General features: G+C 42.0%; 5 protein-coding genes across 6 annotated transcripts; 4 read left to right on the top strand and 1 right to left on the bottom strand.

Annotated features, from left to right (window-relative positions):
* Positions 1-4,654: 4,654 nt before the first annotated feature.
* On the top strand, positions 4,655-40,568 carry JAG1 (jagged canonical Notch ligand 1). Its single transcript, XM_074949648.1, has 26 exons — positions 4,655-5,116; positions 5,890-6,195; positions 16,674-16,725; positions 22,604-22,858; positions 24,072-24,132; positions 27,580-27,710; positions 27,974-28,093; positions 28,566-28,679; positions 29,257-29,370; positions 30,225-30,338; positions 30,749-30,795; positions 31,293-31,466; positions 31,876-32,026; positions 32,382-32,546; positions 33,016-33,129; positions 33,876-33,989; positions 34,077-34,190; positions 34,313-34,429; positions 34,941-34,968; positions 35,087-35,172; positions 36,081-36,194; positions 36,389-36,498; positions 36,580-36,813; positions 37,138-37,269; positions 37,712-37,862; positions 38,603-40,568. The coding sequence occupies exons 1-26, from the start codon at positions 4,964-4,966 to the stop codon at positions 39,058-39,060; spliced, it is 3,729 nt and encodes a 1,242-aa protein (XP_074805749.1). The 5' UTR covers positions 4,655-4,963; the 3' UTR covers positions 39,061-40,568.
* On the bottom strand, positions 37,341-174,561 carry SLX4IP (SLX4 interacting protein). The gene is made up of 9 exons (XM_074949649.1): positions 174,494-174,561; positions 160,468-160,517; positions 110,378-110,467; positions 104,140-104,263; positions 79,989-80,066; positions 77,256-77,344; positions 52,133-52,242; positions 49,145-50,039; positions 37,341-37,742 (listed from the first exon to the last, which is right to left on the bottom strand). The coding sequence occupies exons 2-8, from the start codon at positions 160,492-160,494 to the stop codon at positions 49,217-49,219; spliced, it is 1,341 nt and encodes a 446-aa protein (XP_074805750.1). The 5' UTR covers positions 160,495-160,517; positions 174,494-174,561; the 3' UTR covers positions 37,341-37,742; positions 49,145-49,216.
* A 265-nt stretch (positions 174,562-174,826) lies between these two features.
* On the top strand, positions 174,827-179,441 carry LOC141985480 (uncharacterized). Of its 2 annotated transcripts, none has more exons than XM_074949653.1 (2): positions 174,827-174,845; positions 179,242-179,441. In XM_074949653.1, exon 2 carries the CDS (start codon positions 179,250-179,252, stop codon positions 179,439-179,441), a length of 192 nt encoding a protein of 63 aa, XP_074805754.1. In that variant the 5' UTR covers positions 174,827-174,845; positions 179,242-179,249. The 2 variants fall into 2 exon arrangements, with proteins under 2 accessions (XP_074805754.1, XP_074805752.1); XM_074949651.1 differs by lacking the exon at positions 174,827-174,845 and adding an exon at positions 175,057-175,188 and having other exon boundaries at positions 179,238-179,441.
* On the top strand, positions 175,054-182,372 carry LOC141985481 (uncharacterized). The gene is made up of 2 exons (XM_074949654.1): positions 175,054-175,188; positions 182,029-182,372. Exon 2 carries the CDS (start codon positions 182,081-182,083, stop codon positions 182,231-182,233), a length of 153 nt encoding a protein of 50 aa, XP_074805755.1. The 5' UTR covers positions 175,054-175,188; positions 182,029-182,080; the 3' UTR covers positions 182,234-182,372.
* Positions 182,373-182,481: 109 nt separating this feature from the next.
* MKKS (MKKS centrosomal shuttling protein) lies at positions 182,482-192,740 on the top strand. Its single transcript, XM_074949650.1, has 4 exons — positions 182,482-183,472; positions 186,354-186,529; positions 187,229-187,339; positions 188,244-192,740. Exons 1-4 carry the CDS (start codon positions 182,482-182,484, stop codon positions 188,682-188,684), a joined length of 1,719 nt encoding a protein of 572 aa, XP_074805751.1. The 3' UTR covers positions 188,685-192,740.
* Positions 192,741-229,485: the final 36,745 nt, after the last annotated feature.

A 229,485-nucleotide genomic window follows, 5' to 3' on the forward strand; every position in this document is an offset into this window, starting at 1 on the left:
CAACAGTGGGTGTAAATGAGGTTTGGACAGGAGAAGATTGGAGGAAGGAAGCCACCTCCGAACGTGTGGGCAGGGCTTGGTACTATTCTGTAGCCCCTCTTCAGCTGTGAACCTCCCTTCACACGCTACCACGGGAGGTTTCATGACACTCTATCCATGTAATTGTTGACCCACTGGTTAGCCCCTCTCCTGAAAGCCAGTCTATACTGGCCTATGCAGAGCTGGCACAGAACTCAGCCCCCATGATCCTGCATGAATTTCGCCGTATGGCCCCAATCTGCACCAGACATCAACAGGAGTTTTGCCATTGACTTCAGTGGGAGCAGAATCAAACTCCTGTCTGAAGAATTTTGAAAAGTGCTGTTCTTAGTTTGCCCTTATATTGCGTGATTTAAAGCAATCCTGTGGGATTGTTTTTAGCTGTAATCCAGTGAGTCATAGACCTTTAAAAGGAAATTACAACTTCCCTAATGCACAAAAGAATTGATTTCATGACACCAGATCCTTGCAACCCAGACACTCTTTCTAAAGGCCATGATTCTGGTCCTACCAAAGACCTGGGCATAGTTGCAGTGACTTCAATGTGAGCAGGATCCAGGTGCTAGATTAGGAAACTGATTCAGAGCTGAAGTGCAGCATTACATGTAACACTGGCCCAGAGCCTGCCACATATTTATAACTGCGAACGTGGCTGTAACCTAATTATGTCAGAATGGGAAGATTAGCAGAAAGTAACTTCGCACAATGCAAAAAGCTCCGAGCCAAATCGTGAAAGGTTCCCAGAACCTGGTAGGCTCCCATATCTCCCACTGACCTCCAGGGAAGTTGTGCTGGGTCCATACCCTTTAGGATTTGGCCCTAAGCTAATGTGACATTATGACTGAGATTTGAAATGCACTGTTATGGCTCCCAAAGCAACCACAATTCAGCTCCCTTGGGCACATGTAATATTTGTATACTACTGCATATGCTGATCAATGTATGTCACAGAAACAGGTCATGGGCTGGTGTCAATTGGCTTAGTGCTCTTGACTTCAGTGGAGTTATGCTGATTTACACCAGTTGCGAAGCTGGACCTGTGAGTCTAGTGATCAGAGGTGGGGACTGAGAGTTAGGACTTCTGGGGTAAAATTCTGAATTCACTAAATTAATGGAAATTTTGCCATTGATTTATGCGGGGCCAGAACGTCACCCCTTCTTTCTATCCACCTCTACCACTGACACACTGCATGACTTTGCCCAAGTCACTTAATCTCTCTGTACCTTGATTTACCCATCTGTAAAATGTGTATTCTAATACTGCTGTTGAGAGGCTTAATTCATTAATGTTTGCAAAACACTCTGAGTTGCTTAGATAAGCAGTTTTGTATCAATGCAGTTAATGTGCCAGGTGGCTGAGTCATGGATACTGTGGGAACCATAACTTTGCATTTCCTGAGTACTGGGAAGTACTCATCAGGTTGAGTAACCTTTCACTTAAAGCCCAGCCCCGGACCTGCCCTTAAGGCACAGTGCATGCTAGCAGGCAACAGGATAGTTAAAGCCCCAGAGTAACATTGGCTGAATAACGTTGGAATTGAATGTGCAGTCTAATGAGCACACATTCAAATAAGCACAGAAGTCAGTTCATCCTCCACCAAAATGCAGCCACTTCATGGATAAAATACAAGTGTTCACCACCCCCAGGAACACGGTGAAGAGTAATGCATTAGTAAATCTTTAGCGTTCAAACCCTTTGTAGCTGTGATAATATTGCTACTACAGTATCAAACTCTTGTACTTGAGCTCACAACTTAATTAAAGGCGATTGGTGTGAAACTAATCCTACAAACACTTAAGCACGTGCCTAACTTTAAGCCCATACTTAACATTACATATGTGAGTAGTTCCATTGACTTCAGTAAGACTACTCACATCTGTAAAGCTAAGTACATGCTCAGTGTTTGCAGGATCAGGGCCTACGCATACTTAAAATGTGGCATTTGTTGTGTCCTGTGCTGAATATTCCAAACAGCAAAGATAAGAAGGAAACTAATTTTACATTTGCTTCTTTCTGGACCCAAGAGTCTTTTAGAAATGACTATCTCTTCAAGTGAGATCTCATTGTGGACTAGGTCCTCATGAGCATGGAGTAGCCTCCACTCAGCTATGGCGGTCAGCGAGGTCCCTCTGTAGAGTAGTTTTGAAAATAATGTTGGATATTATTGCATAGCCTCCTGCAAACTGGAATGCTAAAACGTGGACTGAAATAGAAATGGTCTTAGTCCATTCACGCTGTTTTGAAAGGCTAGTCTAAGTAGCCATGTTAACATGAATAAGTTCTAAGCAAACACTGATCCTGCAAACACTTGGGCACATGCTTAGCTCTATATACATATAAGCAGCCCCAATGAAATCAATGGTACAACTCATGCTTGCAGGACTGGGAACTAACAGTGTTTAATGAGATTGAACCTCCCCGAACCACCAGTTGTAGATGCACAGAACTTCTCATCATACCAGGTTTATTTTCAAAGAGGGTGATGTACCTGTGTAATAACGTCACAGTCCTACGTGTGAATGGACGTAAAATCACAACACATTGCACTCTACCAAGGCAGTACCAGGGAGAGGTAGAATTGCTTTTTGGCTGGTTTTGTACTGAAACTATTCTCTTGAAAGGGAATCCTCTAATTATCTTCTGATTTTTCTGGGGACCTTCAGTAGTACCAAACAGGGCACATTTTAGAGGAGGTAAGGCCTGTGTTGAGAACACAGGTATTATTCCCAAATATGTAATTCACTTTTGTCATAGAACTGAAAGCAAGGAAAAGAATGTTGGTTCTGAGGTTGGCTTTTGCATTGCTGGATGAACTGACTAGTGTACAGTACAGCCTCTTAAATCAGGGTTCAGTTAGAAGGTGGGAGGTATTTCCCCCCTCCCAGCTCCTGGAACCATGTGCTTGTGTCAGAATCTCAGCATTCCTCTAAAAAAAGAGAAAAGTTTCTAGCCCTCGTGATTGCGAAGAAAAGCATGGAAGTGTGGCCGAGTATATGTTAGCCATACAGTGGGGCCTGCCTGAGTCTGCAGACAGCCTGAGACAACAACTGAGTGAACTACCTTGTGCAATTGCAGGGGTTGTTAACTCCAAGACCCACAGCTCTGGGAAGCCCTACTGACCCCCCTCCCCCTCCCCCAACAGAGGACTGTGTGTTTGGCAGGAGAAGCAGCCTGCTGCAATCACATGCACAAATACTCTCTGATAAGGGGGGTAAGCACTGGGTGCCCCCTGCTTTTCTGGGGCTCCTCATGGAGGATCGGGGAAGGGTTCACATACCACTGCTTTTGCCTCTCTGGGAGAGGAGGAGATCCCATAATGCCTGGGGGGTGTGGGGGTCCCTGGCTGCTTGAATCCAGCCTTGGGCTGTGTGACTAGGGAATCCCTCCTTGTCTCTTGCCTTCCCAATAAGGGAAGGAAATGTAGCCCATACAAGAGCTGGAAGGCCCACGTTGCTAGGAGCGGTGCCAGCCCATTTCCCCAACAGCCACCCCCGGCAGACCTCTCCCCCCAACTCCGCTCCCCGCCGGGCACGGCTGGGAGCCGCCTACAGGTGCAGGGCCCCCAGCGCAGCTTCCACTCGCAAGGCAGCAGACGGCAGAGTCCTTCCCCCACCCCAAGGGGATTCAAGCGCTGCCAGCCCCTCCCCAGCCACTAGCAGGCGGCTCCAGAGACGCCCGGGGGAAGCCGTGTGAACCCAAAGCGGGCGCACCCTGAGCGCCTGGGCTGTAGAGGGCGACGGGTTCGCTGCCCTGCCCACGTGGCTAGCAGCAGGTTCTCTCCAGGACAGGCTCGCCCCTCACCGCGGCCCAGGGGCTGCAAGATCACTTGGGGGGTTCCCCCCCTCGTGTGCACGCCGGTGCCCCCCCGCGCTGCGATCGCGGAGTGTAAAAGGGGGGGCGGTTATTGGTGGTGTTGCTAGACAAGCCCCCAGAGGCTTTGCAATCTTTTTTTGGGGGGGGCTCCTGCTGCAGACACACGTGGGCGTCGCTACTGCCCCTTCCTCCCCCAGTCTGGGCTGGATCCTTTCCCGGGGGGGGGGCTCGCCTGAAATCACTTCCCTGCCGCTGCCTAGGGGCTGCTGCTAAGGCCAGCGGTGGATCCGCTACCTGGCTTCAGCAGGGAGCGGGCTTTCCGAGTCCTCTTCCCCCCGGCGGGGCTCCGCACCCTGGCTGCGCTTTGCATTGGCTGGGGTGCGGGGGGGGGGAAGGACTGGATGGCACCTAGCCCCCTGGGCTGCACCCGAAAGGGTTAACAACCCCCCGGTCCCGGCTGCAAGCAGCAGCCCCTAGGGGGTTGATTGCCCCCTCCTGCAAGAGACACCTTGGCTTGCTGCAAGCCCCGTCCACACTGGCCCGCTGCGTGAGGCTATTCGTTGTGGCCAGCTCATCCTTATCCCCCCCCCCGCCCGCTCGCCCGCCCCCACACCTGGCGGCCATTGCTCTCACCTGCCGCGCAGCTCCCGCCCCACCCCTGCTGCTGTCGCTCTCCCCTCCCTCCTCCCTCCAGGGAACCAGGCGGTGCCACTTCCCCCCCCCACACCCCCACCCCCTCCCCCTCCTCATGCATATTAATAGAGACGCATGCGCCGGCTGTGGCTTCCCCTCCCGCGGCCGCGGGATAGATGAAGCGGGCCGGCAGCGGCGGGGCTCCCAGACGGGCTTCCAGCTCCCTCTCTCTGGGCGCGTCGCATGTGTCTCTCGGGGGGGAGGGCGGGGGGCCGCATTGTGCTGCCCTGAGCCGAGCGGCGGCCGGCGCTTTGAAAGGAAGAAAAGGCTCCGAATAATCGCCATAGAAAAGAGAAGAAAAGGGAAAAGAAAAGAGAAGAAAAGGCGAGGGCGGCCGCGGGAGAATAAGAGGCTGCCGGGCTCGAGCGGGGCGCTGTTGAGGAGCCGGTGAAAAGCGGCGGCGTTTGCCACCCGTGCATGCTCCCCGCGGCGGAGTATATGAGAGTCGGGAGCGGCGGCGGCGGCAGTAGTCTCGGCGCGAGCGGCGGCGTGCAGGGCGGCGGCATGCTCCTACCCAGGCGACCCGCCCTCGCCCCTCTGCTCCTCGCCCTGCTCTGCCTGCGGGGAAAGGTACGGGAGCGCCCGCGCGCTGGGGGCTGCGGCGGCGCGGCCCCCCCCCCCCGCTTCCTTACGCGGTAGCCGGGCTTCGCGGCGCTTTGCCCCGGCCGGGCAGGGGAGCTTCCTTCGGCGGTCCCCGCGCGTCGCCCGTTCTGCAGGGGCCCCTTAGGTGCAACCCCCCCCCCCAAAAAAAATCCTTAAACGACGCGCAAGTGTTGCAGGCAAGGTGTTTTTGGACTCATTGAGTGAGATTTAATCCTAGCTGGGGGGGGGGGGTCCGTCCTTCAGCAAGATGCAATTGCTGCACGTTTCCCTACTTTGATTTTCAGAAGCCCCTTAATTGGTGCAAGTCGCTCCTGACGATTTTTTTTTGTATTAACAAGGCTCAGGGCACTCTTCCCTCGAGACTTCCGTGCGGATCAATTTTGGAGGCGTTTTAAAAACCTCCGCGGTTTACCCAAGGGGTGGCACCTGGTTGTGATGTCCCTGAGACGCACACCCAATTTAAGGCTTTGAAAGCCGGGGTCCCGGTTCCCCGAGGCGGGGGGGGGGGCGGTCTCCTTTGCAGCGCTCCTGGCAGGCGGTGGAGAGGAGACTCTGGTCTCCTGCCCTCCCGATGATCTGGGAGCTGCAAGTTCGGCGCTTGGCGGTGTGCGTAACTCGCTTTCAAACCCCCTCCGTTTGGGACTGAATTCCCCCGGCCTGCGCGCTCTGGTTGCAGCCGCGTAGAGCAGCCAGACAACCCAGTGATCCCTTTCTCTCCCTCCCTGTCTTGGGGCGAACAGGTGACTCGAGCGTCCGGACAGTTCGAACTGGAGATCTTATCCATGCAAAACGTCAATGGCGAATTGCAAAATGGGAATTGCTGCGACGGCCCCCGAAACCCAGGAGATAGAAAGTGCACCAGAGACGAGTGTGATACGTATTTTAAAGTTTGCCTGAAGGAGTATCAATCCCGGGTCTCTGCTGGCGGCCCTTGCAGCTTCGGCTCCGGATCTACGCCTGTCATCGGAGGAAATACCTTTAATTTAAAATACAACCGGAATAACGAAAGGAACCGGATTGTTCTCCCGTTCAGCTTTGCCTGGCCGGTGAGTCAATAGCGTGCTGCGCGGGGGAGGGGTGCTCCCAGGTGCTCTGCATGGAAGCCTTTCTCTGAGATGTAATATAGGCGTGGGGGACTTGTGAAGTCAGTGTGGGGCCCGGGGGGGGAGTGAGGGGGGAGTGGATCCTCTCTTTACAAAGAGGGAACGGAACCCCCTGAGCAAACCCTGTTAGTGCCTTTCAAATCAGCTCCTGCTCTCAGTGGGTCAGGGGAGCAAACCCAGGATCGCTGCACTTTACAGCACTAATAAGAGTTGTAAGGTCAGAAGTTCACTCCCCCCCTTTGCCAGTTAAGGCTTGTGCAGCCGCCAAAAGAGTGGCGGGCTGTCCAGCGATCCCATGTGAACAGTGTGTGTCATGCCTGGCTCCCTTCCCTGGGAGTGTTTGGGGAAGCTGCCTGCTTTCCCCAAGGGGAATCTCATTGCAGGCCTTGGTGTTGATGGAAGCTGCTGCTGCTGCTATTTGCAAACTAGCTGCCAACTTCCCAGGGAATCTTGTTACCGGCTTCGAGGCACTTGCAGACTCCAGAAGCTAAATAAAGAAAAGAGCCTGGGCTTAACTTTCCACCTTGGTACATTGGACTCTCTTCTCTCCCCCCGCCCCCCCCTCCCACCGCTGGATAGTTGGCTCCATGTTCCTGGGTTCCCAGCACCCCTCCCTCCCCCAACAGCTGTGTTTGCAAACTCAGTGGCAGGGCAGAGACCACAAGGAGGTGGGGCCCAGGGCCATGTGCTTTGCTAGAACTGCTGTTAGCTCTTACTGGGAAGCTTTAATAGGATCGGGGCTTAAATTCTCAAGAGTGTTTCCCGGAGCCCCCCGTGGAACTCCCCCCCCCCCCCCCCCCATGCTGTGATTCTGAAAACTCCGGGGGGTTGAGAATATCTACTGGAACTCCTGACAGCTGTGGCTGAATTTAAGCCCTGAATATAGTCAATTTTCCAAATGGGTCATGAAACCACTGCTTGGAGTACATCAGCTGTCTATACAACACCCCTTCTCTTGCTGTATACCTGTAATGTGTATACTCCAGTTCTGTTAGGGTCTCCTAAACTGGCTAAGCTTTTCAAAGCTAGGTGCCTAAACTTAGTGCCCCCCCCCCCCAAAAAGCCTAGATCCCTTTAATCATCCCCCCCTGCCCCAGTGCTGAGCAAACATAGCTTCACTGGGCCATCTGAGTGCTCAGCATTGCTGAAGGTCAGCCCATTCTAACCTAGGTGCCTTAATATGGCTTTAGGAGTCTGACCTTGGGCACCTGAGCTTCCTTGCAAGGAAAGAAAGTAAAGTGCTCTTAACTGCATGCTGGGAGAGGAGGGAGTGTCATTTCCCAGCCCCAACCGCTACCCTTGCTGGTGAGACTGAAGCCTATGTCAGCTTCTCACCCTCTCCCAAGCTTGGCCCACCCGCATGGGATAAGAACCCAAGGAGTCCCTGGATCACCATCACGGTCCCGCCCGCTCCCTCCGGTTGTAGTGCAGGCACGGACTCCATAATCTCGAAGCGGGCAGCCAGCCCTGTGCTTTGAATATGGCCTGTGCTGCCTCCTACCTGCTTTTAGTGAGTGTCAGGTTGGGGGTTTTTGTGTCGTTCTCCCCCCCCCCCCCCCCCCCCAAGAACTGAAGGCTGCAGGGATAAACCCAAGCCCATGTTTTTTGAAGCATTACAAAGTACAATAGTATAGTTTGCACAACTGTTTGGAAGTGTAAGCCCTATTTTAAAAAAAAATTGATAAGTTTTATTTCCTTTCAAATATCCCATCGACGGGATCAAGGGTTTTGTAGAAATCTGTGGTATTTGAAGTACTGCCAGGGGCTGTGATGCTTCTGCTCTGGGCTCTGATGTTTTCAGAGGCCTGGTTGATCTAGGGTGGTTTTTATCTTGCGTGTTTTTTTTAAAAACACTCTCAAGTGTGTTCAATTTTTTGGTAACTTATTCACAGATGTGCAAAAGTTGAAGGCATTAAAAAAAAAACAACCACAAGCCTGGCTACATGTATTAGCTGATCTCTGCTTAGTGAAAGACTTGCTTCCATTGTCCTGTTAGCTGGATCTAATCAAGCCAGGGAATCCCAGGATAGTAGAAACCCATCTTTGCACCGTCACCTCTCAAAAGTCTTTTGGGTGGTGTGAAGTTAGAAGTGCTGACTCCTATGCTAGAACTCTGTAACTGTTTCATACCCCCAAAGAAAACAAGCTGTTCTAAGATTGATCACCTGTTTGTTCACTTATTGAACCTGCTTTCGCTTCCATGGGGAAATGGTGTTTACTACTAGCCACTGTGGTTCTTAAAGCAATTGAACAAAGGAATACTTAATGTGGCAAAGCTCTTAGTTTGCATCTCTAATTTTAGTCCAAACATTTCAAGAGACCCTAATTTTTTTTAAAGATACGAACAGAATATTGAATCCCTTATAATGTGGTACTAATGTAACTCTGAAATGGAAACTTTGGTCCTACTCCATTCAATTACCACATTTATGATTACTTTAAAACGCTATTTTCTCCCTATCTTAAGCGTGAGGACAAAAGTTTGTCTTGTAACGATTTGTCAGATACAGATTTGACTTGTATACACCAAAGTGAGAATTCCATTGAAGGTTAACAGAAGGCAGAGCTAAGTGTTAATCATATTGCCAGTTGGCAATTCGTAGTAGCCTCTGAATATGCATCAGTTCTGTTATCTTTCTGTTTGAGGAAGGGCTTTTCTTGGACATTCCTGCTTTAGTGAGTAACATCAGGAAGCCTTGTTGCCTTGACTACACTTTTTTTGACATCTTTTTTCCCATGCCAAACTGCTTCTCTGTGTCTTGTGTTGAAAATAGTTAAGATGTTTTTAGATCTGTAAAGATTTTTATGCACCAGGCAGGGTGTTTTTAAAAATAACAAACAAAACAAAAATCCAAGTTTGCGCTGATCACTTTAATTCTTAGATTCAGTTCCTAAAATGAAAGTAGATCTGAAGAGCTGGAACTTGCCTTCTAAGAACATTGCATGATTTGCTGTTGTGTAGGTTTTGATATGTACCCCTGTGAGTAATGGGAGTGGAAATAGTGGGCTGTAAATTCATTTAAGTGATTGGAGGCTTGAATAAGTTGCTAGGCAACAGGGCAGTGGACCAGCGTGAAGGAAATAAAGAGTACATCCAGAAAGCTGCACCTGCAGCCCTAAGCCAAAGAATGTGCAAATTGCAGTTCTTCTTTAAAAATACAACTATACTTTAGCTAAATACAACAGTTCATTTTAAGGCACCAGGAACTTTCTTCAGAACTTTGTACATCCATGAAACCTATAGGGAAGTTTCAAACCAAAATCTTCCTTGTTCCTTACATTGAAGTTTGTCTTTGCAGGTTATTGAGCATAATTCTGCTGTCATAAATGGTCAGTCAAAATCCAAAAGGATTAATTTAGAATCAGTTATAAGAATGGCATTTTCCAAAGTGGACTGCAAAATCTCATGGCTTCTCATGCTTTAAAAGAGCTTTGCGTTCATTCAGCAAACAAAGTTCAGCATTAATGTTGTGTTTATGCAAAGAGTTACCTTCGGCTTCATTGAGGCTGTAACCATGAGGCAGGTCAAAGTTGGCAGCCTCTATGGTGTCCATAGCTCAGATTTCAAACTGCTTGTTTATCCTAGAAAAAAAAAAAATTGTGATCCTTGTAATCATTTAATGTTGGCACAATTGTCAGGGCACCAAGAATCTGAGGTGCAAAAACCTCTAAACTGCTTCACTGTAAAACTTAAAGAAAAGTTTTGGATTTCACCCTTTGGCTAAGAAAACACTAACTGTCTGTCCTTTTTATCAACAAAATTTGTCTGTTCCTGAAGATGTGAAACACACACTCTGAACTGGCATTACATATTTTCTTCTAGTAGCCACTAGCCAGAAATATAAAGACTTTTTTGTTGTTTGTTGCTGGTTATAGGTTTTAACAGACGTGTGTAATATCAACATCCCTAATTTTAGGTAGTGCCCCTGTCCAAGGAAGAAGACTATATTAACATTGGAACACGTGTACCGCTTTAATTATTGGTAAACAGTATTTTTCCCCATCTGAGTGCCATGGTTTGAATGGGCGGTATTATCCAAAATGGAGCGTGTATATTAAATGACATTCCAGAAAATAACTGGCATCCACATTCAAACTCTTTCCTAGGAATGTAGAGGAGTGATGTGTTTTTAAAAGGTACCTCTTCCACTCCTAATCTATCACTTTTTTAGGGACGCTTATGTTCCAGTCCAGTTTTGGATTTCACCTTCAGTGTGAATCCATTTTATTACCGTGCCTATAGCTGTAGTCCGTCCATAAGTAAATCAGTCCCACTAACTATTTTTTGTATGTAGGTACTTTTAGTTTGTTCTTGATTAAATAAAGGCTTGCTCTAGCTGACTTTGGTGGGAGCTGAATGGGCCCAGGGTAGCCCTCCTTAAAGCGTGTGTGTGTATATATAGAAGCTTCTTTAGATATTTCACACACACACACACACATATGGAAGCTTCTTCAGATATCATACATTTGGCACTGTCATCTCATACCCTATGTAGCTGAATGTCTGACTTTGTATTGCATAAGACTTGATACCTTTTGGGTTAGCTTTCCTCAGGTTAATTAGAACCTTATGTCCCTTTATTTCATTATGAACTGAGATTAGAGTGTAAGCACACTAATTCTTATTGCTGTTAAAACTGATGATGCAGTTCATTACATGAGATGCTATTTTGTCTCTAGACTAGAGATTTTTTTAATAAAAACTAGGTGCAGTTTTCCCAGGCTCAGTCCAGTAATCTAAAAGTCATATGGCACCTGTGGACTTCAGCTACAGTTCTTTAATACATTTTTTAAAACAAACTGGGAACAGGATTGGTCTTAAAAACCCTGAATTCACACTTAGTGTAGAATCACTGGCATAGAGGGTCTTTTAGAAAATGCCACTCGAACCAGTAACTTACATGCATCTTATAGATGGGGAAAGATGTCAAAAGAAAACTGAGTGGTGTGACTGCATGGAACTGGTGATTCTATGGTCCCTGCTCTACAGCATCAATTACACTCATTACTGTTGTTGTGTTCTGAAGAAACTGTAAAATGTGGATAGAGGCGGTTAAAGTGGTTTGTAAATAGTCAAACATTGATTCCTTTCCCAGCTCAGCCCAGGTTTTATGCACTTGGGTAATAAGTAGAAAGGCCTCTTGTTCAGGCTTGCTCTGTGTGAACCTGACTGTTTTGCTTGGCTGGTTACTAGGTATTTTCTCTATTAACCTTGCCACCCTTTTGTAACTGGTGCATTTAATTATCACTGGGATGCTTTAAACAGGTAGGGAGAAGGACAAGAATAGTGAGTAATCTTATTGGAGAGGGTTTAAAGTGACCATTGACATCTTGGCCTACTTACTGGGTCTTTTTGGTGACAAGTGAGAGCTTTGTGAAGAAATAACCTTGTAATCAGATAAGGCACTGATTAAAATGCTATTGTAATATTCTGCACCCTGCTGCTGAGATTCCCCCCCTGCTGCCCCCCAAACTGAAGTCTGTTAAAATTGAGATGCCATAGTTTTTTAAAGATCTTTTTCTGGCGCATTGTTTGGTTAGTGCATTCTAGTGCTGTGATTAGAATACATTGTAGTCCGGCCACCCAGACGGAGGCATTGACTGCTAATATTAACCAAGAACAATAGCGTGGCCATACTGACTGCAGTGAGGATTACAGGACATAATGGGGCCTATCCAAAAATAATGCTAATACAGGACAAGCAACAGGAAGCAGCAGTAGACTCAGCAGAGTTCGGCTCCCAGACAAACCATGGACTGACTTCACACAATGGCAACTTCAGCACATTATGTATTCACAGGATACTCATTATTCCAGCAGGCTTGCCAGATCAGAGATCAGCCTGGTTTATTGGATGCAGCACACATAGTTTGGATAGCGGTAATTTTGTGTCCTTCATCGTTTGGCAGGAGGAGGACAGCTGTATCACAGAGAAGTTCTTGACCAGTTTGGCTTGTGCTGTCAAAGACAGAGGCTCCTGGCAGCTGCTAATGTAGTTACATTTGTTTGTATGGCCTGTTCTTAATGTGGCAATAAAGTGTTTTACCTCTCTCAGCAGAGCCGAGATAGAGCAGCTTTTTGCACCATCAAGAGCTGAGTGTGTTATGCCATGGGCACATTGTGATTGGTCCTCAGATACCCTGCCCTGCATGCGAAGGGTGTTAATATAACCTTTGAAGTTCTTGAAAGCCAGGGCCTATGGGAGGTGAGGTTACTGTCTGCATAAACAAAACCTGAGTGGTGTGCAATGTCATCTTGGGTATACAGAGTAAAACTTGTAGGGTTATGTTTTACATAGGGAGGCCCAGTGAGAAGCTTGCAAGCTACCTTGTGCTCAACAAAGGAGACGAGTCTCTCTCTCCTCTTCCTTCTCCTGCCGAAGGGGCCATCCAGTGAAATATAGCAAACCAGTCATCTTCAGCTCTGACAACAGATGGAGTGGAAGCCAACGGGATGGCCCTGATGTGATCGGGCGTTCGTGTGGTGTCGTCTTGACTCTGTCGTCATGTGGTGATGTGGCACTGCAGTGAGAACCTTGCTGAGCAATCTGAGGAAGTGGTATTGTGGCTAGCTGTAAATCTGTTCTGGGCTGTCTGTCTTGCTCTCCCTGCCCCCTAGAGGTTTTAAAAAGTTCCTCATTTCTTCCTTTCTTCCCTGCCACGCCCCCTTCTAGCTAATGGGCGGAGTTGCCGTGGCTCTCAGCTCACGGTCTCCTGTTCCAGGCTGGAGTGCGTAGGGATTGGCACGCTGCCGGAGACCCAGGCAGAGCAAGCGGGGAGCTGCAAGGCAGACTTGTCTCCACATGTGGCTGTCAGGGCACAGGTTGAGCATTGCTGTGGCTAACCTGATTTCCCTGTTTGACAGAAGAGAAGCATATACAAGTCAGATCGGACTTCCCGCTGCTCGTCACGAAGCATGTGAAACACTGAATTGGCAGGTGTCTCGGGTGCTTAATTCTCTAGGACAGGAGTCGTGACCCCCAAAGGGGGAATATCCCTTCATAAACGACAATGACGTTCCTTTGCTGATCTGTCCTGTTGGATCAGTATTCTTCAACATGTGGGGGGCCAAGATCCCAAAGGGTCTAATGATTTTTTTGGGGGGAGGGGGCTTTAAAGGAGCTTGCTTCCCCCAGCCGACAGTCCTCTGGACCTGCTTTCTGAAAATCTGGCCTCTTTAATGTGTCTCAGTTTTGGCCCTTGAAATTTAGTCCCCCGTGAAAACATTGACACCTATTTCTTCCAAAGACTTCTCTGCTTTTTAAACCCCTCCTGGATTATGCATCCATTCTGGCTGTGACTTAAAGCACTGAATAATCTGGAAAGAGGCAGCATTATTGTCACACCCTCACAAGTGACTCCCAATGACCGATTTAAAGGGCCATGAAAGTTCATGGGTTCTGTCATCTACAGATCAGGAATAAATATGGTGATTGTTGGCTTAGAACAGCCTTTAAGGTTCTCAAAACTCTTTGGTTTCACTTTGCTATCTAACCCACCTCCATAAATGTGTTTAGTGCTCTCAATACTACCACACATAAGACCAGCTATTTTAACTATCTCCTAGCTTTGGTAAAATCATTCAGATGTGACCATGATGGTATATTTGTAACACGTTCTTGGTTTTGATTAAACCGTGAAAGTGTGAACGTTCTGCAAACTAGTGGCTTGAAGTTCCTTTCTAGCATGAGACCAAAGCTGACTTGAATCTTTGCCTTCTGGTCAAGATTAGATTTATAGTGGCTAATTGGGTGTGACTCCATCATAGTTCACTGCTGATTTGCTGCCTGGTACCTTGCTTTGATGGAATAAGGTGCATGATATGGAATTCTTGTGTCTGGATGTATATTTATTCAAAGATGTGCAGAGGTCAGGTGTGGGCATGGGAAAAATTAAACCTCCATGCTGTAAGTAGTCATTCCTGAGATATCTTAACTGTTGATCTGTAAAGTGGGAATGATGGGCACCTTTTAAAATAGGCTAACATCTCAACACTGTGTAGTCTTTGCAGAGAAATTCCTTATCATGGGTTGGTCAGATTAGTGCAGTCACCTGATTGCATCTTAGGGGGTTTACTAGCTTTTTTTTAGTTTCAAAAAACAAGTATCTCATTGATAAACTTCCTTAAGCACAAATTTTTCACTTTGTCAGGGAGGGCACAACCAACTGGATGAAATGACAGTTCTCTGCCAATCATAAAATGTGGCTTTCTTTAGCTAAATTTTTTTCTGTAAAAATACTTGCAAAGGTAGATTTTATTTTTTTTTTTTGGACAGGGGGAGGTTGCCCTGTTCGGTGTTGGTTTAAATGAAGCCCTGTGGTTTGTTGAAAATTGGTTACACAGGTATGTGGCAACAGTAGCTCTTAAAGCAGGGATTCTGCCTTTCCTTTCCTCGAGGGTGGATTGTGTTGGTAAACAAGCCTAAGGACTAAGCAGGGACTGTTGCTATGAGTTTAGACGGAACATCTTCCAAAACAATTATGCAAGGCCAAAAGGAAAACATCCTTAACTTTATTGAAATAGTGCAAATTGTTGTCATAATTTATTCTCAGTTGTAGCATATATTTTTGCAAGCTTGCTGTAACATGTCATGCTCTGTTTTGGGTTTGGCAGTGTTGTAATTAAACAGAGGAGGAGAGGTGACGGTAGCCATGCCACAAGTGAAATGAAATGTACATTTAATTATGTCTCAGGAATTTTTACCTCTGACTTGTGTGGGAAAGCCTTCTAAAGCTGTTTCAGAGCATTTTCTCCAAGTTGCAAGCCTTTTCCCAGAATAGTAACAAATAATGTGTAACTTTATTGATGAAATATTAACCAAAAATGGTTAGGGCCGATCTATACTTTGCTTGGAAGGCTGGGCACATGTCTTGGCTTGCCCAGCTTTGCTTGCTTTTTTCAAAGCATTTTCCCACAGTTATCAGTGGATGAAATGGAATCTGAGTCTGCTTTGAATATGAAATGTATTTAGGCTAGATTCCAAGCTAGTGTCCATCACAAACTAGATCTCCCCCCCCCCCCCCCCATTCAAAGGCTGCATGCTGTGTCCAGTGGTGAGAAATTAGTTGGCTTTGACTTTTTGGGGGGAGGGGAGGTCAGGAGGGGTTTTGAAGTCTGCCTGATGCTTACACCTTGCAGCTATAGTCTCTTATAAACGTGGTTTTGTGTCCGGTAACATAGTATTTAATTGCTACATGCGACTGTCTTTACAAATGGACTGATACTTAGTGCTAGCAAGAATATAAGTGAGTGTGAAAAATAAACCTCACCAATCTCAACTTCTCTTGCACAAGATTCTAGCTTGTGAATAATTTTTTCACACACCCTCCTTGCAAAAGGTTAGACTGACATCTGACTAAATCAAACCCATCACCTCTGTTTCCTTTTTTCTAAATTCTTAACCTTTTGACTCTTTAAAAATCTGTATGTAAGCCTAGACATTTTTGGTAGCATGACAGTATTGGTGGGAGGGGGGAACACAGGATCGGGCTAGAACATAGCCAAATAAAGGTGGGGATAGTTCTAATGACTTTTGTTCCTGAGTCAGGTTTGAAGATAAAGGGAGCTTAGCTGTAGTTCCTGGCATACTTCCAGCCTGAAGCAGTCTCTTTGGTTAGTGGAGCTGCTGCTGATTATTTACTATTATGATGATGGGAATGCTAGAGACCTGATTGGCAGATTAGTCTGTCTATAAATGTGACACACCTGTGTGTCACTACTTCTCTTGCTTCCCTAATTCTTCCTAATAGTGTGATCTGAGGCTTTGTTTTACAGAGCCTCTCCCTCCCCACCCCCTTCGGAGATTCATCAGTTTTTGCCTTAGTTACCTGATACTTGTGGGAGCAGTGACGGCCTAGTGCAGACAAAGCTTTCAAAGGGGTGCTGAAAAGCAAAGCCCTCTAGAGACTGCACTGCCGAGGCAAGCTGAATAATCTTTGCAACGCCCCGGCTTTCAGGATGGAAAAAATGTCAGGATCTAAAACTAAATACAAAGCAGAAATTTCGTAACTAAAACGCTCTTCAAGCAGTTGATTATTCTCTCCTCTTCCCCCCTCCCCCAGCTGTGCATTTTTGCCAAACTTGCTAAATTCTAACTTACAGCATAGTGTCAAAAGCTGTACTTCCAGGTTAAGTACATAAGATGCATTAGTGATGACAAAGATGAGCAATCCAAGGTGAAAGGTCTCAAGTCAGAGTGGATAAGGTGACTTAAGAGGTTACAAGAGGATCATGTTTGTCTCAGTATAATCTGTTGCCTATTTATGTTTTCAGTGGATACAGTCTCGAGAGAGATGGAGATTTGATTTTTATTTTTTTCCCATCAGATGCATATTAAAAATGTTTGCTTTTTTAAAGGTGCTGTCTGTTTGAGGTACTAATATATATATATATATATATTTTTTTTTGTTTTGTTTTGTAGCGATCCTATACGTTGCTTGTTGAGGCATGGGATTACAGCAATGACACTGCTAGTAAGTATTCATTCCTTGGTTTACTCATTCAAAACTCCTCAATCAGCTCTCTGCTGAAAGGCTTTTATGTGAACGGGGCTAGTTTGTGACTGTATTCTCCCACAAATTGAGGGTGGGGCTTCTGCTGGAGCTTTGCATGTGGTTCTAAAGCACCTTGCAGGAAGTAGGGAAGTCACACAATGCAGGGATCTGCGGCGCAGATTGCAGGGTCTGGGTCTGATAAGCGAGGACATGTGTTGGTATGGCCTACATCAGTCCCCAGGGAGGGGAAAAATCCAAGTGGCAATAAGCACATTTAAAAATTGTACCCCTTAAGTCCCTTTTTTAAAAAAAACTACTTGAGTACCAGGAACCTAAATCCTCTTGACTGTCAATGGGATTTAAGTGTTGGTCACTTAAGCACCCTTGAAAGCTTTTTCTAGGCTACCCATCACTTTTATAAAAGCCACAGTGAGACTTAACGTAGTCATTATCCAAACGATTTTGGAATGATGAACGATGAGAAACTGGTGGTAGTACTTGTTTTTCTTGGGCGGGGGGTGGGGGGGGAGAATAGGTTCTCTATCTAGGGATTTGTATTCAGGAACTGAAAATATGTAGCAGACACCACCTGATAAAGTTGGCTGAAACATGGGGGATGCTTGAGGGGGAAGATCTTCCCCTGGAATGTCTTTGTTTGGTCAATTTCTTTGTCCTTGTGTGGTCAGTTTCAGCTTTACATACTAGTCAGAGGAAGCTATAAACCCCAACAGCTTGTGAGCTGTGCTGCTGATATCCAGCTGTCACTGGGGTGTGTATACCTATAATTAAATGTTAATATTCACTGTATAAAACTACCACTAAATTTAGGAGTTCAGCCTTGTGCCTCTATTGTGGTTCCTTCTCTGGGTCCCTAAGACGCCCATGCTGCTGTTAACACAATAAGCAGTTTTGCTTCTGACCAGGAGTTGGAAATGCTCTGCCAAATGTTGCAAAGAAAATACTAGACCTTCTGTTCGCCATCCTGATGTCTGTGTTCCCTTCCCTCCCACCCCCAAAATGCACTGAGCCCCACTTTAACTGTGAAGACAGAAACTACTTAAATCATCCACAGCTTGGGACTGGAATGGACTCCAGACGCAGCATGGTAGAGGGACCCACAGATGTGTGTGAAGTGTTAAAGCCCTACTCTTTCAGTTGAATCTGTAGGGGCAAACCCCTGTGCCTGTGTGGACCCCACAGAGGCAGTGGCTGGGCACAGGGATCCCTCTGCATGGATCAGATTTCAGGAACGGCCTTAACTTTCTAAGAAGTCCCACTAGTTCCACAAGTTAAGAAGTTCTCACGTAACAAAACTCATGAAAACTGCCAATAAGTGACACCCATGCTGTCCCTTCCTGTCAGCTGTGACTAATGACACTGTGAAAGAGCAGCATGCATGATTTGAGGTCCAGGACCACTGATCAGGAAACCTTCTGTCTCGGTTGCACAAACTTCATTCAAGGGGGAAAATATCTAAAAGTGCTGCTATACTGGCAGCGTCCAATTATAAATGGAAGAGGTCTGCATTTAAAATGAAGGTCTTGTTTACAGTAAGATCGCAATTTTTTTTCAGCCTGGATCTTTGCCATCTCTACTATTATTTGAGCTCATCTTTTTTTCATGAAACAGACTTTCCAAAGCTTCACAATGAAGCCTTTCTTTGCTCTAATCTTCTGGAAGCAAAACTGTCTTCAGAGAAAACTGCCTCATGGTTTCTCCCCCCACACCCGCCCAAACAGCATGTTTGACCCAGTGCAGACTTGTTCTTGCATATGTTCCTGATTAAACTCTCTCTCAATAGCTTCACCATTGTATATTTTTAATTGGGTCATCTAAGTGACCCTACTGCACAAACGCTTCCTCCTTCCTGGGGTGTCACCACCTTGCTGACGGTAGATTTGGCCAACTTTAAAGGAGATCTCCATAGAATTTTTAACAGGGAATGCTAAGCTTTCAATAAAACTCTTAAATGGTTGAAGTTCTATAGGCTTCTATAGCATTTCCTATGAAACCCTAATAGTTTAATTCCATAAAATTCTACTGGACCTTTTTTCTTTAGGGCTGTTGGAAAAAGTAGGGCATAGTATCATTGTGTCCTGGACACTGCTCTGGCAGGGTTCATTGTTTTAATGGCATATGACGGACCTGATGGAAATTTGGTCATTTAAAAATAAATCTAGACTTGACCTTCCCTTCTCTGTATCCTTGTCTTCCCCCACCAGCCGTTCTGCTGTATCCCCTGTAGCACTTAAGGTGAAACCTTGGCTCCATTAGGGATGTCTACTCTGCAAGTAAACCCCCCCCCCCCCAACCTGAGCTGGCCCCTGCCAGCTGACTCAGGCTCACTGGCCTTGGGGCTGTTTAATTGTGGTGTAGATGTTCATGCATGGCTTGGAGCCTGGGCTCTAGGACCTTGCGAGGTGGGAGAGTCCCAGTATGTCTACACTGCAGCTAAACAGCCTGATCTCTGCAAGTCCGAGTCAGCTGGCATGGGCCAGCTGTGGGTTTTTAATTGCAGTGTAGACCCATTGAGGTCCAAGGGAGTTTGACTTCCATGGGGCCAGGATTTAACCCAGAGGTATTCTTGGTTTTGTCCTGGATTAGGTTCCAGCTCACTACTACTGTCTGTTGCTTCATCAATAAAGTAAACAGTGCTGACAAGGGGTATGCCCAAGTGCGATTGTAGCTTACTTGTATCAGTTGCACATGAATTCAAATCAAGCATAAGAGGCTTCAGCATAATGTGAATTAAACCATAGCTGGAAGATGTTTGGAGGCCAAGATCTTAAAAAGCAACCAATCAATTTGGGTGGCCACAGACAGCTCATGGTGCCTAACTTTTCTGAGGGTGGGTGCTCAGCAGTTTCTGAAAATCGGGCCCCTACAAGGCATATCATGTGGGGTACCCAACATTGCTGGTCACACTTGAAAAAAGTTTTTTGAACTTTAGCTGCACCACCCCAAATCAAAAAGAAACATTTATAGCTCTGCAGCTGAGCCAAACGCTGCCTGAACCCTACCAGCTCTGTGGTGTAGAGCACAGTAGAAGTTTTAATATCTTCAGAGGGCTTCTCTCTTCCACCTCATCAGTTGCCAATTGGTTAATGTTTCCTCTAACCTCTTTCTCAAAGCTTGAGATCCCAAGTCCGATGTCGTCAAGGGAATGACCAAGATCTTTCTCTAGGCTGGCTTCGTTCTTTACACTGTGTGCCCATTATTAACCTTAAACACTTTTTGATGTGGACTGGGTGTGGAAGGGCTGTGGTGTCCTCTCCTGTCCTGCCAGGTGGGACTGGGGGGAGGGTGCGGAAAGAATACAAGAGAACATGGCATACCTGATTATGAAAATACCTTTGCTCTGAGTGATGGCTAATGGCAGGTGTTGACCAGGGTCATGTATGTCTACATGAGCTCTCATCAGGAATTACATATGCAGTGATATTACTGTGACCTGTATCCAAGAAAGATACTTTAATGATAACCAAAAAAGACCAACTCCGGTCACCTTTATTTCATGGTAAAATTCAGTGCACTAAAGATCTGATCCAAAACCCATTGTATTCATGGGAGTGTTGCCATTGGTTTCAGCAGGCTGTGGCTATGGCCCTAAAGGTCTAAGCAGCTTGAATGAAACATGGCAGAGCTACCTATCTGTGCAACAAATACATGCTCCCAAATGATATGGAGGGAGGGGTGACTGCATGGAGGCAAGAAGAGGAGCTTTGTACCTTTTTTTGGGGGGAAACATGGCTTTCTGGTGCCATGGAGTGAAATGGGTGTGTATCTTTATCCTTTGGGTAGTCCCACTGAAGAACAATGGATATGCATATGCTTAAGTACCTTGCTGAACTGGAGACCCTAATTTTATAGAAATAAGCTCACAAGATATTCCTTTATCCCAACAGAATTGCATTCAAGCTACAGTGTTGTACTGATGCAATTATACTAGTTGAAATCAGTAAAGTTAAAGCCGTACAAACAGTGTCAAAAAGTCCTTAGGTACCTAAATCACTCTTGAAAATGGGATTTAGGCTTCTAAGTCACTTAAGTGCATTTGAAGCTTTTACCCCATGTCTGCTCATAATGGGGAGAACCTATATTACAAATTAATCATAGATCTGAAAAATGAGTTGGAAAGAGAACCTTTTAAAACCGAAAGTAAATAAGAAGCTGGTGCCATTAACTCTGAACTGTAAAAATGCAATAGACGCTGGACTCCTGAACCCAAGAATACCATGACAGTTTAAACGCAGATCAGCATAAAAAGAAAAGGAGTACTTGTGGCACCTTAGAGACTAACAAATTTATTTGAGCATAAGCTTTTGTGAGCTACATTGCATCCGATGAAGTGAGCTGCAGCTCACGAAAGCTTATGCTCAAATAAAATTGGTTGGTCTCTAAGGTGCCACAAGTCCTCCTTTTCTTTTTGTGGATACAGACTAACATGGCTGCTACTCTGAAACAGATCAACATGCTTCTCTAGTGGGATAGCAAATACTTTGATTTATTTGGCTCTCTTCAGCTAGAGATGAATTGTTACTGCTCTGAGTAAGTCGTCTTTTTTGGAAGTTCCTTCTGAAAGCTAAAAATGGGCTCTCATGAACACATTTAAAGAAATTTAGAAAGAAAATAGCCCATGTGTCATCAGCTTTGCAAAAGTTTTTTATTCAACTTCAAGTCTGCCTTATGTAAAGTCCCAAACTGTAAGTGTTGAAAGAACAAGTAAATGTTTTGATTCATTTTAATTCTTAAATGTGATAGTCCTTCAGATAGAGCATTCTAACACATTACTGGCAAAGGGCCCTTCTATCTAGAATATTTCTGACTGTGGATTATGCTCCCATATACAGAAGTCTGGCCTGGTACTTTATTTTTGTTTTCGCACTGGGTTTGCAAGGGTATTTTGGCTATTTTATGATAAACTTTCACTCTGCAGGCAGGTGCTGCTAGCAGCAGGTCGTAAGGCAGTGTCAGATCATTTTAAGTCACAAGACCTGGACTACAAAGTGAAATACCACAGACATATACAATGTTCCATGCTCATGTGAAATATTATTATTTCAGGCTGTAATTTAGACAGTTGTAGGTTTCTAAAAGCCAGAAAATTTTGCTGGAACTAAATGTCAAGTACAAAGTTTAAACTCTTTGAGAAGTGCTCTTTAAGGAGAGAAGGGGAAATTTATACTACATGTATAAAGCAATTTGAGTTTGCACAGATCTCTGTTAGGCTTGTGTCTGCTAACATCTAAAGAGCTAATTTTCACAGTATTTCCTGGCCAAAACCGAGTGAGATCACTTATGCCAAATGTCACTAGATTTCTCCTCTAGAAAACTCTTTATACCTGGCTTCCAAAAGCCTGCAAGCCTTTTGCATGTGTCTGTCCAATTTGAAAGGTTACCTTATTAGACTATAATATTATGGCTGGAGGTTTTCACAAATGCTGAATACAGACAGATACAATACTAATTGACCAAGTGGAGCAAAATGCATGATGCACCAAGCTTAGATTCCTATCCCTGTAAAAGGTAGGAGTAAATGCAGTTTTGTTTTTTCCCTCCTCTATTTGCTAATTTTATGGTTCTTATTGGGAGTCATAAGGATGAGCTGTTCAAAAGAGGTGATCAGCATTGGTCTAATTGTTCTCACTGACTTCAGTCTGGTTTCTGATCCAGTACACACAGTATGTGCATTTCTGTTAATGGCATATAGGCTTTGGGGCAACTTTTTCTTCGTTTTAGACACACAATTAAATAAAGCCAGCATACAGCAGTCTCTCAAAATCCTGTTTGAGACTGACTTCCATCCAGTTCAGATGACCAACAAAGCGTTAACCTCCCCTTTACTTCTGACTTCTAGACCCTGATAGCATTATCGAAAAGGCATCCCATTCCGGCATGATCAATCCGAGCCGTCAGTGGCAGACTTTGAAACAAAATGCAGGCATTGCCCATTTTGAGTACCAGATCCGCGTGACTTGTGATGAGCATTACTATGGCTTTGGCTGCAACAAGTTTTGTCGACCAAGAGACGACTTCTTCGGCCATCATACCTGTGATCAGAACGGCAACAAGACTTGTCTGGAAGGCTGGATGGGGCCAGAATGCAGCAAAGGTTTGTAACTAATTTTGAAGGATGTACTGATAATAATTTTGGATAGTTCAGTGGACATGGAGCACTTAACCTCAAGGTTGCTATTCTGTTGTCTGCTAATGTCAGCCCGATTCCTAGAGGATAACCATCCACCCCATCGTAACCCCTCTCTGGTGCCTTTGTTGGTAGCCTTGGCAGAGAGGCCAAGGATTGATTGGGCAAGGACTGTTCTATCCAGTTCAGGGTTAAGGTAGACTGGCTGGGCAGTATATCACTGCTGCCCATGTATCGATTATATAGATAATGGATTTTATTCTATGGGGCTTTCTATTGAATGGGTAGAATTTTCAAAAGTGCCTAATGACTTGTTTAAACTTTACCCAGCATCTCTTTTGAGCCCCATATCAATTCAAGAAGCATTGCAATATTAGCAGGTGTCCTCTTCAATTGAGTAACATTGATTACCCACATCATAGCCTGGGAGTGAAATCTGGCCTCATTTGAAGCCAGTGGGGGTTTCTGCCACTGACTTTAATGGGGCCAGGATTTCCCTCGTGGGGCAGAACGTCTTCTGTGGCGCTTCAAAGCAAGCAGGAAGATGAGATGTGTCGTGAAGCTCAATGGGCAAACAATAAGCCTTTCAGCCGCAGAGTTCCAGGCGGTCTCCTACATGAGTGGACGTTGGGGAGCGTGTTCTCAATCCCTTAACAGCGTGAACTTTAGCAGCAGAAATGCAGAACCCTGAACTGGAAGAATGGAGTGTCAGCAAAATGTGTTTATAAAATATATGTGCAGTTTCAGTCTAGACTCATTGAAATGGTGTGTACACACAGGTCTGGGGAAAAACATCTAGCTATTACCAAGCCAACTAGCACTGCATTTTTTGTAAGGTGAGGGAAGGGCTTCTCTCACTTTCAGATGCAGAAAGAAATTCTTGTAGAACATCATGGTGTGCAAGTTTATTAGGCACAATGGCTTCTCTTGGGTTGACACAGGTTCTTAAAACAGCATCATGTGGGATCCCTATTTACAATTAGCTGCCTGGATGGATTTGCTGTCGTAAGGCACACCCTACAGCTCTTTCCAGTAGAGTTGATATAAGAGACCTGTTAAACCTTGGCTTTGGTAGGATTACAGTGCTAACTAGAGATTAAAACATTCCCACGAGTGTGAGGATGTAGAAAATGGACAGCATACTTATTGATGCTTGCTTTTTTTTTTCCCTCCCCCCCAGCTATTTGCCGTCAGGGTTGTAGTCCCAAGCATGGCTCTTGCAAGATTCCAGGAGAATGCAGGTAAACAAAATGATTTTGCTAACAAATTTGTAACAACTCATGCTGTGAATGCTGGACAAGGGGGAAAAATCGAGCTGTCCAGCTATTTCAGGCAAGGGCATCTTTTTCATGCCAGTTGCACTGGATAAGCTATAAATGCATCTGAGACTTAAAGGGAAAAAAACTTAAATGGCAGCATTTATGAATTGAATGGGACAAAAACAAAGTATGGTGAATGCTTCCTAACGAGCAGTAACTAATTGTATAAATTGGTGCAACTTGTCTTTTAAAATGGACTGCTGACTGTGGGCTTTTCTGCCAGCAGTTCTAAATACAGCATTGCTTTTCTTCCTTACTCTCCCACCCCCTGCCCAGCTTTTCCCATCAATAGGCAGAAGTCAAGCATTCTTTAGAATGGGATTAGTAAAATCTCTTGGTTCTTTTGCTTTTCTGAGCCAGGCTCTGAGTGCTGAGAGGTTAATAGCGGGGATGGAATCTTGTCAGCAGACACTGATGAATGCAGAATTTTGTTGCTGTGCTTTGAAGTTGATTCCGGTCTGGGCAGGAGAAAATGAAAAGCAGAGCTTAGACCTAACCGAACCATTTAACAATTAAATTTTTGGAATGTTTTGAATTATTTTTTTGTATTGGTATTTACAATAGGGGAGGCTTATTCCCTGATCAATGCAGAGTATTGGATATTTTAACACTGACACTACTTAGAGATGAACTGTGCTTAGAAATTTTGTTTAACCACTGATGGTGCCCATCTAGCAGAGAATAAGGAGCTGTGGTCTTATGTATATAGTCATTTGGTCCAGTGACAGCATGTTACATACATCCTCTATATGGCCACGGCTAAGAATGAGGAAGATTGGCAAAAGACAGAAGATGTTAAAAGGAACTGAGAGCAGTTTTCATCCCTTCCTAAAGGAAGGTTCAGAAACTGCATGTAGGAAACAAAACAATGCTACCTGACACTGTTGCTTTTCCCTTGTCTGGCTTTGTGGGGGCGCTAGAGTGAGGCAAAAGACACGACTCCAGTGGGTCTGATGTTTAACAGCATTGGTGTCAGCTGGTCCAGCTCCAAAACACCAAACCAAGATTTTTAATTGAGGCGCCTGTTGGAGTAAATCTGATCAGAAGTATTGGTCCTTTAGAAGTGGGTCAGATGCTTGAGGCAGCCTCAGCTGATGTACACCAAGGATTTGTGCTGCTGTCATTAGAATAAGCAGGCTGTGTGAGGGTTGCTGTCTCCTCACCAGAAGCAGCATTGTTTCCAGATTTTTTGTTTTTAAGGTCTTTCTCTTTAAGTCTCACCTCCTGCTCACTGCCCAGACATGCACTAGTGCTCTTATTTACTTAAGGTGCAACTTTCCCACACTTCATTTGCACAGTCTTAAAACAATGCTGTCCTTCTGGCGCTCTCAGATAACTTCTGCTTGCCAGGGGAGACTCGTATCTTTTCAAGTGAACACAGAAATAAGATTTGATTTTTTTTTTCCTCTGAAGTTTTGATGAGTCATATAGGCTGTGTTGTAAATGCAACCGAATTTAAAAATGTCCCAGCAGAGGCTTCTCTGGGGGCTGGTGTAATAGATGACTTGCAAACATACTTAAAATATCTTTCCCCCTTTGAGAGTCAATCTTTTCAACACAGAGCTGCCAACAAAACCAAACTTACTCATGAATCATTATACAAGCAAAGGCACTTCACATTTCTCATGAGAAACTGCTCCATGCCTGTTATTAAATGAAAATAACTTAATGGATTTCTGTCTTGGAATTAATAGAAGATTCCTGTTGCTCTTCTTTGTTGGCTTTGGGCCTGTCCTTCAAAATGGAAGTCAGATCTCTAGCCTCTTTAAAAAGTTCGTTGCTGTAGCTTTTGTTTAACTAAAGCAAGAGTAAAGATTTTCAATGATTTGCCTCAATTTCCTAGCAGGGAGTGGAAGTGTGTAAGGGATGCAAATGTTTATAAAACTACGGTGTTCTCTTGCACATACTTGGATATAAAGTTGCATGCATATGAGTAGTGGCACTGGATTCAATGGAATTTTGCAGGTTCAGATCTTAAATTTGGTCTTTTTGCATCCTTCTCACTTTCTGTAAATGGAAAGACTTTTCCATGAGTTGTTGGGGAAAGACTGTCTCTCCCCCCCCTTTCCATTTTTTGGTGTCCTTTGCTCACAAAGAAACTTCTGCAAGTTGGACACATGGAAACATCGTGTTTCACATGGGCTTTGAACAGGCTGTTGAAATAGCTATGGAAAAAATTAATTAGGAGGATTTTTAGAAAGGGGAGTTAAACTTACCACTAGCTGTGGGTGATGAGCCATCACATAGAGCCCTCTAGCTTTTCCCATGAGATGAATTTCCTGGTCAGAGAACAGCTTTTTTGAAAACCTGAAAGCCTACCTGATGGCCTCACAAGGTTTATTTTCATAATTTAGTGACGGCTTAGTGAATAATTGCTGCTGATCACTTACCGCCAGGCCCCATCAATGAAATACATTACTTTAGTTAGACCCTTGACTTCACACTTAAACCCCTCAATTCCCAATATATTTTAATTCCTATGAAAAATAGAACTGTTGAAAGTCTGAAGTGCACTCACATTGAAGAAAATGTCTTACTTTTGCACAATAAAGATTTCTTCTTCCTACCCTTTTTAAAATCAAACGAATCTCTGTAGTTTGAAGATTAGTAATGCTTATATTTTAAAATCCATACTCTAGACAGTAGATAAAACTAGTTTAGACCTGAATGCGAAGTGGCTAGATATTCTCCCCCCGCCAAGTGTAAACACTAGCTCTGAAGTACATGGAAAGGGAGGGTTTTTTGACCAAACACCAGATTATGGGAGCCTTTTTAAAAATCCCATTATCATGCATGTTATATAACTTTATATAAAGGCTTCTACCACAAAAGGTAACTTCCTCTAAGATTGAGATGACTTGCTTAGTGCTTTATGACTTGCCTTGCAATGGGCTCTGAGTTGGTGTTTATGGCTTGGTTTGTTTGTCTTCCTGCACACACCGTGGAGCTCGAATGCCTGGAACCTTGCATTCATGAGGCTCTCCAGATAACCATTGTTTCCCCTGACTTTTTTAAATGTATAATCCATTCTGTCAAAGTCCAGAGATTGATTTGTTGCACGCACCCACCCTCTTTGCCTCGTTTGTATGAGCCTCAGAATAGAGTAGTATTGTGATGAATGGCCCCATGCTGCTTCTCTCAGAACAGTTATTCTTTTGTAAGCAGGCCGGCTTTAGAGACCTTGGCAAAATGGCTAAAATGTTTGTTTACAAGAAACCATGAAACAAACCTTGAATAGTTTCCTCCTCCCCTCCCCCCACCCACCCCTCCACCTCCCCCCCATCTATCTTAAAACCTTGGAGTTCTGCAGTCCCTTGTACTCTCTGGAAGTAATTCCAAGTTTTGTTTCCCTGTTCTGTTTTTATTAAGGTGTCAGTACGGATGGCAAGGCCAGTACTGTGATAAGTGCATTCCGCACCCAGGATGTGTCCATGGCACTTGCATTGAACCATGGCAATGCCTCTGTGAAACCAACTGGGGTGGTCAGCTCTGTGATAAAGGTATGCTAATCTTGTAGATAGCCAAGTGTAAAACTTGAATTTTAATGCTGTTGGACTTAGTGTCGAGAGAAAGCATCCAGAAATGTGGTGGGTTTTTTTGTCCTTTTTGTGTTTCTGCCATGCATTGGTTGTTAGCATACACACTTATCTTTCCTCTGTCCTGGCCCGCTTTTGTGTGTAGATACGTTCTATAAAGTATCTAGAGTAACAGCACAAACCCCTCGTTGTTCAAGCCTTGTATTCGGGTGCTCCTCTTCTTACAGATCTTAACTACTGTGGGACTCACCCGCCTTGTTTGAATGGTGGTACCTGCAGCAACACTGGGCCTGACAAATATCAGTGTTCCTGCCCCGAGGGCTACTCAGGACAGAACTGTGAAATTGGTAAGTGCTTTGGCACAGCTGCGAATTGCAGTCTAGCATTTCGTGGCTATTTTGCACACCTTGTCTGGGAAGCTGGCATTTTTAATACTGTTACTAATGTTGGCAAAGGATATCTGAGGAGCTCACAGTTGTTCCATGGTGAATGACTGGTATCTCCTTAATCGGACTCCGTCTAACTTTTTGATGACTTCTGTAGCTCTCTTGTTAAGGAGTGCTGGAGTTGGTAGGAGAGCTAAATTGGCTCTAACCCAAGCAGATATAAGTCACGGTATGCTGATCAGGTCAGCTTTGCATGAAAGATGATTTCCTGCCTGCTTGATACTGTGTAAAACCAAAGGGTGCTAATGAGAATAAGATAGTGGTGTCTTGTGTGGTGGCCCAGGCGTGGAAATCTGCAGAGGGAGTGGTAGTGTGGTTACTGTTAGTACCGTTGGGCTGTCCCAAAACTGATGTGGTTGTGTGTTTGGTGCAGCGGAACACGCCTGCCTTTCCGATCCTTGTCACAATGGAGGAAGCTGCTTAGAAACCTCTGCCGGATTTGAGTGTGTGTGCACGCCTGGCTGGGCTGGACCAACGTGCACTCTTAGTAAGTGATTCTCTAGGAATTTAAAAAAAAACCGAAACCACATATTGTAGTAAGAGGCTGTTTCTTCCTAAATATTACGAAACTTACTTGTAACCACTGCATTTGTCCAGGAAGCAAACCTGTGCTTCCAGGAAGCTTGCTAATACCTCTTGCAATTTTTGCATTGGTTTTAAGTCATTTCTTCTTCTGATGTACTGCTATTGGTGGGGCTATTAATACATTCAGGAAAATAATTAGAACAAACTGTCTTAAACTCCATGATTTATGTATCTCAAGACACTAATTACTATTTTAACAGCTTGCCAAAACTTTGCTTCTAGAACCTACAATAAATTCAAGAGAGCAGGCCTGGCTTTCATTTACACTACGCCCCTTCATGCTGCTCTGATGTAAATTAAAAAGATCTTCATCTAAATGAGAATAAGGCCAGAAAGCTCAAGGAAAGCCTACTCTCCTCCCTCATGGACAGATCATAGTGGTGGCTGCTGCAGACTCATTCTATCAGTGGGGTGCCAGAGCTTTGGTATCTTGTAACAAAGCTAAGTTTCTCCCTCCCATTCCTGCCCTTCATTTGCAGATATTGATGATTGTTCTCCAAATCCCTGTGGTCATGGAGGCACCTGCCAGGATCTCGTTGATGGGTTCAAGTGTATTTGCCCACCTCAGTGGACTGGGAAAACGTGCCAGCTAGGTAAATATTGACTTGCTGTATTTCACGCTTTTTGACAAAACTGCTGCTGGAGAAACTGCGCAACTAGCAGCTCTGATCCTGCAAACACTTAAGCACACGTTTGACTATAAGCCCAGGTCCCTCCACTGAAGTCAACGGGCTTATTCAGGTGCTTAAAGTTCAGCTTGTGTAGAGATGTTTGCAGAATTGAGGCCTAAACTAAACTCAGAATGGCTTCCTTGGTTCATTTTACTATCGATGCACACTAGTTATTGCAGAAAACACCTAATTATCTCAACTAAGCGAACAAAGCCTTATGTAGGTATTTAAACTGCAGATGAACCAGGGTTTGTTTTTTTTAGAGTTTCTGCCCCACTCCCCTCCCTTTGGCCTTGTGGGAAAGTTGCTGTATCTCTTCAGCCATGTCAACTCCTCCAGACCAAGGAGTTCACAGCTGGGTTCCAAAATGTGGGTGATCTCATGAAGAATGAGCTGTCTGCATTCTTTATGCAACATACTAATCCCAGTGACCAAGCTGCAGTGCTCCTCCGAAATGCTTGATTGAGTCTCCGTTGTCTTGTTTTTTTCTTTTTCTTTTTTTTAAGTTTTTTTTCTTAATGAGTGGCTGGGTAACTAGCAATTAATTAGTGTAGCCAGTATGCTGTAATTAGAGAGAAATCAAAAGGTACTTCAGAGACTGTTTGATTGCCTTTTATTCCACTTCAAGTTTCCCTAGTCCACTCTGGTGGTTAGAGGCTCTTTTTAACTTTGAATGAATTCCTGATTATTGCTATGAAAACAAGATGTAGATTCCACCCCCCCCCCGCCCCACTGTATCTGCAGCTCAACATTTTGTTGTTCAAATTGTCTTTCAGATGCGAATGAATGTGAAGGCAAACCTTGTGTCAATGCCAACTCCTGCAGGAACCTGATTGGCAGCTACTATTGTGACTGCATTGCTGGCTGGTCTGGCCAGAATTGTGATATAAGTAAGCATCTGGGGGCATTCTGCGTCCAGCTCCTTGATCTGCTAAAAGCTGAAAGTTACTATACAGTCCACTGAATTGAGCACCACTTTCAACTTCAAGCAAGCAGCCCCTATAGCCAGTGATCTTTTCAGAAAGGGAGTAGCTTGTCTGGAATGAAAATACAGTTTTATCAGACTCATTAGTCTTTTAACGTGGCTATGTTCTGATAAGGTGACTAAAACAATGGTGTGAAGTTTCACAAACTGTACTAGAAGAATTGCTGAAGATCCCCACCCATTATAATAACCTTATCACAAGGAAGGCATGCAGGAAATTTGACAAAAGGTTTATGTAGCCAGAGTTTTCGAGACGCTTGAACTAGTGTCTAGAGTAAATGAGTTGCCTCTAAATGTGTCCTAATTTTATTGCAGATATTAATGACTGTCTTGGACAATGTCAGAATGGAGGATCCTGCCGGGTGAGTTGATCATATTTTAGATGGTTATTAAATGTTGAAACCAAAGCAGTTGAGTCTGAATACCAAAGATGTAGGAAAAATACATGGGGCAAATACACAACAGATGTAAATCAGCATGTCTCCACAGAAGTCACTGTAGCTAGGTCGTGTTACACTAGTTGAGGATTCGGCTCCTTATAGTCGGGGGGTGGGGGGGCAGAGGAGGGGTGTCCTTTTTAGGGGAGCAGGGCAGGGGGACTGTAGAACTGTGTAATAAATGACACATCTTCACCACCAGTGACAGTCTTTGCAATAAACAGACACAGTATTATAATACTTGCACAGTAAATGTGTCTTTTGTTTTAAATTTTGGCTTAATGTGTCATCCTGAGAAACATGCTCTTGCCGTGTTTAATTTGCACTAAGGTTTTTGAGACAGTGGTGGCATGTTAGGAGTGATATAGTTTAGGCCTTTTAAAAAAATATATATTTTTTTAAACTTGAATATTCCTTTGCAGGACTTGGTTAATGGTTATCGATGTATCTGTCCGCCTGGCTACGCAGGAGATCACTGTGAGAAAGACATCAATGAATGTGCCAGCAACCCTTGCTTGAATGGGGGTCACTGTCAGGATGAAATCAATGGATTCCAGTGTCTGTGTCCTGCTGGTTTCTCAGGAAACCTCTGTCAGGTGAGCCTGGCTGAAATGCAAGCCCCCAGATTACGGGAGTTCCTATCAGCCCTTTCTAGGTCTGCACACACTTGAATGCCTTGTATCCAGTGAACCATACTGTAGTTGTATAGCTGTCTGCCAAAGAAATGCTTGTGAAAAATTCATGGCTGCTGAAGATTGCAAGTGTTCGCGTGTCAAGTTTTGTTGCATGCTCACTGTTAACCTTCAGTGGCTGTTAAGTATCCGAGTGCTGTCTGTTGAAATCACTACATGTATAACTGTACTCTGTATTATGCACTGTTAATAGTGGGAGCAGATAAAAGGGTCAGATTCCACAGGGTCTGCTGCTTGTAGCTCTGAACAGAGTAATAATCAAATCTTTGTTTCGCTCACTTTCTTCCCGCCCCCCTTTCCCCGTCGTTTACAGTTGGACATAGATTATTGTGAGCCCAACCCTTGTCAGAACGGAGCCCAGTGCTTCAATCTGAACACAGATTACTTCTGTAACTGTCCTGAAGATTACGAGGGAAAGAACTGCTCCCACCTGAAAGATCACTGTCGCACTACTCCTTGTGAAGGTATGTGTTACATACACGCACGGGGGTCTGGGGGGGGAGTTGTGCGTGCGCATGTGTGCCCCAAAACATTTTCAACTCTTCTCCCAAAATAAGGCTCAGCAGGCCAAATTCAGCCTTGGAATAAATGTTTGTAGCTCCACTGAACTCAATGAAGCTGTGTTTCTTGTACACCAGAGCTGAATTTGGCACAGGGTCAATGCTTGGATGTAAGATATGTTCTTTAAAACCTGCTGTGAAGTTCAGTTAGGCTCTGGAAGTAAAACATGGGTAGTAACTTGGAGGAGATGAGAAGCCAGCTTGCTTGGTAACTTGATAGATGTGACTAGATCACTTCCCGTTCTCTGTTCTTCTGCAGTAATTGACAGCTGTACAGTGGCTGTGGCTTCTAACAGCACACCCGAAGGAGTTCGTTATATTTCTTCAAATGTCTGCGGTCCCCATGGGAAGTGCAAGAGCCAAGCAGGTGGAAAATTCACCTGCGAATGCAACAAAGGCTTCACTGGCACCTACTGCCATGAAAGTAAGAACTAAAAATGTTTTTGTTCTCTGATCCTGAATCTGCCTTTTGCAAATCCCAGCCTGTGAGACCACTAAAGGGTTTGCTCTGCCACAGCAAACCCTGGAACTTTGCATGTTGCTCTTGGGTGAGGCAGCCAGGAATTCCCTAGGCCTATGGGGAAGTGTTACAACAAACCCTCTAGCCTTGAAATGTAGGCTTACAAGGTCTGAAGTGTTTAATACCGGATTTCACCTCAGAGTTTATGGGCTGCCTTTAAAAGCTCTGTTAAAGTGTGTATCTTTTAGAAAAATATTACTGGGGCAACTCGTGCTGGCTTTTCAGTTTATTAGTCTGTTTCAGCTATTTCTTGTAATCCTTATCCGCAAATGGTGTTTCTAGAAAGTGTGTGTGTGGGGGGGTGTTCCTTCTGGCAAAGCTTATACAGTCTCCAGTAATTGTACTTAGCTAGTTTCTTCCAATCTGTTCACAGATATCAATGATTGTGAAAGCAATCCATGTAAAAATGGTGGTACTTGCATTGATGGCATCAACTCCTACAAATGTATTTGTAGTGATGGATGGGAAGGAATTTATTGTGAAACAAGTAAGTTAAATCCTCGACTCCCATGAAGACTAGAGATCCTGAAGCAGCATTGGGGAGGAGAAACTCTGAACGTACAGTCTTTATAATGTGCAGTGACCACCTGTAGTCTTGAGGCATGATTCAAAGCCCCCTAAAGTCAATGGAAATCTTTTGAGTTTTGGGCTGGGGCTGTTAATGCTTGGGGAGTTAGAGCTTCATTACACACTTGCTAGGTAGGTAAGTGCAATTGGGGATGAGGATAGGGTAGGGCTGAGTCACAAAGGGCTTGCCCAAGTTAGCAGCAGAGTGGAGACTAGAAGTTGGCTCTGGTGCTCTAATCCTCTAGACAGTCTCCAGCAGAAAGCATTAATGTACTTGCTAGAGTAGCAAAACTGTGTTCGTTATCTGCATGTGGCGCTTGCGTTTTGCATGTCTTGGCAGCAGACGGGGGGAGAGCCTGCGAAGAACTGCTAGCCTTTGACTGACACCCAAACCGTGTAATTAGGCCTCGTTCCTTTCAGTAGCACTGGTGGCTTTTATGCTGGGGGACTAGAGAGAGGTTTACTGACATGAAACAAAATGAGCTGTGGGGACACAGTACAGAGTAAGCATAATAAATCAGTGATCACAGATTAAGAGCTGCAAGCAGATAATCCCCAACAGAGATTTGGGGCCAAATCCAGGGCTAGAACATGCCGCTGTCAAGCATGAAGTGTCTCCAAAGATGCTATGCACTTCTTGCTCATTTTCTCTCTCAATACTTTCAGATATTAATGACTGCAGTAAAAACCCTTGCCACAATGGAGGGACATGCAGAGATTTGGTCAACGATTTCTTCTGTGAATGTAAAAATGGATGGAAAGGAAAAACTTGCCACTCCCGTAAGTCTTAGCATCTAACAAGTCTTCATCCACTTGCTGTCCTGCATTGCGAGAGCACTGGAACTAAGGCTGGTTTGGTCTTCCTAGGTGATAGCCAGTGCGATGAGGCTACATGCAATAATGGAGGAACGTGCTATGATGAGGGGGACACTTTCAAGTGCATGTGCCCTGCCGGATGGGAAGGAGCCACTTGTAATATAGGTAAGTGTGCTTTGTAACCTCCAGGGAGCAGATGACGCTCTCAATCTGGGGCTCAGCCCTCCCTCCCTCTGCACTTAAGTTGATGGCTTTCAAATCCTTATCAACTCTTGTTTCTGTTGCAGCGAGAAACAGCAGCTGCTTGCCAAATCCCTGTCATAATGGTGGTACCTGTGTTGTCAGTGGAGATTCTTTTACTTGTGTCTGCAAAGAGGGCTGGGAAGGACCTACTTGCACTCAGAGTAAGTCTCTCTGCTTGAGCTCTTCCAAAGTGTTGCCTGATGAGAACATTAGCTCATCCTGTTGCCCTCTGAGATTTGAGATGGAAACCAGAAGGGAGAACTGTTTGATGTAGGCTTTAGCATCACCTGAATCTTTGTTTTTAATGACATTCTATGATAGAGCCTTGACCTGGGCATGAGAAAGTTGCAAATGAGCTAAGTGGAGACAGATGTCGGCTTGTTTTCTCCTACATTCTTTTTCTACCAGCAGCCCTGTCTGCTTCCACTCATTTCTTCCTGTTAGATTCTTTACAAGGATTTCTTCCTGCGTACATGTGTTCCCCAGCGTAGCTAACAAATTTTGTGGTGGGAGCCTGGAATCAATTTAGCAGAGAATTTCAGCATATTTTTTTAAAAGTTAAACTAACTACATGTAGCTCAGGAACTGTGGAAATTCAGCACATCTTCACTGACGGCAGTGCTGTAGTAGCCCATGGCTTTTATATTCATGTCTGTCATCTTCTCTTTGCAGATACAAATGATTGCAGTCCTCATCCTTGGTAAGTTATGTGAGCTGGGTGTCTTTCACTTCATCTTTTCGCGTTAAACTGTTTTTTGTATTACTCCTAGTGATTTGCATATTGGTGAACTAAGCTCTCCTGTCTGACCCTTTTTTAGTTACAACAGTGGAACTTGTGTTGATGGAGACAACTGGTACCGCTGTGAATGTGCTCCAGGCTTTGCCGGTCCAGACTGCAGGATAAGTAAGTGTTTTATGATTCTTGCTGATCTGACAAATGCTTATTTAAAATGTGCTGCACAATCAAAAGTTTTAACTCTGCTCTGCAAATCAGTCCAGCTGCAACACTTGTCCATATCTGGCATTTATGATTAGAGCCCTGCAAATCCACAGATATCTGTGGACCATTTTTGCGGTTTGGATGCAGATACAAATTTTGTATCTGCACAGGACTCTATTTGTGATCTATAGATTGGGGGGCGCGGGAGAAAATTCCCTTGAAAACCATTTGGGTTAAGTATATGCCTAATACTTCCAAGGATGTGTCTTGGTTCAGCGGAGGGGTTAGACTGTCCTTCAGCGTAATCTTCCCAGTTAGAACGTGTTTATGCTGCAGAGTTTTCTGTTTGAGGAGGAAGCATGCTCATTAAAATACTTGTAAATTAATAATCCACTTACAGACCCTGAGGTGGTATAAGTACTTCCCTGTAATTTAATAATTACAGGGAAGAGGACACTGACCTATTTTAATAACATAGCCATGGAAATAGACTTATTCATAGCAATAATAAAACTGGAAGGGGTTTACAGTGGTCATCAGCCAAAGTATTTAGTATGTGGGCTAACCTGCACTGTGTCAGAGGAAAAAGTGAGCCGGTTTGTTTATGTAACAAAGAATGTGTCCTTGCCCTTTAAGAGCTTAAAATAGCCATGCAGTGCTGGGTTCTGATCTTCATTAGAATAGTGTAAATCTAGTGTAATGCCAGTGACTTTAGGAGTTATTTCAGAACTGAACTGGGGTAATGGAGATCAGAATCTAGCTCCCTGGGAACTGTGGAAAAACAAAGACTTTCAATCCAGCTGATTGTCTCTCACACACCTGTTTATGTATAATACTGTTTATAAATATATATAACTTCTCCTCCACCACAGATATCAATGAATGCCAGTCATCACCCTGTGCCTTTGGAGCTACATGTGTGGATGAAATTAATGGGTACCGTTGCATCTGCCCACCTGGTCGCAGTGGCTCAAGATGCCAAGAAGGTATTCCAGGCAGCATGTGACTGGCAACAGTATCCGATCCAGTTTACTTGCCTATTAGCAACTTTTAGTAGGAGGAGCATGTTTAAGAATGTGAAAGTTCATAAATACTAGTTGGGCACAGGGATTAGAAAATCCAACAGGACAAGTTCTTGGGTTTTTAAAAACACTTAACTGTATTTGATCTCTGTTCTCAGTTACAGGAAGGCCTTGTATTAACAGTGGGCGAGTGATGCCTGATGGCGCTAAATGGGATGATGACTGCAATACCTGTCAGTGTTGGAATGGAAAGGTCGCATGCTCTAAGGTACGCTTTTACTGTATCTGGGTTGCATTGTTTTCAGCTATATTGCAAACAGCGGTGCTATAAAAATTCATTCTTTTCTAGGTTTGGTGTGGTCCTAGACCTTGCTTGATATCTGCCAAAGGTCATGAGTGCCCAGCTGGCCACACCTGTGTCCCTATTAAGGATGACCACTGCTTTACACATCCCTGTTCTGGAGTGGGTGTATGCTGGCCTTCAAATCAACAACCGATAAAGACCAAATGTAATTCGGACTCTTACTATCAGGACAATTGTGCCAACATCACTTTTACCTTCAACAAAGAGCTGATGGTCTCAGTAAGTAACATAGTAATATAAATGTTGTTCAGACTACTGAAAGCAAGCTGCCATGTAGTATTGCACAAAACAAATGATTTTCATTTGTGCAAGTCAAATGTTGTTGTGGAGAGCTTCTAACTTCTTTCAATGGAAATCTGCGGTATAGATCCTGATCCCTGCCCTGTCACCAATACACAGATTTTCAGCTCTGCCATATCTAGGTATCTTTACTAATTCCTGCTTTTTGGATACGGTGCTTTTTCAGAAGATGCTACTTGAAGCCCCTCCAGTCCAATTTCTCACTTGTGTGTTTTTGGTTTTTTGTTTTTTTTGTATTTTCAGGGTCTTACCACTGAGCACATTTGCAGTGACTTGAGGAATCTGAATATTTTGAAGAATGTTTCTGTTGAATATTCTATCTACATTACCTGTGAGCCTTCACACCTAGCACACAATGAAATCCATGTTGCTATTGTAAGTATACTTCTGATACCCTCTTTAAAAAAAAACAAAAAAAAACAACCAAAAAAAAAACCAGGTTGTGGATATGTGTAACACATGGATTTAATGAAAACCATAATTCTAGGCTTTATCAGCACTTCCCATGGCTTCAAGTGCAGTTTCTTCCGAGAGTGGTAGGGGTATCCTCCTTTTAGATGTAACATTATGTGCTTGAAAGTTTAACATCTGATAGCAATTCTGATAGTTTAAGGTAGCAAAACAGTTAGAATTAGAAGTCATCCCTTCATGTCTTCTATTTCCTGATTGATCTCTGCCTCTAGATGAGCTTGTTTTGAATCTTTTTTTTTTTTTCTTCTGGAAAACTCTCAACTGATTGCAGAGGCTTGCTTGCGATGGTTGGTTATGGATGATATAGTTTTGGTATCCAATATTAACTAGACTCCTTTTGTCTTAGTCTGCTGAAGATATAGGAAAGGATGAAAACCCTGTCAAAGAAATCACAGATAAAATTATTGACCTTGTTAGTAAGCGTGATGGAAACAACACACTAATTGCTGCCGTTGCAGAAGTCCGGGTACAGCGGCGACCAGTTAAAAATAAAACAGGTAAGTTTTAAATTGAGACTCCAAAAATTCATCTCTTGTAAAGAGGCAGCTTCATCTTACAGTACAACTTGCACTGGTTTTAGTGGGCCAAATGTTTCAAACTATTTAACTTTCTAATCTTGAATCTTGGCCTTCAAGTTTTTGTGCCAAACTGTCCTAAAAGAGATTTTACTTTTCCTCTAAAATAGTGCCATTAAAGTCATCCCCTTGTCACCTTTTTACCCTCTTTCCCCAAATGGCCTGCACCATGGAGAAGGAAGGAAAAAATACCCAGGTGCCATTTGCTGGCTTTTGATAGTGACAAGTATTGCTATGTGATGGCTGTTACTGTCCCCACACGGAATGAATTGGGTAGTCTCAGTCAAGATCCTAGTGGACAGTCCTGCTCCATGACAAACCCTTCAGAAATTTGGCATTCTTGTTGACAGCCTTAAGCAGAGAGACCAAGGATTTGAATGGGTATGGAGCAAATTACCCTCAGGCCAAGAGATGTTCCATCCAGGCTAGGGTCTTTGGCAGGGCAGTGCAGGGAAGCTTGCATTACCACTGTGATCTGGGCTATTTGTCAGCAGCACTCAAGTGAATTTAGCACTCACTAAGAACTTAGTTTGTTGTTTAAGAGTGTCTCCAGCCACCCTCCTTCTATAAAGAAGGCTTATGTATAGAGGGTATTTTTGTGGGAGAGTCTCAACTGAAACATTTTACAGGTGAGGTTAATTGGTCTCACGTCTGTCTTCCAGATTTCTTGGTGCCATTATTGAGCTCTGTTTTAACAGTAGCTTGGATCTGTTGCCTGGTAACTGCCTTCTTCTGGTGCATTCGGAAACGCAGAAAGCAGAGCAGCCACACTCATACGGCATCCGATGACAACACCACAAACAACGTGCGGGAGCAGCTGAATCAGATCAAGAACCCCATTGAGAAACATGGCACGAACACGGTCCCCATCAAAGACTATGAAAACAAGAACTCCAAAATCGCCAAAATAAGGACACACAACTCAGAGGTGGAGGAAGACGACATGGACAAGCACCAGCCGAAGAGCCGCTTTGCCAAACAGCCAGTGTATACGCTGGTAGACAGAGATGAAAAGCCCCCCAATAGCACTCCGACAAAACACCCGAACTGGACAAACAAACAAGACAACAGAGACTTGGAAAGTGCACAAAGTTTAAATAGGATGGAGTACATTGTATAGCAGACAGCGGGTGCTGCCATGCAGGGCCTTTCAATATCATTATAAGGCACTCAGAGCTTGTAGTTCTTAAACTGTTGTGTAATATTTGAGTCTAAGGCTATTATTTACTTAGAATCCCTGTGTTAATTTAAGTTTTGACAAGCTGGCTTACACTGGCAATGATAGTTGCTGTGGTTGGCTGGAATACCAAGTGCTGCATTTCACATCTATGCAAAACTAGTCAAAAGTGCCCTAATGTAAATTCAGCTGTAGCTGATACATCATGGAAATGTTTCATAAGGTATTGCATAGCCTTATTAGGTCCTCTTTAGTGTCCACTTTCTTTTTGCCAGATGTGTCCTGATTTATACATTTATAGAAAATACATTTTATTTATTTATTGAATCTGAGTTTTTTGTATATTGGTTTTATGGTGACGTACAACTAGTTCTGTATTTGAAAGTGCCTTTGCAGCTCAGAACCACAGCAACTATCAAAAAATAAGTTTATTTATTTTTTTATTGTATTTGTGTTGGGGTGGGAGGGGACTTGATGTCAGCAGTTGCTGGTAAATGAAGAATTTAAAGAGGAAAATGTGTTAAAAGTAGAAGTTTGTATAGATATGTAAATAATTCTTTTTTTATTAATCACTGTGTATATTTGATTTATTAACTTAATAATCAAGAGCCTTAAATATCATTCCTTTTTATTTATATGTATGTTTAGAGTTGAAGGTTTTTGATAGCATTGTAAGCTTGTGGCTTCTTTATTTTGAATTTATTTTCTTGTTACATGTTGCCTATATGCCAAAATTAAGGTGTTCTAAAAATAGTTTATTTTTAACAATAGGACAGGCTTTCATGCCTTGATACGGTTTTGTTTTTTTGTACAATGTCAAATGTTTCAAACACCTTCCATAGTATCACTTTAAGACTATTTGTAAGTACTGACTGAGGCAGTTTAGATTAGAACAATATTTTTTTAATTTTTTATTTTTTTTGCTGCTTTAGACTTGAAAAAGAGTGACAGGCAGATAATCTGCTACAAAGCAGTTTAAGGGAACAAAAATGAGCTATAACTCTTATGTAGATGAAATGTGAGTGGTTGCATGTAATTAATTAAAATATCAAATTAGCGTGTGAAGTTGGAAGCACAGCAATCTCATTTTGTAAATTCTGATTTTTTTCACCATGAATATTGTAATACTGAACCACTTGTAGATTTGATTTTTTTTGTAATCTACTGCATTTAGGGAGTATTCTAATAAGCTAGTTGTTGAATACTTGAACAGTAGAATGTCCAGTAAGATCACTGTGTAGATTTGCCATAGATTACACTGCCCGCCTTAACAAGTGAGGAAATCAAAGTGCTATTACAATGTTAAGATCAAAAAGGCTTATAAACCTAGTAGTCTCATTGGTTAACCAGTGAGATCATGAAGATACCTTGTGATATTAGTGTTATATGAACATGAAAATGCATCTTTGATGTGTTTTTGTTCCTGGCAATAAATCTTAAAAAGTAATATTTATTAAACTTTTTGTATGAAAACATGAAACAGCGTGGCGGTTATTAAGCTTCAGTGAGGCACTTCCAGCTAGCTTTGTCACCCCAAAGGTTTATTAGTCCATAGTGATGGCCAGTGATAAGCTAGTGAGAGAGAGGATAGATGAGCTGTGTACTCAAGGGCCTGATCCAAACACTATTGAAATCTATAGAAAGACTCCCACTGGTTTTCAGTGGGCTTTAAATCAGGCCTAGGCTGCTTAAGTCTACTGTGTTGTAAGCTTTCATGCACTGCAGTTGTGAGACTCCCTGAAGGGGTGAAGAGAGGCATGCCCATCATAGCCTTGGGCTCCTAGGTGTCGGCAATGGTGGGTTGTGATATAAGCAGTTGGGCTTGCACCACAAGCTCACTTCACATGGGCCATGGAACAGCTCAGCCAGATTCAAACCTGGGCAGGTAAAGCTCCACAAAAATTCTAATCTTCCTCCTTCGTTTCCAGCAAGCACCTTGGAAAGCACAACAGCTGTTTCTGAAGTAACAAGTACTCCATAAGGAATTACACGTGCTTACATGTGGTGTTGGGCAGTTAGTGCAGTGGGTGTCCATAAAGGCAGCAGCCCTATTTGCATTACTCCTGTTTGACTGGCTCCATTGCTGATCGCATAAAACTGGATGAATTGCACCAAAATCAATAGTTACTTGAATTTTTATGCTGGTGTAGTCGTTAGAGGGGTAGCTGAGAGGACCTATTTTTTCTTCTGATCTTTACCATGGAAATCTTGTAATGTTGAGCCTGATTTGCCCTGGCCTAGTGTAATCACACTCAGAGCAAAGGTGTAAGACACTGCAACCCTCATTCTGCTAGTGTTAGACCTAGACTGCACTAGTGTAAAGTGCAGACACTGCAGAACCAGGCTCATTATCTTACAATATCAGAGGGATTTCTTATCTGAAAGAGAACTCAATATAAACTGTAAAATTCTAGTGTTATACAAGGAATTTCTAATAGGATCTCACTGAAACAAAAGGAATATCTAGAAACACTGGCAACACTCAAAACTTAACTCTCTACCTTAGATGATCATTTAAAGTACAACTTTTTTCCATTCACCAAGTAAACTTTCTAGCTTGTCACTGTATAACCAACTTGAAAGTGCTCTAGTCTTCACAATCACATGCCACATTACTGACTCATTGCAACACCAGAGAATTGTCCATTTGCTACTTATCGAATGGAAGTCAATAAGATGAGCTATGGAGCAGCCTGCCACCACCTCTGCAAAGCTTGTGGTGAGTTCCCAGCAGCACTAAAAAACCAGAATATTTAGTGCAATTCATTTGTCTAGGCCACATCCACTTCCACAAACAGAGCTCTTTTTAAAACTGCTTAAAGGGAACTGGCAGCCCTCTTGCACAGCAATCTGAAGTTGAGTAACTAAGTACTTTGAGCTAGGATTGGTTTTTTCAGTTAACATCTGTATGTTTAATGGGGTTAGCCATCTTACCGCAAAGCAGCGCCACTGAAGATTTTGGACCTAAAGTAAGCCAGGAACTTGCCTTTACTAATTTAACAACTACAATTAAATGTTTGCCTCCTGTGAGTAGGCCAGTAGACTCCCAGTGTGACTAAGAATAGCCGTTTTAATCCCACTTTCTCCTTTTTAAACCAAAAACTGGGTTAGCACTTTGCATTAGGTTCTGCCTCTGCTTGTCTCAAATAACATCCATTTAGTGGCCATGTCTGCAGGTTCAAACTATTTCACAAGTGGTAACAAGTTCCTTTTTAAGATCTAGGCTGAGCAAAATCTAGATGAAACATAATGAAAGTTTCTAGGCTTAATGAGTGTCAGTCAAGTGTTTTGTGCTGAGATTCTTGTATGAAACCTACCATATAACATATAAGAGTGAAAGTTTTATACTGTCTAGGTGGGGCATTTGCTAAACAAAGGGCTCATTTTTCAGTCTCTAATATAAGACTGGACTTCATGTATATATAATACCATCTCTGAGCAGAGGATGCTTCTTATTCATAACCAGATAATCAAATTATGGGAGGTTGCCATGGAGAAACCTTGCACTATATGCTCATTGTGACTAAGTGGTAGCAACACAATTTACAGTGATGAATTCAGAACATGATACAGCCAGGAGGGTGGGAGCTGGTCTTTTCTATTGCAAAAATAAATAGGGCTGCAGAAGCTTTTTTCACATGGCAAAAGTAAAGCCTACATTTATTTATTTTTTGTGGAAGTTACTTTGCCAGTGTATTGGGCTGGGCAAATACACAGTTTTGGTCAGGAGTAGCCTCCTCCTGCTGGGGTATGTTTATGCTTATTCAGCTCAGCATTGAAACAAGTCTGCTGCCTGAGTGAGTTTTTTAAAAATACAAACTTTATAAAACAATTAAATTATTCTCCATTGCTCTGCATCAGTGGAGCTGTAGCTACAACCAGATGAACCTATAAACTGGTTTGTTTACACTTGCACTGAATACAGCAAAGTCACTGCCCCTTAATATGGAAAATACTGTCCAGCTTATATAGAGGCAGGCATTTCTAAAACCATTCAATGTATTAAATCACCTTTTCATTCTAAGATTCTTGTCTCCAAGGGGTGGGGAAAGGTACTTTCTTCTGTGAGCAATTATTTCCCCACTGTTAATGTATGCAAATTGCACTTGATGCTTGTAAACTTATAGCAATACCATTGTCTAGCAACTCTAAAGTGCATAAGCAGGCTCAATGGCAGCTTGCAAACCCCTTCAGTGGGGTGATGCGTATCTTCCTTCATTAGATGGCATACCAACAGCACTTGCTCTTGTACTTACTGAAGCATGTGCATGGCAAGAGCTAGTATTTGCTCATGGAGCAGCTCCCTACCACTACAGGGTAACTCTGCCCACTTCTCCTTAGAGGTAGCATCATGCAGCTTCTCACCTGTCACCCAGTCGAGCCCTCTCAGTGTTGGCTGGGTGCCTTCGATGCTGGTTAGCCACTTTAAGCATTAGGGCCCTAATGGTAAAGGGTGAGGTAAAGGCGCAGCCCACTCCACTAGCTGGTGACAGCTCCCTGCACTTCTGACAAGGTATCAGGAACTCTCTGCAACAGTGGCCAGGGGCCTTCCCCCAGCTGGCTTGTCAGTGTGGCTTAGGTGGACACTGTTCACTGCCACCTCTGCTCGGGCAGCCAGAGTTTCACAATGGCAAGTGTGGTTAGCATGGCTCCCTCTTTCCATCATGGAAAGGTGCTTCTCCTCCCACTGCAGCCTCAGAGGGAAGCTGGCAGCTGCTCTTTCCTCCTGCAGACCACCACTCTGGAGCCCTGCTATGCTGCGCACCTAGCCTCACAGGCAGAGCCCCTGCTTTACTCCTGTACCACAGGAAGCCCTGAGGGACCAGGTCAGGGGCACAGCCTAAAGCTTTTATTTATGCCATGAAGCCTGGGAATTCTCATACAGATGAATGAGGACTGGTCTCCACCCCTTTCTCCCTTTGAAGATGGAACAGGCCATATAGGTTCCTCCCCCTAAAATGAGGAGCAGGATTCTCCCAAACATAGACTGATGATATTCCAGGGTTCCCTGTCATTGCTGGGGATGGGGGCAGAATCTCTTCCTCCTCCTCAATCTCTCATCTAGGTCAGGGGAGACTTAGATCATAACGAGGAAGGTCCATGTCAATCTCCCCTCTACAGAATTTTCCAAATTAGGAGGTGGAAAAAGCCATCAGTCCCAAAAAGCAATTCCCTAACAGAAGGGGAAAGGGAAAAAAAAAAAAGTCCCAACAAGGTGTTCGCCTTCTCCCTGGGGAAAAATCACAGATTCTGAGTGGCATCACCCAGAATGCTGGAGGTCCATCAAATAAATGTGTCAAGCTGTTAAAGGCTTAAAGGCACTTGCCAGAATGCAGGGTCCACTGGAAAGTGCACTGGATTGGATTCTGCTCCCACTTCTAACACTGAATTGCTCTGTCGCCTTGGGCAAGTCACTTTGCTCCTGTATTCAATGGAAAAACTGATCTTTGTCCTCCTCTGTAAAGTGCTTTCTGATCAACACACACACAAAAAAAATCTATCCTTTTACATACTATTTTTACTTCAGCCCATCTCAGAACGGCCATACTGGGTCAGACCAAAGGTCCATCCAGCCCAGTATCTTGTCTTCTGACAGTGGCCAATGCCAGGTGCCCTAGAGGGTATGAACAGAACAGGTAATTGCCAAGTGATCCATCCCCTGCTGCCTGTTCCCAGCTTTTGCAATCAGAGGCTAGGGACACCATCCCTGCCCATCCTGGCTAATAGCCATTGATGGACCTATCCTCCATGAATTTATCTAGTTCTTTTTTGACTTCCCCTAGAAACACAAAAAACAATCAACCCATCCCAACCCCTTTGTCCTATTCAGCGGGATGTGTCATATGCCATTCAAAAGCCCATGAGATGTAAACATCAAAAATCTGCTAGCACTCAACTCATATAACCAACATGCAGATTTCTTACTGGGAAGGCAACTTACTTGAGGAGTCAGTCTTACTGGGCAGTTTACTTTGCACAGCTCACTTGAGCACAAGTTTCCTTTAGCAGAGCCACAGATAGTGACAAATGGAGTTTTCTGCCGATTCTGTTCTTTTGGTGGAAACAAAATAAATGATTTTCTTGCAGTTACTATGAGCCAAGAAAAACAACTGAAATGGGTGCTGTACAATTACAAACACACACAAATACATAGTTAGTCTGATCCTTGATATACAGAAATGTGACTTCTGACATGTAGACTAACCAGAACTAGCACATGATTTATTACTCCTATGATAAGACCTCTGATAGCTGTATAATATTCCTGCAGATTACCATTGACCAAAAGTGAACTTATTTTAGCAGCTTTCTCTTCATACATAAAACTTGTAAAGGCCAAGCCAGCCTTTGATCTAAGACATTTACTAAGTTTAAAATTTTAACAGCTTTAATGTTAAAAACACAAAAAGGATAGTTTTCAGACATTACAGATTACCCAACTTTGAAAGAACTGCTTTATTATGTGTGTATTCAAGAAATCACAGCAGTTAAAAGTTTCCTGGATGATACATTTTTAGGGCAAGGAGGTCTCATTCTTTACAACAAATACATATTTTTAAGCATGATTTTTGCATTTCCTGGGGTTGGCCAGTCAGTTTCTCACAGCCTTAACCTTTCCCTGGACCTCTCTTGACAGATCTCTGCCAGCTGTGCTGGCAGTAGAAATTTCTAGCAAATTATGCCCTTCAATTTTTTCAGTTCTCACAGTGATTTGAAGTCCCACTTTAAAAAAGAGGGTATGCCCCCATATCACAGAAAGTATTTATTATTTCATGCAAAGTGGTTCATCATCACTGCAGAATACAACTGAGTCCTTAATATTACCTTTACCTGGAAGTATACTAAACATGTTCTGAAGCAAATTTTCTGGAAAATTAGGGTCCCAATAATCCACACTGCTAGCTCATAATCTGTTGACCACGAAAAACATTTCTTACATTTTTCTGGTCCTAAGCCTAGCTCAGGATATCAGTCAACACCATTGACCAGCATGATCCTGGATCATAACCTTTTCTCAATGAGCTGTATGTGGTTGGAGTGTGCATCAGAAAAACCTAAAGACCCAGGACAGCCAAGATCAGAAGGGCAAAGGTAGCAAGAGTGTATGGCAACAGATGGTTATAGAGGCACGAAAAACTTCAGCAAGATCTGCCCACACCTGAGTGAAACATTCATGGTAGTCTTACCTTACACAGATGAAAAATGGTGATTATGCACAGCAGTGCCAGCTGAGGCTCCAGGAGTAATTGGGGATTATGCTGTAGCAAGGTGCTTTGGAAAGTCTCACCACTGGATAATTTCTTGCCTGAATAACTGCTTTAAAAGTATATGCATTCTATCTTATTCAATTAAGATGAAAACTAAATTAAAGGGAGTGTTTCAACTGAAAATGTAACTATAACTTTGAACTGTAATACCGACTAATAATAATACATGATACACACTGTATGCCATCAGATTTTGCTTTCCAGAACTTTTTGAATTAATTGACTTTATGCTTTTTCCCCCCTCTGTGAAAAAAGGCTTTAAAGCATTTAAGAAAATATAACAATGGGAAATTTGAGCCCTGCTTGCTCAAACATGTTAGTGTTTATTACAGCTGTAGTCAATGAGTTTGCCAGTCTTGATGAACCATGCATAGGATCTCTTAATAGGCAGAAAGGGATAAACAGGAAAGAAGAAATTCAAGTGATTTTCCATACTCAAGTCAATGCATGTTAACGGATTATCATCTGAACTTCTCCTTTTGTTAACACCCTAATTGTGCTACAACCTAGAATGTATTGGAAAGCTCACAGCAAAAGGGATCCAGACACAAGCAAATTGGAAATAATGGAAATTGAGAACTCAGGTGGAACACATGCTTATAACCTTTCCTTGTCTCAGTCTCTGTACTACTCAACTATTTCACATAGACCATGCACGCAGCAATATACTAAATGTCTAAAATATTTGTATTGATACTTTAATATGACACTGATAATGGAATATCTTTTATATTTTTAAATCAGTTTTCTGACAGAGCACCTTTTAAATAATGCCCCAATACTCCATTTAAATCACTTAATAAATATGCAAATGATTTCTGTTTCCCTCCTGATATCTAAAATGATCTTGTGGGATGGCACTAAACATGTCCACCCTTCCTCCATCTACACTTCTGCCTGATACCTCTTCACTGTCAGCTTTGCTGCTCCTGTTACTCGTAAATGTCCTCCTGCATAGACTGGGGATGGGTGAGCATCAACAGGCATGCTGTGAAACGGACTATACAAAAGTGCTGTCAGATACACAAAGTCACCAAACTGAAAAAAAAATGAAGAAAATGTCTCTTTCTTTAATCTCTTTCACATTCATAGTAATCAGAGGGGTTACTTGTAACAACTGTGGGTAGAGCCCTGTGTGGATACAAATTTATATCCGCGGATGCGGATAACCGCGGATATAAATCGGTATCTGCGGAACCGCAAGGCTCTCCTGGGAACCGCAGTGGTGAAAGGAGCAGAACGTGGGGCTGCCATTCCCAGGAGCCAGTGCCCCACACCAACAGCTCCTCTGGCACGGCTGTACCGCCCCCAGCCCCGCCCACTGTGGCGGGCATCAGGCTTACCAGCAGCTGTCCCTGGTCATGCTCTTGTGTTCAAGCAGCGCGCATGCTCCCAGACAGGAGACGCAGACAGCTGTGTGGAAGGGATGGGGTCAGGGCTGGGGGCGGGGTTGCGGGCAGTACAGCTGCATGGAGGAACTACCATCGGCAGGGCGCTGGCTCCTGGGAGCAGTGGCCCCACACGTTCTGCTCCTTTCACCACTGCAGTTCCCAGGAGAGCGCTGCGGTTCTGCGGATACCGATTTATATCCGCACATATCTGTATCCGTGGTTATAAAATTGTATCCGCGCAGGGCTCTAACTGTGGGTACAAAAGTGCCGTTCAAGTTGACAGTGTCCTACTCTCAACTGTTAAGATGACTGCTATCATCTAAGGCCCAACCTGCCAACACTTATTACTAAGTGCAACACTTGAAGCCACATATATTCAAACTGAAGTACATGGTGGCACTCATATTAGTAAGCGCTGTGCCAAGTAGTAGGAGTTTGTGAGACTGACTCCATATACTGTAGTTTCAGTGGCCATATTAATTTTAAGACTGACCAAAAATGAAATTTCTTGCCATTTTATTGTATCCATTTTAGGAAGAAAACTATGAAATAATGAGTTAATTGGTACACAAAATGAAGTACACAAGTCATAAAAGCAATATTAAAAAAGATGTGACATTAGGAACTAACTCCAATGCCATACTGATAATAGTCAAATACTACAGATTTATCTTAAACCCAAATACACAAAAGGAAGTTTTAGTAAGTGGCCCTCAAGTACAGATAATGTTTGATTTTCAATGTGTGTGCATGCACTTACCCCAACAATAACTCTTGCACCTGAAGGTGATGGGCTTTGCACATACAAACTTCATTTCTCTCAATGAAGTATGCATGTGAAAATTCTACCACCCGTGTGCATAGCTAGCACGAGAAAAGCGTGTGCATTTATGTTGAGTCCCTGCTGAAAAACCAGGCCCTAAATGACTGCTGCACATATCAGTTTTTAATTTGGCTAAAGTCTTACTTGAAAATATTTTAGATGAGAGCCCTATACTAGGGTACTTTTTCGTGAGTATTTATTTGCTTGACAAGGTTCCAAAGACCAAATGAATTAACCAAGTATTTTTCCCCCAAAAGACTAAATGATGAGCTTGTACCAATGAATAAAATGGTGAGTTTAGTAGTCCGCAGAAAAATGGAGAATCTGTACCAGTTAACTGACTATAGTGGAAGTTACTTTAGCATTTTTTGTCATCAGATCTCCAGATGCTGATTTATTAGTAGTATCAAAACACGTCCCTATAGAATGTCTAGCTTTAAATATTAACATTTTATTGTTAGAAAGTTTAGCAACATGGACACTATGTTTAACATTCAGTATTTTGATCACTTCTCTTTATTCAGAACTGCTTCCTAAAAACTCACCATATATGTCGGTCCATTGAATACAAGTTTGGTTGCACAACTGATTTCACCTTGGTAATATTTAATACATCATTACTTCTTCAGTCTCCGTAGTTTTAACTTTCTGGGCCCATCTTCTCCCTCTTTCTTTCTTTTTTGGATAAGTTTCTCTGAAGGTTTGAAGTTAAATTTTAAATAAGAGGATAGCGGCATTAGGGATAATTCTTCAGTGGTTGCGGCTGGCTCATTTTGGTTTGTCTGTATTACTGGTATATTATTTTTTATGAAAACAGGTCTTGGGGGAATTTTTCCCAAAGTAAGTGACTCTTCATCAGACATGGCTTTTGCCAAGTCTTGCTTAGAAAACAACTTGGGATTCAGTAGGGACTTCTCCTCCGAAGATGGTTCTAAACAATCAGAGTTGCTCTTTTTCCTTTCTACGTCTCTGGGGATTAAATGACCCTGTTCAGAAGATACTTTCTTGCAATGGTCTAACCCTTCCTCTGAACCACAACTCTTTTGTTGATTCTGTGTTTTAGTCATTCTTTGACTTTCTTTTGGACCTGGCAGTGCTGACTCACAGCTACATGGAGGGTTACTGCTTAGAAGTCTCATCTTTAACCACTCTGCGGAGTGAAGTGTTTGCTGGCTGCTAGCATCATCTGGCTGTCTCTGATTAACATGATTTTCCAGTTCTAAGGCAGGAAGCTCCGAGTTGCTCTCAGCTGTATTCATGCAATCCTTTGGTTGTCCTATACTCCTACATTTTACTTCAGACTGAGGATCGGAAGGAGCTTGATGTTCCTTCTTCCTGCTCCCTATCTCCGAGTCCCCTGAGCCAAGATACACTTGCATTGTGTCCTTGCTGGTTTGAGGTTTGCTCATGTCACTGTTCCTTGTTTCTGTCCTTTTCACACTGTAATAAAAAAGTATTTTGTTTTGTTGAATAAGGAATTGTTACTGATTTTTACAGACCTTTTTACAAATTCTGAAAGACTACTAGGGCAACCCCATTCTGAATTTGGAAAAAGCTGGTCTGTGTATCATCTTGACAATAATCATAGAATCATAGAATATCAGGGTTGGAAGGGACCCCAGAAGGTCATCTAGTCCAACCCCCTGCTCGAAGCAGGACCAATTCCCAGTTAAATCATCCCAGCCAGGGCTTTGTCAAGCCTGACCTTAAAAACCTCTAAGGAAGGAGATTCTACCACCTCCCTAGGTAACGCATTCCAGTGTTTCACCACCCTCTTAGTGAAAAAGTTTTTCCTAATATCCAATCTAAACCTCCCCCATTGCAACTTGAGACCATTACTCCTCGTTCTGTCATCTGCTACCATTGAGAACAGTCTAGAGCCATCCTCTTTGGAACCCCCTTTCAGGTAGTTGAAAGCAGCTATCAAATCCCCCCTCATTCTTCTCTTCTGCAGACTAAACAATCCCAGCTCCCTCAGCCTCTCCTCATAAGTCATGTGCTCTAGACCCCTAATCATTTTTGTTGCCCTTCGCTGGACTCTCTCCAATTTATCCACATCCTTCTTGTAGTGTGGGGCCCAAAACTGGACACAGTACTCCAGATGAGGCCTCACCAGTGTCGAATAGAGGGGAACGATCACGTCCCTCGATCTGCTCGCTATGCCCCTACTTATACATCCCAAAATGCCATGTTTGTCTAGTGTGGATAGTATCAAGCACTATCCATCTGATTTCCCACTGCACTAGGGGAATCCTAATTATTAATGACTAAGCTGTGAAGGAGTTCAAATTTTATTCTAACAGGCAGAACTTTAGATTTATTACAGATGTTAGGGGTCAATACTGCATAAGTATATTGAATTCCTTCCCAAACTGGCTAGATAAAGAAGTGCTTCAAAATGTAACTATATGGTTTCAAACCATACACATACATACATATGCACAGCATGCAGAGAAAGAGGGAGAGTTAGTTTCTAATCTAATTTAGAATGTTTCTCTGGAATTTCTCCTGGTACATTTCAAAGTATTACTAAAATTTAACCACTACCCCGCTGATATCAAGCCTGTTCATCTGGAGGAGGACTTAGGTAAAATAAGTGCATGATATTCCAAAAGGTATTAAAGGAAAATGGAATTACAAGAGACCTGATGGATGTCAGTACATAAACACTGTTCAACTGCACAGGTTACACACAAATCTAAACTTCACACAGGTTGGAAGATTAACATGATGCAGAAGTACAGCAGCTGCAAACGTAGGATTTAAAGTCTAAGATCTCAGCACAGCTTCTCCCTTGCTGAAACTGCTTTCTGCTGTTCTGCTGATGCAAAACAGCTCTAAAGCTAGTATATCCTGCCCTGGGAGGATCAGTTCAGAAATGGGGAACCTTCCAGTGATGTAGAGCCAGCATAGCGGCTCCCATCCTAATCCCCTCTCTGTAGCCAGCACAGGGGATGTGACTAGGGCTAACAGGGGTGTTGCCAGGACTCACTGCAATCCATTGATCCCCAGGTGCTGTAATAACCCTTTAGGGCCACTGGCTTCTCTAACTTGCACCAGAGGACCAGTCTGACACACAGCTGACCCAGGAATGGGGGAGCACAAAGCAGGCTTAAAAAAAACTTTTGCCCTGATCCTCTTTCCCATCTGTATATTGCAGACTCACACACACAAGGAGGGGTGGGGTTGTGAATCTTTTTAAAAAATGTTTTCCACCAGATTCAAACATCACATGTATTTGTTTTGGCTCAAATTTTCTTTAGAGGAAGCATGTTGGTTCTGCCTGTTGCTACGAGGGATACAAGTGGGTTGTAATGGCTATATCTGGTATTCTATAAAATGAGAATGGGTGTTTTTATATGCTTATTCATAGTCAGTTGCCGGTCTATGTTTACTAGCCTACAGTAATCCTATATATACAGAAAAGGGTGCACATTACTTAACATTTCACTATGTATGCCAGACTGCATTACTCATTGTCAAATCATATATTTGACATCTTACAAATAGAAAAAAAAAAGAGGTAGACGTACATCTTTTGCAAGATGTCTTGCTTTATCTGTCGAGTCGGAGGAATTTTACACTTTTTGTTTTCAGTAGATTCAGCAAAATATTCAGAGGTCCCACTAGAAAGCTTTTCTTTCTGCTCCAAAAGAAAACACAGGTTTAAAATGTGAGCCATTAAGCTTCTATTACTGAAAATAAAACTCCACTGCTAATGCCATGACTTACAGATGTTCTTTATTATTTTTAATCTGAACAGCCTAGAGAAGCAGCTCAGAATAAAATTCTTTTTAATTTTATAATATTTGGGACACCTTGGCCAGTTTGCTCCCCTCTCAGGCTCCCACTACACATATTTTGTATGTTAAGATATACCACAAACAAACAAGAATGTAATGTAAAGGATGTAGATTCCAATCCATCTGAGGAAACCATTGGCAAATATCTGACATCTTTGTGGCTCAAACTGTGACAAATGCCAGGAATCTCTGTTGCAGACAGTGTGTTTGTCAGTTTTTTTCTGAAGAGACTGAGTGGCGCAGTGGTCTATACCCTTATTCTCTGAAGAATTCCCATAACTTTCCATATTTACTAAAAATATGCAGAGTATTACTTACTCAATTTAAGAAGGCAAGGGTTAAACTTTTAATACTAACATTTTGATGATCAGGGCTTGACGTGGTTGGCCACTCTGAGACCACAGGGGGATTCTTTCTGGTCTCAACTAACAGCAGTACCATGGTTTTATATAATTTGGAGATGGGGAAAAAGAAAGGGAAATGCTCTTCTCCTCAAGCTGTGAGCATTTCCTTTCACAATGAACCAATTTTACAGAGTTAGGCTGTTTGCTGACCTCACTGCTAACTCCCGGACACTTTACATCAGTGTAATCTTTTGAGGCTGTGTACAGAAGGGATAAGAACTTGGCAGAGTAATGTGGCGGGGAAGAAGAGAAATGGCATTGGGGTGGGTGGGAATTGTCTCTCTTGCAGAATTGTTCCTCTCCAATCTAGTTAAAGAACTCCATTGGGGCCAGCCTCTGCAGATGGGGAGACTGCGGTCTTACTATGCCCCCTGCACTGGACTGTGGGTCTAGAAGGGGCAGTTATGCTGCTAGGCAGCCAGCAAGAGCCAAGGAAAGCCAAGAGGGACTGTGGAGGCACAAAGCAAATGTGTACATGACCAGTGCCTGTGACATAACTTGGGAACCTGATGGCTCTGGGGGACTAGCCCTGTTTGTTCTTTGGGAGGGGGCCAAACCTCACCTCTCTCCCCAGTGAAATGACTCAGTGGAAACAGTTTCCTGCTTTGTGAGTGGAGAGGAGAGGAAGGGTGGGGGAAGAAATCTGGCCATTTGGGTAGTTAATTAAAAAAAAGTACAGATGTTATGAGCCTGATTTTCACATGTAAATTCTATGAACAATTGTGCGTGCATTAATAGTTTCACAGAGCCATCTGGAGCCAGACATGGGCACCTATTCTCCATGCACGTTTGCAGTAATGCGCACACAAAGTAAGTGCAGGCAAATACACACATAATTTCAATCTCAAAATCAAACCCCAATTATTTTAACATGAATCATAAATACCTGCCCCAACTCTCTCCCCCATTTGATATAATGCGTTCCCTTAAGGTTGTGCATTATCTGGGAGGGGAGCCCTGTAAGGGGGTGTGTGTGAGGGCGAGCTGGTTTGGTTTTTATTTTTTAATTGGAAAGTGAATTTCACAGATTCATAGATTTTATGGCAAGGAATGACTTTTACAATCATCTAGTCTGCCCTCCTGCACAATACAGCCCAGCGAACCCCACCCAATAATTTCTGGATGATAGTCCTGGAGAGTGAAGTCCTATTTAGCCAAAGAACAATTAGAGACTGGGTAGCAGCAGTGTTTCCCCTATGCTGCCCCACCAATACGCTTCCACTCTGCCCTGTAGGGATTAACCCTAAGGCTGTTGAGGTAGCACCATGTCAAATCTCATTCACTCTGCTGAGATTGCCATAGAGGGGGCCAATTGAGATGTGACCACTTGTCCATTAGATGCTTTTTTGGGAGCGGGGGTTGGGGAGAACAGTAAATGGTTGGTGAAAAGTAGCACTTAGAAACCCGAGAATACAAAGTAGACAAAGGAAGACTGTACACAGGTGCTGCCCATACTCAATATGTCAGCCAATGAACCTCAGCTCTCACCTATACAGAGAACCCTACTTGCCTGGACCGTGGTGGTGGTTTTGGAATGAGGATAAAAGGTCCCAGACAAACACTGAGACAACAAATATCATTTCACTTGTGACCTGAGCGTGGTTTGAAATGAATAGTTCAGAGGTGAAATCCTGAGAGATTATGCTACCTGAGACCTTTCTATTTTGTTTTCAAATGCTTCTCCCATAAACTGTGATAGAAAAGAGTTAAGGCATCAAAAATAAAAACCAAAATGATTTATATGTGAAACACTTCTGAACATGCCCTATAAGTACAGTGGATGTTCCCCTTGGAGCCACACCCTGTAAGTGCTGTATTTTGAGAGCTGAACAATTAACATAAGGAGTATGAGTCAGTCTCTGAATGACTCTGTGGGAACTAGAGAGCCTTTTGCTATTAGGAGTAAAGTAAACTCCCTAAGGCTGGAATAAGTCCACACTAGAAGGCAGAAAAGGTCATAAATAACAATAGCGGACACTATATATACCAATAAGATACTCAACTATTATTGGTGATATTTCCTTTATGTTCTCTATTAGGCCTAATCATTTTAGTTAATTAAAAAAAATAAAAAACGCTATATGTTTTGGGAATATTATTTATTTCCTATGGGAACTTCAAGGCTTGTTGAGGAAAGAAAAAAGGCTAATCTATTCTCATCCTGTCTAGTAATCCCAAATTCCTTTTGGCCAGTGAAATAATTAAAGAAAAATATTCCAGGCATAAAAAGGAGGACTGAAGAAACAGACATCATATAAACAATGACACAGTGACAGAGAAAAACGTCAAAGTGCCGCCAAACTTGTGACATGACTCTGAAAAAGCTGCGGGAAATGGGGGTTGCTGCTAACAAATTAAAACCAGATTTCTTGGCAAATAGTTAAAGAAAGATATTTACATTTGTATGGAGACTGGGTGGGCACAAAAGATTAAAATGCTTCTTTAGCCCTTGAACTGTCAAGACCCATTAGAAATCTTGTGTTCTTAAAATTCTAGGGTCAGCTCACTCCTTTTTGTCACTAAATCTCTGCATGTGAGAGCCTTCAGAAATCAGGCTTACAGAGAAAGAAAAGTTACTACTTACAAGCAGAGTTCTCTGAAGTTAGTATTATGTACATGTATTCTACTCGTAGCCACATACATGGCTTCTACCACCTCACTTCAGCAGGCAATACGCAGCTCTATTTAATTAAGACTTCTGCACAGAGGCAAAACTATTAGGGATGCATCATGAGTGCTTCAAGGATAGTCTAACCATCAATTCTTTTCCATGTAACCCTAATTTAGAGTGAAAAAGCTGGCAAAAGCCAGGAAGCAAAGTGATTACCATCCACAACTAATTACAGAAGAGTCTAGTTTACAGACATTTAACATTGGTTTGCTAAAGGAACTATTTCTGGAGCCACACTTATGAAAATATCCCCACAGCTAATTATCCCAAAGAAGATAGAAAGGGTTGGGCACTCAGGAAATAGACCTGACAATACAGCTCATACAGACATTGAACTTTCTTGCGTCAAAGATCTGGGATGTTGCATTGAAGGGAAGGTTTGTTTCCTGAGCGAACAACTCTTCCCCACTTCCCTGGTTTGGTTTCAGTCTCTTTCTAGCTTGTCTCAGCCTGTTTCTATGTTCAGCCTGGTTACGTTACAGTAAAACAATGGATTTCTGGATAATTACATTCTATCTCTGGTGGAAGAAATTTATTGGTTTTGAACTGCACTTACAGATTTTTATCCGTTTGTCTTGACCTGCTCATCAAGTGACAAACTTAATAGAAAATATCTATGAAGTCAGTTAATCATTATTATTTGTAGTAGAGTAGTGCCAAGCAGTCCCAGATGGGAGCTCAGGGCTCCATTATACTGGGCTCTATCAGAGACAACATATGCCCTGAAGATCCTACAATCTCAACAAAAAAGACTGACAAAAGTTGAGAGTAAGGAAGTACTATTATCCCCATATTACAGATATGGAACTAGGTCACGCAAGGGGTCAGCCTAGGATAGAGCCTGGAATTAAACACAGGTCACTTGAGACTAAGTTCATGGCCGTAACTTGATTTACTCTGGTGTAACTGAGAGAAGAATTTGGCCCTGTATCTCTATTACTGAGTACAGATGTAATTTGCATTCATTTTCAGCCACTCCGCTGAAATTGTAGTTTGGGACTTACTGTCTTATATTTTCTCTTAATACTCTCTATCAAGCTGTCACTTGATGAGCAGGCCAAGCTAGAATATTCTCATAAGGCGAGAACAAAGAAAGATGCTGCATGTAATTTTGTTTAGATTTACAGAGCTCTCTCCTTTTGAAATGATGCTCCTCTAGGATGGACATGAAATGGGCGGGGGGGGGGGGGAATAGTAAAAGAAAGACTGAATACCACACAGCTAGATAAACTGAACTAAGATAAACTAGCAGAAATAGTTATTCCTTGTGGTTTAATGAAGTGCTACAATTGTAAAAACATGACTCTCTCCGAGGGCCAACCTAATTCATATTAAAGGTACTCAAACAAGACTTATCTGGCTCCACATGAGTTGGAGAATCCCTTTCATGTGAATGGGGGAGAGATTGCCCTTGATTTGGGTAATCAGGTCTGACAAAATCCACAATCTGGTGGGATCAGCTACAGCCATCTCTATTAAAAGAGAGAACTAACCTGGATATTGTTAGTACCTTGGACATTAACATTTATTGGAGAGAATGCTTTTCCCTTCACTTTCTGTATGTGCCTGTGCACTGGAAGAACAGAAAGGAAGAGGTCATGAAAGATAAAGTTCTTTGACTTTATATTTGGGCCCAGATCAGCTCCTCAATACTGCGGAAATTCATTCTTCTCCTTCTCCTCCTCTTCCATCTCCATGGATTCCATAGCTTGTTGCAAGCAGGGGAGTTCCTAGCAGTACAGGTTCTCTAGAGCAGCACTGCCAGGAAGTTGGAGCAGGATGAAGAGAGCCAGAAGGGAGGTGCAGAGGCCAAGGCCTCTTCACCACTAAGGCTGAAAATCCAAAAAGCTGGAACTGATGCAAATGAAATTGTTGCCTTAATTTGCATATTTGGTGAACATGCATTGGTGTGACAGGTCCTTACTTGGTAACTAAGTCTACACAGCAATGTAGCTTGAGCTTAACCCCCCTTGTGTCCACACACCAATTGTGTTAACCTTGGGCGCAAACCTACAGTCCCAGGCCCCTGCAGGACTGGAGGGTTTGAGCCTGTGTTCCTCGATAGATGGTCAGAAGGGACCATCATGATCATCTAGTCTGATCTCCTGCAGAGTGCAGGCCACAGAACCTCACCCACTCCTGTAATAGATCTCAAACCTCTGGCTGAGTTACTTAAGTCCTCAAATCATGGGTTAAAGCCTTCAAGTTACAGAGAATTCACCATTTACACTAATTTAAACCTGCAAGTGACCCGTGCCCCATGCTGCAGAGGAAAGCAAAAAACCCCAAGGTCTCAGCTAATCTGACCTGGGGGAAAATTCCTTCCTGACCCCAAATATGATGATCAGTTAGACCCTGAGCATGTGAGCAAGACCCTGAGTCTGTGCTAAGTTGGGACCCAGGGGCTGAGCCCTATTGCTTTCCTGTGTGCATGCAGCCCCAGCTTGACGTTCGGCTTGATTTTCTTGGGTTCAAGAAATCCTCCAGATGTATCCCAGAGTTTCTTGGGGCAACTTCCTTAGTCCTCTCTATGCCAGCAATCTGTGGGGCAGTCTATTGCACTCTATTGCAAACAGAAGCCCCATCTCCCTTTACAAAGGGCAACAGCTCAGATCAGCATTAACCCATTGCCTGCTGAACAGCGGTCTGCAATCACGCTATCAGAGAGCCTGCAGGGTTTTCAATGGAGACGGATCAGAAGAAGCTTTTTGCAAAGAGAGCTGCTTCCTGGTCACATGAGCACAGCCAGATTTTGATGAACACTGCCCAGGTGCCCTTGCACATGCAGCCCCAAGGAGTCAGGGGAAGCCAGAGAGCAGAGCAAGGACCAAGCAGCTGCCTAGCAGGGATGCGGAGTGGCAGCACCGCTGGGGGCGGGATGATCCCACAACACCCTGGCTGCTCCCCCTCCCTGCAAGGCAGCTGCGTGCTCCCCACTCTACTCTCTTCCACCTCTCCCTCCCTGGGGCTGCGTATGCCACGACACCCAGGCAGCGTGAACTGTCAGGGCGGTGAGTGGGAGCCAGCCAGGGCCGGATTAACCTTTTGTGGGCCCCCATGTAGTCGTTGTGGGCTCCGAGTGTGGGCCTGGTGTGGCAGTGCCATTGGTGCCATAGTATACCCGGTACTGAATCTCAGAGACATTTTTCATTTTGATCACACACCTCTGCATGACTATATGCATTGCCATACACAGCTCCCTCAGCCCCCAGTTTTTCTCATTAAGCTGTATATCCATGTGGGTTTACCAGTGTCCACAGTGAGCAGTAATTTCACAATGATCAGGGGAAACTCCTCACAGATTTATCTCCTTCCGCATTCAGACCTTCTATAGCCATATCTCCAGTACCACCCTATGTCACCGGTCACTGTATGTGGTTCTGGTCTCAGCTCAATAAAGTTTCACAGCCGGCAGATACCTGATCAATTCTGACAAATCGCTCCCTCAGCGCTCATCCTGCCATTTGAGCAAGCCACTTGCAAACACCATTTCCCCAAAGTGAAGACTTAGCCCCTGGGAACCTGAAGTCACCAGCCTTTCTCCCTCTGCTCCCATCTACTTGCTAGTCTACCGCCCGGTCACCACCACCTCTCCCTATGCCTGTTTCTCTTCTACCTTGGACATGCTCCCTAGCCAGCTGGGGCTATTCTCCCCCTGCAAGCCTGATCTGCTTCCTCTTTTCCTGCTCCCCTTGACATTCCTTTCCTACTGGTGACCTCTGTTCCTTGAGGTTAACTCCGGTTTCTTTATCCGCTCCTAGCTTAATGGCCCCAGTAGTCACAGAGCCACCTGCAGCTTCTCTGGCTACAGCCATGGGGCCAATTGTCAGAGGCCAGCCTTAGATAGCTGCAGTTGCTAGCAAGGGAGGGGTGGCAATTCCAAGGCTGAGCACGCTTGAACCTTGCCAATGGCAGCACTAGGGGTTCTAAATTCTCAGCGCTGGCCCTAGCCGCTGGAGCTAGGCGCTTCCCTCCTCCAGGCCATGACTTTAAGTACCCGAGATGCCCATAACCTGCAGCAGAGGCCACCAATTCCCGCGCACTCTCAGCTAGCACATAGTCGTGCAGAAAGTGCAGCCTGAATTATTTTGGAGGCTGGAGTGCCAGGAGGTTCCCATCCCCAAGCAGCAGCTCTGCAACAAGCTCACATGGCCACCCCTCTGCTGTGGGACCAGGACCCTGTGAAGACAGTGGAGTTACCCTGTGTATAACCAGTTCTGTTGCAGTAAATGGGAGTTACCCTGTGTATAACTTCTGTTGAAGTAAGTGGGAGTCTTTTCATTGTCTTTAATGGGCTGCATATAGAAGCAAAGGACCCCATTCTAGACTCCACGAGCAAGATGCATTCTGGGGTGCACTAGGTTTACTATTGTAACAGGAAGGTCTCACATTACCTAGTGAATAAGCAACACTTCCTACGGCTCCTAACTTTTTCTGAGAGGCCTCCTGTTTAGCTTACCAGGGCTGAAAATATCACGTAGTATGGTTACAAAAGCAAGGACCTTCTGAATTCAGCAGGAATTTTGGATGTGCATAGACAGGACTGGTTCCTGCATGGTTACAGTACTGCAGACAAGTGGAACAATTTTCAGTTTGTGTGATTGGAGGATATCTGATCCATATTGTAAGACTGTCCTACATAAATGAGGAAAAGTTGAGTTGCCTTTGTTATTTTTTTCTTCCACTCTTCATTTCTGTGGGGAATTTGCCAATGCAATATCACGGTCTTCTTTTTAAACAAACAAAACTAAAAAAAAATGGCAATGGCTATTGAAAATAGCAATTCAAGTCCTAGTTAGCACTTGGAAGACCCCAGCATTTGTTGCTCAATTTTATCCTAATTTTTCTACAGCAAATTACAGTGGATCAGTATATTTGATTTGGGAGAAATGAAGTAACAGCTCCCCAAATTGAGCTTGAGCACTCCTGAATTTTGAGGGTGTTCAAATCTGGAAGGCAGGTGCTAGATTCCCTTGCTGAATATTGGATAAATCTGGAAAGGAAAAGTCAATTTCTGCTTCCATGGCTCAGAAGTGGAATCCTCCTGTGTGCCTGGTACCGTAACTAAAGCTGCCCACGTCCTCTAATAGAGCCTCTCCTCCCTTCCTTTTCATTTTAACTTCTCCTGCTGGGGTCCACATACCTCCCCTGCTAGGCTTCAGCTAGAGAGGGGCACTGTCCATTCATTCCACCCAGTTCCTTCTTTGGGGGCTGCCAAGCGAAGTCACACCAGCATCCCTAAGCCAGTCTGGGGAAGTCTTCTAAGGGTGGTATCTGGGCCAAAACCTTCTACTCCTTGGGCATACTTGTTCCCCATTCACAGCGCCACCCCCTTCTAGCAGCCAGCTCCCCATTCACAGCAAGCTGGAGCACATGGGGTCTCACAGCTTCCCCACTCTTTCCCTCTCCCTTTCCTGTTGATAGTGGCCAAGGGAATGCTGGGAAATGTAGTTCCGTCCCTGCTCCAGGGCTAGCTCTCTAGGCAGGAAGCTGGCCAAGGAACTACAGTTCCCAAGGTCCCTTAGGTTCTCAGTTCCCATGCTGGATCCCTGCTGCTCCGCTCGCTCTCAGAGCCTCCGCTTCTGCAGTGCTGCGAGAGGGGAGGAAGCGAGTGCTATGGACCCCCTTCTGAGCTTGGGCCCGGCGCTGTACAGAGATACCTAAGAGACTCTGGTGTTGTTCCTATGATACTGTCCCAAAGCCTCTGGCTCTGGCTGCTCTTCACTGATTGCTGCTCCCAGCCACATATGCCCATGGAGAGATGGCTAAGAGCACTGTCCAGAGTCACTCTACCCATAGCACCAAGCTTTTGGCCATGTGTGGATTGGAGAACTAAGCTCTGGTCTCCACCCCGCTGGAAGACTCTAACCACAGAAACCCTTCCTAGAGAGGTCCTAACCATAGATACACAGTCAAGAGCATATATCTGCAGCCTATCTCAATTCTGGGAAGGTGTGCCAAACCCCAACCAGGATAAAAATCTCCATCCCCACCTCAGTGGAGGTAGGGGCCACAGAGCCCAACAAAACAAGTGATTCCATGGGACAACACATGATCAAACAGGAATGGGTGTCTAAGTCAAAGGGTCAAAATGAGGGAACTGGCAGGGGGCACTGAGCAGAAAATCCCAGAGCTCAAGGCTCTGCAAAGGAGTCCAAGGAGTAGGTGGATGCCACCCAAAGTAACTCTGCATGGATCCACGAGATAACCAAGAAATGGAAGTAGGCCCCACAGGCACAGAGAACCTCGCTGTCAAGCTGCCTCCTCCTGGACCGATGGCCAGTTTGGCCAGTTCCAGGTGGAGGCTGATGAGGGGGTCCTGCAACTTTGTGGAGGCCTGGATCATATGTGTATAGGAACAGACGTGGGGGAGAAGTGCAGCCAGAACTTTAGGAGGGGATTCTAGAGGAGGTGGAAATGGGGCTGCAACCTGGCACACTAGGTAGGCATGTGCCAGGGTCTCCCTCTTGTTGCAGAAGGGCAGGTGTTCGATGTATCCAAGCCCTTGCTCATAATCTCATGCAAGAGCCACCAACTAATATCCCTAGTGAGCTGTGGGACTAGAGTTGAATAGAGGCTGGCCCACTGGGGGTCTTCACCCTCGCTAAGTGGAAGGATGTCCTGCTGTTTGCTATCAGGGCAAGAAACAACAGCAAGGAAATGCACAGTGTGCAAAATGAGTGCATAGATAAGCTCCCTGAGTGCAACTTGGATGCAAACTGGCTGGATACTAGATAGTGTGCTGGAGGTAGCTGAAGGCTTCACAGGGCAGGGATCCTGGCATCATGCTCTGAAGGGCCAGGAAGACAGGGTGCACATCCTGCATGACCCACATAAGATATGCAAGAGAATTGGAGAGCAGGGTGGCCTTTACCTCCTGGAGCACACAGAGGGGGAGACAAGGGGTTGTCAACCCCATGCGCTGGATGAGCACCCTGAAGTCCACCCAGACCCACCGGCCATGGTCCAGGAGGTCTCTGATTCTGGTGATACCAGCCAGAATCAACCTCCAGCACACCGAAGGAGTCTCCACCACTTGTGAATAAGGATGGGGATTGTGCAGCAGGAGCTCTAGGAGAAGGTCTTCTCTCCAGCAACCACTACAGACCTGCTCTCACAGAATGCTTTCAGGTCCTTTGGAGATCCTAATAAAAGACTGGCTACTCAGACAGATCTTTGGGGAGACTTTGCAGGCTGATGTAAAAGAGCTGCTAGTCCTATTGGAGCCCTTAGCGGTGGCAGAGGTCAGTGTACACCAGCAGGCTCCAGACTGGACTATGACCACTATAAAGGAGCATCTACAAGGCCTGGAATTGGAATGTATGAACCTGGCTCCTGACACAGATTATGTCCTGACCGTCCTCTTTTAGGGAGAGGCTCAGGACATATGCAAAGGCTCACTGTTTCCCTGGACAGAAGATCTCCAGGACCATTCTCTGGAAACTGGCCAGGGCAATGAGGGATGGGGTTAGAGCATGGAGAGGACCAGCTGTTCGATGACCAGGGACCTGCATCAATGGGAAAGGCACTGGAAAAACGCTGTCCATGCCTTCAGCCGGTCAGACACACGGGCCTCCAAATCAGTTCAGTTAACCAGCAGGGACGACTTGGTAGTAGAGACACAGATACCAAGATAGAGCAGCAAACCCATGCCCTACTGGATGGCACAGAGCACAGGTGAGAGCAAGCCTACCTGACACCCAGTTCCAACCATTGGGCCAGAGCTCTTGACCCAACTGACTTGGATGGGGAGGCTGCCGAAGAGATGTATTGGCAAGTCTCCACTCACACCAGATATCACAGGTTCTGGCCCATGAGGCAAATGTCCCAGCATGCTGGCAGGACTTGCAAGTACAGCTCCTGGAGCACTAACCCCTGATGGAGGAGACAGAGGAAGGGCTTAATGACGAAGGCCAGACTGGGGGCACACTGATGCACTCCTTGACCAAAGATGACAGGTTCGGTCAGGGCCCATTTGAGTTTGACCAGAAACTGCTGAGGCATATAGCACCTGGAGGAACCCTAGAAAACAGAACGCTGAAGCTGACTACCTGGACAGTGCCCATGATCCACCCTATCAAATGCCTCCTCCTAGTCAAGGGACAAAAGGGTGAGTGATGGACCATCCCTACGTGCCAGATGGAGAATGTCCCAGACCAGGTATAAGCTCTCAAAGATGGTCCAAGCTTGACTTATCAGGAGATTGAAAGTCCTAGGTGAGAGCAGTGTAGAACTGTAGCTCAAAACAGGCAGCTCCCAGCCAGTCGAAGAGCCTCAACAGGTTTGTGGCCTCTGACTGCAAGATGGTCCTAGCCTCTGGCCGATCCCAAGATCCACAAGTTATGGCAACTGAACGCCCTATTCATGAAGAAAGAGTGGGACACTGCCCCTGTCCCGCTGTTCTTTTCTCCCTACCCTGAGAGAGGCCCTCACAAAATGTATCATTTTCATGTCTCCATATCCCATTTCCCCCAGTATAGGGACGCTCTTGTGCCCTGGATTCTATTTATGAGAGTCCAGCATACCCTAAGCAGGTGCACATAAGCTTTCTTCCCTGAAAGACAAGTAACAGACAGGAAGCTTTCACCGGACACCAAATCTAGAGGGCTTTCAAGTACCAAAGGAGTAACATTCTTTCTACTTGCTGGCTAATTTGAAGCTACACCATTCCTTGGCGGAAGTTACACAATTTTGTTTTATGCCAAGTTTTAAAAAGTTTGGATGGTCCTAATCTCTAGGCCACTGATGCGCTGCTAAACATTCTAAAAGGATCACATCCCCTAACTCTTGCCAATGGGAACTGTTTCCCAGTTCGGATTGCAAATGTTTAGGAAATGTTGAGGGATCTGATAATACAACCTTTTGGCCAGACTGAAATTGGATGAACAATCTGATGAACTCAAAAAATTGTTGCTGTTGAGCATGGGCCTTGGACAGTTTCTCTTCTGGGGTAGGTAGGCCTATTGACCTGCACGATGCAAGACACAGGAAGCTATGCACAACTTCTGGAAGCCATCTGAGAAGTCTTCACTACCAAGTTTCAAAATCCACCCTCACTTGTCTTCATAACTGAATACTTTACTTGCCAAACTTCCTATGTTGTTTTGTACTATCTAGGGCAAGGTTAGGCCCATCCCAGTAAAGCTCTTTTCAGAAACATAAGACTCACATTTTCAAAAAAATGACTGGTGAATTTGGGTGCCTAACTTGAGAAACCAAGTATTGCCAACCCTGCATGCTCAAAAATCAGGAGTCAGGTCCCCAAAAACCAGGAGACTGGCTTAAAAATCATGATATTTACAAAAAGTAAAAAATAGGTTTTTTATTTGCCTTCTGAGCCTTTAAGGTGCATTTGGGACACATTTTTGGGCTTTTTTCCAGGACCATGAAGGCCACATACTTACTTTCCTTTTGACAGAAAGCGAGGTTCTCTCAGAATACAGTTGAGTTCAAGGGATGGTGCTTTATGAAAAACATGAAATGTGGTGAGACTCACAATAAAATTGTGAGAGTCAGCAACACTGGACACTCCAAAGGGGGCTTGTTTTCAGGGCTGCTGAATACGTGCCTCTGAATACCATGCCCTATAAGATATCTCAAGCTGGGTACCAAAATCCGAGTCACTTAAACACACTGGTCACTTAAAAAAATTAATCTATAAATTATTCTGTCATGGCTATTCAGTAGAAAATAGCCCATTTATGGTATTATTCATGATAATCACTTTCTTATGTCCCAGAAACTCTCTTATTGACACCAAAAGGGAGATGGATATTTTGACATGAGATCAGTCCACACAGGTATCAAACTGAAGAAGAAGTACATACACCATGTTTCAAGAGTTTCAACATTAGACAGAACTCTAAAAACCCCTGATATTAAAAACAAAGAAGAGTGTGATCATCAGAATTTGGTGCTCCCTAGCAAAGAACGGAATGATTAGGAACCCAGAACTTTTCTAATACACGTTTAGGAAATTTTGCAGTATATTTCAGACTAATTGTTATTGATTCTGGAGTTACGTAAAGTGGCATGGAGCTGGGCAACCGATAAATAGGAAAAACTCCCAATGAAACTTAATTAAAATAGAGTTTCTATATAGTATCAAAAATTACAATATTGTAACATTAATAATTAGTTTAACAACTTGAAACTCAGAACACAGAAATGATCAAGTACAGACATTCCTAATGCCGCAGAAGAAAAGGTGGCTAAAACAAATGTGATATTGATGTGCTTTAAGACACATGTGATACACATTTTACGTTTGCTTGAAGGCAAAAATGTTAATTAATGTTTAATCAGTGTTAACTGATTGAACTATAAATCACTCCTGATTTCATATGCTGATGCCACAAGACTCAGAACTGTGGATTCACAGATAGTATCTTCGTGGTGAGTGTGTCCAATGATAAGAGAAAGGAGAAAAAGGCAGTTGTTTTTCAGTCAATCAGAGAACTTCTCTTAATGAAATTTAAGGCAGATTTAAAACATACCCAGACCCAATTTTTTTGTATTAATAAAAGAGCAGTATTTTTCTGACACCTGTACCATCAACTACTTTTCCCTCAATTGTAAGTTTCCTCCCTCCAAAAGATATGCAAAAGGACTTTGTAAAAGTTCTCCTCTAAATGACTTTTTATAAAATAAAAGCAAAAAATCAGTTATTTTATTACACATTTCAAGACAAGGGAACTTCTTGACTAACAGCAAAATGTTACATGGGTTTCTGAAAAAGTAATGCAATCCTGTATTGTAGCTTTGAGTCAGCTGAAAATAGGGTACTCTCACCTGTCTGATAAGTCTAAATGTTATAGAATCATAGAATATCAGGGTTGGAAGGGACCTCAGGAGGTCATCTAGTCCAACCCCCTGCTCAAAGCAGGACCAATCCCCAACTAAATCATCCACTGAAGCATCCGCTACATATAGCGTAAACAGTTAGATACCCTTTATGTTCATTTTTCTATATAGACAACAGTTACTCCCTTTGCTCTGGATTTATATGCTGGGTAACAACAGAACAAACTATTGATTAAAGAACACGAGTTACACAGTACTGTATTTCATTTATTAAAAAAATATCTGGTTTTGCCAGGAAAAATAAGCTTTTAGTATAAAAGGATAAGACTTAAACTTAGAAAAAACAATACACCAACAGGTAAAAGAACGGCATTGTTTATATAACTATGATACCATGTGAAATGACTGTAGGAGACCTTAGAAAGGTTAACAGTAATATCCTTGATCTTGCCACTTATATCTAGGCAAGGCATATAAAACAGGCAGCACCAGCAGGTCTTAGCCTGGTATCATAATGGCACAATCAAGCTCTGGAAATATTACTACCAAGGATAGACTTTTTACTTTCAGATTCTTTTTCATTTTATTTTAGTATGGATTAGATTATATAAATTGGGGAAGAAATAAAGTGAAAAGTAGTAGAGCTCTCACTAATTTAATAGATATCCTCAAACTCAATCTCTGTCAGTTTATAACCATTATCTATTCCAGTGGTTTTCAAACTTCTTTTCTGGCGACCCAGAAAACTGTTGAAGCCTCCAGCCCAGCAGAGCTGGGGATGAGGGGGGTTGGCGTGTGGGAGGGGCTCTGGGCTGGGGCAGAGGGTTGGAGAGTGGGAGTGGGTCAGGGATCTGGGCTGGGGGTGCAGGCTCTGGGGTGGGGCTGGGGATGAGGGGTTTGGGGTGCAGGATGGGGTACAGGGCTGGGGCAGGGGGTTGGGGTGTGGGCTTACCTCGGGCGGCTCCCAGTCAGTGGTGCGGCGGGGGTGCTAAGGCAGGCTTTCTGCCTGTCCTGCCACCGCAGACCGCACTGCGCCCACGAAGTGGCCAGCAGCAGGTCCGGCTCCTAGGTGGAGGTACGCAAGCAGCTCCGCGCAGCTCTTGCCTGCAGGCACCGCCCGCCCAGCTCCCATTGGCTGGGAACTGGCCAATGGGAGTGCAGAGCTGGTGCTCGGTGGGGGGTGCAGCATGTGGAGCCCCGTGGCGCAGGGCAGTGTCAGAACAGGTAGGGACTAGCCTGCTTTAGCCAGGCAGCACCGCCAACAGGACTTTTAACGGCTCTGTCAGTGGTGATGACCAGAGCCGCCAAGACCCAGTGCCTTACATTCCGCGACCCAGTACTGGATCGTGACCCGCAGTTTGAAAACCACTGATTTATTCCATGTGAATAGAGGAATAAGGAAGGGTAGAGATAGTGGTGAGCAAAGTCTGACAGCAGTGTGTTTGCGTAAGGGCTGAATGTAAGTGATAGCACTGAACTGTAGAAATTAGAGACTGCCCAAAATCCCTTCATGACATTTGGTCTCTTTATACTATATTTATTTCAGTTTATTTTGAAGTCAAGATATAGAATTTATTTCTTATTAATTGCTATGGAGTTTTCTGCTGAAGGTAAGAGGATAGTTTGCTCTACAAAACAATCCTGCTGGTTATCTGCTGGAGGCCCTTGGGACAGCAAGAATGCAGTCATGAGTGTTCCATTAAAATTTAAAGTTATTTAAGTATTGAAAAAGAGTTATATGATCCCACAAAACTTTTCACAGATGCACAGCCCTTAAGCAAGTAGTTAGATTTAAGTCAAATGAAGTACCCATGAGAAAGGATTACTCACCTCAGTAAAGGATTGCAGGAATGCGTCCCTATTTTTTCAACACCATGTCAAAAGGAAGTCTTTTCATGTACCTAATCTTTTGTATTGCCAGCCACTGGACCCCTTCTATTTCTGCTATATCTTGCTGGGGCTTGCATGACCCAAGCTGCATACCGTACTCCAATGGGTGGATGCTATTGAGTTATATATTGGCATTATGATATGTTCAGTATTTTCTATTTAATTCTGTATGCATCTAACATTTTGCTTGCATTTTGATGACTGAAATTACTGAACAGAATACACTGAATTATCTATGACACCCAGGCCCTTTTTGTTACAGTTAACACAGAACCCTATTACTTTGAATTTGGCAACAATGAATTTAAACTGTCATCATGCTGCCCATCTATGCAGCTCTGCTAGGTCTCTCTGAAGTTCTCCACAGTCTTGTCTTGTCTTGTCTTGGGAATGGTAAATAATTGTGTGTAATATGCAAATCATGCCATGTCACTGCTCATCCACTTCTCCAGATAATTAATATACTAAACATCAGCATTCCTTGTATGGATCCTTGGGATACACAACTGTTACCCCTTTGCAATGCTGAAAATGGACCAGCCAATTTCCAAACCATAGGAAAACTATACCTTTTAGTGTGCGACGACTTAGTTTTTTTAACAGTTTCTTGCAAGGGACTTTGTCAAAAGCTTTTGCAAGTCCATTAAAAAAAAAAAAGCAATTTTCCTATATCTGTTCTGTCGTTGACAACTTCAAGAATTCTGGTTGATTCAAGTGGCACAATCTTTGCAGAATCCATGATGGTTTGTGTCTATCATAATTTTTCATCTAGTGTTTTATAATTCAATTTTTAAATTACTGATTTAACCAATATATTTTCTGTGACAGATATAGCAACTGCATACTATATCTTTTGGGACCATAAGAACGGCCATACTGGGTCAGACCAATGGTCCATCCAGCCCTGACAGTGGCTCATGCCGGGTGCTTCAGAGGGAACAAACAGAACAGATGGATTGGTTCGTTCATATGAAAGGTTGATGTTACTTTCGGTAGAAATTTTGTGTGCGGATGTAGCATGACTTTGTCTTTGAAGAATATTGTGTAGGGAGGATAGGCCATGAGTGCCCCGATCTCACTCACCTGTCTGGCAGAAGTAATGGTGACCAGAAAGACAACTTTCATGAATAAATGCAGCAGGGAACTAACTGGCGGCTAAGGCTTCGAATGGTGGTCTGATGAGGCATTTCAACACCAGACTGAGGTCCCAGGCAGGGGTAGGTTGGCAAACTTCTAGATAAATGTTCTGGAGACCTGTGAGGAAGCATTTAGTAATTGGGTGCATGAAAATCAAGTTCCCGTCAATCTCATGCTGGAACACAGTAATGCCTGCAAAATGGACTTTGATCGAGCTTGTTGCTAAACCCAATTATTTCAGCTCCAGTAGGTATTCCAACACTAATGGTAGTGGTGCTGTGGAGGCCGTCAAGTGTTTTACGGGACACCAGGAGGAGAATCTCTTCCATTTTTGAAAGTAAGTATTCCTCCTGGTCACTTTCCTGCTGTTTAGTAACACATGTTTAACTTGTTCCAAGCTGACTAGTTCGTCAGGATGGAACCATGTAGGAGCCACACTTGTAGGTGGAGTTTCTCCGGATTCAGATGAAGAGTATGACCGTTATTCTGAGACAGCAGGACTGGACGATGAGGAACAGTTTGAGGAGCGCATATCATCATGCACATCAGGTAAGGGGAAAATGCTTGTTTGGGCCATGTTGGGACTATGAGGATAACCTTGGCCTTGTCTGTTCAAATTTTGTGTACCATATGCGATATCATTGGAATCAGTGGGAAAGCGTACATGAGTTATGCAACCCATGTGATGAGAAAGGCGAACCCGAGTGACCGAGGTCCCATCCCCACTCTCAAGCAGAACATTGCGCATTTGCTGTTCGTTGGGGAGTCGAACAAGTCGATTGGGGGAGTGCTCCACCGGTGGAAGATGGAGAGCAAAACTCTCCTATTCATTTCCCATTCCTGGTCTCGAGAGAAGTACCTGCTTAGCGTGTCCGCCGTTGCGTTCTGACAGCCAGGAAGGTAGGAGGCTGAAATGTTTATGTTGTGGTGTATGCACCAGTTCCACAGTTTCATGTCTTCAGTGCACAGCAAGTGAGATCGAGCACCCCCTTGTCAAATGATGAAAAACATACAGGCAATGTTGTCAGTCATGATGCGAATGGATTCGTTCTTTAAGTGCGGTAGGAAGTGTCTGCAGGCATTGTGGACCACACATTGTTCTAATAGATTGATGTGTAACTGAGTCTCTGCAGGAGACCATTTGCCTTGAACCATGCACAGGTGCATATGGGCGCTCCAGCCTATCAGCGAGGTGCCTGTTGTGATAACGATTGATGGGCGTTCCTGTTGAAATGGGATGCCCATGCATACATTTTCTGATCTTGTCCACCAGTGTAGAGAGTCCAGGACACAGGGTGGTACAGTATGGTTTGTGAAGTCTCGGTATGTATTCCAAGCTCAGCCAGTCCTGTAGACATTGCATATGTAGTCTTGTGTGTTGTACCATGAACGTTGTGGCTGCCATGTGCCCTAGCAGTTGCAGGACAGTATGAACTGGTATTTGGGGGCTGACTCTTACCTCTGAGATAAGGTTTGTCAGAGCTGTGAATCCATTCGGGGCAGGGATGCCTTGGCTTCTACAGCATCGAGATGTGCCCTGATAAAGTCCAGTTGCTGGACAGGGATTAGAGTGGATTTTCATTCGTTTATCTGGAGTCCTAGATCCCTGAATAGTGTGATCACTGTCTGGACTGAGTCCAATGCTTCTTATTAAGTTGGGCCTTTGAGAAGGCAATCGTCCAGGTAAGGGAAAATCGTTATTCCCTGTTTGCGCAGATGTGCCGTTACTACCGCTAGGGTTTTGGAGAAAACTCTTGGTGCAGTGGATAGGCCGAACGGTAGTACTCTGTACTGGAAGCGTTTGTGTCCTACTGTTAAACACAGAAATTTCCTGTGAGTGGGGTGTATAGTAATATGAAAATAAGCATCTTGGAGGTTGAGGGGTGAAAACTGTCCCCCTTTTGCAGCACTGGAAGTATCGTGCCCAGTGTGTTTTGAACTTTGGAGTGCATACGAACATGTTGAGTTTCCTGAGATCCAAAATAGGTCTCCGTCCCCCATTCTTCTTCTGTGTCAAGAAGAAGTGGGAGTAGAACCCCTTCCCCATATATTGCAAAGGTACTTGTTCCATGGCACCTAGTTGTAAAAGATGATCGATTTCTTGCTGTATCAGGTGCTCATGAGAAGGGTCCCTGAAGAGGGACGGAGAGGGGGGTAGGGTAGGTGGTCAGGAGGTAGAGGTGATGGTATATCCTGATCGTATGATCTCTAACACCCACTGGTCCATTATTATTGACTTCCAGATGTGGCAGAATGGGCGAAGGTGGTGTCAAAAGCATGGGGACAGATCAGGTGACAGCGCTGCCTGGTGAAGGAGGTTGTCCAAACCCTCGACCAAAACTGCCTGGTGAAGAATTTAGTGGGTGCGGTTGGTGCCGACTTGGTTTTTTCAACCAGTGCCAACTATGATGTTGGTGCTGAGGGCGGAGGCATGGTGCCTGAGGAGACACTCAGCACCGGGTCCCTTATGGGTGAATTCAGTACCATGGAGGAGGCATATTGCCATCTGTGCCTCGACTCTGTCTGCTTTGCTCGGGACTCGGTAGTGCCAGAGGTGCCCAGAGTATCATAGGTGCTCACCTGAGCATATGTTGGTATCGGGGGTAGTGACCTGGCAGGAGACCACCTATGTTTCTGTGGTGCTCTCTGCGGACACGTCTGCGCCCTCTTCTACAGTCCTTTAGAGGAAGGCATGTCTCCTGTCCCTGCAGAGGGGGTACCCGGAAAGGAGGTCCATTGGTCTGGCTCTGGTTAGAGAGATTTCTCCATCAGTATAATTTTCAAGCGGAGATCTCAGTCACGCTGGGCTCTCGCTTTCAGATTATTGCAGTGGGTGCATTTTTGCGGGATATGCATCTCCGCATGACATCGGACACACAAATAGTGTCCATCTGAAATGGGCATTGCTTCGTGGCAAAAGCCACATCGCTTAAAGCTTGGGGTGCCAGGCATCTCTGACACTTAACTGATCCCCAGTGCGGGGAGGGTAAACAGGGGAAGTAACATTAACTATAACTTTTAAAAGACTATTTAAACTGCTATCTTTTTTAAAGGTTTGGCGAGAGTACGAACACTGCCCCAGAGCTCCATCTTCAGCCGAGGATGGTTGAGAAGGAACTGGAGGACTTGGGTCATGCGCATGCTAGACGTGGTACCATGAGATGCCTGCTGCATATGCATGACCCGCATGGACGCTGGTGCCGTAAATCTCTGATTGACGTCACCGGGACGCACCGACACCTGAAGTGGAGCACCCAAAGGGACATCATTCGAAGAAGAAATATCAGTTTCACTCTGCAGCTACTAGAGCTCTCAAACTCTTCAGGTCTGGGACAGCCCCACCATGAGGACTGCCTTGGGCCAGGGACCCTAGGGCCTCCATACACACAGGCCATCTGGCTCCCTGGGATGCAAGCTAGCCCAGAAGTCTGGAAGTTTGGGGTCCCTTGACTCTGAGTAGTCCACCTGGAAGGGCTGTCCCCAGAGCTACACACCCTGGGATCTGGTCCCAAGACACTCAAGCTCCTGGGTCCATAACAGGGAGCTTGGAAGCTGTGGCTAGAGCTGAGATTCTCAGGTTTCCAGGCTCCCTGCCGTGAAGTCAGGATCTAAGCTCTGGTTAGAGTCAGGGCTCCCAAGTCTATCAAGCTCCCAACTCCATGGCAGGGATCCTGGAATCCCTGGCATGACAAGGCTGGCCCAGAGCCACAGACTATGGAAGCCCAGGGTTGCCTGGTCACTGGGCAGTCTACAAAGTGGAGCTCTCTCTCTCTCACCAGCTCCCAGAGCTAGTGGAAGGTGTGGAGGTAGAGAAGCTGGGCTCTGTGCCTCTCTGGGTCCGGTAGCTGCACCTCTCCAGCTCCCAGAGCTGCAGGGGAGGTTGAGTGTTCCTGCTCTCTGTCTCCAGAAAATTTGTTGAAAGTGAAATTGACAAGACGCTTCCAAGCAGGCAGCCAGGGAGCCCTCATTTCAATTTTCCCAACAGAAAATCAAAATCTTTCAGCAAAACTGAAGTTCTTTCATGGAAAATTCTGCTTTTGCAAAAAAAAGCATTTTTTTTTTTGGTCAGAAAACCAGTTAGATGAAAATTTTGTGACCAGCTCTAATAGTGATTGTAACGCAATCCTATCAAATCTGGCACCTGATCTTGTAGCCAAGTCAAGGGCGTGGTATTTAACAAAAGTAAGGGAATTACACCATATTGCTGCCTTGCAGATCTCAGATATGAGGACGTTCTAAAAACTGCAGAGGAGGCATCCTGTGCTTCTGACGTTTGGAGGGAGAGGCGTGCCAGCCATATGATAAACAGATTGAAATAACATGGGGTAATCCAGTGACATATTCTCTGGGAAGAAATGGCCCGCCCCTTAAAAGAGCTACTTATGGCAACAAAGAGACGAGGAGCCTGCCTAAAGGGCTTCGTTCTATTAATACAACAAGGCACTAGAAACATCCAAGTTGTGAGGTTTCTTTTTCCCTGGAGAGGAATGGGGTATTTGGAAAGAAAATGAGAAGATTAACAGATTTAAATGGAAGTCTGACACAATTCTGGGAAAAATTTGGGACGAAGACTCAACACCACCTTATCTCTGTGGAATATTGTGCAAGGTGGGTTAGCCGGAAGAGCTTGTGTAAGACCTCACAGGTCTAGAACCCAGGCCTGCAGAGCTATCACACAGTTAACATCTCCAGGCTGCCACTAAGTGGCAGCTGTAACCAACTGGCGCTCCACTTACCATGATTCACTGTGGACACCAACCACGGGAAGTTCCGCCTTACGGGTTTGACAGGCAGCAGCCCCAGCACTTCTGAATGGCTCCCTGCCCTATATAAACCCCAGGGTCATTTCAGGAAGTGTCCAGGCAACAGCGCGGATCTCTTGTAGCTGCCATGACCATTCCTGTTCTATGCTCTTGAGCTCCTGGCTTGACCTCGGCTTGTTTTGGACTTCATCTCCTGACTCGGACCCTGAAACCTCAGTTGGACTCTAACCCTGACCTGGAACTGACTACAAACTCCTTAGCTACTCCTAGCCTCAGGTTTGCCCCTGCTTTGACCCTTGGCCCTGACTTCCCCTTGTTGGGATCCTGAAAGCTTAGAGTTTGCTGACTCTTCTGGCTGATGTAATGGTGATCAGAAAGACCACCTTGAGAGTAAGGTGAGAGCATTCAGAGGGAGACTCAAAGAAGGGGCTCTGTGACACTTGTAAGAACAATACTGAGATCCCACATTGGAGGGAAGTGAGGGACAGTTGCATGTGCCCTTGGGTGAGGGGCACACAGGGACATGCACTGTGCAGGCTACAACTCATCAGACACTGCTATTCAAAGATTACACATGAACACCTAGCATGCGATCCACATGAACAGTATCCTCTATTCCCCAACCCAAAGGCACACACCTTATGTCTACTAAAATTACCATACACCTGAGCCCATACACCACAACCTTAACTCCGTTCCCATGCAGCAATTCCTTTAGTGAACCCACTCCAACACACCGGCCCTTATTTCTCTCCCTGCTCCACATACCCCAGGTTTCCTCCCTGTCCTCCATATTCCCCTCCCCCACCATCTTCCCCCAAATACATACTTTCCTCCCTTTCCCTTGTATTCCAAAAGCCTGAAAATTCACCTGCTCCTCACAGTTCTTATTTCTGCCCCATGACAGCATAAGGGAACCTCTTCCCTGAGGACAACCTGGCTTCACCCTCGATAGGACAATAGGAGATAGTGGCCATCTCTGCTAAGTACAACCTAAAAACTTCCTCCTGCAGCAGGTATAAGGAAATGGTAGCCATTTTAAATGAGGGAAAACTATGGCCTCTTTCCCACTGAGGATAATGGGAGATGGTAGCCATTTTTAACTTTGTTAGTTTCTCTGAAAAAGAAATGCACCAGTCACTGAAGAATAAACTCTCGGTTATAAAGATTAAAAGTGAAAAACTACCCTTAATCCTAAAGATTTGTTTTCAAAAACTACCTGTTGCACTAAATCTCCTCAAGGTTCAGCTGCCTGACAATATTTGTTTTAAAGATGCATGTCAACAATAAAACATGAGAACCCCTGAACAACCCAGAGACAAATTTCAAACACTTTCTATTGCAAATTTATTATACAAAACCAACCAAATACTACTTACGAAATTCAAAGGGCATATAAAGTAACACTGGATGATGTTTTATACTTAAAGACCACCTATGTGTAGAGAAATGTATACCCTATTTTAAGCCCAATTCAGAACACCTTAGCTATAGAGTCATAATAAGCACCTAAATCACAGAACATGCCATAGAAGAGAATTGGGCGGGGGGGGCTTCTGCAGTCTAGTACAGAATCCAGGCATACTTCCTGTTAAACTGCATAGCAAGCACATTAGTACTATGACAGCACGTGCTGTAGGATTTCATGTACATAGTGGGGCAGACTGTAGCAGCAGACGCTGCTGCTAGAACAGCACAAAGGGATCTGAAATCCCACTGACACAGCTACCGCCGCTCATTGAGGTGGTTTTATTATGTTGATGGGAGAGCTCTCTGATTTAGGGTCTGATCCTGCAAAGAATTAGGCACCTGAGTAACTTTACTCACATGAATAGCCCCATAGAACAGGCCCTTGAAATGTTAAGTTCACTTTTTAAATAATCAGGGATTTGTACAGATGAATTTAAGTTTTAAGTTACCACAATATCAAATCAATATTGTAATATTTATGTGAAACAATCAAAATTTTCTCGACAGGAGTACATTATTCACTTGCCTTTCCTCTTCTAATAGGAATCATATGAAAGGGAAACTAAGGAGGGGAATTCTTATTTGTTGCTTTTTGGAGAAATTAACTCTCTCAAATTGGAAAGAGAGTTTTACAAGAAACTTTAAAAAGAAAAATAATTCACTTCCCAATCACAGGGTTTTTCTTCCAGTCAAAATGCATGTTAAATAGTCCCAATTTAAGGAATCTGAGTGACTTTTAAAACACATGTTGTGAGAGTAGTGATTTTTTGTTCAGGTTGGCAACAAAAATATTTTCAAAAGCAGTTTACTAGATTTTCTTTTGAGCAACCTAAACATCTTTTTTTGCTGGATTACTTATCCTGTGGTGTTTATCGATCTTGGGACCAAGATAACAAAGAATATAAAGCCCTCGCAGCTGATGTTAGAAAGAAACTTTCCTGTTACAAAGGGACTTCAATTAAATTTAATGTTTAAAATTAATATTTCCATTAATCACTCCTACAATACATGCACAGACCTTAATGTGTATTTATAACATTCATCATGAGTGCAAAAGAAACTGCCTGTTATAAAACAGGCCACCTGGGTCAATGTTAGCACTCATGAGACAACCAGTGGTTAACTGCAGTATAAAATTCATAAGCTGTTGACCCTGATAGAGCCTTCTAGATGAAATATATAAGTAATAATTTTTACTGGTAATGAACTACCGAGCAATACCTTTTTCCCCATAAATTTATTAGGGGAGCATATTTTGTTCCAGCAGTGCCACCGCTGACCCTTATGAGTTGTCTTATAGAACAGAGATGCCAAAAGAATATGCCAAACAAATAATACAGTGGACCTTATAAATCTTAATATTTGGTAACACAAAAGGTTTCAAGACCAAGTAGTCAAAAATGGACACCTAAAGTTAGGTTTCTAAATAAGTGGCCTGATTTTCCAAAGTGCTGAGCTTCTAGCAGTTCCTACTATCTTCAGTGGGAGGTGCTGGGTGTTCAGTCCATTTGATAATCAGACCACTTAGGTGACAAAATATGCATTTAGGAGACTAACTTTAGGTTCCCATTTTGAACATCTTGGCCCAATTGTTTAGATGATCTTTTCCATCCCTAGAAAATATCAGATTAGCATTTGAATGACTAAGTCTACACAGAAACATGTCTCACCACTGAACAATAAATCAGACTATTCTAGTACTCCTCCATACATACCAGTGCTCCATTTTCGCTTGTCCAAAGACTGGGATTAGATTCAAGTCTAGTGACACAAACCACAAACTTGTCTGGAAATACACGCAGCTCTGTGCAAAACAACAAACCCCAAAAAGATTACATGTATCTTTCAGTATATAATATAGTTTTTATAAGGGCAACGTATACGTGTACTACATTTTGTAAATCAAAGCAGCCGACATTTTAAAATGCACAATAATTCTTTTCTCCCACCTCACTTTTTGCAATTCCCCACTCTCTCCTCCCACTTCACTTGTTTTGTTTTTGTTTTTTTGTGGGTTTTTTTGGGTGGGGGAGTAAATCATTCATTTCTCAATAGGGCAGAGTAAGCTCAGTTCTCCAGAGAAAAGACTAGGCTGCAAATTAGTCCACCTGAGCCCTGGACAAATGTATCACATGGAACCCACAGGCAAGTCATTCAGCATGATTTCCTTTGTGCTAGTCTGATGATTCATCTTTTCATCTCAAAAATTTTGTCATGTTTATAACATCAGTATAATGTATAGCATGAAAATTGGACATAACATGGCATATGGAAAACATCTTTCAAACTATGACTAAGGTGATTTTAAAGTGTTTAAACGATTTATTACCATTTACCATTACGATCTCACATATCCTACTCCTAAAACACAGTTCCCAGAGTTAACACAACAACAAAACTTCTTAATCATCTGAGATTACTAGAGGGAAGAGGATCCAGTAACAACAATTCTGAACCACTGATAAGAATAGAGTACATCAGGCATCACTCAATTTAGTGACAAAAATACTAGAGAGAGAGAGAGAGAGAGACAGAGAGGGTGTTCTGTTTTAGCAATCTGAAATTATTTCCACATCCATTAAAATGGCATATTTTTATTTAGGATTTATATGTGAAACTGTCAGACTTTTATAACAATGGGCCAGAACATCCTGTCTTATGGGAGGGGGAAGAGGTAAGATAGGCAGGAAAACAATGAGGCTGACCACACATTTTCCCTCAGAACATCCCATCAAAGGGCAGCAAACAGGGGAGGAATATGGAGCTATCTGCATGGACGGCTGCTTCTCCACAAGACTGTGTTGTTTCATTGACAGCATGCTCTGTGTAGCCATTTGCCAAGTCCTCCTATGGCTGCTAAGCAGGAGCCATGAAGGTAACTTTACAAGAGTTAATGCTGTATTAATTACTACTAGATCTGTGGTTTGGTACAGTGGCTTGTAGTCAGACCCCTATTCTTCTGGTCTCACCCACAAGCCCTGCAGAGCTCCAAGCAGAAAGGCTCCAGAGGAAATAAGGAATGGTGCTGGGATGGGGAGTGGGGGCAGTAATCCCCACTTTCTGCACAGGAAGGAAAAGATGCATATGCAGGAGGGTTGCTCCTAGCCTCAGATATTAAGCATTCTGACAGGGTGTTATTTCAGCTTTGACTGTAAAATGAACCAATGCAACATGAGTTTCAATTTTAAAATACAGAATTCTACTTAGATGATAATCAATGTGTTCTTTTTGATTGCGGTATTACATGTATCCTGACTAAAAGAACTGTTGAGGCCGAAGTGTTTATTAGCTCAGGAAATATACTTATTAGAGTGCAGCAGCAGCTTTTATTAATAATAAAAATTATTATTAATGACAAAGAAACAACAACAAATTTTGGCCACTGGTCTTTCAACGACCTCTGTGTGGGAGCAGGGGGCTCTATTCATGTGGCGCTCGTTACAGGATCGTGGCCTTAGAATTTTTTCTGATAGTATTGGTAGATCAAATACATTTTAGTTTGGCTGTTTTAACTGTTACATTTTGCCAGATAGTCTCTTGCTGGTTAACAAAACAAATCTGTCACTAGACTACAATACTTCCTGTAAAATTCCAATAAAGCTTAGATCCAAAACAAATACAGTTTTGATGTAAAAGGCATTATTACAGTATAATCTAATATTCTAAAACAGCCATGAAAATGTACAACTTTGCTGAAATACTTAAAATCAACACTCTAATCTCTGCACTCAGTATGAAGTTAGACAAAATTAGTAGTTAATTGAAACAGAAGAGACTTAACAAATGTCCATAAACATGGTAAATAAAACCCTATAAAATGTAAGAGACATTACTAAGATTGTTATTCAAGCAGTTAAAAGATTTTAAGGCCGCTTAGTTGATTTACTTTATTTTTCTTTTAAATTTAAAAGATCAACTGAAAGGGCAGTCATTGTTATGGTTCCTTTTTATTGTTGTTGAAGCAACAGGATTGATATCACTTCCTTACAGAGCATCTTGGCTTGGAAAAACCAAGAAGAAAAATATCTGGCCCAATGACATCACCTATGTAGGGGTTTTACAGCAGTGGGCTCAATGAAAGCTTTTGCTTGCATACACTTGTACCATACAGTTGATGCCATAAATGATATGATATGACTCATCAGAGTGCAACCTCTGGTCGATTCACCCCGTGGAGACTCAGTAAAATGCTAAGCCTCATCACAAATACCAAATCTGATATGACTGAGCTGATTATTCTGGAGCAGGCAGAAAGCAACTTTAAGGTTAAATAAAACACACAAACAACTGTTTGGAAATATTTTTGATAAAAAAAAATCCCACAACAAACAATAACAGAAATTAATGAACTGAATCAAAATTCTAATGGAAACGCTGTGTTTATGACTTCTTCCCTTCTCCCAATTGTGCTAAATGTTAAGTAACGGAATAAGAAACTGCCTGCTTACCGCGATACTGCTTCCCCACCACACAACGGAGATTGACCCATCTCTTTATGAAGTAGGCTGTAATGTGAAAATTGCCACCTGAAACATTAAACAGAGTGATGTAATAAGTGTAAGGGCATTCTGTTCTCACAGTGTGCTACACATCTCCTACAAAGATCTCCTGACTGTTTGGGGAAAGGAAGGCATAGCTCTCACTTACAAAATGTGCATCTCTCCAAAAGCAGTATTTTTAATAAAAACTTCTTAGAGTCAAGAATAAACTAACTAATGTGCAGCAGAGTAAAAAAAAAAAACCCACTGGATTTTAAAATTGGTCAGTTCTGCTATCCAATCATAGAAATTAATTTCAATAAATTAATTGCCCACAAAAGGTGCCAGACGAACAGCTCTGCAGACTAAGACCCTGTTCATTGTGACCCCGTTGCACCCACACAAATCAAGAAAGCAACTGAAAATGTTCTTAACTAATTGATTTTTAGAGAAAGACCTTGGGTTACGTAAAGTTTTTAAAAGTTTGGTATGGAGATGCCAGCTATGAGCAGATTCTGAACGATGCTAATCATCTGCCAATCCCATTCAGTTCAACAAGAAAAGCAGCGCCCTTCAAGATCAGGCTACATTTAATCACAGTGATAAATACTATGTGGTGATCAATAATTGTGCCCAGCCTCAGCATGGGTGCGTCAACAGGGAGGTATAGGGTGCAAAGGAGCCTCGTTCCCAGCGGCTGACCACACTTAGAATCCTTGTGCTATAAAGGTTCAAGGCTAGAAAGATGATCTTGTGCACTGGATTGCAACTCCAAAAAAACTGGGTTCTATTCTATTCTCTGCTTTGCCATCAACTTCCTGTGGGACCTTGGGCAAGTCACTTAGTTTCTCTGTGCCTCAGTTCAGTCTGTAAAGTAGGGATAATAATTCTTCCCTACCTCACAGGGATGTCACAAGGTACTCAGATACTTCGGTGACAAGTGCCACAGAAAAGCTTATAAATAAATATTGCCATTCTCAACTCTAGAAAGAAGGCAAGGGAAGACACAGGACCACATATCCCCATCCCAATTCCAGCCAGGAGAGCTAACCAGGAGCAGAAGGTCCGGATGTTGACCACAGCACAAGGATGACAATGCAGCTTCGTTCCCTCCAGCATGCTCCAGAGCTTCCCAGCTGGCACAGTGCCTCTGGGAGCAACCCCTGCAGTGGTGTTCCACCACACCATCCTTCATGCAATACCGTGCCTATTTACCATAATCAGTCCCTAAATAATTTATCAGCTATCTTTTTCCACTTGGAAGACAACTGAATTCTTGACTCCCTTTAAAGACTGAGTCAAGATGTATCAAGTTAAGACACCCTTTAAAGAGAAGGAACACTTTGGATGCAGTCCATCACCTTTATTAGTTGCATATTTACAGCACATGATTAAAGAAAATTGTTGTTAGGTATTTCCAGTTTGGCACCCGCTATCCTTTTGACACACTGTCAGTGGGGTTAGCCAAATCAAAGACGACAAGACTTTGTGCTTTCTATAGACAAAGTGTAAGTGTGACAGTACAATGCCTTCCACTGTGATCTCAAGAACAGTGGAACAGAGAGATGTCTGTAAAAACTAGAGCTGGCAAAAAAACAAGAATTCTGTTTTGTGAAAAATTTCAAGGTTTCAAAGTTTGTTTTTGTTCCACATCCGAAACTAGACCTCTTAAAACTTTTCACAAAAAGCACACAAGAGCGACCCTCTGCAACAGCCAACAGTCTGAATCTGTCCGATTCAGAAGAGGGACTTGAACCTGGGTCTCTTATTCCAGATGAGTGCCCTAACCATTGGGCTAGTGGCTCTTCTCGGGTGCGGGGGGGGGGGGGGGTCCCTCTCTCTCACACACACACACACACTCTCCCCCCACACCCGGATAAACCTTTCCAACAAAACTTTGATCTAAACTGACACATTTCCACAAACAGTTTCTATTTTGATGGATCGGTATTTTCAGATTAAAAATTCTCCCTTCTAAAAAAATCTTGACCATCTCTAGTAAAAACACAAATTTACCAACCAGTCTCTAAATGAGGAAAATGGATAACTAAATGAGGAAATCCTCTCCGCCTGAATGTACCTCACAACACTGAACAAGCACTTCACTTTCATCGTATTTTTTTATTAAAACATCAAACAAAAGGTGATAATATTTTACATTTCCCACCACACTCTAAAACAAAATGCTTCATGCCCGAGATTCTTCTAAGAATGGGAGTGACAGATCTATCTGTTTAGTTTTCCTGCTGTTCTGGTGTCCTGTAAGAAGTAAGTCTTTAATCATATCTGACCAACTGACAACCTGAGCAGAGTTTCAAATTGATCTTAACGACCTCTGATTTACAATATGTCTGCTCTTGGGCGTAAGACAAAACCCCCGCAGCTCTATGGTATTTTCAGTTCAGTTGCCCCTTGTTAGTGCATGATTTCAAGTTGACTTCTGTTGGTGACAGAGTCATACATGATATGTCCAAAATGTAATTTGAGATATTGTTAAATATGTCTCTTTAATTTTCCCCCCTTCATTGATTCTTCCTTTGTGGAACCTTTCTACCAGCAGGAAAGATATATTGTCATGAGGCTCTAATCGAAGCTCAATTAAATACCATTCTGCTGATCAGTCAGTAGGGGATACCATATCAGTACAGCAGCTCCAGCAGCCAAGGTTTATCACTTAAATGATTAATGCAGTCTGTGTCTGTTTGCATCAACTGGTACAATTGCTGCACCTCAGGAATAATTTTCTTCACTATTTCTTTTAGGAGGTGAAAAATATTTACATGCAATGATTTAAAACTTGTGTTCATCAAACCCGCCTAATAAATTGTTTTCTTCATAGTTGTATCTATATTTGAGTATTTAATGTATGATCGTGCAATGAAAAGAAATTACAATGTAGACATTGTGTAGTCAGTTCTAGCAATAAGTACACTTCTTTTTAAAGTGAAACCAATGCGTAAAAACTACTGTTGACAGCTCTAGAGACCAAAGTCCTCCATTTATCATGTTCATAACCCCTGTGGATAAAAGAGAAGGAACAGCATCAGCCATGGCTGATCAAGCTTTGACACACTGCTTCACGAGAGTGCATCAACTCAGAACTGGAAGAACTCTCACTAATAGTAAGAGAGAAGTTCAGTCTTCATACCCATCCATTCTTCCACTCTTTGCTGAGAATGCTAGTAAGGGTGCCAGTTATTGCTAATTGTGGTCTGTGTTTTAAGATGTGGATAGCTGCATGCCAGGAATTGGGGTGTAATATATGTTAAAAGAACATTATATTCCATTTTTAACAAATATTTTTGAAAAACCTCTTGCTAGTGCATTAATGTCTTTGGAACTTCTGAACTGCTCCATCCAGTAACATCAGTTTGTTTTAGCAAAACTACAGCTGTGCCAATGTCGACTGATAATACAACAGTGCTGCAATGCTACTAACACTGTAGAGTTCTTTCTGCTTCTTCCAAGGAAAAATATCTGCAAATTACCTATTCTCTTCACAAGATCAAGAAATGAAGATACTACAGAAATGCCTTCTTTTTCCTATCTGAAGAGCCTGTGCACTTTGCAGCCTCCTACGTGTAGGTTACTAACACAGAAATCGGAAAAATGTTTTCATGTTTAGAGTAAATAATGCAGAAATGAGACTTCTATTGGGGGGAGGAGAATATTCTGATTTTGAAACTGTACATCTAAGTCACGATATCAGAGTTCCAAAAAAATTACTGAGACACTGGAAACCAAAACATGACCGAATAAATACAGTCCTAGCAAGGATGCAGTTTAGTTTAAGAAACAATGTGCTCCAGTGAGTAATGCATTTTAAGGGAGTGGTAATTTGCCCTGCCTGATATATTTCACAGTCCCAGGACACTGAGAGGAAATATCAGACACTGAGTTTATACTGTAAAACTATCCAGCAACACTTGTTTTCCAAAGGAATTACAGCCAAGTTGACTTGAGCTTCCTACAAGGCTGCCAAGAAGAGCCTGTGGTACAGTGTATAACAGTGGAAAGCCCTCTCTCACGGCTATTAGAGACCATTCATCTGGGAGCCTGGGAAAATGCCTCTGAGCTGCTGAGTTATCTGGAATAGCCTGGCAGGTGTTCACTTCCCAGGAAAATCTGGCACCTGCTTGGCTCTGCTACTGAATTGTGCAAAGTCTTCTCCAAAACCACAAGACAGGCCTAAGAAGGCCAAATGCACTCAAAACATTTTCATACCTGACACTCCTACATTTCTGATTGTACAGCTTTTCTTGCTGTTTTCCAAAATATCTAATTTTTTCTCACGGCTCAACCATTTTAAATTTCTGACATATTGTTTTGGATTAAAATTGCCCCTTTGATTTGAAAATACAACTTTTATATTTAAAATAGTTTAGTCCATGAAATATAAAAAATGTGAACTTGTTATATTAAATTGGAAAGGAAAAGTGATGTGTAGAATCTATGAATTCAGAACATTACATTGTTGCACAGATTAAATCCTAAATATAAAGCCTGAATTTTCAATATGCTGTATATTAATTTATAGAGATTAAGCTAATAACATTTACAGCAGATAGGGTTTTTCATCTTCAAAGTGTTCTACATACATTAAGTTAATATACTGAAAAGCAATGAGGTCTAACTTCTTAGCAACTATACTTCTTCATTCAGTATTATACCATCACATTAGTGAACGTATGTAAACTGAAGAGCCATGCTCATTCTGAACCTATTTTTTCGTCAATTTGTGTGTGTACCATGAAATTGATGTTTGCCAACATTTATTCATAAAAATCAAATCCTTTCAAGCCTAATTACGTTTAAGTTGACAATAGATCATGAACGAGGAGATGGGGACTACTTGCATTGAGTGAAGTTCTTCACATGCGGAAGTGTTTGCAGCATCAGATCCTATATATGTGCATTACGGCTGAGTTACAGTCACTAGGAGAAACATATTAAGGAATTTTCTTACGTTTGTAGACAGAAAATCTTACCCATTACATTGCATTAATGTAGCATTTTGCACTTAATTTTCTTGGCTGTCCCACCCTCCTCTCCAACACACACCGAGAATTGTTTAATATAAGAAGATGTATATTTTTATATAGTACAAATCGATACTCCACCCAAATGTCTCTGATTTAAGGATATTTATTTTGTATATTTTGATATGTGATGTTGACCATTTGTGTTTTAACAGTTATAAAACTTTAACTTTTTGACTCTCAATGTTTACTGTCATTAAATAATTATTGTTTTCTTTCCCCATTGCCTGTTTTCCCCCATAATTTCCCACAACTGTGAAAATTTAAATATATAAACAATAAAAAAGTTTTAGACCCGTAATTTTGCACAACTGTGAAAATATATATTGATATAACTCTAAAAATGTTTTAAAAATAAACATCAATATGTCAAAATGTCAAAATTATAAAAATTGGATTCTGTCAAGCCTAAACAAAATATGGTCAAAATGTAACTCGTGTTCTTTTTCTCCTCACTCCCCTCTTTCTTTGTTATTGTTAAGAATAGTACCATCCTTCCTGTCAGTTAAATTTTCTCCTGTGCATCCAGGCCACAACCAAATCTTGCCATGTTTTCCTTTATATAATTTCCAAAAAGGCAAACTTTGGGTTGCTCAAACAACTAAAACTCCATAATCTCCCCCCTTGATTATTGCACTCCTCTTCTCTGGCCTCTTTGAACATCCACACCGTCTCCTCCTTCTTATCCATGAAAAATGCAACGGCCAAGGTTATCTTTTTTGTCTATCACTTTGACCACTGCAGCCGCCACTGGCTTCCCTTCTCCCTCCAAATCAAGTTCTACCTTCCTTCCTGACCTTAAAGGCACTTTACAACTCAGACTCTCTCCCTTACTGCCTCCATTTGCCAGCAATGCGAGCCTCAGATGCCTACTTGCATACTCCTCTCACTGCCTACCCCTACTGCCACCCATTACACATGGAGCAATCTGCCTGAACTGCTCCTTTAGGCTACTACCTTCTCCCCTTCAAATGCCTTCTCAAGATCCACTTCCACTAAAATAAATCAGACAATGTGTCACTGGTTAGAGGCTGTGGACCAGGTGGGGAAAGTCAGTATTTGTGTAATTAACGGGAATATGTATGTCAATGATTGTCTTCCTCAACTTTTGTACACCTCATGTCAGCTTAGAGCCCAATTCAGCAATCACTTAGGTACGTGTGTAGTTTTACTTGAGTGAGCAGTCTCACTGAAAATGATGAAACACAAAATGCTGTCAAAACCACAAAGTAAAAAAGATGAAAAAAATATTTTCACCTAAAATCTCTTTCACTAATAGTTATCTTTAGGATTACTTGTAACAAAAGGCATGGAAAAGAGATAAGACAGAAGTGGTTTCTAGATTTATGTTGTCTATTAAGAACATTCCACTGAAGCATGTGCAATCCATGCAACAGAGCTAATGAAAAACAAAATGAAACTGATTAGAAATGGACTAAAACCAAAGCTGAGACTGAACATTCTGTTTTCATTGTCCAGGCTGAGTGAAGTGTCACAAATAGGCTAAAAGAATAAACTGTGAACAGCAAATTACAATTAAATTATTGGATTATTAGTAACACATTTGCTTTAAAAATGTATATATACAATTATAGATAGAATATTTTAACTTGACACTACATCCTTTAAACCAGAAGAAAATTTCTTTTTCACTGAAACAGCTTAAAAAAGCCAAATGGATTTTTTCTTAAAAAAACCCCAAAAAACTGTGTTACTAAAGAACCTTCCCCAGGGAATGACCTTGCATTCCAAGTTCCAATCCAAGGAAAGGTTTAGGGTTTAAATAATTTCAAAAAAACAGGATTCATAGTGGAAGTACTTAAACCTGAAGTATAATCACAAACAGCAAGTTAGTTTTGTATAATTTCCATACCAAGCCAACATTTCTGTGGGCATAATTTAGTGCCTGCAATGAAGAACAGTCTATTTAGCACCTGTAATGTATGGGAAAGCATTAATCCAGCAGGTGGAAAACTGTGAATTCAAGTCATTGCACCTCCCCCACCCGCCACAAAAGACGATGACTTCTAATTTAGAAAATTAGGACTAACATATTTCTCATCTACATAGCATGAGGTGAGGGGAGGGAAGGAAGGGAACCCTAGATCTAAGGGAATGGGATAAAAATCTGTTCTAACATGCTTTTTTCTGGTGAAAGTAATTTACAAAAATTGTGATTTAACACCAGTTTACATGACATGATGACATATTAGGGATTAAAATATAAACCACACCTGTTATAATGATGAAGAACTGAGAGGAGACTGTGTGTCGATTACAAAATTGTTCTAGTGCCTTGAATGCAAAGAAGGAAATACCCTTATGTTTATTAGCCACCGCTATGAATTTCCAAACTGTTGTCAGTATTTGAATGGTTTCTTGCAACGTGTTAACTCTTTATGCTTAACAATCTAGCTGTGACACTCCGATTCCCCTTCCTAGACCTGAAGAAGAGTTCTGTGGAGCTCGACAGATTGTCTCTTTCATCAACAGAAGTCGGTGTTGATATTATCTCACCCACCTTGTTTCTGTCAGTATTTAAATGCAGTTACAACTCAACTATATGACAAAGCCCAAATTCCTTACCTGTGTATTCCAAATAATGGACCAGATCCTTAGCTGGTAGAAATTAGAGTAACTCCATTGACTTCAATGGAGCGACATCAATTCACACAAGATAAGGATCTGGCCCAGCGTGAGTTGTCATACTATCCAAAAAGTGACTTTTTGCATTTCTCTTTACAATCTCATCTAAGGAGGGAAAACAGAGATGATATAGAAGAGAGGACATAACCAATCCAGAAACTGGAAGTCTGAACAAGTCAAACAAATGTCAATATTACATCAGTTCAAACAAAAATACACTTGCTTTTTATGTATCTTATCATTTAAGTTGTTGACGTTAGTTTAATTGTTAAAAGAGATTTCTAAACTGTGAGTTAGTGTTGTGAGCCTGACTTTGGTTTCCGCAATAGAAGATAAATACTTCTGTTAATTAAAAGGATAATAAAAAAATATTCTGCAAATAAACAAGCATGAGATTGCCAGCTTCCATTCTTTTTCCTCTAAAGCTAGATTTATCAATTTAAATCTCTTTGCTTTGCATGGATTTGTTTAGTGAATTAAAAAAACCCAGACATTTCTTTCAAATTAATGTTCTAAATGATAAAAGAAATTACATTTATTATTTGCCTTTATGGCACTGCTGGAATTTACTAAATCCTATTAGTGTGTCCACAAAGGATCCACAAATTGTTTTTTCACTTTTCAAGTGATGAAGAGCTTTGTCTAAATTTGTACCAGTTTTACTAAATTTTAGTTATTTACTTTTTTCAATAAGTATTTTACAAATTAAGGCCTGGATACCGCACTCATATAGTTATCTTTACACAAAGTCCCTGTGAGATCAATAGGAATGATATTCACAGTGTATAAAGTTAAGCACATGTGTAAGTCTTAGCAAGAGAGACCCCTAAAATACAGACACATGGAAAGTCTGGCCCAATCCTGCAAACACAAACATACATAACTGTACTCACATGAATGAAAAGCCAGTGGAACTACTCATGTGAGTAAAGTCTGAAATGCCCATATATTTTTCCCAGGTCAGGTTCTTAGTCTATCTCAGTCAACCTTTCAGTTAAGTACTGCAGCAAAATTTTCTAAGCATAGGAAAATAAAGGTTACATGATGGGTAATGAAAAAAATAAATTAGAAAAAGGATTTTTTAAACCTAAAAATGCTACATTTTCTCTCTACCTCTGTCATATGGCAATGCAGTTTAAGAAGAAGAGAAAGCTAAGCAGAATATTGCTGTATATCATAGTAACCTAGAAAATAAAAGATACCGCTTGTCTTGCAACAATATAAAGTGTGCCTGAAACCACCTCCTGTGACAATTAAAGTAACAAGAGCCTCACCATTGAACAAGCATTTTTAAAACAATTTTCTTCCTTGCAAATTTAATTTGCTTGGTTTGTTTTTTAGGGGACTGCTGGTGGTGGTGGTTTGATGTCATTTTTACACTGGTGCTTTTAGGGACACACAGGGTTAAACATGTGTAAAATAAATTTTCTCAGTTTAAAGAGCAAAAAACAACACATTTAGGAAACCAGACAGCTAGCGGGTCAAAACATTACACTTCCAGGTCAAGCTTCTGGTTGCAATTAAGTAAAATTCCTACAAGCATTTCTAGGGAAATCATTTTTCTTGCAGGTTTTTTTAATCCCTGCTTTCTTGCTTACATTGTAACTACAGCACTTTCACTCTCTTTAGCAATATAGAATACCTGTGTATCTGAAGATTTTATACGAGCCTGAAATGACATTTTAATCTAAAAATTAAACCCTCTCAATTTTTCCATCTGAGTCTCATTCATTTAAAGTTGAACTAATTTAAGAAAATTAGATAAATTTATTAAAGGGAAACCATTAAACCGAAATCTAGTCTATTTAAAAACAAACATTAAAAAGCTTTTCTCAGGAGCCACACCTCCCCCTTTTGACCTCCTGCAGTATTTGTGATTTCAGTCATATTTTTCTTATTCAAAAAAATGTTTTTCTCTCCCTTGCAGCTGTGTGAAAGACCCACTCGAACAACAGTAGAAACTGACTGAGAACCCAATCTTGCAAACACGTATGCACAGCTTAACTTTAAGCACATGAGTAGTCCAGCAAGACTACTCAGATCCTTAAAGTTAAGCATGTGTGTAAGTGTTTGCAGGACTGGAGCTTAACTGACCTACTATACAAGAGAGTGAGTGTTCTTGTCAAAAGTAAAAACAAAAATGAAACTGTAAAAATAGACAAATATGTTTTATCTAATTTATTTTTTAAATAGTAATCTAGGTGCTACCTGTAGCAATAGTAGATACATTGATTTTAGACTTAAGTATCACTTTCCAATTGATGGTGTCCTTTTAAAAGAAAAAAAAGGATCTTTTAAAAAGTCCAAACAACTTTTTTTCCTTTTCCTTAGGCCATTATTTATTTAGGGTTAGATCATATGAGGTGCTGTTTTCAACTCCCTTTGAAGTTGAGGGAACTCGAGGGTACTTAGCAAATTGTAGAAACACCCAGCACTGCACAGGCACTATTACACTATGTCACAAACCTCGTACAATACAGATGCACAAATTCAAGAAAATGAATATTCACAATTGTAGCTAAAAAGTTTAGAGGTGCCTCAGTTGTACTGCTTGAGCTGGAACAAGGGTTTCCTAATTCTTTTGGCAACAACTTCTTAAGATCAAATTAAAGTTAGTAATTTATGGAGTTAATATAAATGCCATAATTTCATTTGATAAATTACCAAGACTATAAAATTATGGTTTCTAGTAACTGCTTGGCTAACAAAGGGAAAATGAACAAGCTATTTATATATCATAAATAACTCAAATTGGGACGTAGCATTTTATCTGATGTTAAGTGTAACAGATGATTAGTACAGAATCTCCCTCTTGTTTCTATCAAGTTATTGAGCTGAGATGCTAACCAAGTGGAATTTGCCAAAACAAAAGATTTCTTGGACTTATATAAACTATATTTGCTTTTACTCCAAAAAACAAAAATGTTTAGCATTAGCAGTGCTGTGCATTCAGACTTGCACTCAACCTGCCTGCATTGTTATTGAAATCAGGGCCAACAGTGAATGTTGAATATGTGAATGATGAATATACCTGCAACTGTGTTCAAGGTTGTTGAGCATAATTTTCTCTTGCATTATCGTCTCAAACTTGCTTACATTTTAATGATCAAACATTAAGTCAAATTTTGTCTGAAGAAGGGAGGATTATATGAGAGTTTTTGCAAAGAAGAAGAAATTGGGGCTGTGTTGTTAGTCTGAGTGGCATCCTGGAAAGAGCAAGAAAAGGGAGAAGAGGATTGCCTATGGGATAGGTCAACATACGACTGTTGTAAAGGGTGAGGATGGAAGACACGGTTGAGCTCCTGACTTTGCAAGTATAATCAAGCTCTGGCAAAACTTTTATTGCTCAGCTGCCCATGACTGATATTTGGTTCAGCATCAGTTACCAGGGCACTAGGAAGGAGGTGTGGCTACACTGGTTGCAGCTGACATTCAATCCAGAAGATTTTTCATGACAATATGGGATTTCAAAAGTGTGTCCAATTCACATGAAAATTCTAGGATGAAATTAGAATGAAATTAGTATTGGTGGGTAGTTGCTCCATTAAACCTCAGAATCCTTGGTGAACTAGTTGTGTCATTAACCACAGTTATCTTACAGTCACTAAGATTGATTGTCCTCTGGATGACTTCAATATCCATGTGGATGTCATCTCTTCAGGATCAGCACAGAAGTCGTGATCAGCAGACTTATTTCAGATGTTGGTGTATGTCAACCCCAATGGCTGAGTGAACTGTAGGAGGATCATTACAACTGTATTTACAGTATGTGACATAAGGGTTTGTGGTCACTGTTGCAATACATAACTGACATACTGAATATCAAATTTTGTACCAAGAAATACACTCAACCCAACCATGAAGCATGTCAGGAACACACGGCTATCACTTTACAAAACAACATGAATTTCAATACATTCATCCAGAACACTGTGATGATCTGGGACAACCAAGTAATCAAACAAAAAAACATGACTTGATTATGGTCTCATTTACACAATTTTACCTTAGTGCAACACCAACGATTTCAACTAAGTTACTCTTAGGGGTACATCTACACTGCAAGCTTCTTTCAGTGGCGTGTAGTGTATTTACCCACATAGCAGCTCCCCAGCACAGTCGCCGTGTAGCCAGTGAGCCATGGCGTAGGCAAATAAAGACACACCTGAAGGGTGTGGATATGTACGCGAGTACATATCCTACATGGCTCTCTAGTCGCCCAAACTGCTTCCTGCCTACACTGCTGTTTTTTTAGCAGGGCAGCATCCCGCTGCCTCCCTGCTGCTGGAGTCTTTCCCCATCACAGGAAGAATCTGGCAACGGGGAAAAGCTCTGGCACAAGAAAGGCAACAGGGAAAGGTTCGGTCAGCTCCCTGCTGCTGGAGCCTTCTCCCATCACAGGGAAAGACCCCAGCAGCAGGGAAAGGCTCTGGCAGGGGACTTCCCCACTGCCTCCCCTGCCAGAGCCTTTCTTTGCCACAGTGAAAAGCTCCAGCAGTGAGGAGCTGCTGAAGCCTCTCATCACTGCTTTCATCAACTTGGGAAGCTAGCTACACAACAGTGTGTATGCAGCCTGCTTTTCACTCCAGGTGTAGCTACTCCAACACTGGTTTGTAGTGTAGAGGTAGCCTAGATTTACACTGATGTGAGAGCAGAATCCAGCCCATATTTTGGCCAAAAGGGACTTTGGCCCACAGATCTAGTTACCTGATAGTTCTTTTAAAAACTGCACCTCAGAGTCACAGAATCCATGGAAAAACATTTGAAGAATGAATTAACAAAAGTCTAGCATACCGTGCTCTCAGAACCACCACTTCCTCTTTGACATTTTAGACATTCTTTCTAATGCAAGGTACTCAAACATCCTTGAAATGCTGAACCCAGGATTTGAGGAATGCTTAGAGCAGAGATCCAGAGTGCCATGTTGTTAGTGGATGGAAGAAGAGATGTTGAAACATGAATAAAACCACACATGGTCTCAAAATCAAACTTATTCAGCAGAAAATTCCATTTAAGACACTGGCAGAAGTAATACTGAATAAACTGAATTAAAATGCTTTGTAGTGGAATATACTGTAATGATGATTTGTTACTCACATTTTGTGGTGCCTTATGTTTAATTGGGTCTGGAAGAAGGTACCAAGTAGATTAAATATCGTTTTGGGAACTGACATTCTTCACTAACCAAAATACCTGATACCAAGAGATTACGGGAGTTTTAGAATCTAAACGGAGTACAGAAAAAATCTTTTCAAGAGCAACAGCTGTTGAAATGAGAAATCATACAACCCATATAAGAGTCAATAAGAAACATTAGGGCCAGATATTCAAAATCACTCAGCAGCCACAACTTGGACAGATTTTCAAATGTGTTCAGTTCCCACTTAGACAAATGGGTACTGAGTTCTTCTGAAAATTCAGCCATTCATTTATACGGCTAAATGGGAGCTGCTGAGCTATTTTAAAGTCTGGCTCTGAAAGTTTTAGATCAGTGAACTGGCCAATTGCTTCTGGCCAAATCTGATAGATGACTGAGAAGACAGGATCATACTAGATACTTATGATTATTTCTAAATACCTATGCTTATCCGTATTGAACTATTACCTAGTTTTTTCTATAGAGAGAGATCTTTTGCTGCTAATATTTCTAATGTTTGTGTGAAGATATATATACACACACACACACACACAAATTTTCTTGTAATTATCTTTATCTTGTAATTTTCTTTATCTTCATTTTTTTTTATCTTAAAAATACACAAAAAAAGGAAATGGAGACGACACATAGTAAATAGAAGGAAAGGGTTTTCTGGTGGATAGCAGATAGACATTGTTTAACAGTCAGTGTTAAGGCTGTTTTTAGAACTTTAACTCCAAACTACCTTTCTTTGTCACGTTTATTCATTTTAAAAAATAAATACAGTATTTTTTAAATGAAGTGATATTGGTTTTAAACATTAACCATCTGAAAGATCCTATCTGGGAATATCTTTAGGTTGTGGGATTTTTAAGTTTTTTTAAGCATTTAAAAACCACAACAATAAATGTCTGCACTTTGTTATTTTTCCATTTCTTTCATAGGCTCTTTGAACTACACTCCTTTATTGCTTCAGCTAGTCAGAATTACAAACTTGGCAAACACTACATGAATGGGAGAAGCAGGAGATGGGCCTTCAGAGTTACACCTGTTGAAGTGTGAACAAGGAAGTAAATGGTCACAGAGCTCAGGAAGTGGCCCATTTGCGGTTTTCTACCTTTTCCCCTAAACCCTGTGTCTTGCACCAGTCAAATTTAATGCCACTGCCATGTCAGGGGAAGGGATCACCAAGTGTCTTCTGAAGGAGAAGGGATCAAATAAAAATGATGATACTGCCAGTTCTACTGCAGAAAGGCTGACGATTCTGCCACCACCTTATCCACATCCTGTTGCCATGGAATTAGAGAAGGTTCTGCTGCTAAAGACAAGCACAACAGCCCATTTCTCTGGGAAGTGCTATAGGTGAGATTTCTCTCACTGGAACCACTGGAGAAGGTACTGAAACAAACTGTACAGAGAGCTAAGCAGCGTCTGGGGATGAATATTCTATCTTGGCCCATCTCTCAAGGTAGCAGTTCTGGTGGCCAGTTCTAATTTGAAGGTAGGTTGGGCTTGGCTGGGGAAGGACTATGAATTACCTGTGAGAACTGCTGTGACAAGTGTTTGGTCCTAGCAAGTGATTTACATTTTCAAATCGATCCTTGCAACAAAACGGGCAAATTATATATATTTTTCTCTGTGTGTATGTCATACACAAAAGTTTAATTGGATAAGTTCATGAGTTTCACTGGGATTCCACAGAGAGCCAAATTGTGCCTGAAACTTCTTGTGCAGAGGGGCACTTAATACTCAACCCAGTGCTGAAGGGGAGGTCAGAAATTTCTATGTACTGTTCTTCTCCCTATGCCAGATAAGGAGTTCCTTCCATGGGGGAGGAGCAGACTGAGAGGGTCAAAGCATGCGCCTCTCCCACTATTCATACTATGAAAGCCTCATCTAGGGTTGGGAAATTCCAGGGTCACCTGCAGATGGAGAACGCCCTGCAAAAGAGCTGATGTAGTGGAAAGAAACAAGGCAATGCAGATCTTTGGGATCTCGGGACTGAACCTTCAGCTTCTTCTTTAGGGGTCAACCCCTAACTTTCAATGGCAGACAATTTAGTAAACAGTAAAATGGAGTTCTAGTACCCTAGAAGCATGATCAAGATCCCTATCCTTTCTAAACTACTACAGTGCTCTCATGAAAGAAAATGGAACACCACACACTGGAGTTTCTAGATCAAGCCATTATCCCACAACTCCAGCCTACTCGCTAACAGGTTGGGGTATTTTTGCATTTTGATAAAGCAGCGGATTTAAATGAACAAAAGGAAGCACTTCTTCATACAACACACAGTCAAGCTGTGGAAATTGTGAAAGCCAAAAATATAACTGTGTTCAAAAAAGAATTAGGTAAGTTAATGAAGGATAGGTCCATCAATGGCTATTAGCTAAGATGGTCAGGGACGCAACTCCATGCTCTGGGTGTACCTAAACCTCCAATTGCCAGAAGGTGGGACTGGCTGATGGGATGAATCACTCAAAATTGCCCTGTTCTGCTCATTCCCTCTGAAGCATTTGGCACCGGCAACTGTCAGAAGACAGGATAGTGGGCTAGATGGGCCATATGTTTGATCCAGTATGGTTATTCTTATGTTCTTCTGTTGTTTAAATATTTCTAAAATAACTTTTGTATCATCCTTGCTCCCTTCCTACCTCCCGCAAAACAAAATAATTGGGAAGCAGGTTTTCTGAAGTCAGTGGGAGTGGGTATGGGTGTCAAAAATCAGGCTAATCAAAAGGTAGTTACAATCTTAACAACACAATAGCTACCATGTTTCTGTACTAATCACAAGATTCATTTAATAAGCCCCCAAAACTGCAAATCTTAAAAGCTATGACAAAGAACTGAACAGAAACCTAAACTGGCTCAAATCCTGCTAATCTTACTCGTGGGAGTATGTCCAGTGAAATTGATGGGACTACACCCATGAATAAATCAAGCGCAACTGGTCTTTAATTATTATATAAAAAGAATTACTCTCACCTCTACCCTATAACACACAAACATAGAATCAATAATGCTCAAATCAGGTGAGATCATCAGTTGAAAAAGACCCCAAAGAAAACTCATCATCACTAATTACTAAGTTTTTGCTACATTTAATATGCTACAGCACTTCAGTGTAGACACTACCTACGCCGATGGGAGATTCCCAGCATAGGTAATCCACCTACCCAAGAGGTGGTAGCTGGGTTGACAGAAGAACTGACAGACAGAATTCTTCTGTCAACCTAGCACTGTCTCCACGGGGACTTAGGTCAGCTTAACTGCGCCGATCAGGGGTGTGGATTTTTTACACCCCGAGCGACAGTGTTATGCCGACCTAATTTTCTAGTGTAGACCAGGTCTGAGTGTAACCAGCCTTCAACTTTTTAAATTTTTCTTAACATCTGTTACTAGTGTTCAGTGGCTAAGTTTCTGTTATACATAAATCTCAAGGGGTACTGCAAGTGTTGCTCTAAATTCCCAGCACCAGAACACACAAGCTTGGGAAAGTAAAGTTCAAATGCAAACTGCAAAAAAGTCTGAATAGATTCAGAAATAAAGAAATGAATGTTGAATAATTTTAAAGCCCAAATACAATTTTCATCATATTTTGAAGTTGGACAACAGCAGTTTAGACTTTATTAGTAAACAGATTTTCTCGTTATTTATCTATAACTCTGTAACCATATTCAGTGAAAAAATACACTTATTTTAATCAGAAACATGCAGTAAAATGCAACATCCTAGGTACTAAGGGTATTGATGTACTAGCAATACCTAAGACGTATTTACTAAGAAATATAATCCAGGGAACACATGGAAAAGTGGCACAATTATTACAAACATTCAGGTTAGGACTTTCAAAGGATCCTAAGGAAGTTGAGCACCTAAACCGCACAGAAATTAAGTGGGTGTCTAATTCCCTTAGGCTCATTTTTCCCCCATGTACTGTACATTACTAAAACTTATATCGTTATTACATGAAAACATAGAGTCTCTGAAGTGCCTTTCAGAAGAAGTTGGGGGATATTGATCACTATTCAACATTGCTATAACCATATACAAAAACCGATCCTTGACCCAATGAGCTCACAATCTAAGGACAGTCAGACAAGTAGACTGAAGTTAGCGGGAATAGAAAACAACATTTAAAAAAACCCACCTTCAAATATATATGTCAACAAGATTCTCAGTAAGCAGCATAAAAGAAGTGGCTCTTCAAGAGGGACTTAAGGGCTCTTCAAGAGGGTTCTTGCAGATGAGCTCAGGGAAATTATGCTACTCATGGGGGCTGCGAAAGGTAGAGTGGTCAACCTTAAAAGTTTACCAGTTTTGACTGAGATTCAGGTTACCTCAACATTTTCAGTATTTCCTATCCTGGTATCTTGCATAGTGCCAATACTTAGGTAATGCTATTTAATTATCTAGAAAAGACTCACTGGACCACCTCCATTTGTGATCATGTAACATCTTGGGAGAATTACAGCAATTCCTTACATGGAAAAGTAATATTAGGAAAGTGTTCCATAAGTGGGTTGGAGTCATGTGACCAGCCAGCTCTCCACAGACCACAGTTTGGGAACTACTGATCAAAGACAACTGGCAGCTTTTAAAGAGCAACCACAGGATGAGGAGCGGGAGGCCAGGAGTGAGAATTTTATTCAATTTATTACCAAAAGAAAAAAGCCCACACACTATTAAAACGGGAAACATTTCCCTCTTCTGGAAAGAGAGCCTGAAATACCAGCTATGTTTTTCTGCATTTTGGGATTTTTTCACACATTATAAAAGAAAGATTTTTTCTAAAACAAGATATATTTATTCCTCTCAAATTCGTTGCTAGCCTGATTTTCAGTTAAAACCCCAAGAAATTGACATCCAAATCAAAGTGGAAAACATGCATATATCAGACATACAAACAAATATAAAATATTAAGAAATAAACAACAAATAAAACCACTCCATCAAAATATTTTTAAGAATCCACTAGCATAAGGGGGAACAATTATTGCTTATGTCTAGGAGCAGCCATCTCCACTGACAGAAGCAAAGTAGATTAAATGGATTGGCACAACAAAATGCTGAACAAACTCACCAAAGCTTTGAGTTTGCAATCAGCTCTGCACAGGTGTCCCTGCGTCCACGTGGAGCCCCATTTGACTTAAGTGGGGTTCTGCATAGATGCAGAGGTCTATCCAGCCTCATGAATCTGATTACAGGATCTGGGCCTATAGGATCATTTGAAGTACAGTCACTGCACAGTATTGCATTTAAACAGGAGTAAAAGTCAATTAAGGTCTGCAGGATTGGGCCATAAGTCATTAAATGATAAATAGGGCTACAATTATCCCTCTGAGAAACAAGAAACTCAAGCAGCTAAAACCCACAGTTTGAGAAATGTTGAGGCATTGTGAAGACGAGTATCAAACAAACTTCACCTCCTGTGGTAGCAATAGACACTCTTAACTGATCGCAAGTGAGAGGAATTTAAAAGGGATACTGTCTAAAAGATTTTAAGAAGCAAAAAAGATGAAATTGAGATGTGAGAGCAGAATGCTTTGGAAGAATCTTTTGGATGCACCTTTGTCTTTATTATGCTGGTTGATTTCACATTTCCTGGGCATTTGCAGGAGGTTAAATAGAGGAGGTAGGATCTCATATAGAAGGAGAGATAAAAGATGAAGTCAGGAGTTTGGATGTCATGTGACATCCTGTTGTCATTGCATTTGGAATTGCTCTACTGCCACACATACTGGAAAGCCCCTACCTTTTTAACCCCCCCACAACTTTTTGAAATACCTTTTCCTTGTCCAGCTTGGAAAGCACACCTCTATCTGTGCTCTGTTGTTGTGCACAACTGCCCAGCTGACTATGCCTGCTAAATGCTCCAAACACATTATGCCTGCTAAATGCTCCTTCTGCCTGGAGGAGACAGGAGATATTGGATCTCCTGGGCCTGTGTGGAGAAGAGCCTGTGCAAGCACAGGTATGGACTAGCCAAAGAAATACTGGCATCCACGAGCAGATTGCACACTCAGAGGGGGATCAGACTAGATGATCCTTGCGGTCCCTTCTAACCCTAGGATTCTATGGAGAGGAGAGAGGCACAGGAAAAGGAGAGGTAGATGAGAGTACATAATGGGACTTCTCCATCAGCAAACTCCGCTGCTGCAGACAATTGTGAACCTCCAGATTCAACAATCCTGAGTTTGACTCCCATTGCAGTCTGTGGAGAACTGCTGCACAGTACCTCCCTACACCACCCCTTCTCCCCCAGCATTCAACATGGCCTCTGGGCCTGCACGCTTACCCCTACCACTATACACTGGGGGAAAGCCTGAACAACAATAGCTTCCCATATACTGACCTGTGGGAACCACAGTTGATGTACGTGTAGCTACAATGGACATTAATGTTCCCTCCTCTTGTTTATTTATTAAGATTCCTCAATAGTTTTAAGTTAAAATGCATTTCACTTAAGCTCTTCTGAGATTATTTTGGAGCTGTTTTTGTAAGCAAATAAAACTCTTTTGTTTTAAAAGTGATTCATTTTTATTAGTTTACAACATATGGTGCATAATGCCTGATGACAGTGAAAGCAGTGGTCTTGTACACTCACAACCCACAGGCTCAGTGCCAAACAGTGTAATTGTCACAAATGTACAGTAAGCACCCCAACATTTATAGGTGTACTGTCAGTGATATATGCACAGATGTGCAGCAAGCACCACACAGTTCCTAACAGGCCCCCAAACTGCAGCGCCAGGTTGAGCACACTGTGGCTCGTTGTTAGAGTGCTCTTTCAAAGCCTCCCTAAGCCATGGAGCTCCTTGTTGAGCTTGTCTGATAGCCCTTGAGTTGGAATGTTCAAACTCAGCAGAAAGCCGCTCCACCTCTGCCCTCCACCCTTGCGGCAATTTCCCCGCCTTTTCTACAGAAATATGCAGGACACAACAGGCAGCTATAACCATTGGAATATTTCTCACACCGAGATCCAATATGGTGAGTAAACAACATCAACGCCCTTTCAATCTACCAAAAGCACATTCAACTGTCATTGTGCACCTGCTGAACCTGTAGTTCAGAGGTGGGAAAACTTTTTGGCCTGAGGGCCACATCGGGGTATGAAACTGTATGGAGGGCCAGGTAGGGAAGGCTGTGCCTCTCTAAACAGCCTGGCCCTGGTCCCCTATCTGCCCCCTCCCACTTCCTGCCCCCTGACTGCCCCCCTGAGAAGCACCGACCCATCCAACCCCCCCTTCTCCTTGTCCCCTGACTGCCCCCCACCCAGGACCCCCCACCCCTTACTGCTCCCCTGGGACCCCCCCCCCCATCAGTGATTGGTAAAAGCGGAGCACAGTGATAATACCTCACAAATTATGTAAGCTGGGTCTGAAGTTAAGAGATAATAACTCCACTTATACTTTTATAGAAAGCCCCGTTCTTAATGGGCCAAATTTTCCAAGATGCAATTTTTGTGAGTGGCTGACTTGCATGCACTAAACTCCTGATGTGGGCATGCTAGTGAGGTTTATGAGCTCAATGCCCATCTTGCACATCTCTGGGCATGCAAACTGGATGTGGGTGAGGGGGGGAGGAATGGGGAGGGACTTTATCTTTGTAAGTCTATCACACTGCATTTTTCTCTTAAAAAATAAGATAAACCAAAATCAAACACTTTTGGATGTTAGACCAAACACAGGAAATAGAGAGTTTACTCTGAAGCCAATGACTAAAGACTAAATTAAAGCTTACTTTGGCAGATAATTTACACTGGCCATTTGGGAGGGGCAGAGAAATTGTTCAAACAGAAGGAAGAATAGGAAGAACTTGCTTGTTTTGGCTACTTTCTCCCATTTTTCCATTCTCTGTCCCATTTTTCTTTCTTCTCTTCTTGTGTGTAACACCCACAGATTTCCTAATGAGATGGTATACGACCCACCACGCACTACTGTGTGGGTGTAAATGAAAGAGCTGTGTAAATTAACAAGTAACTTGCATAGATATTTTACTTATGTGCCACAAAAAGGGAAGGCAATATATACCTCCATAATATTAGCTGATGATTTTCTCCTTGAAGTATCCAAGGTGGCCATTTTAACAATGGATTCCCCTCTGCTCCGTAGCCCTAAGAGGCAGGTCCGGACTGCCAATCAAAGAAAGGTAGCTTGGCTCCCACTTCTGGGGAAATCCCCAATTATAACATTTTTCAGCTTCAGAAGCTGTTTAGGAACGTCTATTAACCTGATTACAACACAACATGAACTTTCCCTGAAATACAAAATATACAGAGAAATGTGCAAAACCAGTCGTTATGACACTAAGGACTGTTCAGATTGTGAAGTACTCATTTCCTGGATCTTGTGTGCAGTGACTTATTCTGAAGGGCTGCAGTTCCTTTCTGAAGAAGCCAAAGATACAATATTTTTATCATCTATTAACTAAAGCTTTTATTGCCTTGTTTAAGTGCTGGTAACTGGTAAAGTGTAAAAGTTACCGGGCTGTGGATCTTCTGAATAGCGCTCTCCTTATGAGATGGGTTCTGATTGCCCTCGTGAACATTCACACATGCCCTTGTTTCTTTCCCAGGTGTACTGGCTTAGTGAAGAACATATGAATGCTGGACTTAAGCAAAGGACTTCATTTTCTCAGAGTGCGGTATTGAGGCGCCACATACAGAGCTCCCAGCTCAAATGTTTAAGGCAGAGAAGGACGTAAAAAGATGGCTTGGTAAGGACATTCAACATCAAGTCAAGTTTCCATGGTTCAAACCTGTGGAATTTTCTTTTTTTACATTTATTTATTTTCCATCTATCATTAATTTAGTGGCAATTAATCCAGCAAGGTGAATGGGATGATAGTTCTGGCTAATCCAAAATCCAGAGCCTCCAGGTTTAGAATGGAGTCATTCATGTTACTGATGACTTCTTTTGATGTATTTGCCTTTGGGGTGTTTGTTATCAGGGGAAATGTAGACAAGACACATAGATGATCAGTTTGCCAGGGCTGGAACAGTGTGTCAGTTTTCTAATTAAAAGGTTGCTTTATATTAACACCTCACAAATGCGTCAGCCTTTCAGGCTTCATATATACTCTCAGATTAACAAATTATACAAGATACCTGCCTGCACATCTGAGAACAATTAAATTTATTTTCACACAATTATTTTTAAACACACTTTATTCAGGCAGTTAACCTTTTTAAAAAAATATATAAAAAATGTTTCTAAGTGGGAAAAGACATTCCTTAGCAGGATTTTTTTTTTAAATGGTATCCGTTTCTTTTTTCATAAGAAAATTCCATTTGTTTTCTCAAAACCAGAAATATAAGAGGATCTAAAAGTTCACATGCTTTATAAACATTGCACAGTTCACTCTTTTAGGAGGATAAGTTAAGGTTCCCAACTTGCAGGAAAGGCTTTTAAAAAAATCTTTACTGGCCTCCGGCATTTTCTACTCATATTCTATTTTGTACTTGTGGGAAAAAAATAGTCATGTCATAGCAAGCTAGTTCCCATGTATTCCTAACATATTTTTATAAGGCTTCTACAATCATTTGCTGCCCTAATGAGCCACTAAAACTGTGTTTAATCTTTGCTGTGCTTAATAAAAATATATGTTCATATTAATATTCATAACAGTAATTGCACTGGTACTGCAAATAGGGAGGAACGGGTTGGGAATTTGAAAGTGGAGGGCAGCTTGGGTGAAAAGTGATCACAAAATGGTAGAATTCATGATTCTAAGGAATGGTAGAAGGGAAAACAGCACAATAGAGACAATGGATTTCAAGAAGGCAGACTTTAGCAAACTCAGGGAGTTGGTAGGTAAGATCCCATAGGAAGCAAGTCAAAGGGAAAAAACAGTTCAAGAGAGTTGGCAGTTTTTCAAAGAGACATTATTAAGGGCATAAGAGCAAACCATCCCACTGTGTAGGAAAGATAGGAAGTACAGCAAGAGACCACCCTGGCTTAACCAGGAGATCTTCAATGATCTGAAACTCAAAAAATAGTCCTACAAAAAGTGGAAAATAGGTCAAACGACAAAGGAGGAATATAAACAAATAACACAGTCATGTATGGACAAAATTAGAAAGGCCAAGGCACAAAACTAGATTTAAGTAGCTAGAGACATAAAGGGTAACAAGAAAACATTCTACAAATACATTAGAAGCAAGAGGAAGACCAAGGACAGGGTTGGCCCATTATTCAATGGGCAGGGGGGGAGGAAATAGTAACAGAAAATGTGAAAATGGCAGGAGTGCTAAATGACTTTTTTTCCCCAGATTTCACCAAAAAGGTTAGTAGCGACTGGACATCTAACATAGTGAATGCCAGTGAAAATGAGGTAGGATCAGAGGCTAAAATTGGGAAAGAACAAGTTAAAAATTACTTAGACAAGTTAGATGTCTTCAAGTTACCAGGGCCTGATGAAATACATCCTAGAATACTCAAGAGCTGACTGAGGAGATATCTCAGTCATTAATGATTATATTTGAAAAGTCATTTAAGACGGGAGAGATTCCAGAGGACAGGAAAAGGGAAATATAATAGCAGTCTATAAAAAGGGTAATAAGGACAATCCGGGGAATTACAAACCAGTCAGCTTAACTTCAGTACCTGGAAAGATAATGGAGCAAATAATTAAGCAATCAAGAAAGGGAAGGGAAACTACCAAGTAGTTTATGCCCTAAAACAGTTCTACAGACTTAGACTTGAATAAAAAGTATTTTCAGATACTAAAAACAGTTATTTTAAAAACTTCACCTTTTTGTTCCCCTGCAATAAAACCTAGCAACAATATCCAGCTTAAATAAATGGCATTCCTATTTTGTTGTGTTTCTGCATACGATTAGCTAAACAGGATCACAACTTAACAAACCCTGCTACCAAGCTGTGGTTACACGCCGATTAAATGACGACCAATTCTAATCACAACAAAACATGGCAGGTGAAATATACCTATTTGTCATACAGAACATTTTTTAAAAAGGATTTAAATCTCTATGCTTTATAATTTTGGCGTCAGATGAAATCATATAACATGTATATGTATGTGAGTGTATGCAGAGAGAGAGAGAGAGAGAGAGAGACACTCACTTAAGAACTTTTACGTATAAAGAATATATATTCTTATATAGGAAAAACAATATATATATTTTTAAATGTAAAATCACTTAAGTTAGACACTAGGCTCACTGGATTTCCTGGTAGGGACTATGTCATTTATAGTAATCAAAAATATAATAAAAATAATTTCTACCATTTAAAATTTTATTTACAATCTTTAAAATTATTGTACTTGACCCTACCTTTTAGGAACAAGGGAATGGCTTGTGTGCATTCCGTGTGTTTCCACTGGCCACGGTGTTTACGAGCTTCTAAGTAGTGCTTGACTCTTGAATCAATAGTGTCTTTTAGCAGCAAGCACAGTTCCTGAAATAGAAATCAGTTATAAATTTATGTCTAAATCGATACATCCTTAAAAATTAATATCAAAGCACTCAAAAATGTATGCAGAAACCCATTCTATGCAATTTTGCATTGTCATATTTTAAGGACTATTGAAAGTATAAATAAATGTTTTTAACATTAAAACTGCAACAAGGGTTGGAAAAAGAATTAGACTCTTTAGATATACATCTTGAAAAATGAAAGAGGAAGAAATCACTAAATTACAGTATTATGGTTATGGTCAATTATGACAAATTGCATGGCTGAGTAATTTCCCTAATCAATTTTACTGTGAAAATTCGCATTAACTAGATACATGAAATAAACATAACATGACATTAATATCACAAAAAGTAACATCACTTATACTTTTGAATAGTAAATTACAATATTTTATTCAGGCAAAGTTAATAAATGATACATTTTAAAATGGAATCTACCATGAGAAAATTCATCATAACAGGGAGGTGTGGTAGGGAGAATCTCCCAGGAATTTGTAATGTCCTAATTTCTCTTCTAGGATCCTTGTAAACAAGACCAAACTATTTTGGTTCAGTTCCAGGAGATACTTTAGGGAAGGCTAGAAGTTGAGTAGGTAACAGAAAACTAGTTTCACTGATTTACTTAGAATTTATTCCTAAATTTAACTGATTACACCTTGAAAACTTATTTAAACACATACCACATACATACAAACACATACCATTCAAAAGCGCCTGAGCAAAAGCTTAGGTACAGGAAGCACTTGAATAAAATAAAGACTTCATCTCAACAGTACTTTGAACAAATTCTCAGTTGACTGTATATGGACTCGTTTTGGCCTTTCTCTCAATATTCCCATTTTCCATTGCACAGTATCTTGTCAAAGAACTGATGTTTTGTTGGACACTGAGATATAATTTTACATTTAAAATTTTTCAGTGTTCAGACAGATGAAAAATGAAATGAGTACTTCTTTAAATTAAAGACTTTTGCTTCACATGTAGGGGTTAGCTATGACTAATCTAGAAAATATGCAGCATAGACACATGAAAACAGATGATCTAAACACAGGTATAAATGATTAGGTCTCAAAATAATGTACTATATGTATATCAATGATCCATGCACACTATTTTCTCCTTAATGTTAGAATGAAGTTTTCATTTTAATGACAGTGCACACAAAGTGTGGGTTCTTACTATCTATTCTGCTGTTTACCTCATCAAAGTAACCTCATTGCACATTCTCCGATCGAAAAAAATATTTTTAATTAAAAATCCCCCCAGGAAGTAGCTGAAACATCAGATGCATTTGGTTCCTTTTGCAATAATAAAGATTAATATAAACTTCCTTACATTTATATTCAAAATATTTCTTTTAGCTGTTGTGTTTATGAAGAGATTACTGGAATAGAACTCAAAATAAACATAAGCATACCTTTTAAAAATGTAAACTGGCGCTTTTATCAAAGAAAATTAATATCCCTCTTTTTCACTTATAAAATGGAATTGTGAACTCAACTGATCTTGTAAATGAGGCATTATAGCTACACACATATAGCATAGCAATGAAACTAATGCAACAAACTCATCAGAATACAAAATTGTTGTTAAAATATAAAACCAGATCTTCTACTCCATTACCCCTGGGGAGAGGTTGAGAAGGGCAGAAAAGCAGATGAAGTTACTCAAATTCATCAAACGAAGGGCAACTGAGTCAATTCAGCAGCATTCTCCCTCCCCAACCACCAAGAATACCCTACACACAACCTCTGTGTTAGTGGTGTTCAACCTGGGGTCCTCAAGGCTCTAAACTGGACACCAAGTGTGATTGTGTTAAGAAGAAAATTTGTATCTGATTACAAACTGAAAATATGTCTTTTACTAGAGGTTCCCCTCAGCCCAGGCACGGACACTAGAGCTCCCATCCTGCTCTCCACTGACTCAGTTAGAGAAGCAGATACTGGAGCAACCAGTCTCTCTCCTCCTTCTACCAAGGCAGCATGGTGCCAACGGAGGAGCAGCTACAAAAGGAAAGGGCCAGGAATGCAGTATCATTCCCCTGCAAACTCATACATAATTTCCTAAGTATTAGCCTTCCAGAATGTCCCAACCCAAACCGTCAGCAGCTCACTGGATTGTGGTCCCGGGGCAATCAGAGAACCAATCAGAGACTTGGGTTGCTATGGGGCAGGGAGTAGTAGCCTGCACATCTCATAGTTCTACAGAGACCCTAGAGCACAGAGGAGCTGTTGTGATAACTGGGCCTACAAATTTACTCTAACTGAGCACAACTGTAAAAAGTGAGTGAAAGTTCATAAGAGGTCCCAATAACCTATAAACAATAAATGTTGATGGGAAAAGGTAAAAGGAAGACACATCCCCCCCCCGAATTAGTCCAAACAAAAATGCCTACTGATTGAACACCAGGCCTGTATAAAGATCATGCCTGTAAACAAGAAGAGTGTGGGACTGGAAATTAATGAACTAAAAATTGGTGTTTCAGAAATGAGGCGTAATTAGTGGACAAAATAATGAGGGGATGGGCTATTCTTCCCATCGCTCCCTATTGGGGGCCTCAAAAAGTGACTGGCTACTGGCGATGCTGGCTGACTGAAAGAAGGGGAAGTAGCAAGATTCACCATCATGGCTGCCACCCTCACAATCTCCTGGGACCCTGGACCTATTTCATCCTAATCCTGAAAGATGCCCTAACCAAACTGGATAAGAGACAGAGGGAGCCAGATGACATCGTCATTGCCACTGGCGCCTTCTAAATCCCGAACACCACCTAGGATGTGACCCTTTGTCCCCCAGCACCCATGTCTTCTTTTCCTTCCCTATCTCATTTCTTCTCTCTCCTATCTCTCTTCCTTTTTTTTCTTCTGACTAATAAGAGGCTGGCTTAAAACTGTCTGCCAAAACTGTCTTTATTTTGCAACACTGCTATAAGTATGTGACCAGAGAGGCAGCTAAAAGCAATGTCCTAAACAGACTGATGTTGGTATGAGTTTTCCAGGTCTCAGAGTGGCCAACAAGACTGTGTGCTATGCCTGTGTTTTTCTAGCACTGAGGTTGCAAGTGAGAGTCAACAACAGAGACAGAAGCTGCTTTTTCTATCTTTGCTATTCTTTTCTTTCCCGTTTTGTGTGTGTTTGTCTTGTTTTGCCCTCTAGAAAATGGGACTGGACTTTAACAACGGAAACAAATGACAGCCCCAGCCCATCTCAGCTACCTTCTTGTCTTTTCCCCAAAAGGACAGTTACAGTCATCTTTACTGCCAGACAAAGGGGGTTTCTTTCTAAAAACTCTCTCCAGCGACTGGGAAAGGGAATAAGGGATGTTGTTAAAATAAACGCCTTATTTAATATTTTACATTTCAAATGCTTAAATGTTTTAACCTTTTCTTTTCCCCCTTGTATCTTTAATCAAAGGTTAAAAAAAGGATTATTAATGATATATTTGCCATGGAACTAGGCAGGCTGAGGTGTCTGTAAACCAAACCCCAAACCTTGTTTAACACTGTTGAATGTTGGACAGTGGCAGGGTCAGGTTAACACCTTTAACTTTTTGAGCCTTTTATTCCACCTAAATCAGTGGTCAGCAACCAGTCAATCACGATCGACTGGTTGATCCTGGAGACTCTCCCAGTTGATCGCGATCTCTGGCCGCAGTGGTGTAGTGGGGCTGCCGCTAAGGCAGGCTTCCTGCCTGTCGCGGCCTCACGCCACTCCCGGAAGCAGCCAGCACACCCCTGCAGACCCGGGGGCAGGAGGGGTCTCCGCACGCTGCTCCTGCCTGCAAGCACCGCCCCCCCACAGCTCCCATTGGCTGGGAACGGGGGTGGTGCCTGCAGAGAGGGGCAGTGAGCGGATCCACGTGTTCCCCCCAGGGGCCGCAGGGGAGCGTTGGCCCCTTCCGAGAGTGGTGTGGCCACGTGGAATGTTGCTGGCTGGCAGGGGGAGGAGGGTGGCCCAGCTTGTGATGGGGAGGAGGTGCCGATGTGCCTACTTGGGGCCAGGGCAGGCAGGGAGCCTGCCTTAGCCCCGCTGCACCGCTGCCTGGGAGCCGCCCAAGGTAAGTGCCCCTGAGGGAAGCCCACACTGCAACCCCCAGCCCTGAGCCCCCTCCCGGAGCCAGCACCCCATACCCCCTCCTGCATCCTGAACCCCCTCCTGCACCCCAAGCCCCTGCCCCAGCCCTGAGCCCCCTCCTAGAGCCAGCACCCTAACCCCCTCCTGCAGTCCAACACTCTGCCCCAGCCCGGAGCCCCCTCCTGGACCCAAACTCCCCCCCAGAGCTTGCACCCCTCACCCCCCTCCTGCACCCCAATCCTCTGCCCCAGGCTCAGCTCGGAGCCCCCTCCCACAATCTGAACCCCTCAGCCCCAGCCCAGAGCCTGCACCCCTTCCCAAACCCCAACCCTCTACCCCAGCCTAGTGAAAGTGAGTGAGGGTGGGGGAGAGCAAGCGACGGAGAGGGGGGAATTGAGTGGGTGGGGTGGGGCCTTGGGGAAGAGGCGGGGTAGAGCCTGGGTTGCACTTAAATTCAAAAAGTGATCTTGTGTGTAAATAGGTTGGAGACCTCTGATCTAAATTAATACAACAGGGTCTTCCCCCATTCATGGTTCTGCAGAGTCCGGAAAAGGCTAGCAGGCAAGCCCTACCCTTCCTTTAAATAAAGTGATTAGTAGAAAACTGTGTGGGTTGAAAATTGAAAAGCTCCCAGGCCCTGCACCAAGTTTTTCCACATGGTGTATGATTTTGACTATGGTTTCTTATTAATTGTTTCCCTTCCCACCTTATGATATCAACACAAAATCTCAATAAGGCTTTTAAGGCATATACTGTTGAGCTATTATAATCACATTTCTCAGCTGGTGAACACACTCGACCCTTGTGCTTTACTCAAAGTGTGAGGTCACAGACAAGTATCAAACGCCCTGTTGTGCCTCATTATTAAATCCAATTTCCTGAAATTCATATCTTATATTTTGGCAGTCACACAAAATACTTTTTTAAAAGATTGGGAAGTCAGATAAACTGGGACAGTAAAATCAGTTACAAACAGAAGCTTTGACGATTCATTTACTCAGAAGCAAATTTTAAAGACTTTTCCTATAAACTTCTCTCTGGTTTTTAAGGCACGGATCAGTTGAATCATACTGCTAAATATTCTGCTAAATCATACTGCTAAATAACAAACTATTACGCCTTTTGATTTTACACTACTGGAGCAAAATATTTTGTGAGAAGTATTGGGATGTTCCGTGATGACAAGTCAATTATGTCATTATTAGGAAAGCAGTCTGCTGAAAAGTACCGTAACAGAGACTGCGGGAAAGGCACTTGAGGCAACTTACATGTCTCACATTCATTTTAATAGGAGACTCAAGTTCCCACAATAGCCTGTAATGGAGAAAAAATTCATCCAGTAAATTGTTACTAGAAATCACACAAAATGTCATGAAAGGTACAAACTTCATGTCCTTGGTCACTGATGCATATTACAGTAATTTTGCAACATTTCATCTATGGTCCTAAACCTACTTCCTGTTTGGAATTCTAATGGACCTCTGAAGAATAAGGCTGGATTTTCTTTTTACAAGAGATAAAAGATCTGCTGATACTATAGCCTGCATACCAAGACAACAGTTTCTTGCACTTTTTATACTCTTGCTGCAACACTCATATTTCTGAGAGCAAGAAAAAAATAAACAATTAATAAAAAGACATTTGATAGGAACTGTAGGAAAGGACAGTATACATCTTACATAATCGTCATTTTATTAATCATTTTCTTAGCTTAAGATAATCACACATACTCACTACAAGTACGTGTTTACATTATGTTTATAAATCTAAAAATTATCCAAGTGAGAAGTGTCACAATAGCACACAGAAGAAAGTTTAATATTTAAAAGCAGTCACTTAGTGACCTGAGGGGAGATAACACACATCACAGGCCTCGTAGTCCCAAAGGAGTTGTTCAGGGTTAGGTATAACTCACAATACTGATACATCACAGTACTGAGAAGAAAATCTGAACAGTTCAATGCAATCCAACTTTTTCCCTGCAGCTACATGCTTTTGAAGTAGAAGTGATTTTGTTGTACCTCCTTCTCATGATCTGAAAACCAGCTGGAGTCTCTACTGGAGCCTTGAGGCAAAATATGAAAATCCACTAGGACAGCAAAGTTCCCACACTGGAGAAAAAAAAATACAAAGGAAAGAAAGAAAAGTTAAGTAGCAGTTGTTGTTGTGAGGCACACATCCAGCAGACAAGGAAATAAACAGTCAAGTGATCAGAGTCAGAGATGCAGTAGCCACAATTAAAGTCTGAGAGGTTTTTTTTTTACCTTTTTAAAGAAACATTTCATTTTTAGGTATGGAATTTCCAGTTTTAACAGGCATTCCACATATTTATAATGGGAAACTGCTAGAAACAATAACATGTTGCTTATTATAACATACCAAATAACAGATATTGCTACTTGTTAGATGTACCAAGTATAAGCACTCAGATCCTTGGGGATGTGCTAGTCACAGATCCACATTTAAGGCTGAGTTGCATTTTGCACATAACTAAGACGTTGACTCCTCACTTTATGTATGAAAAAGACAGCATATCCTCCCCAAATTTGAAGCACTTACTCTATTGAATTAATTTTCGGAGACATTACAATTATTTTAGAGGTTAAAATTAATTTTAAAATGTGTCCCTTAAAAACAATTAGCAACTTTATCAGTCTTCTGTTTGTCCTACATTATCTTAATAACAGAATAATACACTCTTTAAACGTTCCATATATTTAACATTAATTGGAATCTTTGGTCTAGCCTATATTTGAAGAAATTACGTTATATTATTAATGACTGTATCTAATCGTTAGGATTATAAAGGCTGCAACCAGGGTCATCGCAACAACTCAGATAACTCTTGTGTGGGGCCATTGTGACATCAGAGGCTCAACCAGTCACCATTCTTTCTTTACAGTTAATTCTAGTGGTTGGAATGAGACGGTGATGTGAGAGAGACTGGACATATGAACCAAGAATCTTCACTGGTAGATTACTTGGCCCAACTGTCACTGCTGGGTTCCCCTGTGTTCCGAGTCAGTGCTGGCCAGGCAAATGAGGCAGGAGTGTAGTGGAGCCTTTCAAGTGCAAAAACATTAGGACTTAAAAGACTTTCATATGGCATCAGTCTCACTAAAACAGCTCTCTTACCCAATAAGTCAACAGCAAGTTAAGGGCCAAATTCAGCAGTACAGTTTGGCTGCTTTACGCTGTTCTTATGGTGCAAATCGGCTATAAAGGCAACTGGGAAAGTGTGCTCTTTCTGGTTTGGCACTCTTTACCAAGTGGGTTGGGAATGGCTGCAGCATCTCTTCCTAATACATTTGAACTTGACTTCATTCTTGAGAGAAATAATTTGGAAAGTTTATTAAAAAGCAAATTCAATAGCACCATTAGATAATGTTCACTGGTCACGTGTGAGAGGTATCCACGGGCTACGGGGGTAGAAAGCCCTTAATTCCCCTCCAATAGAAATATCTACCAAGACTGAATCTGGTTCTTGAACCTTTAAAAAGCCCCAGGGTTTTCACTGCTTTTGTAAAAGGGGCTTAGAACCGTTTGGCTTCAGAAGAGAAGGCACAGCTCTAACTCTTTTCATATGGGGCACTTTAGAAACCAATCTCAAGGATATAAACTGGCTTCTTCACAGCTCTTTTTCCCTTGCCCTTTATTGGAGCAAGAGAACTGAACCACAGATCACAGGGGAAACCTTCTCTCTTCTTAGCCTCTACTTTCTTTCCAAAGTCATTCACTTCATCTTATGGCAAGTTCGGAAGTCTCTCCTGTTACTCATTCTGAAAGCCAGATGAAGGCAGCCACACTTATGTGCAATTTCGATGCATGGGACACTTGTCCTCATCATCCTACCTTCAACACCTTAGGACACCCATACCAGTGTCTGGATGCATCCAGGCCATCAGGACACCTTTACATTCTTTGCATTTTTCCTGGGAGAATCTGTGAAGAAGTACAAGCCCCTTTCGACAATTTAAACTGTGCCTTGCAGTTTCCACTGCTAGCTGTTGCCACTGAAGAATGGCAAATCCTTTTTCCTGTAAAGTGCCTCAGTTCATGGAGGAGTTCCAGACCCTTAATCTAGACAGTCACAGTCCTTGCCACAGATGACTGTATCATCAGACTCTTGTAGGAAGAGTAGGAAACAGATTCCCAAAGTTTCTGTGCTTTTTTTTTTTTTTTTAAAATAAACTGCCTTATCAATAGCAGGGATAAAATGAGGAGACTGCCACCCCTCCTACATCAACTGGCGCAGAACAGGGTGCATGGGTAAAGCAATCCTTGAGTGGTTATCTTGTCAGATCCTGAAAGCTGCACAGGGTGACATCAAAGCGATATCTGGCTAGGAGACTATAAGAAACGTAACTTGTTGCAAAATGCAAAGATGCCAACTCAGTATGTAATAGTTTGCCCTATGAGACAGTAATGACCCATGGTGTTAGGATGTACTGTGGCCTGTCTGCCTCACTGTCTCAGGCATTTCTAAGGTGTCTATCACGATGATATCCAAGCAACATTGTTTATAAAAGACCTATTGCACATGGTCATTACAATACTCTGGAATTTTTCACAAAGATAGGAAACATTATTCCTGGAGTCCTAGCCAAATCCCAATTTGGATATTTACATTCTGCCACTTAAAATTCCCCTGTAGTTTCAAATGAATATTCTATGCTTCACTTCCTGTCCCTAAATATTGCAGGGTGTTGATTTTCCACTGCTAAACATCTGCATATTCAACCCCAGCATTTCAGTTGTAGGAACAATTATTCCTAGTAACAGCAAAATAGATAAATTATAAAATAAAGCACTTTTTTGATCTTTGAGACTGAAAGGCACATCTAGACCTAATGTTCAAGGTATTACAGAAAGTACACTACTTGATTGTCTCTTACTCTGAAAGAGTGCTAAATATGTTGAGCAGAAATCTAAAAAAAAGTACCATGATTTCATTATAGTGATTTTTACCAATTGCAATGCTATATTAAGTAAATCAGACATTTCTCCCGTTATTAATCTGAAATGCAAAGTACTTTTGGAGAAGTAATTACTGACCAGAAGCAGTCAACAATGGCTTAACCTCAATTACAAAATAATGTATGATCAACATTGTACCAGTAAGTAGAATGCAAAACTCTGCCAGATGAGACAGGCATTGTGTAATCAGTTTGCAAAGCTTCTAAGTTACGTATAGGTATCACTCACTGAAAGAACAGAATGCTTTGATCTATTTTTCAAAAGGCGGCCTTCTCTTTCCTCCAGAGATCCAAGAATTAACAGATGGCTGCAATACCAAACCTCTCCAAGTTTTCCAACTGATGACAAAGTACCTCTAAAAATCTCAAGTAAATCATTAGTCCCAGCAAACTTTTGATTTGACTGGCAAACTTCAAAGTTACAGACAGTACATAATAATATAGGTAATATAAAGCCATTACACTGCACACATTCAAACACCTGGCATACTGAAGGTATTAGTTATGATTAATTTTAAAATGATTAGTAAATGCTAAATGTTACCTTAAGCCATTTTGAACTGAATATAGAAAATATAAATATTTAGGCCTGCAAGACATAAGCCTGAGGTCAGATTTGCTTTTCAAATGTTTTTTGTTTGTTTCTGGGAAGGTTGTCCAATTTGCCAATCGCAGAGAAGCAATTTGATAACTTAATTAAAGATATGTTGACCCTTACAGCCATCTCAGTGCCTTATTGCTATACATGTGAAGCCTATGTACAAAATTTAATATTTGTTTCAATCAAGCGCGATGAACTATATTCTCAGGGCCAAATATCTCAAAATATCACAAAACAGACCAAAAGTTTATAATGTATTTCATACATGTACTAAAAAGAAAGTAGTCAAACATCTAAGATATATAGCCGAAACAGACAAGCCTCCCTCAGAAAAGTACAGAATTCCAACCCGCAACCAAAAAGTAGCTTTGGGGAATCCTCCCCCTAAGTGCCACATCTGGAATCATTTGAATATATCACACTAAAGAGGCAAATGATGCCACATACATTTAGAATGAATTCATAAAAGGACACAAGGCAGAAAGGGATCACCAAGATACAAGATGCTATGTGAGCAGTGGGCGTCCTGGATCTCACGAATGCTAATTCTTCAAACACTCAGACCCTGCCCTACGATGGAAGGAATGGCCCTTGTGTACGCTTCTTTATACCTTGCGTCTACACTAGGCATCTGTCAGAAAGGCATCTCAACATAGCTGCTGCCACTGCAGCAGTAGAGAAAACAGCTCTCTGTACAGACTAAACTCCAATCCAAAGACATTAAAGAAAAAACCCTGGGACTTACATTGCTCAGCACAACATCAGTGTTGCTAACTCTAACATTTTCATTACAAGTCTCACAATATTTGGTCTTTAAAGCCCAACCTCTTGGAGTCATGTGATTTCACGATGACAGGTTTCAGAGTGATAGCCATGTTAGTCAGTATCAGCAAAAACAATGAGGAGTCCTTGTGGCACTTTAGAGATTAACAAATTTATTTGGCCATAAGTTTTCATGGGCTAAAACCCACTTCATCAGATGCATGGAGTGAAAAATACAGTAAGTCGTATATACATCACAAAATGGGCAACGTCCACCTTGACTGCATTGGCCTCGTTAGCACTACAAAAGTAATTTTCCCTCTCTTGATATTCACCTCTTCTTGCCAACTGTTGGGAATAGGCCACTTGCACCTTAACTGAATTGGCCTCGTTAGCACTGATCCCTCCTCCCCCCACTTGGTAAGGCAACTCCCGTTTTTTCATGTGCTGTGATATACATACTGCTTACTGTATTTTTCACTCCATGCATCTAATGAAGTGTGTTTTAGCCCACAAAAACTTATGCCTAAATAAATATGTGATTTCATGAGAATCTCAGCTTTTTTCCAGGAAAAAAAGTAAGTGTATAGCCCTCATGGTTGCATAGGAAAGCTTTAAAATGTGAACCCTAAATGCTCAAAAATCAAAGATAAATAAAAAGAACACATCATTTTTTAAAAAAATTATTTTTAAGCCAGTCTCATAACTTTGGGGAGCCTGATCCATGATTTTTCAAGGGTTGGGATTGGCAATACTGTAATCTAAAACTCTGATAACATTTAAAACTGTATATCATATTGAAAAATACCGTTAAAATTGGCATTTCAAAACTACTAGTAAAGACACTTTACTGAAAAGTGATTATTTGTTATATCTAAATAGGTAGCAATCCAATTTTTACGCTGCCTTAATTTTAGGAACTTCAATGTAACCTTACTTTCCCCAGCCTGAAACATTTTGTTTATATATTAACATTCATCACTTAATGATTAAACAAAGGGCTTAAAGTTATCTCAGGGTATTGCCAGTGTGTCATAGTCCAGCAACAGATTTAATTAATTCATAACAAAATTTCTGGGCTCAGGCAGCTTGAAAAAATACATCGATCATGTTATGGATTCTTTTGAGGGGGCATAAAAATGTTTTTTTTAATAGAATCGGAATAGAAACCACCAGGATATGGTCTGAATTTGTCAGTCAAGCAATGTCGCTTGCCTACAGCCTGCTAAAACATTGGCCAGGGATAAGCTCAGATGAATGGCTCTGCACAGCCTGGCAAACAAGCAAGACTATTAAATCCAACACTCCAAAAATCAGAACACAAATTAGAATAGACCGGTAGGGTTTATTTCTCAATTCAAATGTGCACATAACCTGTTTCTGGTGCACACACTCTAGTTCCTGTCCTTGCACATTCATCATTTCGAGTAGCCTGAATAGACAGGCAACATCAAGGAAAATAATCTTGTGAATGGAGGAGAGGAATGGTGATTTTATGTTCAGTTTCGCCAGTCCAAAAGTGCTTTATCACCACCAGTCATTCACTGGCAGCCAATACCTTAGAGCTCTAATTTTCTGTGGGGTAAAATCAGCAAACTAATTCACTGTAATCTTTGGTTAAAACAAAATCAGAGAAGAATGGAAACAGATTAGCTTTTTTGTACTGCTGTCGTCACAGATGATTTCATTTCTCAAGAAGATGCCTGCGGACTTCAAAAACATGATCAACTTACGAATTTTAATTAAAACCATTTTGAAATACATTTCACAATTTAGATGTGGTGAGAAGTGCTTCTCAACATGTGAGCTTTCAAACTGCTGTGCTCAGCAAGTGGGTGCAGCTTCCTTTTAATGTACAATTTCCCAGGGCTAGACAATGCTAGTTACAGTTTTATTGCGCTCTCTGATGATGTCAGAAGTATGGAGCAAAGAACTAGATCCTGATGATCACCTCTTGATGATGTCACAGGTGGTCAAAAAGCTGGTAGTGGTTAGGCATGTCACAATGTATAATCAGCTGTAGGGCAACAAAGGTATAAGCTCAGTTTGCACTAAAAGCATAATAAAGCCAAAAAGAAACTCTTGAGCTCTCCTCCAGTGGAAGGAGGATTTGGGCCTGCAGAGCTTCACTGTCTTTAACCTGCATTTGGGGAAGCTTTCTGGCCGCTGTTAGAATTTCCTGGCCCTGATGGATCAAAAGAGACTTTTGGTAGGGCTGGAAGTCACAGCAAAGTTCCCTGAAGCTTCCTGGAGCATCTCAGCGATGGATGGATGATCATCATCGTATTCAAGTCAGAAGATGTAAGGGATTTTATTTATTTGTTTGTTTAGTTTTGTTGGCTTTTTGTAAAGGAACCAGGGTGACCAGGTGTCTGGTTTTCAAACACCCGGTCGAAAAGGAATCCTGGCAGCTCCAGTAAGTACCGCTGACTGGGCTGTTGACTGTCTGGTTGGCGGTGCTGCACCACACAGCGGGACTGCCAGGCTCTCTGCTAGCCTCTGCACCTCCTGGGAAGCAGCCAGCATGTCCCCCCTCTGGCTCCTACGGTAAGGGGCAACCAGGGGGCTCCGCACGCTGCCTCTGCCCCAAGCGCTGCCCCTGCAGCTCCCATTGGCTGGGAAGCACAGCCAATCGGAGCTGCAGGGATGGCGCCTGCAGATGGGGCAGCGCACAGAGATGCCTGGCGCACCTTCATGTAGGAGCCGGAGGGGAGACATGCCGCAGCTTCCAAGAGCTGCTTGAGCTAAGCGTCTCCCGCAGCCTGCATCCCTGACCGCCCCACTCCAGGGCCCCAACCCCCTGGCCCACCCAGCTCTGATCCCCCTTCCGCCCTCTGAATCCCTCAATCCCAGCCCGGAACACCCTCCTGAAAGCCAAACCCCTCATCCCCAGTCCCACCCCAGAGCATGCACCCCTAGCTGGAGCCCTCACCCCCTCGCACCCCAACCCCCTGCCTCAGCCTGGAGTCCCCTCCCACACCCTGAACCCCTCGGTTCCACCGCCCAGCCTGGAGCCCCCTCCTGCACCCCAAACCCCTCATCTCTGGCTCCACCCCAGACCCTGCACCCCCAGCTGGAGCCATCACCCCCTCTTCCATCCCAATCCACTGCCTCAGCCTGGAGCCCCCTCCCGCCCTGTGAACTCATTTCTGGCCCCACCCCGGAGCCAGCACCCCCAGCCGTAGCCCTCACCACCTCCCACACCCCAGCCCCCTGAGCCAGCCCAGTGAAAATGAGCGAGTGAGTGAGGGTGGGGAGAGTGAGCAACAGAGGAAGGAGGGGATGGAGTGAGGGGGAGGGACCGGGTCTCTTAGAAGGGACGTGGCATGGACAGGGCCTCAGGGGAGGGGGGGTAAGGGTGTTCAGTTTTGTGCAAGTAAAAAGTTGGCAACTCTAAAAGGGACTCACTAAGGAACCTTATCCTTTCAAAAGGTGCTTGAATGCCTGAACCAGGTTGCCTCTGGAAGCAGTGTCTGGATCTGGAGACTAGAGCCAAATTGTTCCTTGGAGCAAAAATGTGTTGCAGAGAAGAGTCTTGGCAGAGAATCTGGTGATGTCACAAGAGGCTCAAAAGGGAGAAGAAGATACATATAGTCATGTGAGTTACCGTCACCACCTCCTGGATAGGGGGAGACTGAATTGCTGATTTGGCTATCTTGAAAGGGAGTTGATCTATTCAACCATAACTTGCAAAATTTCAGTAGGATACAGGCAACTTGAATCATCTGATTCAAAGAGCTCAGGGCAGGAAAATAATTCCACTTCATAAGCACAGGATTGGGGTGAATACAAGTTATGTCTAGGGAAATCCTCAGAAGAGAATGATTTGCTTTTTTGGCAGTGGTGTGTACAGCTCTTGCTCCAAAGGTTCCAAAAGGGATGAGAGTCCGATACTTGGTGCTTCGAATGGGATGAAGGGGGGAAGGGACTAACATCTGGGGATTTAGCAGTATGAAGCCTTCCTCAAAGTGCTCCCCCTAAGACTTTCTCCTTGCTAGACAGAAACTAAGGTGGAGGGAAAGGGAGAACAGGGCCACACAAATTCTCAGAACAGACTGCAGAGAAAATCTCTGTCTGTGAGCACTGAAGCAAATAACTGGGGAGTGACATCAGAGCAGCGGGTTTCAGAGTGGTAGCCGTGTTAGTCTGTATCAGCAAAAAGAATGAGGAGTACTTGTAGCAGCAGATATTCAGGCACACCTGTAGAGGGTGCTGACAAGCAGAGAGCACTAGGGATTGTGGGAGAGCAGGAAAGAGAAAATGAACAACTTCTTACATGCCTCTGATACTTGGAAAGGATGGGGAAACCCAGAAGTTCCAAGTCTGATGGAGCAGCAGAATCTCATCATTGAGAAATTCAAACTCAGTGCTGACACACACAGCTGTTAATGCACACAATTATTAAAATGCTCCACACAACTTGACAGACTCAAAAATCAACTATTTTCATACTACACAATACAATGAAAGAATGTTTCTATATAAAGCTCCTCACTCCACTTTTTTTTTTAAATTTTCTTCCTACAATCCCTGCTATATGTAAAGTTTAGAACTCCCAAGAACCACCCTGTGAGGTATACTCTTGAAAAAGTGGCAAAAAATGCACCAATGCAATTCTGTAGGAGGCAGTTTTGTAGCCTACAAATGGAAGGAAGACATCAGGGCAGGAGCACAAGCAATTGCAAAACACAAGTTCTTCCTCAGGGCAAAGGCTCCAAATATCAGTTCCATTTCATCATTGTAAAGGATGTATGATGTCTCTGCCTGTGTCAAAATGGATCCACGTAAACAAAAACTGCAAGATCACATTTGTGTCAGATTGGGGACAGATATCCTGAGCTCACAAGCTCCATGAACCCTTTTTTTCTCAAGTGCGGCAGTTAACGTTCTGACAATCTGTGAAGCCACTGATGACAGGCCACAAATGGCATGAGCAGAAATGATAGTCACTTCAGCAACTCATATTCACTATGGTTTGTTTTTATTCTCATGAACGGGCTTAATAACAAAAAGAATGGACCGACAAGTAAAGGGCGAGTACAGGCATGAATAAAACACCCTAAAACTATTCCCACATGTATTTTATTTTACTTTTACTGGAAATAAGAAAAAGGTATTTCTAATATGACTCTGTTAGAAAAAAAAAAGGAAGGATTTTTCTTGGAAATATGTTCAATCACAACTTCTAGACCCTAGGTGATTAATACATTTACAACAAAGACTAAATCAATTTTTGGGGTTTTTTATTTACCAGTAGTTTAAATATGTTCATTTACCATGTTCCTCAAGCTCAATGCTTAACGTAATGGGCATAAGTACTTTTCTTAATGAAAAAGGCATCCAAAGGCAAAAGCAACCCTTCTCCTGCATCTACTCCAGACCATCTGCAATAAACTTTTCATCTTAAGAAACCAAACTGATGAGGGATGGATGGTCTTGTGGTCACAGCACTGGAGTGGACTCAGGAGAGCTGAGTTCAATTCCCTGTTCTGTCACAGACTTCCTGTGTGACCTTGGAAAGTCACTTAATCTCTGTGCTTCAGTCCCCATCTGTAAAACAAAGGTAACAATAATGCCTACTAAAAAGGGCTGTACAAGGATAAATTAATTAAGTGTTTGAGAGGGTCTCAGATAGTATGGTAATGGATGGCATTATACCCAGATATGTAGAACTGAGAGCCTTAACAATTTTCATTTCTTCTTCCATCAACCCAGCTGACATTTCAAAAGATGTGTGTGAAACCCACTAGCTTTCTATTATTAAAACTAAACTGACCTCCTAATTTATTTATTTTTTAAACATGAACAACTCTACATTTCTTTCTCTACCCAGACACTGGAGTCAGATTCAGGGCTTCACATCCAAGAATAAAATTGTTCATTGAAGTCCCTAGCAATTTTTAAACAACAAAATTAGCATTAAAAGTGGTCTCTGGGCCAGAGAACATTGTTGAAAAGGTAGCTGAAAGGAAAAAAAAGGGGCCAGGAAACAAAAACAAAAAAACAAAAAAGTAAAATAATAATTTTATGAAGATATAAATAGTAGTTAAAGATACTTTTGAGCCTTTTCAATACCGTTCTCTTATATTTGTAGTCATGAAATATTTTTTATAGACTTGCATAAAACACTTTCCAAATTGCATGTTAATATTAATGAGTCAAATTTTAAAAATAAAAAGCCAAGATTTCCAGGGTATGCATTAATATTTTACTAGAACACTTCCTAGGAAACGAAAGGTAAAAGGCAAAGCACACCCAAGGTGTTTAGTAACTGCCTACTAATAATACACACACACACACACACACACACACCCAACGTGTTTAGTAACTGCCTACTAATAATACACACACACACACACACACACACACACCCATGTGGCTATACAAGGTATATTCTACAATACAGCAGATTAATTAGAATCACTGCAAAATTGCTTAACTGCAATAAAAATGATATTTAAAAATTAGGTAGAAAGCTACCATCTCTTTTGATGTATGTTATGACAAAGGAAATAAATCTTACATCTTGGCATCATGGGAAAGACACTTTCAAAGTTCTTTTAAGGTGAAGATGAGGCAAAGCAAAAAGTCAGGTAAGGTAATGAGCCAGTCCCTCAAATGAGGAGGAAAAGGAGTTCTGAAACAAGTAATGCACACAGGCTCATATGTCCTGGACACATTTCACAGCAGCTGCAGGGAATTGGGCTAGATTATTCTTCTGCCCCACCAGTACAACGGGAGGGAGAGAATCACAGGAAACAAACTGCTCCATGTCCCCAGACATGCAGCTAGTTCAGGAAGACTTTGACTCCTCAACTAGACCGTGAGAAATGCCCCACCTGCCCTAGAACACACTTCCTTCCCCTCGTCTTATGAAGTTACCTACCGCAGAAGGCAATTCTTTATGAAAAAAGAAACACCACATGCAGTCCATGTTCCAGTATAAAGTATCTGCAGATGTGAAATCCTTATGCCAAAATAATTTAGCAGATTAAAGATACATTGATTACACATGCACAGACTTGTAACTTTAAACCCTTATAACTTTAAAAATACTAGTTTTGTTTTATATACTTGTCTCAGTTAACTTTCCTCCTCGAACACTGTGATCATGCCAAGTTTACAGTTTTTTGGTTCTACTGGGGTTTTTTGTTTGCTTTAGTTTTTGCGGGGGGGGGTTGTTATGTTTTTTAAGCACCAAAAAGTTTTTTTTTTAACTTTCCATTTTAATAATGGAAGAACTGTTTTAATTTGTTTTAATTTATCTTTCAGCCCGGAAAGTTTTCAGAAAATTATGAGAGAACAAAATATGTGGTTTTCTTTCAAAAATTGCGTATTACAGAAATGATACACTTTAAATAACATTATTAAATTAAGCAGCACTGTACATTACTCAACAAGTAAAGTACTACTCAAAATGAGTAAGGGCGGCTTTTAGCTGCAAAAAAATCAGTGGAAGGAGCAGCATGAGCTATAATCTTAGTTGAACAAAGGGTGCTAAAACAGCAGTTGCTACTGGGAAAGGGGAATCAAAGTTTAGGTGAGGGAAATCATTTCAGAATGAAGAGATAAGCAAAAGTTCATGGTTAGTAGCTAGAAAAGTAGGCTGGAATTAGCAGATGAGAAAGAACATTTAAGAAGAGACTCCAGAAAAATTGCTTCAGTCTGCTTTAAAATGGATTAGATTAAACTAGACAAGCAGTATTTGTGCACAGCTAAAGAAGAATGAATGAAAAAGAAAAAGAAACCAGCAGCACCTAGTTGAGAGAAAAATTTGATTTTCTAAAACTTTAACACTTTGAAATATACAAATTATGTGAGCAAATGTATATTTAAGAACTGTTCAAGTATTTAAGAGGTTTGTGACAGGGTAAACTAGCTGTAAAACATCTTAAACATAAAGACTACAGTAAAACCAGTGACAAAAATCTTATTACAGTGCTAAGCATACCACTTTGACTCATGGTGGCTCAGATTAGGGGGTTCAGGCTGGGTTTAAGTAGGGTTGCCAACTTTCTAATCGCACAAAACCAAATACCCTTGCCCCGCCCTGCCCCGTCCCCCCTTCTCCAAGGCCCCACCCCTGCCCCATCGCTTCTCCGAGGCCCCTTCCCCCACTCACTCCATTGTCCCTCCGTCCGTCGCTCGCTCTCCCCCACCCTCACTCACTTTCATTGAGCTGGGGTAGGGGGTTAGGGTGAGGGACGGGGTGTGGGCTCTCGGGTGAGACCAGGGATGAGGGGTTTCAGGCATAGGAGGGGGTTCAGGGCTGGGACAGGAGGTTGGGGTGTGGGAGGGGGTGCAGGCTCCGGGAGGAAGTTTGGGTGCGAGAGGGGGCTCAGGGGTGAGGCAGAGGGTTGGGGTGCGGGCTCTGGGAGGGGGCTCAGGGCTGGGGCAGGGGGTTAGGATGTGGGAGGTGTGTGGGATGCGTGCTGTGGGAGGGAGTTTGGGTACAGGAGGGGGCTCTAGGCTGCAACAGGGGGCTGGGGTGTTGGAGGGGATTCAGAGTGCGGGTTCCGGCCGGGCGGTGCTTACCTTAGGCGGTTACTGGTCGGCGGTGCAGCGGAGCTAAGGCAGGCTCCCTGTCTGCCTTGGCTCCTCGCAGCTCCTGGAAGCGACCAGCATGTCCCTGCAGCTCCTACACGGAGGGGGCAGTGGCCTCTACGCGCTGCCCCTGCCCCAAGCGCCGCCCCCGCAGCTCCCATTGGCCGCACTTCCCAGGCAATGGGAGCTGCGGTACCGGAACTCGGGGCAGGGCCAGCACATGGAGCCCCCGTGGCTGCCCCTGCACCTAGGAGCTGGACTTGCTGGCCGCTTCTGAGAGCCGCGCAGAGCCAGGGCAGGCAGGGAGCCTGCCTGATCCCCGCTGCACCACCGACTGGACTTTTAGCAGCCCGGTCAGCATTGCTGACAAGAGCCGCCAGGGTCCCTTTTTGACCAAGCATTCCGGTCGAAAACCAGATGCCTGGCAACCCTTGGCTTAAGTGACATCACCCACTTTAAAAAAAACTGAGTTTTATGCTAACTTCCCTAACAGCTCTTAGAAAACATTATCTAGAGTAAAAAGGCTGAAATACTGGGAGCAAATTGCTCTCATACAGGTACTGAATAGCACCTCAGTGAGGTTTAAAAAAAACACCTATGTAACTATCATATTCCAGAGTGCAATCCAGAGGGGTTGCATCACCACTTGCCCTGAAACCTTGGTGCCTCACAATGGTTTGCTCTTGTAACTCCCGACTTGGGTAGTTCACAATCAGCCTAACAGCATGCAGGTCACACCCTGTGTGCAGTGTCTGTATATAGCTACAGTCCTGATCCAGCAACTATGATCCCAGGAGCATGTCAGGAACACACCAGCCACACTCTTTCTTCCAGCAGAGTTGGTTACTATCTGTCGGGTGACCCCAAGACACTCCCTGTCCCAAATTTCCCCCAAAACGTGTATTTCTGCACAGTACAGCCCTCTCCTGGGCAGTTCAGATATTAGAGGTCCATTGGCCCTGTAAGGAGTCAATATACAACAGTTTGCTACTTTAACTGAAGTTACCCAAACAGTTCATTTTAAACACAACATTGGATTAGTTTTGATTAAAGAATAAAACAAGTTTATTTAACTACTAAGAGACAGATTTTAAGTGAGTACAAGTATAAGGTATTAAAGCCAGAAATGTTTACAAGAGAAATAAAGATAAAACACTTTCTAGTAACTAAAACTTAACAAGCTAGACTTGGTTCAGTAAAATCCCTACCACATGTTCCCAGCAACAGGGCTGACTAAATTTCCCGGTCAGTACCCCTCCCAAAGGGCTGGTTCCTTTGTCTTGCGATAGATAGATAGACAGACAGATAGATAGATAGATAGAATACCTGGGGTGTTTTTGCCCCTCACTTTTATAGGTCCGTCACCCTTTGAAATGCATTTTCCTTCCTCCTGTGAGTACAGAGATATGGAGTCTTGTGGTGATAGAGGTTCCATGTTGTAGTTTGTTAAAAAACAGATCCATCTGTTCTTGCCCCCTTCGTTGCCAAAGAATGGCCATTTTACCAGTGATTGCCAATCAGCTTTGATGACACCTGGCTAGAGGCATCAACTTGTCCTTTGTCTTTGAGAAACAGGTTTACTCCCTCCCCAGACTTGTCTGGTAAACACGTCAGTCATAATTTCAGCTTATGTCATAACTTTACGTACAATGTTGCTACACACATTTCACCATGATATTACTGACCAGTGAGTTATTAGTTTTCAAATGATACCTCACAAGGCATATGTTGTACAAAGATTATTACAATATGTGTAGGGGCTGAAGTCAGGGGTGCAGTCGGTCACAGAAAAGTAAAAAGAACAAAAGAATGGTAAAATTATAAACATTAAAGCAGAAAGTCAGATCTTCAAATGTTGCTATTAAGAATGACTGATTTTGAGAGAGACTCCTGGTCTAATATGCTGAGTTCAGTACTGGAAGCCCAGAATTCTTAAGTACTAATCCCACGTATATCCTTAGCCCCATTCTATGGCTTGGGACTAGTCACTTTGTTATACCTTTTTAAGGCAGCCACTAATCTTGCATGCCTCCAATGCCTGTCATCTATCCCGAGCACCTAGGGATTGATTTTCAACAATGTTCAACATTCAGAGGTGCCACTGACTTTGAGAGGAGTTGCAACATGCTGAGAAATCAGACCCTGTATTTCTCAAGCTGGGCACCCCAAAATTGGGTCACCTCAAAATCTAGTGAACATTTTTGCAAAACCTGACCTGAACTTTTCCAGGTTTCAGTTTCTAAAATAGAGCTAATATTTACCCAGCAGGCTCCCTCACAGAGGTATTATGTGGATTACTTAGTTAATAAAGCCTATAAAGCCATTTGAAGAGGAAAAACCGCATATGTACTAAGTATTGTTATTAATTTTTTTATAGGAAAATAAATATTAAGGTGACAGGAAAGGAAAAATCCCGTAGTATTTTACACTGGCATTGGCTAATCTATAGTTGCACCTGTCAAACTTCTTTAATTGCTTGTTAAGCACGACAGGCATCTTTATTCACATGTAAGTGAGTTAAGAAATGAAAAACCATTAATAAAAAGTAACCCTGCTTTTACAACATGTTTTGGTTTTAGAATACAATATGTATAAAGCATATACAGAACATGTCTTTCATGTTGTTCATCTTCACCTTCAGTCAAAAACAATGGAGGAAACTTGCTCTCAGGAATTCAGAGAAATCAAATATAGGAAAAGAAAGAAAACTGAGAGATTGATTTGTTAATGAGCAAAGTCCTCTATATTCTAGAGATTAAAAAAACAGGACTTGGTTTTAAGGGGAAAGGGAAATTGATTTTGCTAAATAAAATTAAAAGGTAGCCTTGAAGCACCTAAAATATCAGCTGATTATTTGAAAAAAACAACATTACCAAACCCGTTTTAAAAGTTTAAAGCTTTAAAGACAACTTTTTAATTTTCCAGGGTATTGAGTTACTAACTGGAAAACATTTCCCACAATTATGTTTGTAAAAGTCAAGTGGCTGGGGTAACTGGCAGTAATCAAGAAAACTATCATGAAATGCCTGAAAAACATTAAATTGATTTAAAATGATAAACAGCATCAATTTTAAAGTGGCCAGAACTGAATTCACATGAAAGTAATCTGCAGAGCTATAAAATCTGTTTTATGATTATATTTTCTATATTAAACACATATCCTAAAATTTGGCTGTTATTGCACTTATTTCAAAGACACTAACAGATACTTTAAAACCATTTTTAAAAAAAAATAATTTGCTATTTTACTCTTGTAGCTAATAACATCACAAAATCTAAAAGTTAATTTATTTTCAAAGTTAATTTGCGTGTCTTCAGTTCTGCAGCTTTTCTATGTTAACTTTTGGAAAAATTGAGGCAGTTTGGGCATGTATCCTAGTACTTGCTATACACATGCCCCAACATGGTAAGATCTTCATGCTCAGACATCATCTTGGAAGCCTATACAGACTCTTTCATTCACCCAAGAGTAATAGTATTTGCTAGATCTGACCAGCTGCTTTGAATCCAGAGGTGCAAATGAATTTGTTATTTAATGCACGGTCATTTTTAATAAATTAATAAAAGCACGGGAATGTGTGCTCCTAGTTTTATTCAGGCTTCGATTTTTATGCACCACTCACTATATTTCTGCCTCCCACCCTTCAGTCCTTAATAGTTTTCCATCTTCTTGCTCTCCTACAAAATCCCATCAATACAGCATTCCAGAGTAGCCTGCATATCTCAGATACCCCACCTTCTGTTTCCCTCCAGTGCCATGACAAAGTCTTTTCTACCACTACGACAAAAATCTACCCCGTCACCCAATTCTGTATCCCAGGTGATGTCTTCTTTGGGTTCAAGACCACAGCATCAGGTTGTTTATTCATTTCAATATTTAACAAAAGATTTTCCCAGAATACTTAGATTTTTACTCTTGATTTATGTGACTGACCTCAGATTGGTGAACGAGATTTTTATTCCTCTGGCATTAAACATCTGGCTCTGTTATTGCTACCGCAGCTTTTAGAAACCTGTTCCGCTCACCTGCAACAGGAAGATTCAGTGCCACCAGCTTTGTTCACACGGACTGCTATCCTGTAGCACTTTTTCACAAGCAAGATTTTTAAGAAATCAGAGGGCTTTGGTTCTAAGTATGTGATGTCCAGTAGAGCAAGTGAATGAGCCAGGTCTCTGGAATTCTATTCTTGGCTCTGCTACTGATTTTCTGTGTGACCTTGGACAAACCTTCTCATCACCTCAGTTAATGTATTTGCCTCCCTACCTAGGATGTTGTGGGGCTAAAACTGGTGTTTACTGACTGTTTTAAGAGACTCAGATGAAGGATGCTACAGAAGTGCAGTCTTATTAAATCAGTTAGATCCACTATGTCTGATAACAATAAATGACAGAATATGTAGATTTTTTTAATCATATCCAATTTGTAATCATAAGAATATAAGAACGGACATACGGGATCAGACCAAAGGTCCATATAGCCCAGTATCCTGTCTTCCATCAGTGGCCAATGCCAGGTGCCCCAGAGGGAATGAACGGAACAGGTAATCATCAAGTGATCCAACCTCTGTCGCCCATTCCCAGCTTCTGGAAAACAGAGGCTGGGGACACCATCCCTGCCCATCCTGGCTAATAGCCATTGATGGACCTATTCTCCATGAAATTATCTAGTTCTTTTTTGAATCTTGTTATAGTCTTGGCCTTCACAACATCCTCTGGCAAGGAGTTCCTCAGGTTGACTGTATGTTTGTGTGAAAAAATACTTCCTTCTGTTTGTTTTAAACCTGCTGCCTATTAATTTCATTTGCTGACCCCTAGTTCTTGTGTTATGAGAAGTAAATAACACTTCCTTATTTACCTTCTCCACACCAGTCATGATTTTATAGACCTCTATCATATCCCCCCTTAGTCGTTTCTTTTCCAAGCTGAAAAGTCCCGGTCTTATTAATCTCTCCTCAAATGGAAACCGTTCCATACCCTTAATCGTTTTTGTTTCCCTTTTCTGAACCTTTTCCATTTCTAATCTATCTTTTTTGAAATGGGGTGACCACAGTCTGCACACAGTATTCAAAAAGCGGACGTACCATGGATTTATATAGAGGCAATATATTTTCTGTCTTATTTACTATCCCTTTCCTAATGATTCCCAACATTCTGTTAGCCTTTTTGACGGCCACTGCACATTGAGTGGATGTTTTCAGAGAACTATCCACAATGACTCCAAGATCTCTTTCTTGAGTGGTAACAACTAATTTAGACCCCATCATTTCATATGTATAGTTGGGATTATGTTTTGCAATGTGCATTAATTTGCATTCATCAATATTGAATTTCATCTGCCATTTTGTTGCCCAGTCACCCAGTTTTGTGAGATCCTTTTGTAGCTCTTCGCAGTCTGCTTGGGACTCAACTATCTTGAATAGTTTTGCCACCTCACTGTTTACCCCTTTTTCAAGATCATTTATGAATATGTTGAATGGGACTGGTCCCAGTACAGACCCCTGGGGGACTCCACTATTTACCTCTCTCCATTCTGTTTCCTATCTTTTAACCAATTACCAATCCATGAGAGGACCTTCCCTCTTATCCCATGACAGCTTACTTTGCTTAAGAGCCTTAGGTGAGGGACTTTGTCAATGGCTTTCTGAAAATCTAGGTACACTATATCCACTGGATCCCCCTTGTCCACATGCTTGTTGACCCCCTCAAAGAATTCTAGTGGATTGGTGAGGCGTGATTTCCTTTTACAAAAACCATGCTGATTCTTCCCCAACAAATTATGTTTATCTATGTATCTGACAATTTTGTTCTTTACTATAGTTTCAACCAGTTTGCCCAGTAGTGAAGTCAGGCTTACCAGCCTGTAATTGCTAGGATCACCTCTGAAGCCCTTTTTTAAAATCGTCACATAAGCTACACTCCAGTAATTTTGTACAGAAGCTGATTTAAATGATAGGTTACAAACTTTAGTAGTTTTGCAATTTCACATTTGAGTTCCTTCAGAACTCTTGGGTGAATACCATCTGGTCCTGGTGACTTATTACTGTTTAGTTTATCAATTTGTTTCAAAACATCCTCTAATGGCACCCCAATCTGGGACAGTTCCTTAGATTTGTCACCTAAAAAGAACGGCTCAGGTTTGGGAAATCTCCCTCACATCCTCAGCCATGAAGACCAATGCAAAGAATTCATTTAGTTTCTCCGCAATGGCCTTATCATCCTTGAGTGCTCCTTTAGCATCTTGATCGTCCAGGGGCCCCACTGGTTGTTTAGAGACTACCCTGCTTCTGATGTATTTTAAAAAAATTTTGCTATTACTTTTTGAGTCTTTGGCTAGCTGGTCTTCAAATTCTTTTTTGGCCTTCCTAATTATATTTTTACCCTTCATTTGCCAGAGTTTATGCTCCTTTCTATTTACCTCAATAGGATTTAACTTCCACTTTTTGTCTCTCACTGCTTCTTTTACTTTGTTGTTTAGCCACAGTGGCACTTTTTTGGTTCTCTTTCTACGTTTTTCAATTTGGGGTATACATTTAAGTTGAGTCTCTATTATGGTGTCCTTAAAAAGTTTTCCTGCAGTTTGCAGGGATTTCACTTTTGGCACTATACCTTTAATTTCGGTTTAACTAATTTCCTCATTTTTGTGTAGTCCCCCTTTCTGAAATTAAATACTATAGTGTTGGGCTGCTGTGGTATTTTTCCCACCACAGGGATGTTAAATTTAACTATATTATGGTCACTATTACCAAGCAGTAATACATTCATGTCTTGGACCAGATCCTGTGCTTCACTTAGGACTAAATCAAGAATTGCCTCTCCTCTTATGGGTTCCAGGACTAGCTGCTCCAAGAAGCAGTCATTTAAGGTGTCAAGAAACTTTATCTCTGCAGCCCATCCTGAGGTGACATGTACCCAGTCAATATGGGGATAGTTGAAATCCCTCATTATTATTGAGTTTTTTATTTTAATAGCCTCTCTAATCTCCCTGAGCGTTTCACAGTCACTATCACCATCCTGGTCAGGTGGGTCAGTAATATATCCCTACTGCTATATTCTTATTATTTGAGCATGGAATTACTGTCCATAGAGATTCTATGGCACAGTTTGGTTCATTTAAGATTTTTACTTCATTTGATTCTATGCTTTCTTTCACATATAGTGCCAATTCCCACCAGCACGACCTGTTCTGTTCTTCCAATATATTTTGTACCCTGGTATTACTGCGTCCCGTTGATTATACTCATTCCACCAAGTTTCTGTTATGCCTATTATATCAATATCCTCATTTAATATTGGGCACTCTAGTTCACCCATTTTAGTATTTAGACTTCTAGTATTTGTATATAAGCACTTTAAAAACTTGTCACTTTTTAGCTGTCTGCCAGTACATGATGTAATTGAATGGGACTCTTTTTCATCTGATTGTTTCTCATCAGATCCTACCCATATTTTATCATCTTCCATGCTCTCCTCCTTACTAGGACATAGAGGATCTCCATTAATAGATCCTCCCCTATGGGATGTCTCTGTCCGAACCACGTGCTCCTTCACATCTGTTAGCTTTCTCCCAGCCCTTAGTTTAAAAACTGCTCTACGATCATTTCCATATTCTGTCCTTTATCTGATGGTTTGTCACTACATATTTCACTACAGACGTCTACTCAGGCTCCTCGCACTTCCTGATTTTCTTCACAGTTCTAAATCATCATTCAGTTAGCTCTTTGTGCCTATCTAGGCACAGACTCCTTCAACCTTATCGTTAGGAGACATGAAGTATATGATCAGTTTAACCAAGAGCCTAGCTCAGTAACACAGGACAATCCACCTAAAACTGGATCTACTCTATGGATTAAATCTTAGCCCCATTAAAATCAATGCCAAAACTCCCAGTGACTTCCATGGGGCAGGATTTCACTCTATGATTGTAAGCAGCTTTAGACTGATTTAGCTTAACCTTTTGAAATATTTCTTCAGTGTAGACAGGCCCTTAACATGCAGAGAGTCTGTCAGTGCATGAAGCAAGTTTTCCTTCTTTGTACAAGAAGACAGGCTAGATCAGAGGAAGAAAACAAAAAGGGCATCTGAATTGTTTCATTCATCTCTAGCAAGCAGTATTTAAGTAATTCACTCTTAGTCATATGTGTACTCATTGCTGCTAATTTTCTGCAATCGATCCTCAACACTTCAGGTATGTAATGGGAAAGAAAGACATTTAAGTGTTTTATATGCAACAAGTGTCATTCTCTACCCCACCACAAAAAACTTTCAAAACAACAACAAATCCAGCAGTGTCAGAAAAGAGTCAGGGTATGTGTACATAGCATTGTAGGGAAGAGGTGTGAGCTTCCGAGACCAAGCTGAGGCTTGCTCCTGCTCACTCCAAAATGCTGTGTAGACATACCTCAAAGGTGTGGACAATTTCCAAAAGTTCAGACTCTCTCCCCACAGGAAATTGTTCTTCATCCTTATAGTGCATCAGTTTAAAAACATTTACTCTGAGCAGAACACACAGTATTTGAAGACAGTCAATAAGAAATTCGATTTTTTTTAAAAAAACAGGTCAAAAATGGGTTGTCAGGGAAATCGAACTGCAAAAACCAGACCCAGTTTGTGTCATGTGCCAACAAAAGCAATGTTGTTTCTTAACTTTTAATTTATTACCACAACAAGATTATATAAACTAGAATTTCTATTTTTATTTCTAATCAGTGAACAAATAGTTATTGGTGCATTGGTGCATATAAGAGAAGGCTTTTTCTTCCTGCTTGATGAAATACAGCTCTGGTCTACATCAGTCTCAGTTCCCAAGCATCTTTCCACCTCTCCTTATCACTTTCTTAGTTTTCCCACTGTCAAAGCCTGTTTTTCCAGGAAGGAAAGCAATGGTAAAGATGAGGAGTATTGCTCAGCACCTCTTTGCCCTTTGGCATTGCTATCAAACATTGGGATTTTATCTGCCACATTAGCAGAGATCTTACAAAAAACACGTTCCTTTTTGTATAATGTACATGGTGGTCACTCAAACAATAACCAGTAACAGATGTTTAAAGTGAGGAGAATGGACTGCTTAAATAGAACTTTATAAATTCTGATGATGCTTTCCCAGATTTGAGACCTTGACACTTAATTTATAACTATCAGCATGGCCATATACATTTCTTTATGTGTTTATTTCCAATTCCAACTACACTAAATGCACTCTATCCCTCATGTTTTAAATTTCACTGTGACCTAAAGATAATCTTGCCTTTAAATTGCATTCATTTAATGGTGCAAAGATAGGAGTGGAAGAGGGAAAAACCTCTGTGAAGAATCCTACAGCCAAATAAGGAATTCCAACTAGGGCTGTGAACTTAAATGCTTATATAAAATTACTGGCCACTTTCAGTGAAGTGCAATGACAATCTGGAGAAGTTATATTTTAAAGATGAAGTGAAAGCATAAAAGAAACACAAACCAGACTGTCTATTGTGAGGTTAACATGAGAGACTCTTCCTCCTGTTTTATTTTATTTAAAAGGGAAACATTAATAATTAGCTCTGGAAAAAAATGAAACTTCTGATTTTCAGCTTTGTACATCCATTCCCACTAAAATCTAAGGACCCCGCCAGAACAACTATTCTGTATGATCCAACTATTCTGTATGGTCCATTATCACAAGAAAACGTGGGCCCATTAATTTAATTGGAATTATCTGGAAAAAAAATCCCCAGAAATCCATGTGTCTGAACCCCCTCTGCCAAACACACACCTTTTGTGCATATATAATCAGTTTGATCATTTGTTTGGCATATACTAGAAGAGGCTTAGTAGCTGAAGCCCCTATATACTTTAGACTGCCGCTTTACACTCAAAAGGTGACTGTGAAAATAACACCTTATTTAACAACTTATGAAGTTCATATTTATAGCTGCTTGCTGTAATGAAAAGTAAGTTTTCTACTGCTTTTACAACCGTTATCACTGTAGATCCATCTCAGCTAGGAATGAGTGAAAGTGAGACCTAGCACATATTAAAAATCTGACATCATCAACAAAACTGTTAACTAAGTTTCCAGTGCAGAGACAAATTCTTCCATTAGACCCCTACGGCACAGCTCTAACTGAGGGTGCAATTTGAAGACAATGGGATTGCACAAGTGTAACTAAAACAGATTTTTTAGGATAGTAGAGTTACGCATTTAAAGACAACGGGGGTGTTTTGGAAGATAGAATCTTTAGGGCTTGCTGACATGCAAGAGTGAATGGAGCCAGTTTAATGTTCAGATCCAAAGTTAAGTTTGTAGAGCTGAAAGTTAGAAAAATATAATTTTATTTGTCAAACTAGCAGAATGGATATGAAGTCAGATGTAACCCAAACATAGTAATTTTTTGCAATGACCTTTCAGCACATAAATATATTTCATGGAATTTTAATAAAGTAAGGTATTCAGCAAAGTTTTTGGGGGGCCATGTTTTTGGGGAAACAATTCCTATCAAGGAGAAGAAAAATGCAACTTAAGAATAGCAGCCTGCTGTGTAAAGACTTTACCCTAAACCAAACTCTCGGTGGGCAGTAAAGTGGCTAAATGGATCTATGAAGTATTCTTCCAATCGAGAGATCATATTGCAGGTCGGAAAGTTCCTTTTCTGTGTTGTTACAATATTCACCTGTACCCATGTTACTGGAAACCACAAAGTTAAAAAAAACCAGGCAGATAAGCTAGAATGCCATCTGCCCACGGAAGGATGTTTTCATTAGAATTAGAAATAATATTTTGCAAATACTCAGGACTTTAGTAGAAAGTATAAAATAACTAATATGTAATAACTAACGCACTTTGTTTTCAGGTATTTTTTGTTTGTTTTTCTGGCTTTTATCAACAATTTTAAAATGGGAAAAAAATCAGTAAAAAACAAAAATGAAGGGCAGTAGGCCAAAGGGAGGGAGAGATGCCCAGTAGTCATGGTGTGCCGGGGGTGCTACTGACCATGCAGCAGTTGAGGAAGCTTTGTGTTCCCTGCAGTGATTGGGCAAGTCTCGGCTTCCAGGACCTGTCTTCTCCGCCCATCTTGTTCCCCGACTATGCAGAGGAAACAAACAGAGCCATGCCAAAGGTCTGGGGTCAGGATGAGTGTGTACTGACCACCCTGCTAGCCAGAGCCCCCTCCCGATTCTGGCCCTTTAGCACAGCTCCATCTGCTTTCCTTGCAAAAAATGTCCAGGTCCGGAAATAGACAAAATTTGGATGAAAAATCAGTGAATACTGGCTTTTTCAAAAACCCAGGAATTTTTTAGCAGAATGTAATTGGTAAAATGTTAACAACGAAGAGCCTCAAATATGCTGAATTTTAATATAATGGCACGTCAGTGTTACAAATTAAGCCACAGCTCTCATATGACTGCAAGCTTTCAGTTCCTGGGAGCGACACCATGGGACAGATCCTCAGTTTAAACTGAATGAAAATTTCTCCTCAGATCTGCAAAACTTGACTTTCATAGCAAATTCTTCAATTCCCTCCCACTCTCCAAGTGATGGTGTAGCTGAAGCTTTATAAAACATACTTGTGGCTGCATTTTTTAAAAAAGGCCCAGAGTATGGGTTGTTTTTCTTAAATTAAATAAAAAGGTCTAAAATCTCTCTTTAGAATTATTTAAATAAGAAGGAAAAATTAAATCTGGGGTAACTGATGGCAAAACCCTACTGAAAGCAGTACCTTCATCCAACAGCTCACTTTTAAAGAAGAAAAAGAATTATGTGGTAGGCTGCTCTCACCATTGGTTCAACTGACACTGTTAAAAGGAAGGAGAGATAAAAAGCAGAGATGAACAAGGGTGTCCAGAAATGTGGAGAGAAGAAAAAGTGTGAACGTTTTCTCTCTTATCTGAGGCAAAATCTCTGTGTTACATTAAGGAAGATTATGAAAAAAGCTAGAATGATACCTTACTGTGAGTTTAACTCTCACTAATTAGCAAATATACACCTTCTATATACCTATATACCTCAGGGTAATTTAGTGTAAGAACATATACACAGATACAGATTTATAGCTACACTAACACACACACTGTCAAATAGCATACATAGCAAAACTACATATTCCAATAACCAACTGAAATAGACCAAGATGTTGCTGAGGGAATGTAACAGACAAAGAGGAAACATTCCTTTACTTGTCATACTGCCAAAAGGAATTTAGATGATCTACCTGACGCTATGCCAAGACAGATCTAAAAACCTACTGCATGTAATAAACGTCAAAGAGCACATTACAGCATAGGGAAACAGCCATTTGACTCTCGTTAGTAGTAACAAGTGTCATGTGACAAAGGACCTGATTGACTTTAATGGGCTTTGAATCAGGTCTTACATCCCCTTAGATTATGCTGATATCTAGCCCCAAATGGCTATTTTGGAGATCTTTAAAGGCACGATCAATCTGAGCTTGGCAATGGTCACTATTTCTGGAATGTTCAGAAAAATGCTCTCCGTGAATAACAATGCAAAAATACACAGCAAATCATTTAAACAAATTTATCTCACTAACTGAAGTTATCCAGGCAAATTTCATTCAGAAGTCCATCCACACTAGACCAAAGTGGCTCTAGCAGATAAGTGTTCAAGAGCAATATGAATCTTATTTTCACTTAGTATACTAAAATCTTCCACAATGGACTGTTGGGAAAAAGAAAATGAAATTGCATAGCTTTGCCTTTCTCCATAGTTCGGATAGCTTGAAATAGTGTAGCCCTGTCTACATATGAAAGTTACATTAGTGTAAACTTTACTTTTTCAGCAGAAACTGCCTTGCATCCACACACAAATTGTCTTACATATCAGGTTCTCTTGTTCCTTATACTGGAACCATTAAACCAACTTGGAACTAGTTTTAGAGATTCATATTCCTTCATCTTGTACCTTCCTATTTTCTGCAATTTACCTCCCTTTTCTTAAGAAATGAAAAGTGATTATGAGCAGTTGAATGATCTGCTAGATGGCTCGGGGAATGTTTGTAATCAAGAAAGATACCCTTCTCTGTTTTATCTATCCTGCTAATATGCTTCATATCACATTACCTATCAACTTCTTTAAGAAGTTAAATCTCTCATCACTCAATAACTTGGAAAAGTGGTCAATACAAATTAAAAGGTCTGTCTTTGAGGATGAAAGGAAACAGGGGGTTTAGAGCTCCCTATTTTTAAAACTGCATTACCATGTCATAGAATCATAGAATATCAGGGTTGGGAGGGACCTCAGGAGGTCATCTAGTCCAACCCCCTGCTCAAAGCAGGACCAATCCCCAAATAAATCATCCCAGCCAGGGCTTTGTCAAGCCTGACCTTAAAAATATCTAAGGAAGGAGATTCCACCACCTTCCTAGGTAACGCATTCCAGTCAATATACTATATACAGATCTAGATAATACTTAGTCCTGCCATGAGTGCAGGGGCCTGGACTAGATGACCTCCTGACGTCCCTTCCAGTCCTACAATTCTATGATATGGTTCAATATTGACTAAGTCAACCAAGCCATGTCCATTATAATGTAGACCAACCTTTAAAACAAACAAAACACCCACCACATTTATAAAAAAGACCCCAAAACTTCACCCAGATCAGACTAGAATGTAAAATAAAGTAAGTGAAAGTGTCACTATTTCTTAATTTCTTTGCTCTGCCATAGGCAATTCAGACCTCAGGGAAATGAGATTTGGTGAGTCTTGATGGTTGGACTTCTAGTTTAGGCTGTGAAGATGATTTTGTTTTTTCAAAGAAATAGCTCCTAACCTAAGAACACATCACAAAAGTCGCAAAATAAACATTTTCTGGTATTTGAAAATGAAGCATTTAGCGCACACGTCAGTCCATAAGTAAAGGATACTCACATGCCCAACAGAAGTAGAAAACCAAATCTTCAGCCCTAGTTAGGGTGACCATATTTCCCTATGCTGAATACAGGACACTTGGTAAAATTACTCATATTCAAGCAAGTTCAATGGCAATCAATCAGAACTGTGCACTACAAATGTTCAAATTAACATCAAGTTGACTGAACCCCTGTTAAAAAGAAATACGGCATAGCTGTATTCTTTTTATTTACCTTCTGATCTTTAAGGCTTTTGGGTTCACACAAGGAGGGGTGACACACACACCTCTACCCCTCTCCACACATGGGGAGATGTGGCACACACACATTCTCGTACACCTTTCTCACATGGTGGGGTGACCAACCGACCTGACCCTCCCCGCCTGACGCTCTCCGCACCCCATGCTTGGCTGGGCCGCTGGGACGGACCTGCCTCTCCTGGTACCTGGCACCGTGTCTTCCCAAGGAAACACATGGGGGGGGCATGCAGGGTCACATGTCCCCCCTCCCCAGATTTCAGGCAGGGTTCACACCAGAATGTGGTCAGCAGCAGCCTTTCAGCACTGTGCTGGAGGAAAGGGACAGGAGCTGCTTCCAGCCGCAGGGCAGGAGGAGTGGAGGAAGGGATGACCTGGCCTGTGTCTTTGCAGAGCTCATCTCTTATTGTCTCCCTCCTCCCCCCGTGGCTGGAAGCAACTTGTCCCTTCCTGCCCACACAGGGTTGAAAGGTAGCTAACACCTCCAGGCTGCTGCTGGCCACCAACATAACCCAGCTGCCTCCTGTCCCCCAGCTACAGCGTGGGCAGGAAGGGGTTAACCCCTAAGGATGCATTGTGCATCAGGGCCCAGGGAACCTGACTGCAGGGGCTTCCGAGAACCTGACCAGAGAGGTGGCTCAGCAGGGGAGGCTGCCTAGGGGACAGAGCAGCCCCACGCTCCCTGGGGGCAGGACTCAGGACGGGGGGGGGGGGGTAAAGAGGATGCTAAGCCCCTGCCCGGGGGGCTGCTGTGGAGCCTGCAGGTTTGGTGCGTGAAGAAGCTGGAAATCATTCCGGTGCCCGCCCCCCCCCCCCACTCCAGAGCTTAGCTGAGGGGCAGAGATGCTTCCCCGTGCCAGCGCTGTGCAGGTCTTGGCAGATGCAGGTCTTGGCTCCTCCTGGCCAGCACCCCGGGCTGGAGGGTCTTGGGCTTTCCTGGGGAACTGGCCCAGCCGGAGGCAGTGGAGAAAGGAAGGAGCCTGCAGGCCAGGCAGTTGATGAGCTGAGCGCTCCGACCAGGGGATGGTTCTCTGAGCGCTGAGAGCGGGACGCGCCCCACCGGTGCGGGATATGGAGGAGCAGCGTGGCTGGAGGGGGAAGGGGCAAAGCAGGGAGAGGACAGCGAGAGGGGGAGCACGGAAAGGGCCGATGGGTGGGCAGCAGAAGCAACATGTAACTGACTGCTGCCTGGCGCCTGCCCGCACACACCAGCCACCACAGCGCGCAGCCAGTGCTGGCTGGAAATGGGACGGGGTGAGGGGGCTGTGCTAACGGACCGGCATGGGGAGCGGCCACCAGCCTTGCATACCCACCCCCATCGTCGGCCACTGGACCCCCACCCACTCACCCCTAGTGACCAGTTGCCTGGCGAGCCAGGATCCGGCCAGCAGCAGGACCCGCCAGTACTGATGAGGGAGAGACAGAAAATATGGAACAATTTGTCCGTGTCTAAGAAAAAGTCGGGACACCTGCAGGAGGGCTTAAATATGGGACTCCCCCTTTAAAAATAGGACATCTGGTCACCCTAGTGGATGTAAAGGAAGTAAACCAGGAAAATATTCTGCTCTCAATACACTTTTTAAAAAAATAAGTTAAACTATGTTCCACAGTAGGAAGCAGAGAAGAGGTAGAATAAGAAACCACATATAAATTTTCGAGCAAGTTCGTATAGTATGAAGTAAATAAAGCCTGGGGTCACGCACTGAACAATGAGGAGAAAACAAAATATTGAGTAGCTGCTCAGTCATCCTGTGGACTGAATAAGGCAGGGGTTTCACAGAAAAGAAAAAAACAGTTATCTAACTTTCCGTAACTGTTGTTCTTCGAGATGTGTTGCATCTGTCCAATCCACTGTAGGTATGTGAGCGCCTCGAGCACAGTTGTCAGAGAACATTTTCCCACAGCAATACACCTTGGGGTAAATCAATCACCCAATGCCATCACACACCACTGCTTGCTGGTACCAGAGGATAAAGCCACTGCCCCTGACCCCCTTCAGTTCCTTCTTACCAGATAAACTCCAATAGAGAGCAAAAAGAGGGGAGGTCATAGAATAGACATGTTCAACACATGTTGAAGAACAACAGTTATGGAAAGGCAGGTAACCGTTTTTTTCTTCTTTGAGTGATTTTACATGTCCATTCCACTGTAGCTCATTCACAAGCAGATTAACCTGCATGTGGGCTTGGAGTCTACCTGAACTGTGATGGTAGAACAACCCATGCAAACTGGCACTGTTCCTGGACTAATCAGAAATAGCATAATGAGCAGCAAAGGTGTGAAATGATGATCAGGTCACCACTTTGCGAATGTCTCGAATAGGTATTTGCAGCAGGCAAGCTGCTGAAGCTCTTTGAGCTCTAGTTGAATGAGCCAACACTCTAGGAAGTGGCATGACATTAGCTAATTGGTAGCACAAACGAATACAATAGGAAATCCAGGAGGAAATCCTATAAGTGGAAACCAGTTTAACTTTCATTCTGTCTGCAATCGTGACAAATAATTGCACGGCGGATCTAAAGGACCTGGTACAGTCCAAGTAGAAAGCTAAAGCTCTCCTCATACCCAACGAATGAAGTTTCTGCTCATCTGTATGCATGTGAGACTTCAGGACTTGCCTGGTTAACATGGAAACTGGAAAACCACCTTTGTCAGGAATTTTGTGTGCGGGCGGAGGTAAACTTTATCCTTATGGAAAACTATACAAGGAGGCTCTGAGACCAAGACTCTCAATTCACCCAGTCTCCTTGCTGATGTTATCGCAATCAGAAATGACACTTTCATAGAGACGGAGCAAGTTGCAAGAGGTTCAAAGGGTGGTCTCATTAATGTTGTTAGCACCAGGTTGAGATTCCATGGGGGAACAGGTTCTTGCACCTATGGATATAACATGTCTTGGAGGGCAGATCTTGGAGGGTCTGCTGTACTTCAGGAGGGAGACTGGAAGACTGCAGCCATGAACATCTCCTCATAGATATGGCAGACACCATGGACTGAGCTGCTAAGTTCACAGTATCCAAGCTGTCCTGGAGAGCTGTCCTTGACATCAACTTGCCCTCCTCTACCACCAGAGTGAACTCCTGCCTGGAGTCCTCTGGTAGCCTGTCTTTAAACTTCACGATGGTTTCCCACCGATTGAAGTCAAGGTGACATAGGAGAGCTTGCTGCTTAGCAATTCTAAGTTGCAGCCTGCACATCAAATAAGGTTTACGACCACACAAATCCAGTCTCTTTGATCCCTTGCCCTTTGATGTCTACGCTTGGAGCCCCTGCCTCTCACGCTCATTAGCTGCTGCCACCAACAAAAAAGTCTGGGGGCAGGTGAGAGCAGAGGTGTTCAAAACCTGTAAAAGGGACATAGTATTTCCTCTTTGCCGGTTTCATTGTAGGAACAACATACTTCTCAGAAAGACCTCAACCGTTTTAGCCGAAGGTTTCCAAAAAATGTTCGGTCTGAGATAGACATCCACTGCAAAAATTTCAATCCAAATGGTTAGTTTGGCAATGTTACAAGCAACTGAAAACAGGGTCTTGTAATGGGAAGTGTCAGACAGCCTAAACAAGAGGCAGTGCTACCAGCCCTGCCTACAAAAAGTGACATTCCTTTAAGATTTGGAAGCACAGCACTATGGTCAAAGAAGCAAAGGACATAGCTTCATCACTGTCAGCTATGCCCAAAAATTAAATTCTTTTATGAATAAACAGTAAGTAAGGCCAACCTCTTTCTACTGGAGTCAGGTCTTGTCTATGTGCGAGTTATTCTGGAATAGCTATTCCCAATTAACTTCCAAAGTGAATTAAACTAATTCAGAATAAGAACATCTATGCAGGGTGTTAATCAGGAATAGCTATTCTGCTTTAAATTCACACCCTAACTGAACTCAAATTAATTTTTGATTAGCTATATTGGCGTAGCTATGCCAGCATAACCCCATAGTGTAGATGCAGCCTACACTGATGGAAGGGGTTTCTCTCTTGATGTAGGAACATCAACATAGCTGTGGCTACGCTGGGGGTTAGGTTTGCATAGCTATGTCAATCACAAGTGTGGATTTTTTACACCCCTGACCATCATTGCTATGTCAACCTTACTTTTAAGTGTAGACCCAGCCTGCCTGACAAGCCCTTACATTACACAGTGAATTGTGTATTCATCTTCTCAAGGGGATAACTATGTTATCACCGGTAGCTGGAAAAGAAAAGGTTTAGAAATAATGTTTTGGCTGTGTCCCTTCATTATGAACAAATATTTCAGTGCTACAAAAAAACACCTTTTCTGATTACTACTCTAAAAAGCCCCTCTTCTTTGTTGTACGTTCAGAATTTTGATTACGTCTAAAACAATGGCAAAGAAAACCAGTGTTGTGTACAGGGCTTTTAAGCTGTGGGTAGCAGCCATTTACTGCTCCATGCTGTAATTTATAAATTTACGTTTATAATTTTGCCACCACAGGAAATTAACTTGGGACCGCATACTGCTTAATAAGAATGGTGATATACACAGATTCTCCTTGCTTAGGTTATACCCGGCATGTCATATGGGATGGGGTGTGGGTTATATGTTAGTTATGGTAATTGCAAATTACCTGTACTGAGTGAAATGCATAATGTTTAAAAGATTTAAGGGGCAAATTGAGTGTTTAGCTATCAAAAGAAAAGACATATACATAGAAAGACATTGCTGTGCAAAGAGAAAGCTCTATTAAAGTCTTGTATTAACTGTTATGCATCTATGGAAGACTTTATAAATTTGTATGACTCCTGAAGGGTTCCAGATCAATGGTTATTCTACACAGCTAGATTTCCATGAATCACCACATTTCTTTCTGTTTGTACTTACTATGATTGTTTTACCTTTGTATGATTTCAAGCTGCGAAATGACAGTATTCCACACTGCATGTATTTATGTGTATTCATTTTAATGCTGATATTCTTTCCTCTTTGTACTTTGTAGAGAAAAATGTGACCGATTTATTACTACTTTTTTTTTAATTAGGAAAAGCTCAATTAGATATTTAGACCAAGTGCCCTGGGGTTTATGCGGCTAACAGCAGGTTCTTCATGAGTACTGCCATTTTATTATTTAATGACAACATTCTGTTTTTGAGTAATGGGAAAGATCCCCTTACTACAATATTGTAGCTATTACTAGCCATGTTCAATTTTTAAAACAAAGACAAAGGAAACTGTCTTTACTTTTAAAGATTATCTGCAAAGCAAAAAATGGTGTTTGTGTCCTTTTTAGTATATGTATGAAAAAAGCCTGAGACATTGCGGGGTTGGGGGCAGGGAAGGGAATAGGTTCTCTTTTTCCTGATTGTTTTTATTTGAACAGTATTGCTAACACAAAGTTTTCAAAAATGATGAATCTGACCCTCAAATCATGAGATTTAAAAAATAAATAAATGTTGGGATTCTTTTTATTTGCCTTCTGGCATTTGAGCCCTTCAGGGTGCACTTGGATCATACTTTCAAGCTTTTGTCTGCAACCATGCGGGCTAGAAACTTTTTTTTTAAATGACAACCAAGATGCTCCCACAATCACTTGACTGCACAAGCTGACATAGGAGTTTTAGTGAAACTGCAAGAGTTGGGATCATCAGATATTGTTGACTCAGTTTTGCGAGGTAGATACTAAGGATGGCAGAAGAACTAATAAAACCATGAAAAATAACCAGAAAGTGAAACCTGCACAATTGAGAGAGGAAGTCTGATCAGTCTGTTTAAAACTTTGGTTGTGTTTGTTTTTGTTAGCACTCAAATGTCTAGGGGGAAAATGAGAGAAAAGTTCTTTATGAAACATTCAATACTTGTTCCTCCAACTGAGGATCACAAAAGCCCCTATTTCCAATTTTCTAGTTTTTCAATGATTCCCCTAGCAAAAACAGGAAAGGCAAGACTGGATATTCTTGATATTTCCAGGGTAAAAAAAAGGAGTACTTGTGGCACCTTAGAGACTAACCAATTTATTTGAGCATAAGCTTTCGTGAGCTCATGAAAGCTTATGCTCAAATAAATTGGTTAGTCTCTAAGGTGCCACAAGTCCTCCTTTTCTTTTTGCGGAATACAGACTAACACGTCTGTTACTCTGAAACCAGGCTAAAAAAAGTAAGTATCGGATTCTCAAGAGAACTCATTTCCCTTTTAGGCTCCTAAATGGAGTGGACAGCTGGGTGCTGAGCATTTTTTAAGATCTGGGCCCAAAGCAAAATTTACCACACGCCCACATCTGCACCCCACTTCTTATACATGAAAGGTAAAAAAAAGACACATTTTATCCTTAAGGAGTGTGCATGAGTGAGAGTGAGAGAGAGCTTTTTAGGTTTGAGAAAAGGAATCTTGGTTCTGAATAATGAGATCTATTACATATGTACACGTGCAGTGCAGAAATAGGTATACATGCCAGGGATATTACTTTAATCACTGCATAAATTTCCAGCTGCTGGTAAAAATAATCTTTCTCCATCACCCACTAAATGTTTTCCTCTGTGCAGAGCAGGACAGAAGAATTGTGAATATAATGTAGTGATTAATTTCACCATGTTACATGTTACAACAGAATACTGAGTATAAGGACAAGTGAAAATAAGGAATATTAAATACTAACAACAAATAAGTACATGATAAAAATTAAGTATCCTAAGGGTTTTTCGCCTTCCTCTGCAGCATGGGGCACGGGTCACTTGCAGGTTTAAACTAGTGTAAATAGTGAATTCTGTGTAACTTGAAGTCTTTAACCCATGATTTGAGGACTTCAGTAACTTACCCAGAGGTTAGTGGTCTATTACAGGAGTAGGGTCTGTGGCCTGAAATGTGCAGGAGGTCAAACTAGATGATCATGATAGTCCCTTCTGACCTTAAAATCTATGAGTAAAGCCCTGTGCAGATACAAAATTTGTATCCGCATCCGAGATCCACAAAAATGGTCCACGGATATCAGCATCCATGGATGCAAATATCTGCAGATATTAAGTGGATATCCACAAATTTGCAGGGCTCTATTAGCAGCTCCACAGGTCACCAGTGACACAGGACTGTGTCAAGCCCCCAACCCCCAGTCACCCCCCACTTTTCCCCAGAGACTTCCTGCACCACCACCCGCTCTGTCCCTGCCACACTTCCTTCCCCGCTCTGGGCAGAGAGGCTACAATCCTGGGCCCTTGTCTGCAGCGCCAACTTCCTAGTGGGGGCTCGGACACCCCTACACAGCCGCGGCAGCTCTAGCACATGCAGACTGAACCAGGACAGACTATGGCGACAACTACTCTCCTCACAGTGCCCACAGTTGCCACCCGCTAGTTTAAAGTACAACGGACACCTCTTTCAAAATGGCACTTGGCTCCCTGCACAGGAGCACATGGTAGCGCTCTCTTCTGGGAATTGTAGTTTACCTCCTCTGTCCAAGCAATCTAGGGACTACAACTCCCAGAATGCCCAGTGGGCTACTGTCACATATCACAGCCTGCTGCTGCATGATTCAGAGAGCCAAAGTGGAGCCTGAGGGCCGGGTAACAGCCGCCCCATTTGGGTGTGTGCTGCAGTCAGAGCTCCATCCCTGCCTCCTCCACCCCTATCCTACCCACCTCCTGGGCTCCTTACAACTTCTGCTGTTGGGACCAGAGCGTCTGTCTTGCCTCCATCCCATCCATTACAGCCTCACCCTGATTTCTGTGGGGAGATCACTAGTGCCTTGTGCGGATACAAAATTTGTATCCGAATCCTAGCTGCAAAAATTGTCTGTGGATATCCACGGATTTGCAGGGCTGTGTCTATGAGACCAGCATAAGCTAAAGAAGCATAACTATCAACATATACACCCTACATCTTAAATTATCAAAATGGATTTTCTTGGAAGTAATTAAGGAATACAAACATATTATATTTCAGAAAAAAAGTGTGACATTCAGAATGCCATGATAGAGCATACACATAAATGTGTGTGGGATATACATATTCTAACACTGGGCCAATCACCACAGTGGCTAGGTGCCAAACTGGCAACACCAGATTAAAGGCAGGTCTACGCTTACAAACCTGTCCACGAGCTGTAGAATCCACCTCCATGAGAGGCAGGAGCTATGTCGAGAGGAGAACCTCTCCCATTGACATAGCATTGTCTACATTGGGGGCTAGGTCAGTATAACTGCATTGCTTAGGGGTGTGGATTTTTCACACCCCTGAGTGACACAGTTATACCGATGTAAGTTTGTACTGTAGAGCTGGCCTAAATATTTTGAACAGGTCAAATTTATCCTCATGAAAGCAGGATGACTTCATGCACATTTGTACAGTTAAAGCTCATTTGCTCCTACCCAGCTCCATCTTTAAAACTACTGCTGGAATAAAAATCCTCTCCACTGTAGCCACTTGTGTTGCTCATCCCCCACACTTGACTAAATAACCCCTCTTGGCAGTGAAAGGGAGGTGAAAGAGGATATTTACATACATGGAATACACAGACTTTTTATTTTAAACAACACTTTAAAGGAAACCTCACATTTTTATCATGATGCTATCACTAGTTACATTTTATTTTTCTAAGCATACTCTGCACTATGATTGAACTAACCATCTATCTTTTAGAACATTATCATTATTATTATTATTATTTACTACAGTAATGTCTGAAGAACTCAGGAATTATTGCCCCTTTGTGCTAGACCGTGTACAAACAACTCAAAGAGTCCCTGGCTCAGAGAGCTCCTACTCTAACTTTCTTTCACAATATTATTACTATGATACAGCACAGGAGATGTAGAATAGCCAACTGTATTTTTAAAATATTAAACTGTAAAAGGAGTTGAATAAGAACCATTATATTTGTGTGTTAGAATTTTTATTGCAGTAATGCAGGGGTGTTCAAATTTTTCCCAAATGAAGAACATATTGGCAACTTGTCAGGGCTCTTAGAGCCAAGTCACCCTCCCTTGTTAATAACTTCCCTATCTCATAGAGGTGTTGTGAAACTAAATTCATTAATATTCATATGTGCTTTGGGAGCTCAAATGGAAGGCTCTATATACAAGAATAATTATTATTTTAATAGAGTTTCAGCTCATAAGGATCAGGGCTGTTTATACGAATCCTCCATCTTAATCCTACCAGCCTAGCAGCCAGATCAAGGTGGAGCATTGCATGATGGGACTTGTAATCTCTGCAATCCTTTATACTGAAGATGAGGGTGTCCTCAAGCCATACTGTACATCTGTGTGCATCTACATTTTGGTTATCACTGCAGTAACTAACTATGCTGAGAAAGTGCATTAATAAAAATAATCTGAAAGACTTCATGTCATGTCAGATTTCAAGATAACTAGGTTTGTGAAGAAAGAAATATATGTTGCTGTGTCTGTGGCCAATCAGAAAGCTCAAATTCCTGTGTGAAAAGGCAAGGGCAGAGTCTTATTTGAAATAAACTGTCCTTGTCTGTTAAATGAAAATGTATTTATAGTAAAATATTTATGATACCCATTGATCCAATGTCCCTTCCAAGAGCCCAAAGCAATCTGTAAAAAAAACCAAAAAACATACACACACACACTAACCCAAAACCTTAGTTGTTTTAAACAGCAGAATGATCACGCAAAATAATTCTTTTATCTATTATCTATTTGAAACTGCAGACAGTAATTGCTGCACCAATCCCAGCAGTAAACAAACCAGTTTCACATTTTACATATTATCAAGAGGCTACAGAATTAATGGTTATGGCCAAAAAAATGTTGACACAGTTGCACACCGCACTTTAACATGCTGATCTTTTTAAAATAGTGCACCAGAAATATTTTTCCACTTTGTAAAAAGCCAGACTGTTTACATGCTTAAGTGGCTAGAGACTTTGCTGTCTGTGTGTGGTCTTAACATTTCAGTATCATAACTGTGAATATACAGAGCATGAAACAAGCTATTACACTTACAACTAAGACCAGACTCTGAATATTAAATGTTGAGATACAAATTCCTCAAAACGGGCATTAAACACACACACACACCCCTATCTTTTTAAATTAAAAATAATCATTCACACAAAACACCTTTTTAAATAAAATCGTTCACAAAAATGTTTGTCAAGGTAGTCAAGGCTGTTAGAACATATCAGTAACTTACGTTACTTTGAAGGATTTTTTCCTCCAAAGTTTAAAAAAAAAGAAAAACTAGAAAGTCCAGAACTTTTAAATTTAGATACAGTTAAAACAGAAGCAGTGTGGAAAGCATGGAGGTGTTCTGTAACTTCCTTAACTTTGATCCCATATTCCTACCACTCTTCCATGTAAAGTAGATACTTGTCTACAACAAGTTTTGTCTCATCGATGACAAGTATAATATCACATCTACAATAACTGAGAACTTAAATTCTGTGTATATTGTTGGTTTGGCTAGGAACCTCATATGGTGGCTCTGGACATCTTAAACCTCATATACTTTGGTGGTTGTCCAACAAAACTTCAAAAAAAAAAAATGTGAGCTCGAGACTATGAACATCTTTACCGATGTCCCCCCATGGTTTACAGAGTCAGGTATTAAGTAGGCAAACCATGTGGGAACAGAAGATGTAAGAGGTCTGCAACACAGGGAGGCCAGCTTTTGTGGAGAGTTACATTTGACATAGTTGTGAAATGGCTGGCATACGTGAACGGTAAGGGGAAGATGAGAGGAAGCTGGATAGAGCCTGTGGTGTTTATAAACTGTAAAATGTACATATTGCTGTGGCTGTTGTGTCAGTGAAGGGGATTAATAAATACAAAAGTCCTTGCCCTTTTCCATACCGATCCCCCATGACTCCCCTCCGGTCTTGCTGGGACTCCCCACCCCCTAAGCAAAAAAGAAGGCGATGGGTGTCATGACCTCCTGACACCTATTTGTTCCCAGTAGGCTGAGAATCCCTAATGCACCCCTGGAAGGTGCCCAGATTCCACAGCAATGGGCACAGTATAAGAACCTGAATAGAATACATTGTACATGTAGGAGGTGATATGTACATTAGTAAATTTATAGCATGGTAGTATGCAGCATGTAGTAATGGTATGTGGGTCCTGTTGTTAAAGTTATAGATGAGAGGTGTGTGGGGATAAGATTAGCTCATGAATGTGGGTGGAAGAGGTTATAGATGCAGAGGTTGCTGTGTACTTTCCCCACTCTATCTCCGTATGTGTGTGTGTTGTTTGCTTTTTAAATTTTAACAGATTAATATTTTGGCTCTCCAATGTACTTTTTTTATTTCCAAGTTCCTTTTATTTTCTTCTTTCAGATTACGGATATATACTTGAAACTTTTACTACCCCATGACACTGTTTTGGCTTTCAATTGCATCAGAGTAATTCTTCCACTGTTTTTAAAAACCTAACAAAACACACAGATTCCAGGCCCACGCTTCATAAGCTCTTTATGAGCAGTCAACACTGATCTGACTGCTGAGCACCAGCAGGATTATCCCTTCTGTGCCATTTAAACTTTATAAAATATCATGTGACTCATAAGCATTTTAGAAAGTGAGCATATCCCCAAATATACTGTCCTCCCTATATCAGGAAAATAATCAAGATAGGTATTGGAGAAAAGAAGCGATATCACTCTTTCTTAAAGGACTCCACTCACAGAATAAACAGTAAGTGATCCTGGAAGCAGAAAGATCAGAGTCACTCTCCTTCTGACCTTTCTTTGAAGAGGAAGCAAAGTGGACCTCTGAGGAAAAGGGAGAAATTGACACCAAAATTCTGTGCTACTACTGGTTGCCACCTGTCTGATTTTCACAAGGGGAATGGACTACCCACAATATACCTTGGCAACCATTATACAAAATAATGTTTCTTGCACACTGGCTCCAACAATTATAAATACTAACAAGAATTGTAAATCTTAAATGAAAGTCTGTTTGCACACTAAACTACGGATGGTCAATTTACCTAACCTGAGTATGATATTATTGCCAACCAAGGCCTCTCTAGTTAATTAATGTGATACTCCAAACAGAACAGAAGAAACAATTCAGTTCGTAACAGTAGTATGACCAACGCTACAGAGTTCTCAGTTTGGACAATGACTTTAGAGGTTGCTCTCAAATTAACTGGGATTTGATTCTTGGGCTCCAGGATGCTGGATCGTCTCAGAGCATCATTTACATTACTTTCAAGTCACTGATCTTCTATCCGAGTCCAGGCAGAATATGGTATTTATAGACTGTGATCATTGTGAAGGGACTAGTGTGATCATCTGTTCTGACCACCTGAATACCACAGGCCACAGAATTAAAATAATTCCTTTTGAACCAGATCATATATTTTAAAAAATACTATCTTGTATTAAAAATTGCCATTGATGAAGAATTGCAGATATCTGATTTAATCCACTCACACATGGAGCAGCAATACTCAAGGAACATTATTCCAGGGACCTTTCCATTGTTTGACCACTAAGTGCAGGTATATGTAAAAATGATAAAAACGATTCATATTTTTCATTTTACTAAACTCCCAGTCTCTCCAGGTTCAATCAGAACCAGCAGCTCTCATAATTTAAGTTTTCTGCACATTGTTTCTTAAAAAACATTTACTTTTAGATTCATGTTGCCACATGTAATAACATTTCCCGTTCCATGGACAAATTTACACAATGTAATTCTCAGCTAGTCAATAAATGGAATGAGGAACGGCATGTTTTCAGCTGGGAAAGCTTCCTGCAGTTATGTGGTACAGAATTATCCATTGCTTGGAAATGAGATATTGTTCTGTTGCTATAACAACAAGATAAATAAGTAGGCTTTAAAACAATGTTTGATTAAAGAGCGTGTGCTCCTATCCTTCAACTGCAGAATTCCTGCTATTTTCATCTAGTTTACCACCAGTCCACTCCCAGAACAAGACCAAGACCCAACTTCATGGTAAACATAGTGACCAGGGTGAAACTTAATGGGGTTGGAAGGAAAGCTCATTAAAACACTTGTTCCAACTATTGCACCTGTGTGAGTCTCTGTCACTAAAATAAGGATAGAAAAAGGAACATCCACACACATTCAACTGCCAAATATCATTGTATTAGCAATATTGTATATGTGTATTTTATTATAGCTGAAGTGCTCCAACATTCGCAGCAATATTCAGGTTCAGAGAAATATCCTGAAGGTTACTGAATCTGGGGTTTTCAGAAGGAATAAGAATCCTCTGCTGTCAGCTATGCCGACTACTAATGGACATAGTCTAGAGCAGCAGCTCCCAAATGTTACTGGTTCACATACCACCTTCATAAAAAATTACTGGGAAGTGACTGATGGAACATCAAGCTCATGCACAACCAGCGATAAACATACCACAGCTTGAAAACCTATGGTCTAGAAGATGATGACAATGGTTCCTTGTAACCTTATAATCTTATGAATAATTCAAAAAGCCCTGAAGTACATGCAAATTAGTGATGGTTTTGCTGTACGGGGAGGGGGGAATCATTGTTTTATAATAGACTGGGCTTTGCAGATAGACCTTTTCTAGTCTGTATCACTATTCAGTTTCTGCAAATAACACTAAATGAGGAGAGTAAATTCTGTAATACCCATGGTAATCGCAAAACATTTGTAAAATTACTTCTTTGGATTAGGGATTTGTAATCACAGTCCTGATATAATTAATGGCCATGCTTATCCATGTCCTAATTGTCTGAGAGAGATATATTATCAACATATTTTCAAGGCCAGACCAAAACATTTTGTTCAGCTGCCAGAAATTGGGGACAAGTAGATGAGAGAAACCTTTCCTTTGAATTTCTGGAGTCTTTCAAGACCAACTTTTCACTTCTGTAACTTTCCAAAGCACATGGATTTAACTCTGGGAAGGATACAATTAAACTTCGTGAATTGGCAACAAAAAAATCTCATATTCATGAAACACCTGCTCCACACAAATCTATAAATTCACTACCCTCTCCTCAAAGTCAACCTCTGCTGTGACACCTGCCTCAGCCAACCAATAAGGGCTTGATGCATGTCTGGCAGAGATAGCCAATTTATTTAAAATTAAAAAGAAACACTTTGTGCAATAGTGACCTATTTAACTGGATGATCTTATTTCTCTTACTGTAGTCCTCCTATGGTATGACACCCTCATTTGTTGCCACACTTCCCAGTTTAGACATAACCTCTTTGAGACGCAGCCTGTCACTATGTGACCGTACAGTTACTAGCACAATGCAAACGTTTTCTTGACGGGAGCCTCTAGGTGCTACTCCAGTATGAATAAATAAGAGTACAACACCTGTTCACAATAAACTTGGTCTCAGTTAATGAACATTGCCTTGTTAGTATGGTAGCGTTGTGCAGATTAGTTTCTATTCTATTTTACTACTGTCGGAATGAGTTTTATCTCTTGAATATTAGGAACTGAAAAAAATAGAGAAGAGCAAGTTATGCGTGGCATGCCCTGCTAACTGCCAAAGTCTAGGATTTTGGTGCTGAACAGATCCTCCTACTAATGGCCTAAAATTTAGCTTTTCCTAAGTCTCCAGTTCAGCAGATATTTTACATTCACCATTTATACTGTTTGCAGTGTTTTTATCTAGATGATATAAAACACAATAATCCATAACAGTGTCTATTTGGTTAGCCATGTCCTTTATTAAATCACTGTTACATTCAAGGAACAGAGAAGGAAGACATTGCCTTGTGAAGTCCCTGAGTTTAAATGAAGAGTACGCTGGTTCAGGCTTGAAGAACAATAATTATTTGTGTGTCATATAAACTGCTGTTTATTCATTTCAGCAATGTCTGATACACCAGACTCCTTGCACCTACTTACTAGATCCCTTACGCAAACTTTGACAATCGTTGAAAACTCCCTAATTTAAGCTACACAATTAGAATATTCCATTTCTGTATCAAAGGACAAACAGTATATAGTTAATTTTTCAGATTCATAACCAAGCACATTGTTTATCAGAGTACTGCACAATCCTTATGCTAACATCTTTCAAAAAAAACCAAGCAGAGATGGAAATAGTAACAAGCTGATACAGCAGCATATACATTTATCAGTCATTACAAGTAGGCACCATTAAAAATGGACAGTTACCACCCAGGGTATTTCCCATTCAAAGTATAAAGAATATTGCAGCAAAAGAAAATTCTGATGGTAAATGTCCAATTGCACAATACATGTGATACAGTTGTGCAGGAGAGTGATACTTGAGACAGAAAAGAGTCTCCATGTGTGCAAAATACTCTTGTACAGCATCCAGTTACCATTCAGACTATCTCTAGTCTTTCCCTCAGTTCTCCCTCACAAGTGAGAAGAACTACCTGCTCATCAGTACACATACTGAAACACTTAAGCAGCATTTACTGTCTGGAACCAACAATTGCTTTTTAATTGGGTTAGGATACCAGCTCATATTCTGTGTGTGTTTTCTTTATTGCATAGTCCTCTGTTCTTCAATTTTCTTCAATTTTATTCTTCAATTTTCTATATTTTATTATTATTATTATTGGTACCATCACTGCAATTTATTATTGAATGGAACTGAAACCCAGTGTAGCTGTATGGATCTTTCCTACCATAGGTTTTAAATACAGGCTGGACAATTTTCTGGAACGCAGAGCGATGGGAGAAACTGGAGATGACTTCTAATATATTCAAAGTCAAAAAAATATAATCTTCTTCTTTCATACATTATTTATTTATTGCCATGCTGCTGTCAGTACTTGGTAATGTCTTCTCTATATGATACAAACCTGCTAACAAATTTATCTTGTACCAGATTTTTTTTTCCCTTGGTATCTGAAATGCAAATTCAGTTCTAATCAGATCACCCCTTTTGTTTCAAGTCACAGAATATCAAGTATCCTCTTCCTGGAACAGTGGATCAATTCATCTCTCCTCCAAAATCCTCAGTCTCTCCATTCCACAATTAGCTTGTCTATTTTACTTTGTATGAAAAACCCCTCAGTCAGCAGTTTTAGTTAGTATTACTAAACTCCTGTTGCAGATCAATTCCAGAGACTGCAGCACAGTGCTAGGAAGAGCAGCTCAAGTCTATCATCTAAGTTTTAAGTTCAGCAACAGGAAAATACGTGGTACTGCCTAGAACAAATAACAAAATAATTTGAAGAAAATGGATGGTGAAGAAAAGACTTTTGAAGCTCACCGGTTAGTCTGCATGTGAATTTCACTGCATTCAAATCCAATGCATTTGGCCTTCTATCTTCATATTGCTGATATATATATATATATCAGTGGTATCAGTTCAGTCATCAAAATATGAATTTTGATATTATGTATTTTGAACCATGCAGTGATACTTTGCTTTGCTTTGCTTCAAGAACTTCTACTGGAAGCATAGTGGGCCTCACAGCAAGTCAGAAGTAACTGTAGTCAAAAGAGTGACACCAGGGTAAAATGTGGGTGAATTAGATGACAAACAAGATTATAGTGTTTTGTAGTTCCTCCCCTAGAATCTGCCTTTGGTTTCCATATGAAAGTTAGATCTTGTTTATAACTGATTTGGAGGCACCATTCCTAGAGAGGGATAGGGAGCGCGAACACTGACAGACCTTGAACTTACATCAATAATAAAAAAAACTCAAAAATAACTAAGGCTAACAAGCCAAACTGAATAAGGCTAGTGACAGAACAATTTTATAAATCCTTAGAGTTAGGCTATATTCTATTGCCAATATACTCTTACAGGCCCTGATCCCAAACTCATTGATTACAATGGGGTTGGGTTAGGTCCACAGAAAGAGCCATTATGTTTCATTATCATCACTCAGTTCAAAAGTATTACTTAATCTGAAAAGGCTCCAAATGTGATTTCTTCAAGTTTCAGACTTTTAGTTCCTTAAACTACTTTTAAAACTTTAACTGGAAGTTATAGTTTTTGCCAGTCACACTGTTGTGGCTTGATTGAGCAGCTGTCAACTGTTAAAGAATAAGTGCACCATCATCCCGGACAGAGTAAGAGCAACTGTGGAAAATGAAACATTTATATGGACACTAAACTTTCTGAAGCCATGGCAATGCATCTATTTTCATCAGCTGACCATTAGTCATCATTTTATCAGCAGGTTAGAAGGGTTTTCACAATAGTCAAGAATCATCAAACATCATGGATTACAATGAATGCAGAAAATACACAATGTGACTTTCTCTGCTCTACTGTTATTTAAGGAAACGTTAGCATGCTCAGTCAAAAGAATATTTGCAGAGTCACAGCTGACTGGTAAATATTGTAGTACGCATAAGACACTCACTTTTTATTGGAGAACTGAAATTGATTAACCTATTTTTTGTCCGCACAGCTTAAAAGAATAGAACAATTTTAAGGAAATTGTGGACTACTGAATTTTGTCTTTTAGTTTATCCTGCATATACTCTTTTGTCACATCTCTTCCTCATTTCACTCTCCTTCTATCATAATGTCCCAACACACTGAACACTCAGACAACAGGGATAATACTGAATCTTCACCCACCAGAATCAATTTACACAGCACATGATGGGAGAGGAAAACAGAATTCAGAAACCTCACTTTCTAAGTATAAAAGTAAATTTAATTATTTAAATTACTGAAAACAGAAGGCTAAACGAGTTGTACCAGCAGCCCTTTACTCTGTACCACATCAAGTGACTGCCAGGAAAGTTCTCTCATATTATTGGCATGTACCCCAGCTTCTTCCTACCCTTTTCCCTCAAGGTTCCTCTGTTATCACCCTTAATCTCATTGCTCTCCATCATTCCTCCCTCCTTTCCCCAGGCCTGATCCATAGCTTTTTCAAGTCTGAGGAGATCTTCCCAGAGATTTCAGAGGGGTTGGGATCAGGCTATCCACTCACTCCTTTCCTGATTAATGTTCTTCTTCTTTTCTTTTTCCCATTCCCTTATTTACTCACCTCTTTTGCCATTCTATATCCTGCCACTCCTGCCCCCATAAATATGAAAGAGAAATTGCACAGTAAGGAAAAAAAACAAAAAAAGCAATTAATAAATGTGCCCATCACCCCTGATAACTTTGTTTTTATGTTGTTTCCATTTCTCCAACCCTTCACGCTGTTTAAAATCTAAAAAACCAGGTGACAGATGAAGGAAAAAAAACACATTTTACTATGTTTACATAGTGTCAAGCAAAATGGTGCTTCAATCCTGATGGCAGTATTGCTGTGATACTAATTAGCATTATTATTATTATTAGACCACCACCACCCAAAGCTGTACATTGTACTTGTTTTGTATAATGCAGTTGAAATAGACATAGTTCAAATACTATTTACTTTAGGTACTTACATGGCCCTTATGAAAAGAATTCCATCCCTGGGAACCCAACATTTTGAGTGGGTAGTATAGCCCTTAAAGTAAGAGGGTCAAAAAACATACTAAATTATCGGGCCTCCTTCTATATAAGGAAAATTCATTCAGCAGCCTCTAAAAACAATTCACAGAACTCTGGCATCTTACTTTTAAGATTAAATTGAATTCTTACATACTGTTTTTTAATATTAAAAAATAGTTTAATTCTTTTGAAAATGTTTTGCCAGAGTATCCCTACTAATATAACCTATTTGATTTCACATATAAAATAGCCTTTATAGTCATACTAAGAAGAAGCAGAAAAATACATTCACTATAATTATTTAAGGTAAGCCATCCCTCTAGAGAGCTGGTTTTCCAATCTAAGTGATATGTCAAAAGATATGCACAATATATAATGTAGGAAAAACATTCAGCTGCAAGAACCTGATACAAAACCGTTGATCTGTCATGACAGATTTTTATGAAAATCTCTTTTGTTTACTCTATAAAAGCAGTATCTTGGAAAATAGCAATCTTTTACATAAAGTATTTTTTACCCTTGCTCTCCCTACACCTTACAAACAGTACATTCATATACATATGGATTTAACTACTCAGTAGAGTAGTAAAATACACAGCCCATTCCCCATGGTCCTAAAACAAATACCTAGCCACTATCCTATCAACAACAGATTAAAAATCTAACTATACTTTATATTTTAAACCGAACTATTTACTGGAAAAGATAGGTCAAGCCTTGTTTTCCACTACGAGGATAGTACTGATCGGCTACCTCAGGCCAGTGAAACTTAAAAAATCATTAACCTCAGTAGCTATCCAAGTAAGCAAGACAATCAGCTTTAAGAGTCAGCCACAGGATCATCACTCGATACACAAGTTATTGTCAATACCCTGGAAAAGGTCTATGGCAGCTAAGCAATCAGAGAGCAAAGAAATGAGGGGAGACACAAAAATATGAAATATTAATTTTATTAATGGTTTTCTAAAAGTAAGTTACCCTGCCCCAATATTACAAATGAAACCACAATGAATCCACACCAAAATAAAGTGTCCAATTCTGTATTCTCAGGCCCAACCAGATCTCAATGGCAACTCGCACGTATCTGGGGGCAGAATTTTGTTCTAAAATCACATGTATTGTTATTATGGCATAGGTCAATACTAGTATACAGTCTGACAAAAAAAACCATTTCTCTCAGTATATCTATTCAGTCCTTTTTCACCCTGATAAAAAGATTAAAACTTTTTAGTATATTTCCCTTAATGGAATGCTTTAAGAAGTGTAAAAACGTTCAACAGGAAAACTTTTAACAATGTTTGATGGTTATATTTAAACTAAAAGATACCAAGGGTTCTCTCTGCATTTATTTATTAAGCAATGGCTGTGTGTTTGGTCCTGTACAAAACAGAGGTAAGACGTTCCCTGCCTCAAGGAGTTTGCAACCTATAGACCTTAGCCCTCAACAGCTCTCAGTGACAACAATGAGAAATGTGGGGAGCTGACCACTTCTGAAAATCTAGCCCAAAATGTCCTGGCTGACCAGTGGAACATTTTAACAGCAATTACTCTAATCTCAGATATGTGGCAGTAAAGGTCTACAAATCTGAGTTAGAACAGAGCCCTTAACTTGTAAATGCAAGGAAGTCCAAAGTGAAAGAAACCATCTCAGAGAAGAGATTTATTATTTTAGCATATTTTCACTAAAGCTTAAGAGTTACCAACTCAGATGTACTCTTTTTGAAAGGCATGACAGATCAACATATTATAAATAGTATATGAGGTTGATTTATATTATGGCTACATGGCTTACTATATTTAGTTGAGTAGTTTGGCATGGGTAGATGCAAATTACATAATTTCAGGAGAATTCTCCTTTTTAACCTTTCATCAACTTTAAACAAAAGCCCAGTGGTATTTTTTCTCAAATCTATATACAGTTCATGATTTTGCTTTAAGCCTGCCCAATTAAGGTTAAGACTTGCTTACTTATAATAGCACTAAAATATTTCAGCAGCATAGACACACACAGACTTTATCCTAATTAAGTTCATATGCCTCATTTTTTAGTTTTTTTGATTCTACCATATAGCACACCATGAAGCAAAGAGGTATCAGTATTGCTTAAAACTGAAAATATCTGCTCAAATTACTATTCATTAAATGTTAGCTGTCGCATATCACAATATACTATGGTTTCCAGCCAATTGGCAACTGAAATATGTGCATTTAGGACTTAACTGTAGTTTTTGTAATAAACGTATAAAAGCGATTTTACTGCATCAATTAACTTCATTTCATTTGCTTTTAAGAATCTCCCACAAAAAGGCTTAGGCTCTTCTTTCAAATGTGGACCAACTACTCCCTCTGCTGAAAATAATCTACCATGACACAGCAGAAAGATGTTAAAAGATCCTATGAGAGCCCTCTGGTAGAATACATGTATCTTCATGTAAAGTAAAGCTATTAAATATATTGTAGGTGTTTTCTCTTTTTAAAACACATTTGAAACTATTAAGACAAAAATGAAAGATGGGATAATAAGCTGTATATTCCAGATTCTGACCACCACAGTATTTATAATGTTGAGGTGTTTCCCTCCCGTTTCTACATACTACTCATGGGAAGACAAGCCAAAATATGTATATTTCAATTGTATGCAATATTTATTGCAATAGTGGCACAATATTTCTATTATTTATTACTTTAAATTGTATTACAAGCCTCAACAGAGTAAGAACATGCTATCTTATATTGCCTCTCCGTGTAGTGGAGCAGAAGCAATTTCTGGTCCTTAATGGGGAGCCTTTTGAAGAAAAACCTTCTCCAGAAAGTGGAATATAAAGGAGAGAGGGAGCAATCATATTTATATTCACTGGAGAACATATCTTTTGGTAAGCAAAAACCCATAGATGGAAATCCACGCCCAGTAAATAAATAAGCCTGACAAAGTGATCTTTCAGGTTTCAATTAATAGGAAATTGCTTCTACAGCTATCAACCTGGAAAAACTTCATGGACACAAAAAATATGAAACTAATTTATATTCCTATTCAGCATTCTGTATACACCAGAAATTTGCCTTTGCTTCTCCAACATTACAAAGAGAAATAGAAGTAAGTGTCCCAAACCTATAGCACTCTGTGGCTGATGTGACTGGTACCTGACTCATACAGTAGCAATATGAAACACCTGTATGAGAAACCATCAGTTTGCTCAGCTCATTGACAATAGTGTGATTGCCAAAGTAAACGGCTGGATAGAGTTGCAGTGTCTGTGCTAGATTGGCAACCCACACCACATTGCTGATTAGAGTCCAAAGATCTCAAGACTCTATCCAGCACAAACACTCCAACTCAACCCAGCCGATCACCTTGGCAATGGCACTAGTGTTGATGACACCAGGACTCAGCTGATCAAATAACAGGATTCCCGTAGGGCTCCTGTTGCTACTTTTCTACCAGTAGAATACCAGTGATGTATACTCAGGATATCAGCCACAGAGTGCTATAAATGTGAAACATTAATCCTATCTTCCCTTGTAATGATGGAGAAGAAGATGCAAATTTCTGGCATATATAGTTGTCCTTGATCAAGACATGGGACTGTATGTACAGTCAAGTTAGAGATGATATGAGGAGGAAAATGCTAAAAAGCTCATTGCATGACTTATGATTCTCTTTCCCTTGTGGTACAGCCTTGACTACATACCAGGGAGGACTAACCAGCTGGTCTCTTTGTTAAATAGGTTAGCTTGCCATGAAACCAGGATATGGCAGCTTAGATGACTGCCATATCCGGATGATCATGAATATTTTCTAACAACCCTCCAAAAAGTAAAGCTACCTATCCACAAAGGACAAACATAAGTTCTCCTATGAAGAAAAATCTTGGAGAAGACCCCACCCAAGATCAACACGCTGTTCTAATCACATGGAATTATAGGCAAAGTCTAAATTACTGTTTGCATTTCTTCATTTAGGATAACGGAGAAGAAGGTCTGGAAGTAGAAGCAGATAATAAGATCGAGTGATTTTTTTACATACCCATTGCTTTGAGTTGAAATAGTTTACAGGTGGGCAGAACTATACAATGCTAGTTTACATGATACCTCAATAAAGACAGCGCTAATCTTTAAATATTTAGATATTATATAATGAAATCATATATAAACAAACTATATATATATATATATATATAAATAAATAACAAAAGCATACATATATATGCTCTTGTGATTTATTTTACAGTTAATATTTTACAGTGTGGTAATAAAAACAATTAACACCTGGAAAGAGCTACAGAAGAAGAGGAAAAAAATAGGAATTGTGAAAAAAAAACCAAGAAGCAGTGACTGACCACAAAAAAAGTTTAACAATATGATTACCTGCAAAAAAACAACAAAAGTCTTAGATGATCTGATGAGGGAGTTACTTGGTTAATTTTAAATATTAGTCAGAGAGAAGTGATTCCTATTTTTAATCCAGATAGTTAAGACTATTACACTGGCAATTCATGCAGTTTTCTGACTCACTAACTATGAACTATAAAGTGAGTAGCTTTAAATTACACAAGCATAGTTTTTTAAATTGCATTTGAAAGGACAAAACCTCCAACAGAGGTACTCTGCCAAGGTCCAGTGGTGTACATGGTATACCAATTGCATTTTTATTGTCATGAATATAGTCTCCATTTTGTAAGTGCGAATACCAAGGGACAAAATGTGCTATGCTGGCCTGATACTTTATCATTAACTTAAATATAGATATATAGAGAGTAGCCATATATTAAAGATTACCGTGGTAATATTGGTTATTATGAAAGATTTGAAGCTCTGCTTACCTTAATAACAAACTTGCTGGATGCCATGATTATCAGTTCAAACAGAGCCCCTAAAATATCAAAAAGAAGTTACAAATAAAGATCTGCACTAGAAAAAAAGAATACCAGATCTTTATACCAAGTGGCAAACAATTTTAGGTCCACTATGGGTTTATTCCACGCTCATGTTGCTTTACGTATTGTAGACTCTCCTCCCATTGAAATCAAAGGAAAAATTCTTACTCCACTTTAAGAATATCAATCTAGCTACCTACCTTTGGTACTTTTATGGCCTCCGCTACCATAATATCTCACTATGTTTAATGTATTTATCATCACAACACCTCTGTGAGGTAGGGCAATACTATCCATCCTGATTTTACAAATGGGAAAGAGGCATAGATAGACCAGTCTATAGTCACACAGGAAATTCTTGTGGAACAGGACATGGAAGCCAGGCCTCCCAAATCTTGGGCAAGTGCCACCACTAGACCGTCCCCAGACCCACCCAACCTCCCCCACATCCTTTTCTTTTTCCTTAGGCCTGCCCTACCAGCTTCTTTTCTCTACCAGCAATTCTTATTCCTTTAGTACTCGCACCCTAAAAATTACATCCATCACCACCACCTGTTCTATGAAAATCGAAATGTCGGCCTTTCTCTCTACAGAAAACCCTGGTGAAGCAGTTTAGGAGACCTTCAGTGATTCACAATTCTCACTTCCTGAGTGCTCTAGTGAAAATCCCAGAAACATAGCCCTATCCAAGGACACATCCTATAGGAGAAATTCCTTTGCACAGCAAACTAGTTTTCTTCAAAAAGAGAAATATAAACTGAAGAGGAGAGAGGATATCACCTGTTCTAATGAGTTGTCTCCTCAACCCTGTATCATGGTCAGATGATGGTTTTGGATATCTTTTTCCTCTCTCCCCTCACAACCTTTCATTAAAAAGGAGTCTGTGGCCCAGTAAGTCCCTTTCTCCTCTACCTGGATGACAACTCCATTCCTGCCAGTCAGAGGGACCCTATGACACCTTGTATATCTCCTATTGTGCTCTATGTGCGGGGAGTCTCTTGTAGTGATGACACATCCCATTGCAGTGATGTCTTAACTGGGTCCCTTCAGAACTACACCATGGTATGGGATTCTGGGAAATAAATCCTAGTGTTGTACCTGCACTTGAGTCAATCAGGTGCATAGGAGGTTAGTTAGGATCAGAAATTTAAAATGGGGTAGAGTTCTTTTCAGGAAAGAACTGACAAGTGTTTGCTGACCAAAAGCCAGGACTGGAAGCTCTAACTGACAAAAAAGCTGCCTTGTCTATATTGTTTTGTTTAGATTTTAGACTATTAAAATGGATTTAGGGAATGTGGCCAAAGATATTGCCGACGAGCATTATTTTGATTGGTCTACAGGAAAAATTGTAAATAAACCTGAAACCCTAAAATGGGTTCTGCTGCTTAATTTGGGAGCCCTGCTGAGGTTCTGTCCAGCTGCATGGACTCTGGCCCGGCTCACAGATCCGTATGAATTTGGATTATGACCTCTATCCAATTATACACTAGCTGAGAGACATTCATCAGTTTATTGGTGTTTGCAGTGTTGTTGTAGCTGTGTCAGTCACAGGATATTAGAGAGACAAGGTGTATTTCACCGAGTCGGTTTGCAGACCTGAAGAACTCTGTATAAGCTGGAAAATTTGTCTCTCTCACCAACAGAAACTGGTCCAATAGAAGATATTACCTTACCCACCTTGTCCCTCTATATAACAGTTTAGGAAGAATTCACCCCCGTGTTAGAAGCTGAACACATTTTCCCTGTATCTTATTTGAACTCTTTGGCACTATGGTCTGACAGCAGGTCAAACAGATTTTACAGTCTCTTTAGCTAGTGTCCTGGGTAAAGGTATGCTGGAAGACTCAGACCTCTGAAAATAAAATGGGAGACTGCTCACTCTCAGAAGCCATTCACACTTGAAGATGTTTGTATCATAGCTAAAATTTTGCCCCTCAACAATGACATAACAGAATACCTAACTTTTCATTCAGATCCCGTGCAGTTGCAGGGCCTGGAAGGTTTGATTATACTTGTTCCAATGGTCACAAAAGTAACTTTTGCCTTGACTGTGCCCATAGTAAGTCTCAGATCCTGAAATTTACAAAATTAGCTCCAAAAGGTAATACTGAGAAGTCAAAAATACTAAAATGTTCTGATTTAAAAGGACACTGCCAACTCAAATTTTGCCCTCAAATTAAATTTTGTAACAAGAACAAAAATCACACGCTTTTACAAACTCTGAAGGCCAAAAAAAAGACTTAAATTATGATGCTAAATTCCAATAGGAACCATTTGAAATAACCATTCCCACGCAGTATTTGCACCGCAAACATTGCAGCTCTGAATCTGCAATTGCAAATGACAATATTCAAAAGTGAAAGTGACTGGGTCAACAATTCAATATTCTTGCCCAAGGAAATTTCTTATGGACACGTCAGTGATTTTTTTGCACAATGAAAACAGAATTAGGCCCATAAATGAATTTCATTGTTCAAGCTGAAAGAAATCCAAACAGTAAACAAAGGATCGTAAATAGTGAAAAGTAGATTAGGTTTTCAGTATTGTTTGTTTTACTTAGGTAAGGATAATTTAAATTGAGAGCCCCTTTAAAAGTAACTGTTGAAAATTAAATGTAACTACCAACAAAACCAACACTTGCATTATACTCAGAAGTGGAAGAATGGACTATTAGAGTGATGGGGCTCTTGTACTGTATTCTATCTGTATGTAGCTGAGTGTTTCACTAGCGAGCAAGCAGACAAAATTCTTTAATAAAAATCTACTCACAGACAGAAAAGCAAGATGCAGGTCATGATGCTGTGTTACAAGAAAGGGCCACAGTGGACATGCTTTCTCCATAATGTGGGTAGACACTCATCCTCACATAAAATCACCACTCTCATAAGATTTCTGTTTTTCTGGCAGAGTTTATCCTATCCAAATCATTGGTGAGGTTCAGCAGATTTCCCACACCACGAACTGGGGAGGAGGTTCTGCTACCCTTCCAGCGAGTAGCATGTTACTCCCACTGAGTACCCCCCTACATTTCAATGGAGCCAATCATGAAGTAAAGTGCTACTCAGCATAAGTAAGGGTAATAGAATCTAGCTGTCTCTTTGGTGGTATCCAGAGCCAGATTTGGAAACCACTGAGCCTTTACTAACAACTATTTAAATGGTATAAAATGTGGTTCTGACTAACAGTTCTTGAAACAGCAGCTGCTAATCTAGGTCAGAATTGAAGGTGAAGGAAAAAGGCATTGACATGAGAAACAAGTCAGAAACCCAGCTTTCAAATAGTGCATACTGTTAGTGTATATCTCTGGGACTCACGGGACACCGTACTTTAAAAAGCTCTTCAGACCAGCAAAAAATACAGGACAAGTAACAGAAAGGCCAGGACACTTTCAGCATCCCACAAACCATGGCCAATATAACCCTGGGCATACATTATATTATTTTAGATCTTTGTTTTTCACCATAAGGCTCTTGTGAGTCTGAGTCTGAGACATGTAAACATTCTCTAATAAAGGGTCATCAGCAAGAGCTTATTTAATGATCCACCAATTAAAAAATAAAATAGGAACGACAGTAGGGGGGGAACAATAGGTAAGAGTTCAACATCACAAGATAGATTGTCACAGCAGGGGTTATCCAAACAGCTTGAATCATGAGTAAAGATTGCTTAATCACTAAAATCCCCATGCAGCACAGGGGAACATGGGCTGATAGGGTCACTTCTGCTACTCTGAAAGGCACCATCAAGAGTCCTCTTAGCTATGTGGATTACCTAGCAAACCTGTGGATTACTTGGGTGACCAGTACCCCTGGACACACAAAGTATAAGGCTGGGAACATAGGCATGCCAAGAGGTGTGTTCAATGCTACTCAGCAAATATGGTGCTTCTAAGTGCCTCTACTCTCAAAAGCACTGACGCTTAAAAGACCACCCATGGTGCTGCAGCTGGGTGAACTGGAGGAGCAGCTCTGTGTTTGGAGAGCTGATGCTTCAATATTACTTCCTAATGTACAGCTGCCTAGGAAGAGGTGGGAACTACTACAAAATATGGCAGAGAATCTTTCCATCAAACGCTCATTGCATTACAGACATCCCAAGAATCAGAGAGAGGCAGCCTCTTATCTGACTCCCCCGGGCTGCATCTTGGTGGTGATGCTTGCATGACAGGTCAGGTGCATAGAGGCTGCATCTATCAGGCCCTGCTACAAAAAGATTGGAGGTGTGCCTTCTATCATCCAAAAATATTCTGGTGTCAGAAAGCCGCATTAGTCTCACAGCGTTTCACACAGAACATTACCACAGAGACAAATTCCCTCATAGCATGCAAAATACATCAGTAGATTGAAAAAGAAATGCGAGAAAATTCATAAGACATCCAGCAAATTAATTTATAATCACGTGAGTTGAGGTTCAAAGATGCCCTAATTTGTACAAAATCCCACTCTCTTCCTGCTCAGACAGACAGAAGAGAGTTTGAAGACAGAACTAACATAAATGACTCCGAAGGAGAACTTAGAAAAAAATAAATCAGCTAAAAGATTAAAAATATAACTGCTGCACGAGCAGTCAGAAACAGCCACTCATCTGTCAGGGCGAAAAAGGAATCAACAACTGAAACATGAGAGGATGCTGAGCTACCTTACCCAGCAGTGGTGAACTGTTCCACCCACTATAGCGGAAAGGGGCCAGCAATACTTAAGACACATAGCTTTGGGAGTTCCCAGGCTAAATAAAACACAAGAGGGTGGGATCTAGTACAACTGGTACCCTTTGGAGTGAAAAGTGTGCTTCTGGGAAAGAGTGTACATGACATGACACCAGCCTGTCTTAGGGTGACCAGATGTCCCGATTTTATAGGGACAGTCCTGATATTCAGGGCTTTGTTTTATATAGGCTCCAATTACCCCCCACCACGTCCCGATTTTTTACACTGGCTGTCTGGTCACCCTAACGTGTCTAGACCCATAAACTCATCTATGTGCATAAATAAAAGTCTGTAGATATTATTCAGGTGATTAGAAAACCAATCCCTCGCTCCCTCAAAAAAAAAGCCCACTTTTATTTATAGAAGTACATTTTAAAAAAAAGAAAAGGGATCAATTTTGTATAACTACTGAGGGTGACGTAGTTAGGCCTCCAACTCAACTGAAACAGAAGTGTTAGAAGCAAAGAAAGTTTCAGGAGCAGAAGAGCCTCCTTCACACATGATGACATGCAGAGTGAAAAGGAGAGCTGGTCTATTTCCAGCAAACAATTTGGCTATTTTAAGCTAATGTGGTCCAGCAAATAGGGCCTTAGACAGGGAATCAGGAGACCTGGATTCCATTATGCCAATGCCCTACTGTGTGACCATGGGCATGTCACTTCAGACCTCTGTTTCTGCTCCCGCCATTTGTCTGCCTTTTTAGATTATAAGATCTTCACAATAGGGACTGCCTCTTACTATGTATATGTACAGTACTTAGCACAATGTTGCCCCAGTGTCATTTGGGGCCTTTGTACTGTAAAACAAATGATAGCTTATTTGTTCATTAATTATCCACACACACTTCGTTTTTTACAAATCTGTGTAAAGGGATTACTTGCACAAACTACAACTTTGCTTCATATATTTACAATTAATATATTTGCTTCATGAGTCTGGTCACTAAATTCACATACTATTGTCTATGTTACTCGGCTGTTTGACTCCCAAACCTACAGAGTGGACACAATCAGTGCAAGTACTCATGTGTAGATACATGCATTGGTATTTGCATACAAATATGTATTAATTCAAACATTTGCCATGCTTTTCCTTTTTGCAAACATTATTGTAAATATCAGACTTGTAAATAAAGAGGAACAGGAATACCAGTGAAACAAACATGAGGTTTTCATTCAAGTGGATACTTGAAAAACTTTTTGGAAATATTTATCAAATTCTAGCAAAAATTCCATCTGAAACATACAGTGAGACAGGTTCTTTACCACTAAAACTCTTTACCTGGAGGTTAACTGGATAAGAGCTTTAGAAACTGTAAACAGAAAGACTTGGGCATCAAAATCAATTGACAGCACCTGACACATTTTATATCTGCACTTGACATTACTGTGGTGTTCTTCAGATTAAATAAAATGCTTGTAAGAAGAGAGAGCAAGGTGCATTAAAATCTGGAAGGTGAAAGGCCTTGAAACTACTGTATTTATTATGTAAGCCTTGATGTGCTCAGTATTATATAGGATAAAATAGAGAATTTAACATTAACAATAAGAGATGAAGCCATGAAGCAATTATTCGGTTATTAAAATTATTCTCCTTAGAAAACAAGGAAGAAGAAAGCAGCAAGAGATGGAAAATAGTATGTTCTTAATAAGTATGATTGTCAAGCCCAGGAATGACCACTAGTATAAGGGAAAACGATTGCTTTGAAACACCTGTAAGGACCGCTGCCAAAATATGAAGGGGCTGTTGGCACTAGATCAAGAGCTTGCCTTGGGATCTGGAAGTCCCTTTCCTACCTTTTAACATTACCTTTATGCCCAGCTATGTGGAATACTGAAATATGGAGCACTCCAGATTCAACTGTGTGCCTCAACATACCATTATTTAAGTAGAAAGTGTTACGGTGTAGCAATTCAGTGAGGCCTGGTCTACATTACGAGTTTATGTCGGATTTAGCAGCGTTAAATCAAATTAACCCTGCACCCGTCCACACAACAAAGCCATTTTTTCGACATAAAGGGCTCTTAAAACTGATTTCTGTACTCCTCCCCAATGAGGGGATAGGCACTGAAATCGACATCGCCATTTCGAATTAGGGTTAATGTGGATGCAATTCGAAGGTATTGGCCTCCAGGAGCTATCCCACAGTGCACTATTGTGACCGCTCTGGACAGCGCTCTGAACTCAGATGCACTGGCCAGGTGTACAGGAAAAGCCCCGGGAACTTTTGAATCTCATTTCCTGTTTGGTCAGGCGAGCTCATCAGCACAGGTGATCACGCAGAGCTCAGAAGTCCAGGTGACCAAGCAGTCCCAGAATTGAAAAAGAGCTCCAGCATGGACCGAACGGGAGGTACTGGATCTGATTGCTGCATGGGGAGAGGAATCCGTGCTATCAGAACTACGTTCCAAAAGACGAAATGCCAAAACATTTCAAAAAAATCTCCGAGGCCATGAGGGACAGAGGCTACAGCAGGGACGCAACACAGTGCCACGTGAAACTTAAGGAGCTCAGACAAGGTACCAGAAAACCAAAGAATCAAACGGACGCTCCGGGACTGAGCCCCAGACATGCCGATTCTACGCTGAGCTGCATACGATTCTAGGGGGGGGGCCACAACCACAACCCCACCCGTCTGTGGACTCCGATGATGGGGTACTCTCCGCCATGCCTGAGGATTTTGCGGACAGGGAAGATGAGGAGGAAGACGACGAGCTTGAGGAGAGCACACAGCATACCATTCTCCCCGACAGCCAGGATCTTATTATCACCCAGACTGAAATACCCTCCCAACCCAACAAAGCCGGAGAAGGGAACCCTGGTGAGTGTACCTTTTTAAATATAATACTTGTTATAAAAGCAAGCGTTTTATAATGATTAAGTAGCCCTGAGGTCTTGGGATGCATTCGTGGCCAGTACAGCTACTGGAAAAGTCTGTTAACGTGTCTGGGGATGGAGTGGAAATCCTCCAGGACATCTCCATGAAGCTCTCCTGGAGGTACTCTAAAAGCCTTTGCAGAAGGTTTCTGGGGAGAGCAGCCTTATTCCGTCCTCCGTGGTAGGACACTTTACCATGCCATGCTAGTAGCAAGTAATCTGGTATCACTGCATGACAAAGCCTGGCAGAGTATAGTCCCGGTGTTTGCTGGCATTCAAGCAACATCCGTTCTTTATTTCTCTGTGTTATCCTCAGGAGAGTGATATTGTTCATGGTAACCTGGTTGAAATAGGGGAATTTAATTAAGGGGACATTCAGAGGTGGCCGTTCCTACTGGGCTGTTTGCCTGTGGCTGAAAAGAAATCCTCCCCGCAGTTAGCCACGCGGTGGGAGGGGGGAGGCATTGGCGCTGAGCTGTTCAAGTTTGGCTAGCAGGGATCTTCCCTGATACCAGCCAAGCAGTGGAGTGAGGGGTAAAGCAATCATCCCAGAGAATTGGATGTGGGGGGTGGAGGGGTTAGTTTGGTTTCTGCTGCTGCACGTTAACAGGAAAACCACAGCACTAAATGGCCAACTCAACGTGCTTTGCTTGGTATGGGAGAGGAAGGCGCTGCTGTTATGAAGGTTGCAGAAGCCGAAAGACTATGGCTTACCATGGCCGCCTGCAAGACGAATTCTGTTGCCCAGCACTGCGTGTGTGATCTCTAACACCAAAGCCACAGGCACTCAATATAAGATGCAAAATGCGACCTTGTACCAAAATCACATGTGCTATGTAATGTGAATAGTGTTGCTCACCGTGAAAGAGTATAGCCATTGTTCTGTAAAATGTATCTTTTTAAATACTTCACTCCCTTTTTTAACTCCAGCAGCTGCAAATGTTTCAAGCCTCCCTCCTCCGTCCCAAAGGCTATTCTTGCGCTTCAGGGCAGGGGAAAGCAAGTCACAAAGTTCCATGAAAGTGCCCTTACGTATGCGAAAGTTTCGGAGCCACTGGGAATCATTCCAAACCTGGAACACTATGCAGTCCCACCACTCTGTGCTTGTTTCCCGTGCCAAGAATCGGCGTTCCATGGCATGAGCCTGCCCCAGTAACACCATGATCACCAAATTGCTGGGGACCACGGTTTTAGAGAAATCTGTGTTCATAACCTCATCACCGCGCTGCCGTCGCCTCCTCGCCTGGTTTTTCAGGTGCTGATTCTGCATAAACTGCACAATAATGCGCGAGGTGTTTACAATGGTCATAACTGCTGCGGTGAGCTGAACGGGCTCCATGCTTGCCGTGCTATGGTGTCTGCTCGGGCAATCCAGGGAAAAGGGCGTGAAATGATTGTCTGATGTTGCTTTCACAGAGGGAGGGAGGGTTGACTGACGACATTTACCCATAACCACCCATGACAAATTTTTGACCCCATCAGGCATTGGGAGCTCAGCCCAGAATTCCAATGGGCAGCGGGGACTGCAGAAACTGTGGGATAGCTACCCACAGTGCACCGCTCAGAATGTCGACACTTGCCATGGTACTGTGGACGCGCACCGCCGAATTAATGTGCTTAATGTGGACGCATGCACTCAACTGTATACAGTTTGTTCCCAAAAATCAACTTCTGTAAAATCAGAGTACTTCCGTAGTGTTGACATGGCCTGAGAGAGGTACAGTTAGGGCAAAATCCACCAAGATTAACTCAATTGTTAATCTCAATAGCCCACCCACCTGTTACAGACAAGCTGTTAAACACTGTTCCAAAAGAAGAATCAAAGTTAGATGAACAACATGTGGAATACAGAAAAATATATAAGGAGCAAATTAGCCACACAGTACTTGAAATTAAGTTTGTCATCTATGTATTCACACTACAAGGATGTAGTATGGAAGAGGACCATGGGGCCAGATTCTCAAAGGTATTTAGGTGCCTAAAGATCTTCATCCCAAGGGAATTAGGCACCTAGGCACTTCTGAAAATCCCAGTAGGCACCTATCTGCCTCAGATGAACTAGAGCAGTGTTTCTCAAACTAGGGCTGCCGCTTGTTCAGGGAAAGCCCCTGGTGGGCTGGGCCGGGCCGGTTTATTTAACTGCCACGACCGCAGGTTTGGCCGATCGAGGCTCCCACTGGCCGCAGTTCGCTGCTCGAGGCCAATGGGGGCTGCGGGAAGTGGCACGGGCAGAGGGATGTGCTGGCCGCCCTTCCTGCAGCCCCCATTGGCCTGGAGCAGCGAACTGCGGCCAGTGGGAGCCTCGATCGGCCGAACCTGCGGTCGTGGCAGTTAAATAAACCGTCCCAGCCCACCAGGGGCTTTTCCTGAACAAGCAGCGGCCCTAGTTTGAGAACCACTGACCTAGAGCTTGATCGAAGCCCAATGAAATCAGTGAAGGCTCCCATTGACTTCAGTGGCTTTGAATCAGGCCCTCAGTGTAATACAGGCATTGAAATTCTCTTTTTTTAATCACTGGTCCAGCAGTGCCTTGGAAAAGTTTACTACTCCTGAAAACGTTTGTATTCAATAAAGTATTTAGCTCTGATAGGTCATATCAGATGCTTCTAGCTTGTCTAATCTAGGACCTTGTAAACCCATTATTCCCAGATCCATAGAATCATAGGACTGGAAGTGACCTCGAGAAGTCATCTAGTCCTGTCCCCTGCACCCATGGCATGACTAAGTATTATCTAGACCATTCCTAACAGTTGTTTGCCTAACCTGCTCTTACAAATCTCCAATGATGGAGATTCCACAACCTCCCTAGGCAATTTATTCCAGTGCTTAACTACCCTGACAGTTAGGAAGTCTTTCCTAATGTCCCACCTATACCGCCCTTGCTGCAATTTAAGCCCATTGCTTCTTGTCCTATTCTAAGAGGTTAAGGAGAATAATTTTTCTCCCTCCTCCTTGTAACAACCTTTTATGTATTTGAAAACTGTTATGTCCTCTCTCAATCTTCTCTTCTTCAGACTAAACAAACCCAATTTTTTCAATCTTCCCTCATAGGTCATGTTTTCTAGACCTTTAATCATTTTTCTTGCTTTTCTCTGGACTTTATCCAATTTGTCCACACCTTTCCTGAAATGTGGCACCCAGAACTGGACACAATACTCCAACTGAGGCCTAATCAGTGTGGAGTAGAGAGGAAGAATTACTTCTCATGTCTTGCTTACAACACTCCAACTAATACATCCCAGAATGATGTTTGCTTTTTTTGCAAGTTACTTTTTTCACACTGTTGACTGTTCAGCTCTGCCTGTGGACACTAGGGTAGACTCATTTTAGAAGGGCCCACCTTCTTGTCATCTACCCAGGCTCTGGATTTTTCAAAACCATAGCTTCCAATCCACTCTGACCAGGATTAAACACAGTGATAAAAATGCTAAAGTCTTATCCATATTACAGCTATTACTAATAGAGTTACAACTGCTGGGAATTACTGGTCTGAAAAAGAACCTAGAGTAAACACGTTATAGTGTGGGTGTCAGTTAAACTTATATTTTGATGTGTTATTAAATGTTAACTGTGTAAAGTGGGAACAAAGCAGTTTGGAGGGTAAATGCCAATGGGGCAGGCAGCAGCGGGGGTGGTGAGAGTTGGGGAAAATGCGAAGTGGGCAGGCAGCACGAGGGGTGGCAAATTTTGGAGTGAATGCAAAGGGGCGGCTGGCAGCACTGGGAGTGGTGAGGTTTGCGGAGTGAATGCAAAGGGCATGGGCAGCACCAGCAATGAGGACTGGTTTGGGGTGAATGCAATGGTGGCAGGCAGGTAGCACTGGGGGTGGGGCGGTTTGGGAGAGTGAATGCAAAGGGGGCAGACAGCACTGGGGGTGGGGCAGTTGGGGGGAGTGAATACAAAAGGGATGTGGAGATTTGGGATGAAGGAAAAGGGGGAGGCAGCACTAGGCATGGGGCAGTTTGGGGGTGAATGCAAAGAGGGCATGGAGATTTGGAATTAATGAAAAGGGGGCAGACAGCACTAGGAGGGTGGAGAAGTTGGGGAGGGGAAGGTGAATGCAAAGGCGGAAGGGATGATGGAGGGGGTGAATGCAAAGGGCACAGGCAGAAGAACATAAGAATGGCCATACTCGGTCACCAGTATCCTCTCTTCAGACAGTCACCAATACCAGGTGCTTATGAAGGAATGAACAGAATAGGCAATTATCTAGTGATCCACTCCCTGTTGTTCAGTCCAAACTTCTGGCAATCCAAAGCTAGGGGCACCCAGACCATGGGGTTGCAGCCCCGAATATCTTAGCTTATAGCCGTTGACGGACCTATTCTCCATGAATTTATCTAATTCTTTTTTGAACCCAGTTAATATTTTTGGTCTTCTCAACATCCCCTGGCAATGAGTTCCACAGGTTGTCTGTGCACTGTGAGAAGAAGTACTTCCTTTTGTTTGTTTTAAACCTTCTGCCTATTAATTTCATTGGCTGACCCCTGGTTCTTGTGTTATGTGAAGGAACAACACTTCCTTATTCACGTTCTTCACACCATTCATGATTTTACCGCCCTTTATAACCCTCCTGCCTCCCCATCATCTCTTTTCCAAGCTGAAAAGTCCTAATGTTTTTAATCTTGATTCATGGAAGCTGTTCCATACCCTTAATCATTTTTGTTGCCCTTCTCGGTACCTTTTCCAATTTTAATATATCTTTTTTGAGATGGGACAACCAGAATTGAACGCAGTACTCCATCTGAGGGCAAGCCATGGATTTATAAAGTGGCACTGTGATATTTACTGTCTTATTATCTATCCCTTTCCTAATGGTTCCTAACATTGTTAGCTTTTTCCCATTGCACATTGAGAGGATGTTTCCACAGAACTATCCATAATGACTGAAAGGTCTCTTTCTTGAGTGCTAACAGCTAATTTAGAAAAAAGAAAAGGAGGACTTGTGGCACCTTAGAGACTAACAAATTTATTTGAGCATAAGCTTTCGTGAGCTACAGCTCACTTCATCGGACTTCTTTTTGCGGATACAGACTAACACGGCTGCTACTCTGAAACCAGCTAATTCAGAACCCATCATTTTGTATGGACAGTGGGATTATGTTTTCCAATGTGCATTACTTTGCATTTATCAACATTGAATTTTATCTGCCATTTTGTTGCCTAGTCACCCAGTTTTGTGAGACCCCTTTGTAACTCCTCACAGTCTGCTTTGGACTTAACTATCCTGATATTGCAAATATCTTTCCACCTTAGTGTTTACCGCTTTTTCCTGATCATTTATGAATATGTTGAACAGCACTGGCCCCAGCACAGATCCCTAGGGGACCTCGCTATTTACCTTTCTCTGCACTGTGAAAACTGACTATTTACTCGTACCCTTTGTTGCCTGTCTTTTAACCAGTTACCAATCCATGAGAAGGCCTACCCTCTTAGACCATGACTGTTTGCTTTGCATCCAAACCTTTGGTGAGGGACCTTGTCAACAGGACCGGCTCTAGGCATCAGCAAAGCAAGCATGTGCTCGGGGCGGCACAATTCCAGCGGCAGCATTCCAGCCATCCTTTTTTTTTTCCTTGTGCAGTTGCACTCTTGGAGCTTGGGGCGGCAAAAAACCTAGAGCCGGCCCTGCTTGTCAAAGGCTTTCTGAAAGTCCAAGTACAAATATCCTCTAGATCCCCCTGGTCCACCTTTGTTAATCCCCCTCATAGAATTCTAATAGATTGGGAAGGAACTCTTTACAAAAGCCATGTTGACTCTTCCCCCAACAAATCGTGCTCATCTATGTGTCTGATCATTGTAATTCGGACAGCACTGGGGGTGGGTTGGTCTGGGGGTGAATGCAAAGGGAGGCAGGGAAGTTTGCAGGTGGGGGAATACAAAAGGGACAGGCAACACTAGCAGTGGGTTGGTTTGGGGGTGAATGCAAAGGGGGCAGGGAAGTTTGCGGGTGGGGGAATACAAAGGGGACAGGCAACACTTGCAGTGGGTTGGTTTGGGGGTGAATGCAAAGGGGGCAGAGACAGGTTTGGGGGGTGTATGCGACGGAGACAAGCAGCCCTAGCAGTGGGGGCAGTTTGCAGGGTGAATGCCAAGGGGACAGACAGCACGGGGGGGGCAGCTTGGAAGGGGGGGGTGAATGCAAAGAGCTCGGCGCCCAGAGGTGAGGGATTGGCCATTCACTGCAGGGGGCAGGACTGAGCCAAGCAGTGGCAACGGCTGGGTGCGCAGAATGGACGAGACCTGAAGGCGGAGGGGGGTCATCGGACAGGGGCCCCTGACAGTGCGCGGGGGAGGGGTGTTTATTGGGGGAGTAGATTATATTGCCGTAGAAACAGGGCCATACCCGCCCGAGCTAAACGGGTTCGGGGACGGGGGGGGGATACTCACGCTCCAGCCCCTCCCCACACTGCGCGTGTCGCTCTCGCTCGCCTGCACCGGCTTCTCTGCCCCTATCCAAAATGGCCGCTCGATGGAGCCTCTCTGCCCCAATCCAATATGGCGTCTCCTGGCCTCAATCCAATATGGCGACCAAAGAACCCCATGCCTTTATTCCACTTGGAATGGCAACCGCGCACGGACATCCGGGTATTTCCCGGAGTGGCCCTCCGGTATCACGTGACCCGGGGAAGTCCAACGGAAGCGAGGAAATTCGAATTAACCCAATTAAATCGATTGGAAAGGGGTGGGGAGGGTTTGGGACGATAATGCTCCCTCACGGGAGAAACGAATTACAAAAAGCGTATGTAATTGGCCTTCCTCCGACCGTTAGGGTTTGGATTACATAGGTGCCTACGCAGATGCCTGAGGGATCTGACGACACGTTTTAAACAATTCCCGTTGTCTGGGCATTTTCCTGAGTAGGAATCATTTTGAAATCCCCGTTAGGCTATTTCCGGGAGGAGAGTAGCTCCGGGTGGTCAGACAGGCGTTTGGCCAGGCTACCACTTCTCCCTAGCATAGGGCCTGCACCGGCTTCTCGGACGGTCCCTGACCCTGTGTTTCTCGCGCGCGGGCGGCGGGTGTTGGCTGCTGCCGGTTGGTCGCCCCGTGAGGGGGAGTTGGCGGGTGGTGTGCGAGTGGAGGTGAGGAGGATCCGGGGGGGGCCGAGCGGGGCTGATGCCTCCTGGGAGTGGGTAGAGGGAACCCGGCTGAGGGTTACAGCGGGGCGGCTGGTTCTCTTCCTCGCCCCGGCCCCCGCCTTGATTTGTTCGTAGGGGCGGGCAGTGATTGTTCTCTGGGGTCACATCCTGCCCCTGTGAAGTCAATGGGAGCAGGCCCCAAGCCTGCCATTGACGGGGGGGGGTCACCAGCGCCTCTGCTCTGACCCCCCGTGTGTCACGGGCCGCCCGCTGAACCTGACACGGGACTAGGCCATTAGGGGCCACGGGCAGAGAATAGGAGGGACAAGGCTCGCCAGTATCCCAAGACCCCCGCCCCCCATGGCAGGGAACTGATTCAGTCACGTGCACGGATGATACTGGCAAATGACCTACATGTGCTGCAGAGAAAGGCAGAAAAGCCCCAAGGTCCCTGCCAGTCTGACCTGGGGGGGGAATTCCTTTCTGACCCTCATAGTTGATCCTGAGCCCGTCAGCAAGAGCCAGCCAGGCAAGCACCTGGGAATGAGAGAAAACCTGGAGCCCCCTCAGAGCCCCAGTGATGTCCCAGTCCTAGGAGCCACCCACCTGTAGGACTGTATGGCCTCTATTACTGCAGTATGTGCAATATCCTATCAGGGTTTTTTTTTGTTTCCTTTCCCACACCTGAGCTGCAGTCCCTAGACAGTGGGTTACAGAGGACTTGTGTGCCTGAGGCCAAAATCCAACCCAGGTCTCCTGAATCCCAGTCCAGTGCCTTTTGCAAACCACTAGATTGTAACCTCCCTTAAAATTCAAAAAAAAGGCAATCGGGTCACTAGGCACTGAAAGTTTTATTACAATCTAAAGCAAAGAAAATCTTGCATGCACGCCACCACTCATTGTATGCCCACTAGTGTCAAGTAGTCTGTGGCAAGGTGCCAAAACACATAGTCAAGAAGGGTTGCTAAACTGCACAGATTTAGAAACACTGCCCTTCCTTCCACTCCCTGTCTTTTTGAGTTTACAGCAGCATTTCCCACATTAGTAGAGCTGGCTGATTTTTATCATGTTTTGAAATGTTATGGAGGAGGGAGAATTGAGAAATTGTTGGATTATTTTTAATCAGTTCTAGTCATGGTGATGGTAATGTTTAGCTCTCATGTGGTGCTTGTCATGTATAGATTTCAAAGTGTTTTACAGAGGAGGTGTTTATCAGCACCAGATCCTTCTACCGCATAGACATACGTATAGTGTTAGGAAGACTAACTATATACCTGAGCAATTCTCAGAGCCCGTCATAATGCAATCTGTGTCTTAGAACAGCTCTACACTATAAAACTTTTGCCTATATAGCAATGTTGATTAGGGGTGTATTTTAGTGTGTGTGACATTTCTATAGTTGCAAAAGTCCTGCAGTAGATGCAGTTATATCAGCATAAAAGTGCCTTAGGACTGTATAGCTTATTTTGCTTGACAAATTTGTATAAACTGTATTGGCAAAGTACTTCTTTCCTGCATCTACCCAAGGAGGGTTTGCAGCAATAGCTATTCCAGCAGACCTTTTCAAATGCAGATCTGGCCTTGGAGTGTTTCAAGGTATTTGAAAATATTAGGACTTTGTGGGGGAAAGATCTGACTAGTTCTAGGGGTCAGGCTTATTTTACAACAACCCATCAAACCTCTTTCTACTCCAGAAGAGTTGCTGCTTACCTCTCCCCCTACTTTCTTTCTACCCTCCACTCAACCTCCCCCCTCCAAAAAAAAAAAAAAAAAAAAAACACCCAGAAAAGTGGGTTAAAAAGTAAAAACACCACGGCCCCTATAATTTTTGTTTTCAGGATCCTGTCTAATAATAATCCATTATCTTGTACAATATATATTCCTGGGGGAATTCTATGCCAAAAAAAATTAAAAATTCTGTGCACAATATTTTAAAATTCTGCATATTTTATTTGTCAAAATAATATAATCATGCCAGTTTCAATTATTTTGGTAATTTATTTCAAAATACCTCTCGGCAACTATATCTGTAACAATAAAGACAACAAAAAAGATTGAGGAAATGTTTTTTGATGAATAAATTCCTTACTAGACATATTAATACTGAACTCTGAGTAATAATTCATTTAAACTACAATACAGAAACTTATTTCCCACACCCCTCAGAAGCAGTGCAAAGGTTTGGGGGAGTTAGGAGTAACTGAGGAGCTGGGGGAGAGGGGAGTAATTGCTGGGAAGGAACCTGGTGTGAACTTGGAGAGTTGTTGGGTGTGGGTGGGAGAAGTATGGAACAGGCTTTTTTGGGGTGAGAAGGGATTGCTAGGGAGCCTCCACCATGCAGACCCTAGCATGCTCTCATTCAGTCAGGCATATCTGCCCTTGTTCCCATGTGGCCCTGCAACCCTTCCCCCATCCCTGTGAGTCCTTGCACCCTCACTCAGCCACACCCTCCCCATGTGCCCCTGCACCTTCCTTCCTCTGTGTCCTTGCACCCCCACTCCCATTCAGCCCCTGCCCCAATCAGTCCCCCCCAGACCTTTTGAACCCCAGTCTGTGACCCCACAGCAGCCCCATGTGCCCCATGCTGTCTGTCCCACCATATCCCATGCCTCCTGACCTGGCCCCATAGGCAGGGCGCTGTGAGGAATGCAGCCTCTTTCTCTTCCCTGTCCTCAGCTGGGGCTACTCCTGCCGGGAGTGGCTGCTCTGTTCTGGTGCAACAGCGGCCCCTGATGGGTGAAAGGAGTAACTTCAGCACCTTTCTGGCAGAATGTATTTTCTGCGGGGAAAAAATTCTGCGTGACACATGAATTCTGTGTGTCTGCAGTGGTGCAGAATTCCCCCAGAAGTAAATATAGCACAAGAAGCTTATTACTGAAAAATAATGAGACCCCGACTAAGAGCTTAAAATCTGGGTTCTTATCAACAGTAGGACTTCCTGTGGGTATAAGAGTGGTTTGCTTGGTGGAGAAGGAGGAGAAGTTATTCACTAAAACGTATAAAAGGATGCAGTAAAACATATTCAGGTTAACAATACCATTCAGATAGATGTTGAAGCTTTTGGTTTTACAGCAGAACTATGTTAATGGTTGATTATCCCCTTGAAAGGGGCAGGGATGAGTGTAGCATATACGCTCTTGTGAACTAAGCATGGGGTTGGGCAATGGGAGACTTGGATTTTATTTCCAACTGCCACTGAGGTGCAGTGACACTTGCGGGAAGTCACTTAGGATGTGTCTTCACTGCAAAGAAAACCCAAAACCCATAGCAGCCAGTCCTGGAGTGTGAATCAAGTGATTTGGGTTCACACTATGGAGGTAAAAATAGCTATGTAGACATTCCCACCGAGGCCCTGAGACCCATTCCCTTCACCAGGTTTCAGAGCCCAAGCGGGAATGTGTACACAACTATTTTGTACCCCCATAGCATGAGCCCAAGTCAGTTGACCCAGCCTCTGAGAGTGAATGCTGTTGAGTTTGAGTTTTTTGTTTTGTTTTTTTAATAGTGTAGACATACCTTTAATATCTGTTACCATGATCTTGCAACACTCACATGGGTGTGTATGTGTTTGCAGAATTGGGGCTGATGTGCCTCAGTTTCTTCCTTTGTAAAATCTTTGAAAAGCACTTTGAGATTTATGAATGATAAGTGCAAAGTCTTATGATCCTTGCAGATCTTATACTGTTGTATACCCTTTCAGTCTTCTTTGAAAAAGAAAAAAGTTTTACACACAAAACTGGTATAGTTAAAGCAGCACAACCCCAACAAAATGGAAGTAATTATACCAGGATAGCTTATAACTGCATGGGAAACAAGTACAGCAATTAGCATTTCTTTTTAGGTATCTGAACTGAGGTTATTTTTAAAGACAATTTTAAAGTTCACTAAGCAAGGCTTCCTTCTGTCACTTTTTGTTCTTAATCATTTGGCATGCTGCAATATAATTAAAAATGTTAACATTCAGGTTTGGCTGTACTGTGCTATTATAGTGGTTGGGGAGAAATATTTATTGGAACATGTTTAAAATAAAATGATCAACTGTCTTTACATAGGTAGATGCCAGTATGGGCCTTAAAACCATCTGGAAGAACTACAAAGTTTTGATTGTTATGGGAACTAGCCTTGGGCTGATACACTGGGGGTGGTTTAACATCAAGTCCAATTCTATTTTCCAAACAAAAAGAGAGGACTATGCACCAGAACCTGGCATTGTGACATATGTGATGCAACATGAAAGTCAAAAAAAAGGAAAATAACAGTAGTACTATATATAAAAGGTAAGTTCCCTACCTAGCCAGACTGAAATACTTAATGTAGTATATAATTCATATGATAATCAAATTTCTAACAATTATAATCTTGTTATGGATTACCTTCTAGCCTTTTCTTTCTGTTTAATTTTTCTGAAAGTGAGTTAACCCTACTGTTAAGTACTGAATACACCACATAGCAGGAGTTAGAAGGCAATTCAGTACATAAATTACTCTATACCTTTTTCTTGTATACAGCTCCCATTCTGCTATTACACTCGAAAATCCATCAGTCTGTGTTTTCAAAACTGCAGCTAAATCCTGCTAGACTATGGAATTAGCCTATAAGTGTTCAGCTAAGTGACTTTTATTGTATGGCTTCAAGTTATTTTATTATTATCTTAAAAAGGCTTTTAAAGTCCATCTAATAAACGTGTGCAAGTCCAAGAGGGTCAACTCTACCAACAAACATGGCTCAGTGACAGTTGTAGCTTCATAAAATAATGCGTTCTGCAAGTTACAGTAGAATAGAGCTAGCCATTAGTACTTTGGAGGAAAATGAAGACCAAACAAATATGTTTAGAAAAACTTGTGCAGGAGATGTCTAGATAACATAGTTATGTTATATAAATGCATAGGTAGGTATAGATACTATTGTTTTTAAGGACTTTTGGCACATAACTAAAGCACTTCATTGTTTTTGAAAAACTATGTAAGTCACCTTTAACTATAAACCTAGATATATAGGGTAAAATCCTGGTTTAAATGAAGTTAATCGTAAAACTCCCATTGACTACAATGAGGCCAGGATTCCCCACTCATAGAATCTGTCCTTTCCCACTCCAGAATAGTATTTAAATTCTTACTAAGTAGGAATAAGTGAGATATACTATTAAAGAAATAACATTATCAGTGTTGTTAGCTTAGGGATAATTAAATGTTTTAAAATGAATGTATCACTTAATCTCAACTCACAGCACAGTATATTTAAAATCCTTATATTTAACATCTTGTGCAACAATTTAATTACATAATTTTAGTCTGAATTATTTTTATTACTAGCTTGGTATTTTGTTTTCCACCAGTTTGATGTGATTTAAGGATTTAAACATGTCTTGAACAAGGTTTCAGAAGTGTAAGCCACTGAGTGCTAAAATGGTGGATGATTACAATAGCTCAAAGAATATTAATTTTAAATTTAAAAATAACACCTTTAAATTTTGAAGTATTTAGAAGTGAGTGGAGAAAAGTGTGTAAATTTAAACATGTCAAGGCGTCACAGGGCTACAAGTTAAAGGGCCATTCTATGCCCCCCGCCCCCATAAAAAAGGAAATGAGTTCCTAGACTTCTGAACACAAGAAAACATTTTGTTTTGAAGTGATTGCACATTTAGGGAGGTTGGTATTAATGCACTAGCTTCTTACCTGTATAGATCTAAAGTAAAATGAGGTTATCAAAATCAATATAGACTCCTATTTTAGCACAATCTGTTAGAGTTGGTAAGGGCCTGCTCTCTGAAGACTTGGGTAAAATGGGATGGATATTACAAGTCATCATTGAAGAGGTTAACTGGCAGAAATGCATAAGTGTTTGAGCAGTGCCTTCCTGCACTATATTTAACTGTAGCAGGTTTTCTCATCTCAGTTAAAAAGTAGGGCTTTCGATTAATTGACGTTAACTCATGTGATTAACTCAAAAAAATTAATCGCAGTTTTAATTGCACAGTTAAACAATAGAATACCAGTTGAAATTTATTAAATATTTTGGATGTTTTTCTACATTTTCACATATATTGTATTCTGTGTTGTAACTGAAATCAAAGTATATATTATTATTATTATTATTATAAATATTTGCACTGTAAAAATCATAAACAAAAAATAATATTTTTAATTCACCTCGTACAAGTACTGTAGAGCAGTCTCTTTGTCGTGAAAGTGCAACTTACAAAGGTAGATTTTTTTTGTTACATAACTGCACTCAAAAACAAAACAATGTAAAACTTCAGAGCCTACAAGTCCACTCAGTCCTACTTCTTGTTCAGCCAATCTCTACGACAAACAAGTTTGTTTACATTTACAGGAGATAATGCTGCCGTCTTTGTATTTACAATGTCACCAGAAAGTGAAAGCTGGCATTGCAAGATATTTACGTTCCAGATATGCTAAATATTCGTATGCCCCTTCATGCTTCGGCCACCATTGCAGAGGACATGCTTCCATGTTGATGACACTTATTACAAAAATAATGTATTAATTAAATTGGAGGAGAATTGTGTGTTCCCTGCTCTGTTTTACCCGCATTGTGCCATATATTTCATGTTATAGCAGTCTTGGATGATGACCCAGCACATGTTGACAGCCCTATTAAAATGTAGTACAGTTAAGTGTTTGTGTGTGCATGCACACACACTGTGTTTGGGGAAGAATAAAGGTGCCAAATTAGTGGTCTTGCCTTAAATCAATGCTGATTTGCTTAGTTATCGATTATTAACATAGATACAATCTGATTTCTCATAAGAGACAGTTGTAGTCACTATACAATATATTGTATAAAAGGTTATACTAATATCCTGTTGTTTCTTTATTGTAGGTATAATTAACCTTGAAAGTTTGCATCTGCAATCTTACCGTCAAAAGAAAAAATGAGAAAAACTAGCTGGATTAAAAAGAACTGGCTGCTTGTGGCAGGGCTTTCATTTCTGGGTGTTCATCTTGGTACCTATTTTATACAAAGAGCTGCAAAGAACTCTGCTAAATCAGCCTTGGAAATTAAACAAAAGGATCTTGGAGAATGAAGTAATTTTCTGCAATCATCACATATTAACTTATCACTTATAGTTGTATAATTTGTTAAATATTAAACTATGAACAGCTACATGGACATAGTTGTCATTCTGTATGCAAGGTTTCTCTTTTATAATGTGCTTGGTTACAAAGAGTAAAAATATACTTCTGTAGATTAAAACATCTGTAACTTATGGATTCAAGGAAAATGGAATAAACTTGAAATTTTGTTGGTCAGAATGAAAATCTTGTCTTGAAGATGTCTCGCATTGAAGCTAAAAAGCCTTCATTGTGTACTAATGAACCTCTAACTAAAGAGAGAGTTAGTTTCTCTCTGTCTGTGTTAAGTGGAATAGTAAAGTCTTGCTATGGCCCTACTGGTAGACTCAAACAGCTCCACAATGGTATGGGAGGCTACGTTCGCACAACTTCACAATCTTCTGCCTTGCTTGGTGGCCTTTCTATCACCCATCCAGTATTAAAGGTTCTGACAGCCTCTGTACAGAATCATATATCACGCTTCAGCGACTGTGGCTTATTTACAGCCATTCTTTGCTGTAGCTTGGTTGAAAATTTTCAAAGAATAAACTTTGCGGCCTGTACTGTCACTAAAATAAGTAGACATCTTTTGAGCTTATGTACTGACTATCTCAAGTCTGAGGCCTGTGGTTGCCGAATATCAGTGGATTTTGACAGTATTAAGACTCTTCTTTCTTTGGTACGTAGCATATTAGCAAGCAAACCTGCCTGCATGCTTAACAAAACAGAAGCCAATCACCTCAGCACATTGGTTTTAAAGGCTTTTTTGGTTACAATTCCGCATACCATTGAAACTAATGTTGTTTTAGGAAAGTGTGTAATTGTTCCTGTGAAGGAAAAAAGAGTTATGGATTCTACTGTGTTACCTGGACTACTAATAGAAGTACCAGAATTTCAATTGGCAAGAACATTTCCTGTCAAAAGAGTTTCTTCAAGCACTATCAAGATGGCACTCTTCTGTATCTCTATGTCAGGAGACCTTTCCAATATTGGAGAAGGAACTGTAATTGTCCATCATGGAATTTCTCTAGAAGTAGCAGTATTGGATCAGTTGCTTAATTTAGGAAAGCAGTTGGTTAATGACCAAGTAGGCCTTGTAGTGTGCCAGAAAGTTATCCACCCATCTTTGAAACAATACCTGAAAGAGCACCATGTCATCACTATAGACAGAATTGGAGTATCTATGATGGAACCCCTGAGTCAAATGACAGGTAATAAATGAACTTTGTACATGGCATCCATAACATTAGTCTCAAAGGAAACATAGAAATGTCATAAAGTAAGATTGTAATCCATCTTTCCTGTATCTGAGATGGATGTATCTTATGTATCATCAATTTGCTAAGATTGAATAGTGTACTGTTTGAAATCCAACAAACTAGAATCTCATGATATACATCTTTATTTCAAACTCTTTGGCGAAGAGAGCTTGATCCTGCCTTCACATATGTGGCCATATCCTATAAGTTGTTTCATAAAAGTCGTTACTGCATGTGTCTACAGAAGCACAATAAATGATATTTACAAGACAATTACCCACTCTGTTACCTAGAGCAGATAGAATCAAGCTCTAAACCCTGTGTTTTATATAACATTAAACAATAATGGAAGATTTAATTATTTGGTATAAACACTCGATGTATAGCTCATATACTGTAAAATAGAGACCATTTAAAAAAGAATTCCACTGGCAAGTAATGTCGTTATCAAGGAAATAAAAGTTGTACTGCTCATGAGCCAAGATGCGCTATCATTCCTGAACCAGTACTAAAAAAGCACGGCTAAATGGTTACAATAGTTAAGTATGTTTTGTGAAATACCAAGACTAGAAATGGTGAGATTTGCTAGTGAAAAGTGAGAAGAATCTCATCTTTCTAAATATATGTATAGAAATTGCTCCTAGTCATTTGTGGTGTTGATTTCAGATCACAAAATGACATTCCAATTACTATTTTCCTTTCCTCTCCACTTCAGGTTCAAAAATTTTAGTGTCATGATAGCTGTGACAACAGTTATAGGTAGAAAACACAGCTGTACATTTATACAGTACTATTTGAAAATGTATGACCTAGCTTCAGATGGTAAAACATTAAATTCAGTTGCTATAATGTCAGAGTTGTGAGTAGAATTGGAGTCTGTGTGTTCAAGGGTGGGGAAAGAGAAACATAAGAATTATATGATTAGGGTCTAATACGTCAGGACTTGCCATCCTTAGAAAAGCTTTGAAACAATGCAGACTTTTTCAGGATTAGTTAACTTTCAAAGTACTTTAGTCCTGAACTAGTGATTGGAAAAAGTTACAGACAGAACCCAAATTCTTTCTGTGTTGCTCGATACTGTAAGAGCTGTGCTCTTATTTCTCATTAACTTTTAAGATTTCTGGTGTTCCTTTGCCTTTATGAACCAGTAGCTGTTTTCCTGGCTAAAAATAGAACAGTCTCAGGAGATAAAGACTTTAATTAATATAAAAATAGCATTGCCAAATACACTCCACTACTACACTGTCAAGATTGAAAATAAAATCTTCACATTTTTTGTAACCATCAAACATTTCCCCCTCTGTTTTTAGTTAATCAAAATGCCAAAAGTTTGCATACCAAGCATAGTGATTACCTGGTGCTACTGAACAGATGTTTTTGATGTTATACAACATCGTGGCTTTCCTCATCAGTTTAAACATCTAGGTACTTGTAATACACTCATCTCTAGTATCGGCATCAGTTTAGAAGCTTCCTTCACTAACTTATAACAACTTTAGCCTGGGTCCGATTTGGGCCCAATATTTGTGTGCCACTGTTCATAAAGAAATAAATAGGGATATTGTTATGAAAAGCCATAATCTGGTAATGGTGAGGCAGGAGGTACAAAGTTACAATGGGAAAATGCCTACAGTAATGCTTTCATTATTTTAAATCAAATGTCATTTGTTTTACAAAAAAGTTTATACCTATTTAATAGGTCCAACACATTTTAAACTACTATCCCAGCTGAAGTCTTAGTTCATATGCATATGCTGTAACTTGAATTCCTGTTTTCTTTTAGGTTTCAGAGTAACAGCCGTGTTAGTCTGTATTCGTAAAAAGAAAAAAGAAAAGGAGTACTTGTGGCACCTTAGAGACTAACCAGTTTATTTGAGCATGAGCTTTCGTGCTCAAATAAACTGGTTAGTCTCTAAGGTGCCACAAGTACTCCTTTTCTTTTTTTTTTTTTTGTTTTCTTTTAATCTCTGCTGCAGCCAGATTGCATCTTGGCAGTTCTCGAGTTTTTCATTGAAATTGGTTCAGCTGTTTTGCTATAACTTACCAACGTACAAAACCCTCAAGAGGGCAAGTCACTGGATCTTTTAAGAGAATGAAATATATGACTATCATAAAGATGAAACTTTTAATGAGGAAACAGATTTAAAATTATTTCTATTTGGGGGGGGGGAAAAAAGGTGGGAAGTGAAGGTTCAGAAAATTATATTCCCAGACAACTTTGGTAAAGTCAAGTTAAGGGTAATCATTTTTTCTCCTTAAATACAATATTTATAAAGTTTTAATTAAAAGCTTGAAAACTAAGAAGTTCAGTGTTACAATTTTAAATCTCTTTGCTTGCCATTCTGTGCAGCAGAAATTCTTTTTCTCCAGTCTTTTCAATCTACCTTTCCAATCTGAGCAAGACATGTCACAGTGAGAGTAGCAGAATATGGCCACAGCTGGTTGGAAACCAGATTTTTCAAACATTAATGAAAACCTTTTCTGGCCAGCTCTAAAGCTGACACATGGATGCTGCTTCCAGCACTCAGGGCTAGAGTCCCATGGGAAACATTGCTTACAGATGCAGCCTTTTTAAATTGCCTAATCTAAATAATAAAATTCCTACTTTTATAATTAACTAGTACCAGAACCTATATTTTCAAAGCACTGTACTGGTCTGTGTCTGCATGACTTCCATCATAGTTTGAAAATTTACATGAATATGTCTTGAAAAGCATTTGTAACTTTAAAATATAAGCAAAACAGCCTTTCAGTCCATGTTCTACAGTACACAGTAGACAGCTATTCTGATAAGATAATAGATGCTGTTCTTTGCTTTTTCTTAATTGTACAGGTTCACAGCCCATTGCTGCCCTACATTCTGTATCTCCTACTTGTTATGGCAGTCTGAAGGACTTGCGCACTGAGAGTTTTTTTTCAAAACATTTCTTGCATCTAATTCCCAATGACACACTTGTCTGCAGCTTGATACTCTGTAACAGAAATGAAATGGCATGGGATGAGCTGAAGGTAGGCAAAGTTTTTCAAAATATCTAATAAAAATGTATACTCTTCTGAAGGGAGAAGGTTGGGAGAGCATTGTGTGACGAAAGGTTTATTAACAGTTTCAGTCACTATAACCAGAAGATTTTTCCTTGATCACCAGCCCATCTCAATGAATACAGCAGAAACAAAGAATTTTTTCCACACCATTTTGCACATAGTTATTTCTCCCCCTTTTTAGAGGCCACCACTATGGAAAGAAATGGAGGATGTTATTTTACTTTTTCTCCGTTGCGTGAGGAAAGTTTCAGGGTCACTGCTGACCCTTCACTTGGAAACACTCACACTTGAGTAATTTAGATAGTTAAAGTGTGGTTCTATGCTAACATGGGGCTCCATGTTTGTAACTGATTGAAACTTAGTAAGTACTGTAATTTTGATTATGCAAAATGAGGAACAGAATGCAGCACTCTTGGCTGTGATCTGCAATGTTAAGCAGCGTGAATACCAAAAGCTTGTTTGTTCACTATGTAAGCAGCTATGATACTGAAATCACCCAGAGCAGATCTATGAGTAAGCAAGTGCCATCTGTACATTTACACGTCTTAGAGAAGAACTGCACTTTAAAAGTATATCCTAAAAAACAAAATTTTTAAACCTTTTTAAAACAAGATTTTTTTTCTGCTTTAGTGATATATGCAATGACAATTTTTTCTTGCTCTTCAGCTTGCATGTCAAACTGCAGAACATGTCTTACAGCTAACAATCAAGCAACCATTGGCACTGTTAGGAGGTGGCTGCACAGAAACTCATTTGGCCTCATTCATAAGACACAAGGTATGTAAGGCCTTGAGAGGATATTTAAAACTGCTTAATTCACTTAAGATGACAAGGAATTTAGTTTATATGGGATTACGAACAGAGTTGAAGCATCTGACTTGTCTTTAGCAGATTCAGTTGACATTAAGTGTTGCATTTTATTTTCCAAAGAATGACTAATATAAAATGAAATCGTATGAGATTTTAATGTGCTGATAAATACTGCCTCAGGACTTATTACGTAAGAAATACTGTATTTGTATTCTTTAACAGGTCTTCAGATTTCCATTTACCATAGCAAAAGTTCGTTCATTTTATTCCTATAATATTTAATTGAAAACAAGGAGTGTATAGAATTATTTTGTCTTGAATGCTAATAAGGATAAGACTTTTTTGGGCTTTGATTTTACTTGTGGGAAACCTTTGATATTTGAATTGTGCCATCACATTAACAATTTTTTCCTCAGTTAAAAATGTTAACTTGGACTGCTTGTTAAAAACAAAAACGAGGAGGAGTCTGGTGTCCCCTTAAAGACTAACAGATTTATTTGGGCATAAGCTTTCATGGATAAAAAACCCACTTCTTCAGATGCATTGAGTGAAAATTACAAATACAGGCATAAATATATATTGGCACATGAAGAGAAGGGAGTTACCTTACAAGTGGAGAACCAATGTTGAAGACCAATTTCGGGTCAGGGTGGATGTCGTCCACTCCCAATAATTGATGAGGAGGTGTTAATACCAAGAGAGGGAAAATTGCTTTTATTAAAAACAGCAAAGCTATTATCCACTAGTTTGGTAGGAGACTATTTTGTGTGTGCTCAGTAATAAATAAGACGTTTACTAGTTTGTTTTCCTGTTTGTGCAAAGTACACATATTTACAGTTGTCTAATTATTTTTATTACTTTATCTTTTTAGAGTTTTACCCTTCCTACTAGTGTTTTGAAAGCCATAGATTGTTCTCGGACACAATACCGGTTGGTTGCTGATGCCTTTTGCCACTCGCTGGAGTGTGTAGCTTGCTGCCTGGAGCACGATGATGGTGAAATTCTTACTGATATGGTTTATGGACATTTTTGGTCTGTTCAATCAGGTTTTCCCTCTGACTGTAACTGGTCAGATTTAGTTTTGAAGTGTGGTTGTGGGATTTACAATAACCAGCAGAATCTCAACTGGACAGTTTTACGAAGCCAATGTATCCCTTTTACTCCACAAAGCTGCTCTAATGAGCCTTCTATAAACTCCACTGACGAGCTTGTACTGGACTGTTTTACTGCAAAATGTAGTGGTCTGCAAGTGGCAGTGGAGACAGCCAATCTGATTTTGGATTTGTCATATATAGTTGAAGATCAAAATTAGTTTAGTTTTCATCTGCATTAGTTTGAACTTCATATTTATTTGAAAAGGTTCCAAAGCAGCATAAATAATATACTAAGAGACTACTATGCAGGATCAGAGTCTATAAACAGAATTTTAATGTCAAGCACAGTTGCTCATTAAGCTACTTGTCTGATTCCTACTCCAGTTATAAACATTTGCAGTTATATTTACCATTTTGTTAGAAAAACTAAACATTAATAGTCTAGTGTGCACTCAGACATAGCCAAAATTTTAGCAACACATGATTGAGAATTCAGACTATACTGTATTCTATACATTCAAACTATATATGCAAATATGTGTTATTACACACACAAAAAACTACATTAAAGGAAGATGAAGGTTGCAAAGTGTAGCATTCAAAATTTAGGAAGTGCCAGAATTAAGGTTGCCTGTGCAACCTTAATACAGCCTCCTTGTGTGTATGCAGTATGATTCAGTCTTTAATTATCTAATCACATTGTACTTTTCCACAAGACCCCTGACTCATTCAGTCCACCGAATGGCCAGTGCTGACTGAGTGAGCAGCTATTTAATATTTTGTTATATCCTTATGTGACTCCATGTCTTATTTACTGCATGCTATTCAAACCATGCTTTGAAGACAGAATTATTAGTTTCTTCATGAGCTTTTGTATGGCTCTCTTCTCTAGTATCTGCGTGCTTCATAAACATTAATTTATTCTCGTAATACTCTTGTGAGATGAGGAGCTAGTATCCCCATTTTATAGAGCAGGAACCCAGGCACAGGAAGATTAAGGTAAAAGGTTTGCAGTAATTTTGGCTGTCCAATTTGAGGTGCTTAAGACCTGATTTTTCAAAATACTTAGCATTGTGTAGCACTTTATATGTTAAAAGTACAGCTTCCATTAACTTCACTTGCAGCTGAGAGTGTTTCTGCAAATCAGACTACAGGGTCTCAAATCAAGCACCAAGAAAATACACAATTTGTGACCATCTTTGAAAAGCTTGCTTTAAGTGATTTGCCCAACATCATGTAGAAACTCTTGTGGCTGAGGCAGGGATAGAATCCAGTGCCCAAGGACAGCTTTCAGCTGCCTTGATCATGAGGCTATCCCTTTTCTTCCCACCTCATTCACGCCGTACATTTCAATTTCTGTAACAAATGTAGAGGGAATGTTGTATGGGACCCCTGCTTCATTTTCTTTTTACTGAGCAGGCTACACACTCTACTGAGAACTAACAAAAATATAGTTTTCAGTGGAGTTTATAGCCCTGATTACCCCATGTCTCCCTCACCCCCCTCCTTACCAGCCCTGAGAAGTGGGTGCTGAGATGTGTTGTTCAGCTTGTGGGGAGAGGGGGAGGAGCCCTTCTGTCACCTACATCCTATGCAGATTGCTCACTCCATTTTATATTCTCTACCTCTCTATAATCTGCAGTAGTCCCCTTCTATCACTCTCTAGCAGTGCCTCTATTCCTTTTTTAACCCCAGCTCCTATCCTCTATCCCTGATTTTGCCTATCTGCCCCTCCTTACTCTGCCTCCACCTGTTTGACCACCCTGCAAAAAACATCAATAGATGTTATATAATACATAAAAGATTATACAAAAAAGAAAATATTAAAACATCACAGCTGACTAACTCAGGAGTTGGTACTTTTAGGCACGTGTGCTGGGATTGCATAGATGCCAGATATTTTCAACCACAATTAGTGGCACAAAGTTTGATTGTTCTGTGATAGTAAGTGTCTATTATTTTCTTTCCATTAGATAATGAACAAAAGTTTGCCTTCGTACTTGTTACCTAGCAGAGTCATTATTACAATCCAGTGAAAAACTCTATTATACCTATGTTGTGCAATTGGTTTGGTACAGTGAGCAATATCTGTTATAGAAAAATGTTATGAATATGGAATAAAAATACTGTACTTTGCTTCTGTTTATTAAGTGTGCTATATATGATATATAGACAGGGAGGTCACCAATATAACAATCCATTGTATCATTTTGATTTCCTATGTAAAACTTAATACTTGGAACCCTGATTATTGTATTTATTTGTTCTACCCCATCAGTAAACTTTCAAAGTTGTTGAAGGTTTTAGCTGTGCAGCTCTTAATAATAATGGGATTCATGCGGTTAGGATTTAGTGCAGCTCTTTCAATATGTTCTTTAATCATATGCCATCTTCTCATTTATTTTCATAAATATTTCTTTTGTCATCATAAACATGATTTTGGAGTTTCTGACTTTCACCATAACTTGTTTTCAGGACTCTTTTAGTAGTTCTATTATCTGCAAAAACAGATGACTGTTCTGGAGTTTTAGATGAGAAATCTTGTCCATTCAATACTTTCTAGAAAAAGTCTTGTTGGTTAAAGTAGCATCCTAGTATAATCTGGGAACATGGTGATCCTGGACCAGCAAATTCCAGTTTATTTGTGCATTGAACTAATTTAAAGACTGAGGTACATATTTATCTCTGTTTATATGGATGGAAGGTAGAAAGGTGCATAGAAATTAGCAGGTACACATGGAAATGGGTAATAGCAGTTCCACATCATGGGGCAGATCCTCAGCTGATGTAAACAGTCAGAACTCCAGAAAGCTATGACAGTTTGCAGTACCTAAGGATCTCTCCTCCCCCCCCTCCTCTCCCCCCCACTGAGTTTCTTCTAATCCTTCACTCTGAGATTAAACCCCAACTTCATGGTAATGTTGCTCCACAGGAGATGTCAGAATACGCAGCTACAGTGAAGAGGCAATGGGAGCATGGTTCAGAAGTTGGTCAACCAATGGGGAGGGAAGTACTAGCAGAACACAAAAGTTGCGTTTGGAGATCTACAGGATTAGGGATTAATTCTCCCTGATATTCTATCTCTACAGACCACTGTTCACACCTCTACAGCATCGCAAACCCCCTCTCACCCAGGATGGCTGAACTAGAGAAACATAATCCTGTGTGGTTTTTAATTTTTTAATTCCTCCCCCTTCTGCAGTTACTTCTGTGAAGGCTATCCTTTGTTAGGGAGGAGGAGATCTGTACAAGAAGTTAATACAGTACCATAAAATAACTTTGCTTTATTCATGTGGAGAAATTGGCCTTGTTCTGTTTAAGGAATTCTGAAATATCTAAAAAAAAAAAACATTTACCTGTCCCTTGCAAAAGAGATTCCCTCTGGAAGCAGCCTGGAGCCAAATGATCCTGCTAAACACTCTAAAAAATTTAAATTATGGTATACTTCTGATGTATTTTATGTAAGATGGATCATGTGAGCTATCATTGGAAAGGTTATGATTTATGAATATGATTATCCTGTTTGTATGCATGTGTCATTTTGTATCTGAAGTTAGGAATATTGACAATGTATCTGTATCACAAATGTGTTTACACCTGGGGAACGCTCACTAGGCAAAAGGCTGTCAGTCTAGATGGCTGGCTGGGAAGGGCCCATTCAAGTTAATGAACCATTAGGGAGAAAACAATAAGTCTTAGAAGAAGCTTATTTCCCACCTGGGGGTCTTCCTGAGGATGCTACAAGTGGCCTCTGAGCAATGGCTGCTGTGGCACTACAGGGACATGTAACCAGTTCACCTGGTATTCCATTCCATCTTGGAATACCAGTGTTTTTCCACTGACTGGCGTAGGAACCAAGTTTTGAGACAAAGGGTTCCCGCCATATGCAAAAGCTGTTTAAGGAAGGGGAGTGACATCATCATGATTCTTCACTGACTCCCTGCCCTAAAGAGACTCTTGAAAACACCCGATGAACAAGGACTGAACTGGGGGGAAGTGCTGGACCCAGGCTAAAGGGATTTTTAGCCTGTGAAAGGAACACCTGGGGTTTTTAAGCTGTAAGCAAATGCAGATGGCCCCTTAAGAATCTCTGCAGGCTGCTTGAATCATCATTTAGGCTGAGAATTTGCTACTCATATCCAATCTCTTTAGTATATTAAGCTTTGTTTGCGTGTTTTGTTTGTTTGCTAGGTAATCTGCTTTGATCTGTTTGCTATCCCTTATAATCACTTAAAATCTATCTGTTGTGCTTAATAAACTTGTTTTTGCTTTGTCTGAAACCCGTGTGTGAGAATCATAACTTGGGGCAGAAAGCTATTGCATATCCTTCACCACATTGAGGGAGGGGGAAAATTTCATGAGCTTACGCTGTACAGATCTCTGTGCAGTGCAAGACAGTATAATTTTGGGTTTATACTCCAGAGGGGGGTGTGCACTTGAGTAGCTGGGCTGTTCCTTCACTGTAGCCTCCCCATGCAGAGCTGATTACGTCTGGGAGAGGGCTTGGCAGTGTGAAGGGAGCCCAGGCTGGTCGGTCAGTGTGGCTCAGTAGTACCCCCGTTCCAGTTGGCACCCCAGGGGGAACCCATTACACCCAGAATCTATTTTTCTAGAATATCTCATGCTGACACTGCCTTCCAACACCGACCCACCCTCTTCCTTTCTTTTTTTAAAGTGCTGCTATATACCGTGTTGTTACAACCAGCACAAAACTTTCCTAGCAACTGCAATTTTAACATCATTCCTCAAAACTGAAAGTAACATGGAGACAAAGGAAGCCACTCCATGGGCCTAATCCAGGCACTCAAACGACCTCATTCAGTTCTCACAACCTTGAATCAAGCTATTTTTCTATATAGGTTCAATGAGGTTGCTCTGCTGCCATTTTGTTCTCGTGGAAATACATAATTTTTTAAAAAAAAAGTTCATTTGAAAGAAAGACTACTATTTTGCTTGTCAGGTTTCAGAGGGGTAGCTGTGTTAGTCTGTATCAGCAAAAACAACGAGGAGTCCTTGTGGCACCTTAGAGTGTGTATCCATTGTGTGCCTTCTAGCCAAACTTTTCAAAATGCTTTAGAAACAGTGAGTTTATCCTCACAGTACTCCAGTGAGGCGGAAATGTAATCCTCATATTATAGAAAAAGACTGAGGCATAGAAAGACTGTGACTTGCCCAAGTGACTTATGAAGCCTGTTGCAGAGCCCACTGTAGAAGACAGGTCTCATGTACCTTACCCAAATCTTTTGTAGGTGAAAGAATTACATTGCAAAATAGGAAGAGTAAAGTCATGTCCTTCCAGTAAGCTTGAAGGTGCCTTTAAATATATGTAAAAACTGAAGTTAAATGACATTGTCTGATGTACCCCCACGTACCATGTAAAGGTAGAATGTTTGATAGCTCTGTTCAGATTAGTAGGGGAAATTAAATTGAGTTACTCAACAAGGAGCATACATATAAAATAGAATTTCTGCACCTTCACCATATGCTTTACACAGTCAAATAAAACTACTGAATTACTCATTTTTAACTTCAGACATAAAAAAAAGACTTGTTGACCCACTTCTTACTTTCATATTTTGTTCAGAAGTTCTTTTTGCCATACACTGTCCACGCTATCTGACTTTAAATTGCTGCAAGCGAATTTTCAATGCATAGAACTAGTTCATATAGCAAATGCTTAAAAAACCAACCTGGACTTATTAAGGGAAGACTTGAAAAGGAATCACAGACTAACTTAGGAAATAGGAGGTCTTTTGTATGGTTGCACCTGACTGTTCTGCAGAAAACAAGACAGTTTATAAATAATAAAGTTTCTAACACCATCTTAAGCAAAGATGCAGATAAGTGTCCCACTTATTATTCAATTCATTCCTTGACTGCACATGCCATCTTTTGATTAAATAAAGCTCTAAACTATGCTGCCTTGTTTTGATCTTAAGCCTGAATGATAGAAACCTCTTTTTCTTTGCTCATTAATAGCTTGCGGCCAAGATCAAACAGGGAGTTACAGTTCTTGCTCAAGATTCATTTTCTCTCCCCTCTTCCTCCCCCCCGCCCCAGTTTTCTGGTCACATGGGACAAGTTGGTTTTGGCATAAATTAGCTCTGAATTACTCATGTGGCCAAATCTGCCTATTGTCTGTCTTCTGGTATTTTCATTTTGTATTTCAAATGAATATACATGTATATTGGATAAAAATGGTGACAATCTGCTTTGTGTAACTCAGTTTTGAAAAAAAAAAAAAAAATTTACCAGCCTTTTTTAAGCACAGAATTTTTATTCACTCTGAGCATAAGTAATCTAGTTATCGTTTTCATAAACAAGGAATGATGCATAGAGAAACCTATTAAAGTGTCTTACCGTTTAACTTGAAGTAATTATTACACTATTATAAAACATCAATTGAAAATGTGTAAAGCATAAGCTGTTTGGGTTAAGAGAGAGGCTGTGTTAAGTTATTTTTGTACCAAGATTTTCAGCTCTTGATCCTACACTATATGAGGCAAGCTATGAAAACATCAGGAATAATTAAGCCAAATGATGGAGTGTATCTTAAGGCATAGAAAGACTGCTGGTAATACTTCAGTTAATGAAGAATGTGTAACATCTAGTACCATGAATACTATATGTATCATTAGTAGCAGCTTACCATCCAATGCAAGAATTGGAAATGTAATGAATACAGGCAGTCCTCGGGCTTACGACACAATTGGTTCCTGAAAATTGCGCCTTAAGTCAAAATGTCGGAACCGCAATCCACTCCATTGCAGGACCGAGCGTCGTAAAGTCGAAACGAAGATTGTAAGTCAAATCAGGGTGTCAATTCAGAAACATCGTAAGTGCCGTTCCTCATACGTCGAATGTCATAAAGTCGAGGACTGCCTGTACTGTTAAAATAACAGTTGCTTTAATTTTCAGTAAAGTAGAAACTGTTGCTTGTGTCTTTGTTTATTTTGCTAAAAAAAATCGACTTAAAGGCACTGTAAAACAATTGAATTACATCTGATATATAGAGATCAGATGTAATTCAATTGCATCTAGAGATGCAATCATATCTCTCAATTTTTTTTGCAAAAAAAATCGAGAGATATGATTGCCGAAGATTTTCTAGGAACATCTCCAGTGTCTCAACAAGAGGCAAGAGAACGTTTTTGGTGTTGGAAGATAATGAGATTGGATGTACTTTTTGGTAACCTGGTGAAAACTGACTTTGATTTGATCTAGCTACAAGCATTTTAAAAGTCTATAGTAATCTGTTAATGACACCACAGGTTAATATGCCAGTGCTTGATTGAGAAGGATGGCCAGTGGTTAGGGCACTAGTCTGGGGCCTGGTCAATTCCCTACTCTGCCCCAGAGTTCTTGTGTAACCTTAGGCTCTTCACTTGCAACACTCTCACAATGCCTAATTTTTAGGTGCCTAGAAAAAGTCATGGGAACAACAATGCAATCCACAATGCCTGAGTTAGGCACCCAGGCTCCCTATCCAATGAATGGGGAAAGAGAGGCACCTTAGAATGCAATCCACAGAAGCCAGCATGCCAGTCCAGGTGCTGCCTAAGATAGTCAATGGGAGGTGCTGATGACAAGTGTGTGCTATGGCCTCACAGAGTTAGGCACCTAAATCTGGGCTGCAGGGGAGCCCCTATCTCTGTTCAGCAATCCACAAATGGGAACCTACTGTCTGTAGTCATGCCAATTAGGGACCTAAGTTGTTCTTGCAGGAGTGAGTTAAGTGCCTGCATCACTCAACACAAAACAGAGAGGGGGGAAAGAAGGTGGTGCCCACCTTTAACTTTTAGCCCCATGACTAGAGCAGTCATCTTGGACGTGGGATACCCCAGGTGGGGGGGATTTGAAGAGAGGTTTTGCAGCTGGATGCTTAACCACTAGACTACAGAGTCTTTTCTCTGATCCAGTGACTGTTCCACACTGGATAAATACTTAAGAATCATTTGGTCAGAGGTTTTTTTCCTTCTTGCACTTCATCACTAATTTGGCCTCCAGAAGCTTTATAATAGGTGATGAAGTGCAAGAAGGAAAAAAACTTCTGACCAAATGATTCTTAAGTATTTATCCAGTGTGGAACAGTCACTGTGCAACCCCATTGTCTTCAAGCCATGCCCACAGTGATCCTCTATTGCCTTCCGTAGATTTGCTCAGGGAATTTAATTGAAGCTTAGTAAACAATCCTGTTGATGACACATACAAAGGAATAAAATCCAGCTCTCCTTTGCAGCTGTGTTGGTGCTGCAGGGCTAACAGGAATAAAAAGCCGCACAAGCTTATTTTTATCCCTCATGTCAGCAGCACTGGCTCTGAATATACACAAGCAGCAAGTCTGTTGAGTAAAGTGTTATTTTCTCAGTCACTCTTCAGAGCAGGACTGCAGCTTAAGGCTTTTTCATTGCTATAGGAACTCCACCTGTCTAAGTGACAGTAGCTAGGTTGACAGAAGCATTCTTCCGTTGACCTAGCTGTGTATCTACACCAGTGGTAAGGTCAGTGTAGATTTTTTCAGATCCCTGCAAGCCATAACTGTGTCAGCCTAAGCTTTAAATGTAGACCAGACATAAGACTTCAGACCGAGTTCAAAGGATTCTTGAATAAGTTCCGACAATGGGGCAGCACAGTGTCCTTCAGCATTTCTATAATTACATTTCTATTTTCAGTAGACACACCACTAATAATCATTCTGCTTCGAGTAGAGGCAGGCGTGTATTCCACTTAGGTGTGTGCACGCCCAGCAGGCTGGAGCTGGAGATTTTGCCTAGCAGTACCTGAAGAGGAGCAGTGCTCATGCCTGTGGCTGTGCCTCCTCCCTTGGCTAGATCAGGTGGTGCATTGTTCGATCTTCAGAAATTCAAGAAAAGGACTCAGGTAGCTGGGGACCTTTGCCTCAGGCAGCACCTGCTTGAACAGGCCGTGAAGGCCTCAGTACTGGATCAGGCTGAAGATCGCCCTCGGGCTCTGAGAGGGCTGCAGCCTCCTGTTCTTTCCCGGCACCAAGGGAAAGGTCTCAGAAGACCAATCGAGACTGCTCCAAGTCTCGGGGTGACTCTCTGCCTCTCCCAGAAAAAGTGTGGACTGGCACAGAGCCAGTGCTGGCACATGGGATAGCGTGGGTACTTCTGCCCCTTCCCCAGTACCAAGTAGGGAGGGCAAAAACCCTGTACCATCAATGCCGGTTCTGGCCTCTGGGTGTCCACTGAGTCTGGGACTGATGAGGGCAATGCCAGTACTGACTGTTTCTACAGGGTTGGCATACCAGGCAACCATAGACCTCCTTTGCCTTTCAGTCCCGACCTCACTGCTGGCCTAAGACTTTTCCAGGGCTGCACCATTGATAGCCCATCTGATTAAACATGCTGCTTCTCAACACCACACCCCATGCTCCCCGATGGGGACGTCTATCCAGGACATTTTCAGAAATCAGGCCTCACGCTCACTTGAGAGTGCATCAACTTTTCACCTCCCTGTTCAGGGAAAAATCATTTTTTTTCCAATGCCATGGTGATGAGATTTCCAAGAGGACTTCTGTTTACATTCTGCAGTCTGAGAGCCAGTCCCCATGTGGGACCTAAACACGGTACTGGGGCTCTAATGGGCCCTCCGTCCTAGCCCCTTGCATCCTGTCCACTGCTCCTCTTGTCTCAGAAACCTGCATTCCTGATAGCCATTACATTTGCAATGAGGGTGTGTAAGTTGCAAGCCCTGATGGCTGAGTGTCCTTACACACAGTTCTCCAAAGACAAGATACCTTAATCACCGCACCTAAAATTTTTGTCTAAAGTGGTTTCAGTTTCATTTGAACCAGGCAGTGTATTTACCCGTGTTTTTTCCTAAGTTACATTCATCCCAGAGGAACAGTGCCTCCATACTTCGGATGTCAGGCGATGGCTAACCTTTTATATGGATAGGACTGAACTGTTTCATGCTTCGCCTCACCTCTTCAAGTCATATGCGGACCGCATGAAGGGGCAAGCAGTTTCTACACAGACTATCTCTAGCTGGATAATATCCTGTATCAGGATAACATATGGTGATAGCTTCTGTGAACTCTCTTCAGTAGATACGAGCTCATTCGACAGAAGCACAAGCAATGTCGATAGTGTTCCTCAGTGACATTTCCAGGGCGGCCATGTGGCCATCCATCCATCCCTTTATGGGTGATTATGCTATTACCATATCTTTGAGAGAGGACACAGGCTTCAGAAGGGTGGTGTTGCAATCCCTAGTTCGATCCTGGCGTACTGCTTGTGAGTGACCTAAGTGGAATACACATCTCATCTACCTGAAGAAGAAATGGTTATTTACTGTAACTGTGGGTCTTCGAGATGTGATGTAGACGTATATTCCATGACCCACCCTTTATCCCCTCTGTATAGGAGTCGCCTGTCATGGGCATTTGGGGTGAAGGCACTGAAAGGGGTCAGGGTGGAACCGATTCATACAGCCAAGGGAAGGACCATAGCCACGAGGCATGAGCAGTACCTCTCTACGGTTACTGCTTGGCAAAATCTCTGGCTCCAGCACACTGGATGTGCACACACTTAAGTTGGAATACACACCTACATCTCAAAGAACCACAGTTACAGCAAGTAATTGTTTCTTTTAGCTTTGGACTGGGACTCAGGCTACCTTATCTCTCTTCCTGGTTCTGCCACTGAGCTGCTGTGTGATCTCCAGCAAGACATTTTGTCTCTCTGCCCCTCAGATTGTCCATCTGTAAAACTGGACCAATGATATTCTTCTTTAAGCAACACTGATCTCTGTGGATGAAAAGCACTACATTAAGTGTTAAGAACTTGCTGTCATTTTAGGCCCACAGCAACAAAAATTGCCAATTAGGATTCTTGAAGTAAAATGGTAATTTGGCTTATGGGATTTTGACAGAATTTACATTTTTAAGGTAGGCTCAAATTGAACTAATCTGATAGTAGAAACTGTTTTCTAGTCAGATAGATAGGGCCCTACCAAATTCATGGCCATGAAAAATGCGTCATGGACCATGAAATCTGGTCTCCCCCCACCCCATGAAATCTGGTCTTTTGTGTGCTTTTACCCTATACTATACAGATTTCATGGGGGAGAGCAGTGTTTCTCAAATTGGGGGTCCTGACTCAAAAGGGAGCTGCAGGGGGGGTCACAAGATTATTTTAGGGGGCTGAGGTATTGCCACCCTTACTTCTGCACAGACTTCAGAGATGGGCAGCCGGAGAGCAGCCGCTGTTGGCCAAGTGTCCAGCTCTGAAGGCAGCACCCTGCCAGCAGCAGCGCAGAAGTAAATGTAGCAGTACCCCGACACCCCTCCCCCCAACTCCTTTTTGGGTCAGGACCCCTACAATTACAACACTGAAATTGCAGATTTAAAGAGCTGAAATAATTAAATTCACGATTTTTAAAATCCTATGACCATGACATTAGCCAAAATGAATTTTGGTAGGGCCTACGGATAAAACATGAAGGTGAAGTTGTCATTGTTCTTTAAATTTACTAGTCTTTCACCAGGTATACTTGATTTTTAAAGCCAATGGTTTTGTATTTTACTAAATATTCATATTTTCTGTTTCTACTGTTGAAACTGCAGCAATAGTCCATTAGTGAACACTTTGTCCAGATCGGCACTATTAACATTTACTTCATTGCATTAGATGCTCAGTGCACATCTAGAAAAGTGCATCCTAACTGCCCTATGGATTCATGATTGGACTTTGCTTTAAAAAAGTAAGTGGAATGGGAAATATCATTGATCCTGACTGCACTGCACGTCACTTTCAGCGAGTCAATGCTCTGCATAAATATGTTATGGGCCAAATCCTTAGCTGGTGTAAACTGGCATCGTTCCTTGAAGTCAATTCAGCTATGTTGGTTTATACCAGCTGGGAATCTGGCCTAATTATGTCAGTAGGCCAATAGTTACTCAGAAGGTTTTGCTTTGCTTTGTTCTTGTTTTTCAGCTCAGAAGCAGTTTGAACATTTTCCTGCTTGTTTAGGTATAAAGCTAAAATGTCCATGACTAAGTGTATTACAAACACAGGGGAATGTGTGCGAACCAGAAAAGTCCCAAATTCAACTTTAAAGGATTGCTTGTGTCCTTAATTTGCTGTGCTGAAGGGCACAGTTTAGCCTCTGCCATATTGCAAACAGTGCTACATCAAGCACTGCACTGTTGTTTTTCAATCTCAGAAAAATCAATATCCACCTATAAAAGTCAGACAATGTCACAGGAAGCACCTGAAACAAAAACACAAATTTAATTTCCATTTTACTACTGAGACCAAGAAATAAGGTCTGTAATAGCAGTTGAATTCTAAAATATATTTACTAATTTCACGACTTTAACCACCACTTACACAAATTATTTCTGTTTTCTCATCAGCAAATAGGAGCTTTTCAGTACCAGAAAATAACCTTATAGGCAGTGACACACTGGTCTTAATCTCATACCCACGAGCTAAAAACAAAAACACGCCACACGTGATTAAATCCATAGCCTTGCATGGAGTGGTCCTAGTGATAAGTAGTCTGGAGTGCTCTTTCTAAATCGTGCTGCATTTTCTTAGCTACCCTCTGTAAAATCCAGCCTTTCCTCTCTCTCCACCCATCCTCCCCATGAGTTCTGTCAGCCCCAAGAGCGTGCCCCTATTTGAGGCCTTTGATGGCTGCTTTAATTTCATTGTGCGTTATTGTCCCTCTATTTCTAATTTAGCATTGGCATTTCTCACAAATCAGTGCATGATTGTTGGCTCTGAACAGTTTAATGTGGAACGGAACTGTTTATTGCATTGTTTGGCAATGAAAAGAACATTTCATGCATTTTCAGTGTCTGTCCATGGGAGTCACCGATGGGCATCAGCTGTGACAGTCTAGCTCTTCCTGAGCGGCCGTTTACTTCTGTAGAGGAAGAAGCAAAGATACTAAAGGTAGGAGTGGGGAAACTCCCTGGTAAAAGAAGATAAAATCTGAACAGCCACTTCCTTAAGCCTCTCCTTAAGACTCTGCCACAATGCCTACAAAAATCTAACCTGATGATCATGACTAAGCAGGTGACAAGCTGTGACTGTTCTTCCCTCACCACCTTTATTATCTCCCTCCACCCTGCCCCCCTCCACCCTAACCCCCCCAAAAACAAAAACCTACAATGCAGGTAACTAACAAAGCTGGGACAATTTTTCATCAGATTCATTTGCTCTTATGGTGTATCCCCATCCCCTGACCTCCCTCTGTGGATTTAGATGGTCAGAGATGGTCTTGTTTTGCGTGCATACAGGAACCAACACAATGGTGCTCCCAACCTGATTGGAACCTATGGGTACAATCATAATAATAAATCATACAAATATTTAAGAAACAGCAGTTGGTGTGCTGTCATCACTGCTTAGGACACTAATCACAATCTCCCTGTTTGTTGTCTCTCACCATATATTTAAGGTTGTAAACTCTTTGGGGTAGAGTGCCTAGCACAATGTGTGCTAATCCCTGAATGGGATTACCACAATACATGCTGCCCTGCACCCTTACAGTCAAGTACAGTAAGAGGTTCCACTGCCTGGGGACCCTTTGCCAGCAGAGAGGCAGGGGGTGGATTTGCCTCTGTTTGTTTGTGCTTGATAGCAGTGAATACAGTAACAGCCAGATGGAGGACAGAGGATGAGGAAGAAGGACAGAGGAAGAAATACAGGATGTTCCTATAACCTTTATCTTTACAAAATTAATAACTTTAGAATCCTATGACTTGTAAGCCTATTAAAAAATTTTCCAGCACCGAGAACAGTAAATGCCAACAAGTGGGCTGTTCAAACCCCAGACCAATACAGACATTTAAAAAGAATAAATGTGGACATGCTCTGAGGATCACACGCTTTATCTTCCCAAAAGAATTTGTTCAAGCCTAAAGCTTGATGGCAGAAAATGTACTCTACATTTTCCTCAGTGAAACATAGACTGCAAACTGGTCCTTTCGGCGCCGAGATCCTTTAGCCTATTCAACAATTCCATTATGAAAACTACACACACATTTTTGTAATCAAGAGCGAAACCAAGTCTTTTCAATGAATGCTTCACATTGGTATTTAAAAAACAGAACACACACACACCAGCACTCTGGAAGGAGGACCAGCAACATCTGAGTCCAGATTAAAAAGAGTTAAAAAATTACAGTTCCATAAAAATCTGTTCAATCAAAATGGCTGCTAAGTGAAAAATAAAAAGTGTTCCTAGATCTGCATGGTAAACAGCAGATGTCACTCCAGTCTTCCGGTAGATAGAGTAGTGTAGTGGGGAGTATGTTTGCTCATCCTCGAGATAAAATTTATTTAAAAAAAATTATCTCCATTAATATACTCTTTGTTGAGAAACACATAAAGCATTGGGGAGGATGGGGAAGGCGTTCAATTTTTCATTAGTTTGTATTCCGGAAAAATTTTCTGTTTCTGGACTTCCTCCATTTGTGGCGGGTGGGAAGGGGTGGCTGGCAGGGGATGGAACAGGAGGCATTCCTTTTTTGAAATAGTAACAGGTGACATAACAGGGTAACATTCGCCCCTCCTACAGAAAGGCAAGGGGGTTGGTATCCATGAAATAATTGACACATTCAGACATTGTGCTTTGGGATTCTGCATTATTCTTATGGCTTTAAATTGAAGACCTGATAAACCTATTAGGTAACCTACAGTAAACAATTCATACAAAGCACAGTGTGCAGAATACCACAGCGGACACCCTCGGCAGGACATTTTCACAGGAACAGGAATGGGAAATGGACCCTGTTGTTCTTCACTACATATTTCAACATTGGCGAGTCCCAAAAATTGACTTATTTGCCACAACCAAAAACAAGAAATGCTCCCAGTACTGCTTCAGAGCCTGACTTGGGCATCATTTGCCAGGAGATGCCTTCCTCTGTCACTGGAACACAGGTCTCCTTTATGCCTTTCCTCCATTTCCTCTCATATTGAAGGTCCTGCTCAAGAAAAAGGAAAAAAAGAACAAAAGTTATTCGCTTAGCTCCCACGTGGCCAAAACAAACACTTTAGCGATATGCCCGCCAATCACTCTGCAGTCCCTTCCTCACCACCTCTCTCAGAATGCTGGACAGACCCACCATCCCAATTTACAGGTTCTCTGACTCAAGGCATGGCTCCTCGATGGTTCAAAAGCAGAGATGTCCTGTTCAGAGGATGTGAAAGAAGTGCTATTACACAGAAGAAAAACAACAACTCGTCACATATATATGCAGAAATGGAAAAGATTCCAAATCTGGTGAGACTCAAAACACGTTACCCCCACATCCACTCTACAGATTATGATTATCTCCAAATTCAGTAAAGGTACATCTCACAGCCATAACCACCTTTCATCATAAGATAGATAGCTACTCTGTTTTCACTCGTCCTACAACAAAAAGATTCCTCAAGGGTATGGGCAACCTCTTCCCACAAATCAGATGTCCTATACCAACACGGGACCTTACCCTGGCCCTCAAATGCCTTAAAAAGCCTCATTTTGAACCCATGTCCACATGCTTGCTTACACATCTGTCCATGAAAACAGCCTTCCTAGTAGCCATCCCACTCTTCACAATTCTCTTTTTAGGGATAAGGTCACACTGAAACCACACACAAAGTTCCTCCTGCCAGTATCCTCTGCCTTCCATCTAAACCAATGTATTCACCTTCCAATCTTTCCCCCAAAGCCTCACCATGACAAGAGAGAAGCAATATTACATACACTTGATGTCAAAAGAGCTTTGGCATTCTATTTGGATAGAACAAAAAGCTTCAGGAAATCTCCTAAACTATTCCTTTTGATTGCAGCAAGGTCTCAAGGAACCTCAGTCTCAAAACAAAGACTTTCCAGATGGATATCGAACCTCATTACCTCTTGCTATTGTACCTGCAATCTTCAACCTCCAGCAATCTTCATTCCATGAGATCTGTTTCCACTTCTGTAGCCTTCATCAAAAATGTTCCCATCACAAAAGTCTGCAGAGCAGCAACTTGGGCATCTGCTCATACTTTTGCAGAACATTATGCCATCACCCACGACTCTGCATCTGATGCCATGTTTGGCTCTGCCATATCATCATCAATATTAGACTCAACTCCAAAGCCTCAGGGGTAAGTACTGTAGACTCACTGACTGTGGAGCACTCATAGGGACAATACTCGAAGAAGAAGAAAGGGTTACTCACCTTGCGCAGTAACTGTGGTTCTTCGAGATGTGTGTCCTTATGGGTGCTCCACGACCCACTCTCCTCCCCTCTACTTCAGAGTTCTTAATAAGGGGCTCTGCGGTAAAAAAGGAATTGAGGGCAGTCCACCCATGCAGTGCTAGATATCCTTGAGGCCAGGCATGAGACAGGGAGAGTGCAGGCTGAACTGACACTGCTACCTAAAATCTCCGATCAGAGGCACAGGGATGTGGATACACTACATTGGAGCACCCATAGGGGGACACATCTCAAAGGTTCACAGTTACCTCACAAGGTGAGTAACTCTTTCTTTTAGCACAAAAGAGAAAATTTCTCACCTGATGAGCTCAGTTAGAAGTAGTAGTTTTAAGCAGTTCAGTATTGTCTGAGTATGACCAATGATCCTATCTGTGACAAATTTATCTAGGGACATGGAGAATCCACTATCACTTGAAGTCTTTCTAGATGAGATGGTTTTGTTGAACCAGAGATACACGTTAGATGCTGGGATCACTGGGTGAAATTCTATGGGTTGTGGTATGCTCGAGGTCAGACTAGATGACCACAATGGTCCCTTCAGGCCTTAAATTGCATGGGCCAAATCCAAAAGATTTTGTATTTATCCACAGTGGGAGCTTCAGCATTGGGCCAGAGAGAGCAGACAAGCATGAGCACTGACCTGAGAGACAGCAGATTCAAATTCCTTCTCCCTTCAGGTAGAGGTGGCGGACTTGAACCAGGGGTCTCTCACATCCCAGATGAGTACCCTAACACTGAGCTAAAAGTTACAAGGGAGGGCCTCCTCCCCACCTCAACATCCTTGCTAAAATAGCATTTGTGCCTAATACCAAGAGAGGGAGCCAAAAATCCCAAGCAGCCCAGTTTAGGCACATATCTCTGAGAGGGGGCGGGGTTTAGCACACATCTCTCATCTTGGAATCTTCCATTGGCTAGTTTAGGCAAGGAGCCCCTGAGTATGCTGGGTTTTGTGAATCCTGTTCTGAAGTTCCTATTTCTTGTTGTATAGGGAACCTATGCCCCTAACTCAGGCTTTGTGAATACCAGTGATTTCCTAGGCACTGAGAAGGTTAGGCATGGTGCTGAGGTGGCTTTATGGAGGTTTATGAGGAGATCTGCCCATGCATGAGGGGCAGCATGGGAGAAAGCACCAAGGTGCTTGTTTGAAAGTGTGACAAGTGGGTGGCGAAGACTGGTATCACTGGCAGAGTGGAGTCCGGCACTGACATCATGATAGTATATAAGTGATGATCGATAAGGTGGGGATAAGTCATGAAAGTGAAGGCAAGTGGTCTGTTTGAGATACAGTGGAGGATAAAAAGAGAGGAAGGATATGATCAAAATGAGGATCTAGGAAAATAATTTTTGCAGCTGTGTTTTAAATGGAGAGCGTTTGCAGTCCCATGGCTCACAAAATTGTAGTGAGTACAGAGCTACCTCTTCCCCCACTGGAAAACATACACCCACAGCCTGGGAATAAGCAGGCTGAACCATATGATAAATGAAGAGTGCAACTTTCATGGTCCCCTATACACTGGGCCCTTGAGAGGACGTGCGCTTCCATGAACTCCCCATACGCTGGCGACGCTCTGCAGCCTTACTCTAGCCATTAGCTAAATGCCACAATTTGTCCTTTGTCTGTTTTTCTTACAATATTACAAAAAATTGGTTAGAGGTAGGCAAGCAAAGACAGATAAGATTTCAACTTTGGAATGCATAGAACTGGATGAAGACAGAGCTTTTTTTATTTTGTATTGGACAGGTGTAATACCCTGGAGTCTCGTCTTCTTGGTAGTATTTTTCATTGCTTTCTCTGCATACATGCCAAATGCAAGGTGGACTTCGTCACACATCCAGCATTTTCCCTGTAGCTTCCTAAAGAAGTGTTCAGCCAAATCTTGGCAGGTATTAACAGTTTCTGGTTTGTTGCGAGCATGTATCTCAGCCGTAGCATCTATGATTGCTATGCTGCTGGTATAAGGTACCGGTCACATTGTTAATTGGTGGTGGCTTAGGAACACAACGGCAGATGTGCATTAGTTTGCTTTTCGCCTGGTACATATATCAGGGGTTCTCAAACTGGGGGTCAGGACCCCACAGGGGGTCACGAGGTTATTACATTGGGGGGGGGGTCACAAGCTGTCAGCCTCCACCCCAAACCCTGCTTTGCCTCCAGCATTTATAATGGTGTTTAAATATATGAAAAAGTGTTTTTAATTTATCAGCAGGAGGGGGGTCACACTCAGAGGCTTGCTATGTGAAAGGGGTCACCAGTACAAAAGTTTGAGCCCCACTGATATACATTGTGCCATCACTTTCAAACATCCAAGCTCATCACAGTCAACTACATCCAGGTCTGTTGACTCTAACCCAAGCCATGCCGATTCAGGCCCCAATTCTGCAATATGATGAACTTTGGTAAACCCCTGGGCCTGAGCACAGCCCCATTGACTTCAGTGGGGTTCTGGGGGAGTATGAGATCAGACCCTCAGGTTTGGGGGTTGCTTCAAATGCAATCATGTGTTGCATGCAAAGCCAGAAAAGACCTCCGCTCCAGGTTGCCATTCCCACGGTATGAGGAATGGTTTCAATTTTCTGAATGGTGACAGTAATACCTCAGCTCCTCTAAGGTCACCCATCCTTAGGAAACAAAGTGACAGAGCGGGTACACATTTTTCGTGCAAGGCATGTTACATCCATCACTTGGGAAACAGGGACCCAAAAGGTGCCACTAGGCTCATCACGACTGCGTAGAAGGACCAAGGGTGACTCTGGGGGGATGCTTGATCCTGCACAGAGCAGAAGGACTGTGTTCTAGGCAGAGCAGGATGTACATATTTATGAATGGGACACTGAATTCAAGGGCTCCTGGTTCTATTGTGTGGCCAGTGAGTTACTCCTGCCTAGTAAGGCCAATGAGAGAAGCATCTAGTTTTCTTACTTACAGTCACACACAACTCATGTCTCTTCAGACCACACCCATTTATATCTTGCCCCTCTTTTTACCCTCACACTAGAAAATGGAAGTGGGATGTGCAAAGTGGGTGATTAAATGATTCAGTGCAGATGAAAGAATCCAGTGCTTAACCTCAATTGCACCCACTCTGGATCACACTAGCATTCAAACAGCCATGATGAGAGGGACAACTTGTAAGGCAAATCAAGATATAAATTGTGACTTCCTTCGCTCCAGGCCTTGAGTCATCCCCTATACATTCTACTCCCCAGAGAGACTTTCACCCACTAGATTGGCCATGGGGTCATTGCAGCTTGGAATCAGATGAGCTCTCCTTTGCCTTAAGGGCTGAGCAGGAGACTGAGCCTAGAAATCAAACCGGGGCTTTTCATATGGTAGCAGGGAGAGAGATCCATAAAGCACTTTTTTAAATAGACCCCTAGTTCTATAAGGAGCCCCCCACCATTACCCAGGTTATGCCCCTTTATACATGATGGCCAACAGTCTCTACCAGTTATCAGAATTTGAATGCAGAATGGCAGATGCAGGGAGGTTGTGAAGTTGCCTTGGGAATGAATATTCACAGTAAACCCACTACAGAGGGCTGCATATGTGACTCACTGCTCTGTAATGATCCAAATAGCAGAGACCTTTTAGACTGCTGATGCCTGAACAGACACATCTCTGTGACTAGACAGCTGCAGGAAGCTACTGTAAATGTGCGAAGCAGCAGCCTGCTGCTCCAAAAGCTCCACTGCAAAGCCTAGTGTCAGATGGAAGAATTGCTAATGAAGTCCTAGGCAGTGTGATCATATCACAAGCATCCAAGCATAATGTAACTGCAGCTGCTAACAGCAGGCGCACACATTATTGAATTAAACTTGTTTTTAATAGGCCCAGGGAGCTGATCTTGACAGTGTTTTCTGATGTGATCTCACATCCCCTCAAAAATGCACTGAGAGAATTATTTGCATTACTGTAGGGCTGAGAGGCCCCCCTCAACATCATTTCCCCATTGTGTTAGGTGCTGTACATACACAGTGGAGACAATTCCTGCCCCAAAGTGCTTACAAGCTAAATGGACAGGACATACAGGTAGAGGATTGGGAAGAGAGGCCACAAGGGTTAAAGTGCCCTATGTCACACAGGAAGCCTGAAGCAGAGTTGGGAATTGAACCTGGTTGCCTGAGTCCCATGCAGTGTCATAACTGCAAGGGCGTCGTCCTTCCCTTAAGAAAGCTGAAGTTTTTCATTTATATCTGGGGGATCTTTATGGTTTGCAGAATAAGGACTCATTTTAAATGAACATGGGGGATTTATTTTCTGATCACGTTTACACCAGACACCTTTGCACTTAGCTAAATCGAATCTATAACCATGTGGGGAACTGGTGTTCAAGTGTACAGTCCAAAGATGATAACATTAAAGGTTAGCTCCTGTAAGATGCCAAGTACCCTCAGCTCCAGAGATGTGACTATCCTTTCAAACACACATCAGGATGCTTTCATGATGGTGTGTGTTAGGATTGCAAAAGCCTTGTACAAGGAGACAAAAACCACACTCTTTGTTCTGGCTTTCGATCTGCTCAGCCTGGGTCAGAAGATTTCTGCGTGGAGCAGCCAAACAGAGCAAAGAAAGGCAGAACTCTGCCACAGCTCACTACAGCCTCCTCTCTCGCTTCTGGCAGCAACAGACAGGGGAGAAGTGGGGGACCATCAGGTACCCACCTCTCCCATCCTCCGCCCCTGAGCATCCAAAGCAGGGGTTTTGCACTGACTAGATTGGGTCATCAGTTTATCTCAGAGTACACCACTGTTCCCAGATTGTGGGGTGTTGAAGTACGATGGTGAAGAGGATTGTATAAGTACCTAGATAGAGAAGTTTGGCCTTAAATAATGGTTGGCCCAAAGCACACTCAGGATGTACCCAGTGTGAAGTAGGGCTGCATAAAACATTTTATAATAATCATAGCAATACCTGTATCTATGGTATTATCTGTCCCCCATTACCATAGTATCTGAGTGCCTCACAATCTCCAATATATAATAGGATATATATTTATCCTCACCCCCCTGTTAGGCAGGGAAGTACTATTATTCCCCATCGATAAAAGGGGGACTAGAAGCACCGAGAGAGACTATGACTGCCCAAGGTCACACAGGAAGTCTGTGGCAGAGAACAGAGACCAGAGTTTCCCAAGTCTTAGGCTAGTGCCTTTGTCAGTGGACTACTCCTCCACTCACTCACCTTCCCCCGGGACAAGTATTTATAGTTATAAAGAACACACACAAGGTGACAGAGGGAGAGCTTGGGACATCATGTAAGGGATTACTTGGATTTTCATATAGCCTTTTTCATCAGCTGAGCTGGCCCACAGCTTGTGCATTTCAGGTACGATCTCACTTGGTTTACATGTTGCCCATTATAGATATAAAACTTATCTAATTGATGGCAATATTTTCCCATGCGGCAAATAAAGCACCTTATACCCAGACCATCAGACTCTTCTTATCTGGCCATGACTAATTCCCAGAGCTACTATTAATCTATGTAAGATTAAAACCTTATACTTGCTCACCTTAACAAAGCAGCCACGTACTGTACCAGGACTGAAAATGCCCCAGCTACTTTACTCTCAAATACATATTGTGGAATCACCTGTGGGGAGCCATCATTCTTCACCGATGTACTGACCTTGCAGGGAAGAGAATCCTAGATACCCTTCTTCTTGTTAACCCATCTGGTTCCTTCCTATATTCTGCAGGGAAGCAGGAATTCACCCCGAAGAGCCAACTTATCAAACAGATGTGGTTTGTCATATCAGGAAGCATCTGGCTTGTATCCTTAATTTATTATTGGCATCTGAGTCAACCAGAAATGCACCATTATCATCACCCATAGAAGATTAATACAGCTTCTTGGATCATCTCCCCTTTGAAGACCAATATAATCACTGGAACAGAACTTCATCGATTTCTGGAGTGATATGTAGCATACAACAGGTATTTGTATTATGCAGTTACTAGAGCACATCCTAGAAAAAATAAATTCCCTCAAACCCATCAAATAATCTACAACTTATCCCCCCCATTTGAAAGAGTCTGACAACTTTTGTGGCTGTATACTCCTTTACTTTAATATTATCTGCATCTACACAATGAACTCATTGTTAGAGCACCCCCTCCTGGCTGGAGATAGCAGCTCTTTCATCATCCTGATCCTGCAACCCTCTTCCAACAGCTGCACCAGTCCCTGCGGTGGTCTCTCTTCTTGTGACTCAGCCCTCTGGCAAGGTCACTTTAAAATCTCTCCCTTTCAGGGTATCACTGTTCCACACAGACAGTGTCCCTCACAACACTAGCCATCTGGGGGGATAAAAATTGATGAGTTTTTTTTTAATCTTGTTTTTTATTATTATTAACTTTTTTTTAAGTGAGCCTATTTAAAAGCAAATTTGATTTTAATACAAAATAAATTAAGGCCAAAAATTATAATCTTCTAAAAATATAAATTACAAATATGCTGAATCTATGAGTCACTATTAAAAACTGAGTTAAAGGGAATCAGAGAAAAAACATTTAACTTTTGTGGTCAAGCTTTGTAAACCACAAAAGGCACAATAGGTCATGTATTGTATTAAGGGCTTGTTTAGTTTAATAAAAACAAATTTTTTATGCTGTGGTGTGTTTAATTAAATTTCAGTTACCATCCTAATGCACCTTGACACACAACAGGAACAAAAAGTTAATCATCTGCTAACTAAGCAATATGTCCTTCAGCATTTTCTGAAATACTACTGAAAATTGTAAGCTATATAATTGCTTAAATAAATGAATATGGTTATAGTGTACCCTCCCAGGTACCAAAAGGATGTACCAATCTAGCATAAAGGCTCTATTTAGTTGTAAATCAATGTGTTTTAATAGGTATATCAATCCATGAGAGAATGTACCTTTCTTTAAAAGGTAATAAACACAAACGGTAAAGTTGCTTAAAATAAATTATTGTTAATCAAGGCTTTCTACTTGGTGATTTAAATAGCCTTGATTAAAATCAACCCACGCTGCTTGTCATCATTGATGTCTGTGATGGGTTGCCCCCCTTCAAGGTGCCACCTGATGTAATGAGATACCACTGAGCCTGCCTGTTCTGCCAGCCTGGGCCCCCTTTAACCTGTCTTGCTTAGCCGGGCTCTTAAGCCTCCTCTAGCATGCACATAGGCAGGGCCACACCCAGCTGCAGAAAGACACAGATACTGATATCAGCTCTGGGAAGACTCATCTTAAGGGACTTGCCCCAGCACTCCCTTGGAGTGCAGACCCAAAGGTATATTATCTTACGCTGTATAGAAAAATCTGCACAGCACAAGCTCATAAAAACTCACCCTCTCCCTCAGTGTGGAAAGAGATATGCACAACTTCTTGCCCCCCAGTTAGAAATTGCACAAACTGGGTTTAATCATAAACAAAACAAATTTATTAACTACAAAAGGCAGATTTTAAGTGATTATACGGGATAGCAAGCAGAACAAAGCAGATTACTAAGCAAATAAAACACGCAAACTAAGCTTGATTCACTTAGGAAATTGGCTACAAATAGTAATTTCTCACCCTAAATGTTGTTTCAGATGGATTGCAAAGATTGTACTGGTCTGCAGCTTGAAACTTCAGGTATTATTACTCACAGGTTAGACACCCATCCAGCCTGGGCTCAACTCTTCTCCGCCCCGTTCAGTTCTTGTTTCCAGGTGTTTCCCAGTGTCTCTTTGGGTGGGGAGGCAGAGGAGAACCTCGATGATGTCATTCCCCTGCCTTATATAGCTTTTGTGTATGGTAGAAACCCTTTGTCTTCCAGTGGAAAAACACTGGCATTCCAAGAGTGACTCAGTCACATGTCTCTGCAGAGCTGTGGCAGCCATTACTCGCAGGCTGTCTGAAGCATCCACAGGAAGACTAAGCTCTTTCACAGTCCACTGTCTCTGCTGATGGGCCATCAGCCTTGTCTGGCTTTTTCATTGTTGTACCTGAAGGGCTAGTTGTGGGTGTCACCCAAAGTAGCACATTTGAAATGCAAATACATGGTCAATATTCCTAGCTTCAGATACAAAAATGATACATGCATACAAATTGGATAAACACATTCAATAGATCATAGCCTTTTCAATGATACCTCACATGACCCCTCTTGCATAAAACATCTTAGTCATGCCAAATTCATATCATAACCATATTTCTATGAAGAATATGGGTTGTAACGTCACAATGTCTTCTGCCCCTTTAGGCCTCATCTACTCATGACAAAAAAGTGGAATAGAAATAATTCCAGGGCTTCTCCCTGAAAACTTTGAACCAGACTCAGAAGCAAAACACAAGCTACAGCAATAGCAACTTCTGCTATCTCTCCAGGCTTGACTTTTTAGACTAGCCTGGGTTTTCCCCATCTCTCTGTTCTTCTACAGGACCCCAATGTTCAAGAGTTACCACCGTGGAGTCTTGCCTCTACCTGGCTCCTCTGCCCCCATCTAATCCCAAGGCCATCTGCCTGCTGGTTGGCCTCCTCCAAGACCCCCTCAGAACTCTCCTTTCACCCCACTACCCTCTGAACCTGGGACAGGCCCTGATAGCAGACTCCCTCCTTAAGCCTCGCAGTTGGACACCTCCCTGGATTTATTCTTTGGAAGTTCACATATTGCCCTTTTGATAGGGCTCCCTAATGCAGCATGCCCCAACCTAGCAGCTTCACTGTATTTCTCCAGGTTCCACTCTATTTCTCAAAGAGGGACTGAAGGGTTCCCCCCACTCCACCCCACTCCGCTTGGAAATTATAGTTGGTTTGGGAGCAATGAAGCAGAGAGGAGCAGAGGTGGAATTTGTGGGGGGTCAGTACAACTGGACTGAAAAGTTTAGTTTCTGGAGTCAAACAGGAGGCTGAAAAACACAGTGGGAAAGAAATGCAGTTGGAGAAGCTAGGGGGGCCAGAATGATGAATTTGCTCACAGCTGTTCACACACACGGTACTGGAGGACCGACTCCATGAGTGGCGAGGCTGCAAGAGCATGGAGCCCACCCATCACAGACCAGCCGTGCAGTGAAGGCTGGCCCTGTCCTGGGAGTCCTGGTTGCCAGGGGATCACTGTCTGTCTACTACCCCAGAGTGCTGATTGGCTGGCTACTTCCTGTATCCAGCTGTCCTCTGATTGGAGGGTCGGGATGCCACTGTAGAAGGGGCCACACAGGGTCATAGCAACCAAGAGTATGAACTTGGGGCTGGCTGACAACCCTCGGGAACAGCCTGAACAGATGGCCCTGCCCTGCATGTAAAAATCAAAGGGAATGAGGTACCTTAATCCAGGACTGCAGAATCAAGACTGGAGGAAACATCAAATTGTTTGCAACTCATGGGAATATTTCCTTTTAGTCCTCCTGGATTTATGCTATGTCCCCACTGGCTGTTCTCTGCAATGACAGTGGTGTTCTGTCTATGCTAATAATAGGCGCTGAATGGGTCTGTGCGTTGGAGCAACTCCTGGGTAAGTTCCAAGCTTTTCCCACCTTTGGGAAGGCAGGAACAGCCTAGCAGAGGAGATCCACCAACACCTCAAACTTCTGTGTGTGGGGGAAAGATGGGGGGGGCGTGGCACAGGCAAATGTAGATCGCTTCTTGAACTAGATTACAAGGCTATAGCACTGGCTTCATAAAAAGCTTTGTAGATATTACTCCCAGCAACTGGGGCAGAACAGTGGCTAAGATTCCTTAGTATTGCTGCAAGATTCCTTTACTAGTTTCCAGGATCTGGGTTCACTGTACATCCAGATATGCCAATGACTATTTCAAGCTCTCATGAGAAAGGTTTGCAAACATACTTCATTCTGCCTGTAAGAGCAGCACAGTGCTTCCATACCCTGCATCTGTCAGCCGAAACACCAAAGCATTACACTGTAAGTGCTTTGGCCCTACTGCTGAATGTCATGCCATAGGCCTCCTTTTTCACACCCAACATAACACTGTTTCTGTGGGGCTTCTACCACTGCCTTCCTCTGGTTGTGCACCATTAAGTCCAGCCATGTGGTTTGGCTTAGCCAATCCCCGCACATGCTGAGCTGGGTGCTTTCACTCTAACCAGCCAGCGTCCCCTGTAGCTGACTGCAGAGGGGAGGATGCATACTGTGGAGATGAGGAGAAGTGGGACTGGAGAAGCTGAGGAAAGGTGTGTAATTCCACCCTCCTCTAAAGATAATTTTACAGCCAACGTAGGAGGTTCCTCGTCTGCCAATTTATTATCTTCTGAGCTGGTTCAACTATTGCATCTGCACTCTGGGCCTCCCAAGGAAGTTTGAGATCTCACTAAACCTTCAGTAACTTTCCAGTCCAGCTCCTTGTCCCTCGAGTCCACCAAAGTCATGAAGCCAGTGTCCTCTTCATCCATCATCACAGCTGTGCTCAGAGCCTGTCCAATAGCATGTCTCACCGCATAGGAGGGCTAATTGGGAACCATCAGTCCAGCTCTTCAAAGAGCAGACAAGTTTTCATCTCTGCAGTTGGCCTACTATTATTATCCCAGACCTTGTACTGGCCCCTAAGTCCCTGCCTCTTTCCATGGCTCTGCTTGCTCCTTGAAGTGATATCCATTCCAGCTAGATCAGATACCCCATCATAGATCCAAGTATTCTGAGCAACCCCTGTCAGCTCAATCTGGCTTTCTTCCTAACCTCAAGATAGGCACCAGCGCCCACACATTAGCTTATGATCAGCTGGCAGCACCCTCCTGCTTCCTCCGAGATGTGATAGCAACAGAGGGAGTAGATTGCTGTTGAAAGAATTGATTGCTGGGGAACAAAATAGCACACAGATGAGTTTCCTGCTGTGCACAGCACCATTTGTACCGTTAAGTGGCTTCTGGCAACTGGGACCCCTCTACAGAAGAAAGCAGAAGATGCCACCTGAACAATGATGAGTAAGTTGTGGAATAGCGGTGGAAGGACTGTTTGCACTGTTATGCCAGTGCTTCTTAGGGGGGACTGAAGCAAGGCTAATACAAACAGCGGTTCCGAGATCTGTGCATTGTTGGGCATGAGGTGTCTTACTGAGCACTAGAGAGACCAAACAGAGGTTAACATGGCAAATTTCTCTGTTGTAATCAATACTAGAGGAAGGTTGCTTTTGATTGGCTGGGAAAGTAGGACACGCCAAACAAACAGCCCAGTTCTCCCTCCTGGGCACAAACAGTTGCTCTCCTGGGCAGCAGGGTTCCCACCATTAGCCCATCCCTTCGGGGCTTTGGGCTTTCCACCCCATGGTGCAGTGTTGTCCCCTCACCTCTTCTAGAGCAGTGTTTCTCAATGACCAGTCCCTGAGATCTCCCTGACACAATTCAGGAAGGCAGCAAGCTGGTCCCTGGTATCAAAAAGATTGAGAAACGCAGCTCTAGAGCAGCAGTTCTCAACCAGGTTTCTGCCGTCCCCTGAGGGGCCACAAGCAGGCTTCAGGAGGTCTGCCCAAATAAACCAGAGAGCAGGGTTGGCGTTAGACTTGCCGGAGCCCAGGGCAGAAAGCTGAAGCCTGAACCCTGCCACCTGGGGCTCAAGTGAAAGCCTGAGCAACTTAGCTGCGTGGGGCCCAGGGAAATTGCCCTGCTTGCTACCCCCTCATGCCAGCCCTGGTTTTTAATCTACTGGATATGCAGAAAAACATGTCGTGGCACAGGTGGGTGGGGGAATTTTTATAGCATGTTTGTGGGGGGGGGGGGAAGGAGGGGTTCAGAAAGAAAAAGGTTGCGAACCCCTGTTCCAGAAGACCCAGGCACCTGTCCTTCTACATGCTGCTCTGCAGAAACAGCTTCCCCAGATCCTTCCACAGTCTCTCTCCCCCACTGAGAAAGGCTGCCCCCTCTTATTGTAGGCATTGCTTCTGGGTTGCTGTCACATGACCCTGAAGTCACCTGATTCAGGCTCAGGCCAAATGTAGGGCCTTGGCCCTTTACAGAGCCAGCTCACCCTAGGTAAGCACGTAGTTCTTATCTAGCATATTACTGTGTGCCTGAGGCTATGTTATATTACGTGATGCTGCTCTATCGATGTCAGTGGGAGCTCTCCCATTGCAATGACTGGGTTCAGGATCAGGCTTCTAGTGAGCACACTTGATCCAGCTTTAAGTTTTCCTTATAACTAATATTGTATTCCTTTAGATTTGACATTGAGAGAAAATACCTCTACAGATGCTCTGAATGTCCTAACAGTAACTGGATTTACTATCTCCACCCAGCCGTATTATTACTCATACCAGTAAGCTGCCAGGCAGCAGCCTTAAATAATTAAATAGAGACACTTCAACTTAGTAATACTTTATGAGCAGTGAAAGTGTTTTATCTTGAAGGAAACAGATTGCTAACTCACTGCAAATCTCATGACATTTGGCATTTTTTCTTAAATCCCCAGCTCCTGGAGTCCTATGGCCACATGGGAGTCTCAGCTTTCATTTAAACAAAATGAAATTCCTAGCCATCATGCTCATAGAGAAAAGCTCAAAGACATGAAGGCAAATAAAAATAATCCTAAATTATTTTTTAAATAATCTCATGATTTTGGGGGCCTGAGTCATGTTTTTTGAATGCTTGGGCTGGCCATAGGGGCTTTGCAGACTATGGACTAGATTGTAGTGTTTATGCCATAGCCGCGTATGGGGGCACTATGGAGCCATACTTCCTCGGTGGGCACATAGTAGCATTTTGCCCCAAAGAGGCAGCAAATGCCTCCTGGAGTTCCCAATATACAGAGGGAGCAGACACACACTGCAGCATTTCTTCATGCTGGAAAAGACTCCCACCAAGCATGGCTGGCCACCAGAGTTCCACCTTTGCACCATGCTTCCAGCATCTGTTTGGAGCACCCATGTCTTCCCCACAGAGTAATTAGGGAGTCATTTCTGTACTTGCTTGAGTACAGGGATTGCAATTCTACCTGGACTTGACATGAGCTGTGCAAGGCTTATGGGAGGCTGCTTAGTCACTCCCCCTACTGCACCGTTGTATAGGGGCTGGGCAGACTCTCAGAGCACCCCCTTGTGACCAGGTTTGGCACTGCAGATGAGCCTCACCTTACTGTTCTCAAGTTCAGGCATTAGACATCTCCTGTAAAGGGATCTGGGCCAAGGGAGCAACACAAGCCTAATCAGAAATAAGTATGGCCCCTTTAATAAGGTATCCCAGAAGGAATATTTGTATTAACAGCTCCAGAAGCCCTTCCCACAAGCCCCTGGTTTACAAACTCCTCAAACAAAGTCTCTGAGTCTGTTCTGAGTCTTCAGGAACCTGGAGGAAGAGATTTCCCACCACGGCAAGCTAGCTCTGAGTCCCAGCTCTCATGCTGTTCCTGTTCCCAGACCTGAAGAAGAGCTCTATGAAGCGTGCCCTTTCACCAACAGCAGTCAGTCCAATAAAATATATTACCTCAGCCACTTTGTCTCCCTGTTTCTATAGGCCAGTCTTAGGGTGGAGCAGGGAGTTTCCTTGATTATACTCAAAGGGTTCTGATTATGAGCTCCTGGCTGACCCTTATAGGAGTAGGACACGCCTTCACACTAGCTGTGTATAAATACAGTGCCATGAGAATTCACTTTTCTGGGGAGGACCAGCCCAATTGACTCACACATAGCAAATATATGGCTAGCAGGAAATGAGGACAGGGGAGAGTTCTTCCTTTATAAAAACATCCACTGGATTTGTAACATTGGTGCAGAGCAAACAAGACCTCCACTTATGTAGGGGTCTCATCAGAAAATATCCCACCCCTTCAGTTACTAGACGGTCAGGCCTGTGGCTTTTCTTCTGGAGATGAGGTGACAAAAACTGAGGAGCGAAAACAGCCAGAGCTCAATGCTTTCCCTCTGTCAGTCTCCCCCCCCTTACCCTCGTCATCCATCCAATGTACGTTTCTCGGGGAGAAAGCAGAGCAAAACGTAGAACAGGTCCTGGAATCTGCATTGATTTTTAAGCGAGAAGTTGCGGGTGCTGAAGGCATAAATGGGTCATGTGGTTCCTTCTGAAAAATAAAATACTTGGCAGGTTTCCCTGCCTGCAGTACAGCGTGCTGAATTCTAATGAAAATTACCCACAAGCACAAAGCTCACAGCCAGCTCAGAATGCTGCACTATATGGAATGCTGCAGTGCAAACTTCTGGGCTGTTGGCTGGCATACCATTGGATTTGTTTGCTGCAAAGTTACTGAGAGCGGCTCTCTAGGCTGCTTCAAACAAATATGTTTATTTTTGAAACATTCTTAATCAAGCAGCTACAATGAGAGGCTCTGTCTCCTGTCCAATTCTACAGAGAGCATGTTGGCATGGAAATTAAAATACTTTCTTCTGAAAATATACAGATACAATTTAAGAAAAAAAAAATCCCACAAAGAGACAACCCGGAGTTTTCAAAGTAAAAAAAGCCTAGACTAGGAATTCAAGAAACCTGTTGTCACATATACAAGCACAAATGGGGACTTTGTCCTGAAAACTGCTAAGCATTCTTGCTCCTATTGATTTTAAGTATTACGGCTTCACAGGCTGTGTGGCCCAATGGCTATTCTTAGCTCTGTCACTTATCTGCGGTGTGACTATTGCCAGCCACATCACTCTCCTTGCTTCTATTTCCCTTCACTTTCTTTGTCTGGCTTGTCTACTTAGATTGTAACTCTGTAGAGCAAGGAATCTCTCCTACTATGAGTCTGTACAGAGCCTTGCACAATGGGGTCCTGAATTCAGCTTGGGCCTCTTGATAGTAGATAATAGTAATGAGCACCTTGCCAGATCAGGCCGTAAGTCTCTGACAGGACTGACGCACCTGGGTAGTGATGCTTGGCTCAAATTTGCCAAGACTCCAAAACATAACAATATACTGCTGAGCCAGAGCCTTAGCTGGCATAACATGGTGTAGTTTCAGTAATAGTAATGCCTCGCTCATATGTAGCATTTTTCATTCATAGATCTCAAAGGGCTTTACAGCAGGGGAAACTGAGGCATGGAGCTGTGAAATGATGTGTCAAAGGTCACCCAGCAGGCCAGGGGCAGATCTGGGAATAACACTCAGGTCTCGAGTCCCAGGCCAATGCACTGCCGTGTCCATCCAAGCTTGTACACCATCCCTCATCCCCATAGTATCTGGGTGCCTTCTAGTAGCACATTAAGCCATGTGACTTACCTCTGTCATGTGTGGTTTGTTCTCCCCTTCTCCCCAGGGGAGAGCTGAGTGTGCCTCAGAGGGTTCGGGTTTCTTTTAATGTACAGTCTGCTTTGTGTTTATGTGAGAGAAGGCAGGTCGGAGAAGTGTGCCTTGCACTGAGGGAGTTCATTCCACAGGAAGGGAAGGGAAAATTCCTTCCCTGAAGGAAGCCAGTAGGCCACATTATCTTTCATTGACTTCAGTGGAGATACACTGACAAACAGAAGTTGGGCATCTGGCCCCTTTGCCGAGAGGGACTCACCAGATAAAATTACTTCAAATTATTCCTCATTTCTCCTTTTTTTTAAAACCATCAATTAACACAGGCTGGGGTGACATTTTGCCAACAATAGGAGACATCTAATACCAAGGCTCTGGGGGGTCATCTTCTCAAGATATCAGCACTTTCATGAGTGAAAACTCAAGGAGATGTAAACTACTCCTCAAACTAAATCAAGCTCACATATGTTCATTTCACACATGAAAACAATCAGGATCATTAACCCTTCCTCCCCACCCATTAATCCTCTACATTTGTTCTTGTTGCTGGCCAGCTGTGATTGGCGGCTGAGTTCATTTGAACTACTCTAGGACAATTTTCCAAAGGTGGGTGCCTAAAGTTAGTCTGTACACTTTGGTTATTTTTGTTTAAATGGGAGAAAAAATTATCAGGTTCCCTCCTCTCCCTTTGTCGTGAACGGCCTCTGCGGACCCCCACCGTTGGAATCTCCTACCCCTCATACCTCTCGTACCTCTGAGCCATGCCTTTGCCACTGCTCTCTGCAATGCCAAGTTAGGGCTTGACTACACTACACATTTAACTCGACATAAGGAAGCGTAACATGCTGCAATGCACCTCCCACCAGTTTAACTGTCCAGCTACGCCGACATAATAAAACCACCTCGACGAGAGGCGTAGCGCTTAGGGCAACATAGTTAGAGCGACGCGGTGTCAGCGTGGACACTGCTGCGTTGCTTATGCCTCCTTCAGTGGCCTCCAGGAGGTGTCCCACAATGCCCACCGTGACCGCTCTGCTCACTGTTTTGAACTCCGCTGCCCTGCAGCCAGGTACACAGTCATGCGTCTCTCCCCTTTTAAAGCCCCAAGAAGTTTTGAATTTGCTCCTCTTGTTTGCTCAATGTGGACCATTCACATCACGTCGTCCCAGCTGAGCATGCCGGCTCCACGCTCCTGCCTGGAGTACACAGGAGGTGGTGGATCTGCTGGGTCTGTGGGGAGAGGAGGCTCTGCAGACACAGCTCCGCTCCAGCTGCAGGAACTTGCTCAGGGCATGGAGGAGAGAGGCTGTGATAGGGACACGCAGCAGTGCCGTGTAAAAATCAAAAGAAGCTGCGGCAGGCATAGCGGAAGGCAAGGGGGGCAAACAGCCACTCTGGTGTGGAGCCACAGACAGCAGTTTACACCAGCAGAGAATTGGGCCCCATGTATTTTCAATACAGTTTATTTGAACAAAGATTAGGAATATTAAATATTTTGTTACAAAATGGCACTTATAAAACTCTAGGGCAATTTTCTGTTTGCTGCTTATCCGACTCATGGCTACTTGGAGTTAGAATAAAGATTTACAACAAATATTTGGGGGTCAAATGCACGTCTGATGTAATTCCAATGACTTCAGTGCCGTTCCATCAAAGGTGAAGTTGGTCCTTTGTATTTAAGATGCTTGAAATCTTTATGAACTTCAAAGGTATTTATAAAATTCAATTGATCAGAACGAAGTGAGATTTTTTTTACAATTATTTTATTGTTTCCATTATCCAACTTAGAGCCCCCAAACAAGAGCAGGGTCCTGTTGGTGTTTGGTGTTTGGCAGACACATAGTAAGAGATAGAAGTCTTTGTCCATTCTTGTTGAGACATACAAAGAGCGAGGGGCACAGAAGCATTATTACTCCTGTTCTACAGAGGGGGAACTGAGCCACAGACAGATTCAGGGACCTGCCCAAGTGGTAGAGAAGTTCTTTAGGAGAACTAGAACTTGAACCCATGTCTCCTGCATTGCAAGCAAATGACCTGACTACAATAATACTAATACCTAGCTCTTAGAGAGCACTTTTCACCCAGAGATCTCAAAGCACTTTACAATGGTGGTCAGTTTCATCATCCACATTTTACACATAGGGAAACTGAGGCACTGAGATGGGCCGCAACTTACCCAAGAGGCCAATGGCAGAGCGAGGAATGTAACCCAGGTCTCCAGTCAAGTGTTCTATCCACTAAACCACACTGTCTTCCATACAAGGCTCATCTTCTTCTCAGGTAGTCTTCCTCCCTAGGATATCCTATTCCCCTAATCATTTTAGATTATGTTTATAGCATGTCTTTCCATCAGACGGTTCTCAAACTGAAAATAGAGGGATCATATACAGAAAAACGCAGCAGCCATTGGGGTGAAACAGAGGGGCCATTCAGAATGAGCAACATGACTGAACAGATTTTAGAAGAAAAAGGGAACCATTTCTTCTCACTGCAACCACAGGGAAATACAGTCAGAGGGTAATAAGCCACCTTGGAATTTATCCAAGGCACTGCGGTAGCAACCCTACTCTTGACTCAAGTGCAGTGGGATCTTTAATGACCAAGTGTGGAATGAACCTCTCATCTCTTCCTTGTTAGAGTCCATTATCCACGCTGATCAATTTCACTGCTGTGATCAACAGGAAAATATAGGGCTGCTTTTTTCTCTCCTATCAGTTTCACACTCCTGTAACTCCAATGACTTGAGTGGAGTTGCTGCTGGTTTACACTGATGTAAGTGAGAGGAGGATCTGGCCCATAGAGTAACAAAGTGTTTTCTAAAATAAATACAGAGAGGTGCTGACATTTCCAATGTTTTCTGGTCTCCCCAGACGAAGCTCACGCTGATGATACTGTATCAGCTCCTGTTTTATTCCCAGCCAGGTCTGCAGTTACAGAACAGATACAGCACAACAAAAATGGCTTTACACTATTCATTCTGTGCCGCACTGTGATGTTGGCTGCTAATCCCTTCGAATCTAGCACTTCTTTGAAGAGCTGCATTAACAAAACCTTGCGTTGGTATGTTCAGATCAGGTCTTGCTGGAGTGTGGCCCACCTCACCCAGGCAGCATGCAGAACTCAATGCATTTTCAGCCTGTGATTAAAAAGAGGTCAGGGCAACACGGGCAGAGAGAGCGAATCTCCTCTCGTCCCTGAGGAAAGCGGTGTCCTCGGGTCAGGGTGGAGTCTGACTGTTGAGGGGATGGTCGGGCTGGTGTGTCACTGTGCTCGTTTCTCAACTGCCTGCTTCCCACAGAGGCTGTGTCGCGGTGAATGATCATGCTATCTGGGATTGTTAGGCGGTCATGCTACATTATGCCATAGAATTTACATGTGTCAGGACAAACCAGGAGTGCCTCTTTGGGGGTGGGCGAAGCCCCAGTATGGGGTGTGTCCCTGAATTCAGAGACAGGGCCCTTGATACAGGCTCTAATGCTACACTTATTGCAATCAGTGATACAGCTGCCGTTGGCTTTAATGGGTGCTGGTGCAGGCGCATGGTACCTGTGAGGTGGGGAGATCCACCTCTGATTTACACCAGTGGACGAGGAATCAGAATCAGGTATGGAGGGGGAGGTGGGGAGGAGGGGAGCTCCACCTCTATCCTCTGCGGTCTAGAAATGCTTCCCCCTGGTGTCTGAGGTCAGAGCCGACTTTTTGCAGGCTTTTTGGAGGCTTACTTGAATGGCAGTGAACATCTGAACCTCTGCTCCTCACATGATCTGACAGAAAGTCAGCCAGAGCCAACTAATGCCAGCTGTATCGCTGTCTAACGCTCATGAAGAAGATAGCTTTGCTCTCACTGAAACCACAGGACTTCAGTCTGTGGCTTTTATGTCTTGTCTGCTCCGACGCTGCTCCATTTTACACTGAGAGCCATACAGGGCTCTGCAGGGCCCCAGAATGCAGGGAGCACAAGTTATATTTGTGTCCTTGCCACTGTCCCTACCCCAAGTGCTGAAATGGAGTAACTGAAAATCTGGCTGCTAATGCTGCTGTCTGGGCCAGCCTGCCCAAAAGGGATGGGAAGTGGGTGGGGGCCGAGGCTGGCATGCCCCATATGCTCCCCAGAGCTGGGGGCACAGTGAGCCCCAGTCCACACGCTGTTGTGCCAGTGTCAATGTGGCGTGACCTTGCTGAAGTTACTGGCGTTGTTCTGGATTCACGTCGGTAGAGAGCAGAGCCGTGTGTCTCGCACACTGGGCCTGCATCTGATTCCTCGTCCACTGGTGTAAATCAGGAACGATTTCAATGTAAAACTGGTGGAGGTAAAATTAGAATCAGGTCTAGTGCCTCAGGGATCTCCCACAACTTCCAGCACAGGCCTGTAGCTTAAAGGCACAGCAGAGCCATACGTCCCTGTAGGCAAAGATCTATTTTAATACTGATTAGTTCTGAGAGGTTTTTTTAATGTTGCCATAGACCATACTGTACTGCATATATCTGCAATGTGTCTAGTGCCCTGTTCGCAATTTAGCAGTAAAAGAGAGCACGTGGATTAAATACACCTTTCAGTAACACCCATGCAGCCCCGGTGTCAAATTTAGCCTTTTATCTTCCTTCTTTACTTAAAGGAGTGGTGGAAGTCTAGCTTCATCGTCTCAGTCTATCACACACTCAGCTGGTCAGAAGAACAGCCAAGGCATTTCAAGATGTAAAAATACACCACTGAGACTTCTCCCTATGGGAGAATCATTTCACTGAGGAATGATTTAAACAGCTGTCGTTTGCCTCAGCTGCGTATTCTTGCTGCTTTCAGAGCTGCAAAGTAAAATATGCCCTCCACCAAAGGCACTGTTTTTTGCAAAAATACAATCCTGTTATACAGTGCAGTATGCATCTTCACAGCTATTACGCGGTTACTTGACACAGCTCGAGCTGGTTGGGAAATGGGGATTTTTTCCAACAGAAAATTTTGAAGAAAATGGAAAAAAAAAGTTTTTATTGAAGTTTTCTAAGGAAAATTTTGACTGCAGCAAAAAATGGAAAAGCTAAATGTTCTTGTTGAAAATCAAAACAGTTCCCTTGAAACCTGTAATAGTTGGGCCAAACCCCAAAGTTGTTTGATTCGGCAATGCCACCATGGTGCTTCCTGGGGGTTGTAGTTTGGGTGCCTCAGGCCCCCATTCTCCATGATACGCCGCCAGACTTCCTAGTCATTCATCTCCCATGATGCACCACAGTCTTCCCTCTTTGTGACGTGGGTGGTGCCCCCTACAAGTCCCATGGCATGGTCCTTCATAGACGATAAAGTCCAGTGGGGAGCTCAGCCCCATAAAAGAGAATAGGGGCATGAGGCAATCAAACTGCAACTTCATGAGGTGGTGGGGTGACATTTCTAAATCAAAATGTTTTGGGTCTTTGTTTTTTCGATAAAAACTTTTCCATGGAAAGCAGACATTGCTGATGAAGAATTTTATTTACTCAAAACCCCAATTTTCCCACTGAAAAACAGTTTCAATGGAATTTTTTGACCAGCTCTACACACAGTACAAGTTATTGAGACATCTAAGCAAACCAAAAGACATTACCTGTATGATATGCAAGCAGAATGCAAGAAAATGATCAACTGTCATTAAAATTTGGTTTTATTATTTCCCTGAAGCAGCATAAGCAGCTTCCCTTCCATGTAGTCCTCAGCAGAAATAGAACAGATTTGGATGGTTAATCAGAAAGCCTTTGAAAGAGGTCTCCTCTTTTAACACACTGCAAAGAAGTGTCAGGCAAGACCTTGTGCAGGGCTGCAGCTCATTCCACAAGAGAGAACCCAAAACTGAGAACATACTTCACCCCAAAACTTATGGGTTCGGAATTCCCAATATAATATTGGGCCTAAAATGTTTCATACATGGATGGTTCATAGGCACCTCACTGGCTTGCTTTGGCTGAGACATAATATATAATGAGACAAATTACCTTACAAATCAGATCAAAGTTTGCTCACCTCGTTCTTTACAAGGGAACAGTGGGAGTTTGTTTAGACAGAAATCTTTCTCTTCCTTTGACTTTTCTCTTCTCTTCCGGTATTAACCTTTCCCATATTTGTAAGATTTGCCGACACTCTGAGTCAACAGTATCTGTGTACATCATACCATGTGATTCTTTTATCTGTATTTAAGTGGCTCATATGTATCCCTGCAATTTTTAATGCTTGCAACTTACAAGGTCCATGTTATGATGTGCAAGTACTTTGACATAATCAGCTGACTATATAGTGATTCCCACCCCCATATGATATATGAGATTCATTTTTAGCCAAGGGAGTATTAATGAGGCTATTAATATCAATGGAGGTTCCACATGAAGGAGATAGTGTGTCTTTTAGAGTGGCATTAGTGTGCCTTTTAGAGTGGCACACCTCTCCAACTGCTTCAGAGCCCCAGCTCCAACCCAAGCTGCAACTTCACAGGGCTGTGTATGCGGCTATTTTTAAAGTGCTAGCATGAGCCCTGCTGGCCCAAGTCTGCCGATCTGGGCTGGGAGGCTCATTTCAAAATGCTGTGTAGACATACCCTGTGGGCCTGTGTCTCCTCTTACTGACGGCTTTATACCAGTGTAACGTCATTGACTTCAGAGCGTTGGGACCGAATTCATTCTCATATAAGTGAGAAGGGAATTGAGCAGCTCAGTTCTGACTTTTATTTATTGAAATTGGCTAATTTGTCATGTTAACTCAAAAGAACAGAGTAGAAAAAGCCCTGAGAATAATTCAGAATAAATGTTCTGCTCAAAGTACCTGTCATGAAGGCAGGTAAACCATATCATCTCTAGCCCAGTAGCCCTTATCTGTGGCTTTCCCTTAACATGTATTCAGAAGTCTTTCTATATTTCTAAGCCTAGAGAAATCAGTCTGAAATGGTATTCATTAATCCCCTCCCGTCCTGCGAGGCTTGGTGGTTTGTCTTAATTGAGAGTATTTGCACTGAGCATTAGCTGAGTACATTTAGAGTGTGATCCTGCAAGATCCAAAAGGACTTCTCAAAATTTCAGTGGTGGTCGAGAACACTCATTGTCTCCCAGGATGAGCTCAGCACTTTGCAGGGTTGGGCCCTTAAGTGGCAAGTGATTAATAATGTGCTCTCTTGTTTAGGCCACTAGAATGAACGTAAACCAATGGTAGTGTAGAGAACAAAAGCAGGAAGAGATATAAGGCAATGAAGCAAATGACTGTTTTCCTTAAAGGAAACCAGACTTCTTAATTTGTTTTGTTAACAGTGCTTAGAGGCTTCCACTGAGCTTGGGTCCCCATTCTGTTAGGTGCTGTAGAAATGTAGTTAGAGCTTACAGTCTAACTAGTCTTGTGTATTGTGGTTGTCATTTGTGGCACTACACCATTGTGCAGCATTAGTAGATTATGCCTTCATCTCCTTGACTATTATAATTGGCTTCTCTATGGCTTCCCCAGTTTCCAGCTCTTCAGCCTGTATAGAGTACTGCTGCCCAATTTCTCACATATAATCAATGACAAACATTTTAAAAAGGATCACCAAGATGTGATATTTCTGTAGAGACCCTTTTCTGGTCATGACCACAGTTTGGCTGATTTAGTGGGAATTTTTTCCAACCATGACAATACGAGATGTATCATACTAAACATAACAGCCTCTTTGTATTGGTTTAGTAATATTTCACCATATATGGCATACAGGTCTCCAACTCCACAGTATCTTAGGGCTTGATCTGCTAAACCCTTACTCACACAACTAATCCTACATGTAAGTAAGGGTTTGCAGATTCCAGCCTTTAGTGACCTTTCACCTGAGATCTCTTTGAATCAGGTCACCTCACAGAAGAACCCTGTCATGAGGCTCTGGGATCAGCTCTTTCTGTGACCTCAGACATATTGAAGTCATTGTGCTTTTCAGTTCAAGCTGAGAGTATGTTAATTTTCTGTTAATTTTCGTATCCTCTACATCTTGTTCTACCCCATCCTCCTTCTTTCTTTCCAGCCCTCTGACTACTGCGATTTTATTTTCGTCTAATTACATTTTATTTTAGAGACAGGGATATTTTCACCTCCAAGCTTGGCAAGGGTCAGCAAATGCGGCTTGATTTCTGTGGGCAGGCTGTAAGTACAGTCTGAGAAGAGCAGCAATTCATTAAATATTATGTTTCTGGTTTATTTCCTGATATTCAAATTTGATCTAGGACACAGGAATATACAGTAGAGCTTTCAAATGTGATTTAAAATAAGGGTTTAAGGCTGAATTACATGCACAATTGTTAATGTCATACAAATTAACTTTTCTGCACATGCTTTTATAGTCTATATAGACTGAATATGCTGTCTGAAGGATCATCTAGCCTTTCATGGTTTTCTACCAAGCATCAAAAATACTTCATGAAATATGGCCAGAAACAGGATCTTCTTCGTGTCAATGCAGCAAATCCAAGTAGGTAGGTTTGTTTTTAAAAGAAATGTTTTGTTCACGTTTGCATGTTGCTGTTATCTTCACCCAGAAATCTTAGTCAAAGGCAAACTACATTTTTGTGCTATCAGGGCTTAATCCAAAACACACTCAAGTTAATAGGAACCTTTCCATTGACTCCAGGGGATTCTGGATCAGGTCTTAGATGAAAAATAATTATATTATAGGTGGGAGAGGTACCTGCAGATAGGGGTGCCTGACACTTCCCCTTATAAGACTTCAATTTTAGTTGCTTACAATTTTGCCAAACTTTAACCGTTCGGGCGAAAAGTGCCAATGCTGGATGTCTGCCTCAGCCTGAATGTATATATTTAGTTGCAAGTTTCAGCAAAGACAGTTCAGCCCTTTCAGAGGATGAAAATGTGCTGTTTTACTCATCACAGAACACTCTCCTACAGATTCTGGAATCGAACCCGGGCGTTCCAAGTCTCTACTTTCCTCTGCTGTCTGCAAATAGCCGCAAAGCCCTCCCCCAAAAATGTGTCCCCCATCTCCTCTTTAGAGATGGGTCCCCCTGGAAGATGATAGCCTACTGCTGCTACTATTTAGTCTGTTCAAGTGGCAGAGGTCTGTGCTGTGAAGCTAAAGCTCTAAACCCTGCAGATAACTCATGTAGAAGTGCCACATGATGGAATTTTTGTTTTTTTTCCCTTTTTTTTTAAAGATTAGGTAATTACATCCAAAATAAGCTATGTTAGAAGAATGTTAAAGTTGCAAAGTCAAGTACTCAGAAGTTAGAAAATGTGAAGATGAAAGTTGCCCATGCAACCTTAATTTGGTCTGCTCACGAGTGTGCATCATGATAGTCTTTGGACACGATCATATATTATTTTTTCAAGGGCTACCTTACTTGTGGCATTTCCTGAGTTTTGAGCATTTAACTTTGCAACCTGAATGCTCTTTTAACAGAGTTGTGGTGGAGGTAATACTGTAGAAAGTGATAGTGTTTTCGGCCCTGAGCTTGAAAACACTTTCTAACATGATTTACTTTACTCACATGCCATGGGTGTCAGTGGAACAGCTCACATGCTTAGTTGGCTGGTTTTCTAACGATCTGCTCTAGGAATTATTTTGGGGGGAAGTTCTATGGCCTGTGGTATACACAAGGTCAGACTAGATGATTGCAATGGTCCTTTCTGGCCTTGGAATCTATGGTGTTTGTAATTGAGCA

The sequence above is a fragment of the Natator depressus genome, chromosome 3, assembly GCF_965152275.1.
Source record: "Natator depressus isolate rNatDep1 chromosome 3, rNatDep2.hap1, whole genome shotgun sequence".
NCBI classification, from domain to species: Eukaryota; Metazoa; Chordata; order Testudines; family Cheloniidae; genus Natator; species Natator depressus.

Coding starts and splice junctions, on each gene's coding strand:
- MKKS (XM_074949650.1), top strand. CDS start 182,482: ATGTCTCGCATTGAAGCTAAAAAGCCTTCATTGTGTACTAATGAACCT. Junction 186,530..187,228: donor TGGCATGGGATGAGCTGAAG/GTAGGCAAAGTT, acceptor CTTGCTCTTCAG/CTTGCATGTCAAACTGCAGA. Junction 187,340..188,243: donor CCTCATTCATAAGACACAAG/GTATGTAAGGCC, acceptor TTATCTTTTTAG/AGTTTTACCCTTCCTACTAG.
- SLX4IP (XM_074949649.1), bottom strand. CDS start 160,494: ATGGCATCCAGCAAGTTTGTTATTAAG. Junction 77,345..79,988: donor GGTGGGGAAGCAGTATCGCG/GTAAGCAGGCAG, acceptor TGTTTTGCACAG/AGCTGCGTGTATTTCCAGAC. Junction 52,243..77,255: donor CAAGCGAAAATGGAGCACTG/GTATGTATGGAG, acceptor CTTTTGGAGCAG/AAAGAAAAGCTTTCTAGTGG.
- LOC141985480 (XM_074949653.1), top strand. CDS start 179,250: ATGGGCCTTAAAACCATCTGGAAGAACTACAAAGTTTTGATTGTTATG.
- LOC141985481 (XM_074949654.1), top strand. CDS start 182,081: ATGAGAAAAACTAGCTGGATTAAAAAGAACTGGCTGCTTGTGGCAGGG.
- JAG1 (XM_074949648.1), top strand. CDS start 4,964: ATGCTCCCCGCGGCGGAGTATATGAGAGTCGGGAGCGGCGGCGGCGGC. Junction 5,117..5,889: donor TGCTCTGCCTGCGGGGAAAG/GTACGGGAGCGC, acceptor TGGGGCGAACAG/GTGACTCGAGCGTCCGGACA. Junction 34,430..34,940: donor AGGACCTACTTGCACTCAGA/GTAAGTCTCTCT, acceptor TTCTCTTTGCAG/ATACAAATGATTGCAGTCCT.